The sequence below is a fragment of the Arvicanthis niloticus genome, chromosome 16 (assembly GCF_011762505.2).
Source record: "Arvicanthis niloticus isolate mArvNil1 chromosome 16, mArvNil1.pat.X, whole genome shotgun sequence".
NCBI classification, from domain to species: domain Eukaryota; kingdom Metazoa; phylum Chordata; class Mammalia; order Rodentia; family Muridae; genus Arvicanthis; species Arvicanthis niloticus.
In genome coordinates, this window is record NC_047673.1 from 60,239,017 (window position 1) to 60,472,251 (window position 233,235).

At 51.1% G+C, this 233,235-nt stretch overlaps 10 protein-coding genes and 1 long non-coding RNA gene across 37 annotated transcripts; 8 read left to right on the forward strand and 3 right to left on the reverse strand.

Moving 5' to 3' along the window:
• Nucleotides 1–953: 953 nt before the first annotated feature.
• Nucleotides 954–18,970, forward strand: Slc27a1 (solute carrier family 27 member 1). 4 transcript variants are annotated; one of them, XM_034520417.2, is made up of 13 exons: nucleotides 954–1,113; nucleotides 2,762–2,929; nucleotides 11,835–12,229; nucleotides 12,338–12,499; nucleotides 12,576–12,645; nucleotides 13,036–13,127; nucleotides 13,193–13,302; nucleotides 15,815–16,024; nucleotides 16,122–16,248; nucleotides 16,335–16,472; nucleotides 16,544–16,708; nucleotides 17,042–17,188; nucleotides 17,701–18,970. In XM_034520417.2, the coding sequence occupies exons 2-13, from the start codon at nucleotides 2,763–2,765 to the stop codon at nucleotides 17,856–17,858; spliced, it is 1,941 nt and encodes a 646-aa protein (XP_034376308.1). In that variant the 5' UTR covers nucleotides 954–1,113; nucleotide 2,762; the 3' UTR covers nucleotides 17,859–18,970. The 4 variants fall into 4 exon arrangements, with proteins under 4 accessions (XP_034376308.1, XP_034376309.1, XP_034376311.1 ...); XM_034520418.2 differs by lacking the exon at nucleotides 954–1,113 and adding an exon at nucleotides 1,672–1,923; XM_034520420.2 differs by lacking the exon at nucleotides 954–1,113 and adding an exon at nucleotides 2,216–2,353.
• A 5,697-nt stretch (nucleotides 18,971–24,667) lies between these two features.
• Pgls (6-phosphogluconolactonase) lies at nucleotides 24,668–28,970 on the forward strand. Of its 2 annotated transcripts, none has more exons than XM_034520644.2 (5): nucleotides 24,668–25,126; nucleotides 26,571–26,678; nucleotides 27,134–27,235; nucleotides 27,584–27,724; nucleotides 28,751–28,970. In XM_034520644.2, exons 1-5 carry the CDS (start codon nucleotides 24,839–24,841, stop codon nucleotides 28,883–28,885), a joined length of 774 nt encoding a protein of 257 aa, XP_034376535.1. In that variant the 5' UTR covers nucleotides 24,668–24,838; the 3' UTR covers nucleotides 28,886–28,970. The 2 variants fall into 2 exon arrangements, with proteins under 2 accessions (XP_034376535.1, XP_034376534.1); XM_034520643.1 differs by having other exon boundaries at nucleotides 24,758–25,126; nucleotides 27,590–27,724.
• A 142-nt stretch (nucleotides 28,971–29,112) lies between these two features.
• Niban3 (niban apoptosis regulator 3) lies at nucleotides 29,113–39,992 on the forward strand. 6 transcript variants are annotated; one of them, XM_076914431.1, is made up of 16 exons: nucleotides 30,336–30,453; nucleotides 31,564–31,694; nucleotides 32,582–32,707; nucleotides 32,927–33,041; nucleotides 34,263–34,430; nucleotides 34,537–34,652; nucleotides 34,725–34,829; nucleotides 34,923–35,085; nucleotides 35,755–35,945; nucleotides 36,039–36,197; nucleotides 37,207–37,323; nucleotides 37,398–37,505; nucleotides 38,097–38,208; nucleotides 38,483–38,571; nucleotides 38,656–38,751; nucleotides 39,471–39,984. In XM_076914431.1, exons 1-15 carry the CDS (start codon nucleotides 30,399–30,401, stop codon nucleotides 38,701–38,703), a joined length of 1,803 nt encoding a protein of 600 aa, XP_076770546.1. In that variant the 5' UTR covers nucleotides 30,336–30,398; the 3' UTR covers nucleotides 38,704–38,751; nucleotides 39,471–39,984. The 6 variants fall into 6 exon arrangements, 5 of the variants coding, with proteins under 5 accessions (XP_034376529.1, XP_076770546.1, XP_076770545.1 ...); XM_034520638.2 differs by lacking the exon at nucleotides 30,336–30,453 and adding an exon at nucleotides 29,113–29,247 and having other exon boundaries at nucleotides 34,537–34,829; nucleotides 39,471–39,986; XR_013104451.1 differs by having other exon boundaries at nucleotides 34,537–34,829; nucleotides 38,676–38,751; nucleotides 39,471–39,992.
• A 3,020-nt stretch (nucleotides 39,993–43,012) lies between these two features.
• Nucleotides 43,013–56,662, forward strand: Colgalt1 (collagen beta(1-O)galactosyltransferase 1). Of its 2 annotated transcripts, XM_034520208.2 has the most exons (12): nucleotides 43,017–43,368; nucleotides 44,026–44,136; nucleotides 44,795–44,912; nucleotides 49,069–49,203; nucleotides 49,586–49,790; nucleotides 50,913–51,032; nucleotides 51,923–51,999; nucleotides 52,070–52,176; nucleotides 53,394–53,526; nucleotides 54,336–54,463; nucleotides 54,723–54,929; nucleotides 55,118–56,662. In XM_034520208.2, exons 1-12 carry the CDS (start codon nucleotides 43,139–43,141, stop codon nucleotides 55,383–55,385), a joined length of 1,839 nt encoding a protein of 612 aa, XP_034376099.1. In that variant the 5' UTR covers nucleotides 43,017–43,138; the 3' UTR covers nucleotides 55,386–56,662. The 2 variants fall into 2 exon arrangements, with proteins under 2 accessions (XP_076770549.1, XP_034376099.1); XM_076914434.1 differs by lacking the exon at nucleotides 55,118–56,662 and having other exon boundaries at nucleotides 43,013–43,368; nucleotides 54,336–54,473; nucleotides 54,723–54,863.
• Nucleotides 56,663–57,383: 721 nt separating this feature from the next.
• On the reverse strand, nucleotides 57,384–103,853 carry Unc13a (unc-13 homolog A). 10 transcript variants are annotated; one of them, XM_076914419.1, is made up of 43 exons: nucleotides 103,722–103,853; nucleotides 98,226–98,255; nucleotides 97,558–97,657; nucleotides 95,810–95,927; nucleotides 94,914–95,037; nucleotides 94,620–94,693; nucleotides 94,252–94,306; nucleotides 93,576–93,608; nucleotides 92,100–92,307; nucleotides 89,912–90,463; nucleotides 89,659–89,767; nucleotides 88,095–88,141; nucleotides 86,898–86,976; nucleotides 86,372–86,443; nucleotides 86,049–86,268; nucleotides 84,572–84,799; nucleotides 83,719–83,860; nucleotides 83,424–83,593; nucleotides 83,155–83,270; nucleotides 82,339–82,502; nucleotides 81,741–81,891; nucleotides 81,042–81,110; nucleotides 80,831–80,920; nucleotides 80,230–80,364; nucleotides 79,026–79,159; nucleotides 77,002–77,087; nucleotides 76,791–76,917; nucleotides 75,985–76,081; nucleotides 75,636–75,779; nucleotides 74,336–74,419; nucleotides 73,382–73,459; nucleotides 73,100–73,188; nucleotides 72,595–72,747; nucleotides 71,118–71,241; nucleotides 69,232–69,270; nucleotides 67,890–67,919; nucleotides 66,611–66,667; nucleotides 66,311–66,391; nucleotides 65,923–66,070; nucleotides 64,846–64,902; nucleotides 62,561–62,653; nucleotides 62,109–62,268; nucleotides 57,384–61,351 (listed from the first exon to the last, which is right to left on the reverse strand). In XM_076914419.1, the coding sequence occupies exons 1-43, from the start codon at nucleotides 103,741–103,743 to the stop codon at nucleotides 61,051–61,053; spliced, it is 5,190 nt and encodes a 1,729-aa protein (XP_076770534.1). In that variant the 5' UTR covers nucleotides 103,744–103,853; the 3' UTR covers nucleotides 57,384–61,050. The 10 variants fall into 10 exon arrangements, with proteins under 10 accessions (XP_076770534.1, XP_076770533.1, XP_076770537.1 ...); XM_076914418.1 differs by having other exon boundaries at nucleotides 94,605–94,693; XM_076914422.1 differs by lacking the exon at nucleotides 64,846–64,902.
• A 4,166-nt stretch (nucleotides 103,854–108,019) lies between these two features.
• Nucleotides 108,020–120,451, forward strand: Jak3 (Janus kinase 3). Its single transcript, XM_034520205.2, has 24 exons — nucleotides 108,020–108,325; nucleotides 109,763–109,955; nucleotides 110,128–110,251; nucleotides 110,416–110,527; nucleotides 110,638–110,783; nucleotides 111,007–111,292; nucleotides 111,698–111,820; nucleotides 111,903–112,060; nucleotides 112,147–112,258; nucleotides 112,878–113,064; nucleotides 113,438–113,562; nucleotides 113,682–113,813; nucleotides 114,244–114,328; nucleotides 114,629–114,756; nucleotides 115,279–115,411; nucleotides 115,554–115,705; nucleotides 115,821–115,971; nucleotides 116,681–116,820; nucleotides 116,921–117,110; nucleotides 117,285–117,409; nucleotides 117,489–117,661; nucleotides 118,391–118,508; nucleotides 118,976–119,086; nucleotides 119,916–120,451. The coding sequence occupies exons 2-24, from the start codon at nucleotides 109,772–109,774 to the stop codon at nucleotides 120,021–120,023; spliced, it is 3,303 nt and encodes a 1,100-aa protein (XP_034376096.1). The 5' UTR covers nucleotides 108,020–108,325; nucleotides 109,763–109,771; the 3' UTR covers nucleotides 120,024–120,451.
• Nucleotides 120,452–120,520: 69 nt separating this feature from the next.
• On the forward strand, nucleotides 120,521–123,362 carry Insl3 (insulin like 3). The gene is made up of 2 exons (XM_034520209.2): nucleotides 120,521–121,312; nucleotides 121,832–123,362. The coding sequence occupies exons 1-2, from the start codon at nucleotides 121,138–121,140 to the stop codon at nucleotides 122,020–122,022; spliced, it is 366 nt and encodes a 121-aa protein (XP_034376100.1). The 5' UTR covers nucleotides 120,521–121,137; the 3' UTR covers nucleotides 122,023–123,362.
• A 162-nt stretch (nucleotides 123,363–123,524) lies between these two features.
• B3gnt3 (UDP-GlcNAc:betaGal beta-1,3-N-acetylglucosaminyltransferase 3) lies at nucleotides 123,525–131,698 on the reverse strand. Of its 3 annotated transcripts, XM_076914436.1 has the most exons (5): nucleotides 131,501–131,698; nucleotides 126,528–126,575; nucleotides 124,990–125,564; nucleotides 124,277–124,831; nucleotides 123,525–123,741 (listed from the first exon to the last, which is right to left on the reverse strand). In XM_076914436.1, exons 3-4 carry the CDS (start codon nucleotides 125,545–125,547, stop codon nucleotides 124,280–124,282), a joined length of 1,110 nt encoding a protein of 369 aa, XP_076770551.1. In that variant the 5' UTR covers nucleotides 125,548–125,564; nucleotides 126,528–126,575; nucleotides 131,501–131,698; the 3' UTR covers nucleotides 123,525–123,741; nucleotides 124,277–124,279. The 3 variants fall into 3 exon arrangements, with proteins under 3 accessions (XP_076770551.1, XP_034376467.1, XP_076770552.1); XM_034520576.3 differs by having other exon boundaries at nucleotides 123,525–124,831; nucleotides 131,501–131,697; XM_076914437.1 differs by lacking the exon at nucleotides 131,501–131,698 and adding an exon at nucleotides 130,485–131,448 and having other exon boundaries at nucleotides 123,525–124,831.
• Nucleotides 131,699–134,500: 2,802 nt separating this feature from the next.
• On the reverse strand, nucleotides 134,501–151,735 carry Fcho1 (FCH and mu domain containing endocytic adaptor 1). 6 transcript variants are annotated; one of them, XM_034519831.2, is made up of 28 exons: nucleotides 151,652–151,735; nucleotides 147,671–147,733; nucleotides 147,124–147,176; nucleotides 144,249–144,340; nucleotides 143,376–143,450; nucleotides 143,085–143,226; nucleotides 142,733–142,885; nucleotides 142,519–142,623; nucleotides 141,651–141,749; nucleotides 141,433–141,529; nucleotides 140,810–140,854; nucleotides 140,627–140,699; nucleotides 140,187–140,211; nucleotides 139,892–139,949; nucleotides 139,296–139,474; nucleotides 139,181–139,205; nucleotides 138,744–138,795; nucleotides 138,317–138,411; nucleotides 137,987–138,229; nucleotides 137,308–137,414; nucleotides 137,120–137,207; nucleotides 136,913–137,021; nucleotides 136,228–136,383; nucleotides 135,878–136,010; nucleotides 135,441–135,640; nucleotides 135,191–135,246; nucleotides 134,798–134,962; nucleotides 134,501–134,699 (listed from the first exon to the last, which is right to left on the reverse strand). In XM_034519831.2, exons 3-28 carry the CDS (start codon nucleotides 147,148–147,150, stop codon nucleotides 134,677–134,679), a joined length of 2,622 nt encoding a protein of 873 aa, XP_034375722.1. In that variant the 5' UTR covers nucleotides 147,151–147,176; nucleotides 147,671–147,733; nucleotides 151,652–151,735; the 3' UTR covers nucleotides 134,501–134,676. The 6 variants fall into 6 exon arrangements, with proteins under 6 accessions (XP_034375722.1, XP_034375723.1, XP_076770555.1 ...); XM_034519832.2 differs by having other exon boundaries at nucleotides 147,124–147,172; nucleotides 151,652–151,728; XM_076914440.1 differs by lacking the exon at nucleotides 151,652–151,735 and adding an exon at nucleotides 149,179–149,284 and having other exon boundaries at nucleotides 147,124–147,172.
• A 2,485-nt stretch (nucleotides 151,736–154,220) lies between these two features.
• LOC143434724 (uncharacterized) lies at nucleotides 154,221–161,065 on the forward strand. Its single transcript, XR_013104452.1, has 3 exons — nucleotides 154,221–154,382; nucleotides 155,979–156,099; nucleotides 157,420–161,065. It is a non-coding gene; the product is annotated as an uncharacterized LOC143434724 (long non-coding RNA).
• Nucleotides 161,066–179,832: 18,767 nt separating this feature from the next.
• LOC117721663 (HAUS augmin-like complex subunit 8) lies at nucleotides 179,833–189,226 on the forward strand. Its single transcript, XM_076914442.1, is given in 10 exon segments — nucleotides 179,833–179,878; nucleotides 182,215–182,290; nucleotides 183,083–183,178; nucleotides 183,526–183,638; nucleotides 183,933–183,998; nucleotides 184,082–184,240; nucleotides 184,791–184,932; nucleotides 186,775–186,958; nucleotides 188,547–188,688; nucleotides 188,690–189,226. Coding segments are annotated over 8 exon segments (930 nt in total). The 5' UTR covers nucleotides 179,833–179,878; nucleotides 182,215–182,290; nucleotides 183,083–183,096; the 3' UTR covers nucleotides 188,732–189,226.
• The last annotated feature ends 44,009 nt before the right edge of the window (nucleotides 189,227–233,235 follow it).

Below are 233,235 nucleotides of genomic sequence, written 5' to 3' on the forward strand. Positions count from 1 at the left end.
ACCCAGGATTTCTCGCTTGCTGGGCAAGCACTCTGCCAACTGAGCATCTTCAGGTCTAACAGTCAGGGACTTTCTAGGTTTATAGTCAAGGCTTCCTCAGCCTCACAAGCCTCCTTCCTCCTTCCCCCCTCTTCCTAAAACTCGGCTTAGAGACAAGCCACCAGCCTTTATTTTCATTTTTTTGTACGTATGTATGCATGTGCGTGTGCATATGTATGATGTACCGTATGTGTGGAAGCAGGAGCATAACTCTTGGGAATTCTCTTTCACCATGTGGGCCCTAAGGATCAAACAGAAGTCCTCAGACTTCGCAGCCATCGCCTTTACCCGCAGAGCCATCTAGTCAGCCTGCCATCAACCTTTCAGATTTGGGGGACCAAGGACATGTGCAGAGAATGAGGGGATCAAGAGCCCGGTGCTCACACTTAGCACTCTATAAACTAGGAGGAAAGGAGGAGAAAGAGGAAGGGAGGAGAGGGCACGGGCTGGGGAGAGGAGGAAGTGGGGCAAAGGGCACAGGAGATGTTCCAGGAACATCGAAACAGGAGGAGGCTGTGAGCGAGGAGGAGGGCAGACGCAGGGCTGAATCCAGCTGGGGGGCTGGCGGCAGCACTCAGTGGCTTTACCTGTAAAAATGGGGTAATCATAGTAGAGAGAGAGAGAGAGAGGGCAAGTCTAAAGACAGGTCCTTGTTGACTCCTGGCTGGCTGGGTCGAGATCTTCAGCACCCACCATCACACCCACCCACCCCTCTGAGACCAATGGCAGCTGCGGGTGGGGGTGGGGCCGCACTTGCCCAGCCTTGGCCTTCGAGTGGCGCTGGAAGCAGGCCCTGGCTGGCTTCCTCCCAAGGAGAGCTGTGGGAAGGTCGGCCAAGCGGGGTAGAAAACAAGCAAGCCTGCAGGGTGGGCAGGGGGGCGTGGGAGGGTGGCTGGAAGGGAGGGACAGGGCAGAGTCACGCAGGGGCGCTGTGAGAAGCGCCCAGGACTCTTCAAAGGGCTCATCCCCTGAAGCGACCCACCAGCTAGGCCTGAGCTCAAAAGTTCCCAGTCCATACTTCTGCGAGAACCCGCGAGGGAGCAGCGAGGGCCTGGGGTCTGCAAGCCTCAGAAGGTCAGCTTGACAGCAAGGGTGGGGGCACCCCAGCAGGAGGCTAGGGATTGGGGCGCCTCTGGATAGGCGGTTAGGATTCTGGAATGTAAACAGGGCTCCAGGGGGCTCTTGTCCCTGGTAAGCAACAAGGGATTCTGGGGTGCGGTAGGGTCTTTTGGGGGAGCTCCTGGCGTGCAAGAAAGGCTCATGTAGAGGAAGGATGGAAGCTGATGTGCGCCCTGAGGTTCTGGGATATGGCTTGTTAAGGTTTGGGAGATAGAATTGGGGTTTGGGGCTCCTTATCTCCAAGACTGAGGCCTCTGCAGCCCCTTCCCGGGGGGTGATTTTCGACTCTCTTGGAGTCTGGAATGCAGAAAAGCCTCGGGGCTTGGATCTAGGACAAGCTGGATCAGGCAAGCTCCAGCGCAGGCGGGCCCTGGGCGGGAGCTGGGCATCTGGGACGCAGGGATGGGGATCTTGGAGACTTTCTGGGATTAGGCAGGACGGAGCCACACCTCCTGGAGCCATAGCCCCGCCCTCAGCACCTGCTTGTTTTCGCAGCTTGGTTGCCGTGGAGTCTCGTAGGCACCCTGGGCCGGCCGCTCTAGCTTGAGAGTCTCGTTGGGTTGCGGGCTCTCTGGCCCGCGTTTCCTCTCTATGGTCTAAGCCTCCGGAAGGGGGTCGGCGGGTGCGGAGAAGGGTTAAGGGGCTGAGAGAGTTTGGCCGCGGATTGGAAGGTTTGGGGTGGGCTAGGCGCTGGGTGGGCCGTACGGACCCGGCCTTTCCGTGATCAGTGACTGACAAGACCTAGAGACGGCGCGGGAGACCCAGGTAGAATCTGGGTCCAGAATGCCAGAGAGTCTAGGGACTGTGGGCGGGCCCGCGCCTGTGGGCGGAGCCATAGGCATCACTTGGGGAGTGGGCTGGGTCAGAGTGGGGAGGTGCGGATGGGGGCGGAATCTTGGGATTGCTGAGGGCGGGGTCATAGGTTTCACCTGTAGGGAGGGATTTGGGGAAAGAGTGATCAAGCGTGAGCTAGGGGGTGGAGCCTCGATCAGGTTGCAGTGTGGGCGGAGAAAAAGGCTTCAGTTCGGGGCGTGGCCTAATGATAAGGGGATAATAGGGGGATAGAGGCTGTCGTTGGAGGGACACCCAGCCTCTGGGGCCGGATAAGCGTGAGGGTAACGTGAATTTTGAGACACAGAGGAGGGATGAGGCGACATTAGGGCACGGTCTGGATCTTTGACTGCGAAGGGCCTAGGTGTGTGCAGGTTATTAGGCGAACCCAGGCTTGGAGTGCTGAAACTCAGGGGTGGAGCTTGGCCGTAGGGTGTCTAGCCACGTGGCCAATGCTTGGGGCGGGGTTCTGCCTTTGATGGGCGGAGGGTAAAGATTGATATGGAAGTAGCCAATCCCAGGCCTTGAGGCGGGCAACGTTAAGTAAACGGGTTGGATTTGGCTTCCCCAACCTTGCTCGGCGGCGGCGGGGTAGGGCGGGGCCTGATACTAAGGTACAAGCTGGGGGCGGGGCCAGGTTTGTAGTAAAAGCGTTTGGGTTTTAGGCTACAGGGTAGGGAAAAAGAACGCGGCCAGGGTCTGTGACGTGACCTAGGCGGGGTCAGGACTAGGTGGGGGGTGGGACCCGCGGTCTCAGTTGTGTGCTCCGCAGGATGCGAGCTCCCGGAGCAGGAACAGCCTCTGTGGCCTCACTGGCGCTGCTTTGGCTTCTGGGACTTCCGTGGACCTGGAGCGCGGCGGCGGCGTTCGGTGTATACGTGGGTAGCGGCGGCTGGCGCTTTCTGCGTATCGTCTGCAAGACGGCGAGGCGAGACCTCTTGTGAGTAGATGGAGTTGAAATTTAGGGGTCAAGGGTCATGGATGCAGGGCCCTCGGGGGAGCCAGAGTCTTGCAGGGTGGTGTGAGGGTGCCCTTATGGCTTGGGGTTGATTTTATAGTCTGGGGTTGGGCGAGAAGGTGAAATGACTGACTGGAGGGCTCTGCAGGGTCCTGCAGAAGACAGAACTCTGGAGGAAATTGAGTACATGATTGAGACCTGTTAGGGTGGTCGTTGGCCACCGTTAGAATGGGTATCTGGTGGGAATTAGGAGAGCTGGGGGTTCTGGTGGCGCAGTGCAGACTGTGAGAGGCCTCTGTGGGATTAGAGGGGTGACCCACAGCCCAGATTCTTGGAATGAACAGGTTTGGGGTGAAGGAGCATCTTGAGGAGTCCACAGGACTAAGGTGTCTAAAGAGCCTCTAAAGGGTGTTGGTCTCTCAGATACCACGTGAGTGTGGAACTTTGGCCATTGTTCAGGGTCTGTGGGAAGGTCTCTGTATGTATGCACACTGTATGTACAGGGTCTCTGGAGGTGAGGTTCCTGAGGAGTCATGGTGTGCAGGGAAGCTTCTGGGGTAACCTTAGTGTGCTGGAATTCAAAGTTTCAAGTCCACCCTTGTGGATCCATCTGGGTGCCTTCACAGATCTCCTTCGGGGAGGCCGACTGAGCATCGTTAAGAGTGAGGAAACAGGTTTGGGGGGGGGCAGAGCAGAATGGTGTGAATGGGGGTGGCACAGGCTTACTGGCTCCGAGCTTTCTCTTTAGTGGGTCTCACCAGCCTTCTTCTTTCTTCCTTTCTTCCTTTCTGTTTTTCTTCTCCAAAGTAGCAAAGAGACTACCCTGAGGAGTGAGAGGAGTGAGAGGAGTGAGAGGAGTGAGAGTCGCTCCTGGAGACTCCAGGGCCTGTTTGGGAAATGGGCTCTCATGGATCCCAGGATGACCTTGAACTCCTGATCCTCTCCCTTTATCTCCCCTGTACCAGGGTGACAGGTGTGTGTCAGCACATCTGGTTGCGGCAGTGCTGGGGTGCAGCACAGGACGTTTTGCACTCTGCCCACTGAGCCCAGGCCACAGTCTCTGCTTTACCTTATGAGATGGGCTCCTATGGAGCTCAGCTTCCCTTTTCTGTCTTTTTCCTCCTCCCTCTTTCTTGTCTTTCTTGCCCAGGCTGGGCTGGAACTTGAGATCTTCCTCCCTCAGCCTCTGGAGTGGTGGGATTAACAGGCCAGTGGCAGTCTTTTGTTTGTTTGTTTGGTTTTGGTTTTTCAAGACAGGGTTTCTCTGTGTAGCCCTGGATGTCCTGGAACTCACTCTGTAAACCAGGCTGGCCTCAAACTCAGAGATGCCCCTGCCTCTGACTCCAGAGTGCTAGAATTAAAGGCGTGCGCCACCACTGCCCAGCGGCAGTCTTAAAATGAGTGTAGTCTGCTTGGTGAGATGGCTCAGCACCTAGAAGGCTTGGTTCTTCTCCAGAGGACCTGGGTTTGGCTCACCACCAAGCCATCTTCTGTCCACTGCAGGCTCCTGTGTCCATGTGTGTACACACACACACAAACCCTCACACACACGTTTTAGTGAGCAGAGTGAAGCAGAACATGAGTGTATAACGCATGCAGTGTCACAGGAGACCATTGGCAGTGTGACTCCAAACCTGGCTGGCTGCTGTGAACAGCCTTCACTTTTGGAATTGTCTTTTCTCTTCATCTTTGTTGTTTTGATTAATTATTTTTATTTCATATGCATTGGTGTTTTTCCTGCATGTATGTCTGAGTGAGGGTGTCAGATCCTTTGGAACTGGAGTCACAGAGTTGTGAGCTGTCATGGGGGTCCTGGGAACTGAACCCCGGTCCTCTGGAAGAACAGCCAGTGCTTCTAACTGCTGAGCCATCCTTGTCTTTTTTTTTTTTTTTTTTTTTTTTTTTTTTTTTTTTAATTTTTTTGAACCTGGGTCTCCCTGGAGCCCAAGATGGCCTTAAATTCCCAACCCTCTTGCCTTGGCCTTCCAATGCTGGACATCCCGCCCATCCTGCTGTGTCCAGTTCACCTGCTGCTATACAGGAGCATCTGCCAAACCCTGTCGAGTCTCTCAAGGGGCCTGCTTTGCTGCAGGCTTGAGTTCTAGGGCTCTGGATGAAAGAAGCTGGGGGTGGGAGAGGCCCTGGGAAGGGCCAGGCTGGACAGAGGTGTCTTTGTACTCAGTGTGGGGGTGGCTTGGGCAGCTGCCAACCTGAGTGCCAGGACATGTAGTAGGGACAAAACACCGGATCCCTGCCTGCCGGTGGTATGGGCCTGCTGATGAGAGGCAAGGTGGAGAGAAGGTCCTGACAGGCCCACAGTGTTCCTGCAGCCTCACAGACCCGCCAGCTGTGGCCTGGTTCTAGTCTGCAGCTTCCAGAAGAGCTTCCTGCAGCCCTGCCTTCTCAACTAACCGCCCTCCCCATCTTCATGGGTTCCTAGAGCAGTTAGTGGAGCTCCAAGCATAGCCAGTGGTCACACAGTAGGTGTTTAAGGCTACGTGCTAATAGCACACTGGATGGGGGTAGGAACCCGAGATCTGACTGTGGACCTTGGGCAGTCCTCTTATTTCTGATCTAGATCCTTGAGCAGCACGGTTCCATTGAACATCTGTTGGAGCACCATCAGCATCTGTACTGTGTGAGCCTGTGAAGGATCTCGAGTGAGCTTTGTTCAGGTCTGACTCATCCTGTCCTTCACTTGCTGTGTGTGCGACCTCGTCTCTGACAACTCAGATCTTTGAGCCATCAGCTTGTCTGTCAAGTCCCAGTCGGGAGGCTGTAGATAGAGCACAGCATTGGTGTACACTGGGTGTTTAATAAATGTTGAGGTTAAACATCTTTGCCTGGACCACCCCATTTTTGTTTTTTGGTGGTTGTATTTGTTTTTCTTAGTCACTCTGGTTTTTTTGTTTGTTTGTTTTGTTTTCTTGTTTTTTTTTTTTTTTTTTTTTTTTTTTAATCTGAGCTGTTTTCTGGTTTGTGAGTACAGTACCCTTTTTGACCATAGTTCCTAGGATCTCAGGGATCTCACCCCAGGGACTCACTGTTGAGGGGCCCAGAACACAAACACCCTAGAAGATAGAGTCTTGAGCCCCAGGCTGTCAGGCTCTAACCCCAGGATGAGCATGAAAAACCAATTTTTAAAATAGTTACTTAAACTTTGTTATTATGTTATTTTATAAGGGTGAGTGTTTCACGTATGTTTGTGTGTGCACCGTGTACATTCCTGGTGTCCATAGAGGCCAGAAGGAGGTATGGGATCTCCTGGAGCTGCAGTTACAGAGGTTTGTGAGCAACCATATGGGTGCTGGGTTGTTGCCGAGCTGTCTTCTCAGCCCCCAATTTCATTTTAGTGCAGGGTCTTGCTGTGCAGTTGAGGTGGGCCTGAACCCACCAGTCCTGTGATGGCAGGCGATGCCATCAGTCAAACTTAGGATGCTTGCTTGTCCATCCACCAGTGAGCAGACACCTGTGTCTACTGCATTACTTGCCTTATTTATCCCACACTGGTAGCCGGGCCGTGGGAGCCATGGGAGCCTAGCTCCCGGGCAGCCCCCATGTTCTGGCAGCTTCTCTTCATGGCAGTGAATACCACAGTATGTCTGGCTGCTTTCCAGCACATCCTTCCGATGCAGGAGCATGTCTGTGACAGACACAGCCCTCAGGGATGAAAAAGCAGCACTGGTGCATAGGACCCAGCTGGAGCAGGAAGGGCTGAAGTCAGTACCCTCAGGAGTCGGTGACTCTGGTGTGCTGCTCTTTGGTCTGTGAGATGGGTGAGTCGGTCAGGAGGCTTGCCTGCAAGCCGTAGTACCCGAGTTCCATTCCCAGGACCCTCAAGGTGGAGGAGAGAACTCCCTCCCACAAATCATCCTCTGGTCTTCACGCGCACAATGAATGGATGAATACATTAATGAAACTAGCTGGAAGTGGTTTCACATGCCTTTAATCCCAGCACTGAGGGGGGAGGGCAAGGAAGGGGCAGCGGCAGGTGGATATCTATAGGTTTGAGGCCAGCCTGGTCTACAGAACAAGTTCCAGGACAGCCAGGGCTACACAAGAAACCCCATCTTGAAAACAAAACAAAAACCAACCAGATTTAAAAGTTAAAATTCTCCTCATTTTGCAAGCATCAAGAAATTATCCTGGTTCACAGAGGTGTTAGTGTGTTCCATCAGAGGTGGCCTCTGAGTGACAGGGTGGACATGTCCCTGCTGAGTCAGAGCAGTGGAAGCACTGGCTGCTTTACTCACTCACTCTGTGTGCTCCCGTGTGAGCACACACGGGCACTTGTGGAAGTATGAGGACAATCTGTATATCTTCACGCCTATCACTTAGGAGGCAAAGACAGGCAGATTTCTGTAGTTTTGAGGCCAGCCTAGTCTACATAGAAAGTTCTAGGACAAGCAGCCTCACAGTGAGACAGTGCTTGAAATTTTTTCTAAATAAGAAGTTTTAAAACATTGTATTAGCATTTTTTATGCTTTTTTTTAAGAATTATATGTTTATTTTGTTTATATGAGTCCACTGTAGCTGTCTTCAGACACCCCAGAAGAGGGCATCAGGTGCCATTACAGATGGTTGTGAGCCACCATGTGGAGGCTGGGAATAGAACTCAGGACCCCTGGAAAAGCAGTCAGTGCTCTTAACCGCTGAGCCACCTCCCAAGCCCTGTATTAGCATTTTTTGAGGCAAGATTTTTAAGGAGATCCTGTTTCCTGTAGCCTGAGCTAGCCTCCCTGTGTATGTAGCCCAGGCTGGCTTTGAGCTCCTAATCTGTCTCCAGCTTTAATGATAACCAGCTACCTTACTGATGACACTTATCAGTTCTCAGGGCCCAAGTTCCTCTCCTAATTGTATCTGTGCCTGTCTTTAGCTCTGATAACCCTCCAAACCCTGGGGCAGCTGTTTCTGAGGGTAGCAGGATTCCTGGCTTACCTGACACCCAGGCACTGGGAACTCCCTTACCTCTAGGATTATTTGTGGCAGGCTCTGCTCCAGGAGGGCCATCCTTGGATCTCAGGCTATCTTCTAAAATGCTTTCCTGCCTTCTTTGCCCTCCTCTTCCTCCTCCTCCTTCTCCTCCTTCTTCTTTTAAATTCACTTTTAGTTTTGTTGTTGTTGTGAGAAAATGCCAATGCCTTTACTGGGCAGGTTCAATATATATAGCAAGCCAGGGAAGGAACACTTGTAGTTTTTTGAGACAGGTTTTCTCTGTAGTCCTGCCTGTCTATTATCTCTGTAGACCAGGCTACCCCGAACTCAGAAATCCGCCTGCCTCTGCCTCCCTAGTACTGGGGTTAAAGGTGTGAGCCACCACTGTCTGAGCCCTTTTAGTTTTAAATTTATTTTTAAAACTAAAAGGCTGGAGAGATGGCATAGAAGTTAAGAGCACTGTCTGCTCATCCAAAGGTCCCAAGTTCAATTCCTATCAACCATATGGTGGCTCATAACTATTTATAGTGTGATGTCCTCTTCTGTCATGCAGGTATACATGCAGATCGGTTACTCATATATATAAAATAAATATATCTAAAAAAAAGAGAATCTTGAGAATCTTTTTTGGTTTTTCGAGACAGGGTTTCTCTGTGTAGCCCTGGCCGTCCTGGCACTCACTCTGTAGACCAGGCTGGCCTCGAACTCAGAAATCCGCCTGCCTCTGCCTCCCAAGTGCTGGGATCAAAGGCGTGCACCACCACCGCCTGGCGTAGAAGAGAGAATCTTAAAATTTACTTTTACTTAATATGTTTTAGTTTTTTAAATTTATTTTTCACATGCACAAAAGTTTTGCCTGCATGTATGTGTTTACCATGTACATGCCTAGTGCCTGCATGTATGTGTGTACCATGTGCATGTGTAGTGCCTGCATGTATGTGTGTACCATGTGCATGTGTAGTGCCTGCATGTATGTGTGTACCATGTGCATGCCTAGTGCCTGCATGTATGTGTGTACCATGTGCATGTGTAGTGCCTGCATGTATGTGTGTACCATGTGCATGTGTAGTGCCTGCATGTATGTGTGTACCATGTGCATGTGTAGTGCCTGCATGTATGTGTGTACCATGTGCATGTGTAATGCCTGCATGTATGTGTGTACCATGTACATGCCTAGTGCCTGCATGTATGTGTGTACCATGTGCATGCCTAGTGCCTGCATGTATGTGTTTACCATGTGCATGTGTAGTGCCTGCATGTATGTGTGTACCATGTGCATGTGTAGTGCCTGCATGTATGTGTGTACCATGTGCATGCCTAGTGCCTGCATGTATGTGTGTACCATGTGCATGTGTAGTGCCTGCATGTATGTGTGTACCATGTACATGTGTAGTGCCTGCATGTATGTGTGTACCATGTACATGCCTAGTGCCTGCATGTATGTGTGTACCATGTGCATGTGTAGTGCCTGCATGTATGTGTGTACCATGTACATGTGTAGTGCCTGCATGTATGTGTGTACCATGTGCATGCCTAGTGCCTGCATGTATGTGTGTACCATGTGCATGTGTAGTGCCTGCATGTATGTGTGTACCATGTGCATGTGTAGTGCCTGCATGTATGTGTGTACCATGTGCATGCCTAGTGCCTGCATGTATGTGTGTACCATGTGCATGTGTAGTGCCTGCATGTATGTGTGTACCATGTGCATGTGTAGTGTCTGCATGTATGTGTGTACCATGTACATGCCTAGTGCCTGCATGTATGTGTGTACCATGTGCATGCCTAGTGCCTGCATGTATGTGTGTACCATGTACATGTGTAGTGCCTGCATGTATGTGTGTACCATGTGCATGTGTAGTGCCTGCATGTATGTGTGTACCATGTGCATGTGTAGTGCCTGCATGTATGTGTGTACCATGTGCATGTGTAGTGTCTGCATGTATGTGTGTACCATGTACATGCCTAGTGCCTGCATGTATGTGTGTACCATGTGCATGCCTAGTGCCTGCATGTATGTGTGTACCATGTACATGTGTAGTGCCTGCATGTATGTGTGTACCATGTGCATGTGTAGTGCCTGCATGTATGTGTGTACCATGTGCATGTGTAGTGCCTGCATGTATGTGTGTACCATGTGCATGTGTAGTGCCTGCATGTATGTGTGTACCATGTGCATGTGTAGTGCCTGCATGTATGTGTGTACCATGTACATGCCTAGTGCCTGCATGTATGTGTGTACCATGTGCATGCCTAGTGCCTGCAGAAGGCAGAAGAGGGTTTTCAACAGGAACCACTGTTACGGGTGGTTGGGAGCTGCCATGTGGTTGCTGGGAATTAAACACAGGTTCTCTGAAAGAACAGCTAGTGCTCTTACCTGCTGAGTCATCTCTCCTCTCCTCCTGTCTTTTTTTTTTGTTGTTGTTGTTCCATGGCAGCATCTGGTCTCATACTCCCAATCCCTCTGCCTCAGCTTCCTGGACGCTTAGATGACAGGTGCTAGGAGGCCCCCATGCCCTCCTCTTTCCCTCCAGGAAACAGGACAGGACAGGAAGTGAGTCAGTGGCAGGCCATGGGTTTGGAAGGTCCTGGATGCCAGGGGAGAGATGCCAAGGCAAGGACAGTACTTCCAGGGCTCCTGGAGTGTTTTCTGAGCATGGAACAGCTAAACCTAGGCCTGGGGCAGACGGTGCTGGGTGTGTCTGCAGTAAGGGGGCAGTGGGAGACAGCTGGGTCCGGGATGGCACAAGGCTTTTTTTTTTTTTTTGTTCCCTCTAAGTCTTACCCAGGCACATAGAAGGAGGAGGTGTTAGCTGTTTGGGCACAAACAAAAGAATCTGGGGCTCAGTTAGTAGATTACTCTCCTATGTGTCCTGGCTCCATCTCTAGCCACGGAAACTGAGCCAAATGGCACATACCCTAGGACCTTTGTCCCAGCTGGGTGGAAGCCACCCACCTCTTCCGCAGTCCCCACTGTCATGAGTTCTTGTTTTGACTGTTGTCACCCCCTCATCACCTTCAGTTCTGCCCAGTGCTCATCACTGTGTGGTGCTCTTCCAGAGGGCTATGACCTGTCTTAAGAGCAGAGAGCAGTTGGGCATCCTGAGGAGGTTGGGGGGCATTAAGCATGAGAGGAAGAATGACTGGATGAAGGAAGAGAGGAAGCTGCTGGGGTTCTGCAGCCCGAGGCAGGGTTGCTGTGAGTTCAAGGCTAACCTGGGCTAGTAAGGAGCTATCAAGTGGGAGACCAAGGTTAGCCTGTGGTCATCATCTGGTGTCCTCTGAAGATGGGTTACAGTACTCAAAGGACATCCTCAGAGAGCGGAACAAGGATCAGTTCTGAGACCTTCCTGATAACAAGCCTGTCAGCCCCAGTGCTCCAGAGAGGATGAGGCAGGAGGAGTGCAAGCTCTAGGTCAGAAGGCAGTTATCGAGATCCTGACTCAAAAGTAAAAAGTGGGCTGGGGGCGTGGCTCAGGTGGAGCCCCTGCCTAGAATTCCCCACTGAGGAGCTGTGGGTATGGGTCAGGGGTAGAGCCTGGCCTAGAATCCTCCAGAGAGGGGCTAAAGTTGTGACTCTCCTGCCTAGAATCCTCAAGTGAGGGGCTGGGGATCTGGTTCAGGGGTGGAGCCCCTGAGTAGAGTTCCCCAGTGAGAGTCTGGGGGCGAGGTAGTAGATTGCTTGCTAAGCATGTATAAAACTTCTCAGAGCACAGAAGAGAACCTGCAACCGATATTCAGGGCACCAGGCCATTTAGGGATGACTACTTGGTGACTAATTCTCATGTGGTAGACAGGTTGGTGTTGGGGATTCATAGCTTCCTGTCTGGTTGGTTAATGTTCCCTGCCCTAAGATATCAGCCACTAAAGGACCCCTTACTGGACCCCAGCTGTCCTGGGCCCCCAAGGCTACAGGCAGCTCTGGACGGTGGCCCTGTCCCCGTCTCTGCAGTGGCCTCTCCGTTCTGATTCGTGTGCGGTTAGAGTTGCGACGACACCGGCGAGCAGGAGACACGATCCCGCGCATCTTCCAGGCCGTGGCCCGGAGACAACCAGAGCGCCTGGCGCTGGTGGACGCGAGTAGCGGTATATGCTGGACTTTCGCACAGCTGGACACCTACTCCAATGCAGTGGCCAACCTGTTCCGCCAGCTGGGCTTTGCACCGGGCGATGTGGTGGCTGTGTTCCTGGAGGGCCGGCCAGAGTTCGTGGGACTGTGGCTGGGTCTGGCCAAGGCTGGTGTGGTGGCTGCGCTTCTCAATGTCAACCTGAGGCGGGAGCCCCTGGCCTTCTGCCTGGGCACATCAGCTGCCAAGGCCCTCATTTATGGCGGGGAGATGGCAGCGGGTGAGGCCTGATGGATACCAGGAGGGTGGGGACCTAGGGACCTCAGGGATAGGGAGATGCTGGCCAGGGGTGCTTCGTGACTGTGACCCTGAGCCTCTGTCACCACAGCGGTGGCGGAGGTGGGTGAGCAGCTGGGGAAGAGCCTCCTCAAGTTCTGCTCTGGAGATCTGGGGCCTGAGAGCGTCCTGCCTGACACGCAGCTCCTGGACCCCATGCTTGCTGAGGCGCCCACCACACCCCTGGCACAAGCCCCAGGCAAGGGCATGGATGGTAAGTGGAGGGGTCCCTGACATCTCTCCCCTCTGTCCTTTGCTCTCCTGGTGCCTGAAGTCTGCTTCTTCTGCAGATCGGCTGTTTTACATCTATACTTCTGGGACCACTGGGCTTCCTAAGGCGGCCATTGTGGTGCACAGCAGGTAAGCAGGGTCCTAGGGCCCTCCCTGCCCCATGGCCTGCCTATGCTGGGACCTGTCCCTCACAGTCTTTTCCTCCTCCTTACCTTCTGGCTGAGCCCCACCTATCTCCTGCCCTCCCCCCACCAGGGCCTTGGCTCACATCCTTGAGTGTTTTGTATCCTAAGTCCCGTGAACATTCTGCTTTGGCTGAGTCTTATAGTAGCTTAGTCCTCTCTGGCCCCTAGTTCTTCCTCCAGCCAACCAGGGTCCTTTAAGCCTTGGAACCTTTCCATGTGCTGTACTCTCAGGCAGCCTTCCCAGAGGGCTCAGGTCCTCTCCCTCCAGACCAGAAGACTCTTCCCCAGATGTGTCACCTCTGGATCTCCACCAGTGACTTGCCTCTCCCTGCAGGTACTACCGCATCGCAGCGTTCGGCCACCATTCGTACAGCATGCAAGCCGCCGACGTGCTCTACGACTGCCTGCCGCTCTACCACTCTGCAGGTGTGTGGGCACCCAGGGGAGTGGACAGAATCCCGCAGCGACCCTCACAGCTACCCTCTCTTTAGGGAACATCATGGGCGTGGGACAGTGTATCATCTACGGGTTGACGGTGGTACTACGCAAGAAATTCTCCGCCAGCCGCTTCTGGGATGATTGTGTCAAGTACAATTGCACGGTAGGCCCCGCCCCCTCTCAGGCCCCTCCCACCACACCAGGGGTACAGCAGTCCCTGGGCTCAGGCTGGATCAGGACATGCCCCTCCTTTTCTAGCTACTCCCTCATGGGGGGGGGGTACCTCTTTGTGCGGCTGACCCCAATGAAGCTCAGCACCTGCCTTCAGGGCATGCCCTCCTGCTCTGGCCACGCCCCTCCCGTTCTGGCTCCACCTTATGTCAAGCTCTGGTTCCACTCAGACCTTAAGCTTGCTTCCATGCCAGACTGCTTTGTCCCTCCTGCTCAGCCACACCTCACCTGACCTGGGTCACTCCTTGCTTTGTCAATTCCACCCTCTTGGCTAGGCCCTGCCTCTACCTTAGGCCCCACCCCACTCAGCGAACCAAGGTGCATCTATCTTCACAGGCCAGATTTTGCCACTGCTCCTTTAGCCCTGGTACCAGGCTAATCCCTTGACCCCTGGCCAAGCCCCATCCTTTGTGCTTAGGTGCCACCCCTCCTTGCAAGGCCACACTAACTCTAGGCAGGCTGGGTCCCGCCTGCACAGGCCCCAGTCTTCCCATCCGGGCTTCTTGCTACCAGCCCAGGCCATGCTCTAAGTGGTCCCATCTAGTTAGGTCCTGCCCACACTGCCTGTCTGCCCGCCTTGATCATGGGGTCTCTGTCCCACTGAGGAAAGGGGACCAGCCTGCGTCCCTGGAATGCTAAAGGCTTTCTGTGTGTAAATTTTTTGGAGTCTCCTACAGCATCACCAGAAATTGTACCTGTTTTATAGTCAGGGAAACTGAGGCAGCTGAGATGGAGGCTGGGTACCCTGAATCCCTCCAGGTGCTCTTACACATTGCTCAGGTAGGATCAGCTCAGTGGGCAGGGAGAGAGAGACCTAGGTGAGGGGTTAAGCACAGCAGGGGATTGTGGCTAGAATGGCTGGAGCACACAGGCACCAGTGCTTTCTCCTTAGTCCTAGAAACACTGGACTGGCAGCATTAAGTTCCTGCTCTTCCCCAGCAGAGGTGCAGGACTGCTGGATCAGAGGAGGAAAGAGCTGGCTGTGTCCGGGATCTGGGGGAACAGCCGTTGACAGACAGGGCCCAGTGCATGGCAGGGCTTCTCCAGGTCACAGAGCCCGCATGGCAGTGCTGGAGGCCCTGTACTCTGCCAGCACTGCAGGACTTCACAGCTGCCTTGGGAAAGTGCTGGTTTCACTTTGAAACACTACAGTCACTTGAGAAAAGGCCAGAGGAGCTGGGTGGTAGCAGGTCAGCACGAGCCCAACTCAGTGTGTAAAAGGCCCTGGAATCTCTCCCTAGCAGCCCCCAGCACACTGCTGTCACCGACTGGCTTCATGTTAAAACTCAGGTGGGGACCTGGGTTCACCCTGGATGCTGCGTGCTGTCCAACCCCCACCTCTGTCTAGTTCAGAACATTGCATCCTGCCAGCAGTCCCACTTCTCACCTCCAGCCCCTGGTGTGCTTCATGCTGCCAGTTCACACACAGGGTCTTTGGCTCAGGAAAGGCATGCTGGACTTTAAAAAATCCTTTATTCTGGAAGCCAGGATATGGATTGTGAGGCCAGCCTATACTATAAGACACGCTGATCCCAGGGTGGCCACTTCTCTGTTCTTCATTTTGTGCATGTTGGGGCTGGTATGATGTCAGGCGTCTTCCCTTTTCCATCTTCCTCTTTTTGTTTTTCTGTCTGTCTCTATCTATGTCTCTATCTATCTATCTATCTATCTATCTACACACACACACACACACACACACACACACATAATCTCCATCTGCATCTGCCTCCTGAGTGCCACCTGTACTGTCCCGCTGCCTGTGGTGACAGGCTCACAGACGCCTGTGGCACCCAGGTCCTTTTGTTTAGATGTCACTGCTGTGTGGGAACTATGCACTGTCTTCAGTGCCTTCAGAGCCCTTTCTGTCAGTCAGTCTCTCTTGCCCCTCCTTCCCTCCAGTTTTTGGAGACAGACTCATGTACTGGCTGGCCTGCAACTTGCTACGTAGCCAAGGCTATGCTCCAGTTTGGCCCTGGTATCATGTGCTCAGCTTTCCCTCTCAGTGGTGGGGAAAGGAGGTGTTGGCATGGGGGCTACCGCCCATGGCTGCAGATAGTTGGGAGGCTGAGGCAAGAGGAACCCCAGATTGGAGACTCACCAAGCATGTCCTACACACCTGTCATTCTAACACAAGGAAGACTGAGGCAGGAGGAGAACTTTCTGGACAGCCTAGGCTACATAAACATTACCCTGTCTCAAAACCATAAAAGGGGCGTGGTGAATGCTTGCTGAGCATATAGCCCTGGGTTCTGTCCCTAGCACCTGAAAGTCCTCAGTGCTGATTCTCCTAGGCCCGGCACTGCTCTTGTGCCCACTCCACGACATAGGTGGCAGCCAGACTCTTCCATCACTGGTCAGGCCCCACCCATCCCCGAGCCCTGCTTCTAATTGGGCCTTGCCTGAACCCTGCTCCCCCCGCCCCCGCGCCCCCCGCCCCCCCGCAGGTAGTGCAGTACATCGGTGAAATCTGCCGCTACCTTCTGAGGCAGCCTGTTCGAGATGTGGAGCGGCGGCATCGCGTTCGCCTAGCCGTGGGTAACGGACTGCGGCCAGCCATCTGGGAGGAGTTCACGCAGCGCTTCGGTGTGCGGCAGATCGGCGAGTTCTATGGTGCCACCGAGTGCAACTGCAGCATTGCCAACATGGATGGCAAGGTTCGCGGCTGTGGGGTGCGGGCTGGTACCTGTCGGTTTCCAAAGGCACAGGTACCTTCAGGCTGCTGTTGTCCGCTCACTGCCATATCCACCCTAGGTCGGCTCCTGCGGCTTCAACAGCCGTATCCTCACGCATGTGTACCCCATTCGTCTGGTCAAGGTCAATGAGGACACGATGGAGCCACTGCGGGACTCCCAGGGCCTCTGCATCCCGTGCCAGCCCGGTGAGCGCAGTCTTTGCCTGGTACCTTAGGGAACTTGGGTCCCCACGGCACCCACACCCACTCAGCCTGAGTGTCACCTCCTCCAGGGGAACCTGGTCTTCTCGTGGGCCAGATCAACCAGCAGGACCCTCTGCGGCGCTTCGATGGTTATGTTAGTGACAGCGCCACCAACAAGAAGATTGCCCACAGTGTATTCCGAAAGGGCGACAGCGCCTACCTCTCAGGTGCGGAGCCTGGTGGCCGGGCTGGCTGTCAGAATGCGCAGCCCGGTCCCATCTGCCCCTCTCCCCTGCAGGTGATGTGCTCGTGATGGATGAGCTGGGCTACATGTACTTCCGTGACCGCAGCGGAGACACCTTCCGCTGGCGTGGGGAGAACGTGTCCACCACGGAGGTGGAAGCCGTGCTGAGCCGCCTGCTGGGCCAGACGGATGTGGCTGTGTATGGGGTGGCTGTGCCAGGCAAGCTGGGGACACAGGGTGGTTGTGGGGTGCAGGAGCCCCATGGAGTCCAACCAGAAGGGACCTGCAGGTACAGTACCCATGGGCCATGCACAAGGTGGAGAACTATGTTGCTGTTGACTGGGTAGGTTACTGGGTTGGGAATCCGTCCACATTCCTAATATTGAGCCTCAGTTTGGGGGACCCTTTCTCAGGATCAGAAGGCTGGAAACAGGACCCCTTATAAAATGGATATTACCAGGACTAATGTTATCCCAGTTGGGAGGTCAGAGAGTAATGACCAAGACTAACGTAATGTGGGCAGGGTGTTCTCAGCTGGGTCCTCTTTTGCAGGAGTGGAGGGGAAAGCTGGCATGGCGGCCATTGCAGATCCTCACAGCCAGCTGGACCCTAACTCAATGTACCAGGAATTGCAGAAGGTGCTGGCATCCTATGCCCGGCCCATGTTCCTCCGTCTTCTGCCCCAGGTGGATACCACAGGTACAGACCTGCCCTGGGAGCCATTTACTTCTTGCCCTAATTTAGGCTCCCACTCCCCTTTGTAAATGTGGGCCAACAGCCAGCTGCCCTGGAACTCAGGAGATCCACTTGCCTCTAAGGGCTGGGATTACAGGCATGTGCCACCACAGCAGGGACTGCAGAGCAAGATCCTGTTTCCAAGGAAACAAAACCAATAATATCCAATTATAACAAAAACCCAAGATACCTCTTGTGGACTTTGGGGTGCAGCTTCAGATGTAGTGGCTCAGCACGGGGACAGCAGCATGAGGTAGCTGAGAGAATAGGTCTCAGACAACTGAGGTGTGTGCAGATCAGACTTTACTTGCTAGCACAACGGGGACCACAGGCCAGGCTTGCCTCTGCCTGAGAGCTGGCATTTTCTTCCTGTCTTGGGAACTGAAGTGTGTTCACAAGGAGGTGTCCACTGCTGAAAGGATGCCTGTGCAAAGAGTTGCTTCAGGGTACATACCTCTGACTTCCCCAACCTCCAGGTACCTTCAAGATCCAGAAGACCCGGCTGCAGCGTGAAGGCTTTGACCCCCGCCAGACCTCAGACCGGCTCTTCTTTCTAGACCTGAAGCAGGGACGCTACATACCCTTGGATGAGAGAGTCCATGCCCGCATCTGTGCAGGCGACTTCTCCCTCTGAGCCTGGCGAGTGGGATGGGCCTGGACTCCTGAGACCTGGGACCTGACACCCTTCTTCAGGTGCTTCTCCTGCCTGGCCACATGGACAGCAGCACCTGTGGGAGTAGGAAACTGGAACCTGAGCAGCCGGGGCCCCTCTCCTACTTTCCACCCTGCATCCATCTGGAACCTGAGCAGCCGGGGCCCCTTTCCTACTTTCCACTATGCACCCATCTGGCCTCTGCCTTGATCTTTTTCTTCATCTCTTTTCTCCCTACCCAGCAGGAGCCCCACAAAAACATGTTGGCTGCTGTGTCCTGCAGTGGGACCAGTGTCCAGGCTGCAGGATGTGACCCACACTGGCACCCACCTCCCTTTCCCTTTGTGCCTTAGGTTCCCCTGTGGAACAAGTGGGGGCCCACATAGCTGCTGTCCCTGCTGAGGGCTGGTAGCAAGCACACCGTCATGTCAGCTGGGAGACATACGCAGTCTCCCACTGATCCCCAGTCAACTGAAAATATTACTGTTTTGTATCATTGTTTTGTTTTGAGATAGGGTCTCACTGTGGAGGCCAAGCTGGCCTCAGACTCACGACTCTACTGCCTCTGGGCACTACCCTGCAGTCTCAGGCTGATGACACTTATGCATTATTGTCCCCTAAGGGTCTTCTGAGTCTTCATTTTCCCCTCGCTTCCAGAACTGACTCTGATCACTTGGGTGTGGCTAGTGTTGGCTCTGCCCACATGTGTCAGTTCAGGGGTACCAGGCATAATCTCTGGAAGCCCTCATTCTGGCAAAGCTTGGTTCTCACATCACAGCAGGAGAGACCCAGGAAGGTTGCTGTGGTGTTCTCTTGGGCACCCCCTGGTGGCAGCCCTGGACATGCTGCACTATGCACTAGTGCAGATAGCCCAGACCCTGTTGCCTGTGACATTTGAGGACTATCCTTCTGGCCCCCGTGGTCCCCAGTGAGATCCTTGGTGATTCACTTCAGTTACCAAGCAGGGCCTCTGCCTGCCTTCATCTGCAAGGGCATGATGGGTATGGACAGAGCAGCCACAGGCTGCCTGCAGTCAACCACACTCGAGTGTTATTTCCTTGTTGGTTTTAAAAAATAAACATGCTGAGCCTTGACACCTGCTGGAGCACAGCATTTCTGTAGGTCGCACTTGAACAGACTCCAGCAGGACACCCGCGGTTTGTCCCAGTTAGGGTTACTATTAACTGTGATGAAACACCATGACCAACTCAGGGAGGAAAGAGTTTATTTGGTTTACATACTGTGAATCACAATCCATTGAGGGAAGCTGAGGCAGGAGCTGATGCAGAGGCCATGGAGGATGCTGGCTTGTTCAGCCTTTAAAAAATTTATTTACTTTATGTATGTGAATACACCATTGCTGTCTTCAGACACACCAGAAGAGGGCATCAGATCCCATTACAGATGGTTGTGAGCCACCACATGATTGCTGGGAACCGAACTCAGGACCTCTGGAAAAGCAGTCAGTGCTCTTAACCACTGAGCCATCTCTCCAGCCCAGCCTTTAAAATGTTTATTTTATTTACTGGCTTTTTAAGGCAGGCTTTCTCTGGGTAGACTTGGTAATTCCAGAACTCGCTTTGTACACAAAGCTGGCCTCAAATTCAGACATCTGCTTGCCTCTGCCTCCCCGTGCAAAGATTAAAGTCGTGGGCCACCACTGTCCTGAGCTCTGCCTGCTCTCTTCAGCTCGAGGATGCTCCCACCCACAATGAACTGGGCCCTCCTCCACCAGTTACCAACCAAGACTGTCCACCAGGCAATCTCTGGAGACACTTTCTCAGTGGAGGGCTCCTCTTCCTGAACGAAAGGATGGGAGTGCTGGCACTGGCCTTTTGTTCTTAAATATTTATTTTTATTTACATGAGTACTCTGAATACACACCAGAAGAAGGCATTGATCCCATTACAGATGGCTGTGAGCCACCATGTTGATGGGAATTGAACTCGGGGCCTCTGAAATAGCAGAGCACATCCCTTTAATCCCAGCACTGAGGCAGAGCTCTCTCTGAGTTCAAGACAAGCCTGGTCTACATAGTGAGTTACAGGACAATCAGAGCTACACAAAGAACCCATCTTGAAAAACAAAACAAATTAGAAAATAAAGTGGGCTGGAGAGTAGTTAAGAGCCCTTAGTGCTCTTCTAGATAGACACCTCTCAGCACCTGGATGGTGACTCATAACCACCTGAGAGTTCACCTTCTGCCTTTTGCTGGAATCTGGTATGTACATAGTGTATATATATGCAAGCATAGCACACAAACTAAAATCTAAAAAAATAAGTTAGAAACTTTTTTCTGAAAGAGATATCTGTGGTTAGCTCTAGCCACCTTTAAGAGTCATTTTGTCTGACGGCCAGACCCAAGGCTGGGACTTTATAGAAAGCAGAGGTTTGAGTAGCTCAGTTTTCAGGTTTCCCATCTCTGAACACTAATGGGACTGACTTTTCACCATGTGTGTATGTGTCACAGTGCCAATGAAGTCCAGAGGACAGTGTCAACGCTCTCCTTCCACAGTGTGGTCCTGGGATGGAGCTCGGGCAGCCAGACTTGGTGGCAAGCACCTTTACTGATTGAGGTTTCTCAAAGGAATTTCTATCTTCTCAATGCCATTATCATGGCTATGTGTGTTAAAACTACATGAATTTGGGGAAAGCCATTCTGACAGCAACAGGACTCTGGCCTCCATGCTGGCCTGTACAGACTAGGGGATTCAGCTTGCTTCCCTCCAGCTTCTGCAGATCCTCCGATTCCTGAGTTGGGCCTTGGTGCCTCAGGGTAGGGTGATGCATCTCCCTGTGGGGACCAGCAAGTGCTAACGGAGGGCCTGCATGCAGGCAATGTGACTCAGCTGACAGCCCGCTCCTGGGATCTGCACAGTACCCACCGTACACTTGTCGGGATGACAGTGGGGTAGATCAGGCATGGCTAGAGATAAACAGGCCCAAGGGCAGTCTGTTGTCACAACGCAGGGCATTGTTTGACCATGTGTTCTAGAAGGAACAGCCACTTCCACCCAGGCTGCACAGTGAGATGCTTTTTTTTTCTTTTTTCTTCCTTTTTCTTTTCTTTTTTTTCTTTTTTTTTTTGGGGGGGGGGGTTTGAGACAGGGTTTCTCTGTGTAGTCCTGGCTGTCCTGGAACTCACTCGGTAGACCAGGCTGTCCTCGAACTCAGAAATCCGCCTGCCTCTGACTCCCAAGTGCTAGGATTAAAGGCGTGCGCCACCACCACCCAGCTGAGATGCTTTATCAGAATAAAACAAGCAAAATGAAAAAGAAGGGATAGCCAGTTGGGCACAGACACCTGTCATCAAAGCCCTTGGGAAACTGAGAAATAGTCCTAGGTCAACCCAGGCCCCACAGGAATATCCCACATCAAACTGCCAGAAGAGAACAATGCAAAAAAAAATTTTTTTTAAAAATATATTTCAGACAGGGTTTCTCTGTGTAGCTTCAGCTGTCCTGAACTCACTCTGAGGGCCTTGAGCTCAGAAATCTCCCTGCTTCTGCCTCCTGAGTGCTGGAGATTAAAGGTGTGCACCATTGCCTGGAAACTGCCAGCAATTTTTGAAAGCCTCAGTTTTAAAATTGAAAAACAATGAGCCTATTGCCCTTCCCACCCCAGAGTTCTATCCATCCTTAACTCTCATGAAGGGGACAGCACCGTGAGCCAACCCATGTGTTATTCACACTGAGAGGTTCTGGGATTCACTGTCCCCTTTCTTCTCTCCTCTTTCCTTTTGCATCTTTCAAGATGAAGCCTTGGGACTCATGTACACAGGTGGTGCTCAATGGCTAAGTCACACCCACAACTCCTTAAAGGGGGATTCTACGAAAGGTATCCACCCCTGAGCAGGGCAAGGAGCTAGCCAGAGGCAAGAGTCAGACAGGAACCATGGTACCCAGATGGAGCTAGCCTGAGATGACTAGTCTGGTACTACACGTGCTTGGGGATTGCAACCCATGCCTGAGGCAACTGCCCAGGGCCATAACGCACAAGAAGACATAGCACTTCTGAGATGACCCCAGACACTCCGAGCACCACTAAGAGAAGCAAGTAAGTGGTGGAGAAATAGAAGAAAAAGAGAAACAGAAAGATGTGGATACAATGAAGAGAGGCAGAACTGGACATCTGAGGGTAGTGAGGACCAGCCTGATGTGAGTAGCCAGTGATGCCTAGGACCATAACAGGGTCCTGGCCTGTGCTGCCACTGGGGGCTATGTCTGGGTCTACAAGCCAGGAGCAGCCTACCATCAAAGGCTAGGTGAGCATCCCTGGTCTGGTCTGCTGCTGGAGTCATGTTGATGTCTGAGGGCTATGCAGAACTGGCCCCACTCCTCACCTGGGCATCATGGGAGAGGTGCCCCTCCCATAGCCAGAGAGATGCCCTCTTCTCTTGTAAGTCGCTTTGGACCTCACCCTAAGATGGCGCTGGTAGCTTGCTTGCTGAGGACAAACAAGTCCTTATTTGGCTATGAGGATAATGCGCAGAATGGCCCCAGTTTACATGGACATATGGAGAAATGCCACGTAGCCAGATTGCATTGGTCCACTTGAAAGTATTTTAGCTAAGCACAGGAAGGGCTCGGGGCCACTTGGAAGAAGCTGTACTAGCATCCTGATTAAACCACCTTGAGAAGGACTCAGTTGTCCGTGTCTTATTTCCAGCTGGTCTGGGATAGCGCGGCACACCCTCTTGTCCCTCACCACCTATGGCAGGTCAGAGAGCTGGCCCTGCGGTCATGAGAGAGGGAGAGCTGGCCATGACCAGCTGCAGCATTCAGGATAGGGCCCTACACCGATACCTTGCTTGGGCAGCACAACCCCTGATTGCAGGGGTTGCTGGTGAGCCATCCCCAAAGGCACAAAAGCAGGAGAGCCAGTGGGCTGAGCAGCTCAGATGCCTCTCAGGCCCAGATCCAGGGCTTTGAATGGGTCCACCCCAATGTCTACCCCATCGATGAAGCTGGAGTGCATGAAGGGGCCGGTCCTGTAAATCCACGACTACAGGATCTCCATGACACAGGGCAACCACAGGAGATCCGAGAGGAGTCTCACTGAAGTTTCAGCATTGATAGTGTAGCAGAGGCCAGAGGTCTTGTAGCAGACCGAGTCTTTGCAATGAACATTTGCAACCAAAGAAGTGTGGACAACAGGTTAGACTGTAGGGCACTCTGTGACACACTTCAGCTTCTACGAGACTTTTCTCTATTGGGGTTGCAAGGGTGGTAGGAAGTTATGAGCAGAAGGGGAGCTGAAAGAGATTAGGGTGCATTCTGTGAAGTTCGTGAAGAAACAAGAAAAGGCTTTTTAAATGTACCCAAAGGCTGGAATGAAGGCACACGCCTTTAATCCCAGCACTTAGGAAGCAGAGGCAGGTGGGTCTCTGTGAGGTGGAGGCCAGCGTGGTTCACAGAGTGAATTCCAGGACAGCCAGGGCAGTAGCAGCAGCAACAACAAAGTCTTGAATAACAACTACAAAGTTCTTGCAGTATTTCAGTGTATAACTTGCCACTTGCAGCCTCACATGGGCACTCAGAAGGTTGCAGGTTTAGGATTGGGGTCCAGCCAATGGTCCAACCCGGGCTTAGCATTCAGAAGGCCCTGGGTTCAGTCCCAGCACAGTGATTGGCTGGATTTTGGTGCTCTCCCGAGTTCAGGAGGGTCAGTCTTTTGGGTGTAATGGCTCAGTGGTTAAGAGCACCAGTGGGGCTTCCTATCTTCCTTCCGCACTGAGGATCACAACCATCTTAGTCCCAGGGTATCCCACGCCCTCTCCTGGCTTCTGCACGCACTTGGTACAAAATACACATATGGGAGAAAACTGAGAGGAACCAGAGGGGGGTTATTTGGGTCTTCGTGGTGGGAGCAGCTGTCACCTTCTGAATGATGTACTTGGGTCAAGGCTCTTAACAGCCCTAAAGGGCCGGGGGGTGGTGGCCTTTAATCCCAGCACTTGGGAGGCAGAGGCAGGCGGATTTCTGACTTTGAGGCCAGCCTGGTCTACAGAGTGAGTTCCAGGACAGCCAGGGCTACTCAGAGAAACCCTGTTTGGAAAAACCAAAACCAAAAAACAAACAAACAAACAAACAAAAAACAAAAACAAAACAAAACAAAAAACCAACAGTCCTAAAGGTTCTGTATTTTTCTAAAATAGCACGGGCAACTGGGAACCACCTGTTCAAGCACATGAATGGGGGCAGTTTCACAACGAAATGCAGATGTTCAACTGTCGTGTGGCGGTTGTCCTGGGGAGTCCTCTTTCTGCCGCGGACAGCAGTGAACGGAAGGCCTTACAAACTGCTCCATCCGCTTGAGTAACACAGAAGAGGGGCGACCGGCCAGGATAGGCGAATGTGGGGAGAGACATGCAGGCACGGGGACGTCACGAGTGAGTGAGTGAGTGTGTGTGTGTGTGAGTGTGTGTGAGAGAGACAGGGTCCCACTGCTTAGCCCAACCTGTCCTCTAACTCCCGGCTAGCCTCCTGCCCTTGCCACTTGAAGGCTGGCATGAGTGTAAGCCAGCACGCCTGGCTTACTGACCTCATCACGCTGCAGCTAGGGCACTCTGTGCATCCGACCGCACCCGGAACACCCACTCAAGAGTGCAGCTGCACTCCGGTCACCTAATCGAGGAAGGACGATCAGGAGCGTGAGACCAGCCGGAGCTACATAACTCCAGCTTAAAAACTAAATAAAATGCGAGAAATCGGGCCAGCAAGGCGTGCCCCGCTAACGGAAGCACCGTGGATTGCCCACCCGCCTCCCCACCTCAAACCCTTGGGGAGCACTGTGGTTTCGGGAACAACCCGCTAGCCCGGCCCCGGCGACGCTTCATCTGCGCAACTGCACATGCGCCTACGGCCTTGGCTCAAAGCGCTCGGACCCATGGCAGCTCGGCCGTCGCGCAGGCGCACTGGCGTACTAGCCTCTGCCCGGAGCGCCGCCGCCTCCCCGCCGCCATGTCCGCACCCGTGCCCGGTCTCATCTCGGTCTTCTCCACCCCGCAAGAGCTGGGCGCGTCGCTGGCGCAGCTGGTGGCGCAGCGGGCCGCGAGCTGCCTGGAAGGGAACCGTGGCCGCTTCGCGCTTGGCCTGTCAGGCGGCAGCCTGGTCTCCATGCTGGCCCGAGACCTGCCCGCCGCCGCCACTCCCGCCGGGCCCGCCAGCTTCGCGCGCTGGACGCTCGGCTTCTGCGACGAGCGCCTCGTGCCCTTCGAACACGCCGAGAGCACGTACGGCCTCTACCGGGTGAGCGCTGCGGGGGCGCGCACCGCCCGTGCTACGGGGGCCGCCTTGGGCCACGCCAAATCGGCTCAGCCTGCCGTGGAAACGCAGGCTACGGGGGCCGCCATGGGCCATGCGGAGTCGGCTCAGTACGCCGAGGAAACGCGGGCCACGCCGAGCTGGCTCAGCCTGCCGAGAAAACTCCAGGAGCTGCTTCAACGCCCACCCGCCGGCTCCGGGCTCCATGGGGTCTTGCTGGATGCGCAGTGATGTCCATCCAAGTCCAGCTTTTGGCTGTGGGGCCTCGTGGGTCATGGCTGTGCGCTCAGCCTGCCTCTAGTGTTCAGGGTGTGTTGGGCCTCAGTTTCCTTTTTTTTAAACAGGAGCTGTTGGCCATCGCCTCCCAGCAGCCTAGGATATCATGGCCACCAGACGACCTATAGGGCACAGAGGTCCCTGCTTCACACACAGGGACACTGAGGCATGGAGGATTGAGCTCTCAGCACACTTGGGTCACTGCCACCACCTCCTAGGGGAAGCTGGCCCAGTGTCATGAGCTCTGAAGCAGGGGTGGGGCCATTACACTTCATGGTGGGGAAACGGAGGATTCATGTCTCCTTGGCCTCACATCTAGGGATCTGAAACTGCACCACTTTGAACACAGTGCCTGCCCAAGAACTTCACTGAACGGTGGGCTGTGGGTACTAGCACAAGGCGCAGTCGGTATTGTGTTGGCCTCGCAGGCATAAGGTCCAGGCTTCATTCCCAGCATCATATAAACCAGGAATGGTGGTGCACACCTATCATCCCAGCAATGAGGAAGTAGAGGCTGGAGGATCAGGAGTTCAAGGTCATCCCCAGCTACCCAGATGGAGGCCAGCCTGTGCTACATGAGACCATTTTGATGCTGCCCACCCAAGAAAAATAAAGCTAAGATCCCTAAGTAGGCCCCTCTGAGGGGACATGGTTAAAAGCCTGGTCTTTGAGAGAAGCAGGATTTCACCACCAGGTGGAGTCTGTTGACACGTTGATGTTAGGAGTCCGTCCATACACTGCACCTAGGCTGCCCAATGCGCTGAGCAGGAGCCGTGTAGAGTGGATTTAGCCAGTTCACCTTTGCCTTCCTGGCTCACGGACCTTCCTATGGCCCTCAGTCTGGAGTTCTGTTGCTCCTCTGTTCTCCAGGGTCCTCAGCCCCCTGATCAATGGTGGTTACAGAGTCCACAGCACCCCCAGCTGTAGGGCAGAGCACCCTGGCACTCTGACATTCGCCCCTAGCCTCTCCCTGGCATTGCTCCACTGAGCTGAACTTACCCAAAGAGCCAGGCATGGAGGCACAGGCAGGCGTCTCAGTAGATCACCGTCCTCTTCCTGAGGCCCACCTCTGTATAGTCAGGTGCCAGCTGTGTGCTGCATGCAGCCAGGCATCTAATACCTAGTCATGTTACTGTCCCTTCCCCTTCCACAGACACACCTGCTCTCAAAGCTGCCCATCCCAGACAGCCAGGTCCTCACCATCGACCCTGCCCTACCTGTGGAGGATGCTGCAGAGGATTATGCCAGGAAACTGAGGCAGGTGGGTCCCAGGACAGGTGGGAAAGCTGTAGAAGACTGCGGCAGCAGTGACTGGTTGGGGACACAGACTTTCGCTCTGAGGGGTCAGCCATGGCGGGAAGACTTGGGCTGGGGCCTCACATCTCAGGGACACTCGTCTGCAGACCTGATGTTCATGTTCACTAAGATGGAATACAAGCCTCCAGGCTGGATCAGTCTGGTGTGGTAGCACATCTGTGACCCCAGCACTTGGGAGACTAAGGCAGGAGGCTTGTTGAGAGTTGAGGCCAGCTTGGGCTGGAGGGTGATGCTTACCCTCAGAAAACCCTACAGACCTCATGTTAAAGCTGCTCTGTGCAGGCCCTTACCCAGTGACACCGTCAATGGAAGGCGGTCAAAGCTGAGCTAGAAACCTGCTTTCAGTTTTGTGTGTTACCTCTGAGCTCACACACACTTGACCTGCCATCCTCCTGTCAGGCCTTCCAAGGAGACGCTGTCCCTGTGTTTGACCTGCTGATACTGGGAGTGGGCCCTGACGGCCACACCTGTTCGCTCTTCCCTGGCCATCCCCTCCTACAGGTGAGCTTGGGGATCCCCTCCTACAAGTGGGGGCCCTCCTGACACTGATCCACTGGGGCCTGTGTCAGTCTTCTGGGTATCTGAGCATCCATGCCCCTCAGTCCCACCCTGCATATGCAGAGCATAACCTCCCGTGGTCATGGTGGTGCATGCCTAGTATCCCAGCACTTGCTATGAGGTTGTGGGCCACCTGGACACTGAGTAAGGCCCTGTCTCAGAAACCCAAAAGACCAACAGGAAAACCTGTTGGCATTGTGAACCTGGGGCCTGGCGGGGCGGCTCCTTCCCAGTGCCACAAACACCGCAGAAGGGTAGGAAGGCCTGTCCTCACCTGGCTGCCTTCCCCAGGAGCAGGAGAAGATTGTGGCCCCCATCAGCGACTCCCCAAAGCCACCGCCGCAGAGGGTGACCCTGACGCTCCCTGTGCTGAACGCAGCCCAAAGTGTCATATTCGTGGCCACAGGGGAAGGCAAGGCAGCTGTGCTGAAGGTAGGGAAGGGACGGTGGAGGCCAGCCCGGGCCTTCCTGGAACCCAGGGCAGACATGCCTCTACTATGTGAGAGGGCCACAGCGCCCTGGGGTAGAGTCCCTGCACCCCCTCCCCCCAACTCCTTCACAAACAGGATGCTGGGGCTATGGTCTCTCTCCAGTGAGGGACTCTGTATGAAGGGAATAGGTAGGCAGTGAGAGAGCAGCACACTAGACACACACATTTAAAGAGAAAGAAGAAGGAAAAAAGGCCAGGGTCAGAGGGATCGCTACCAACCGGTGAGTACCTGCTGCCCTTCCAGAGGACCTGGGCTCCATTCTCAACCAGCTGTAGCTCTAGTCCCAGGGGATCCAGTGCCCTCCTCTGGCCTCGGTGGGTGCCAGGCATGCTCGTGGTGCGCAGAAATACATGGAGGAATAACGCCTATCTATACACATTAAATAGAATAAGTAATAATTAAATAGAAATAAGTAAATAAAAAGAATTTGCAAAAAGAGGAGGGCAGGGATGGGGCAAGATGGCTTAGTGGACAAAGGTGCTTGCTCCCAAGCCTGACAGCCCGAGTCCAGTTCCTAGTACCTCCTGTTGTCTCCATACTGGGGAGGCAGAAAGGAGGAGTCCTTGGCTACTTCGCATGTTCAAGGGCAGCCCGTGCTAGATAAGGCCCTGCCTCGTAATAAAAGCAAGAAACAAAGCCGGGCGGTGGTGGCGCACGCCTTTAATCCCAGCACTTGGGAGGCAGAGGCAGGCGGATTTCTGAGTTCGAGGCCAGCCTGGTCTACAGAGTGAGCTCCAGGACAGCCAGGGCTACACAGAGAAACCCTGTCTTGAAAAACAAAACAACAACAAAAAAAGCAAGAAACAAATCCTATTCCACACCGCGAAGCTTTGGAGCCCACAGTGTGTGAGGCAGAGTGCAGAGCAAGATCCCGTGGGTACCCCCTCCCCAGACGGAACAGATGCCCAGTGCGATCCCCGACTGGCTCTGCGACGCATCTGAGGCGGGTCCTGGTTTCCACACACAGCGCATCCTGGAGGACAAGGAGGGCGCGCTGCCCGCCGCCATGGTGCAGCCACGCACGGGCGCCCTCTGCTGGTTCCTGGACGAGGCAGCTGCACGGCTGCTGTCCGTGCCCTTCGAGAAGCATTCCACGTTGTAGGGGCCGCGCCACACACCCCGTGGGCACTTCAGGTCGCGGGAGCTGTGGGAGCGGACTAGCTGCGGATTAAACAGCTTTGCTGTAACTCTGGTCCCTGTGGTTTTTGGTGGCGGAGGGCGGGGCTGGCCAGGGCTGATGGAGCAGAGTGCACACTGACCAGAGAAGTGTATGCACTGCTTCAAGTCAGGCCATATTCTCTGCTCCAAGGGTCAGAACCAACTCACGGGTCCCGGGGCACTCGCGGCCTGAAGTGGCTGCTTGTGTTCCAGGCGTGGCGAAGGGAAGTGGACACCTGGGCCCTCAGCCAGCACCTTCATGGCCCCTTGAGGATACACTGTCTCCTTCAAGCCTGCTTGAGCAGGGTGAGCTACCTTAAAGTTCTGGTGGTGTCACAGGGCCTCATACCAATGGGAGAAGTGTCTGGGGTGACTCTTGGGATATTCCCTTAGACAGTTTTCTCTCTTGCAAAGACTGAGATGTGGGTCCAGAGGCTGGATGTGATAGCTGGAGGATAAGCCTTGGAGCATGAGGTAGAGTGGTCCATCATTGGCTTACCTATTACCCTACCAGTTTCCAGGGACCTAGTTGGGGAGGCTGGGGGAGCATCCCCTCACGAAGGTAATACAAACCAGGCATGAGATGGGAATTGAAACCTGCCTGAGCCAACTTGGCAGGTAGGCCATAAGGGCGGGGCCAGAACTACAAATGTGAACTTTAGATGTCTGGTCCCTGAGGGCTCCTCAGCTGTGACAAAGAGGAAGTAGGATGGGCCGTGGCAGAAGCCAGTGGAAAATCCTCCTGGGGACTTCTACAAGAATAGGTGCCACCCACCCAACAGCCAAGCAGAGGGTGAGACATCTTGAGAAAGGAGAAAGTGATGTAGGCGTGAGGACCCCACGTGAGCACTGTGTGGGACATCTATCACCTCCTGTGTCCCTGTGTCCGGTTGATACATAGGACCTGCCTCATGCTTCAAGGTGGCTGCTTACATTCCAACCATCACATTCCACATTTCCAGCCTTGGAAAGGGAAGGAAGTTGCCTAAGGGAGCTGCATTAGGATGGGTGTGTGTGGAGGGTTCCCTCCAAATGATAACCTAACCCCTGCTCATTCATTTGTCAGTCAGCAATCCATTCCTTTGGCTTTCAGAGACAGGACTTTATGTAGCCCAGGCTGGCCTCCATGGCCTAAACTCCCAACCCCCTCCCCCCCCCCCGCCCCCCATGCCTCTGCTTTGAGTGCTGGGATGGCAGAGATGTGCCCCCCCATCTGTGCTAGTGTGTTGTTTTTTCCCACACTCCTTTGGTCTCCCCTGGGGCTGTCCCCACTACCCCCAACAGAAACCACCAGTCTTGGTCTAGCCTGTCCCCAGAGGCCAGGAGGAGGCAGGTGCAGTACAGGAGGGGTGGGGTGGGAGCAGATGGCCATACGCACCCTCTTGGCACTTGGGCCACTCAGCAGGCATCCAGCATCCTGAGCACAGGGACCCAGGACGGCTCTGTATGGTGGCAGGATGGGGGCACAGCCTTCCTGCCCCCTGGGCAGACGGCAGCAACAGCAGCTTCGGGGTGAGCAGGGGTCAGGGTCGGGTCATGCTGCCACTGTGTGGGAGGCCACACTGGCATGTGCTCCTGGTGCCAATATGGGGTTCATTATTTTAACTGTCTCTGGTCTTGCCAGGGGTGGGCTTGTGTTGGAAGATTTCAGATCTTTCTGTTCGTTTTTTCAAGACGGAGTCTCTCTGTGTAGCCATGGCTGTCCTGGAGCTCACTCTGTAGACCAGGCTGGCCTCAAAGTCAAGAGAGATCAAAGGCACATGCCATTGTGCCTGGCCCTCGAGGATTCCAGATTTAAATGAAATCAAGTAGCTGAATACAGTGCACACTTGCCATCCTAGTAGTCGGGAGGCAGAGGCAGGCAGATCTCTGTGAGTTCAAGGCCAGCCTGGTCTACAGAGTGAATTCCAAAACAGCCTGGGCTATATGCAACCCTGTCTCAAGACAAAACAAAATGAAATGTGAAGTTTTTGATTTGTTAGTGGAATCTAGGTCCACTGAGGGTGGGGTGATGGCACAGGCAGTTGCAAGGGGTCCCACCTGACCCCAGGTGGTCTGAGGCTGGGAAATCTGTCTGATAGACACTGGGACTGGACTAAGGCTTAGCTCTCAGTGCGAGAAAGGCCAAGGCCAGGCTGAGCTCAGCCCCTGTCCTGTCCTACACCTGGGCCTGGGAGAGTGTCCAGACCAGCAGGACTTGGTGGGTGTTCCCAAGGGAGGAGGCTAGGCTGGAGGAGGGTGTGTGGTTACTAGTGAGGGTTGAAACAGCATTTGGGAAGGGGACAGCCCATGCAAAGTCCTGCATGTGCTGCCTACTGATCATCTCTCCAAGTCCCAGGATTGACCACTACCTACATTTGCTGTGTGCCACTGGGTGAATAAATTGCCCTCTCTGGGCCTCATTCTCCGGAGACACAACAGTGTATTTGGATGAAGGGCCTTTGTGTGTGCACATGTGCTTGCCAGCGGTTAGTTTCAGCCATCCTCTGAGACGGCCTTCCACTTTATTCACCGAGGCACGGTCTACGCTGCACTCACTGGTTCTGGCTGCTCCAGTGAACCAGCTGGCCCTGGATGACAGGCAGGTGCCCTGGTCACATTGCTGGTCCCTTCTCGCTACAGGTCAGGTGGATGGCATGCTGAGGACCTTCCTGCCCTGTTACCGCAGGCAGCTGGCTGCAGCTGTGCTCAGGCACATCTCCCAGGAGCTGGGACCCCAGGAGCCAGCCGGATGCCAGCTGTCCCACACCAAAGTACGTACCACCAGGGATGCGGCTACCTGCCAGGCACCCCGCAGGGCACCCGGGGACCCAGCTGTAGTTGTCTCTCTTGTGTTCTCAGTGGTGCTGACACGAGACTGTGGGTGTGGAACTGGGGAGGGCCAACAGGAGGGCTTTTGCACAGGTGGACCAGGAAGCTCTGGAGGTAGAGGCAGGCCGAGGGGGCTTGGGGAAGTGAATTCCCTGCAGGGGCATAGCATGTGCAAAAGTCCTGAGGTTGGCAGACAGGCTAGATGTGAGTGGGGGCCCCCAGCTGTATGTGCCTGCTCCATCTTTGCAACCACCATGCCAGGGAAACTCTTCAATAAGATCCCATGTTTTTTGTCCCCTTGTCCCTCTGACCGTGTGCCTGTAGGCTCCCTGCTCTTTGCAGCTCAGAGGTTGTTACTGAGATCTAACAGCCTAGAGCTAGAGCTACTAATAGGGTTCTGGGGCTGCCATCTGTCCCCTATCTTGGGAGTCTTTGACCGATGAGGAAATTCAGGACCAGAGAGGTAGAGTGAGTACCTAAAGGCCACACAGCACAGGTGCAATTGGAACCTGGGATTTCCCACTGGCTCCTTTCCCTCCCTGCCTCTGGAGACTCTCTCTGTCCCATAAAGGGCATCACCCATACCTGCTACAATTTTGGTTTTTTTTTTTTTTTTTGAGATGGAGCGTCATGTAGCTGGGCTAGTCTTGAATTTGGTGTGTAGCTGAGGCTGACCTTGAATTCCTGCCACTCCTGCCTCAGCCTTCCCAGTGCTGAACTAACAGGGTCTGGATAGCAGCTGCTGCCTTTGAGCTTTTGCTGGTGTGTGACCAAACTGAAGAGTTCAGGCAGCCCCAAAACCTTCTCCAGCCATGGCATTCCTTTGCAGAAGCTGCCTCGAGTCAGGGAGCACCAAGGACCCTTGACCCTGCTTCAGGGCCGCCAGCCACAGTGGCAGCCCACTTTCTGTGTTCTGCGTGGGGATGGACGTCTGGAATGGTTCAGTCACAAGGAGGTCAGTGGACAACTAGAGTCCCTGCTCTTAGTTACCCAGTGAGGGACTGGGGGCATGGCTCAGGGGCGGGGCCCTGGGCAATAACAGGCAAGGTCCTTAGTGGCACAGATGGCGTATAGAGGGTTAGTGGAGTGTGTTGTGAGCCCTGTGTGTTCTTGCTGACTTGCCTCTTGTACTGGAGAGTGGTAACCAGTTTGGTCTCTGTGTCTTTGGTCACAGGAATATGAGTCTGGGGCCCGTCCGTTGGGCTCTGCAGCTCTGACCGGCTACACATTGCTCACATCCCAGCGTGAATACCTCTGCCTTTTGGATGACCTCTGCCCCAGCTCCTCTGGTAAGGACCTCTGTGTCCCCTTCATCATTTTCCTTCCTCCCAGTCCTCTGGCATTCCACCATCCCTGTGCACTTCGTGAAGCTGCCCTGGGGCTCCTCCACCAGTAGCAATTTCCTAACCACAGTGTGTGTGACTCTCAACATGTCTGCAGATGTTGCCGCCCATCCCTTGGTGGGTGGCATTGGTCCTTGAGTGAACACTCTTGATTTGGGAAGAAGAAGCACCCCCTGTTCGTGGGAAGAGGTCAGTCAGTGCAGCAAAACCCAAATAGCAGACTGTCTAAGGAACAAAGCAAAAGTACTGCTGGTGGCATGGTGGCACACGGGGAGGCAGAGTCTGCACAGCGAGCTTCAGGCTGCCAAGGCTACATAGTGAGACCCTGATCACCTACATGGTGGTTCATAGCCAGCTGTAACTCCAGTTCCAAGGGATCTCTTCTGACCTCTGCAGCTACCAGGCATGTCCTTGTTGTATGTACATACATACATACTGGGAAAACATTCCTACACATGAAATAAAGTAAAAAAAAAAATCTTAAAATAAAAATCAGGTGTGGTGGAGCACGCCTTTAATCCCAGCAGAGGCAGGTGAATCTCTGAGTTCAACGAAGGCTGGTTTACAGAGTGAGTGCCAGGGCAGCTACACAGAGAAACTCTGTCTCAAAAACCAAGCCAACAAAAACAAAATTAAACGAAAAGCGGTGGGGACGGAAAGATGATTCGGTGGATTTGAGTTTGATCCTGGTATCAGGCTGCTCACAACTGCCTGGAACTTCAGCTCCAGGGGATCTGATGCCTCTGACCTCAGATATCTCTGCGCGCGCGCGCGCGCACACACACACACACACACACGTGCGCGCATACAGGTAATTAAAAATAATAAAAACACATAATATGCAGTGTCAGTAATCCTGCAAGAAGACAAACACTGTGGGAAGCAGTGGGCAGGTTTGGGCCAGCATACAAGCCCACCTGGGGTCCTGGGCTTCCGGTTCCTGTCCCTGTTAACCTGCTCCAACAAGATGTAGAGAACAGTCGATCTCGCAGGGTCCACTCGTATTAGGGCTTCTGCTGTGTGTAGTTTTTGAGACAAGGTTTTCAAGACTTTCAGACCGGCCTGTAAATCAGAATCCGATGACAGGACACCCTACACCGGGCTCTTTCAGGCTGCTGTCCTAAGGGAATGAACAGAGGCCTGAAGGGCGACTTCTCTTGCTTTCAGGAGACCTTGCCCAGGAGGAGCCGCTGCGGGTGCTGGAGGAGCCCGTGAGCTTTGTGCTCTTCCTCGTGCACCCCTTCCGGGCTCACCTCTGCTTCTGCGCTTGCTCTCGGGAAGCGCAGCGCGCCTGGAGGCTCAGCCTGCAAGGTGCCATTCGTCTGAGAGCCACCGGTGCGTCGCGGGAGCAGTGGGGTGCAGGTGGGAAGGGGCGGGAGTTAGACGGGCGGCGGAGGTGCGGAGCTCCCCGAGCGCAGCGCGCGCTTGATTGCGCCTTCAGTTCTGCAGCGCAGCCGGGCGCCTGCAGCTTGCGCCTTCCTGGACGCCGTGCGGCTCTATCGACGACGCCGGGGCTATGCTGGTGGAGACGACGCGACCCTGGGCTCCGACGCAGAGGTGAGCGGTGTCCCGCAGACCCCGAGCGTGTTCCGCCGTCTGCCGCCCAACAGCCCCACGCCTCCCCTTCAGGTGCTGAGCGCCGAGCTGATGCGGGAGCTGTTGCCCGCGCTGCGAGCACAGACGCTCCGAGGCCTGCGCGGTGCCGGACGCGCCCGAGCCCGGGCCTGCGCGGAGGTGCGGAGCGTGGAGTGGCAAGTGGAGGGGGAGCGAGAGAGGGGACCGCCCTAGGACCCACGCCCTCACCCAAGCTGCCTTCGAATTCTACAGTTCCTCGACGCCGTGCACGCGGCTGTCCTGGCCTGGGTATCCTCGGGGCTGCGTGCCTTCCAGCCAGAAAAGGATGCACTACTGGCGGCACTGGAGAGGATGGTGCGCACAGATCTCGAGCACATCCTGCAGCAGCGCGCACTCGGGGCACGGAGAATAGAAGGTGAGAGGGGCGGGGCGGGAGTGGGGGCTGGGATAAGGGGCGGACCACAGGTGAGAGGTGGAGCTAGGAGTCCCCAAGAGTCGGGGGAGGGGGGGAGGCTGCCTGGTGAGCAGGGTGGGGTCACGGAACGAGGGGCGTGGCTTGGGGGGGTGTTGGCGCAAGAGGCCGAGGGGCCTCTTGGTCATGGATATTAGAGGAGGGGCCTGACCAGAGAGGGCCTGGAATTTCGGCGGCAGGATGAGGGCGGAGCTTACAGGGAGGAAGGCACTTGCCTGATGAGGCAGGGTCTGTGATGGTGGAAGGCGGGGCGTAGTGGGGCGGGTGCTGGGATCTAAACTTGGTGAAGTAGCAGATGGGGCTTAGAGTCACCCACTGGATCTTATTGGAAAGAAGCCCAGAGAAGGGCCCCGCGACAGGGCGTGGCCTAGAGCCTGGAGGGACCCGGCCTGTTAAATTGTGGGCCAGGTAGGGAGGCAGGAGGTAGCTGTGGCCTTGCAGGATCTGCTCTGCTGCCCAATTATTAAGACCTGGGTTTGAATCTCCTTCCACTTCTGCCTACGCCTTTGGGCCAGGTCTCACTGCTCATAGCCTCAGTTTCCCCAGCTGTAAAGTGAGTATCCAGCTGGCCCAGCTGAAGTGGGAAATCACCAGGCCCACATTTCCCCTCAGCCGAGATCCAGGACTCAGTAGAGGTATGTCTGTGCGGGAAGGTGGACCCGCAACTGCCTCAGCTTACCCTTGCGCTGCTGAGCCCCGCGGAATCCACGCTCCAAGCTGTTCGGACCCTTCTCATCCGAGGGATGGACCGGCTGTGTCACTATCTTCATAAGAACCCTTCTGGCACTCGGCTGCGCAGGGAGGTTAGCCCGTGGGCCAGTAGCGGCTTGTCCACGTTGGTCAGTCTGTGTCAGAAGCCAAGGATAATTTCTCATCCGACTGGTATGCACACATAGGTTTATGAATTTGGGGAGATACCATGGGACCCAGAGCTGATGCAGGCTTGCTACCGGGAGGCGGAGAGGAACCACAACCATCTAGCCGAGCTGGCAAAACCCTTTGGCTTCCTGGGGATGCGGAGCCTGGTGTTTGGGGCCCAAGACCTTGCACAACAGGTGAAGTGAATGCGAAGGGTGCTTGGGCACATCCCTGGTAGAGAGATGTACATTTATGGAAGAGGAGTGGCCCTGCTAGAAAGTGCAGAGCCTATGAAGAGCGAGCAAGGACAGGGGCATGGCTGGAGGCAGGTGTGCTGTCGGGAGCTCATCTATAAAGGACAGGGATGGAGGAGGCTGGGACAAGCCCTGATCTGTTGAGGACCACTCTGCCCCACGTTGGGAGCCAAAATGTCCCGGACTGCTCTGCTGCTCTGGTCCTCAGGTCAGGGTTGAGGGAGAGAGGGAGAATAGAGACAAGCCAGAGGGGCTAAGGAAATCCTGGGTATTTATAAGCACAAGCAGGCGAACACAGGTGAAGACATTTTACCATGTGCACCATACAGCTGAGGTCACTAAACAGCAAAACAAGCTATGTGGGATAAACAATATATTTATCAGAGTGTACTTCAGCTGTTGTAGGCTGTTGAAAAACAAGTCTCTATCAGGGTATATGGTTCGGGATGGCTGCAAGGATGATAGCTGCTTTCTAGCTGCTTTCTGCTAAAAGTTGGCTCCCAACACTGATCCTGATGTGGTGTGGTTGAACAGGCTTGTCCTAGCACTTCAGAGGTAGAGGCAGGAGGATCAGGATGTCAGGGTTGTTCTCAGCTTCATAGTGACTGAGGACAGTGTATATTATGTGAGGTCCTGTCTCCAAGAAGAAAGGCATGTTTTGAAGGCTGAGAGGTTAGGGCCTGCCATGAACATGGTGCATGACGGAGAAGCAGACCAAGGTGATCCACCGAGCCTGGCACAGTTTGTACACTGCACAGCAGTGCTCCCTCAGGAGGCTGATCTCTGGCTGGTGCCATCTTGCAGACAGAAGGAGATCTTTCCTGAGACTAGCACCTGGAGGAACAGCCAGGGGACCGGCCAGGGTTGGCTGCTGAAGAGGCGTCAGGCCTTAGGAGCCTGCGGCCAGAGCAGGGTATCATTACATCCTGAGGTAATGATACTTTCTTCACAGCTCATGGCGGCTGCAGTTACCACCTTTCTGCAGCTGGCAGACCAGTGTCTGACGTCAGCTCTGGACTGTAGACAGGCAGCTGAGCAGCTGGAGAAAGTCAGGGGCCTTGTGCTGAAGGTGAGGTGTGTGGAAGGGTCCCCAGTGGCCAGAGTTCTGAGGGCCACTACACAGGCTGCCTGTGACCCCTGCAGAAGTTCACCTCAGACAGTGAGGCCACTCTGTGGAGGTTCACCCGGGACTGGCTGCTGGGGATCTTCTGGCCCTTTGTATGGAGTCAGCTCGGGATGCGACATAACTTGGTGAGTGGACACCTGAGACATCTGTCTGGTGGGATAGAGTGCTCCTCAGGTTGGGTGGGGGTCTCTCTTGGGCTTCCACCATGTTCTTTACTTTCTTGGGAATCTTGGTTCCACAGTCCCCCCACCCCCACCCCCTGTGCCACATCCTCCCAGAGTTCTAGCCCAGCTTTGCTGAGCACACGAGCTTGAGCCATGGGTCTACGTTTACAGGAAGAACACCTCTGCAAAAGTCGTGGGCCAGAACTAGGCCAGAGAAGAGTCAGCTGAGGCTGGAATTGAGAGAAGGGACACTGGGAAGGGTGTGGGTGGGGAAGGTCCAGCCTTCCAGCTACCTAAGGTCAGGGCCAAGTATAGGTATGTATCAGGTGCTAACAGGACACTCGAGGGCCACAACTGTGGCATTTGGGAGGTAGGAGGGATGTGTGGGCCTTAGTCCATTTCTGATACTGTGACACATGCTATGGTGTGTGGGATTGTGGGCTAGCAAGTCCATGTTACAGAGAGGGAAAAAGCCAGAGAACCCACAGATCAGGCCAGAGCTGGAAGGTCCAGGCCCTGTATCTAGCCATGTTCCTATCTGTGTGGTCCTAGGAACCACTGGAGGTGGATGGGGACATCCTGGCCATGGGCTGCCAGGTTCTGACCACCGAGGGTGTCTACAGGGATGTCATTCAGGGCCTCTTGCTGCAGAGGATTGACAAAGGTGAGCTCCCCACTGTGGCTCAGGGAGTCTCTTGTCCCTGTCTGTGCACACAGCCTTGTTCAGTGCTCACTGAGGTGCTTTCCTGTGGATGGTGGCACAGGCCTGGAGGGTCTGCATGTTGGAGCTGCATGAAGGGGAGGCACTGGGATGAGGTTGTCAGTGCACTTAATCGCTGAGCCATCTTTGAGAGTATAAGTTTTAAATGGCTCCAAGCTAAGTCCAGAAATGGTAACTTAGATGAATTTCTGACCCTAAGGCTTGTGTTTATCCTTAGGGGAATTCCAGCTGCCATTGATTTGTGATGTCTGCATAGAGCAGCAATGTTGGGTAGGGCTGCCATTCTCCTGGCTAGGTGGAGTGCAGGTATCTATTAGCAATGTCTGTCCTTGGTGAAGCATTGAAAGAGGTTTCTGAAAGCCAAAACTGGGCATCCTCAGCTAGGTCCAGGGGTTTATCTTTTATTCTAGAGTTGAAGAAGGTTCTTGGTGCCAGTGACAGAGCTAGCTGACTGCCCAGTAGCCCAGTGGGACCAGGAAGGAGCAGGTGAGCACCTCACAGGTTTTGGGCTGTGACAAGGAATGACTGTGGCTGCACGGGTTGTTTAAGGGTGTGTCAAGAGTGGAGTGGATGGAAAAGAACAGACTTCATCTCCTAACATGGCCTGGCTGGCCAGCGTCATCGTGAACAGGTGGAGAAGCCACAGGCTCTGACACAAACATGGGTGGAGATGGTGACAGGTTTTGGGCCCGAGTTCCTGCAGCCTAGACACACTGGGATGGGTATCTTCTTGGCAGTTACTTTTTGTTAACAATACTGGGGGGGGGGGACGACAGTCGAAAGACCCTTGGTATGGGAGAATTTTATGTGCCTTCCACCTGCCATATATACCAAGGGGACCTGAGTTTATCCCTTTAGGCACATTCAACACTATGAGTGAACCCCCATGGGATCTCAGGGTGTGAAGAGGGAGGCTAGCATTTTTTTCGGGGATCTCCAGACTGTCCTCACATAGCACAGTCAGTTTCTCTTGATTTGTGAGCCCTGTCCATGCTTCTTCTGCCTTGTTACCTGTGTGGATCCTTCAGGCCCCACACACAGCTTATAACAAGTGACATCCATGTGCCTGGTAAGGTAGGGAACATCCAGGTGACAGTTGCCATTTCACAGAGGAGGAAGCCAAGGCTCAGATCAGAGAGAGAGAGAGAGAGAGAGAGAGAGAGAGAGAGAGAGACAGACTCTGACTGACTGACTTTACTCTGCAGGCCGAATGCAGCCACTCCATACAACATGGCTTCCAAGAACATTCCAGAGCTGAGTCTTAACCATCCACATACATCCTGGAGGACAACGGATAAAGACCTTGGCCTCCCTGGGCCAAGCGTATGAATGCTTCTGGCTTTGTAACTGTTATATATTCACCAAAGCATCATAGATGGTATATTCCTGCTAAAATTTGTACACTCAAGTTCTGAGCTAGCCTGGACTGCCATAATAAGACACTGTCTCTAAAAAAAAAAAAAATCCAAAACCTCTGTTAATATGATACATGTAATCCCTTTAATTTCATTTTTATCTTTATTTAATTTTTTTTCTTAAAAATCTGTACATTTATGAAAGTTTCTTTTTAAATTTGTTTACTTTGTATGTGTGTGTGCACTCACAGGCATGGGCCTGTGGAGGTCAGGGGACAGTTTACAGGAGTTGGGTTTTCTCTTTCCATCTAGTAGGTCTTGAGGACCAAAGTCAGGTTATGAAGCTTAGGGGCAAAGCACCTTTACCTGCTAAGCCATCTCACTGTTTTTACATTTATCAATTGCTTGATTACAAATCTGCTTGAATGACTAAGTTGAACTTTAAAATGCCCAGGGCTGCGACCTTGATTGACTAGAGCCTTGCAGCAACTCCCTGCACACAGTCCCTGGGATCCGTTGTCCTGCCTTCAGGGCCAACACTGCCAACCTCTCCTTCACCCCGGGCCCCCCTCCCCCATCTCAGCCGGCTCCCCAGCTGCTTCCGGTTCCAGGGGCTTTTCCTGATGCTTTCTGCAGGGTCTAGAAGAAGCGGGGAGGGTGTGCGGACCAGGAAGGGCGAGGGGGAGGGGGATAAAGACCCAAGCAGTACAGCTGTGTCATCCTCACCCCTTATTCCCCCACCCCCGCCTCCGCACTAGAACATTTTAATTTAACTTACTCATCTTGCATCTCTCTGGCTGCAGCCAGTGTCCACTGTGACCCAGGCTACAATGCAGAAGCTAATTCTGGAATGGGGCATGCAGGAGTGTGCCCTGCTGCCTTCTTTGAGAGCACCTGTTGGCTGCCAGAGCCAAGGAAGCACCCCGCTGTCGTTTTAGTTTACATCCGTGGTGTGAGGTTTCATGAAGTCTACAGGATGTAGACTTTGGTTTTTTAGATTTTTTTTTTAAATGAAAAATTTCAAACATGTGCTCAAATTGACACCCATATATACGCCCAGCATTGACCAAGTTAGTTTGCCCTGTCACCCCTTAGAATGAGTACCTTTTTTCCAGAAATACACAAACATGTATTTTACTTGGAAGAGTTTCAGACATTTCTTTGTATGATAACAGGTCTGGACACTTTGTAACCAAGGCAGGCCTCCAAGTCCCAGGGATCCTCCTATCTCACCTTCCCAAGTATTGGGATTTTAGGTGTGTAATCCCAAGCCGGGAGAAAAGTTTATTCTTGTTTTTTCTTTCTTTCTTTCTTTTCTTTTTTTTTTTTTTTTTTTTTTTTTTTTAATTTAAATGCACTCTCCTGTAGCCCCAGCTTCCCTGAACCTTTCTATGTAGCTGAAGATGGTCTTGAAACCCTATCTTGACCTGGTAGTGACAGGTTACCCATCACTAGCTAAGAATTACCATTTATAAATGTTGTTAGCATGATTATGGACAAATACACCCTGGAAAGGCTGGGAGATGGTGGCACATGCCTTTAATCACAGTACTCCTGAGGCACAGACAGGAGAATCTCTTGAGTTCCAGACCAGTCTGGTCTACACACTGAGTTCCAGGACAGCCAGATCTACACAGTGAGACCCTGTTTCAAAAACACAAAACAAAACAAAACAGCCTGGAAGGGTTTCCATGGAAACCTGGGCAGTGTTTCCAGAAAACCAACTCCACTGGGTTCTAGCTTCACACCCTGAGAATACCTCTGAAGTCACTCATTTTGCAGAAGGATGTTATGGGTGGTCTTTGGTTTCTGACCCACCCGGGATTGAGGTGCACATTTTACATTCAAAGCAGACCTGGCCTCCAGGTTCTCCCAGCATCCCTTACCTGCCATACCCTGACCCCAAGCCTGAATTTCCCAGCCCAGGGGCTTAGGCTGCCCTTTCCCAGACATTTTAGCCTTTCCCTCTTTCTCTCCCTCTCCTATTCTCCCCGTTCTCTGCACACACACTTTTTCTCTTTCTCCCCTTCCCCATGGTGACTCCACTCAATCTTTGGGGCCAGTGAATGCAGCTCCCCAATAAAGCTACCTGCCTTTTTTTTTTTTTTTTTTTTTTTTTTTTTTTTTCGAGACAGGGTTTACTCTGTGTAGCCCTGGCTGTCCTGGAACTCACTCTGTAGACCAGGCTGGCCTCGAACTCAGAAATCCTCCTGCCTCTGCCTCCCAAGTGCTGGGATTAAAGGCATGCGCCACCACCGCCCGGCGCTACCAGCTTTTAATATCATCGAATATGGCGTAAGTTGGGTCATTTCACCAGTGGTGGAGAAAGAACCTATCAGGAGGTGTCTTGTGGACCTCTGAGAGGCTAGGGACCAGAGTAGGAAAGTCTATGTGGATTTTACCAGTCTGCTGGCCTGGTGGTAGATGCCTGTCAAAGAACACAGGAGAATGCGGCAGAAGGATCACTGAATTTATAGAGTTAACTTGGAGTAAAGTGAGTTCTAATGTGACCAGAGCTTGCCTAGTAAGGACCTGTTTTAAAAAAACAAAACAGAAAAAATGGGGCTAGTGAAATGGCTCAGCAGGTAAAGGTGCGTGGACCCGAGTGGTGTTCTATTCCCAACACCACAACGTGGTTCACAATTATCTGCAACTCCAGTTCTAGAGGATCTGACGCCCTCTTCTGACATCCTTGGGTAATAGGGATACGTGCGCGCGCGCGCGCGCGCACACACACACACTTTATATAGCAGTACATGTAGGCAAAACACTCATACACAGAAAATGGAAACAGTAAGAACAGGGAGGGGTGCACACAAGCCTTTTTTTTTTTTTTTTTTTGGCTTTTGGAGACAGTGTTTCTCTGTGTAGCCCCCTGGAACTCATTCTGTAGACCAGGCTGGCCTTGAACTCAGAAATCCGCCTGCCTCTGCCTCCCAAGTGCTGGGATTAAAGGTGTGCGCCACCACTGCCTGGCTCACACAAGCCATTTTTATGAAGGTCAGAGGACAACACAATATGGGGTCTGAGGATCCTGGATCCTCAGATATGGCAGCAAGCGATTTTACCCACTGAGCCATTTCGCTGGCTTCTTCAGTGTAAATCAGAAGCAACAAAGAAACGAAAATAACCATGTAGCAACCTCGGAAACTGAGGTGACGTGGTTCCAACTAGAAGAAGCCTCTGTAAAGAAGTGAGTTTGGGGGGCTCCCAGGACGACGTCACAGAACGGCCTGTGTCTTTAAAGCGCGAGCCAGGGGCTGGGCTTCCGGAACCGCCCAGCAAGTGACGTCAATGCGACGGGGTCATTGCTGTCGGCGGAAAGCACTGGTAACTTTTAAAGGCGTGGCCTTGTCACGCCTTCTCCTCGACAACTCACGGAGCAGCCCTCGGGCCACTTCCCTTTAAGGAGCGTGTCAGGGGTGGGACCTGCATGTGCCCTTCCCGCCGCCGGACTCCTTTAAGGCGCGGCCCTGGTCCGCCAGCAGAAAAGTGGCTTAAAGGCGACGCGTGGCGCGATGGCGGCGTTGCTCCGTGGGTTAGGCGGGCTGCCGCTGCTCCTCCTGCTGCTGGGCGACCCGCGGGGCGCGGACGGCTACTTTCCAGAAGAGCGCTGGAGCCCCGAGTCCCCGCTACAGGCGCCGCGTGTGCTCATCGCGCTGCTGGCGCGGAACGCGGCACCCGCGCTGCCCGCCACGCTGGGCGCCCTGGAGCGGCTGCGCCACCCACGGGAGCGCACGGCGCTGTGGTGAGCTGCGGGCCCTGGCGCGGTGCACAGGGACTAGGCGGGACTCAAGTTTGTACCCGAGGGACGGGGTTATGCATTTGGTAGGCTCGGCTGTGCACTGCAGAGACTCGGTTATGTTCCCGAGGAACTCGGTCTTCTATCTGGGGACCTGAGTTTTATGTACCCCTGGATCCGATTAGGCACTTGACGTGACTCGGCTCTGTACCCATAGTACCGGGTCTCGTCCCCAATGCGGCTTGGGACACCGAGCTGCTGCCTCCTCCCCTCAGGTACTTAGGGATCTGTTCTGGGTTACTGCCAGCCCTCACAACGAGCTAGCACCCTACAACCCCTGACTCCTCAGAATAGGCCAGGCTGGCGCTTCCAGACCCTTATAGCAATCTCCGAGGCTTCCAGATAAGATCCCCGAGGCTCAGGCAGGCATTCCATGCTAACAAAGTTAATGAGCTTACCTTTGTGACAGGGTCTCACACTAATGTGCTTTCCAAACTAGCAGGTTCTGTTCAGCTGTGTACTAGTGAGCTGGGCGGCGTCATCTTTACTGCCCTGTCACCGATGGATGGGCAATAGGCTCAGAGCGTAGTGAGTTTTCTGGGTCTGAGGCAGGATGGGACACCCCTCCCCCGTGCCATCATCTTGTCCTGTCTGTGCTAACAGGGTGGCCACAGATCACAACACTGACAACACTTCAGCCATACTTCGAGAGTGGCTGGTGGCAGTGAAGGGTTTATACCACTCTGTAGAGTGGCGACCGGCAGAGGAACCCAGGTGAGCCTCAAGCCCTGACTGGAGTACCCACGCTTGGCAAGCTAGGAGCTGGCATGCCACACTCCAACATCAGTTTCACCATCAGTCCTCCCTCCCAGCGGACCTTTGTCCCTATTGTCCTTCTCTCCATTGTCCAACTTTGGACACAGCTGCCACACCTTTGTGGCTGAATTCCTTTGTGTCTGGCGGCCACCTACAGCTGTGTTCCTGGTCTTGCCTGCATCCCTCTCCTGTTTAACTTCATGATCAGCCTGTTTCACTGTGTAGTCCAGACTGGCCTTGCACTTAGCAGCCTCCTGCCTCAGTCTCCTGAGTGTTGAAATCACAGTTGTCCATCGCCCTGCACTACCGGATCAGACTCAGAGCCTGTATCCAGTACTGTGTGTGCACTCCATGCTCCTGTGCTCACAGGCACCTCGAGGCCCCGCACAGCTTTCCTTGGTCCTCAGCTTGCCAGGAGCTTTGGGGCCTCTGGATCCTTGCACATGCTGGGCTGGTGTCAGGCCCTGTGCCAGGTCCCTCCATGCTCTACATGGGAGCCTCCTGATCCACTTACCTGCCTCCTTTTCTGTGAAGCCCTCTATGATCCCCCTGCAGCTGTGCTCTCTGGGCCCCCATGGTGCCCCATGATGTGCACACCACAGATGTTCCTTTGCAGTTCCTACCCAGATGAAGAGGGCCCCAAACACTGGTCTGATTCCCGCTACGAGCATGTCATGAAATTACGCCAAGCAGCCTTGAAGTCAGCTAGGGACATGTGGGCTGATTACATTCTGGTGAGTCTCTGAGTCGGGGAATCTTAATTATCCACAGGGAGGATAGAATGGGTGAATCTAGGAGCTACCTGTAACCCATTTTTCAGAAGGGTAAACTGAGGATCAGAAAGAAAAGGGGAAGCTAAGTGGTGAGCATACCTTTAATCCCAGCATTCAGGAGGCAGAGACAGGTGGGCCTTTGAGTTTGAGGACAGCCTGTCGTACACAGTGAGTTCCAAAACAGCCAGGGCTACACAGAGAAACCCTGTCTTGAAAAAACAGGAAGAAAAAAAAGGAGGGGGGTTATGGTTATAACTCTTTGTGTAGAATGCTTGCTGAACATACTTGAGGCCTTGGGTTCCACCCAGGGCCCCAAATAAAGAACAAGTGGGCCTTTGTACCCCCTTGGGGCTGGGCCCTAGATCTTTTTAAAATACCTGTTTTAAAACAAAGTTATTTGTGTGTGAGGGGCATGCAAGGTCACAGGACAGGCTGTAGGAGTCACTTCTCTCCTCCACTAGCTGGGTCCTGGGGATTGGATTTTTGTGTCTTACTTTCAAGCAGCAAGGATCACAAGCTAGGTGGGTGTAAGTGACAAGCTGCTGCTGGGCCTGACCTCCACTTCCTGTTCCCTGGCCTGCAGTGGCCTCTAAGGAGGAAGCAGCTGGAGTGTTCTGAGGTGACCTAGCTCCAGGAATCCTGAGGCAGGAGGATGGAGAATTACATGCCAGTCTAGGTGACAGAGCAAGACTGTCCTGAAACTGATGGCGAGCTGGCTGTTCTTGCAGAGGACCCAGAATGAGCTCACAGCCCTCTGTAACCCCAGGTCCCAGGAGAGTTGATGCCCCTTCTAGCCTATGTGGGCACTGCAGCCACATGCTGTGTTAGTGTGTCCACCAGTGTGGTTTAAAGAAATCTTTTTAAAGATGACTTATGTATTGTTTTTATTTATCTATTTAATTTTGTATTTGGAAGCAAAGTTTCTCTACTTAGCCCTGGCTGTCTTGGAACTCCCCATGTAGACTAGGCTGGCCTCAAACTCACCTGCCTTCTGAATTCTAAGATTAAAAGTGAGAGCCACCACACCCAGCTAGATTTATTTATTTTAATTTTCTGTTTATGGGTGTTTATGCCTGCAGTGGGTGTTTATGCCACAGTCTGTGCACATGAGTGCCTGGTGCCGGCAGAGGTCAGAGTAGGGCTTTGGACGCCCTGGAACTCTGGTTGTAGATGGTTGTGAACCGCCATGTGGGTGCTGGGAACCAAGCCATCTCTCCAGCCCCAGTGAAGTGTGAGAGTGTGTGTGTGTGTGTGTGTGTGTGAGCGTGTGTGAGCGTGTGTGTGCGCGCACGCATGCGTGTTGCTGTGGCCCTGGGGGTGGCTACAGGTAGATTTCCAGGTCTCCTCAGTTTCCTTTGCTGATCCATTGACTGACAGCTTACTGTAAATCCAGGCTGTGCAGCTTTCGATAGCCTGGAACCTGTGGTCATCCTACCTCAGCCTCTCAGGTATTGAGGTGATTGTCGTGAGCTCACTCACTTTAACCTGGTTGTCTTTGTGTAAGTGCTAAGAGGAACCTGGGTTTCCTGGGGTCTCATGTGTCTGGGCAGGGCTGGAGTGCTCTGCTGCAGAGTGACATTCTAGCTCTGTCCTCACATGTCTGCAGGGTCCTTGGCCTCATAGGTTCAGCACAGCGAGGGAGGTGTCTGACCCATAACCTTCAGACCCAGGATGGCGCCACAGGAGGGACTTGGGATGTCGAGGGTGGGCAGTGCCCAGCTACCCAGACTTGGGAGCATGAGCTCTCACACAGAACTCTGTGCAGACTGGCTTGCCATGGGCAGCAGGGCTACATTGTTTTAGTGTCTTGGTTACATGTATTTATTTATTTGTGGGTTGTCATGTGTGGTCATAACCTTGTGGAGACTGGAGGACAGTTCCCTAAGTGTAGGGAAGTCTGTTCTCAGCTTTCACCCTGTGAGCCCTGGGGCGAACTCAGATTGTCAGGCTCAGCAGAGCTTCCTGCTGAGTGCCCAACTGAACTTTGCCTGGGATGGGGGAGTCTGGTGACTTTAGCCTGGGGAGGCATGGAGGACCCAGAAGAAGGAAGGTGGACCCAGCTCCTTAGCCCATTTCACAGATGAGAAAGTAGATGTTGATGGTAGGAAAAGAGATGTGTTATGGAGCTGGAATATTTCATTGGCTTCTAGAAGCACCTGGAACTTTGTGGAGCCTTTTGGAGCCTTGTAGAGCAGATACCATGTCCCTTTCTTCCTGCTTGCTTTTAGGGTTTTCACAGTTCCCCCTTGGCCAGCCTGGCTGGAGGGCACCCTGATGGGAACTCAAAGTAGCTTCCTATAGACAGTTATATTTTTTGGTACTAGGGGACTTCGGAGTATAGCACTGGAGTATGAAATCGCTGCCTTGGTGCTTTACTTTTTAATGTAGTTTTTAATTATACAGCCCTAGTTTGCCTGGAACTTGCTCTGTAGAACAGGCTAGCCTCAAACTAGAGATCTGCCTGCTTCTGCCTCCCAAGTGCTGGGACAGCAAGTATGAGCCATCACACCAGGCTGTCTGTCTGTCTGTCTGTCTATCTATCATCTATGTTTGTTTGTTTAAGACAGAGTTTTCTTGTGTAGCCCTGAGTGTTGTGGAACTTGCTCTATAGAGCAGGCTGGCTTCTAACTCACAGAGATTCCCCTGCCTCTGCCTCCTGAGTGCTGGGGTTACAGGCATGTGCCATCACTGCCCCACTAAGGTTTTCTTGAGTTGCAGTTTGTTTACCCGACATCAAATCAACCTTTTCATGTGTGCAGTTCTGCAACATTTAGCCATCATGTGGTCCGACCATCACCTCTTTAGAACTCTCTACCTCTGGAGTGCAGTCTACCATTCCTCGCCAGTCCCTGGCAGCTTCCAATCTGCTTGCCTCCCTGCCTGCATTTGCCTGTTCAGGCCTATTCCTGCCGTGGAACCACATGTGCAGAACCTGTGTGTGAGGACACTGCCTCTCAGGGCTATCCACTTTATAGTGTGAGTTTGTGTGTGTTTGCAGCGGCTGAGCAGTATTCCGAATGGTGGCTTCCGTCTCTCTGCTCGGCAGCGTTGGTACATTCCCCCTTTTGGCTCCTGTGATGGGTGCCATGTTTGAACCCCTGCCTTCAGTTCCTTGAGGTTTATTTCCCAGGATGGAAGGCTAGACTGTGTCTTTCTCTAACTTTGGGGGTTGGAGGGTTGCTGCCAGGCTGCCTGGGCTCATACGATTCCAGTGTTTGCAGGGGCTAGGCAGAGTTAGCACTTGACCCCAAAGCTCCCCAGAGGCAGTGAGACCTCCTCAGTTGGTGACACCATGGAGCCATGGAGACAGAGAGGCCCTGTCTGTCACCTTGGCCCTGGGTGACAGAGAGGTGCAAACGGCAGTTGATTTCAGTGTTCTAGTAATTGCACATTGACAATGGAAGGTGAATCTGTGGCTAGAACCATAGAAAAAGTCACATCTGTCCCCCGTGCAGGCTGAGTCCAGCATGTGGGGTCTGGCTTGTAGTATTTGTATGTGTGTTGTGAGACGTGTGACTTCCCTGTCACTTGCAGTACACCAGGTGACAGTAAGTACACTGGGGTGGAGCCAGGACTGGCTGTCAACACACCTCCAGGCCTAATAGCCAGGGTTTTTGTTTTTAAATAATAAAAGACTTTTTTATTTATTTGTGAGTTACTCCCTAAGTCAGGGTCTCACTGAAGCTGGAACCCACTGGCCTGTCTCCTGTGTCCATTTCCACAGTGCTGGGAGGCCAGCATGCAGGACACAGCTTTCTGCAGGTGCTGCAGGACTTTACCCCACTGAGCCACGCCCCAGCTTCCTCAGCCGTCCCTTTACTACTACTGTGATTTTATGTGGATAAATGCACATATGTTTTTACTGCATGCATGTCTGTGTACCACATACCTTCCCTGGTGCCTGTGTAGGCCAGAAGAGGGCACTGGATCCCCTGGAACTGGAGTTGGGTGTGAGCTGCCATGTGGGTGCTGGAAACTGCACCAGGTACCTCTGCAAGAGCAGCCAGTGCTCAGTGCACTGAGCTGCTGCAGAGGCATTGAGGGAACTCGGGCTCCGTGGCATGGCCATGCCTCTCCACCTGGGCTGGTCAGGTTGACAAAGGTAAATCGTTTGCAGTTTGTGGACAGCGACAACTTGATCACCAACCCTGACACTCTGAGCCTGCTCATCGCTGAGAACAAGACGGTGGTGGCCCCCATGCTGGACTCCCGAGCAGCGTATTCAAACTTCTGGTGTGGGATGACTTCGCAGGTATAGTACCAGCACCAGACAGACACCATCAGCACAGTCTTTGGACAAGCAGCGGAGTGGGACCTGCAGGCATCCTCAACCCATGCATTACTGAGGTTGAAGCAGGAACAGAGAGAGGGAGAGGGAGAGAGAGAGGAAACTGGCTCAGATTCACATAGAAAACAGCAGTGTATGTGTGGGGGGGGAGGGGGGCAGGGGATGGTGCTTCAGGCATGGCTTGATCCGGGTCAACCCAGCCATGTCTACTACATGGCTTTTGAGGATGCCCACTGTGGCTGGATGCAGGCATCACAGTGTTTACCCCATTCTTGCCTCTGAAGCTTTTACACTTCCTGCTGTGGGCTCTGGCATCCCCTGACCACTACTCCCTGTCCTCCTGCAGGGCTACTACAAGCGCACCCCTGCCTACATCCCCATCCGGAAACGAGAGCGCAGGGGCTGCTTTGCAGTTCCCATGGTGCACTCCACCTTCCTCATTGACCTGCGTAAGTCTGCCTCCAGGAGCCTGGCCTTCTACCCACCACACCCCGACTACACCTGGTCTTTTGATGACATCATTGTCTTCGCCTTCTCCTGTAAACAGGCAGGTGAGTGAGGCTGGCCACCATACTGAGCAAGTCCAAAGAGCAGAGGTGCAGAGTGCAGATGGGTCTCAGGCTCAGCTCTCTAGGGAGGTTCAGCTCTGCTCCAGGACCTGATGCCTGCAGCAGGGCTGCCTTATCAGCCTTACCCTCCAGCTCCCTAAGACCTGTTGATCAGGTGTGGTACTTCACACCTGTGATCCTGGGACTTGAGAGGCTGAGGCAGGAGGATGGTAAGTTTGTGACACACAGGGTGAGAGCCCAAATAACAAAAAGGGATATGATGGATATCACATCTTCCAGTGTGTGTGCTGTCCACTGTGTGTGTATGAGCATGTTCATCTGTGGCTGGGTGGAGACCAGAGGGCGTGATCAGGTGTCCCCCTCCTCTGTACCATGTTTACTTACTTGTGTACACACCATGGCACACTTGTGAAGTCAGAGGACACTTGGCAGGAGTCAGATCTTCCCTTCCACTGTGGGTCCTGGGAACTGAACTCAGGTCTTCAGGCTTGGTGGCGCGTGCCTTTACCTACTGAATCATCTCAGTGCCCGTGAACTTTTGCATTTGATGTTTTCCATTTAGTACATGGAACTAAAGCCAGAGGAAAAGGAAGATGGGTTAGGAGGGAAGCAGTAGGGCAGGTGTTCTCAAGAGAACTCACAGGGCATGGTCTACACCTTTAATCCCAGCACTTGGAAGGCAGAGGCAGGAGGATTTCTGAGTTCGAGGCCAGCCTGGTCTACAGAGTGAGTTCCAGGACAGCCAGGGCCACACAGAGAAACCCTGTCTCAAAAAAACAAAAACAAAACAAAACAAAACAAAAAACAAAACACCCCCCAACACACACACAAAAGAAAAACCAAACTTAGCTCACCTGTAAGTTTCTCTGTACCAGAGTTTATCACACTGACTGGTGAGATCCAATCTCACTTCCACTTTTGAGCACCTATAAACCCAAATCATTTTTTACATTTGTGAAGAATGACCAAAATCTGAAATAAAACTCAGTGACTGTTCGCCTGAGACAAGGTGTCATGCAGCCCAGGCTGGCCTGCAGCTCACCACGCCCCAGCCTCCATCTCAAGGGGACACAACACTGACTTGCGTCTCATCCCCACCCTCAGAGGTGCAAATGTATGTGTGCAATAAGGAGGTGTACGGCTTCCTGCCCGTGCCGCTGCGCGCGCACAGCAGCCTGCAGGACGAGGCAGAGAGCTTCATGCACGTGCAGCTGGAGGTCATGGGTGAGTCTCCTTGGCCCTGGTCTCACCATCTTGTATCCCAGGAACTAATTGGGTACTGTTGGGTGGTGGTCCCTGTGTGTGGTGTGTGACTGAGGGAGACTATAGTCCCTACCACTGGGGAGTTTGCAGTAGTCACAGGATCAGTTGTCATTCGGACAGACACTGCCTCTTGTGTGCCTGTGCCCTCTGGTGTCCCCACACCACTGAGAAAACTGAAACATGAGCTGCTGTCCGTGGCGCATGCCGGTGAACTTGGCAGTCTGATGGCTGAGACCAAGAGATGGCGAGTTGCAGTCATCCTGGGCTACAGCTTGACAACCCATCCAAAAAGACTGATCCTGTTTTGCAGCAAAGTTATTCTGTTCCTGAGGGTTGGTACACCTATGTAGCTTTTAGGGGGTCACATTTGGAGGGACAGCAGCAGTGTGAGCCTCACTGCATTTGTGTAAAGCTTCTGAGAGTGTGGCTGAAGAAAACAGGTCTGTATCCCTGAAGTTATCACACATGTACTGCTGGGATAATCCCTCTGCAGCTATTGAGCACCTGCTGTTTACCAGGCTCTGTGCTGAACTCTGGGCATGCAGTGTGAGTAGACAGACCCCATATCCCTCCCGGGATGTTAGAGATGGGGTTAAGAAAGCAGGGACAGTGTCCTGGTGGCCAGTGCCTGACACTTGGGCCAGAAGAGCCTGGCCAATCAGAAAGGCCCGGAGGCTGGCCAATCAGAGGGGCCCGAAGGCTCCCAAGGCCTGGGCTGTCACAGCTGAGATCTGAATTGCTCAGGGCAGGAACTCAGCTGGGCGAAGGTCCTGGGGCATAGCCCTGTCATACTGGGAGCTGGGAGAAGTGGGGTCCTGGGACCCCAGTGACCCCTGCTTTCTTACCCTTAGTGAAGCATCCGCCAGTGCAGCTCTCCCGATTCATCTCAGCACCCAGGAAGACTGCAGACAAGATGGGCTTCGACGAGGTGGGCTGGGGCCTCCTGGGTGGGGGGAGGCAGCCAGCCTGACCCCTCCTCACTGAGGCTCTGGCTACAGGTCTTCATGATTAACCTGAAGCGGAGGCGGGACCGGCGAGAACGCATGCTGCGGGCACTGCATGAACAGGAGATTGACTGCCGGCTGGTGGAGGCTGTGGATGGCAAGTGCGTACTCTGTGTGGATGTAAGTGTGCATGTCTGTTCCTGTGTGCACATGTTTTTCTGTGTGTGCATGTGCATGTGTGTCTCATGTGTGTGCATCTGCCTGTGTATGTATGTGTGTGCAAGTGTGTGTATGCATCCTATGTGAGTGCATGTGCCTGTGTGTGTATGTGTGTGCCTGTTCATGTGCATGTTTGTGTGTGTGCCTGTATATGTGCGTGCATTTGTGTGTTTATGTGTGCACTTGTTTGTCTGTGTGCCTGTGTATGCATGTGCATGCATGCACGTGTGCTTGTATACACAGCCATCTGGGAAACATAGAAGGGATGGAGTCAACTCTGACAGACCTCACTCAGTGCAGATGTAGTAGAGGAATGAACAAGTCTACAGCCAGGAAACAGGAAGGTTTTTCTTCTGGGACAAGCAGCCATGCTCTTGTACGAAGCAGTGGGGTGGGCTGGGGGAAGACCCAGAGGGCGGGGCCATTCTCAGGATTGCAGTAGGCGAGCTACTTCTTTTGTCTTATCTCACGTCTCCCCATCTGCTCCCCATCACCATCCTCCTCCTTTCTCCCATCCTTCCCTCCATCCTTTCCTCCTCATGTCCTTCTTCCCCATCCTCAACCTCTTTCCTATCCTCCCTCCTTTTTCCCTACTCCTTTCTCTCCTCCTATCCCCCTGCTTTCCTTCCAAAATTTGGAATTTCCTTCCAAATGCAATCCCCATTGCATTTCTCTTCATCCTGCCCTGTTCCCCATCCTCTCCATTCTCCTCCCCATTCTTTTCATCTTCCCCCTCCTCCTCGCTCTCTTCACCATCCTCCCCATCTTCCTTGTTCTCTCCCCATCCTCTCCATCCTCCCTGTCCTCCTTCCTCTCCTTACCATCTCCATCTTTCTGTCCTCTTTGCTCTCCCCATCTTCCCCATCCTCTCCATTCTCCCCATCCTCTTTGCTCTCCTCCCCATCCTTTTCATCTTCCCAATCCTATTCGCTCTCCCCACCATCCTCTTCATCCTCCTCATTCTTTTCCCCATTTTCTCCATTCTCCCCATTCTCCTCTCCATCCTCCCCATTCTCCCATCCTCCCCATTCTCCCATCCTCCCCATTCTCCCATCCTCTCCATCCTCCCCATTCTCTCCATCCTCCACATCCTTACTCTCCTCACCATCCTTTTCCTCCTTTTTTTGCTACCATCCTCCTCCCTCCGGCATCCCCACAGAGCCATGAACACCAGCCAGGTGGAGGCCATGGGCATCCAGATGCTGCCTGGCTACCGGGACCCCTACCATGGGCGGCCACTCACCAAGGGAGAGCTGGGCTGCTTTCTCAGCCACTACAACATCTGGAAGGAGGTGGGTGTCTGGGATGAGGGAGGCCTGACCCACAGTCCTTGGTCTCCTCACAGATTAGGTCAGGTCCAGAGTCTCAGGGAGGAACTATGGTCCCCATGCCATCAGTGGCAGAATCTGTGACTACATTTTGGTGTCTGTTCCATGAATTGTCTTCACATTGGCCCTGATACACCTGAGTGGGGGCATCCACTGACTTGGCATTTCTAGGATGCAGAAAGTGGGCCTGGAGAGTAAGGGGCCCTGCAGGTAAAGTCTGGAGCTGTGATCACCAAGTGAGACCTGCTTGCCCCAAAACCTGATCCAGCTCACTGTGTATTGAAGTGATGACTTTTGGCTTTAATGCCACTGGACAACAGCTGGTGATTTGCCATGATGTTACATAAGAACCAGATTTGGAACCTGCAAACAAGGCTGGATGGGTGGGGTGTTGGCTCCAGATGATGAGGTATAGGAAATAGGACATCTAACTGCCCAAGGTGAGGGTGCTCATGTGAGCCACTCCCTTTCCTAAAGTCCCTCATGGGCATTCTGCTAGCTTCATTGGTTGACAGTGAAGCCTTCTAAACTGGGGGCATTGCACCAAGGAGGAGGAGTAAGAGGCACCTGTCTGTTGCCAAGAGGAAGGCTTCTTAGTATCACTGGCTAAACACAGGCAGAGGTCCTAGGTAAGAAAAGCCCAGGTAGACAGGTGGGAGAAGAGTGACATGGTGGACAAATAGCTGGATGTGGAAGGTTGGGATGCATATTTCCTTCCTAGCAAGCAGCTCTGGGGCTGGGTCTCCTTGACTTGGAGTGGCACCTTCCCTCAGGTGGTTGACCAGGGACTACAGAAGTCACTAGTGTTTGAGGATGATCTGCGTTTTGAGATCTTCTTCAAGAGACGTCTGATGAACCTCATGCGGGATGTGGAGCGTGAGGGGCTGGACTGGGACCTCATGTGAGTGGAGGTTGGTGGAAGGGTTGGGGATGGGACACCAGCCTTGGGTACTGGGCCAGGCATGACCAGGGTTCAGGGGCAGAGCCTGGAGCTTAAAGGCAAAGTAAGTCTAGAGCCCGGAAGATGTCAGAGCTCCGCTGTCTGTTGGGTTGGCTTAGTTTCTGCCCAATTTTCCTGTGCCCAGCCCCATGCCTTGTCTCTGTGAAGCATTCTCTGGCAGGTGGGGGACATGTAACAAGTCTGTGATTCTACACCGCAGCTATGTGGGCCGGAAGCGCATGCAGGTGGAGCACCCTGAAAAGGCTGTACCCCGTGTAAGGAACCTGGTGGAGGCTGATTACTCCTACTGGACACTAGCCTATGTAATCTCCCTGCAAGGTGCTAGGAAGTTGCTTGCTGCCAAGCCACTGGCCAAAATGTTACCTGTTGACGAGTTTCTGCCTGTCATGTTTGACAAGCACCCAATGTAAGGAGGCTGTGAAGGGGTATTTGAGGGGGTTGGGTGCCAGGCTGGGGTCTTTGAGTCCTGGAAGATCAGGAGACTGTTGGGCTCTGGAGCTAGGCATGGTGGGATGAATTCTAGTGGACTCAAAGGAGAGTCTATTTCTGGATCATTGGTCTCCATCTTCCCTGTGTCTCTCCTGTCTCCCATAGGTCAGAATATAAGAGTCACTTCTCTCCCCGCAACCTGCGTGCCTTCTCCGTGGAGCCCCTTCTTATCTACCCTACACACTACACAGGGGATGATGGCTATGTGAGTGACACAGAGACCTCAGTTGTGTGGAATAATGAGCAGGTTAAGACTGACTGGGACCGAGCCAAGTCCCAGAAGATGCGGGAACAGCAAGCACTGAGCCGTGAGGCCAAGAACTCAGATGTGCTCCAGTCTCCACTGGACAGCACTGCCCGTGATGAGCTTTGAGGCAGCTGGTGAAAAGCCAAAGCCGCTGCCACACACCTAAACTTCATGCACTTGCCTGGGACTATAGGGCCACTTAGGCAGACAACAGAGGACTCTGCAAGCACAGAGGTCTCCATGGCTTCCTGTTTAGCAGCCACTTGCACACAGGCAGCATTTATGGAGTACGTACTGTATGCCAGAAACAGGGCTGGCCACCAAGAGATTGGGCAGGAACAAGCACAGTCCGTTGTTAGAGCAGCGAAAGAGGCATGACTCCCCCTTATCAGCAATTGATCTGATCATCAGGGTTTTTGTTTGTTTGTTTTTTTGTTTTTGTTTTTTGAGACAGGGTTTCTCTGTATAGCCCTGGCTGTCCTGGAACTCACTCTGTAGACCAGGCTGGCCTCAAACTCAGAAATCTTCCTGCCTCTATCTCCCAAGTGCTGGGATTAAAGGCGTGCGCCACCACTGCCCGGCTGATCATCAGGTTTTTATAGTTCAGACTGAGTCAGGTATTAGGGGATATGTACTCATTTTTAAAATTTGTTTGAGTGTTTATTGAGGGCTTACTGCATGTTCGGTATCATTCTTAGCTCTGGGAATTCTGAAATAAGAAAACAAAATGAGTATACCAAGCAGCTGCTGTATGCCAGGTCATAGGAAACATTGATGAGTTGAGTGTCTGCTGTGTGTCACTCAGTGGTGCTGGGGATAGAGGTCCCAGTGGTGCTTATGTTTGTAGTGGGCATGATATGCTTACAGTGGAAACAGTATTAACGACCCTGTGTGCTAGGCTACACGCTGAGCACAGTGACAGAGTCTGAATAGAATGTAACAAGCATTTATTGAGCACCTAGTGTGTCAGGCCTCGGACTCCAACCTGTCTTCCGGAGGACACTGTGCTTCCCATGTCCAGATGGGAGGGTTGTTCTCCTTCCCTTGGTTGACTGCTAGGTCTCAGGATACTCATGACCTTGGAAGCCCTCCCCTGGAGGGGGTGCAGGTGGGGTCTGGGGCTCCTTTGCCCACTCCCAGCTTCCAGAGCTTCTTCTTGCCCTTGTGTCTCAGATGTCCCTTGGCTACTCATGTGTTTGGGGCCTTGAGGTACCCAGCTCCATTGGGGTGCTCCTCTTGACCTGGGTAGTGTGTTCCCTAGCAGGCCAGGGGGTCACTGTGCCTTCAAAACTAAATTGAATGTCAGCTGGTCTGTGGGTGCCACTTTCTGAGGATGACTGCTTGCCTGCTCAGGTCTTGGTAACTTGCTCATGTTTTTATTAAATCCTCCTTATTGGTTTTCACTGAAGTCTATGGTTTTGGTGCCCCACGTCCATGTCTCTACCAGTCAAGATTTGGGGAGACAGGGTTTGCAGGCACATGTTGTTCAGACCACCAGGCACTGTAGGGAGTGTGGGTATGAATAATTTGGGAATCCTATGGCCCCACCCCACAAAGCAGCTGTGGGAGAGTCTGGCGGATAGATGTTCAAGATCTTATGGCAGCCATCACAGCCTGTCTTCCTATGGAAACAAACGCCACCAGGATGTGACAGTGAGCAGACACCAGCTCTGGACTCTTAGTGTCAATCATCAATCAAAATGCCCTGGAGATGTGACCATGGGCTTGATGTGGGTGAGCCCTGAGTAGAGATCACTCTTGGCTGTGTGGAGGTGACAGCAGGAAATAAGACAGACCCTCCTATACCCAGATGCTAGGGTTTTCTGGATCAAGTTTACCAGTTCCCAGGATTATAGGGCTCTGGCCTGGGAGTGTAGGGGTGGTGCTGATGCTAAGGTCCTGTTCCCCAATTGGTTCTTGATTTGTCAGTTAAGAAGCCATGGGCCAATTGCTGGGTGGAAGAAATAGGCAAGATTTCTGGGTCCCCACAGGCAAGTTGCAGGTCAAGGGAGAGGAAAAGGAGTTTTCTCCATGCTTCAGAGGGAGAAAAGCCAACCAGCCATGTGAGATCTCAGGTGGAATGGTCAGGCTGCTTCTGTAAGGCAGGAGGTTGGGGCTGTTGAGCTGGGACTGGAATTGAGTGCAGATTTAGGGTGCTGACCTGGGAGTACTGGGAAGGGCATGTCAGCTGAGGTAGATTGGAGGTGCCCAGCAGTTGAGCTGAAAAGACAAGTTAAAATTGGGCAACTGTGTGTGTCAGGTTTTCATCCATAGAATCCAATATTCTTTGGGCAGGGGCTGGTAGCACAGCCTGTTCCCAGCGTTTAGGTGGGGTAGCAAAAGCTACTTACTACATAGGTGCATGCACAAATGGCATATGACCACACTGACCAGATGGCTCCTACCAAACTGAGAGTCATCAGCTTGTCCCTGGGTCTCTTCTGTGTACCCTAGGACAGTGTCACTCAATGGCCAGGTTCACAGGGCCCTTCTCTAACATTGTGCTGGACCCCGAATAGTATGTGCAAACCATTTTCTAGGTTCTCGTGTGGCCTAGGCTGTCCAACTATGTAACCAGGGATGACCTTAAATTCTGATCTTTCTGTCTCCACCTCCCAGGGCTTGTGATGACAGACAAGCACATGCTTGGTTCACGGTGCTGGGCACAGCGCTCAGGGCATCCTGTGTTCAAAGCAGGCATTCCAACAACAAAGTGCCCCACCCCCTTCTAGCAGGACTCTGCTTCTTGGTTGGTTTGGGGTGCTCATAGATATGTTTGCTGACTGAGCGGGGTATACTTTTTCTGGGGGAAGAGAAACTCCACTGAGTAAAGACAGCCTGGTCTGCATATGTCCACCCCCAACAGGTTTAGTATGTGGATGAGCCACTATACGTGTGGAGGTGAAAGGGCAATGTCAGGGAGTCCTTCCTCCAAGTGCACCCCCAGGGTTGAATTCAGCTTCTGGCTTGGCAGCAAGCACCTTTACATACTGGGCCCTCTCACTGAGCCCTGACTGAAGTTTTGTCTAAGGAGCTCAAGAACTCAGCTGGTTCAGGAGATTCTGTGTTGTTTTTTTTTTTTTTTTTTTTTTTCCGTTTGTTTGCTTGCTTGTTTGTTTTTTTAATGTTAATAAAATATTTTTTTACAGAGACCAAAAAGTCAGAATAGTGCAAAACATCTCAACACCATGCACTCATGAACACCCCCGGGTATTCTGAACATGTATCCCAAGTCACATGTTGACTGAGAATTGAGGGCATCTTGAAAGATGCTGGACTAACGGGAAGAACCTAAAAAAAACCCTCCAAAAAAACAAAAGAACAAACCAAAAGCACAACGCTGGGATTCTACCTTTGCAGTCACATGCTAAGAAAGGCGAGTCAGAGGGGCTCCCTGGGCTGTGCGGCAGGGGCTGGGGTTAGGAACCTTCTGGGGTGCAGGGGACCCTTGCTTGTTACCTGTGTCACCTGGACCCAACAGCTCAGCCAAAAATGCATTTTAAAACAATGAAAAGCAAGGAGAGGGAGTTGGGTCCGAAGAGCCAGCTTTGGTCCTGAAAGATGCTGGGGCGAGGGTGGGATGGGCGAGCCAGGCCGACCCTTCCCCTTGTCCCACTCCCAGCAGGGCTGCCCTTGGGACCTGACAGGTCTGCTGTCCAGGCTGAGAGAGGTCCCCAGGAATTCTGGGTGCATTTGATTTTTTGCATGTCTGATGGGGCAGGTGAGGCGACAGGCTCTGGGGCCTGAAATGGACTGGGGTGCAGAGGGTGACCCCTCAAGTGCTGACTCTCCCAGACATGGTGAGCTGACTGCAGGGTCTTTTTAATTTTTCATTGTTGGGAAAGGAACCTAGAACAATACATGATTGGCAGGTGCTGAGCCACGCCCCAGCCCCCTAACTGAGGAATTCCAGGTAGGGTATAGATGAGCCTGGACCCCAGATCCTTCCAACTGCTCTTCCTCCTCCCCTATTCTGTCCACACTGCAGCCCCCCTCACCCCCTGGCATCTGCCTCTCCCAGTCCTGCCTCTCCTGTGGGTGGGGCTGTGGCTCTTTCCAGCCTGCTGCAGGCCAAGCTAACCAGTCTCCAACCATCCCTGACCTGTGGAGTCTGGCACTGCACCCCAGTGTGTTTTAATGCAGGACCCCAGCAGCAAGGGGGTGCTAGGAGAGGTGGCAAGAACTCAGACAGCCATGACCAGGAGTACCTTATTTTCAGGACATTGCTATATCTGGGGCTGTCCTGAGATCAGAGCTGAGGCCTCCGCTCTACTTCCATCTATTGTGTCCTGGGGCTCAGCTTGGACACCTCCGACATAGGAGTATCTGTCAAGTTGGGAAATTGTAGTGAAAAACATGCAAGTGAATCGGGGTCACATGCAGACCCCTCAGTCACTCTTGACACATAATTCAAGTCAGCATGACCTTCCTTCAATGCCTGTGACCTGCTTATACTGGGGAAGCTTGGAGGTCGTGTGAAGCGTCAGCCTGGAATTTAGGAGAAATAGAGCCAGGCATAGACACCTCAGTCAAATGACATCAGGGCCAAATCAGAGAAGGGAAAGAATACTGGGGGAATTCCTTGAGAAATTATTTTGTACATGGGGAGATTTGTAATGGGTGCTGAGGGGTGAATAGGTGGTCTCTGGATAAATAAAAGGAAATTTCAAACAGTCAGTCTGGGAGTCAGAACAATTCACTAGACAAACACTCCTATGTATGTCCTTCAACATTCTGGGGCTGGAAACACACACACACACACACACACACACACACACACACGGAGGTCACCATAACTATGTTGCCTCTGTCAGTCACACAAACCCCCACATTCTTGCCAACAGTGTAGAAACTTTCTGTGGTTGCTTTCTGGTCGGACACTTCCCCTTTAGCCATGTTTGATGCCCTCAAGTATAAGTCACTCCTTCCCAAGCTCCAGTGTGGTGGGGATCGACTCCCCACTCAAAATATGGAATGTAGCCTCTGAGCTCCCTGTCCATGGATGAAACCTGGATCCTGTGTGAAAGCCTGCATCCTACCCTGTCACTGCACGTGGCATTCAGGGGACATGCTGCAGTTCAAAGCCAATTACAAAAGGGTCATCTGTTTATCACAAGCATAGGACACTCAGAAATGAACGTTCATATTCTTGCTCTCTCCTTTCTAGTTTCTGTTCTCTCTGTTATTTCCTTCCTGGGCTTGGAGAAAAGAGGGGATGGGGGGGGCGGGCCCTTGTCTCTGGGAAAACCCCAACCCTCCCTTCTTGACTAGGCTGGTTCCGACTAAACTTCCAGAAGGAAGGGCAAGGACCGGAATCTTGTTTGGCAGCCTGAGGGTTCAATGGGGGGGGGGTCCCTGGCCTGGAGACCCTCGGGGAAGAATCGGGGAAATTCTAAATCGGGTATTTAGCAGCGATGGGGGCTGGGCCATTGGTCGGAGCTCAGCCCAAGGTGTGGCAAGGTCGCTAGCTACCAGTGGGCCCGCTGTTGAGGGCGGGGTCTGCGGGGAGGGGCGCCCTCAGCCCCAGGTGTGCGCCGAGGGCGCGTGTGCTTTTGAGAGCCCATCCCGCACTGTATTTTTGCAGACACCAGAGGCTGCGACCCGGCCTCCCAAGTAGCCCTGCCCAGCCCATGCCCTGGGCACCGGACCCTCTATGGCTTTTCCAGGGGCAGGAGGCAGGGCCTCCCCAGCCAAGGCCACTGAGGTGGAGGGGCGTGGCCTCTGGAGTTTGGTGGCCTACGGAAGGCGGGGCCTCATCCGGTCCCAGGCCCCGCCCCCGCCAAAACGCGCGCTAGGGCGCAGGCGCGGCACCGCCCTCCTCGGCCGAGCGCGTGTCTGACTTGAGCTTGACGAACTCCTTGGCCACCTCGTCGTTGCTGCGCTGCGACAGGATGCGCAGCACCGTGAGCCCCGTGTCGTCCATGTGGATGCGGCGGCCGAGCGGCAGCCAGCACGCGGCGCTCCCACGCTGGGCCAGCTCCCGCAGCTGCAGCACCGCCAGCCCCACCGTGCGGTCCTCGCGTGCGAAGCAGTAGTCCTTCACGCACACCTGCAGCTCGTAGCACTCAGGGCCCGCGTCGGCGCTCAGGGAGCTGTGGGCAAGGACCGGCTCAGCGAGAGGCCATCGTGAGCCTGGTCACCCGCCGCCACGCAGGGAAGCCACCAGCGAGCGGTTCCCATCACACCGTCACATATGTTATTAGTTCGTACTTCTGGGAAGTTGGCAAGCCAAGCCCTTCCACGCTCCCCGGCCGTACCCACAGGAAGCCGGCCAAATAGGCCACGCCCACTAGGAAACCCAGGGTCCAGATCGGATCTGCCAAGCGCATCCCATGGGGCGGGCGACTGAGCAAACCCCAAGGAGCAGCTGAGCTCTCTGCGGCGCGCAGCCGGAGTTTGGGCCGGGCAGCCCCTCCTTCTGGCCACGGCCCGTTCCGAGCCCCGCTGCACCCTGCCTTCTCAGTTAGTTCTCTGGGGTCGGGCCACATGGCTCAGCCTCCCGTAGCCCCCGTATGCCATCCCATCTCCCAGTGCACACCTCTGCCGTGTGTGGCGGCCATCCGCACCCTGCACTACACTCTGAGCCGACTGCTCTAAATGACAAAGCCATTGACCGGAGCAGGCTGGCTCTTCTCTGAACCCCTGTGACCTCACTCCAGTGCCCGGGATCCTCTCGCCCATCTTCTCCTCGTCCCTCCTACCCCTACCTCAAGCATATCGCCTCCCCAGGGACCTGCCTACCTGTAAAAGGGACCGTGACCCGAGAGTCCCTCTTTGCACCTTGGCTATGACTGCGCCCCCCACCCCTAGGCACCCTAATTCATCCGAGGGCGTCCCCACCCGACTCACAACTGGAAGCTCTCGTTATACTTGGGCGCCCAGCTGTTGTTTTTGGATTTGGTGGCGAACTTGCGTTTCTTGTCGCTGAGCTGAGGTCCAACGATGTTGACCTCGATGAACGGACGGAAGATGCCAGAAGTCTGCCACTTGAGGTCGTTGGCAGCCACCACTGTTGGGGTAGAGGGAAGTCTAGTGAGGCTCCTCGTGAGACAGAACCAGTCTGCTTTTCCAGGTCGGGAAGAGATTCCATTCCCACAGCAAGCCTCTTTGACAGGAGACTGAGGAGACTGGGGAAGAGGGACTAAGTCCTGGGGTCCTGTTGGAACTCCCCAATGCAGCCAAGCCTGATCTGATTTATTTCAGGATTTTTCCATTTTCTCAACCACCAAAGAAAAACAATGCCGTGCCCCCTGAGCTTCAGTGAGTCTGAGATTGGCTCCTTCCCTCTTCGGGCCACTCACCCTTCACTGTGACCTTCTGTTCCCCAGTTCCCGGATGCGTGAACAGCTCCACGTGGACAGATACTTCACCTACAGGGTCTTCCACACCCGAGCCTGGGTGGGACAGGGAAGATGCCTAATGTGAGCTAGGTTCTTCCCCACTCACCAGGAACGACCTCAGTCACCCCCCGCCCCCCCGCCCTGTGCTGGCAGCCACAGGTCACAAAGGCACTGAAGGGAGGAGATGGCAGGTGCCACTAGGAAGCCAAGAGTTCTAAGTTGTGGGGTTTCGCTGCTTCGCTGTGTGACTTGAGGCAGGTCTCTTAACCTCTCTGAGCCGAGTGCATCTGCCTCATTTTTCTCCTGAGCTCTCCCTGCCTCCTGAGCCTGCTTCAATGATTCTCTCTAGTTTTCAGTGCTGCCGACTCTTCTTCATCTCTCCTCTGTGTGTCCATCCAATTCTCTGACCTCACGCTAGCCCTGGGTACTGGGACACTGAAAAGTCCTGACCGAGTTGCCTTCAAAATTCATCTGGAATCTGCCCATGTGTCTTTGTGCAGACCTGGCCCAGCTCCTGCCCTGACACCCTGGGCTAGTAGCTTCCGGGATTTGGCTCTCCTCCCTCTCAGCCACCAATAGAACAGTAAAAAACGGCCTAGCAGGCCCCATCCTTCCTCTGCTCAAGAGCCTCTGGTAGCTCCCATCTCAGGCTTCAAGGAAGCACTTCTGTCTCCTTGCAGGGTCCCTCCCAAGAGGCTCTTAGAGCCCTGTGCCCCACCCAAAGGCTCCTCCCCAGCCTTCTGAAGTCTCCTGGAATGCCACACCCCTTGACATGACAGCTTTTGTTGTCCCTGTTCTGACTCCAGATCTACTGGCAAACTTCAGCTCCCACTGAGCAGCTGGTCAAAAGCTGCCATGACTCAGAGAGGGCCAGAGAGCTACACAGGGCATTTCCTGCCCCGGAAGCAGAGATTGCCCTCTGCGTGGTCATGTGACCCAGGCTGGGCTAATAGAAACTCAGTTCCTAACTTTTATTGTAAACTGACCACAAAGGTCTCCAAGAATATCAATTGACCGACGGCGTTGGAATCTTGATCCGGCTATTCCTGATGTCAACAAACCCCTAATATTAGTTTCCTAGTCAACTAATTTGTCTGTTTGTGTGGTAGCTACGGTGCATGGCTCCTCCCAATCACCCTTAAGTGTCATGCTGGTTATGCTGGGGACCCATGAGGAGTCAGCTTAAAAACTACTGCTTTAACTATCCAAACCTGTAAGTCGGGAGCACGTCCACAGGGCCTGTGAACCTGTGGCCACCAGCACCTCACCAAGTCACCCGTCCCCAGGCAGCTCTCCACTCCCAGGGCACCCCATGCACGGACATGGCAAGGAAGAGAATGTGGAAGGCAAGGCGGTCATCAGAGGTCCATCCGGGTTCCTGCTGGACAGGAAGTGATGGGGGATCAGGGAACAGGGGGGCCAGGAGAGTCCTGCGCTCATGAAGAGGGGCACATGGCCCCAGCACTGCCCACCCCAGGCGGCCACCCATATCATCTCAGATACCTCCCCAGTCACATGCTCAGCCCCTCCCCCCAGGCCAATGCTTCAGCAAGCTCAGTCCGGGCCAGAGGTGGGGTGCTGGGGAGTTAGACATGGTGGGTTATGTAGTAGGTCAGATCAAGGCCCAGGCTAGTAAGAAGTGAGGAGGGGGCGGTGCCGACCCCCACCCCAGGTTTGCTGGCTCCACCAAGAAGGGGCTGTCACACACCCCAGCCTCCCGCCGGAACTGGAGTCCCTTGTGGGGGAAAGAGGCTGTCTTGACCCTCAGCCACAGGAAATCCCAGGTGCCTATGGGAAGGCTGGACAGGATGCAAGTTCTTTTTGGATGGGGGAGGGTGTTCGACCAAGATTGGGGGACACGTGATCCCCTAGCTAAGCATCCCACGGGACCACAGGCCTGTGCCATCAGGCACACCTGGAAAAGTCCCTCTTGACTATCCCTGTTTTCTGGGTGATAGGACAGTTGAGGATTCTGGCTGCAGAAAGGCTGACCTAGGATCTGAGCACACTTCATACAGTTTTTTGCACTTTTCTGAGTTTAGAAGCCGCAGGCCCAGCCTGGGTTGTGTGTAGCTTGGGAGAAAGGATAGGGACCCCTTCCCTGGGTGGAGCCAGCAAGCCGCCCTTCCCCGTGTGCGAGGACGCGGCGCCCCGTGCAGGAAGGCCGGGGTCTTACTAGCCAGGCGGGGGGGAAGGGCGCAGGCACCGGGCACCGCGTGCGGGTGGCGGGCGGCGCAGGCACGTACCCATCTCAGGACAAACGTCTTCACTAAGGGTAAACCTAGTCCCCTTTCCACCATGGACTGACCAGGATGGACAGGGAGGGAGGAGGAGAGGAGGAGGGAGTGTGCGTGGCGGGGGCGGGGGAGGCGCAGAAAGGGGGCAGCGAGTGACAGGGAGAACAAGAGAGCAAGAGAGAGAGAGAGAAAGAGAGAGCGCGAGACAGAGAGAGAAGAGAGAGAGAGAGAGAGAGAGAGAGAGAGAGAGAGAGAAGGGGAGAGAGAAAGAAAGAAACGTCAGTGCAGACGGACGGACAGACAGACAGCCTCCCACTCCGGGAACACTAGGGACACCAAAAGCAACAAGAACAGGAGGGGAAACTGAGACTTGGGTTCTACCCGCTGTGCGGGGGTGGGGGGCCATGGATAACAACCTTCCCCGTTCCACCACTAGAACAAAGCCTGTGGCCACCAACCTCTGCCCAGCTGGCACCTTTAGGGTAACTCTGAACGGGGATCCCCAGAGAGAAAGATGCTAGGGACCTTGGAGCCCTGCCCTGTGGTCTCAGCTGCTGCACGAGAGCTCAGAGGGACAGGAACAGAAGCAACACAGACAGACAGAGGGGTCCGGAGAGATCTGAGGCCCAGCACCTCCCAGGTCCCCACACCTCCCAGGGCCAGGTCCTTGAGCCTCTTAGACCTGTCAATCACTCCACATCTCTGACACAGTGCAGAGGCCCCGCCCCTAAGGAGGAAGCCACGCCTTGAATCCATGACATCAGATTTTACCTGAAGCTGTCAATCATCCCTTATTCTACGGGTACCACAGATGTCCCGCCCCAGAGCCGGCAACCAGGTCCTGCCCCTCAATGACAGTCACTCCGTTGCCCTGGAAGCTTTAAATTCCTGGCTTCTGGAGTCAGTGAGGGCCCCTCCAACGGCTGTCAATCACCCCTTGTTTCTTTGTCTTGAAAGAATCGCTTTTTGTGCCAAGATGTCAGATGCCCCGCCCCCATTGAGTTCTGTCCGCCATTCAGGGGAGGAGTCCGCGGCCGGGCTGGGAGACTCTGGCTGGCTCGGGAGGGAAGCGCCAGATTCCCTTACCCTGTGCTGACTGCGTCTGCACGAAGGTTTTGATGAGCAGGTCAGTGGCCTGCGTGTAGAGCGACAGGGCGTAGCGCAGGGACTGGAGGTCCGGGCTCTTCTCCAGGAAGGTCTTCTTGAGGCCCACGCCCCCCGCATGGAAGTATTGCTGAGGGCGGACACAGTGAGGTTGCAGATGGCTCCCAGCACCTCTGCTAACAAGCGCCTCTCACCCATCCCATCTTCACCAGACCACAACTGCCCCAGGACCTTTGTATTTATTGTGTGCACAGGTGGAAAGTCCCTCCCTGCTTGCTACCCATACACTTTACTTTGTAAACGCCTATGCATTCCTCAAATCCCACTTCCTCATGCCCTTTCTTAAAGCCCTCTGTGGCCCCTCCCTTACCTTGATGGTGTCCAGGGCCAATTCAACTACGGCGCACTGCTTCGGGGTCAAGCTCTTGGCTTCTTCTCGAACCATGTGATCCTGTGGGGATGGTGGGGAGAGGTCAGGTGGGCAACGCTTTGACACTGAGTCTTTGCCTTCCATGTTGTGGGTAAGTGTTTTTTATCCTGATCCAGCCCAAGCTGAACTCCTCTTGCCGTTATACTCAAGGGCATTTTAAGTGCGGTTCTGGTCTGGGAGCAGGGATTTTGCCTCTTGATCTGTCCCTAGTCATTGTCCTGAGATCTTCTGCCCCCTTACCTTGAGTTTGGACAGCTGTCCCAGCTCCTTCGCGGCATTGAAAATCATTTGTGTCCCCTGTGGAAAGCAGCAAGCAGTGTGGGTGAGAGTGTGCGTTCTCTTAATGGTTCCCCAACACTGAGCGAACGAAGCCCAGCTGCCACCTCGGTTCCTGTCCAAAGGTTCAAGCAATCCTTGATTTGAGTCCCATGGTCAGAGGGATCAGGAGCCCCAGTGAGATCAAGGGCACATGGCATTTCGTTGCAGAAGCCCGGTTCTCTGGGGACACTGTCCACCCTCTGATACCCACCATGGCCTCATAACTGGAAGACATAAGAGAAACAGGCACGTGGCAGCCCACCCATGTGTGTCGTGGTGAGGGAGGACAGAAGTGGGCTTGTTAATGGCAATGGGTCCTGGGCCAGGCTGGGCAATCAGGGGCCCATCCTGGGGGACTTTCCTTTCCCCTAGCCACCCCTCCTGGGGGGACTCTTTTGAGCATCAACTCACTGGCATCTGCATATACTCCACTTTCCCGGAGATGCTCACCAGATGCCAGCCAGGCAATGCCGCCCTGGATAGGTGACTTAACCCCTCTGAAACTGCTACCCCTTTAGATAGTGTCACAGCCACCCTGTGGCCTTGAAGGGTAATCGCAGGTAATGCCTAGCAGACTGGGTCCCAGCCTGAGATCTTCCTTGAGCTGGAAGGCTTCAGGCCTCGCCTTCTCTGGGCCTGTCATCTCCATGCTAATTAGCAATTTGTGGGAGGGACGGCTGGCTCCGCTAGCTAAGGGGGCCCAGGGCTATCTGGTTGGGTTGTTTAGAGGAGGATGACTGGAGACACCACCTGTCTTTGTGACTTCAGTCTGTCACTCTTTCTCTGTGTTATTCTGTCCTGCTGGGGAGGGAAAACAGGACCTCACACACACATCAGGACAGAAGTCACAGTCTGGCCCTGTGCGCGATCAGCAAGCTCTCTTCTGCTGAACCACACAGACCACAGCCCTATAGTCTCGAGAGTCCCTGAGGCTGAGTTACCAGAGCCCACCTGTCTGGGCCTCAGTTTCCCTTGTTGCACCCACCTGTGCTCCAGTTCAAAGCAGGGCCCCTCCTGAGCACCCTCCATGCCTCCCACTGCCCTTCCCTACCCACCAACAAGCAAGCCAGACAGACAGAGGAAGAAGAAATAACAGACAGGGCCACAGGACGCCCCCGACGGCACGGACCACAGAGAGGAAGGGGCAGGGAGGAAGAGGGATGGGGTGGGAGCCAGACAGACAGTGAGAGGCCAGGCTTACGTCTGAGTGGCTTGGCAGTTTCACCCTGCCCTGTGGAGAGAACCAGGCGGAGGTCAGAGTTCTGATGGGTGTTGGGAGGATACTTAGTGGGACTTCCCTGCCCCTTGGAATCACAGGGTGAGCGCCCCCCATTCACTGAAGTGGATACTAGCTCCTCCCAGCTGAGGCATCTACCTTTGTCTCTGAATGTAGACTCCTTGACCACTGCACATATTGGGGACCCCTAGAAGGCTATAACCCCAACTACAGGAGAAGGAAAGAGAGGGCTCCAGGTCTCTGCACCCTCCACATGCCCCAAGCCAGTGTTGGGGAGGCCTGAAATGCCCTGAGTAGCCTTGCCTTCACACACACACACACACACACACACACACACACACACGTACTTGCACACACATGCACACACACACACACATGCATGCGTACACATAAACACACATACTCACACTCACACACATGCATGTACTTGCACATATACACACACACTCATACACATGCATGCATACACATAAACACACATGCTCACACTCACACAGACACACATGCTTGCGCACATAGACATGCATACACACAGAAGAGCACATGAAAGTACACACACGCACACACTCACACATATGCATGCATGCACAGACATACACATGCACACACAGATACACATGCTTGCACACTCAAACACAATACCCCAGGCAGACACACATATGCACACAAGCAAGCACACATATGCACACAGACACACACTCTAGACCTGCAGACAGATTCTGCAGACACTTAATTTTAAAACAATCATCAATGAACATATTCGGGAACCTCTCAGGCCAGAACACACAACATACTTTGCATGATCACATGCAAACTCACACATCTTTGACAGCACCTGGATGCACAGCACCCCCAGGAGAGCTGACTGGGAGTGGAAATACCCTATGCTCAGGTCATAACACCAAGACCCATCCAGGGCATGGAGAGGCCCTGATACATTCATTCTGTGCAGTCAAGTTCACAATTAAGCAACTGCCCACATTTGGTCACAGTCCTAGCTCCTTACAATAGACGTATGTTAAAGCAACAAGAATCCATGTCTTAGTGCAGGGCCATCCAGGATGTGGTCCTTGGAGGAAACCACAGTAGTCAGCTGAGTCTGGGGCTGAGGGACGGAAGAACTGTGCACATACTCTCCCTGCCCACCCCCTCCAGAAAAGGATCTGAGCTCTAACTTTCAGTTCCTAGGGACCAGATCAAGAGCCGCCTCCCACTGTGGCCTCAGCTGACCTTCCTACCCAAGTAGGAACCACAGGAGCACTCGCGCCCGGACACCCGGACCCCGGCAAGCCGAGGCCCTCATTACCTTTTCTAGGCCCTTGCCATGTTTTCTCAAGAGGGTGCCCTGCAGAGACAATGTCATATGGAGGTCAGGACCCAGGAGAATCAGTCTCCTATGTGGGGACAGGGGGATGCACTGGCTAAGGGTTGGGGAATGCTGGGGAATGTGGAGGCTCACGACTAAGAAACAGAGGAGGGAGAGGAAGGAGAAGAGAAGGTGTATGATTGAGAAAGAGAAAAAAGGGAGGAGGGGGAGAGGAGGAGTGAAAAGGAAGGCAGGGAGGAAGCTAAAAGACGAGAAGGGTGGATGGAGAAGAGGGAAGAGAAGGGAGAGACAGACATGGGTGTGTATGTGTGTAGAAATTCGGGAAGAGAACGGATGGGATGGGAGACAAAAGGTGAAGGAAGAGGGTAGGGGAGAAAGAGGAGGAAGAGGAGAAGAAAAGAGAGCCAGGACCAGAGCCAGCAGGAGTCCAAGGTAAACGCCACTGTCAAAATATAAGCCATTTACATTTGGTGTACAAAGAAACCTGCTGGATCCTAGATTAGTTAAAGCATCCCCACTCTGCAATGAGACAGATCCGAACTGAAGCTGTCTCAAGCTACAGCCTGAGCCAGAAGGCTGTTCTCCTAGCCTTGGCTTTCCCCATCAGATCGATTGCATTGAGACTCCCTTAGAGGGCTGTCATGAAAGTGAACTGTGACAGGCATTGGCCTGTCCAAGCTGTCAGTGTCTTGTGTTCCTTTACGGTTTGCCTACAACTACAAGCTGGGCACTGGGCATGATGCCACGCTGTGCCCTCTGGGAATGTGAGTTTGAGACAAAGTAAAATGTCATGGTGGCCTCTCCTGACCCTCAGAGAGTTGTTGGAAGGGATGGTTTTCCTGAGGGGTCTTCACTGGGCAAGCGTTTGGATGCCAAGATTGCTCCCTTTCACTCTGGCAGCTCAGTGAGCCCTGGTATGAAATCCCAATTCTTTCCCATTCCCAGAAACCAAGCTTGGGAGTTTCTCCCAGGTCATGGTCTAGACAAAGTGGTGACACCCAGACTGCCTACAGAAAGGCTGGGTCTCCAGATGTGTCAGTGTGCGTGTACACTAGGGGAGTCTGGGGGTGCACCGAGCAGACCGCATGGCAGACACTTGCGTGTGAAAGGGAGGACCCCACACCCCTCTTTCTACCCTCGAGACTGGTTGGGTTTCCATCCAAAGCACAGGGACATGATTGGAAAGGAAGAAGTAGGCTGACGGTGTGGATGTAGGTCTTGCTTTTGAGTCTGGGAGAGGCATGGCCTCCAAGCCCCACCCCTCTTAATGCCCCACCCACCAGCACACAGATACAAAGTCAAGATGAGGGGAGGAGGGGGCACTGGGAGGGTGGGGGGCGGCCCCAGTCCAGACACACAGCGAACGAAAGACGACGATGGACAGACAGACGGACAAACGGGTCTCTACTTACAATCATCTGCCAGCCGGAATGGGGGCAGGGTGGGGAGAGGGGAATAAGTCACTGTGAGTGGCTCTGGGCAGACACTGAGCTGATGTCGCCCCGCCCCAGCCCTGGCCTTGCCCAGAGGACCGGTCCTGAGTACCCAGCTACAGGTACCTGGCTGAGGCCTCTCCACCCTCCTCCACATGAGGCCCTCTCCCCTGCTGCCAGCCCTGGGCCCTTGGCCTGAATTATTAGTGTCTCATTTCCACCTCAGACGTTCCCAAGCTCTTCACTGGATGTTAGGGAAACACTGAGCTTGAGATATGGGCTCTGTTGCCAGCTCTGGCTTTCCAATTGTCCCCATTTCACCCTTGATGACACCTGAGTAACCTCCCTGAACCCCAGTGTCATTATCCTGACCCCCTATCTTGGAGGCACCACGTTCCCTTGGCTTCCCGTGTCCGGGGACATAAGCCTCACCGTCTGGTCAGTGAGCGGCGGCAGGACGATGGTCTTCTCCATGGTGTTCATCACCAGCTTCCAAAGCTCCTTCAGCACACGCTTCAGAACTGTCTTCTCACAGATTTTGGCAAACAGGGTGAGGCTGGGGGTGAGGCTGAGGTCAGAGAGAGGGGCCACCACCCTCTGCGCACAGGCGTGGCCCATCAGGGTGAGCACTGCATGCTATGTGCAGGGAAGGCAGACAGCGGGGCTCTGGGGAAAATGCCCGGGGCCACACGGTGAAGGCAGGGTGGCTACAGAGTGCTCAGGGAAGACATGGCAGGATATTCAAATATGAACTAACACTGTGCGCACTCAAGTGAAATGGGAGGCCTGAACACACAAGGGGCTGAGGTCACAGCCAAGGACAAGGGTGGACAAGACAATTCCTGAGGACTTAGGTGAGTAGAAGACAGGGACAATCTGCCGACATGGGCTTCCCAGCTGACCCCTCACCTACCAACTATACCCCCAAATTTACCACCATTATCCCCCAAACCAGCCAGTTATCAATGGACCATTCATCCACCATTTACCTGCCCATCACAAATCCATCCACTAACCTACCCATCTCTCATCCATCCATCCATCCATCCATCCATCCATCCATCCACCCATCCATCCATCCATTCATCCATCCATCTATCCATCCATCTATCCTTCCATCCATCTGTCTATCCATCCATCCATCCATCCATCCATCCATCCATCCACCCATCCACCCATCCATCTATCCATCCATCCATCCATCCATCCATCCATCCATCCATTCATCCATCCATCCATTCATCCATCCATCCACCCAACCATCCATCCATCTATCCATCCATCTATCCTTCCATCCATCCGTCTATCCATCCATCCATCCATCCATCCATCCATCCATCCATCCATCCTCCCATCCATCCACCCATCCATCCACCCATCCATCCACCCATCTATCCATCCATCCATCCATCCATCCATCCATCCATCCATCCACCCAACCATCCACCCATATATCCACCCATCTATCCATCCATCCATCCATCCATCCACCCATCCATCCATTCATCCATTCTCCCATGCATCTGTCTATCCATTCATCATCCTTCCATCCATCCATCCATCCACCCATCCATTCACCCATCTATCCATCCATCCATCCACCCAACCATCCACCTATCTATCCATCCATCTATCCATCCATCCATCCATCCATCCATCCATCCATCCATCCATCCATCCTCCCATCCATCCATCCACCTACCCACCTTCCAAGGACCTGTCCACCATATTTTAAACATCTGCCCTCCATCCACCCTTGTAAGTATTTTGTGACCCAGGCCGCCTCATGCGCATGCCATTGGTCTATCATGCCATCCTCCATCCCCAGGAACAGCAGCAGGCACCCATGTGCCTGGCCCTCTTCCTTTCACCCCCTCCTTCTCCACACCCCTCTTATCTCCACCCTCACTTGCTGTCTAGAAGATCCATGATGGGCTGCAGGACGTTGTCTGCATCCTGGGCCACGCTGCTGCAGGCACTGGCGGGCACGTTGCCTGTGCCCTTCACCTGGCTCAGGATGTCACCCATCTGTCTGACACACTCCTCAATGTGTGGCTGGAAGCTGTGGACACAGCAGAAAGGCACTCAACCGAGGCTCTGTGTCCCAGAGGGTGAGCCCACCCAATGAAGTTTGTTCTGTGGCCTGGGTTTAAGCACTAGGGGCAACAGCACCAATGAGTCCAGATGGTGGACATCCTCGCCTGAGACTCCCTATGTGACTGTCAGGCCAGAATTCCTTCTCTTCTGGTCCACTGAGGCTGGGATTGGTTAAGTGACTCACGGGTGCCCCTATGGCCACGCTTGGGAAAGCTACATCTGAGTCTGCCCCTGGCATGAGAAACATCAGAACATTAGAAGCCCAGGGCTTGGGGTCTTCCCTGCTCACATGTCCCCATCCCAGAGATTCCACCCACCTGGTGGCAAACACATGGCTGAGTTCATCCAGGACATTGTTGAGTTTCACCTGCAGGTCCTTCAGGGTGCCACTGGCCTCGGCGTCCAGCTGAGGGGGGCAAGGTTGTTAACACCCCTGTCTTCTCATACCCCTGGGAAAGTATCTAAGGGACTGGGGAAGGCACAGGCACAGGCAGCCAGGCCTCTCTGGTAGGACTGCAATTCCCTCCCAAGCCTGTTGTCCACGTTCTCAGGGATGGGGTGATGAAGCAAGCCCATCTGAAACTCGTCCTGATACCTACCTCCTTCCCTCCCATCGCCTCAAACATCTTCTCCAGCTGCACCCGTAGCTGCTGTGTGTTGTTCATGAGGATGCAGGGCTGTGGAGAGCAAAGGTCAGACTGGCGACTTCCCACCACCTCTCGGGGATCGGGAAGTGGGGGCTCTCTAGAGGATGGGAGGCAATAGCACTGGACATGCATGAGCTGGGGAAAGGGTCCCTTGGACCAGATGGAGCAAGCCTGCAGAAATATACCCCTGGGGTAGGAAGGCCAAGAAGAGGCAGAGAGGCGTCCTCATAATCCTGACTCTGCAGAAGCTACACACTGGAAGTGACCCGTGACACCTGGGGAAGCTTGTCCTTACCCTCATGTGTACTCACAGGACTCCCCCAGACTCAGGCTCAGTCACACAGACATGCACACACTCATGATCCAGGCCTCAACACAGCTATACCAAATAGTTACATGATTGGGCCCAGAGGCACACAGCTGTCACCCCAGCACTCAGAAGTTGGAGACAGGAGATCAGGGATTCAAGGCCAGCCTGAGCTACATAGCTAGTTTGAAGCTAACTGGGCCATGTAACTAAGTGGCACTGAGCCTGTGATGCATAGCAAGTTCAAGGCCAGTTTGAGCTACACATTGAATTAAAAGGCCACCTTGACCTACATAGCAAGATTGAGGCTAACCTGGGCTATATGGGAAGCTCAAAGCCAGTCTGGGCTTCATTTTGAGAGCTTGTCTCAAAAACCCAAACAAGTAACCACCACCACCACCAAACCCCACACAAGCGGACACAGATAGACAGACAGATCAACACAATCCACACAGTCACACATGAGCTTGCAGATCCATGTCCCTTCAGTGGAGTTTGTTGTCTCAAGCCTCATGTCAGAGCCTGGGCCCCTGGGGGAAGCTGGGTGGGGCCAGGAGGGATGGGGATGGGAGAGGGCAGGGCGGGCGCTCCCAGGTCACCACTTTCTCCTTCTCCTTGGAGCAGTAGGAGGCGAAGTCCTTGGAAACGATGTCCGCGTACTGAAGAAGCACATTGCTAATGGTCTGAGGACAGAAAGAAGGGTGAGAGGGTTGCAGCCTCAGGGACCCTGGCTGCCACCACCATCCACTGCAGACATTATGGTGACTGTGTTGCACAGTGTGTGGGGTGGACATCAGGATGATTGTCCATCCCAGATGACCACTAGGACCCAGAGGAGACCCCTGCCCCAGAAAGGATTGCTTTCTGTACACTAACTCTTTTTTTTTTTTAATTTTTATTTTTTGAGACTAGGTCTTGCTGTGTAGCTGAGGCTAACCTGGCCTCCCCAGAGCAAGGATTAAATATAAGCCCCACCATGCCCCATGTGCCTTTCTCTGCTTCAAAGGAACCAACCATGGTTGGTTGCCCGTGGTCGCCAGCATGACCCGATCCTACATGGAATCCAGATGCCAGCATTTAATCCCAGCTGAATGGCCACCCAGTGAAACTCACCCAGAGCCAGCTGTGCCTGTGTGAGCCCCTGGAGAGTCATGCAGCAACTCAGAACCCAGAACACTCTCCTCCCCAATGTTTTCATCCTTGGAGTTAATGATTGCCTCTGTTTTCTCCATTTGTCTACCTTTGCCTTGTTTTATTTAACTTTTTGTTGTGTGGTGCTGGGAATGAGCCCCTGGGCCTCGCACACACCAGGCAAGTTCTCCACACCCAGTCTCTTGTCTCCCACCTTCCAAGCAGAGACTTTAAAAATTTAATTAATTTGTGTGTGGAGTGTGGTGGGTGAGTGTGAGCCTGTGTGCGTCTTGCATGTGCTTGTGTAGGACAGATGACAGACTTGTAGGAGTCAGTTCTCTCCTTCCTGTCTATGAATCCTGGGGATAAGAACTCAGGTCTTCAGGCTTGGTGGCAAGCACCTGCACCCACTGAGCCATCTCACTAACTCTCCTCAACTTTTTTTTTTTTCTAGAGTTATCAGGAAAGCCTCACTTTGCTCTTTTGACTGTTTTTTTTTTTTTTTTTTTTTTTTTTTTTTTTTTTTTTTTTTTTTTTTTTTCAGGTGCTGGGATGACACCAGGGCCTTGGACACACTGGATCATAGCTTCCCTGCTGGACTGCCCCTCTCCCTTGACTTCTGTATTGACTCTAAATTCCACCCCCCATGTGCCCTGAAGCAACCTGACTTCATCTTCAGTGGCATGGCTCACCTCCACTGTCATCCAATTGAATTCCATGCCTAGCCTCAACCCCATCTCATCTCGCCTCACCCCTCCCAGGTCACACCTTGGCAAAGCGCCTCATGTAATGGCCCACGATCTGGGGGTCAGGGCACTCCAGCTTCTTGATGATCTCGAAGCTCTGGTTGAGCTGGGAGAAGACGTCCACTACCGAGCAAGAGAACAGGGCATGCTCCGATGTCTGCTGGAACTGCAGGGAGAAGACAGGCTGGGTCATGACATCAGGCTAGACCATGGCACCACTTCTTGAGGGCCCAGGCCACAGGAGGGTGGAGGCCTTGGGCTGAACGATGACCCCACATCCCATGATTGCTGAATGTGTGGAGGAGGTACCCACAAGCAGGACAGGACAATGGACACTAGCGGTCCCTGGCCACCACCCACGGCCTCCTCACCCCGTCCTTCTTGTCCCGCTCGAGTGCGCCATGCAGGAAGTCCCGGGACACCTCCTCATTCTCATCTAACCACTGGATGACGAAGGGCTCAAACCACCTGTAAAGAGACAGATCAGCTGGGATTAAAGACGTGCGCCACCACTGCCCGGCAGCGACCTGAGCTCTGTCCCCAGCTTCCATCCCCCAATGGATTTGTCACTTTAGTTTGGTTAGAGTTTCTTTAATATCGTTATTTAAATTCAGGGCTGATGTAGCTCAGGTTCATCTCAAACTCACTAGGTTCTTGAGGATGACTCTGAGGAGAGAGGAGGGTGAAAGGAAGTAGCTCCAGCATGGTTAGAGTTTCTTAATTATTTAAATATGGAATCAGTGTAATCCAGGCTATCCTCAAACTCATTAGGTACCTAAGGATGACTCTGAAGAGGGAAGAGGATAAAGTGGTAGAGGAAGGAGGAGAAGGGAGGAGGAGGAAGAAGGAAGAAGAGGAGGAAGGAAGAGGAGGAAGAAGAAGAAGAGGAAGAGGAGGAGGAGGAGGAGGAGGAGGAGGAGGAGGAGGAGGAGGAGGAGGGAGCTTTCAGCTTTCACAGGCTGAAAATATTTTAATCATGGCTTTTGTTTCAATATGGTGGGTTCCTTCTAGCCCTGACCCTCTGAACCATGTGATGCAGCTGCTTCCCCAGTACCAATGGGGAGCCGAGCTCACTGTCCTAAGCATCAGGGAGTTGGGATCTGACACCCGTAGGCCCTGGAACCCTCTGAGGTTCTGGTGACATTCTGGCCCAGGCCTGTGGGAGTCGGGAACTTACGCAGGGTACTCGGGCACACGGTCCTTGAAGGTGGGCAGCTCGGCCACGTACTCATTGTACAACCACTTGACCTTGAAGTGCAGGTTCATATAATCTGCGCTCTTACACAGCCGGTGTTTGTCGTGTTCTGCCAGGAGGCACAGAGGCTCAGCCAGGAGGCCTGGAGCCTCCACTGCCCCAGCGCACTGCCCTCCTGGGCTCAGACACTCACCCTCCATGGCATACTTCATGTCTTGGGCAAACAGGCTCCACATCACCTCAGCACTGATCTTCCCCACATTCAGCTCCTGGGGAAACCTGGGAAATGGAATGAAACCCAGTGCTAGGACAGACTGCGGGCATCTTCCACACCTATCCACACACACACGCACACACACGCACACACCTATCCACACACACACCTATCTACACACACACACTTATACACACACACACTTATACATACACACCTAGTCACACACATATACTTATACATACACACCTATCCACACACACACATATCCACACACACACTTATCTACACACACTCCTATCTACACACACCTATACATACACACACACCTATCCACACACACACCTATACACACATACCTATACACACACACACACACACACCTATCCACACACACACACATATCCACACACACACACATATCCACAGACACCTATCTACACACACCTATACATACACACACACCTATACACACACATCTATCCACACACACACACCTATCCACACACACTCATACACACACACACCTACCCACACACTCACCTAGCACACACACACCTACCCACACACTCACCTAGCACACACACACCTAGCACACACACATATACCTATACACACACCTACCTTGGCTTTGGTCCATCTGTGCACATGCTATGCTTCTCACGTAAAAGAAACGTGTCCTGTGGTCACTCAGGCTCAAAACAGAGTTCTCCATGCTAATGAGGTACCTAGCCTGAGGGCTTAACCAATAAGCTCCCCTTCCCAGACATTCCTCCCTGCAAAAGGTATTTAATTGCCGGCCCACCCTGAGGAGTTGGGTATGGTTTTATGTGTTCATTTTCCACCATGACAATAAGTTGTTTAGAACATAGGCTGTCTCTTTCGCTGTGACAAGCCATGGAGAGGTCTTCACCTACAGAGCCATATTCTAATCTCCAGTAGAAGACATCTCGGTGCTCCCAGCCACAACTGCCACCAAACTAAGAACAATCACCCCCATGGGACAAGTTGGAACTCCCCTTTTCCCTCCAGTCCGTGGGCCCCCAACTCCATTCTCTGCTCTTTTGCAATTCCCAGCCTGGATGTCCAAAAGTCTGCGAACCCCACAGCCCTGGCCTTATCACAGGCCCAGGGACCCCTGAACCAACTCCAGTTTCCTACAGCCCAGCACCCATCCAGCTGAAGCATGGGATAAGTGCAGTCAAACTCTCCACATTTCGCCTCTCCAAGCAGCTGTGTCCTGTGGCAGAATGGCTGAGGGCCTACAGACCTCCACAGCTAACTCTGTGACACACATACACACAGGACCCAGGTTCGATTCTCATCACCCACATGACAGCTGAAACCATCTGCAACCAAAGATCCAGGGGATCTAATGTTCTGTTAGGGCCTCCACAGGTGCCAGGCACAAACATGGGTCACAGACACATGTAGGCACAACACTCAAACACAAATAATAATAAATATTTAAAAGTAAAGTAAAATAAATGCTAATTAAAAACTTCCAAAGTTCATGATCCAGTTGTAAACACACACACACACACACACACACACACACACACACACACACACACACACTTAAACTCATATAAGAAGACTCTAAATTCCACATGTGGACCTGTGGCTCAGGCCTGTCTTCACAGCTTCTCAGAAGACCAAGGAAGAGAGACCTGAAGTTAAGGGCCAACCTGGGCTACAGAGTGAGTGTGAAGTGAGCTTTATGGAGATCCTACCTCAAAATGAACAGTAAAGAAAGCCAACCTATGGGATCTCTCTCTCTCTCTCTCTCTCTCTCTCTCTCTCTCTCTCTCTCTCACACACACACACACACACACACACACACACAGAGACACATACACACACACACACACAGACAGACAGACAGACAGACAGACACACACACACACACACACACGAGTGGAGCTTTCAGATAGGGTCACTCTGTGACCAAGGACCCGGCACACACTTGTGAAGCCCCACCCTTGGCCCTGGCCGGAGCTCACTGGTTGAGGCAGGGTGTGTAGGAGTTCTTATCTTCCTCTATGATGGACACGATGAGGGTGATGAGCTTGGACCAGAAATCCAGGTTCTTGATGCTAGGGCCTTGCTCCTCCGGGGGAACCTCCCCCTTCTTGGCCTGAAAGGGGAGAGAGAGATTTATAGCAGCTAGAGTGACAGAGGTGCTGCAGGCCACATCCTGCACCACAGACTCTGCACCAAATGGGCCTCGTGGTAAGACTCTCATTTTAAACAAACAAACTGAAAAAGAAAGAAAAACGGAAAGAAATTCAATCCAAGCCAATATCTTTTCTTTTCTGAAGCAGAGACTTAAGATGTAGCCCAGGCTGGCCTGGAATGGTCCATCCTCACGTCTCAGTGTCCTGAGGACCAGGTTGACATAGGGTTGAGCTGTATTTCTACACCACGCAGGTCTCAGGGATGAACCACAGGTAACCAGGCTTGTTGGCAAGCCCTAGCCTGTCCTCTCACCTCTCACCAGCTTTCAAATCTCTTTCTTTTTAAAGATTTACTTGACTTTATGCATATGTCTGCATGTCTGTATGTACACGCCACGTGCACGTGGGTGCTTAAGAGGCCAGAGGCACTGCAGCTATCTATAGGTGGCTGTGGGCCACCATGTGGGTGCTGAGACTGGAACCCTAGTCCTCTGGAGGAGCAGTAAGTGCTCTTAACCACTGAACAGCCAAGACTCACTGAACCTTTTGCAAATAGAAACTGTCCACCAGTCTTAAGGCTTTAAGCCAAACACTGCAAGCACACTTTTGACTGCCTGCTGTGTGCTTGGTGTTCTGAGTGCTCGGTGCTGAGTGCTCGGTGCTCGGTGCTGAGTGCTCAGTGCTGAGTGCTCGGTGCTGAGTGCTCGGTGCTGAGTGCTCAGTGCTGTGTGCTCGGTGCTGTGTGCTCGGTGCTGAGTGCTCGGTGCTGTGTGCTCGGTGCTGAGTGCTCGGTGCTGAGTGCTCGGTGCTGTGTGCTCGGTGCTGTGTGCTTGGTGCTGAGTGCTCGGTGCTGTGTGCTTGGTGCTGAGTGCTCGGTGCTGAGTCCTCCTCTAGATGACACCAAACACTGTTTTTTCTTATTCAGATCATTTCACAGCCCTATCCCCTGAATTCCAGAAGACAATGCGGAGGGTCTGAGCACAGCATGTCCCAGGGTGCCTGTGAAGATGAAGTCCCATCCGAGTCTCACCGGGTCTGTTTGGTACTCCCGGCCGTAGAGCTCATGGCAGTTGTTGAAGATGTACTCGTAGGTGGAGTTGAGGCAGGCCTTCACGCAGTCCTTCACCACCTGGCTGGCACGTGGTGGGCTTTGCAGTTCCTGAACCTGAAAAGCAGACAGGCCAGGTGAGGAGGCTGGAGCCACAGTGGTCAGACCAGATATGAGCTGCTATGAGTTGATTGACTGGTGGCTTTCCCCACGGTGTTCCTGTTGAGCTGCCCTGCCTCTGCTTCCCAGTGGCTGTGACATGGGTGGGTATGTGCCACCACACCTACATAATTCTCTCGTTTTAAAAAATCATATATATTTTTAGCATGTGTGTGTGTGGTGGGCACGTGTGCGTGTGATACATGCACATGTGGAGGACAGAGGACGGGCTGTGGGGGGTCGGTTCTTTCGTCCTTTCACCACGTAGGTCCGGAGGATTCAGCTCACAGAGTCAGGTTTGGTGGCAAGCACCTTTCCCATTGCACCGTGTTGTCGGCCCCCACTGTGTGGTTAAGGGTGCACTGCAGCAGTGGCCACAGTCGGGCCACTAGGATTCTTTGTGTGGCTGAGTGAGGACACCCACCTTCATCCGGAAGAAGGTGATGCTGGTGAGCAGGTCCACCGTGGACTTGAGGTCCTGCAGCCGTTCAGGGCTGCTGGCCGGGAAGTTGTTCTGTTGGCAGCAGGTGGGTAATGAGAGACTGGGGTCAGTGCCGCGTGGCGCATGGTGAGCACCTGACTGTCCCCCCACAGGGAAACAAGGGGCAGCAGCCTCAGGCCCACCAGCCTCTCACCCGGTACATCGACAGGTCAATCCGCAGAGAGTTGTGTAGCTGGTCCAGAAGCTTCACAAAGCGCTCTTTCTAAGTGGAAGACGGGAGTGAAGGCGGGCCTGGGGGATCTGCTGATGTCACTGAATACAGGCTGCTAAGCTGGTTGACTGCTCCCTAATCACTAAGCTTTGCCACCCAACCACACCTCATTTCTTTTTAGCTTTTTGGCAGAAGGTCTCTGTAGCCCAGGCTGGCCAGGACCTGGGGATCATCCCGCCTCAGCCTCCTGGGAGCTGAGATGACAGGTGTGTATATCACCATGCCTGTTTTACGTGTGGTGCGGATGGAACCCAGGACCTCATTTACCCAGCCCTCTGAGCTGGATAAATGCTCTACCCATTCTGAGCTTCAAATGCTCTACACATACTTTTTGGGGATAAGGAAGTTGGTTTTTTTGAGATAGGGTTTCTCTATGTAGCCCTGGCTATCCTAGAACTGTAGAGCAGGCTAGCCTTGAACTCAAAGATCCACCTGCCTTTGTCTCCTGAGTGTTGGGATTAATGGAGTGAACATCTGGCCACTCTACCCACTCATAATAGCTGATTCCATTCTACAGATGAGCAAACTGAGGCTCTGAGACAGGGAGACACTGGGACAGAGGTACACGAGATGCTACTATGGACCAAGAAAGTCTGTCCAGCCCTAGGCCCTGAGACTGACCCCGAAATTGGAGGCAGCGAAGCGGTCGGAGGCAGACACGTTGGTGGAGGCGGTGGTGTGTGCGTAGTAGGCGTTGATGTTGGCAAGCAGGGTGCTCATGACAGCAGGTACCCCAGGGCACATGTACTTGGAGGAGAGGCAGGCAAAGTGGCTGGTGGGCAGAAGTGGGGGGCACTGGGTCTGGGAACCAAGACTGTGGGGTCCCCAGAACTCCAAGACACCACCTGGGAGTCAGCCCCTCTTCCTGGGCTCTCTTCCCGCTGGCTCAGTCCTCTGAGTTCCTATATAATGCCTATGTCCTTTCTTCCATGATTTTGAATTTAAGTTTTTGAGACAGGGTCTCATGTAGCCCAAGATGGTTTCAGATCCAGTATGTAGTCAAGGATGGCCCTGAGCTCCAGATCCTTTGGCCTCAGCCTGAATGCTGATGTCTCAGGCGTGCACCCCTACCCCACTCCGCCCGCCTCTAGCTCTCCCTGGTTCTCTGGCCCCTACCTCCCAATAGCAGTATCCTGATAATCTCTGGGAATGTGGTACACCCCCCTCCCCAGATCTGCCAGTGTCCCCCGAGGCACCCGCCCACCCGATGTGCCCTCACGTCATGGCTTGGTAGATGGACTCAACACCATAGCGCATGGCAAACTCATCCACGATCTCCTGAGCCGTCTCATCGTAGTAAACCTTCCAGGCGTCATCGCCCTTGGCATCGGGGATCTTCACCACACCGTTGTTCTGCACGTCCGTCACGAAGTGGAACAGGTTCTACACCGGGTAGACATGGCATTGGGGATGGAGAAGAGGCTGGCCTCAGTCAACCTTCCAGACCCTCGCCATCATCCCCCACATCCCCCAGGTTCCACCTGTGCACTGACACCTGTCCTTAGCCACACACCCATTCACCCATCATCCGAGTCACCCACAAATCTTATCCATTCCTGTATTTCCATTTGTCCATCTGTCCACCTACCGATCTGTCTCCCCATCCGTCATTCACTTTTCCAAGTATCCAACTACCCACAAACCCACCCAAGACCATTTAACATTCTGTGCACTGTCACCTACTTGATCCCTGAGCCACACCCCAACTGCTCCTTAACTCTGCTGTTCTTATTCTTTACTCCTCCAGTTAGTAATCCATACACGAAGTCACACTCATTTGAGAAGCCCCACTTAGGGGCAGATTTCTCTGCAGAAGGCCATGCAGGAGCAGGAGAGCTCACTGGAGCCCAGTCACGAGTGCAGCCATGAAAGCTGGCCTGGAGGCCCACAAGAAGGGTCCCTGAAGCCGAGCCTTGATGCAGAAGTAGTGGTTTCTCAGGCAGAGGGGACAGTGTAAGGAACTGCACAGTGTGCAAGATGAAGGGTGTGGTGATGAAGGAACCAACCGTGTGCCTCGCGGCCCTGTCGGGCTCACCTCATGCAGACAGGTGTACTGGACGTGGTAGGGCGCCACCTTCTCCTCCCCTTTGATCTCCACACTGATGTGAAGCCGAATGGCCCCCGACACGGCGGACTTGTCTGTCCTCTTGTCTGTGGGTGGACATGAGGGGTCTCAGGGCAGCAGGTCTGCTTTAATACATAGAAGCTCTGCACTTCCTTGGCCCCAGGGTCTCTCCTGTGCTGCGTATCCTAGGTCATCCCTTTCTCTGACTTCAAGCCTCATTGAACCCTGCCCTCACTCACCCAGATTGTACCACACGTCCATCTCTCCGCTAAGCGTCCGCACCTCGATGATTGTCTGCCCTAGGAAGTCGTCAGACTCCCTCTTAAACCTTTGTTTTACACGGGATTTGATGTCATCATCTTCATCCCAGACACGCACCTTGATCCGGTCAGAAGAGTTGTGACATTCACTGTGTAGGGAGTCAGACCGAAGGGCAGGCATCAGGCAGCTGCCCTGTGTTCTGTTTCAGAGGCCCCTGGAAACTGACCCAGAAGCAAGGCTACCCTGGAACTTGGAACCCAGCCAGTCACTCACAAGTGGAAATTCTCTTCCCACACTGGATTGAGGTTCCCGTAGATGGTTTTCGTCCTTTTCTTCGTCTTCCCAACTTGGACAGTGACATAAGGGTCACTGGATCCTGTCTTGTCCTTGGCTTGCAAGCCCTGGGCACAGACCACTGAAAGACACACCACATAAATGTGCTTTCAAGATGGGGAACTTGCCAAAAGCAGTTACTAACTAGCACATGCCTCAGAAGACCTGTGACATGGGCCAGCCACAGCGACAGTCCAGCTAGTCTTTCTGGAGAATTGCCACAGGGCTCCCAAGCTGATGCATCTACCCTTCCCACATATCCATCTACTCACCTGTCTCTCAATCCTCCCATCCACACATTAAATTCTGCAGCTACCCAACCCATCAACTCATCCATCTACCCATCCACCATCCAGTCAGTCACCCACCTACCCACTGCGCATTCATCCACCCCTCTCTCCTATTTTCCCCTACCCTGCCATCCTGCCACCTACCCACCTATCCATCCAAGCTTTTATCCACTTGTCCTTCCACCCCTTCACCCATCAACCTATCCACCCACCCTTCCATTCACCCACTCCTCTCTCCTATCGTCCACCACCACCTTTCCACCCACCCAGACATCCTCCCTCATATCCAAGCCTCAGACCCCATCCATCCCCATCCATCCAGCTACCCACCCACTATCCAGCAACCCACTCACCCATCCATCCATTTATGCAGCACAGGTGAGACTACTACTCTCACATGCTATGTTATAAGCTACTTCCCTAAAGTCCACCTCAAACTGCAGCCCTCCCTCGGTTCCAAGCACCCCTCGGTTCTCTCCCTCGGGCTGTCTGCAAACGCGCACCCGTGATGCTAATTTTGGCAGACCACTTGGATGTGCCGTCCAGCACGCTCTGCTTGACAGCCTTCATCTGCTGTGTGTGTGCGCTCTTGGTGACCGCGAAGACCTCCTGGATAAGCTCGAAGATCTCAGGCTTGTTGCGCTCGCGGATCTTCATGCGGTCCTTCAGCACCATGATAATGTTCTGCGTGCGGTCTTCAGCGCCATGCTTGGAACTCTTCTCAGCCGCCCCTGCCGTTGTAGATGTACCTCGCTTTAGTGTCCATCCGCTAGCCTCCAACCCTCCAACCCAGGCCAGTCACCAAAGCGCCCTCCTCCTGGCTAAGCCTCGCCCTCCGAGGTGGCTCTGGATTGGCCACACCCATGATGTTCTTCTCACCCGGAATCTCCTTCCCTCCCAGAGCCCAGTCTCTTGAGACTCTACCGCCCCGAGTCTCCGCTCATCTCTAGGCCCCACCCTAGGCATTTCCCTGTCAGTCATACCCTAAACTTTCTGCCCACTGAGTCCTGCCCAGGCCTCACGGTGAGTCATGTCTACACAGAGTCTCCACGTACCTACAATCCTAGTGCCAATTGAAGGCACATCGTACTGAAATGCGCTCCTCAAAGCCACACCCTCTAGGACACACCCTGCACGAGGCCCCGTCCCCTTCAAGCCCTCTTTTCACTGACCTATCACCCTGTCTGAGCATGCTCACCCACAGCCTTCCTGCCAGGTGGGCATCCTTCCTCTCAAAGTCCCGCCCTGTTAGAGCATCAGCATATTGGGACTCAGTCTCTCAGTCCCCTCCCTTCCTGAGGACCTCATTTCTCTAAGGCAGGCAGAGTAGTAGGTCAGTCCGTCTCATCCGAAAGCCTCTGCGTAGACCAGCACCTGCTGCCTCTACCTCCTCAGCTCTTCTCCACTCCTGCGACCCCCATGGCCAGTCCCAGCTCATAAAATTCTCGACATTCCCAATGTTGCGGCCCCTTAATACCGTTCCTCATGTCGTGATGACCCGCAATCAATTATTTGGTTGCTACCTCACCACTGTAATTTTGCTACTGTTACGAATCATAATGCAAATATTCAGGATATCTGATATGAGATCCTCAAAGAGGTCGTGCCCCACAGGCTGAGAACCGCTTTGCAGAAACTCGGAGGAGACCTGTCCTTAAACTAAGCCCCGCCCACCTGTTGCCCAGCCTCTGGCTCATTAAACTAGTAGCATTCCCTTTTCACCGCCAGAAGAACCCTGAGCTATCCCAGCCAGCGATTAAGGGCTTTGCCACACCCTCAATTGCTAAACAGTTTTTCCACTCCCCCTCAGCTCACTCAGCCAAGCTGACCATGCAGCTCAGCCCTCCCGGCCAGTCCCACTCCAGCCTGATCCTTCCCCTCCCGTCTGGGGCCTCTACTTGCACCTCACGCTGCAGGCGGTCTGCCTGGTCCCGCCCACCGTCTCAGCCCCGCCCCTCGCTGCCTGGCCCCGCCCCTCACGCTGCAGGCAGTCCGCGTTGAGCAGGTCTTGGCACTTCTCGTGGCACTTAACCCCGCACTCGGTGCAGCGCATGCCCTGCCGCGCGATGCCCCACAGCAGCCCCTCGCACTCGTAGCAGTAGGTGGGCGTGGTGGCCGTCCACACCTCGAAGTTGTGAGGCGTAGTGCAGGAGATGGGGTAGATTAAGGCTTGCAGGGTCTTCTTGTAAACGTGATTTTTCTGCGGAGGAACAAGGGCCGCATGGGACGCGGGCATCCCGGACACCCCAGTTCCCCCTTGCTCCTCCAACGCCGCGGGGCCGCTTCCAGAGCCCCGCACTCACCAGCTCTTCATTGTTCAACGTACTGGAGGCCAAAGCCGAGGTGATGCCCGCCTTCCGCGACTGGACCAACGACTGTAGTGAGAAGGTCGCCAGTAAGTTCAGGCCACACAAGGGAGGTCGCAGTGCCGGGACTGGGGGGCTAGGTCAGAAGGAATCCTGGGGGGTGAATTTCCCACACCCCTAAGGTGGGACTTGGGAGACACCCACTGAGCAAAACTCAGCTAGGTCCTGGTGAATCAAGGTAGCTCCGAGCATGAGAACAACTGTTCTTCCCACCCATGAGCCTTCGCACTCACACAGGGGTGACAGCTGAAAGATCCCCCAACAAGCATGTCTGAGGAGAGACCCCCGATCACCATCACTCACCATAGCCTGAGGTCCAGGATGCATGAGGGTGGAAATCAGGGTACATTAGTCTCAATGACTGCCTGGGCAGTCCCCAGCCTCAGGGCCGCCCCGGGCAGTTGTACAGGTCGTACACTGCTCTCAGAAGTCCCACTCAGGGTGGGAGCATGGAGCTGCTCACCAGGTCGCTCACGAGGGGAATGGGCTTCCGCTTCCTGATGTCTGGCATGCTGTCAATGATGATAAGGCCACCACCAGGACTGCAAGACACAGAGGACACTGAGGGCTCAGACCTATGCTCCAGCCTTACACTCATCACTAGAGGTGCAGGCAGGACCCCTGAACTCCTCACGGGATGGGAATTCAACTCCAGCACTGGCCCCAAGCCTAGGAGTATGACCTTTATTTGAAATTCAGGCTCTCATATAGGTAAGTTGGCATAGACTAGTACCCTTAAAAACAAAAGAAAACAAAAACAAAAAAGACTGAGCCAGGTGATGGTAGCCCGTGCCTTTAATCACAACGGCAGAGGCAGAGGCAGAGGCAGAGGCAGAGGCAGAGGCAGAGGCAGAGGCAGAGGCAGAGGCAGAGGCAGAGGCAGAGGCAGAGGCAGAGGCAGAGGCAGAGGCAGAGGCAGAGGCAGAGGCAGAGGCAGAGGCAGAGGCAGAGGCAGAGGCAGAGGCAGAGGCAGAGGCAGAGGCAGAGGCAGAGGCAGAGGCAGAGGCAGAGGCAGAGGCAGAGGCAGAGGCAGAGGCAGAGGCAGAGGCAGAGGCAGAGGCAGAGGCAGAGGCAGAGGCAGAGGCAGAGGCAGAGGCAGAGGCAGAGGCAGAGGCAGAGGCAGAGGCAGAGGCAGAGGCAGAGGCAGAGGCAGAGGCAGAGGCAGAGGCAGAGGCAGAGGCAGAGGCAGAGGCAGAGGCAGAGGCAGAGGCAGAGGCAGAGGCAGATCTCTGTGAGTTTGAGGCCAGCCTGGTCTATAGAGTGAGTTCCAGGACAGTCAGGGCTACACAGAGAAACCTTGTTTTTTTTTTTTTTTTTTTTTTTGTTTTTTTGTTTTTTTGTTTTCTTTTTTCCCCGGAGACAGGGTTTCTCTGTGTAGTCCTGGCTGTCCTGGAACTCACTCTGTAGACCAGGCTGTCCTCGAACTCAGAAATCCGCCTGCCTCTGCCTCCCAGGTGCTGGGATTAAAGGCGTGCGCCACCACCACCTCCCGGCTGAAACCTTGTTTCAAAAATAATAAACAAATAAATAACAACAGACTATTTTCTCCTCTCAATATGTAATCCTCTTGACACTCCACCCCCTGTTTGAGCAACAGGTGTAAACCATCCATGATCTCTGGTTTTAAAATATTCCCCCTTAAGCAGGATGTTCTGCTCACCCGCCTTTGAACCATAGAGACTTGGACATCTCTCCTTCTCCTCGGGCCTGCAGGACAGACAGAAGACAGACACACTGGTTACCCCTCTATTCCCGAGGCAAGCTGTTCACTCCCTTCTGTCTCCCATGTGAGTGAGGAATCAGGAAAGCCAGGTCCTCTGTCTCCCTGTGTGCCCTTGGGCTTTTTGGACCCTAGCCTATAAAACTGGCTCCAAGAGGCAGACAGCTTCTCTGCCAGTCATACGTGTTCTGTCAGTCCTGAACACTTGACAGCATATCGCTTAGTCTTTCAGTCTTGTTGGAGACTGACTCTCTGTTTCTCTCTCTCTCTCTCTCTCTCTCTCTCTCTCTCTCTCTCTCTCTCTCTCACACACACACACACACACACACACACACACACACACACACACACACACACACACATCAGGTCTTGCTACATAATCCCTGCTGGCCTTGACCTGCAATCCTCCTCAGCCTCTCAAGTGCTGGGATGACTGCCCTGTGTCATCACATCCAGCTAAACATCTCTAATTTTTAAAATTGTTTCATTTATTTACATCCCAAATGTTGTCCCCCTTCCAGGTTCCCCCTCCAAGAGTTCTTCACACCATCCCCCTTCCCTTTGCTTCTGAGAGGGTGCTCCCTACCCCACCCCCTAAACATCCCTAACCTAACATTTTTATGATGATTATTTTATGTGTATGGATATTTTGTCTGCATTTGTATCTGGGCATCGTGTGTGCTCCAGGTTCCCACAGATGCCAGAAGAGGATGTTGGGTCCTTTGGATCTGGAGTTACAGGCAGTTCTGAGCTTCCATGTGGGTCCTCTGGAAGTGCAGTCAGTTCTCTTAACTGCTGAGCCATCTCTCCAGCCCCTTAAATCCTATTCTTAAATGGATAAGGAATGGTTTGGGATGTGTGTAGTGTGACATCGGAAGATCTAAGTGTTCTGCTTCCTGGTGCTCCTGCCCAGTTTGGATGGTCACCTGGACATCACATAGCTCTGTGCATACCCTGATTAAGGAGCCTTCACCCTGTCACTCTTCCTGCAGGTGGTGAGGACCTCTCTGCCAAATATCAATTCTAACACTGACCTCTGACCTCTCACTGCTGTCCTAACCTCTGACATTACAAGTGAGATTGATCCCTTACATGGCTTTTCCAGTCTCAGGCCTCCAATTCTGATCAGTACAGATTTGGAAAGTCCAGTTTCCATGGGGCCAGCATGTGGAGCCAGAGCATCCGAACAGGGCCAAGAGAATTGAAGCAGGAACCCTCAAATCTGTCTGCAAAGGGGCTATAGAGCTGTGTGTTTGTGGGTAGTGGGTGTGGTATTGGTGGGTGAGAGTAGGTGTGGTCTTTTGGGGTGTAGAAGGGCGTGGCCTGCTGCCTATGGGTAGGTGGTGAGCATGGGCTTATTGGGTAGGGGCGAAATGATGACTATGATATAACTGAGGAGGGAAAGGGTGTTGAATGTGGTCTTGCTGGCGGATGGGCTGATGGGCAGGTCTTGGTGGGCGTGGCCTCCGTGGTGGGCGTGGCCTGGACCGACTGTGTCACTCACCTCCTGCAGCTGCATGCGCACCTTGTTGAAGGCTCGCAACCAGTTGGCTTTGGCCCTGGACATGGCATCCTGCCCTTCCTGGCCCTCCTCATCCTCTCGAGATCTGAAACTAAGCCGGGGAAGGCAGGCAGAGGCTCAGAATGACTCTGTGGGATCCCAGCCTCCCGCTCCAGTCCTACCCACACAACGTGCTGCTATCAGAGGACCACAGAGCTCTCTGACTGGTGCCCTGCACCTCAGTTCCTCCAGATACCTCTCCTCAGACTTGGGGGGCTCGGCTTCCTGTGCACGCTCTACAGCTGCCTTCTCTTCAGGTGTGGTGGCTTTGGGGATCCCTTTGGTCACATCAGGGGCCTCTGTGGGTGCAGCTGAAACCTTGTCATCCTTCTGAGGTGCAGCTGTTGGGAGGCTGATCCGTTTGAACTCTTTGGGCTCAGCCACAGTGGTGTCCTCCTGCTGAGTATAGCTGGCCAGGTCATCAGGCACTTCCTCCTCCTCTTCCAACTCCTCTTCTTCCAACTCCTCTTCCTCCAACTCCTCCTCTTCCTCCAATTCCTCCTCCTCAGGCAGCTCCTCATCTTCCAGGTCCTCCAGGTCCTCCAAATCCTCATCGTCCTGGTCCCAGCGGGGTGAGTCCTTGTGATAGCTCACGGAGCTGTGACAGGAGTGATAAGAGTCGTGGTCCCTCTCGTCGTCCAGCTCCGAGCCCTGCAGGCTATGCTCATCTGGGTCGAAGTCCTCGCTCAGCTGTGAGCTGCCCTGGCTCAACTCCCCGGAGGAAGCATATCGGCTGCTGCCTGTGGGGCTGTGGAGAAACGGTCAGAGTTTGGCCATAACACCATTCCACACACGCACCATCATTCAGGATGTGCTCAACAAAGCCAGAGTGCCTACTTGTGCTCACTGTAGGCTACACGAAATGAGTGCATATTGTCTGCTTGATGCTGGAACATGGACCACACATCTGCTCATCATGGACTGAGCACCTTCTGGGGGCTCATCCTTTTCTGCTCCAGGAACACAGGACCACCTATCAGCTGCACATATGCTTACCATGGATTAAGCAGCCAGTGTGTATGTGTTAGGAACACAGGTCACTCGAACCAGGCACTTACTCGGCATGAATTAAGCCTCTATTGGGTACATGCTGCTATCCAGGCACCAAAAAGCACTGGCTTACCTGAGACACACACGGCCCCTTGCTCTAACTGGTACAGCTTCATCCATCTCGACAGTCTCAGCCTATGCACCCACTCTCCCTTTCCTGAAGCCCCTGACACACTGCCATGCCTGGTCATCCATTATAAGTTCCTAATGTTCAACCTAGATTATTCCAAACATAACCTGTCCCTGCCCATAGCCAAACCACCTTGTTTGTCAGTTTGGATGTCAACCAGGGGCGATGTGCACACACACCCCTAGTGGTGAGGTTTTGAACTGCACAGCAGGGCTGAACTGGCAGAGAGGGAACCAGCTCACGGCTGGAGTCCACCACCCCTGCTAACTAAGGGTAAGATTGGCTGTACCAAGGTTCTTCCCTACTGGCTTCCATAGGCTGGGTCTGAATCCATTCCAGTGAGTCCCCTGGCCCCTCTAACTCCCTGCCAGGGTTCCTGACCCTTGATGGAAACCTTCACCTTTGATGGGGAGATCCCAGCACCATGCTCCAAAAATCCCTCCATGATGTCCCTGTCCCCAACTGACCCCACAGCAGGTCCTGGTCCAGTCATGCCCTTTGCAGATGCATGAGCTAGCACTGGCCACAACAGGCAACTTGGGGATCAGGGTGGCGGTCTCAGCACACAGACTCTGCCACAGTCCACTGCTGCTCCTTAGACCTGTACAGCCAAGCTTAGGGGGCTTGCACTCTGTCCTACCATCTGCCCCTCCCAGAGATTGCCACAAGGCACCACCACAAGAACATGAGAGTACTTGCAGCTCAGTTGGCACAGGGCCTGAATAGCATGAATAGCTTTGGCTCCCATCCCTGCATGGCATAAACCAGGAGTGGTGCCTGTCATTGCTACAGTTGGTAGGAGAGGGAGGGAAGCACATGGAGCCAGAACATTTAAAATGGGCCTCATACATAGGGTGAGAGGTAGCAGCCAAGCCTTGCTTTTCTTTTCTTTTTTGAGACAGGGTCTCGTGTAGCCCAGGCTAGCCCACAACTCCCTACATAACTCGAAAAGGCTCTGGATGCTACAAGAAAGTCTCAGTGGGTGTAGAGCTTGCCACCAAGCCTGGTGACCTAAGTTCAAAGCCACAAAGCAGCGAGGGGTGGGGGAGGGGGGAAGCCAACAAGTTGTCTGCCTCCCTAACACAGGACATAATACACGTGCCTGTGCCCCCCAAACAAAACAAATATAACTTTAAAATGTAAATAGAAATGTTCTGTGAGATGAGCCCGTGCATTCCCGGCCACTCCCCAGCTCCACAGCCACCTGAGCGCCCGCGGCTCAGAGAACTCCTCATAGCTGTGCATGGAGTCGCTGTAGGACTCCCGGGACCCCAGAGGGGGCGGCCGCACGGAGTACTGGTGCACGGAGGCATTAGGCTGTGAAGTCGTGTAGTAGGGCGGTGGGATGCTGTTGCTGGTCTCACTTCTATAGTCACTGTCCCGGTCATCCACCGCACTGTCGGGGTCGTCATCTGCAGGAAAGAGGAGGGAGAGGAAGGGTGAAGACTGTAGAGCACACAGTGGGTCTAAACCAGTCTCCCTCTGCTACCACAGCGTTGACAGAGGCTCTAGCAGAGGACAGAAGGAAGCTTCCGGTGTGCCAGCTGTGCGGCTTGGGAGGACAGGGACCCAGCTGTGCCGCCTGGGAGGACGGTGATCCACCGTCTGGGGTAAGGCCAGTACTGAGAAGCGGACTCTGGTCGCACCGAGCCGCTCGCGCTCACTTCCTAGCAGAGCGCGCCCTCTGGCGGCCCCTGAACAAAAGTCAATCAGGACCGTTTGCTGCGCTCACCGCAGCACCTAGATCCAACTGGTTATCTGGCTTTTGTTTTTGGCTAAAGCTCCGTACAGGAAAGCCACCCCAATTGGAGTCCCTGTTTATGATTATATTATGCCGGACGTGGTGGAGCACGCCTTTAATCCAGCACTTGGGAGTCAGAGGTAGGTGGATGTCTATGAGTTTGAGGCCAGCCTATCCCCACAGTAAATTCCAGAACAGCCAGGGCTACACAGAAAAACCCTGCCTAGAAAACAAATTATATTACATGTATTCATTGTAGGAGCACATGAGACACAGCATGTATATGGAAGCCAGAAAAAACATTGCAGGAATCGGCTCTCGACTTCTGCTGTGACCCAACATACAGGGTTGCTTTTGGTTTTGGTTTTGCGGTTTTTTTGTTGTTTTGTTTTGTTTTTTGTTTGTTTGGTTTTTTTTTTTTTTTTTTTTTTTTTTTTTTTGCCTCAAACTCAGAAATCCGCCTGCCTCTGCCTCCCAAGTGCTGGGACTAAAGGCGTGTGCCACCACTGCCCGGCAACATACAGTTTTTGACCAAACTGTCTACTGTCTACCACTTTGATTTTGAGAGAATCATCTGCTTTGGGCCCCACTAGCTTCCCCTTGACTCAGCCACACCTTCAGCCAGACTGAGGCTTTAACTAAAAGTACCCCTGCTCTGCACAGCCGCACTGGAACCAAGGGCCTCATGTATGTTGGGCTAGCGTTAGGTTTGACAAGGTGTGGATGGCTCAGGGAACTGGGGATCCCTCAAGGCCATGGCCCTGGTTGCTGTTGACGACCAGGCCCCACTCTCCTGCACTGGTGTGACATGAGGCCACTTCCAGAGTGGTGACAGGAGAGCAGAGATGGGGACGTGGGAGTGAGGTCACATATGGGGCCATGTAATGAGGGGCCTTGGGGTCCCCAAGACGCCCACTTCCCTGAGAGCTTGTTACTTACTCTGTTCTCCCCAGCCAAAGTAATTCCAGTTGCCTAGGACGGAACAGGCACAATGAGCCTCGGCTGCCCTCTGCACCCCAGCCTCCCCCCCCCCCTGGCCCCTCGCAAGGCAGGCAGGCTTCCGACTGTCCCCCAGGGCAGCACCTTTCCAAGTCCCCGTATTATCTCCAGCATAGGAATTTTAAAAAGCAAAACAAAACAAAAGACAAACCACCAACCAACCAACCAAACAAAAACCCCACAGGGGCTGTGCCTCCCCCTCCTCCTCTTGACGTGAGGATCTGAGATAGAGTCTCTCACAGGCTCCTGTGCACCCCAACCAGGCTGGACCACACTGGGCTGTGAGCCACTTCAGTGACTGACAGGAACAGTGCAGCCTAGCTCAGCAGCGGCTCACTGCTGCTCTGAAACCTGAGGCAGAAGGATGCTGGAGCCCAGGAGTTCTGGTCAGGCTGGGTCACACAGGAGCCAAAGTGTCCCTAAGACAGCGGTGGCTGATGTGTGGGACGAGGTCCCTCAGCCCTGGACTCCACGCCTGGCTTGGCCCTGGCTGTCACTTTCTCAGGCCACCCAGGCAGCTGCTGGGACACAGCAAAGCAGGAATTGCACACCAGACTTGGCTGCTGGACAGAGCAGAGCGGGAGTGGGCAGGCGGGAGCGGGCAGGCGGCACTCACAGCACTGGCTGCTGGGCACCGGCAGTGGCTTGTCCTGCTGGTCCTGGAAGGAGTACTGGGGAGGGGACAGTGTGTCAGGAACAGTGGACACAGCTCACTCTGGTAAGCCCCACTACACCTGACTTTGTGCAGCCATGGAGCAGGACAGAGAAGGCGACCAGAGGAACAGCCAGGCAGCCCTTTACTGTGTCCCTCCCCCAGCCCCTAAGAACACCGCGTGGGTCTGAGCTGTGGGTTGGGACACTCTGAGCACAGAAGGGAGAGGGGAGAGCCGCCTAAGGCTGGGCTGGCAGGGAAGATGGGGCATTTCATGTCTCCATGTGTCCCTTGAGAGGTTGGGTCAGGAAGCTCACCTGGAGACGACTCACCTCATCCTGGTCACGCATGGCATTCAGCTGCTCCAGCTTCTTGGCCCAGTAGCGTGCCTCCTCTTCAGGGATGTCTGCAAGCAGAACATCCATGTCCTGGGCTCTGGGGACCCCTGGCCTCCCTCCCTTGGGCCCTGGTTCATTGATGTGGGGAACCCCAGGAATGGATGGAGATGGAGGAACAGGAAGCCAGGAGCTCTGGGAGGGATTGTGAGGACCTTAAAGGCCATGGCCTCCCCAGCTCAGTCCCCACGTGGGGGCGCTGTGGCCTTGGCCACACACCCTGGTACTCACCCAAAGGCAGCTCAAAGTGAGCGTCCAGGAGAATACGATGGAAGGTGGGGTCCTTGGTCCCACAGATCTCACTGTCCGCCATGATGGCCTGAGAGTCCAGTGTGAGCCACTCTCCCGGACCCTCCTGGGCATGGGCGAAGGCACAGGATGGGGGCAGGGCCCCAGGGAAGGGCAGGGCCCAAACACTGGCTGCACACTAGCCTCTCTTGAGGTAGCCTTCTGCTCCCCCTCACCTGACAGCAAAGGTTAGACCCCACTTCCCAGGTGAGGGATTTTGCAGTTGTGGCTGTAGACAGTAGCCCCATTTCCTGGCCACCCTCAGGAAGCTGCTCAAAGGAGTGAGACCCCAACACTGCTCAGGAAAACAAACACTGTGACCAAGTGGGGTCTTTCTGACTCATGGTTTGGTTTCTTTACTCATACAATGACAATCTTCCATGGACAACACTGGCTGCTCCCATGGGACTCAGGCTATAGTCACACCGAGCCACTGAGAAGATCCTGGGTCCCCTTCAAGCTATGTCTGGCTCTGGTTCTCATGGCTGCTGCATCTGCTCCCTCCTTTCCTTCAGTGATTTATGATAAATAATAAGCACAAGCTGTTGCCTTGTCAAAACCTGGGCCACCCTGGGTGCTGTTAGTCCCCAGGAGCTCCTGGTCACCAGCCTGGCTTCAGAGGAGCCCACAGTCCTGGGACAGACAAGGCCCACAAAGAGCAGGCTGGGCCCTTAGCTGGCAATACATCCCTGGTGGGATTCTCTGGTGACCACTTTAAATCACTAGGTAGTGGCCCCAAACTGAGCATGTGGGTGGGGGTGGGGTGTAGTAGGTCTCACTTTCTTTAGACCACAAGCCCCTGGGCCTCTACCAGGCCCTCTTCTCTACCGGCAACTCACCTCATTGGACTGGCGGATGGTCCGCAGCGGAATCCACACGGTGCCCACCATCGTGTCCCAGATGAGACCCTTGTTCCACACCTCCACTGTCAGGCCCAGATCCAGGCGGTTGATCTCACTGTGTGCACAGCACAGGGGAATGGGAAGCAGAGAAGGCAGGCTCAGTGCACTGGCCTGAAGACACACAGCACACTGCAGTAGGAAGCCAGACCTGGAGGAGCCAGTGCCAAGGAAGGCAGCACACTGGTTCATTCTATGGAGGAGAAACTGAGGCCACAGAAGAGAGCATGTAGCTCAGACTATCGTAGGCAGCCAGAGTTGCATCTGGAAGGAAGGTAGCATCTCACCCTTCATTTCACCGGCCCTTCGTGGGGTCATGAGGCCCCAACAAGACTGGACAGGCGAGGAACACCCACTTCCCTGACAGTTCCCAACCATTCTCCTCTTGGGGTATAACTGGGGGTTCACTCCTGTAACATGTGACTTCTCTGGGCCTCCTTTTCCTCACCTATTAAATGAGACCCACTGTAGCAACCCTTCAGGGCATTGCGCATAGTTGATTTAAAAGAATGAAAAAAAAAAATCACAAGATAGGGTGCAGCCCCGGTGGCTGGAGGTCAGAACAGATGCTCAGGAGACTGAGGCAGGAAGATCAGGCTTGAGGTCGGCTTCAGTGTTACAGTGAGGTCAGCCTGGGTACTTGAGACCCTGTCTTAGAAATAAATAAGACTAACAGAGGCACTGTTTTGTCTGTAAATGTGGATGGTGTGGCCTGCCAGGCTGGGGGCTGACGGAGGTATAGTTCTTCAGAGACTAGTATTTGTTGTGCACTCCCCGCCGGATTGATTCCTATGTAGTGTACCCTCGGAGGTCACGTGGGCTCCCCCGCCCCCGCCCCCGCCCCCTTACTGCAGAGGAGCTGAACAAGGCAGGAGTGATGAACCCCTCCGCGGTGAAATGTGCAAAGAAGGAGCCAGGAGGTAGCAGCTTGGCAGCTGGTCAGGGAAGGCGTCCTGGAGGGGGCGGCCTGCTGCGGGGGAGGTGGGGGTGCAAAGGCTGAGAGGACGGAACTGAGGGAGCTGCTGGGTGACATTGAGGTGGCCAGGAGGAGAGCACCCTACAGGGAGTAAAGGGGAGGGCGGAGGAGCAGGGCTTGGGATGGGTTAGAGGGGCCGGAAGTGTGGTGGCTGTGGCATGTGGGCACGGGAGGCGGGGCCTGGCTGGCTGAGAATGGCTTTCTCAGGTGGGAGTGTCGGGAAGAAGGAAGAGGGGCCCGGAGGCAGGTGAAGGGCCTGGGCTTGTAGTGTGGTCAGAAGGAAGACGGGGGAAAGGGTCTGGGCGAGCGGTGTGGGGGTGTGTGGGAGGAGCCAGCTACCTAGCAGGACTATTGTGGGTGGGGTTTCGTAGGTCAAGTGTGGGCAGAGCCTTCAGTAGGATGGCCTGAAGAGGGCAGTCGGAGCCTGCAGTGGGCGTGGTTATGGGCGGGGTTTTCTGGTGAAAGAGGTTGCTTACGGGGGCGTGTTTATGTGGGCGGAGCTTGTCGGGGCTTACGGGGACATTGTGTGGGCGGGGCAGTGGTGGACCAGACTTTTCAGCTGCTGAAGGGTTTTTGTGTGCGGGGGGCTTCTTGCTGAAGGGGTCCTTATTGGGCGGACCTTGTGGGGGGTCTGTGGTGGGTGTGTCAGGTGCGTCTGCTGTGGGCGTGGTTCCCAGTGGCTTGGCCCGGGAGGGCGGGGCTGCACACTCACAACATGAAGTCCTGCTCCCAGCTGGGCTGGCTGCCGCGTACAGCTATGGTAGTGCTCTTCACGTTCTGCACCTTCAGCGTCACGTATGTGTTGAACTTCTCTGCAGCGGGAGAGTGGGGCAATGGCCGGCTGTCCCCTCCTGGGTCCGTATGCTCACCTCAACCCGGAGGGTGGACCCGCAGACCCCAGTCCCAGAACCGTCATTTATCACCCATTCTTAAAATTACACGGGGGGGGGGGGAATGGAGGCCAAGTCTAAAGGGTTTGGTTTTCATCTGGGAAGACCGACAGGAGGGACTAACAGGCTATGTAGGAGATGGTGAGTTCAAGGCCAGCCTCAGCTACAGAATGAGTTCCAAGCTAGCCTAGCCAGCTTAGGGAAACCCTATCTTAAAATATACAGACAGTTGGGGCTAGGGCTGGAGTTTGGTGCGGGCCTGTGCAAGCCTGGGGTTCCGCCTGGGTCTCGGGCGCTCCCTGGCCCTGGGTCCTCTCCAGGAGGACCTCTGACCTGGTTGGGGGACAAAGCTCACTCCTAAGATGAACTTGCTCTTTGCATGTCAGCAGCTGCCAAAGTCCTTTTCAGGCCAAGGAGACCAGACAAGCAGACAGAACCACAGTTGACAGTTGACGGGGACAGTACAGGACAGTTAGGACAGGATACTTACCTTGGGCACCGTCAAACTTGGCTTTTTTGACTGTGAAGAGACAGAGATGGAGAGAGCCAGGAGAGTTGTGGGGATGAGAGAGAGAGAGAGGGAGAGAGAGGGAGATGCAGAGGTGGAGACACAGAGAGACATGGGAAAAGAGACATAAGAGAGAGAGATGGAGGGAGGATTAAGAAGAGGTATCAGAGGCAGAGAGGAGGAGGAAGAGAGAAGAGGCCATCAGACCCAGAGCAGAAGGCATCTGGCCCATGGGCACAACCCTCCCCTTTCTTCGGCCTCCCTGTGAGCTCTTGACCCCAACTGAAACACAGCTGGAGTTGGGAAACTGGCAGGAGGCCTCCCCTGGCCTTCCAGGAGGACATGGACATATGGGTATGAGGGGACAATCCTGGGACCCTGACTTAGCTGTCACCTCACTCAGTCCAAAGCCTGGTGCAGGCAGAGCCTGTGGTCAGATGCACCTGTGCCTCCCTCTGTCCCTTCTTCAGCTTTCCAGCTGTCCTTTTACTTGCCTTCCTAGGTCTGTGTAGACAATACGCAAACCTGCGCACACCCAGATTATGGCGAGTAACATACTTGGAAAGCCAGTCAGCTCCCAGAGCTGGGGCGTCCCTGTCTCCCAGTCCGTGCTCCCAGAAGCCATCAGCACAGCTGGCTCCTGGGGACTGGGGACAGACCACGAGAGACAGTCTCGTACACATGATTGATTTTTACTTCACAAATACACACACACACACACACACACACACAGAGAGAGAGAGAGAGAGAGACTCTCTCACATGTGTTCTAGACCTTGAGGTTCTCAGTATCTGAGCTCCTATGCAATCACCCAGCCCTTGCTGAAAAACTCATTTTTAAAATGCCAATAACTGACTTCGTGCCTAGCACACAAGGGACTGTGGAGCGTGAATGGAGGAAGGAAAAGGCATTCAGCCGGACCTAGGGGAGGCTGGGCTACATCCCAGTGCTATGGGACCAGTGGATCTAAGTTCACTGTGCCCTCCACAGCTTCCCTGACCTCCAGGCTTCTGGCTCCTCCATCTCTGTCATGTCCCCCTTCTCCATGACCCTCAGCCTCTGTGCAGCCGGCCCTGTGACTGGAGGGTCTGGCAACCCAAGCCAGGCTCAGTCTGAGCTAGGACTCAGGAAACCCAGGACCTGAGTGAGGGAAATCTGTGCAGGGGAGGGCCTAGGAGGGGGGACAGCCACAGTGGGGAGGAGCCCCGAGGAGGGTGGTTAGGGGTAAGGTCTGCAGCAGAGCTTGGTGTGGAAGTTTCTGAGAGGGAAAGGGAGTCTGAGAGAAAGGTTGGATGTTCAGAAGAGGTGTGTCAGGTAGGTGTCTATGCAAGGAGTCCATGTGTCTGGGGCAGGGAAGGGTGTCTTGGAGCAGTGGATGTCAGAGGTGGGGGGTACCTGGGGAGGGGTGGATAACAGCTGGGGGAGGGAGAATGTAAGAGCAGGGCAGGGGGAGAGTGTCTGGGGAAGGATGTGTCAGAGCAGGGGAAGGGAGGGTGTGTAGTGGGGGAGAAATAGGGTTTCAGAACTGAGGGAGGGGGAGAGTGTCTGGGGGAGGGGTGTATTAGAGGAAGGGGAGGGTGTTTGGGGAGAGGGATAGGTTGTCAGAGCTGGGGGAGGGGGAGTATACTTGGGGGAGGGAGAGGATATTTGGGGGAAGACTGTGTCAGGGCACCGGGAGGAGGCCGGGAATCTGGGAGATGTAGGTCAGGGGTTCCGGGAAGCAAGTGTCTGGGGAGTAGAGGGTGGGGTCAGGCTAGTGCAACTGCCTCGTGCTTGCGTGCATGCGTGTGTGTGTGTGTGTGTGTGTGTGTGTGTGTCCCATCACGTCCCCAGTCACTGCCGCGTCATATCCCGCCACCTCCCAGTGCTGGGGTCAGCGGCAGCGGAAGCGCCTGGTCTGCTCAGCTATTTATAGCTCACCGAGGCCACTGGCGATTCAGGTTCTGGCACCTTTCATGGCCTCAGTTTCCCTGCCTCGGGGAGGCGGAACTGCCCCTCCCTTTGATTCCTTGTCACTGGCACTATTTTTATTCTCTGGCTGGCAGCCTCGGATACTCCGATCCGTTTTCTGACTAAAGATGCCTGTGTAGGGGAGACTTGTCCAGCTCCATAGGGCCAGGTGGGGACCTAACCACTAGGGAAACATCTGGAAGGGCACAGGGCGTACTAAGCAAGGCCACCGGACTGTCCAGACCTTTAGGGAGCCATGGATGGCAACAGTATCCGATGCTGGCTGTGGACTGAGCACCAGGGAGGGACAAAGCCGGGGCTGTCACCCTCCATTGCACAGAAACATGATGGAGACAGGAGGCAGCACAGACAGTCACAGGGGGAAGGTCCCTGTTGCTGGATAGTGTCAGGTGTAGGGCAGCTGGGGACTGCGTTTTGCAAGGGATTCTGGGAAAGGAGGAAGGAAACAGACCACGGAGGTCAGGCACCTCACAGAAGGACCCTGGCACAGTCTTCTTCACCAGCCCACAGCCACCCAGAGAGTCCTCCTCTCCTCCCTGCTGTGTGGCCCTAGGCAAGTGGATGAACCTCTCTGGGGCTCAGTTTTCCTCATATGTGTAATGAGGTTGCTATGATGGATGGGTAGGTTCAACTCTGGTACTATTCAAGTTTCAAGGCAAACTTAAACCCACACCCCAATACAGTCACACAAACTCTCTCTCTCTCTCTCTCTCTCTCTCTCTCTCTCTCTCTCTCTCTCTCTCTCTCTCTCTCTCTCTCTCTCGTGCTCTCTCCCTCCTCTGCTCATCCTATTAGTGAAATATTTATGAAACCTTTGAGACCTGCACTTGCCATCCCAGCACTCTAGAGGTTAAGGCAGGAAGATGAGTTCAGAGCCAGCCTCTTCTACCCAGTGAGGTGAGGAAATGGTGTGGGAGGTGCAACTGGAGGGAGTTCAGCCTTTAAGAATGTGCTCTCTCTCTCTCTCTCTCTCTCTCTCTCTCTCTCTCTCTCTCTCTCTCTTTTTCTGAGCTGAGGACTGATTCTTTTTTTCTTTCTTTGAAGACAGGGTTTCTCTGTATAGCCCTGGCTGTCCTGGAACTCACTCTGTAGACCAGGCTGGCCTCGAACTCACAGAGATCCACCTGCCTCTGCCTCCCAAGTGCTGGGATTAAGGTGTGCACCACTATGCCTGGCTAAAATATATATCTATATACTTTTTTTTTTTTAATGGAGGAAGGAGCTGGGAGCCAGCTGCCATGCAAGAAGTAAAACCTGAGTTCAGATACCCTAGAGAGCCCAACCCGATGCGTCTTCTGTAACCCCAGCTCTAGGGAAGCAGGGACAAGTGGATTCTGGGATCCACTGGCCAGCCAATCTGTGAGCTCAGTTTTAGTCAGAGAGTCTGTCTCAACCAAGTTGGTGATGCCTCAGCAGACTTCTTAGCAGAGGCTTGCCTCCAAGCCTAGTGACCTAGGCACCTGGGGTCTGCATAGTGGAGGGAAAGAGCAGACACCCAAAAATTGTTTTTTGTTTTTTTTTTTTTTTTTTTTTTTTTGACCTCCACATACCCACATACATGCCTTCTTGCAAAGTCAGGAGATCACAGGTTTAAGATGTATGCATTATATCTGTCTGTGAACAAGTGTGTTTTAGGAGGTGTGGTCAAGTATGTGCCTGTGTTGGGATGGGAAGGGAATCTTTCTTTCTACATTTTCTTCTGTATGTGTGATAGGGCTCATGTAGCCCAGGCTGGCCTCAACTCCTGAATCCTTGCCTCTGCCTCTCAAGTTCTGAGGTGATTGGCATGTGCTGACAGGTTTGGTATATGCAGTGCTGGGGGTGAAACACAGGCCTTCGTGCATCCTGTACCAACTGAGCTTCAAGCACTGTACAAGCCGAGCTATAAGCACTGTATGAACTGAGTTGCAAGCACTGTACCAACTGAGCTATGAGCACTGACCAGCTGAGCTCTGAGCACTGTAGCAAGCACTATGCACTGAGCCTCAACTCCTGCCTATCTACGTGTATATACTAAACGTTCCTTAGCATCCTGTGTGCACAATCTAGATTTGTATCTGCAACACGGAAGCTTCCATTGCAGAGGAGCCTGGAGCCCCCATATGCCAATGGCAGCCCTAGCCATAAGGTCTGTGGGAGGGTCGTGGGTGGTTGGAATGAAGGTATTCCCTGACTGTGTGGGTGAGTTCAGGTCCACTAGACACCTCCAGGCCCAGCTTTACCAGGCCCAGCGACACTCTCAGGTCCCACCTGCACCTCCCTGTCTGTTTCTTCTCCCCAGAGCCCTACCCTTGACCCTCTGCTCTGCCCACCGTGGTGTCCAAGGAATTCAGTACAAATATCACCCCGGCCTGGCTTTCTGGAAGCCGCCTTTCTGAGGCTCCCCGCCCTCCACCCCCGCAGCCAAGCCTCCGGTTTGCGTCAGAGTTAGGGTGACGCCCCCACCCCAGGAAGCAGGATGGGAGGACGCGGGGTGCAGGGAGCTGCCGAGGTGAGGATCCCCTTCATGTTCGGCTCCGCTTACTTCCCAGGCCTGGAGGCCGCGGCTACCCAGTAACCCTGGGCAGTCGGAACCTTCGAGGCACAGGCTCAGAGAAAAGAGTTCCTGCTCCTTTAAGAACATCGGCGTCCAACAGACTAGAGCCGTGCACCGCGGGGCGCGGGCGGGCTGGGCCGGGTTTGTGAATGGAGCGGCGAGCGGAGGGGGAGGGGGAGGGGAGGGGGAGGGGCAGAGGGGCGGGGCCATCTAGGGCCACGCAGCCGCGGAGCTCAAATCCGCACACCCGCCGCCCAAGGTCTCCCGTCGCCTGGGATCTGAGGGGTATGGAGACTCGCCCTCCTCCCTACACAGCCTCCTGGGGGTGGGAAGGGGAAAGGGCGCAGGGGGTTCACCCCCACTCCACAGACCCAGAGCTCACAATGGAATTGGCACGGACCGCTAAAAGGCCAGTCGGTCGCCCAAGGTCTCTCGCTGCAGAGTTATCTCCCAGCCGTGCCTAGCCCTTCCCGGAGCTTCGAGGGGTGCAGGGGTCACACCTCTCCCGTAATTCCCTCCCTACCCCCCCCCAAACGCAGAGCGTGGGCCTGGGCGTGGGCCTCGGTGCAGATGGCGTTTTGGCCCCAAAATAGCTGCCCCCCCCCATCTCCTTTCCTCCCTCCAACCCTAGGGGTGAGGCAGAGAGGGAGCCACGATCTTCCGCGGAGCCTGCTGCACTGTTTAGGGCACACTGGGGAGAGGTTATCCCTACGCCCAGTCCGGGCCCATTACCCCAAAAACCCCCACCCTCGCGCGCACGCTCCGCCGTCTCCTCAGCCCCTACCAGTGCCTACACAGCGTCTACACAGGCGCCCCGAGCCCCGCATCCACTCGTGTGAGAGACAGGCAGGACACCTAGGGCTGAATCCAGCGTGCCCTGAAGCGCGCACCGGGGGTCCCCACTGCGGTGCAGCCCGGCTCGGCTCATCCAAGCACACCCCGCACCTTTCCCGCGTCCACGAAGCTCCTACCTCCCACGCACAGCAGAGACATGACTCCAGGAGGCCAGAGCGCGGCGGGCGCAGCGCGGGGCTCAGGGCTTACGCCGGGGCCCGGCCGCCGGCCATGTCGCTTCAGCACCGGGGGCGCGGACAGCGCCTGACGCGCTCTGACGCTGCGGCGCGGGCGGAGCCGGAGACGCGTGACGGGGCGGGGCCGGGCGGGCGCCTTAAAGGGCGCGTGAGCCGCGGGGAGTCCAAGCCGGGGCGCTTCTGCTCCAAGGCCTTTTGCTCCCTGGCTCAGCCTCGATGGGTCTTTCTGTCCGTGCTCCGTTTGCCTAGGTCTCCACGTTTCTATTTCCCTCTCTGAGCCACCTAACCTGTGCTCTTATTTTACATTCCCCTGGGTAACAGAACTGCTATTTGCTGTCAATTCCCCATCTTCAGTGCCCCAGGAAGCTGTCCCTGATTTCCCAGTACTGAATCATATTCGTTTTGTTTTTTATTTTTGTTTGTTTGTTTTTTAATACGGGTACTGGCATTTGTGAGACAAGTGCTGTAGCTTCCTCGTGTGAGGCACGTACTCTACCACAGGCCCATAGCTCTGTAACTATTTCTTGCAGGTCATGGAAGTAATAGATCTCCATGAGTCTGTGTCCATCCTGCTCTGCATAGTGAGATCCTGTCTCTAAAAACCAAAACAAACAAAAATGTACGTTTATTGGGTCTGGAGAGCTGCCCAGAGGTTAAACGCACTAGCTGGTTTACAGTTCCAGAGACCCCAGCATTTTTTCCTAGCACCCACATGGTGGCTCCCAACCATCCATAGACATGGAAAAGCACATGTGCACAGAAAATAAAATAAATCCAAAGTGTTTTATAAATTAAATTGTTTATGTGTGTAGGACTGAGGCACACCCATAATACCACAGTGCCCATGGAGGTCAGAAGGCAACTTTCCAAACTTGTTTCTCTTTTCACCATGTGGGTTCCAGGAATAGAACTGAAGTCCTCAGGCTGGGCAAGAGGAGCTCACTGGGACATCGTGCAGAGCCTTATTGATTTTCTTCCATGTATGGAGTGTGTCTGAGTGTGTGTGTGCATGTGTGTAAGAGGAAGATAGTTTGTATGTGCCTATGTGTGTGCACATGAGTGTGTGTGTCCATGTATCTGAGTGTGTGTTTGTCTTTATGTGTCTATGTGAGTATGTCTGTGTCTGAGTGTGTGTGTATTCGTGAGTCTGTGTGTGTTTGTGTATGTCTATGTCTGAGTGTGTGTCTTTGTGTATCTGTGCATCTGAGTGTGTGTCTGTATGTGTCTATGTCTGAGTGTGTGTCATGTATCTGCGTGTCTGAGTATGTGTGTGTATGAGTGTGTCCATGTGTCTGTGTGTGAGTGTGTCTAAGCATACATACCTGTGCATGTAAGCCCAGAGAACAACCTTGGATGCTGTTCCTTACGCACAGGTCACTTATTTATTATTATTGTAGTTGTTGGTGGTGGCAGTGTCTTCCTGACCCTAGGCTCACAGCTTAGACTGGCATACAGCTCCTGGAGAAGAGCCTGGTGGCATGCAACAGCAGCTCCTCCTGTAGGTTGTGGAGACAGAATGGCATCCTCAGGCTTTGATGGCCGCCCTGGTACCTCCACATCCTCTAGGCACCTCAGGAGCATGGTGGCCTCACAATCCTCTCCTGCTCTAGTTCAAGCTTATTTGCATTTATTTTATGTGAGTGGCTATTTTGCTTGTGCGTCTGTGTACCATCTGAGTGCTTGGGTGCTCACACAGGCCAGGAGAGGGTGTCAGGTCACCAGCATAGGGGCTGCAGGTGGTGATGAGCCACCTTGTGGGTGCCAGGAATCAAACTCGGGTCCTCTGGAGGAGCCAGTGCTTCTAACTGCTGAGATGCTCAATTTCCCTGCCCCCCAACTCTTTTTTTGCAGAATCACCTTCATGTCTTATTCACATACATGGTTGATTATGTGTTGGTTTGAATTCTAGCCCCCCCCCCCTGTTTATGTGGGCGGTCCCGAGTGAACTCCCCTGACAGCTAAGCCTTCTGTCTCTTGCTTCAGCTTCCTGAGAAGCAGGACTCCATGCTCGCAGGACTTCACTCCCACCTCTGAGCCAGCTCCTCACAGCCTGAGATCCTTTGTTTTGCATGCTTGGGTTCTGATTCCAATGCTGCTATACAACCTACTGGACCCTCCTATTGGGCCTTGAAAGTCTAGGTAAAGCCAGGTTGACCTCCCGCAGGCTCTGTCCCAGAACAAGGCAGAGGTTTCCTAGAGCATGGTGTGGTTGGGACAGGAACCTCACTCAGGCCTTGTCCAGAATCCTCTGTGAGTAGCTGGATGTGGCTCAGGGGCGGACTCTATCCTATCTTAGTTGGGTATTGCTGTTAAGAGATCTTGACCAAGGAAACTCTTACAAAAGTAAGCATTTAATTGGGGCTGGCTTACAGTCTCAGAGGTCTAGTCCATTATCATCATGGTGGGTAACCTGGAAGTGTCCAGGCAGACATGAGATTTCTACATCTGGATCCACAGGCAGCAAGAAGACAGAGACTCTGAGCCTGGCTTAAGCACTTGAAACTACAAAGCCCACCCCCAGTGACACACTTCCTCCAACAACACCTCCTAAAGGCTCCTCTTCCTGGTGAGCCTATAGGGCCCATTCTTAATCAAACCCCTACACACCCCTGCCTAGGATACCCCAGTGTGTGTGTGTGGTTGTATTGCAAAGCGTCCAAGGTTTCATCCCCAATATTCTACCCCCATATCTCCCACACTTGGTGCCTCAGTTTTGCCACCTGCAAAAAAAGGATTATAATAAATGGATTTTGTGTTTTTGAAACAGCTCATCTGAGTCCAAAACTACAAACCCAGGAATCCTAAGGGCTCCAATTCTTAAGAGTACCTGTTTCACTTTTTAAAAAATTTTAATTAGCTATCAGCAGTAAGGCAGAGGTGAGGCCACTCCAGGATGGAATGGAGGGTGACAGGCCCCGCAGGCTCCCCATTGCGCCTTGCTTCCCCCTGAATTTAATTCCTTATTTTGCTGCTTCTTGCTTCTCACAAACATTGCTATGTTCCCACACATGATACCATGCCTAACAATGGCCGTGTCAGTGTCTTCTTCATGTCCTATATGGGCAAGACCAGAGAAGGATGTCTTCTGTCCTGCTGTGTTACTGTCCACCTTCTTCCCTTGAGACAGGGTCTCCCACTGCCTGGGCCTATCTATGCTGGTGGCCAATAAAACCCAGCTATCCTCCTGCCTCCATCCAGATGTTTTACATGGTAACTGGGATGAAATCTCAGGTACTGGTGCCTGTCCAAATGTTCCACCCCTGAGCCACGCCCCCAGCCCCTCACTAGGACTTCTAGGCGGGGCTCCACCCCTGAGCCACGCCCCCAGTCCCTCACTAGGAATTCTAGGCGGGGCTCCACCCCTGAGCCACGCCCCCAGCCCCTCACTAGGAATTCTAGGCGGGGCTTCACCCCTGAGCCACGCCCCCAGCCCCTCACTAGGAATTCTAGGCAGGGTTCCACCCCTGAGCCACGCCCCCAGCCCCTCACTGGGGGATTCTAGGCAGGAGCTTCACCAGTGAGCTGTGTGGCACTTTTGGTTTGTTCTGTCAGTCTTCTGCCTCATTCTCCGAATCACACCTGCTATCTCTTTACATTTCCATTTCTGATATGTCTCCTCACTTCATCCTCTCCCAGACATATTGGGAGTTGTCGATGCTCTGGGTCTGAGAACAGAACTTGGCATGCTTTAGGGGAACAAAGCTGCACAGTTCACTCCCCCGGATCACTCTTAGTTCTGCCCCATGCAGCAGGCCCACTGACAACAGATGGGTAGACAGAGGCACCAGGGTGCAGGCCACAAGTGGGTTCTCAGCCTATCAGGAGCCTGAAAATGTCAGCAGAGACAGGGGTGGAGGACTGGAGGGTCGGCTCCTGCCATCACTGTCTGAAACCTTTGAGTTATTTTCAGAATCCTCCAAGCTGTGCCTGCGGGTCCCAGCGATGGAACTGAAGTCAGTGTGTGTGGCGATAGCCTACACTCAGCTGTCTCACAGTCCCCATCTCATAGCTTTTGAGAAGAATAGAAGGGAGGTTTTCAGAGGAAGTGGGAGCACACTCAGGATGCAAGTGGGCTTCCCAGAAGGCCCCTCTAAGCTCGTTAGGACAAGGTGGCCCAGAGGTTTGGTTTTTTTCCGCCTGTAGTTTTTTTTAACTTTACTCAGAGTGTCTTTTAGGTAAAAGGTTAGGGGCGGGTGGAAGCCTGAAATGTGTGCTGGGTAGCAGGTCCCAGTCCAGGCAGGTCCAAGTGGCTCCAAGGACTCGCGTGGACAGGAGCATGGGGCGGGGAGTGCTCCGTGAACTCAGGTCCCCAGCAGCACCCCTGCCTTTCTGTCTCTGCCCTGCTCCTACCCTAGAAGGGTGGCCGGCGTCACAGGTTTCTAGTCTCCCACCCCCTACCTCCCAGGCCTCCCGCCCCGCCCCGCCCCCAGGGCGCCCTGACTTTCCGTAAATGACGGCGGCCAGGAAGCTCAGGGGCCGCACAGGAAGGAGCAGGGACTTTCCTGTCGCAGCCCGGGCTGCCCCACGCCTTGGCGCGGCTGCAGGTAGGAGCGCGGGGCACGGGTGCAGGGCGCGGGGGGTGCGGGGGCCGGCGCGGGCGCGGGTGCGGGTCGCTGCCTAGACACCGCACTAGCGGCTCAGCAGCGCGCATGCGCCGCGGGCTTCCCCGCCCCCACCCTCCTGTCCTAGGAGCGGGAGGTAAAGGGCCAGAACTTTCCATTTGGTATAATCTCATACTTCTTTAATATTCGCATCCGCTTTGTTGTTTTATGCTTTACATTTTGAGGATGGTTCTCCGTCCATAACCCTGGGCTACAGTCACTATGTAGCCCCAAACTTTTAGCAATCCTCCTGTAACCTTCCCAGGAGCAACAAGAATTGGGGAAGAAGATGATGAAGGTTTTATTTTTGTATACTTCTATAACATTTTAATCTGTTTTATTCTGCTTGAGTGTGCTTTGCACACGTTCGGAGGTCAGAGGACAACTTGCCGGAGTGGGTTCTCTCCTTCCACCATGTGGGTCCTGGGGACCAGCAGACTTGGTGGCAAGTGCCTTTACCCCCTAAGCCATCTTGGCCGCCCTAATTTGTTTCTTGAGACAGGGGCTGACCTTGAACTTATAATGTCAGTTGTTTACCACCACATCTGGTAATAGGTTAATGACATCTTCAGTTCTTGATTTGAGACAGGGTTTTTCTGTGTAGCCCAATTAAAGGCATGCACCACCACTGCCGAGCCAGATTTTTTTTGTTTTTTAAAAATACAGTCTCATGCAGCCCAGGCCGGCCTTGGATTTCTAATCTTCTGCCTCCACCTCTGGAGTTTTCTGGGAACAAGTGTGTTTTTGTTGTCTTATTATGGGAGGGGCGCACATGCAGAGGTCGGAGGGCAAACACGTCTTCTGTGAGCCACCTTCAGTGGCCGTGAGCTGGTCTGAGCAGCTGCGGGGCTGTTTCCTGCCTTTTCTCACGGGCCCAGGCCCCGCCCCTTGCCCTCAGCAGCTCTGAAGGATGAGAAATGTATTTTCACTTAGGCCACTGCAGGGAACCTCCCTGCGGTGAGGACCAAAGAGGAGCATAAAATAGACGTTGGACGTGGGGTCAAGTGGGCTGAAGAGAGACCGACCAGAAAGGGTTGGGAGACAACACAGGTTCCCGAGTGCCTATCCATAGACTCATGGGCAGAAGCTTCTCGTTCCAGCCCAGACAGTCCTGTGACAGCTGTCCCCATCCATCTAAACACCTCTACTTCCTGTTCAGGCCAGTTTCTATATCTGCCATCAATTGCTCATGCATGTCTGGGCTATTGTCTTGGCTGGCTAGGCTAGGATGTAGAGGCTTTTGGATCAATTGGTGATGTCTGCCGGGGTGCAGACAAGTGCACAGACCAGAAGACACCTAGTCCCCAGCTTGTCTGTCACTTGGGGGGCATGTGACTCCTCTTCCCTCCTTCAGTCACACCCCGTTCTCTGCCTCTCTAGGTTATACTCATGGCACCTCCAAGTGAGGAGACACCTCTGATCCCTCAGCGCTCTTTCAGCCTCTCGTCCTCAGAGGCAGGGGCACTGCATGTACTCCTTCCTCCCCGGGGACCTGGGCCTCCCCAGCGACTGTCATTCTCTTTTGGGGACTACTTGGCTGAGGATCTGTGTGTGCGGGCCGCCAAGGCTTGTGGTAAGTGGGTCCCTAGGTGACCAGGCCATTTAGTAGAGCTGAGTAACATCTATTGAGAAAAGGAGTGCTGGGGCTTTGAGGGGTGTGTAGAAGTTTGGTAAGGGAGGCTCATGGGCTCAGCCTGTGTTGTTGCATGGGTGACTTGGGTGAACGGATGGGCCCATCCCTTCAGGTATTCTGCCTGTTTATCATTCACTCTTCGCCCTGGCCACTGAGGACTTGTCTTGCTGGTTCCCCCCAAGCCACATCTTCTCCATAGAGGACGCGGACACTCAAGTCTTGGTCTACAGGCTACGGTAGGAAGTGAGCCCCTCTATTTACCTTCAGTCCAGTCTATAGTAGAGGCTCTTGAGACCAGAAAGGTTGGGCTGTTTGCTGTAGGCCACACAGCATGTCAGTGACCCAACTTGGGCTCTGGGAAGCTAGAGCTGAGTGGACTATCCCATTCTGGAACCCACAGCTTTTATTTCCCTGACTGGTTTGGGCTGGAGACGTGTCACCGCTTTGGGCTTCGCAAAGATTTGACCAGTGCCATCCTTGATTTACATGTTTTAGAATATCTCTTTGCTCAGGTTGGTATTCTTCGGTGGGGAAGGCTCAACCCAGGGATAGGGGACCCCAAAGCAACATCCCAGCTCTCAGGACAGAACCTCACCTAACCACGCTCCTGTGGCCTACCCAGCACCGCAGTGACTTGGTGAGTGGGCGCCTCCCAGTGGGCCTTAGCCTGAAGGACCAGGGAGAGTTCCTGAGCCTGGCTGTGCTGGACCTGGCCCAGATGGCTCGTGAGCAGGCTCAGAGGCCAGGAGAACTGCTGAAGACCGTCAGGTGAGGGCCTTGGGCCACCTCTCCGTGGTCTCCTTTGGCTGCCGATCTGGGGCCCTATCGTTTTTCCCTTACCGAACTCCTACACATACCTCCTTCCCAACGTCGACTTGTGCAGCCACCCTCTCCGTCAGCCTGCCCCTGCCAAAAGGTCCCCAATGTCTGTCTCGTGTGTCCTTCGGGCCCCCTCCCCACCCTAAGACTTCGGCGTGCTCCTCACCCACAGTTACAAAGCCTGTCTGCCGCCTAGCCTGCGCGATGTGATCCAGGGCCAGAACTTCGTGACACGCAGGCGCATCCGCAGGACCGTGGTCCAGGCGCTGCGCCGCGTGGTCGCCTGCCAGGCTGACCGCTACGCCCTCATGGCCAAGTACATCCTGGACCTGGAGCGGCTGCACCCAGCGGCCACCACCGAGGCTTTCCGCGTGGGGCTCCCGGGCGCCCAGGAGGAGCTGGGGCTCCTGCGTGTGGCGGGGGGCAATGGCATCGCCTGGAGCTCCGGGGACCAGGAGGTGCTGGAATCGGGCCTTGAGAAGTGGGGTCCGCAGGGAGGCAGGGCATTAGTAAAGAAGCTCGTCCGGAGCAACCAATCAGGAAAGGGGCCAGTTGGGGCGGGACTGGCTGCACTACGGGGTGGGGGTGGGGGGTGGGGTCAAATAGAGATGGGTCCGAGGGTGGAGCTACCCAGGGACTGGACCTGGGGGTGTGTCCAGAAGGGGTGAGACTAGATGGGGGCGGGGCCGGACAGAGGGGGATAGTCTCGATTGGGTCGGTGGGCCTGACTTGACCAGGTCAGCCTCCGTCCCTGTCCCCCAACCCCCCAACCCCGTTAGTGGAGGTGGGAAGGAGGAAGAACCCGAGGCTGTGTTGGATCAGGTCTGTCATCCTCCGGCTTCTGCCTGTCCTTTCTTCCTTAGCTTTTCCAGACCTTCTGTGACTTTCCTGAAATCGTGGATGTCAGCATCAAGCAGGCCCCACGCGTGGGTCCGGCAGGGGAGCACCGGCTGGTTACTGTCACCAGGATGGACGGTCACATCCTGGTGGGTCTTGGAACCCGCTGTTCTGGTGCTGACTCTGGGAGAGGGGTGGGTTCCGTTGTTACTGAAGAGTTCTCCCGCGCAGGAAGCGGAGTTCCCGGGGCTGCCTGAGGCGCTGTCCTTCGTGTCCCTCGTGGATGGGTACTTCCGCCTGACTTGCGACTCCAGGCATTTCTTCTGCAAGGAGGTGGCGCCGCCGCGGCTGCTAGAGGAGGAGGCGGAGCTATGCCATGGACCCATCACGTGAGGAGCTGGTTGGGGTTACAGTGGGGACGGGGCTAGGCAGCGGGGGACTGTCTGGTTTGGACCTGGCTGCTGTCCTGGCCTAGGTTAGACTTTGCCATCCACAAGCTGAAGGCCGCTGGCTCTCTCCCGGGCTCCTACATTCTCCGCCGCAGCCCGCAGGACTATGACAGCTTTCTTCTTACCGCCTGCGTCCAGGTTGGTTCACTGCTGGTGCCAGGATGGCTTCCTGGAGGAGATGACACCTGAGCTGGGATAGAAAGAGGAGTTTCTATATTTCCTTGAAGATCACTGCCCTGTAATCCTAGAATTTAAGAGACTGAGGCAGGATCAAGTTTACAGGCCAGCCTGAGCTACACAGAGAAATTACGCATCAAAAAATGTGTGTGGATGGGTGGGGGAAGTTGTCTCATGGAGGAAAAGGTTTTTTTTTGTTTTGTTTTTTTTTTCCCACCAAGCCTGAGGATGTTAATTTTATCCATAGGATTCACAGAGTAAAAGGGCAGAACAGACACCCATAAATTCCTCTCTGACCTCCACCACGTGTGCATGGTGGTTTGCATTTACACAGAAACACACATAAGTGAATGTAACTTTAAGAACTCAAAAAAGCTCAGGGAAAGAAAATAAATAAAAATAAAAATTAAAAAAAAAAAAAAAAAAAAAAAAAAAAAAAGCTCAGGGAATGCATTCCCAGCATGGGGAGGGGCTGCAACCACAGAGGCTCGAGTCAGAACTGAGTATACAGTCTCCTAGAAACACGAGAAGGAGTGGGGCTCTGCTCCACACCTGGCTCAGGTCGAGGTCCTCTTTGCAGACTCCTCTTGGCCCTGACTACAAGGGCTGCCTCATCCGCCAGGACCCCAGCGGGACTTTCTCTCTGGTTGGCCTCAGCCAGCCGCACAGAAGCCTGCGGGAGCTGCTGGCAGCCTGCTGGCATTCTGGGCTGCGAGTAGATGGTGCTGTCCTGACCCTCACATCCTGCTGTGCTCCCAGACCCAAAGGTGAGTCGGTTCTTTCTCCAACCAGCCCAGCAGCTCTTGGGTGATGGCAGAAACCAGTGACCACAGCGATTAGGACAGAGAACACAACTTTTTGGCACAGTCTTCAGACACCAAGTCAGTTATTTTCAGTTGGTCACTGTCTCTCACTTCTAACCATGGGTGAATGTCACTGAGGTGAACCCTTGCTGGGGCACCCTGTGGTGTCCTGGCTGACACAGACCTTGGTGGCCTGGAGGGAACCCAGTGTTTTCAAATCAGCCCTAAGTCCACATCTCAGGAGCGACTTCTGGGGGCTCCCCAGGCTAAGTATGGGGAGTCTAAATCTTGGAGACCTTTGCCTCTGCCCTCTGCCCTCTGTTTTTTTACCACCCAGAAAAGTCCAATTTGATCGTGGTTCGAAGGGGCTGCACCCCCGCGCCTGCCCACGACCGCTCCCCATCCTGCTGTGCACTGACGCAGCTGAGCTTCCAGACAATCCCATCGGACAGCCTGGAGTGGGTGAGGGTCCCTATGCCCAGGTGGATGAGGGTCCCCAGGATGGAAGCCAGGGCCAGGGCCCTTCTTAGAGGACATGGAAGCCACCATCAACTGTTCCTGCCTGGATGTCTTCCCCCCAGCACGAGAACCTGGGTCATGGCTCTTTTACCAAGATTTTCCGTGGCTGCAGGCGGGAGGTTGTGGATGGTGAGACACATGACACTGAAGTCCTCCTGAAGGTCATGGACTCCAGACACCGAAACTGCATGGAGGTGGGTGGGGACCAAAGAAGAAGGCCATGCAGAATTGCATGGAGCTGGAACCTGTCAGGAGGATTGCTGGAACCCAGACATTCAAGACCGACTGGGGACATAGTGGGACTCCATCAAACCAAAGTAGAGTGTAGCCATGCTGAAAGTTTGGCTGTAAAACACAGCATGAGGAGGCTGGAGAGGACATGGTGTGTGTGTGTGTGTGTGTGTGTGTGTGTGTGTGTGTACATGCAGATGTCATGTCCAACTGAATATGAACATGACATCTGCAAGGCCAAGGGCAGGACCATGGGAGGGTGAGTTCAGCTCTTCCCCAAGCCCATCACAGCATGAGAGACTTGAGGTAGCTTCTAGTGGGACTTCTGACCCTCTCTGGGCTCAACGGGACTGAAGAAGAGGAATCCAACATCTTCTGCTCTCCCCTCCCCAGTCCTTTCTGGAAGCTGCGAGCTTGATGAGCCAAATATCCTACCCGCACCTGGTGTTACTGCATGGCGTCTGCATGGCTGGAGACAGTGAGCCTCAAGCTGCACCCCACTCCAGCCCTGGCCCCTCCTCCACCCTGCTCGACCTGCATGCCTCTGATACTCTTAAGATCATCACCCCGTACACCTTGCTGGCTGATTGCTTGCTCCCTCCCGCCCCCCCCCCCCCCCCCGCAAACCCCTTCTGATTCTTAGCTGTATCTATTCAGTTGAGCTGCTAGGAAACAGAAGTCCAAACTGTGCTAAGAGCAGAGGGCAGATGGGGACAGAGCCTGCTGAGCGAGCACCCTGTCACCTGTGTTGTCACCACCCCACTCTCCTTGTCCCCAGGCATCATGGTGCAGGAATTTGTGTACCTAGGAGCAATTGACATGTACCTGCGCAAGCGTGGCCACCTGGTGTCAGCCAGCTGGAAGCTGCAGGTGACCAAGCAGCTGGCCTATGCCCTTAACTACTTGGTGAGTGTCCCTGTGTCCATGGGGGGGCTTCCTCTATGATGGGGGATGAGAGTAGGTTCTGTAGTTTGGATAGGAGCTCAGGAAGACACAAGGAAACATCCAGAACAAGGGAACTGATGTGAGCAGGCTCAGAGGGCTGAAAGCATCAAGGGAGGGCACTGTGAACCCATGGGTGTCTGGGGGAGCACTGAGAGAGGAGGCCAGGCTGGGGGGTGGGGGAAGGCAGGGCGTAGAGATGGAAACTGGTGAGAAGAGGGGGTGTCTTGAATGACAGGATGAGGGACTTTAACTGTCCCTAAAGCCATGGGAAGGTAGAGAAAGGAGTATGGTGGTTAAGGGTGGGTATGGTCAGTGTAAGGGAGGTTAGGGTTACAAGACATGCCTTCATGGGCCTACAGTGGTTGCCAAAGCCTGTTCTGTCTGGGCAGCATCAGATAGGCTTTAAAGGATGCAGAAGAGTTTGCTTAATAGTATTCATTCATCAAACGCTTACCCACACTTCCCTGTGCCTGTAACACTTAGGAGGATAAAGGCCTCCCTCATGGCAACGTCTCAGCACGGAAGGTGCTCCTGGCTCGAGAGGGGGTTGATGGGAATCCACCTTTCATCAAGCTCAGTGATCCTGGTGTCAGCCCAACTGTGCTGAGCCTGGAAAGTGAGTACAGGCTATCCTCACCAGACTGTACCCTGTGTCTTCTGTGTTTGCAGACACACGTGGTCACTCAGGGCCTGCACTGGCAAAGGGGGCGCTTTGTGCAGAAGGTGACCATGACCATTCTCATTCCCACATCCTCCAGTGCTCACCGACAGGATACCCTGGGTGGCCCCCGAGTGTCTCCAGGAAGCCCAGACCCTCAGCTTGGAGGCTGACAAGTGGGGCTTTGGCGCCACCACGTGGGAGGTGTTCAGCGGGGGACCCGTGCACATTACCTCGCTGGAGCCCGCCAAGGTTAGAGCCGGTGGTCTCGGCCTTCTGGGCCGGATGTGGGGATGGGGGTGTCGTGAGGGTAGGGTTAAACCACGTGATGGGCATCTCAACACTGAACTGAACCCTCGCCCCTCAGAAGCTGAAGTTCTATGAGGACCGGGGACAGCTGCCCGCCCTCAAATGGACAGAGCTGGCGGGGCTCATTGCACAGTGCATGGCGTACGATCCTGGCCGGCGCCCTTCCTTCCGAGCTATCCTCAGAGACATCAACGGCCTCATTACATCAGGTGCCGGGCTCGGGGGGAGGTGGAGGCTGGGGGGCGGTGCGGGCGGAGAGGGTCCAGGAAGGTTGGCTGGTTCCAGCAGTCAGCACGAGCTAAGAGCTGCTGCAACAAACCTGTGGCTAAGACTCACTGCATTTGTTTTGCAACGTAGCCCAGGGTGGTGGTTTACAGTGTAGCCCAAGCTATCTTCTCAGACTGGATTCTCCCGGGTGCTGGGATTTGGTTTTATTTTGTTATTCTTTTTTTTTTTTTTTTTTTTTTTTTTTTTTTTTTTTTTTTTTTTTTTGAGACAGGGTTTCTCTGTGTAGCCCTGGCTGTCCTGGAACTCACTCAGGCTGGCCTCGAACTCAGAAATCCGCCTGCCTCTGCCTCCCAAGTGCTGGGATTAAAGGCGTGCGCCACCACCGCCCGGCTTCATTTTGTTATTCTTAAATTTTGTCCGCACAATGGTTTCATCTGAGGGTATCCGGGTCACAGGCTGGCGTCACTGCGTGGTTCTGTCTCCTGAGTCCCCTTTGTGTCTGTAGCCCTTAAGGTTCCACAGAGTGTGCCTTTGCCCGGACAGTGATCGTTCCCACTCCCCACGAGGTACCCGTGGGCGTCTCATAATGCACAGAGAGAGCAAGGTTCAGGTGGAGTTCACACACCAATTCAGTTTGGGATTGAGGCAGAGAAAGATACCTCACTTACTCATGTGACCCCCCTGCCCTAGATTACGAGCTCCTCTCAGACCCCACACCTGGCAACCCGAGTCCCCGAGATGAGCTGTGCGGTGGCGCCCAGCTCTATGCCTGTCAGGACCCCGCTATCTTCGAGGAGAGACACCTTAAGTACATCTCCCTGCTGGGCAAAGTGAGTGGGCGGGGCGTGTGGAGGCGGGGCGTTAGCTGATCCGTCAGGCGGGGCGTGGATGGGTGGGTGAGCCAGACACTGCCCTCTCATCCTCTCACAGGGCAACTTTGGCAGTGTGGAGCTATGCCGCTACGACCCTCTGGGGGACAATACGGGACCCTTGGTGGCAGTGAAGCAGCTACAGCACAGCGGGCCAGACCAGCAGAGGGACTTTCAGCGGGAGATTCAGATCCTTAAGGCTCTGCACAGCGACTTCATTGTCAAGTACCGGGGAGTCAGCTATGGGCCTGGTGAGCGGCGGCGGCAGCTCGGGAACGGGTTCGAGTACGGCTTCTACCCTTCCCCAGTCGGGCCCTGTTGAGCAAGGTCTTTAACTTTCATGAGTCTCAGCTTCCGTAGCTGGGACTTGAACAAATCAATGCACCCGGTAGAAGGTGCTCGAGAGCTACTGTCGCTGTCCGCAGGTCGCCAGAGCCTGCGGCTGGTGATGGAGTACCTTCCCAGCGGCTGCCTGCGGGACTTCCTGCAGCGCCACCGCGCGCGCCTGCATACCGACCGCCTACTGCTGTTCGCCTGGCAGATCTGCAAGGTGCGAGCAGCGCGGAGATCGAGATGGGGATTCTGGGGTCCAGGATTCCGGGCCCACGTGCTATCACGGCCCTTTGCAGGGTATGGAGTACCTGGGCGCGCGCCGCTGCGTGCACCGTGACCTGGCTGCGCGCAACATCCTGGTGGAGAGCGAGGCGCATGTGAAGATCGCAGACTTCGGCCTCGCTAAGCTGCTGCCGCTCGGAAAGGACTACTACGTGGTCCGCGAGCCGGGCCAAAGCCCCATCTTTTGGTACAAGACCAACACTCCACGCCCACTGAGCCCCAAGTCCTACACTCTACAGCCTCAAACGGGTCCAGACCCAGCTCCACCTCGCTAGCCCTGCCCTCGCAGAGGCCCCGCCCACAGTAGGGTCAGCCCTGTAGCCACGCCCCACAAAGCCATGTTCACAACTGTACAGATGTACCCCGCCGAACTGTGTAGTCAGGACTACCCTACCCACTCCACAGAGTGATGCTCCACCCGGTTTAACCACGCCCCTCTTTGTTCTGGCTCGGTCCTCCGTGACCACAGTCAGCCAGGCCCGTCACGGGTCTCTTCTAGCTCTGCCCCTCCGCACGGCCCCGCCTTTCACGCTTTATAGGTTCCGCCCCTCTTAGCGTCACCTACTTTTGTCCGTCTTACTCCGCTCTCCGTCGCTGACTCCTCCCCTTATGAAACTTATGCCTATCTGCCCAGGCACTTTCCCAGCTGCCCATCATCCAATGTTGACCCGCTCAAAGCCCTGTCCTAGCTACTTAGAGTACCTCTCTTAGCCTGGCCATGCCCACAGGTCCCCAAACAGCCTCTGAGCCGCCTTCTGTGGGCGGTACTACTGGGTAGTCTCCTGACCACGCCCTTTTCCTAGCCACAGCTTGACCACACCTTACACTGACGGCGCCCTCCCCAGGCCACTGTTTCACTGCCCTCGATCCTCACTGGCCACACGGTTCTCTGACCACGCCTCTATCCCGTTCTCAGGTATGCCCCCGAATCCCTATCTGACAACATCTTCTCCCGCCAATCGGACGTGTGGAGCTTCGGAGTGGTGCTGTACGAGCTCTTCACCTACTGCGACAAGAGCTACAGCCCATCCGCTGTGCGTCACTGCCCCATCCCTCCCTCAGTCCTCCTTTCTGACCTCCAGACCACCTCCTGACATCCAGACCCCCATCCTGACCTCCAGACCCCCATTCTGACATCCAGACCCCCATCCTGACCTCCAGACTCCTATCCTGACATCCAGACCCCCATCCTGACCTCCAGACCCCCATCCTGACATCCAGACCCCCATCCTGACATCCAGACCACCTCCTGACCTCCAGTCTTCTCTCCTGACCTCAGCCCTCCCTCCTGACCTCCAGATGCTCATCCCGACCCCCAGACCCCCATCCTGACCCCCAGACCTCCAGTCCCTTTCCTCCTGACTTCCAGCTCCTATCCTGACCCCAGCCCTCCCTCCTGACCCCCAGCTCTCCCTCCTTCCTGACTCTTCAACCCTTCCTCATGACATCAGCCCTCTTCCTGACTCTAACAGTCCTGCCCTAACTTGCTCCTCTCCCTCAGGAGTTCCTGCGCATGATGGGGCCTGAGCGTGAAGGACCCCCGCTCTGCCGCCTCCTGGAGCTGTTGGCAGAGGGCCGACGCCTCCCAACACCTCCCACCTGCCCCACCGAGGTGAGGGATGCGGATTCAAGTTTCTCAGTTTCAATTCTTGATTGACAGCAGCAGTCCTGACTGGGAACGCTTTACAGGAAGAGGGAGGCTCAGCTTCATGGGTTTCAGAAATGTGGTTTGTTGAGGCAAGGTCTTGCTTTGTAGCCTCGTCTGGCCTGGAACTTGACATCCTCCTGCCTCAGCCTTTCCTGGGCTGAGAAGACAAATGCCACCACAACCGCTCCCAAGTTCGTATTTCAATCTTTCTTTCTTTCTTTCTTTCTTTCTTTCTTTCTTTCTTTCTTTCTTTCTTTCTCTCTTCCCTCCCTCCCTCCCTCCCTCCCTCCCTCCCTCCCTCCGTCCTCTCTCTCTTTCTTTCTTTCTTTCTTTCTTTCTTTCTTTCTTTCTTTCTTTCTTTCTTTCTTTCTTTCTTTCTTTCTTACTTTCTCTGTGCTGAGAATTGAAGCCAAGGTCTTACACATGCCAGGCACACACTCCATCCATGTCGTGATAATTCTAGGGGGCGTCGCAGGCCGCTCCCAGACGTGAATGGCGCCTATTGGAGGAGCCGGGAGAAGTTATTCCCAGTAGGAGCCATTGGCTGTGAGCTGGGGTGGAGTAAGAGAAGCAGATGTGCGGGCGACCTGGGGTGTGTGTGTCTGTCACCCTAGCCATCGGCAGGCCACGGCAGGAGGGTTGCCACAGGCAAACTTAGTTTCTGTTCAGAGATCCATAAGGAGTCATGGAGAGCTGTGGAGCAGAGTGGGGTGACTTCGAATGTGTGCCATTAAACTGAGTGGAAGCCACGCCTCTGAGCTCAGGCTCCACCCACCTTGCTTCCCACCATCAGGTTCAGGAACTCATGCAGCTGTGCTGGGCGCCCAGCCCGCAGGACCGGCCAGCCTTCGGCACCCTGAGCCCACAGCTGGACGCGCTGTGGCGTGGAAGCCCCGGATAGCAGCCAGGGATGAGCGTGAGCTTGGTTGGTTTTTATGATCTGGCTGTGCGACCTCAGGCAGGAAGCTGTCCCTCTCTGAGCTCCAGCACCCACTTATCCCCTCTGGCCACCCCTTCCCATCACTCTTTCCTCCCAGAATGGGGATATTAAATATGTGACCCAGGCTCTGCACGGTCGTCGTCACCTCTGGAATGCTTTCCTGGCCCATCTGCTTTCTGCAGAATTCACAACCCCAGGTCCCAACAGCACCCAAGTCTTGGCCAGAAACCCACTCAGCTCCCCAAACCCTCTCTTGACCCCAGTTCTGTGCCCAGTCCCTTGCTCCCTTGCCCGTGGGCTTCTATGGGTTGTGAAACCTCAACACGCCTCCTGACAGAGTGGGTTTTGGGAGTGTTTGTTGAATGAATAAATGAATTCAATAGAAAAGATGGTTTGTGACTGGAGTTGGGGGTGTAGGACAGCTGGCTTACAGGGTGTGGTATAGGCTTGGGGGGCAAGTGTGGGGCTGGGGGAGGCACAGCTGGGAGAGTAGAGGTCTTGGCCAGACCCCAAGGACACCCCCTCCCTTCCTACCCAGCTGCGGTTCTTGGCTTGCCAGGGGAGCTGATTCCGGGCAGAGTCGGTGCAAGGGGCAGAGGCCAAGGCTGGGGCTAGGCTGAGCCAGCCCTGCGCACCCCAGGACAGTGCCTGCAGTCACCCAGAACAGCCGGGAGGTAGAGGAACAGGAAAGGAGCCATTTAGACTTATCCTTCCGTCTTCCAGCCTCAGTTTTCCTCTTTGACAAACCAAGTCATAAATACCTCCTCCCATCTCCTTCACAGCCCAAACTGTCTCCAACTCACAGCAATTCTCCTGCCTCAACTTTTCGAGTGCTAGCAAGACGTGTGGGCGTCACCCTTACAAAGGGGAGGGGCTTGTTTTAAATGTTGGGGGGCGGCTCCTGGCACAGTGCTGCACCTGTGAGAAGAACTTCAGGGTCCCAAGCTGGACACACAGCCCCTGACCATGACCCGAGCCTCGACCTTCTCGGTGCTGCTCGCCGTGTTCCCGCCAAGGCCCGTGGGCGGCGCGAGGCGGCTATAAGGAGCATCCATGCGCGTTGCCTCCTGCCACCATGCGCGCGCCGCTGCTATTGCTGCTTCTGGCTCTGGGGTCCGCGCTGTGCTCCCCGCAGCACCCCGAGGAGCGCTTCAAGCTCTGCGGCCACCACCTGGTGCGCGCGCTGGTGCGGGTGTGCGGCGGCCCGCGCTGGTCGCCTGAGGCCACGCAGCCTGTGGAAACCCGGGACCGTGAGTGGGGACAGGCGGGGTGGATGGACACGCGCGGCATAAGCCACCACTCGGTTTATTGTTTATTAAAGACAGACTCTCACTAGAAAACCTAAAGTGACTTCAAAGTCACGGGAATCCTCCTGCCTCAACAGTTTTGGGGTTACTGGGATATGGCCCTCTCTGGGGATTCTGGACAGGGACTCTACTTCCAGGCCTAGAGGACAGAAGAAGACAGAGGTCCCTGTGTCCCTGTGCACAGCAGTGGGTAGCGACTGTAGGAATGTATGGCCCCCTCCTGAGGCAGAGGGTGATGTCCAGGGGGTCACAGAGTGAACCCAGGACTACATGAAGTTCCAGGGACCTCACCCTTCCGTGGCCACAAACTGGGGTGCACAGGAGGCAGATGGGCGTACACAGTTGGGAGGTGAGAGTTATGTAGTATTCAGCAGGCACTCTATATGTGCCTCTGTTTCTGGGCTCTGTTGTCTCGCGGCCGGTGTATGGGAGGGACTTAAGCTGACTTCTGCTCGCCTACAGGGGAGCTGCTGCAGTGGCTGGAGCAAAGACAGCTCTTGCACGCACTTGTGGCCGACGCGGACCCTGCGCTAGACCCGCAGCTCCACCAGGCTTCTCAGCGCCAACGCCGCAGCGAGGCCACCAACGCTGTGCACCGCTGTTGTCTCACTGGCTGCTCCCAGCAAGACCTGCTGGGTCTGTGTCCCCACTGAAGGGGCACAGGCTCAGGCAGTGCTTCCTCGATTGGTCCCCTCCTCCCAGCCATGTCCATGAAACACCCCGGTTTGCCTTCGAGGATTCCTAGGTTATTCATAGATCACAGAAACCGAGGGCCACAAGGAGCCCTGTCATTACCTGTGCCCACCTCCTCCTTGTGTCCCCAACAGTCTAAATAAAAAAGCAACTTCATACAGTTTTTTTCCCCCCCTGGGAAAAGTAGCATGGACAGGGCAGCAGGCTGTGACTCTGCTCTGGTCACACACGAACCTGAGGCACCACCAGGATCCACTGGGGAAACTAAGGAGTGTCAGGAGGTACACAGTTGGCACACAATAGATAGTATGAGGCTGGGCTGGGACCTGGCACTCCCGAAGCACCAAACACACCCGGTATGTTGCGCAATGTTATCCCAGGTTGGGAGGTGGAGGCAAGGGGATCAGGAGTTCCAGATGATCCTTGGCTCTAAGGGCCAGCCTTGGCTATCAAATATCAGCCTGGACAAATGAGACCCCGTGCCTAAAGAAAAAAGCAAAAATAACTATAAGGTGGTAGGCAGTGTAAGATCAGAACTGGGGTTCATCCAGGGTTGAGGCAGCCAGGTGTGGGAGACCAGATTGGTCTGGAAGGTTCCATGTTCAACAGGCTGAGGTTTCAGGAGCTATGAGGGTGTGAGAGCTGGGCTGGAAAGAGCAGAGATGTGCCTAGGTCCACTGCACTGTGTCCACCATCACTGCCTAGGTCCACTGCACTGTGTCCACCATCACTGCCTAGGTCCATTGCACTGTGTCCACCATCACTGCCTAGACCCACTGCACTGTTTCCACCATCACTGCCTAGGTCCACTGCACTGTGTCCACCATCACTGCCTAGGTCCACTGCACTGTGTCCACCATCACTGCCTAGGCCTACTGCACTGTGTCCACCATGCCTCTTGGGAAAGAACCTCAAAAATAAATGGGGGAGTGTACTGAGAATTTGGGTTTCTTTATAAAATAGAAATCTTATTGGAATGTGTTTTCATCTCCAGGTGTGGGAGATGGGGCTGCTTTAGACTGTCCATAGCACCTGACTGTGATTTGCCTCGTGCTCTAGCAGGGGTGTGATTTTGCCAGCTGCAGATAGTTTCTGCAATTGTGTGATGTTTGAAATTCTGGGGACTCTTTAGAGGGTACATAGGTGCTATGATCCAGGGGGCGGGTTGTTCTTGTTGGTTGAGGTTAGTTAAGTAGTCATCTTTGAAGAAGAAACAACGACAAGAAGAAATTAGATATTCTGACAGCAAAGATCAAAACTTGCCCCAAGGAATTAGCAGGAAGTAGCCTAACAGTAACATTGACCCCTTTCCGAGCCCGAGACTCTGTTCAGGGATCTGTTTTCCTTCCTCTCTTTTTTCTCTCCTACCTGGTGTTAGGGAGGTTGCAATGTTGGAAGAAAAAGTAGCTATGGAGTAGGGGGCAAGAGAGGACTGTAGCCACATACAGCCAAGCCGTAGATGTGAACATGTTACAATGATGTTTGATTTATTTATTTATTTTTGAGTTAATATTGAAGGTCAAAGAGAGGTGGGGTAGAGCAGATGGTGTGAGTAGTGCTGAAAACTCAAAAGGTGCTGACAAGAGGGCTCAGTGGATGGAGGCGCTTGCTGCCAAACCTGAAGATCTGAGTTCAAGCTTCAGGACTCACACAGAGGAAGGCAGGACCCGTCTCCCTTCCTAAACAGATAAAATTGAAAGGTGGCAGAGCCCCGAGTTTTATCATGCACAAGCTCCCCCCAACACACACTGTAAACCGTCACCTTCAGCCTTCTATGGACTTTATTTCTTGCCATCCCCATCTGTGGGACACAGGACCCTCCTACCCCTGAGGTTCTTGGGGGACACTAGTGGGAGTCAAATCAAGATCTCTGAGCCCCTCAGTTAGAAATCTCCCTTGTTTCTCTGCCCCAATTCCTCAGGGGCCTGAGAGAGGCCGAGGCCCAGTCTGAGGCCAGAGCTTGACCCCCATGGGCTCTGCCCACAGCACTTCTTGCTTAGCAGTCGCTCAGAGCCCACTCACATTTGGCTCAATTCACAGTGCCTGCTGTGAACAGTACCAGGAGGGTTTCCAGGCATACTTAGGAGTTTGCCCAGCAGCGTATTAACTTCTCAGAGACACCTCACTGCTCCTTCCTCACTTTGAACCTCTCCTTGAAGCCAACCCTTTGCACATGGGTAAGGACAGGAGCCAGGGGTGTCAACTCCCCCAAACCTGTCAGTAGGCGGGGCCCTGCCTGCCGCAGGCCAGCTGGGGCTGGCTCAGCGCATCCCACATCAGCAGCATCTCAAAAGGCAGGAAGCGGTGCACAAGGAGCAGGTCCCGGTAGAAGCAGGGGTCGAAGGATGACACACGTGGGCTAGGGGGGAACACCCCCGCCGTGCGCACTCCGCTGTGCGCCCCGGGCGCCAGTCTCTGCTGCTGCAGACACATGCCCAGGAACACGTCGTCGATGGGGAAGATGGGGAGGACGCGCGCGGCGCGACGTAGCGCGGCCACGGTAAAGCGCGACATCAGGAAACCACCGCCGCCACAGTAGGGCGGGTAGCTGTTCTCGGCCATCACCAGCTCGGGGACGAAGTACTTGCTCCAGGTCACCCGGATAGGACCTACGTTCTGGATCAGGTGCCCCACGAAGAGGTGTTGGTCCGGGTCGCGCCCTTGCAGATAGGTGACCATGTTGTCCGTGTGCGCGAACACGTCGTCGTCCCCGTTGAGCACGAAGCTGGCGTTGGTACAGCGAGTTCGCTGCCACTCCAGGAAAAGGACCTACAGGTGAAATGGGTGGAGCAGGAGCGGATTTGTGGGCTGGCAACGCATCAGAAGTCCTCCCTGTTGTAACCCTCCCCCTCCCGATTTCTCTGCGTGGATCTAGTATGCATACTTCAAAACCCCACTTCCCGTGCCCTCCCCCACGCCTCGCCCACCTGCTTAAGCGTCAGGTTAAAGAAGGAGTCATGAAAATCCCACTGGAGAATGTCGCCATATGTCTGCGCCTCCAGCTCCAGCAGCCGGTTGAATTTGCGCGCCTGCTGTGGGTCGCGGTCTGAGCCCACGAGGAAGAGGCGGCGCAGCGGCGCTCCACGCACCCGCCTCTCGCGCGCCCACGTCGTGCGCAGCACCTGGCGGCGCCCATAGTTTGCAGGCGAGGACTTGATGGCGAGCAGCAGGAACACCGGCCGCGAGCACTTGGTCGCCCGCGGCTCCCGCAGCACCGCGAAGTCGCGGCAGTGGCGGTAGAGCAGGAAATCGCGCACGTGTGAGGGCAACCCCGCGAAGTCCGGGTGTGCGGACACCGACAGATTGGCTCGGCACGGGGCGGGGTTCGTGCGCGGGGGGCCGGGAGCCCACGCTGTGTCATCCTCAGGCTCTGTGGGCCTCTCGGGGGCGGGGCAGCTGGGTGGCGACTCGAGGGTCAGGAACAACAGCAAAGCAGCCAAGGTCAGGAGGAGGATCACATAGGGGCGCTGCCATTGCAACCGCATGGCGTGGGGGGCGGGGCCTAGAGCAAGGTCACAGATCTGTGAGTTCCCACTGTCTCAGCCTCCTCGCCCCACTCACCCAACCAGCATTGACTGTCGCTGAACTTGAACACACCCCTGGTCCCCATGGCCCTTCAACCGCAGCGAAATTTTCTTGAAACTCAGAGAGGTCCTCTTGCCTCAGCCCCCCTGAGTGCTGGGCCTAAAGGTGTGAGCGCCTGTGTCCCACCCGGAAACTTTTATTCCTCCCTAAAAATCCACTTCGGATGATCAGTTTTTTCAGGCTTCCCTCATTGACGCCCCACTCCCACCCCAGCCCTGCCTTGATCCTTCAGATCCCGTTGTGGCCTCTCCCAGCATGAGCTGGGCACAAGGCAGAGGCAGGAAGAACTTAATGTTTGTGGTAAACTTTTACAAATCTGCCAGCCCCAGCTCTAATGATCTCGATTTTAGGAAGCCCAGGCTGGCCTCAGACTTGTTCTGTAGCTGAGGATGGACCTGATCTGTGTGTCCTCCTGTCCCCACGTTCCTAATGCTGGGAGGAGAGCTTTCTTTTTTCTTTCTTTTTTTTTTTTTTTTTTTTTGGTTTTTCGAGACGAGGGGGGGGGGGGGGGGGGGAGGAGAGCTTTCATCAGGCCTGGCTCTCTTGCCAGATGACGGGGTTCAGCCCTCACTGGTGCTGCACCCCGATTCCCAGGCTCCCAGCCTTGTGTGTATGGTCTGTGCTGTTCTAAAGGGTGTTGCTGCAGCATACAAGTGTTAGATCAGACTTTTAGCACAACTTACTCCTTCATCAAACACTATTGGCACTCAGAAGCACACCTGAAACCCAGAGTTCTCCCCCTATCCTGGCTATGTGCCCCACATGCACTGACAATGTTGTCTGCAGGTATGCAGGAATACCATGCCACCCCAAGTCACAGCACACAAAACATTTCCATCAACAAGTGTTTGTTGAAACACTGTTGAACCTTGCCCCTTACCTTAGTCTGTCTTGGGGTATCCGCAGTCCTAGGTCTCCTGGATGGTGCCTAGAACAGTGTGGGCCATTAACAAGTGTCCTTGAGAATGTAGGTGTCAAGCAAACCCACTGTGCTAGTGCCTGGACAGAGGCTGGCTTCCTGGTTCTGTGCCATGGGTTCTGCTGTGTGACCCTGACACAGTGGCTTGACCTCTCTGAACCTCCAGGTATAACAAGATGAACCCCATGTAAAAGTACCACAGAGATCTTCTGCCACAGGACCTTAGCACAGACTGTTACTGATTTGTAAAAATCCTTCACTGTAGCTGTCTTTTTGCTACTTTGTGGGGGGTTTTGTCCCACCTTTCTCCACCTTTTCAATCCCCTAGTACTAGATAGGAAAGAAGAAAGGGTAGAGGGGGAAAGGGTGACATTATCATTAGACTATACTTTCTGCCACGTAAGGGTGATGAATCCCTTGGGACAGACTTGATCTTCACCCTCAGGATATCTAATTTCTTCATTGCACATGACTAGTTAACAAGCAATGACTAACAACAACCACCCATCCCTGCCTCTCCACCTAAGCGTTTATATCCTGTGGAAGTTTGAGTGCTTGGCTCAGGGAGTGGCACTGTTAGGAGGTGTGGCCTTGTGAAAGGAGGTGTGTCACTATGGGGGTGGGCTTTGAGACCCTCTTCTAACCACGTGGGTGCCAGTCTTTTCCTTTCTGCCTTTGGACCCACGTCTGCCTGGATGCTGCCATGCTCCCACCCTGATAACAGACTGAACCTCTGAAAGTGTAAGCCAGCCCCAGTTAAATGTTGCCTTTATAAGACTTGCCGTGGTCATGGTGTCTGTTCACAGCAATGGAAACCCTGATTAAAACACACACCCTCTGAAAAGTCCCCACAATTCCAAAGTCAGACAGTCGTAGAAGTCATCTGCAACTGGCAGAGCACAAGACAAATCGTAGGCAGCTGCTGTGGACAGTCTGAAGTAGCCCCACATCCCATAGCTGGGATTAAAATGAAAAACACATTAGTATAATATTTCTGTATTTTTTAAAGAAACCAAAACTTCAAAAGTCTCACTACACTTCACATAGGAAACACTTCATAAGCTGCACTGTCTGCCCAGGCTATGGACAGATTCTATGAACAGATGCCAGACCCCTTGCTATAGGTTGGAAATACATGCATTGGTTTATTTTTGCATTCACTTGATGGATACACATCGTACTCTCAGGTTTTTCTGAAGTTTAAGCAGCTTCAGCAGATTTATTTTGTGTGCCTGGCCCTTTAAAGGACCCTATGACTGCCTCTTGGAATGCTGGGAACAGGAAAGCATTAAAAAAAACCCAGCAGAGGCCTAAAAGAGAGTAGGGTCAGAGAAAGACAGGTTGCTGTCAGAAGAAAGACTGAGAGGTGGAGCATGGAGAGGGAGGCAGCAGGCTAGGAGACCGAGAAGAGAAGACAGTTGGTGACAGGAGAAGCTGAGCTGAGCCAGAGAAAACATTGTGAGGAGAAGAACCTAGGGAGAACCCACAAAAAGTACCTGGAAAGAAAGAGAACAAAAGAGTGGGGAAAGAGAGAGAGAGACAGAGAGAGAGAGAGAGAGAGAGAGAGAGAGAGAGAGAGAGAGAGAGAGAGACAGAGAGAGAGACAGAGACAGAGAGAGACAGAGAGAGACAGAGAGAAAGAGGGCTCAGCAGTTAAGAACATTGACTGCTCTTCCAGAGGTCCTGAGTTCAATTCCCTGCAACCACATGGTGGCTTACAACCATCTGTAACGGGATCCGATGCCCTCTACTGGTGTGTCTGAAGACAGCAACAGTGTGCTCATACACAAAAATATAAATAAATCTAAAAAAAGAAAAAAAGAAAAAAGAAAAAAGAAAAAAGGAAACAAAAGCTACAGGCAAGAAAGAGACTCCTCCTATCCAGGCTCGACCTAACACCTAGGCTAGACCTCTCCTTTGCCTAAGTCACCTCTAGATCTCTCGCTGGGAAGACGCTTGTCCTACCCCCCACCCCCTGCCATGTAGGTGTTTGTAGTGAGGGTTTGGCTTCTTAGAAACCCAGTTATGTCATGAAAACATGTTTTTCTTAAATCCTGGGTCTGGGATATGGGCTGCTTCAGACTGTCCATAGCAGCTGACTACTTGCCTTGTATGTGTGATTCTGCCAGCTGCGGATTGTTTAATTCTGAGGACTTGGGAGAAGGTTTAAATGCCAGAGGCCAGAGAGGGACAAGAGAGCTTGGAAGACAGGTTGGAGATGGAAAGGAGGGGGGGAGGGGGAGGAGAACGATGCTTCTGGTTGCTATTGTAGTTTCACAAGCAGTTTGACAAGCAGTTGGAGATAGCCTGACAAAATGAACTGGACTCACATGTTCAGCAGGAAGAACAATGCCCCTTTCCTGAAACCTTCCTTCTCCCCTCTCTGGAGTTAGTGTGTTGGAAGGAATCAGGGAAGGAAGAGTGGTATACAAAAACCCCAATTAAATAGATTTTAAAAATTACACATTCAGGGTGCATGGGAGGAAGGTGGCTGGCCTGGCTGGAGACCTTGAAGAACATGTATGGGCCTTTGGTTGGGGACACTGGGGATGGAGCCTGCGTGGGTGGGTGGGGTATAATGCTGTGAATGCTACTGCCTGGATGCCCCTACCACCACCAGGGCACTGTGGGACATAGTGTCAAGGAGCACAAAGTCACAGATGTGGAGATGTGGACCATGTCACAGGCAACACTGTCCTGAAGAATATGCCAATTCCCAGACACTGGTTACACCATTAATTATTGACTGGATAATATTGCTGAATTTGGTCATTAATTATAAACTAATCAAATGTTAACAAGACAGAACCTAAAGAAAACGTTGGTTATTAATGAGATATTGCATATTAATTATTCACTGCATATTAATGAACCATTGGATACTAAGGGCATATTGGATACTAAAGAGGCACTGCCTAATAAAAGTATCAAAGTTGAAATCGATGCCCCACCAGTTGACAAGCACGGGTCAACGGCCAATGAGCTGATTATTGGCTCAGAGTCTGTGCTTCATAGCGATGCTGTGACTATTGATGAGTTCTATTGGAATATTAATGACTTTATCTAAATATCAATGAGACTTATGTTAATAACCCACAAGAATGTGCATTACTATTTGTGGTTCAAATACTGCGTCTTAATGATGGGCTGGGCTATTACTTCATGACTATTCATGAGCCCCTGGCTCCTGCTGACCTGGATGGAAATGGCCTTGTGCCTTTGGCCCTGACCTGGGAGCAGCCTTCAGGAGGCTACTGAGGCAGGGCAATGGCATATGCTCAAAGAGGCATCAGGGTGGATATTGACACGCTCAGACGTTCTGGATCATTCTCCCAGAGTGAGGGATGCTGAGGATGCTAGGAGCTCCTGGAATGGTTCCTTCTGTGCGTCTGGCTGAGCATGGGGGCCCCAGGTCACCCAGCGCCAGTCTGGGCAGGGCGAGCTGATCACCTGACCCCATGGCAGCTTCAATCGAGCTTGTACTAACTCCTTAACGCTGGGCAAGGTTCTTTTTACGAGGATCTGGGATTTTTATGAACAAAAGGAGCGTTCCTATAAAGATAAAGCTGTGGAGGCCTCGGCCCAGGTCCTCATGGAGACCTAGCCGCTCTCCACCTGCCTTCACACCCCAGCTTCCTGGAGGCCACGCCCCGCCTTCACATCCCAGCTTCTCTGAGGCCTTCTAGCATCCGGTGCCAGCCCTTCCTCCACCCCCATACCCCCCACCCCCGCCCCAGGAACCGGGAAGGAAGAAGCCAGGATCGCGACTATCAGCTCAGCCCGGCCCACTTCCCAGACAAGGAAACTGAGGCTGGGAAGGTGCTGGCCGTATCCTTTCCCTTCCAATCACAGAGCAGGCTCATAGGCCTGGCGTCTGGGGTCACCCTAGATCCTCACCCTCTAAGCGGGTCCCATTACCTCGTCCCTCTTCCGATGATGTTTACACCAGGATTACAATAATCTCTTTAATTTTCCGCAATCAAAGATAAATGTCACAGACACAAGATCCCTATAATCAGAAGTAAAGTAAACACTCAGGCTCTAGCCCCACTCCTGCTGGACTGTTAGCACCTCCTGAGGGGGCCGAAGGCAGGGGGTCAGCTCAGCCCAGGGACTTGGACCAGGCGTCCACATCTCCTTCCACGCGGAAGAAAGAAAGCAAAGGCCCGCGGGGCTCCAGATCTCGGAGGGGGCAGCAGAAAAGTCTCCTAGGAGCCCCTACAGGATATTCGCAACCTCAGCTATTGAGGGGAAACGCCACGCCCAGGGGAGGGGATCCTGCCTGGGCCGGCTGCGCAAACACTGACCAGATGGGCACCAACTAGTGTCCCCTAAGCGGCCGCACCTTCCCCTCCGTACTCCACGGGATGTGACAGGCCAGGATGAGGAAGTGAAACTGGGGACCCGAAATCAAGCACTCAGGAGGAAGGTAGAATGTTCGAAGCCAGTCTCAGAAAAAGAAGGAGAAAAAGAAAAGAATTGGAAATTTACCGCAAAGCGTCAGAACCTTGGTTAGCAACACAGTCAATTTAACTATGGTGATAGATGACTACTCTCTGAGCTGCCATCACGCCTCTCAGTTTACCTTCACCTCAGCTTAACTCCCATATAGGGAAACTGAGGCTCGGAGAGCGAACGCTTCTCATCGGAGTTTCTCCGGTGTCAGCGTGAAGACAAAAATAAGATTCCCGGGTGTCTGAAAACACAGTCTGAAAACTGGAAACCGACACAGAGTCGAGGCCGCCGGGCCGTGCAGACACGAACTGGGGAGAAGCGCTGGCTCCTGGTCCTGGAATGTAGCGGGGCTAGCCGTCTGAGAGACCCGGAGCCCCAGGAGTATGGCCGGGGCTGCGGAGCATCTTTAGCGCGGTGCGGCTAGAAAGCGCTCCAGACCCCAACCTCGACCCACGCCCACCCGAGACCCTGGTACTCACCGCGAGCACCGGCTCCAAACAGCCCCGGAGGCCACACGGTTTTACCTAGACGATTGCCTCGCCCTGGCTCTTGGCTACTCGCCTCCTACCGCCTCTTTCCTGTTCCCCCTTCCTGGCTCCTTCCTCCAGCAAGACCAGCTTCCTAGTGGCCAAGGAGAAAGTCCCCCCTCTCTCCGCCCCCGCGGCCCTCTGGCTCCTTGACCTCGCCCCTCCCCGTCCTGTTCTTCACTGTGGTCTTGTCCTTCCCCACCTGTCTTCCTACCAGAACTGTGGCCTCTCCCCTCCATCTAGGCTCCACCCTCCCTCCAGATTTCCCAACTCACAGATCCATGTCTCCACCCCCACCTCCATGCCCATTCACTTTGACCCTACCCCTCCTTCCAGTGGACACCCCTATTCCCAACCTGACCTCTCCTCCTCCGGTCCTACCCCTCCCCTGGCGGAGTCTAGCTCCCTCCAACCCCTCCCTCATTTAGGGCCTCCCATCTCCCTCTCCCACCCCACTGTGAGGGAGCGGAGCGGGAGCTCCCCAGTGTTGAGCTGTGCAAGTCTGTCTGTCCCCTACTGCATTGCCCCTCCCACAGCTCAGCCCAGGCTGCAGCAACCCTCTTTCCCTCCCTCTTCCCGGTGCTATGTGAGGAAACATTCAGCCGGGAGGAGAGTGAGCCCAAAAAACTTAGAAGACCCCAGAACCTTAAAACCTGTCCAACTCATAAATGCCGGGATCAGGTGTCAATCCCCTGGGAGTGTCTCCACCCATCTTCTTGCTTAGAAGTTGCCCCCAAAACCTGATGGTCCTAATTCCGAGTTCCAGGCCCTAGTAGCCCGCTGGAGGGAGAAGTAAGCCCGTAAACTGGAAACTGAGTCCTCCTGGCACTCACTGGCTCCCTGGACCAGTACACAAGTGGCAGAGCTGCAGGGCTGAATATGGAACTGATTGTCCCTTGACACGGAAGGTAATCCTTCCGTGAGTGCACCCAGAGGTCACAGCAGTCCTAGTCACAGGCACCGGGGTATTAGTGAACCATAAGAAAGGAATGAAATGGCCATGTTGTTGAGTGTACAGCAGGCAATACAAATGCCCCACCCATGTGTGATGGGCTCAAGAGAAAGTCACAGGGCAGAAAAATCCACAAACAAGGAGCAGGCCAGGGACTGGAGGGATGATCTTGTGGGGGCAACAATGCTGTGGAAATGCACCAGGTAAGGCTGCCTGAGGGCCTCGCTACTGCCACTCACTTCAGCTCCCTGAGTCAGAAAACACCTGCTCTGGCTCAGCATTCAAGTGACTCAGTCTGGGCATGCCTGTCAAGTGCTCCCTCACTGCATAGTTGAGGTTTTGGGGTTACTGCAGTGAGAACGACAATAGCATTATAAACAGGGAAGGACGCCCCGCCCAGGTCCCTGCCCCTGCTGCTGGAACCCACCCTCCTGAGATAAGCACGTGTCTCAGGCTCTGGGAAGCCTGGTAAGGGAAGCCAGGCCAGAAAAAAAGGTCTTGTGTTTTTAAAGGTGCCCTGCCTTCCTGTACCCCAAGGAGAGTAAATGAAAGCTACCAGGAGGTGCCGCGTTCTCAGCACTTATCAGCTGGCCGGGAAACGCCTGCAGATAAACCTGTGCTGCAGGGTATTGATGGTGCCCCCCAGGCATGGGGTGTTGATAGTGACCTGCCATGTAGTGCTGGTAGAGCCATCGACAAGGACCAGCTACCAATCTGCAAACACAGGTGACAGGGTGGAGAGACAAGTCTGGTGGCACCTGCTGGGACCCCACTTTACAGAAGCTGAGGAGGGGACCTTACAAATGGAATGTTGAGGTATGGAAAAGTATGCGAGATAGTCCAGAGCAACCCAGACCTCGTCTCAGCAGAGGAAGACGGGAAGGCCAGAGAACAAGAGAGTTTCAGGTCCGAGCCTTTCCTTTTCTTGTTTATAACACTAGGCAATGTTCCATCTGAGCCATCCCTCCAGACTCTCACAGGGCTTTACCCTAAGCCACGCCCCTAGCCCATCACTGGGGAATTCTGGGTAGGGGTAGTCCTTCCCCTTCCCCCAGTCCCCAGCTACATTCCCAGCTTTTAGGTTCTGTTTCTGCAGTCCAGTCTTGGTCAGGGATCTTTCTTCAGAGCCACAAGGTTGAATCGGAGGTCCCTGCATGTCCGCTGAGATTCATGACCCGCCTCTTCTCTAGGAGAAGCTTCCCTTAGGAAGCTGGGGTCACTCCTGACTTGGACCACATCCAGTCCTCTTTTGTGCATATGTCAAGTGCCCAGCCTCCCCACAGACCCTGGCCAGCCAGTCGCAGACAAACCCGCGGTTGCAGTCACTCACATCCTTCTGGTTACTATGGCTCCCAAGAACGGTTTTATTTGTTAAGATGAATTCTACTTTTATTCAGTATCTGTCTACATCCACGAGCTCAGTGCCCTCAGAGGCCGAAGGAGGGCACAGGGCCCCTTGTTGCTGAGTGCTGGATGGACATTCCGGTCCTGTTCAGCCGTTGAGCCGACTCTCCAGCTGACTATCAGGAACTTTATCGTACCTTGCACCCTGTCAGTGTGTGAGTTGATTGCTGGTTTCCTCACCAAGCCCAGATCTCCCTCGGGTGCCTGTCCTTTTCTAGCTTACATACTCCATGTGCCTCAGAACCCTCTAGGCGGCAATTTTCTGCTACTCCCTAGGGAGGTTCAAATATAAGATGCCCTGCATATCAGATATGTACATTACTGTTGACAAGAGTGGCAAAATTACAGTTATGAAGTAGAAATGAAATGTTATGGTTGGGTCACCACAACGTGAGGAACTGTATTAAGGGGTGGCAGGGTTAGGAGGGTGGGGGATTGCTGTTCTTGGGGTTCACCTACTTCTCGCTCCCTGTAGCCCAGCTGTGTGTCAGCAGGAATAGGAAGCTCACTCAGCCCTGGAGATGAAATCCATAGCGGGTATCAGCACCTCCGTCCCTCCCCCCATCCTTCCTTGTCAACCAGGAAAACTTTATTTTGCTAGAAAACTGTTTATTTAAAGAATACTAAAGGCCAGGGCCTGCTTGCAGACGGAGGAGAGAGGAGTTGGCTGAGCCAGGCTGAAATGGGGGCTCCTGTCCACGGAGTCCAGTCTGGGGGAGCTGAAGGAGCCGGCAGAGGCAGGAGGGCAGGCGGTCCCCGAGCACTGGACACTTCAGCAGCTGGCGAGGTACATCCCTGTAGGGACAGAACAGCGGTGCGTGGGGGTCTCGCGTGAGCTCCCCCTCCCGACTCCCCACCACATCCTGCTTCTCCAGTCCCAGTGCAGCAGCTACCTGTGGCGAATCTCCGCTTCACCAGGGACATGCGGTAGCCACCACCCAGCAGCTCTAGGTCCAGGCCGGACAGCGTGGCGCCCTCACTGGTGAACTGCGCGGCCACGGGGCTGGGGGTGCTGGGCCCCGACTGTGGCTGCCAGCTGGCGGACAGGTGGCCCGAGCCTACGGGGCTAGGGGTCAGCCTCGAGTAAATCAGACCTTGCGCGCCCCTCCCCTAGACCCGGGTCCAGGATGCGTTCCTGCCACAGGCCCTTTGCACAGATTGGTCCTGTCCCCTGAGATCCCTCCTCCAGAATTCGTCAGTTCTCATGAGCTAGAGTAAGTCCAGTTTTAACAAGCTGCCCACCCACGATTTCTCCCATGCAGCAGCCCTCATCAGAGCTGACTTACCCCCTGCCTCACACACATCTGGAAGCTTCCACGTGAACCTCTTTTCCTCTGTGTTCCTGGTGGCAAGGGAATCTGGGTCAGACTCGACAGAGAGGACTCTGGCAGTTAGTTAACTGTGTGACCTCTGCAAACCCATGTCCAGCCAAGCCTCAGTTTCTCGGGCCACTGGTGCAGGGGTGTGGCATGGCACAACTACCCCAGGGCTCTTGTTTGCTGGCTTGTATGTTTCCCGTGGGGCAGGGTGGCTTACCAGGTGGCCGCAGGTTGCAGCCGCACACTGGTCACCTGCTCCCCCACGGGCAGCAAGATCTGGACGTTAGTGAGTGGCGTGGACACAGCAGTGGCACCCGCACGGTAGCTGTACTCCACCGAGACCCGCGTGAGCGTGGGCCCACATTGCCAGTGGGCGCTCATTTGCAGGGGCACTGACTCAGGTCCAGGGCGGGAGAACTTAGGAATGAAAGGACAGAGGTGGCTGGGTGACATCGCCATGTCCGGCCACACGGGCTATGCAGCTGCTGCCCCCAAAACCCGAGCCTGGTCCAAGCGATATGCAACCACCAGGACCATATGCAGTACCGCGCGTGGCCAGCAGAGGGCAGGAGAGCGCAGAGGCCATAGCCCTATTATTTGCATAATTTTTGCGGCCCGCCCTCGCCCTATCGCGCTCTCCGCGCGCAGCCCCACCTGGTACCGCAACAGCACCAGGTTGTAGTAGGAGGCGGTGGGATTCTGCTCAGCCTGGTGCTGCAGGGCCTCTGTCAGCGCCGCCATGTTCAGCCAGAAGTCTTTGGTCTCCGGGTCACTCTGGGAGGGGTCACTGTAGAGACAGGGACAGAACATCCTCACCCCTCGGGAGATGCCCTCCCACTCCAGACTGGGCTGCTGTGGGTGGCAGTAGTAGGTCCAGAGAGGAACTGCCATTTGCCCCATGCCACACAGCAACTAGCAGGAAGCGCTATAGCTATTTAAGGCCCTGGGCCCCTGGCTCCACTGACACCTGGGACCCTCTCCCACTGCCCATGCATGCAAGGCACCTGAAGATCAGGTCAGCGTTGGGCTGGAAGTGTTCTACAGGGGCCGTGTGCACCAGCCGGAAGCTGAGGACAGGTGGTGGTGGGGTCCCACTGAACACACGCACAATGCCCGCAGGGAAGGTCATGGTCAACTCCCCGGTGACTCGAGCCAGGCAACTAGGAAACCGGGGACAGATTGGGTATGGGATCAGAGCCCCGCTTGGCAACAGCTCTGAACCCTCCTGGTTACACTTGCAACCAAAGCTCCTGTGGGGCTCTGATTATTCCCAGCACCCTCTCCCCAACTTCTTCCTCTTCCTCCCTTGCCTGGCAAGATGAATTTCTCCAGCCCAGCCTACATTTAAGTAGTAACAAAAGTATCTTCCCTAGATCCCTTTTCTCCCGGGGCACCGGGAATTTCAAACCAGAATAAACTTGGTGTTTTGAGCATGCCTAGTTTGGGTGTAGAGTCTAACAGTCTCTTTTTCTTTGTGGCTGAATGTTAAGGTCTCCTCTGGCGGATGTTAACTCCAGGGAGAGCAAGCAAGCTTCAGAGTTCCCCAATTCACCCTTGACCTGCCTCCACTATAAGTCCCTTTGGCTCAGTCCCATGGCCTTCTTAGAATGGCCTCAGGATTCGCTACCCTCACTCAAAAGCCCTCTGGTTGACCCTGCACTTGGCATCGCTGTCCCTGTGACTGCCTACCTGGGGCTGTGGCCACGGAAATAGGCATGGACATACTCAGTGAAGGCTGTGGCCACGGGCAGGGTGTCCTGAGATCCCAGGACCACTGGGCTGGGGCCACGGGAGATACCTATGGGAAGGATAGGGTCAGAAGCAGGGCAGGCCTCACCCACTTGGCCATCATCCCAGACAGAGAAGGGGCCTGAGGCTCCAAGGGTCCCCACAAACCGTGTCCCATCTGAGTGGAGAAGCTGGGCCGATCAGGGGGTACGGTGGGAGCAGAGGATCCCAGTGGGGATGGGCTGAGCGACCGGCACTGGAGGACAAGAAAGAATGGGGCTGTGAGCTACCCAAAGCTGCCTGCAGGGGGAGCTTCTGGCCTCTTCCCAACCTGGAGTCATTAGCTTATCACCCACCAGGTCCCCATTGCTCCTGGTGAGTGGACAGGACACTTTCCTGGATCGTGGTCTTCTCAGTGTGGCAGCTAGGCCCTCCCTGGCGGGGTCAGCTGGCGTCAGTGAATCTGGAGTAAGGACATGGCTGGGCTGAGACTCGCTAGGAGTTGGCAGTATTAACCCTCAAGAAGAGACAATGTTTCAAGGGTTTCTGGCTAATACCCTAGGCCCCAGATGGGCAGATGGGTAAGGGAGGTGCTGTTACTGGGTCTGTACCAGGAAGGACTGATGGGATAGGAGGTGGGCAAGCCACAGATTCGGTAATTCAGTGGCCTACATCTTCAGAGTGACAGAGTCCCCCACATCAGCCATGCCCTTGTTGGTAACTCATGTCCCACCTCCTTAGCTCTGCCAGGAACTAGATTCTTTCCCATGCGTGCCAGCTAGCTGCCTGGGTTGACTTCCCACTTCCATGACATCTCCATTCATTGGTGGCCACAGGGTTCACCCACACTTCCTCCAACATTGGTGTTTTAGGCCCATGTTTAAGCTCACCCCCAACCTCATGGGGACCAACACCTGCCTTCCTGCCCCAGGGCCTTTGCTTGGTCATCAGATGATCCCACCTAAAAAGGCCTCCATCTGGGCCCAGCTTGCCTGGGGACACCTGCCCGGGGACACCTGCTGGGTTCCAGCTCACCTGAACCTCCCTCAGACCCCCAGGGACCCGGCGAGGGTGCACGGGGCATTAGGCCCCTGGCCTCAGGGTGCTGTGCCCTGCAGGTTGGTGGGCTCTGCGGAGTGCCTGGCCGGGGGACCCAGGACTCAGGCGATGGACCAGGAGCAGCATGCGATGGAGAGTCCAGGCCCGAGTCCTCCACATTCTCCGGAGATGAGGACGAGAAAGGGGACGGGCTGGATGTGAAGCCCAGGCTGCTGGAGCCTAGGAAGCAGGGCACAGTCAGGGACGTGGTCACCATAGTCCACGCCTAGCTGTCTCCCGCCCCTGTGCTGTGCGTGTCCCCTCTACCTGTGAAGTCCTCGTGGTCGAAGGCAGACTCCAGCGGTGGCCCAAAGAGGCTCTTGGACAGTGGCTCCTCCGAGGCCAGCGGCTTCTCTGCGCAGCTGGGAACAGCGACAGGAGCGAGTTCAAGCTTGGTACCTTCCCACAGCGCACGGTTCTTGTCCCCAGTGCACGGTTGCACCCGCAAATCCTCTGCCTTTGGGGCTCAGGACCCCGCCCACGCAGCCCACGCCCCCCCCCCCCCCCCATCCTGGCAACGCTGCACCAAGACCTTGCTATCAGGAATTTTGACTCTTGTCTACAGGCTTCCCAGAGCCAGCGCAGCAGAAGCACACAGTGGCACTCAATAAGTGTCCAATAGCGGGACCTTAGGCCAGTGTGAGGGAGCTGGAGGCAGGGAGCTTGGGGCCCATCTACCTGCTACGAGACCCACCTGCCAGTGCGTGGGGCCGACCGAGGTCTCTGTGGCTTCCCAGAAGCATCCCCTAGGACAGACAAAGCCTTGAGTTTCTGTCCCACTAGGGCCATAACTGGCTTTTGTCAGCCAGAGGCCCAAGGTGACCAGCAAAGCGGGCAGGGACTGAGCTGCTGGTAGCTCCATGCATCTGTGTGAGGAAGTGCCCCACCTGGCCCAGGCTAGCCCAAAATCCTGCCCCTGCCTCTGCTAGCACACAGGTCCCGCTTGGCTCTAGATCTACCCCTACTGCCCTTCCAGCTCTCATTGTGTAAAGATGCTGCTTTGTGGAAAAGGTGCCCGAGGGTCTGAGCAGCTGGGCAGCCATCTCTAACCAACTCTAATTCACAGCCATTCAAGCGGTTATTCAGCGACCCTCCAAGGCACTCCCAAATCCAGGCAGGCCAGCTACTCACGCGATGAGTGCCGTTTCATGGTGCCCTGTGGAAGAAAACAAAGAATCAAGCAACAGCAGGCTCGGTGGCATCCAGCTGGACCCCCGTGCCCACACATTTCCCACCCCCACCTCACCCCTGGGCCTGGAGGGAGGATGAGGCTGCCAGCTGTAGCCCTGAGCTGGGCAGCTGCAGCCTCAGAGCTGCAGGCCACGGCACGGGTGGGGGCGGGCTTGATGTGAACATAGAACTTTCTAGGCTCCTCATCGTCAAAATCAGAATCACTAGAGGAGAAGCGTGGGGGCTCAGCCCCACGTGGGTCACTGTCAAGGGGCCAACACTGAATCTGATCACACTCCTCCCACCCAGAGGTCTTGTATAGTATGCCCAGGAAGCTATCTGCAGAGCTTCTATTCAGCCACTAAACCCCAAGACTGGTGCCCTTCCTCCAGAATGCTGCCCTGGATATCCCCCTACAAAAGTCATCTGTCTCATCTCTTTGTCTGTCTTTATCTTGAAACAGGATCTGTCTACATAGCCCTGGTTGGCCTGGAACTCCCAGACTGGGATCACATTCAAAGATCTGCCTGCTTCAGTCTCTTAGGCTGGATTAAGAGGATGTGCCACCACTGCCAGCTCTCAGCCCTCATCCCTCCATAGCTTTACCATCGTGAAGCACACAGGACAGATGCCCATACCCAGCCCTCTCAGGTACACAGACCAAAAGGATATTGTTCTGAGATGTATCGGGGCGCACAGTGAAGCCTTCGTCATCTACCTCTGGAGGTACCTGGGGGGTGAGGGGAGTCAGATTTCATCTTGCCCACTCAGGACCCAGAATATATTCCAGGAATGTAGGCAAACCCAAGGGAGGAAACTGAGGCATAGCAGAGTTCTCAGTCCTTCACATGGGGGTCACAGAGGTGAAACCTGGTTCTGAGCCCCACCCTGGGTTCCTCTTGGTCCCTCTTTCTGGGCCTTGATGAGCAAACCCACCCACCTGCTGCCCCTGCCCACCAGTACTCACCCCTGAATCAGACTCCAGGAAGTCACTGGGGACAAAGGAACAGGGGTGAGTGGCCAGAGCCCCTAGAGGATGTTCCACTGTATTATTCCAAGCTAGCCTATAAAGTGGGGCCTGGGGCTTCTTTGAGACTGTAGCAGGCATCTAGAGGGAGCTGAGTCAGAGACAGCCTCAAACAGGAATAGGTGAGGAGCTAGACTTGACAATGGAAGGGATCATGGCCAGCCTAGGCTACAAAGGGCCAAGCAGCTTCTGGCCCAGCCTGGTTTAAAGGAAGAATTCCAGATTAGCTTGAAGAATGGCACTGTTGGGCTAGCCTGGGACAGGTTTTTCTGGAATAGCCAAGGCATAGATGATACTGGATCAGAGTCACATAGGGGACTTCTGTGCTAGCAGGGGCAGGATTTTGGGCTAGTCTGGGCTAGAGTGGAGCACTTCCTCACACAGAGGTACGTGGCTCCCGACGGCTCAATCCTGGAAGGCGGAAAGCCTTGGCTCCACGGAGACGTTTCATTGCTGTTGACAGAAGGGGTTAGCTGAGCTCTGGAAGGTTCTCTCCCTCTCTATTCAGTTCCTCCTCCCACACCCCGGGTCTAGCCTGGGCATCCAGGCCCAGACGTACTTGCCTTCCTGCAGGGCAGCTGAGCTGTATGCATCGAAGTCCAGAGGCCCTGGGGTGGAGGGAGATGGAGATGTCTGAAGGGTAGAACCAGGCCTGCCAGGGGCAGCAGCACCCGGGTCCCACAATGAAAGCCATGGAGGAGGTGAGAAGGGACCTGGGCATGGCAGACCCGGGGCTGACAACATGAAGACTGCAAGGAGAGCTTGGCTTTCCTGGTCACCTGGATCAGGGGTCACAGTGTGCCAGCAGGGGGTGGTGATCTCCACTTTGGCAGAGAGGAAGCAAACTTAGATGAGTCACGACGTGGGACGTGCGACTAACGCGACTAAGGTCACACAGCAAGGAATGAGAAAGGGTGCAAACCCAGCCTGACCACAAAACTCTGGCTCTCAACAAAGGACGACGGTTTGTGCTCAGCACCTTCAATGGCTTCCTTACATTATGGAGATGGCAAGAAGCAGCCGAACCGCTGAGCAGACCTTTCATAACCCCCTTGGGAATCAGGTCTAGGATGCGAATATGTGAGAGCAGCTGGGGGGGGGGGGGGGACGGACGGACCTGGAACTGCCACTATCCTATTTTTCTAAAGAAGAATCTGAGGGTCAGAGAAGTTGTGCTGTCACTCACCAGGCTTCTCGCGCCCGGTACCCTTGCTCTCTGCAAATTTCCTGAGAAGCATGTCCACCGTCACATTTTCCACATTCTGCTTAAATTCCTCATGCACCTGGGTGGGGGGTGGTGGTGCAGGAAGGAGTAAGGCCTCGGTGGGTGTGGCATGAGGGCGGAGCCTCTCACTTGCCCGGCTTACATCTGTTACATCTGTAGCTGCGCAGGCCCATTCTCACCTGCCCGATCTGCACGTGAGTGTCCTCCACAGAGTGCGCATAAGAGCCCAGCAAGGCCTTCATGTGCTGCAGGTGCGCCTCCTCCATGGCCTGAAAACGCTGAGGTGGGAGGGGCATGTGACCCAGGCTAACCAATCCAATCAGCCCAGCTCCTGTCTGCTCTGACTGGCTTAGAGAAGCACCAATGAGATTCTGCCTTAGGATTCCCCGACCCCCACCCCCAAGTCAAAATCTTTATGAGTTCGAGGACCAGACTGGTCTACATAGTACGACCCTGTCTCACAAAGAGAAAAACCACCCTGCTGGATATTCTACACTTCACACACACAAACATCTCAGGACATCCTTTGTCACGCTAGGAGTTCCTAGAAAGCAGCGACCATTCGCAGAGAGGACATCTTAACTAATGACACCACTGGAACGCCTGGATCCAGCCTGATGCCACTGCACTCACTGACCAAGGATGTTTTCACTTTAGCAAACCCATATATATAATCCGTTTAAAGGATGACTTCTACTTTTTTTTCAGAATGCTTAGGCTGACCTTAAATTTACATATATATATTCAAATACACACAAGCACACACACGCACACACCACACACAAGCGCATACACACACACACACACACACACACACACACACACACACACACACATCTATATCTTGAACGTCTGATCCTCTTGCCTTGAGTCCCAACTGCTGGGTAACAGGTGTGTGCTACCGTAGCCTGGCTACCATAACCATAGCTTGGTTTCCTAGCCCATGACCCTAAAGCTCCTACAGCTGAGAGCCAGCCTCCTCCAAGGGCGGAGTACCCCAGCAGTACCCCAGCAGGGGCTGTGGGATCTACAGGGCGGGCTTCTCACCAGGGCTGAATCAAGCATCTTGATCTCAAAGTCGGCTCGGGCTGAGTTGTACTTATCCACGGAGCGCCGCAGACTGTCGGCGGCCTTCTTGCTTTTGCTTTCTGCCTAGGAATCATAGAGGGAGGGGGACAGTCAGGTGGCTTTACCATCCTAGCAGTGAAGTGCTTACCAACTTGTGGCATGCTGTCTCTCTCTGGTCACGAAGCCAACAAACCTTGTCCATTTCCTTCTGGCTGGTGTTCTCTCTACGTAGCCTCTCCAGGTCCATGCAGCGGCTCAGGTAATTCTCCCGAGATTTTGGTAGGAGCTGCCCGACGCCTGCCAACATCTGCACTGCATCCACAGTGCCTAGAACTTCCTCCTTGCACTGTGGGGAGTGGGGCGGGGGAAGCAGGGAAGGGGTGTGGCTTGGAAGTGGAACCCTGCCTAAGATCGGCTGGGTTGTGGCTCTCACGCATCCTCTTCCGGGCTCACCCCCACACACTAACTTGCAGATGTGTACGCAAGCTCATCTGGGGTCCTGGGAGCCCCAGTGCCCCTGCACACCTGCTGGGGCAACCCATTACCTTCTTGTGGGCCTTGAGCTGCTCCTCGCCATAGCGCACCACATCCTTGAGGAGATCGTGCAGTTTCCGAGTCAGCTCCAGGTGGCACAGTGCCAGTTTGTCGGAGGACACACGGAAGACCTCCCAGAGCGGGGCGAAGGTCCTGGAGACAGGCAAAGTCCAGCTCGTCTGATACCCAGGGCCCTCACACACGACACAGCCGTTATTGCTGTTATGGAACTTGGCAGTTGTGTCCACCTGGTCCCAGGCCAAGGTCACTTGAGTGTCCCTCACCCATCCAGCTGCACTCACCCCATGGGGGTCCCATTGCTGGCTAGCTTGGACAGTTTGGCCATGGCCTTCGAGTATGTCTCCTCGATGCTGGCCCTGGGTCAGAGAAGGGGTAGAGATAGCAGCTTACAGTATCCCAAGAAAGGCCTTTCCCTGTCTCAGTTTTCCCACCTCCCCAGCTTGCTCTAAAAAAAAGTTTTCTAAGTTGACTGGATAATTGTTTCCCATGGGTAATTCTGTATTTCCTTAAGTAACATTTTTATTTTATTTAGGTTATTTATTTATTTATTTATTGGTTTATTTTATTTTGACACAGGAACTGGCCATGTGTGTGGCCTAGAAGGACCTCAAACTCATGGTAATTCTCCAGCCTCAACTATCCCCAGTGCTGAGGTTATGGGAGTGCGCCATCATGCCGACAACATGCATGCTTTCACTCCGAGCCCTCAGGGTTGGAACTCCCCTGTGAGTAGTGATTTTCATGTCAGTAGAGGAGGCGTTAGACCTCTGGGCTGACTTAAAAGGGGGGGTGGCTCAGAGGATAAAGATGCTTGCAGCCAAGCCCAGTGACAGTTCAATCCCTAGAACACACATAAAGCAGAGAACCAGGTCCTCTGCCCTTCACATGTCTGTCATGACAGGAGCACAGCCCCTCCACACAGATAAGTTCAAAACAGAAAGTAAAATAAAGATAAACAAAGGTGTCTTGAGGCAGAAGTGGGCCTGTGGAATTGGAGGAACTGGGATGACTAGGTCATTCCCAGAACCCCAGTAGATCTGCCTTGCCCCTTCCTCGAGTCCCAGGGAAGATGCTTTGAGGGAGAGCTCTGGTGGGCGTGTCCCTTACGGGCGTGCCCAGCACCCTGTCTCTGAGTGGGTGTGGCCTTGGCTCACCTTTCCCTAATGAAGTCAGCCAGCTCCTTGGTGGCCACAGGACCCTGCTTCACACAATGGTAGAGGACCTCAAAGCCATGGTTTTTGTCTCCCTGTAAGGGATGAGAGGAGATGTAGAAGTCAGAGAAGGGCATTTAGGTTGCTTAGCAACACAGACCAGCCTTGGAAACCAAGGAGCCAAATGGCTGCAGAGACAGAGAGAAATCTAACCAATCAGCAGGCTGCATTTTCCCACTGGCTTGAGGTAAACATCCCTGAGACCTCCACTTCCTGGGTCTCTGTGTGGCCAGAGGTTGATTTAATCTGTCTTTCTTCATTGTCCTCCATCTCATTTTCTGAGTCAGAGTCTCTTACTGAACCTGCAATCCGTAACTATAGTCTCAGAGATCCGGCTCCCTCCAGCTCCCCCGTGCTGGGGTTATCACCCTGTCATGTCCTGCGTGCCAGCTTTTTACATGGCTGCTGGGGTCTTGAAGTCGAATCCCGATGCTTGCAACGACAAGCTCTTTTCCTACCAAAGCCAAGAGTGGGACAAACCCACGTCAGCCCACTGTCCGTCAGCTGCTGACACCCCAAAAGTCCTTAGGGTACTTCTGCTCGCCACCCCCAGCTTTCCCAGACCAGTCCATGGCTCTATGGCTATGCAGAGCTTCAAGCTCCCCACAGGGTCATGGTCTGTTCCTCTACCCCATATTTTTTGTCTTCTAACTGAAATATACTGGGACACTTGGGGCAGTGGCTGCACCTCTCTGAGTCTTAGTTGTGTCGTGTGAAAAATAGGGGCGATGGTAGCAGCTGCCATACAATGGATTTATGAGTGAGATGCGTCTGGCATAGACACGAAGGTCTTCTGGGTAATAATGAGGGCTTCCCACACAGCCCCCACTGAGTCCACTTGCTGCTGCTGGGGATCGGGTGAGGCTGCACCAGGCACTGCCGCTCAGGGCATTATCTGGGGCTAACATAGAGCCACCCACTGGCCCGTTTCCCGGGCCTGGCAAGCCCTCAGCACTGTCTGCCTCCATAGAGTGGGCAGGCAGCAAGGGTCTGAGGAGGGACTTCCAGGACCTGTGTCTCTGATTAGAACTCCTGGGTGACAGCCAAAGGACATTCTAACACTGTTTGATAACCTTCTACTGCTTACATATCTGCCTTGTGGCTCCCCAGTGCCCTCTAGGCTTTTGACCCGGACTTACCTCAAAGGAACTGGGGCACCCCTAATACCAGTCAGCATTGGGCTCTCAGTGAGAAGCTGGGGGTGTGGCTCATGAGTGGAGCCCCTAGAGTCCCCCAGTGTGGGGGCTGGGGGCGTGGCTCAGAGGTGGAGCCCCTACCTAGAATCAACCAGTGAGGAGCTGGGGGCGTGGCTCAGAGGTGGAGCCCCTGCCTATTACACGTGAGGCCCTGAGTTCTATCCCCAGCAGAGCAAAAATCAAAAAGGATCCCAATATATTAGCCACAGACCTGTGTCCCACAAGATGCAACTTTCATTCATTTCCTGTCCTAGGCACACTGAGGCTGGTTGGCCAGCCCCTTCCTAGGGAGAGCCTCTGAGGCAGTGGGATCCTGAATCAAAGGTCTGAGCCCCCCTCAGCCATGCTATCTTGGGGTATGCATGGGAGGGAAGCTGGGGTGGCTTCTATTTTCTCTTTGCTCATTGACTTCTCCTTCCCCCGTTTTCACACCTCCTGGAATATAAAACACTGACAATCCACAGAGGCGCTACTGCCACCTCTCCTAAATGTGGGTGTCTCTTGGACTCCTGCTGCAGGACAGAGGTTCCATGCAGCCCAGAGGACAACACTTCCAGGGGGACACCCAGCCATTCAGAGGCCATGGGAGAATCTGAGTCTTAGGGAGAAGCCTGAGCCCTGCAGGTGGTAAAGGATGGTGGGCCCTTTAAGAAAGCAGAAGCAAGTTAAGAAGAGCCCCAGCTGGGGAGGGAGTGGGGATTGTTGCTAAGGGCAACGAGTTGCTTAGCAACCAGCTACCACTTTGCAAGCTGTGGGCCTACCAAAGAGGAAGGGGCCTTTCAGCCTGGTGTCTCTCTGACAACTCCAGGCTCCCATTCCTGGGCTGCTCCTACATCCTTGGTGGCTCTCCAGTTCCCTGGCCAGACCAACCCAGAGGAGACCTTGGTCCTTGACTGCCACCCAGTGTCACACCTCTCAGATGTATTCAGGATATTTCCTGAGGTTGTAATGGCATTTGCACACCCTGAGAAGTAGCCTTCAGGGCCACAGCAAACTGGGCTGTGCGGAACCCTGAGATGGGCTGAGCTGCAGGATCAGGCTGGCTCTCTGGGTCCCCAAGAATGGAAGTGGTTCTCTCAGTGCTCAGATGTAGCTTTGTGAGAGTCTCTCATTCCCAGACCTGGTTTGCAGCAGGCCTAGATGGCCAAGGGTACAGAGGTCAGGAGGGAATAATTTACCCCTCTAAAAAAACCCCAAATTCCCAAGATGGAAATAAACATGGAATTTCCCTGGCTGGATTGGCCTTGATCTGGGAAATCTGGTCTGGCTCAGGTGAGAGGCCAGGCTATTCTGACATGTCGTCTGTGGAAGCATGTTCCTCTATAGCCCAGGCTGGCTTGGAGCTGGCACTCTCCTGCCTCAGCCTCTCTCGGTCTGTGATCCCAGGTGTGTGCCCGCACACCTAGCTTTGTGCTGCAGCGCTGTGTGATGCTCAGACACACAAGCCATACCCGGCCGAGCTCTCAGTGCAGTGATCTGTTCCTTGCTCAGGGTCAAGGCAATGATGGTTTAACCGTTCTGTCTGCCTGGTCTCCCCTTGACCATAAAAGTCCCTCTATCCCTTTGTGAGCCTCCACAGAAATGATAGCAAAGAACAAAACAGAAGAAACAGCGGGTCTTACCCAAAAATGTTCCCCAAAATAGGACATTCTGGTGGCCTCTATCCTGCGTCTGTCTGAAAAGAGAAGTAGGTGGAGGGTCTGGGCCATAACCAAGGGCCTGAGCAGGGAAACTCCAACCACCTTCCCTGTTACAGGACAACTAAGGGCTGGGAGCAGACCCCAGCCTTGGTTCTGGAGCCCTAGGCAACAGGGACACACATGCAGCAGTCTCATGGGGCTGGGATGGGATGGGGGACAGGAGCTGGGGTAAAGGAGGGAGCAGGTGGGATTTTAAAGCATGAATATGAGTTTGTGGGGCCAGAATGGTATTGAATGAACTGAATTCTAGACAGTGGTTCTGGGCCATTTCAGATGTAGGGAAATGAAGTCGTATCCCAAGAGGAGACGCTACTTGCCAGGGTCAAATGGCAGGTAGGGATAGTGGATTTTGTGTCTGAAACAGCAGGGTGGTTTCTGTGGGAATAGTCTAGGCGTGATGAGCCTGGGAGGGTAGGGTCCCCTTGGGTGTCATGGTCAGTACCCACATCAGGGCCCTATGAATACCAACCTACTCAGAAGTCACTCTTCACCTGACTCCAAGTTACTCAGCTTTGTGCCTCAGTTTCTCCATCTGTAGGAGACAAAACACCCAGAAAAGGTTTTTAGTCAGAGACTCCAGGTCACTTTGTATAGGGGTGGGGCCAAGTAGCAGCAGAGGGATGTGCAGCATCCTGGGCACAGGGAGGCCTGATGTCACAGGAGCCTCTGTTGTCATCCATACTTCATGAGCTGCTGGGCTGCAGGGCGACAGCTGGAGCCCAGGAGGCCCAGTGACAGATGAGATGGGGCAGCTGACCACAGGACTGGGCCATCCGGGCCCCACCAGGAGGGGACTTGCTTAGCCCTTGGCCTCAGTTTACCTAACATTGAAATTAGCTATCTCTCTTTTTTTCCTCTGTAGCCCAACCTGATTTGGAACTCTGGGTCCTCCTGTCTCAGCCTCTGCAGGCACTCAGCTGCTTGTCATTGCACCTGACTGGAGCTGATGGGGATCAAGGGAAACCGGGCACAGGCTCCCTCAGCCTAGCCTGGAAAGGCAGTGTTGTTCCAGATACAGGAAGGACGCTGGGGACTTCAGATCCAACAGGAGGGATCTGGCAGCTGGGATCCTCCGGCAGATTAGGAGTCCACTGGGCAAATGATGGTTTCATTTTCAAATGGACGCCCTCCAGCCTTGGATTGGCCAATGCCTCTCTTGTGGTAAGACAGGCTGACACTCCAGGGAGGAAAGCCACAGATGTCCATATTGTGAGGTTTTTGTTTGTTTGATTTTTTAAAAGCAGAGCCGTACTTTGTATCCCAGGCTGACTGCTAACTCAGTGTCATTCTCATGCCTCAGCCTCCCAAGTATTGGGGTGACAGGCTGGGGCATTACACTCACCTTTTCCTGCATATCCTACATCTAGCTGGGACCAGGCAGCCTATTTGAACCCCGTAAAGTGTCCTGAAGGACTGGAACCCTATATCAATGTGGCAACTTCATCTTTATATGAAGTAAAATCGATGTCTCAATGTCTCCTATGAGCCAGGCCCTCCTGCACACATGCTTGGAGACCACGTTGGGGACCACGCTGGCAGTTGTCTTCGGCAGGCCAGATAAACACCACCAGGTTCAAGAGGCTTTTGGGCAACAGTCTCCCGGAAGCCATCAATGTCCCCAGAGCTTATGTTAGACAGCACCCTGCCCCCACCCTCACATAAAAGCCACTCTGAGGGGGCACACTTCATGCTGCTCCCTGCTCTGCCTGGCCACACACCAGCTATCAGGGCCGTGACTGCCCACCCAGCTGCCCAGAACACCCAGAAGCCCTTCATGGGCCACAACCTGCACCCAGGTCAGGGCTGACTGGAGAGTGGCCAGAAGTGGCGCTAAGGATAGGCCCAGATTCTGCCACCTGGCCAGGAAGTGACAACGACCGACCAACAGACAGACTGACTGACCTTGCTCCAGACCCAGAGCCACAGCTGTGGGATACCTTCCTGTTCTGAGGAGACAAAGATTGGGGTCAAACTTACCAGTGGGCACTGAGAGTAGTTGGGGCCCCTGAGGGATGGGGTAGGCACCGGGAGGCTATGACCCCGACACTTCCGCCAGCACTAACTGGAGGCTTCTGTGTCTGCGGGAGGACAGGAAGCCTGGCCCGCCCTGCTTGCCACCCAACCGTCACCTCCCCGCCCAGCATCCCTGGGACCTCCCCATAGTCACAGGGCAGCCACACAGCTGGGGGAGGTGAGGGAGCAGGCTGGGGTTGACATGATCACTACCAGAGAGACAGACACTAGCTTAGACACTCACAGAGCCTCTACCGTGGCCCTAGCCAGGTCAGTATGCCCATGAGGGAGACCGAGGCTTGGAGACAGGTGAAGCCTCACTCTCAGAAAGGGAAACCTCAAATATTCGTTACAACTACTTTAGGATCAACAGATTAAAGTTTGTTTTTAGACATGATCTCATGTAGCCCAGGCTGGCCTTGAAATTTACTATGTAGCAGAGGATGACCTCAAATTCTTGATCCTTCTGCCTTCTCCTCTTGGTGCTTGGGGTGACAGTGTGTGCCACCATGCTTGACTTTGGTATGTAAATATTAAGTACTACAAGGTGTCTCTCAGTTCTTGGGTTTTTTTTTTTTTTTTTTTTTTTTTTTTTTCTTTTTAACCCCTGTGATTTGGAAAGAAGTTAAAACACCAATAGAGGCCTCTGAAAATATTTTGGCTTAAGACAGTTTACCTAATGTAACCCACGGCTTTCTGGCCTCTGCAATACTAGAATAAGGTCTAGGGACAGACACTTGCCCATAGGCACACAGCAAGCACCGCATCCCCTGACAATGTGTCCCTAAAACCTAAGGCTTAGGTGTGTGAACAGCACCAGGGAACTGAGTCAGGCAAGACTAGACCAGAACTGTCTAGGGGTTGGATACAGGCTGGATGTCCCCACAGATATTGATCCCTTGTTGTGTGACCTTCACTGTCCCCTACCCCATACACCTGCCAGAAATCCATGGGGAAACTGAGGCTCCTGTGCAAGCCCTCAGCTGAGTCATTTCATTTGTCACACATACTTTGAGCACCACTGTGTACCCAAGTCCTTGGGGTGCTGGTGACTCTGGTCACACCCTTCAAAGACATCCCACTGCCTTGTTGGCTGTGACCCCATTTAATGAATGCAATATCATAATTACTATCACAGGAGTGTTTACAGTGCGCCCTCACTCCCACAACCACCTCTGATCTTCCCACAGTCTTTCGACCCATTTCATAGAAGGCTCAGTCAGTCCAGTTTGAGCACACAAATTTGGGGGTGTCAGGCTTCCTGCCTAGGACTCACCCTACTATCCTGTAAGAGGCAGGGACTGAGACCTGACCTTCCACCTGAGACCCCGCCCAGGAACCAGCCCAGGAACCCTGTTGTAGGTGATGGTATGTGGGTCAGGGTGTGACCTGCCTAGCCACACAGGTGTGGGACCAGGATGACATTGGAGGCAGGTCTGTCTTATGGTCAGATGGAAACTGTCCTCTCCTGGCCTTAGGTCCCCCTGCTCCATCCCAGGCTAGACCCTACCCATCAATCAAAATCATGATTTGTTTTGTTTATGCTTTTTTTAAAAATGAGGCAGAGTCTGTCTATGTAGCCCAGGCTGGCCTCAAGTTGTAGACCTTCCAGCCTCAGCCACCAGAGGATTGGAATAACCACACCAGGTTCAACCCTGTTTGAAAGTGCCGAAAACGGAGTCTGCCCTAACATTTGACCAAAGATTGTGGTCCCCATCTGGAGAAAATGAGGCTCAGGTGTTGGGAATCTGAGACAGACAGTTTGGCCTCCTAAACCTCTATATTCCGAATTGGAGACTAAGGGTCAGGGAGGTGCTGACCCTTAGGTCACCATGCCCAAGGTCACCATGAAGCAGGTCCCGCGATGCTGAGGGCAAGTGGAGGGGCTGCCACCCCCGACCTTCTCTGCACCCCATCCTCATTCACGTAGACTAATTCTGTCCCTTGGAGCAGATGCCGGCCACCCTCCTAAACAGGGCGCGGGAGTCCCTGATGCAGGCCTCTCCAGGCCCCGCTTGCCAGGGAGGGGATCCCGCGCTCCACACTCCAGATACCCCGCAGCCCCACCACACTCGCCCTGCAGTGCCCCCACCTGCCTACCAACCCCAGGGCGGGTGCAATGGGAGGAAGGAGACCCCAGTTCCCAGGCAAGGATAGGGGGCAGCGAGGGAGGCGGCTCCCAGCTTAGGGCCAAGGAGCTGCTGGCTGGAGACCTGGAAGAGGGATTTGGGGGTCCTGGGGGGGGTCTCAGTCTCCCAGCCTAGGATTGAGAGATGCAGTGGAGCAGCGCCCCGCTTTCTGCAGACGGCACCTGCACTCAGGCCGGGTCAGGATGGAAGCTGCGCCCCCGCCCCGTGCCCCCTCCCCGCACCCCCTCCCCGCACCCCCGCGCCGCACCCCGCACCCCGCACCCGCGCCCCGCGCCTGAGACACTCACCGCCTCTCTCAGCCACCACCTGCGCGCTCCAGACCCGCGCCCCTCCCTCCTCGCGCGCTGCGGAGCGCGCCTCTGGCCCCGCCCATGGGTGTGGTCAAGAGGAGCTCCGCCCCACGGTGCTTCATAACCCCTGCACTGGTTGGCTGAGCCCGGACACTCACCCGCAGGCTATTTGCATATTTTAAAGCGGCAGGAGAAGCTCCTTGCTCTCTGCACCTGCGCGAAGCATAGAGGGAAGGAGGGGATAGCTTTTATTGAGTACCTACTGCATACATAGCTCTTTGGAGGACCCCTCCGAGGCAGTGAGTGAGGTGACATTTAATATTGCGCCTAATTTTGCAAACAAAGGCACCAAGGAACACGGCTAGGAGTTGCTTTGGAGGTCACACAGCAACTCTGGTCCATCCATTCATGTGACATGCCATTTATCTATTTATTCAGGCTGTGTGCTGGTGATGAAGCCAGGCTGCCCCAGCACTAAGCAAGAGCCACATATCCACTCCTCTCCCATATGACAACTCTGAGAGACTTAACAACTCCTCGGCCTGGGTTACATTTCAGTCAGTTCGGGAATACTGAGCCACCTGGCCCCCTACCCCTGAAGCACCTCCAAGGAAGTGGGACCACTGGCCTGGGGACAACCAGAAATCTAAGTGCCCTTCATCTCCAGTACATGCCCCTTCAACCTTGGACCCCAGACACCCCAGTTTGGGCATTTTCCTGTGGTGGGGATCAAATCCAGGTCCAACCCAGCCTGCGGCTGCCCCACTTCTTACTTCTACAATCTCCTGTAGCTCTGCCCCAAATGATGTTGGGTTCCGACGGCAACCATGCCCATCTAAACACCAGCTTCAGGGCTGGTGAGAAGGCTCAGTGGCCAAATCAAAACCTGGATTTGTTGAGGGAGTCCTGAAAAGTATCCTCTGACGTGTGGCATGTGCACACTACCAATCAATTAATCAATCTATTCATCGATTCAAACACTACAGATTAAACATTTGGATAGGTCCCACACCCAAATGGCCGGTGACCATCTGCCACAAGGTAAGATGGCTCACTCTCCACGTGTGACCCCAGGCTGTTCCCATTCTCCACATCATTCTCCACATGGCCTTTTGCTGAACCTTGGAGTCACCTTTGGGTTCTCGGATTTGAGAGTGGTAAGAACAGCACCTCCCTCTCTTTCCCCGCCCCCTTCCTCCCTCTCTCCCTCTGTCCCCCCCCCATATGTGTGTGCATGTGTGCATGTACGCCATTGCCATATCCAGAGCTGGAGTGGGGTGGGTTCCAGGGACTGAAGTGAGGCCATCAGAGTTGGATGGAAGGGGCTTTGACCTGTCATCACCCTCACCTGCCATTGACTGGTTCTAGGCAGATGCTGGCCTTGAACTCAAGACTTGATGCTTCAGCCTCCCAGGCCCTTCCAGGGGTGTGTACCCCCACAGCCACTCTCATTCTCGACCTAATGTCTATAAGGACAGCAGAGATTGGAGGAAGTCTCCCCTAGTGTGGACTATCAGGAGGAAAAGTGTGGTTGTGTGTGTGTGTGTACCATTTATACACACATTTCAATTGGTGACTATTTGCTGTCTGTGTGTCAACATAACACAAGCTAGAGTCATCTAGAGAGGAAGGGGCCTCATTTGAGATACATCTTCATGAGATATAGCTGTAAGGCATTTTCTTAACTAGTTATTTGATGGGGGAGGGACAGCCCATTGTAGGTGGGGCCATCCCTGGGCTGGTGGTCCTGGGTTCCATAAGAAAGCAGGCTGAGCAAGCCGTGGGAAGCAAGCCAGTAAGCAGCACCCCTCCGTGGCTTTGGCATCAGCTCCTCCCTTCAGGTTCCTGCCCTGTATGAGTTTTTGTCCTGACTTCCTTCGGCGATGAACTACAGCCAGTGACTGAAATAAACCTACCCCGTTACTTTGTTCATTTCAATTAAAGATTTTGGACTAGAGCTTTGAATGGAACGGGTTAGGTGTGGGATGTCCTCCTAAGGGTATAAACACTGTGGAGTGAACCACTGACTGCCGTCGTACTTTCTGTTTGGATCTCAGCACTTTAGAGGCTAGCCTGGGCTCCCATATTGAAAAGTTCTGGGAGGCATCTGTTCTTGAGGTTTTGGCTATCACCAATGTGTTGAGTCCACCAATAACTCTCAGCTGAAGGGATGGGAAACGATGGACACATTAGGAGGCACGGCTTCAGCTGGAGAGAGGGGTCACGTCTCCCCTTCTTGGGCTCTGAGTGGTAAGGGGTGAGCATATTTGCTCTCCCACGATGCTCTGATATGACAAGGGCTGGCAAACTGTGAGCTAGGTGACCATGGTCTGAGCCCAAGACGCATGCCAGGCCCTGCCCAGTCCCCGTGCATGTCCCACCTGCCTTGCAGGAACTTCCCAACACCATACGGTGTTTTAAAATTTTTTTTAATATTTTGGGGGGAGGGGAAGATTAGGTGGGATTGAGGTATCTGCGCACACTCAGATGTTGTTCTACACCGAGCCACGCCCCCACCCGCCAGCTCCCCTTCTGATTGGTCATCCTGTCGCCTTTAGCTTTTCTGGCTTCTAAGTCTCCTGGGACCCTCGGGAAGGTTACCCGAGGTAGGCTTTGTCCTTCTTCCCGGGCCAATCTGCGGGAATGAGGATGTGGTACCTCACACAGATGTCAAACGAGGCGTCACCCACATTCGCAATCAGACTCTCCTTGCAAACCTGGGCCAGAGGTGAGCTCAGAGAGGAAGCCAAAGCTCAGAGGCCGAGGCTAAGACTTGGGGAGGCGACACTGCAGCCTCGGAACGCGCCAGGGAGGGGAAGGCGCAGCCTGGAGACAACAGCGCGTGCTCCCTGAAGGCTCCTTCCACCCCGCCCCATCCCCACCCCACCCCTTCTTCGCATGAGCTTGCATGTATATAGGGGTCTTTGCTAAACCTGGGGAGACTAGCAAGCCCAAGCATTTTCCTTTCTCCACCGTCCCCCCTCAGTGTTGGGATTACAGAGCTGTGTCACTTTTTTTGTTTTAAGATTTTATTTATTTTATTCATGTAAGTACACTGTGGCTGTCTTCAGACACACCAGAAGAGGGCTTCGGATCCCATTGTGAGCCACCGTGTGGTTGCTGGGAATTGAACTCAGGACCTCTGGAAGAGCAGTTATAACCGCTGACCCAGCTCTCCAGCCTCACAAAAGCAGGTTTTTAGCAGGGTTCTGGGAATCAAACTCAGGCTTGCAAGGCAAATTTCACTCTTGAGTTTTTGATTTTTTTTTTTTTTTTTTTTTTTTTTTTTTTTTTTTTTTTTTTTTTTTTTTTTTTTTTTTTTTTTTTTTTTTTTTTTTAACATTTCAGTCTTACCAGGTAGCTCAGGCTGGCCTCAATGTCAACCTCCTTTTGCCTCAGCATCCTGGGAACTGTGAAGGTACCCTGGCTAAGACTCAGCTCCATCTCCGCCTCTGCAACAGCCCCTCTCCGCCCCTCCTCGCCCCCAGTCCCAGATCCTTCTCGCCCTGTTCTGTGCCAGTTCCTCTCACCACCCTTCCCCATCCCAGCCTCCCTCTGTGCCCACCCCTCCCCACCCCAACCGGGATACCTAGTAGCCCTGACTGTCAGCCGGCCGGCCGCGGGGACCACCTGACGTCCACCCTGGGTCCTGAATCCCTGCTGAGTTGCCGCGGTGTGAGTGCTATGGAATCAGGTGCCAAGTTAGGCGCTTGCTCAGTGTTACACTATAGCACTGTAGTAACACGCATCTAAGTATAGACAGTCATCTGAATGGCAGCCTCAGGACTCTGAGCCCTTTGGTGCCCTCCCTAGAACAGTTCTCAGGAGGAAGGACTACAGCACTTACCCACTCCTTGGGCATCTGTTAGCTCAAGAAGCCCTGGTGGAATGGCTGGCAGTGAGATTACTACACATCGACATTTGTTTGCAGCTTGCTGGGATGGGGGTACTGGGTCCCGTCCTAGTGGGTCTAGGAGGGGCCTTCACTTCTATGGAGTCCTTTTGGGCTTGTTGCTATCCAGGACTGCTAGGAAGAGCATTGGACAGAGCTGCATAGAACCTCTGGCCACGACAAGGGCAAAATGGCCTCAGCTTGACCAGAATCCACTCTCCATCCAGGGTAGATTGCTGAGCACCTACATTTTCCTTGGGACCCCAAGTCAGTCTGGTCAGGGCATGTCTTCTGCCCCTCCATGACACTGTCTCGGGGAGCACTCCCACTCCATATATACGCTCCATTACTCCAGACCCATGACTGAGAGGACAAGGCAGACCTGACACCCCCCCTGCTCATCATGGGCCTCATCCTTTCCTTCCTCCACAGGGGACCTTCAAGGCCTGGACTTCTGGAAGTTTCTAAAGTGAGAACACAAGGTGGGGCAGAGAGTCTGCTTACCAGTTCATTTCAAGCAGTGGCAGATGCCTTGCTACACCAGTGTAAGAAGGTAATGTGAGAAAACAGAAATGGAGGCCTTGCAGACCTGTAAAGGCCTGGTATCTCGTCCTCAGGAGGGGAACCTGGTCCAGGGCAAGAAGGGAAGTTGGTACATTACCATTTTATGTGGGGTTGTGGCAGGCTTCCACTTACCTAAGTAGGAATTCCTTGAGGAAGAAGGGATTCTGCCAAAACTGCCTTAAATTTCTCCCCTGGAAGCTAAAGCTTTGTATGACTCTGTTTCTCCCGGAATTACTCTTCGTTCTCTGGATCCTGAGCAGATTGGCTCAATCTGCTCAGGTAGTGCTTTGGGAGAGAAGATCACAGGAGAGGAAACTGACAGAGATGAATTCCTGTCATCTGTCTGTATGTTTCCCACATAAACTCTTCTTTGCATTCATGGGCTATAACACAGCTGCTAAGTCCCCTCTCTACCCTGGGTGGCTGAGGATAAGTGTGTGTGCAGGAATAAACAGGCAGGTAATCCAGTCTCCCTTTGTGTAGTTGCACCAGCCAACAGCTGGAGTGAGCTATTATCTGTCTCCTTAAAGCCCCAATCGGAGGTCTATGCCACACCTCTTCCCTAAAGCAACTAGTGGGAGGTTTGATTGGTTAGGGCTGGGCCAGAGCTCAGGCACTGGCAGCCCGCCCCAAGTAGAGATTTCCTTATTTATTGACAGAGAGCTGCTTTTGGTTAGGGTTGGGTACTGAGCTAGAGGTGGGTCTCTCTGTTGAGTTCTGTTAGCCTCTGCCGAGTAGAGTGAGCTTTGAAGAGCTCTCACCAGTTAACTCTTTGCACGGGAGCGACCCTTTCTCAGGATAGGGCTGAGCCGGCTCTGTTTCCTGTTGCAACAACGCCATCTTTATGCCAAATCTAGGCACTTCTCACATTGTTTGTGAGGTTTTGTTGTTTGCAGCATCAAAAAAAAAAAAAAAAAAATACAATCTGGTTTCTTCCCCTAGCTGCTGCCTCTCAGATCTGAACTATTGCTGTTGAGCTGGTCTCTAGTTCCTACCTTTATGTTTTTGGTGTATAGCTTCAAGTGGCTCTAGGGCTCCACCTGCTGGTGCTTCTCCCTTCTTGTGGTCCTTGGGGAGGCAGGAGGCAGGGCCCATGTTACTACTGACAGACAGAAGCACAGTGAAGGGCGCATAGCTATGGGAAGATGTGGTGGGATCAGAGCCAGTGACCCAGCAGAGAGCTGTCCCGTGTGAGGAGAAGGTACATGTCCTTCAGCTGCCACCAGAAGACACCTACATGTTTTATGTTGCGAATTCAGGAGCTATGTATTTGACCATAGTAACTGATCCTGTGCTCTGTCTCCAACAGCCAGAGAAGATTCCATGAAAGATTCAAGTCGCCTCACATGGGTTTGCTGTTCATGGCTCTACAGTGTCCTCCCATCAACTCTGTCTTTATGACTACCTCCTGCCTCCTGCATCCTTATCCCATCCTCTTCCTCCCCTCCAGCTGCCTTGGGCTGTTCTGTTCTCAGGGTGTTTGCACTGGCTCATCCTCTGCAGGAGATGCTGTTCTCTAAGACACATGGGTAACTCAGTTCTCACATTCTTCAAATGTCAGCTCCCCTATGTGTCCTTCCTAGCTCTACCTTGCTAACTCCTCCCACTGTCTTAGAACTTGCCAGACACCAGACTCTTCACAATTAGGAAATAGACAATCAGGAGAGCAAGTTTTTGCCCTGTGATTTTTTTTCTTCCCTGCTCTGCACCTCAGGCCCAGAGCAATGTCTGATGTATAACCATGCCTACCTCTGGTCTTCCCCTTTCCGAGAACTAGTGAGTTTATGAGCCAGTGATTGTCAAAGAGAGATGAAGGTCACAAGAGGGTGATCCTGCCAGGTTCTGCAATATTCATGTCTGACATGAGGTCTTCATGGAGGGCTCCCACTACGATGACAGAAATGGTACCTTCAGAAATCAGTCTTTAACATCAGATTATGTAGACCAACCAATAGTCTTGTCGCTAGCCTGTGATGGTTGAAGTTTCCTGTAGGACCCTTGGTTAATGACTCAATGGGTTGTAACCTATTCCTGTTACTGGAGGTGTAACTTGGTGGCATAATCTAGTTGGAACCTTGTCTCCTGTTAGTTTTTGGCTCCATATGGATTCCTTGCCCATGCACGCATGTGCACACACACACACACACACACACACACACACACACACACACACTGGAAGCTTCTAGGGTAGCTGATTTCTATGTAGTTTTCCAAAGAGCCTTGAGTGTTTGTTGTCCCTCCCCTTATTTCCTCCTTTACCTAGGCCTGCATGCCAAGGTTGTGTGAGTGCTTGTATAACCAAAAGAAATTGAGCCTCTACCTTATCAGATATGAATGCATGGGCCCATACTAATGGGCTGCCAGCACGGGTGACCTGGATACAATGGAGACACTCATGAACTCCAGTCAACACCATCTTGAGGAATATAATAGGATAAATATAATAGGGCAGGTAATGGGGCCTAAAACAGGCGAGGGAGGTGGAAGGGTGTACGCTATGCCTCTACCTGTCTCTCCCAATTACCTCTTATTAAACCCTCCTATTCTAGCTTTTCTTTATCTCTTCATAACACTATACACTACTTCCTCTTCCTTGGAAGATATTCTTCTCCCCACTGGTTTCTTACCAGGTAGGAATCCTGTGTGGTTATTCAGACTGTACATCCTTAAAAACTAACATCCTTAAAGAGAACACATAAAATATTTGTGGTATTGGGTCTAGGTTTACTAACTCAGGATGATTTATTTTTTGTTCCATCAGATCAGTCTTAGGGCCACATATTGCCAGGGCTACATAGCTGCAAATAATCTGAACCATCCCCTAACTCCCCTCAGTATTCCCTTTGAAGGCCGTACAGGTAGATCTACCGCAGAGTTGAAACTGACAGTGCTTTGTAAGTGGACCAAGGAGGGTGGGCTCCTGCCCCTGGAGACTGAGGCAGGCATGCACAGAGCATAAGCATAGGGTCCAGCTGCTAAGCCAGCACCATTGTGTGCTCACAGCATGTCACTGTGGTGGTGCCAGCACAGCTGTACTGCTAGGTGCTGAAGCACAGTTCAGTTCATACTGAACTGGCAGGACTCTCCTGTGTTTCACTGGCAAGACTTGCCTTTTTCTTCTGCAAACTCTTATTGTAGAACTTGGGAGGCAGCGATCAGCTAAAGGGGAGGGAAGAGAGGGAAATGTCTTAGGCGGCCCTATGCCCTAATAATGCAGAACAATCTCAATTACAATGACCAGTCAATACAAGTCCCCAAAAGGGTACACTGGCACACCTGCCTGTGGCATTCATATCTGGGCTTTAGATGCATGAAACATCAGAAAAAGAAGAAATTTGTCCTCTACCTGATTGGGTATCACCCCATGGGTCAGTTATGAGCAGCCAGTATGGGTGACCATGATATAATGCAGAGATTAATCCACTCCAATGAACATCATGTGGATGAATCTGATAGGAGGGGCAGGTAATGGTGCTTGAAATTGGTGAGGGGAGTGGATTGAGGGGGGTGGGAATTTTCAGGGACAATCAGGGCCAAGCAGGGAGAACAATCAACTGTCAGGGCTCAATCCTAATAGTCATGCTTAGGTTCCTTTTCATTGTATTCCCGCTTAATGCTCTTAAGCGTATGAGACCTGCACACCATGGAAGAGCAGCTCCTAGGCCTTAGTGAAACAACATCAATTTATTATTATGTTTACACTGAAATTTTGAAAACACAGACACACAGACACACACACTCACAGACACACACACTCACAGACACACACACTCACAGACACACATACACACACACACACACACACACACACACACACACATGCCGGTGTTTTACCTATGTGCATTTTTGTGATAGAATCAGGTGCTCGATCCCCTGGTACTGGAGCTATAGACAGTTGTGAGCTGCCATGTGGGTGCTAGCAATCAAAACTTAGTGCTCTACAAACAAAAGTAACATCCTGTTAACTGCCAAGCTACCTGTCTAGATTTGTCTTAAAATATATTAATACTAATATACAACACTGGAAAATTTATCATAAGATAAATCATCAACTTGAATGCAGAAAAATCACTAAGAAATCTTCGATCAATATGACCCATGTTTGTTAATGGATCAAACAAAGGCATTTGAACTGGAACTATGACCCTGCTCCCCCGTTCTCACCCTGTGTACATGTCGTGTGTTCATTGACACATGTGAAGGACAGAGACTGACATTGTCTTCCTCTTACTTTCCTGTGTCCCACACATGTGGAACTAAGTGTGTGGTGGTCAGAGGACTCATCACTTGACAGTTCTGTTCTGCCACATTGTGGGTTCTGGGGACTGAGCTCAGACCATTAGGCCTCCCCGTGAGTTCCACCCCGAGGCCCTCCGTTTTAGAGACATGTTCACTCACCCAAATCCCTGGTGTGTTTGATTTACTCTCTTGGAGCACACTGAATCTCAGACTTGCAGGCAAGTAAGCTTTGGGGATCCCCTCATCCCCACATCTGCACTCAGGTTTTCAGGGAAAGTGTTTTACCAACTGAGTTTTACCAACCATCCCAGTCCCCCATTCTTATTTCCTATTTTTGTGTTTTACTAGGTTATGAAGGGGAATCAATGACACAACAGTATATATTCCATAGTCCACAGGCTTCTTGATCATTTGTAGTTCTAAGGGGCTAGTCTTTAAGTTGGAGCTTCATATAAAAGAAGAAAAATTATAAACTACTGTTTCAAGGTATTCTTTTGCTTATTGGATGTTTTCCGTACAAACACTGAATTGTGCAACTGTAGTTATTCATTCTGTCAGTCCATTTATTCCCCACACACATAACTTAGATATTTACTGTGTGGAATACACATTCTACTATCTATCCAGATCTTTCCATTCTTATACCTTTATATTTCTCTGCCCAGTCAAACTTCCTCACATTCTATAAATTTAAATATGAAATGAAATGAACCATACACTTTGGAACCCGAGTTTCATTTTGCTTAAAGCTTTTGGAGTATCAAAGAGAGGGAGCTAGGATGACATAGGTTATCAGCTTGTAGGAATAGTTACCCGGTCTTGGTGTGAGTCAAGAGCACATTGATCATTTTATGGCAAAGCATGAGGTCCGGCTTTGCTACCATTTGGTGCCTGAATTACCATGGATACTATATCTATTACCTAAGGACTAAGTTGTGTTCCTGATTGTCCAACGTACAGACACACTACTCATGGTCATAAAAAATGGAATGTGGAAATGAAAAAAATTAAAGAGCAGGGCAGCTGACCCATGTCTTACATGAGGCCATAATTTGAAGCCACGTGTTTAGCAGGTGAAATCATTCCCCAGCTAAAAGGAGAAGGCTGGCTTTAGGGCAGGATGGGCTGAGAGGTGGGGGATCCTCCACAACCAGCACTTCCTCTCTGTTCCCTTGGCCCTCAGTTTCTTTTTCTATTTGTGTTGTACCCTCTTCCCACCCCACAGACAGGGTCTGCCTATGGAGACCAGGCTGGCTTAGAACAGCCCATCCTTCTGCCTCTACCTCTAGAGGGGCTAGGATCACAGGCAGGCATGAACCACCACACCCATCACCTAATTACTATTTAGAAGCAGAACCCAAACTGTGCTGATGAATGACTGAAAGAAAGCAGCTGATCTGACAGTTGCAGCTATCACAGCTGTAGGAGCCTCCTCAGACAGCCCTGGCCCTGACCCAGATCCACAGACAGAAGATGGTCCCAATGCAAAGGCCAGCTGGGCCTTAACAGAGCATCTCACAGCTCAACTTCTAGGTGGATGGCCCAGTGTCCACAGGAGGAGCTCACAAAAGGAATTCCCTCCCCCAAGAAGAGATGGGCTGGGGGCGTGGCTCAGGGGTGGGGCCGTGCCTAGCACCCCCCCAGTGAGGAACTGTGGGGTGTGTGCTAGTGCTACAGTTGCCTCCCATTCAGAAGGTCCTGGTTTCCACTCCAAACACATTGCAAAGAAAAAATAAGTGTAGGTGGCCCTAGGAATGTACCATGGACTAAGCCAAAAGTCTAACATGGAATACCAGGAGCACTGTAGATTACCAGTTGGCTCAGCCACTACTGAGAGGCACATCCCAGGATGCCTGAGAGTCAAAAGGCTTTGGAGGGAAGGCAGGGGTGCATAATAACTTCCAGCCAAAACTCTCAGCTTGAGCCAGCAGCATGGTGCCATCCGCCAGGCTGGCACTTGGTTGGGCTGCTCCCTGGGATCCCCACCCACTGCGAGCCTGGAGTGTGAAGCTACTTGGGAAGTAGGCAGTGTCAGAAGCCAGGGCTTCAGAAGATACCATAGGAAGCCCTAGGTGCAGTGTCTGCACTCTTAGAAGACACAAGGCTGGTTCGAATGGTGGTACACTCCTGTGTTTACAACACTTGACCCAGGACCTCAAACACTCAGGACAAACGCTTTCCCAAGACTGACCACACACTGGAGATGCTAAGGCAGGAGGGTCTAGCAGTTCAGGCCAGCAAGGCTACTCATCAAGACCCTGTGTCAAATAAGGCTCTGATAAACAACATACAGAGATGGAGACTGCTGGGATGAGACCTGAACCAAAGGCCACCCAAGTCCCAGACCTGGAGGAGGAAGGAAGGAGTCCCCCGGAGCCTCTCAAGACAGTAGTCTCCACAATTTGGGATTTAAGGCCTTCAGAGCCAGACAATTCCATTCCTGCTGTTTTAAGACAGTGGCTGTGGCCACCTAAAACAACCCAGCACTGCCTCTAGGTGCCCAAGAGAGGACATGGGGTGTTCTACATGCAGTGGTTCTGGGGTGCTTCCAGCAAGCCCTGCATGTTGCTGTGGCCTTCTGCCTCCACAGTTTGAACATGGGGAGAAGGCACCAGCATCAGGTTACTGGTACTATGGCCATGAGGGAGGTAAGTGACACTCAGCCCAAACAAAGGCACATCCCCACAGTCACACAGACAGTCTGGACAGGACCGACATGATCAGCACCATTTTTGACTGCCACTACTTGAAGCAAGGTCCTCCAGTGTCAGGACAACCATCCATACAGCAAAGAAAGAACCAGTCCCAAGCATCTGAGAAGTGGGGAGACCCAGAAACCCACGTGTCTATATGGGCATTTGGGACAGGGAGGTGGAGAGGCAGGGAAGAAGTCAGAGCTGGACACAGCTAGAGGGACCCAGGCACACAGGGAACATGGGGGCAGGGGCCACCTAAGGGCAGGGCCACAGGCCATCTGGGTTAGTCTGGGAACATGGCTTCCAGTGTGGTATGAGAGGAGCCATAAGAATGGTCAGATTCTGAGGCCCCACAACTGTAGGAAGGAGCTTAGACTGTCTCAGTGCCATATAGTGACACTGTGGGCACAGATGGAGGATTGGGGGGTTGCAGGGTCCCCTGTAGTGGTCTCTGCAGGTGTCAGGGGAGTTTACAGTGGCTCCATCAGACCTACGACAAGCAGGCAGGCTCCAGCTGCAAGTTGGGGGACAGGTCCTGTGCACAGCCAGGTTCTGGAACATTTCCAGGTGCCCCATGGGCTGCAAAATAAAGGCAAAGGACACTGGGAAGCAGGCAGGTCCTGTGCAAAGGACATACATACCTGTAGACCTTTCTAGAATTTCCATAGACCATCTGTCACTAGGCCTCACCATGGAAGGTACCCAACATTCTGGCTTCTCCCTAAACTTGGTGAGACAGCTAGTCTAACTCCAGTAGAAAGGTCCCAGAAAAGACAGGAAAGCACTCACACAGGACACCTTTTGTTATTGAGACAGGGTCTCCCTATGGAGCCCACAGTGGCCTTAGGGTCCTAATCCTCCTGCCTCAGAGTGACTGGGGATCCCAATCTGCCTTCAAGAGCAGATTTATAGTATAGGAGGAAAGATCAGATTAAGGCCCTGTGGTCAGAACCATCTAAGGCCTCAGGGCGGTAGGATTACAAGAGACCTAGTGGGTTTCTCCAGCCTAACAGCACAGCCTGAGTCAGCTCTGCTGTGGGAATCTCCCACCCCCACCCCCTAGTGACAACACACCACGGGAGTCTCTCTCTCACATAGGCTCTTATGGGAATGAAGTAGCCACTCAAAAAATACTGGCCTGGACCCCCACAGGTCAAGAATCCCCTGTGGGAAATGCCTGGAACCACAACATTTTAGATTTTGGACCCTCTGGCTTTTAGAACATTTATAACTACAAAAAGGAGATGGGCATAGTAATGTATGCCTGTGATCTCAGGCATGGGAAACTGAGTCGGGAAATTGAAGACTGTAAGTTCCAACCTGTGTTTCAAGGAAAAAACAAGTCACGGTGAAGATTTCACTCAAGTAGAAACCCAAAGGCTTCCACATGGGGCTCTGCCATCCATTGGTCAGCCCTCCCACTCTCACAGACCCAGGGAGACTCTGCAACATTTTCCACTGTCTCTCTTTGGATGGCAATCCATCCCATGATTCCATGTGAGGAATCTTCCAAACATGGCACCATGTGAATGACTCAGAAAGTTCCAGGTTTGGGAGAATTTAGGAGTTTACACGTAGGGATGAACTCCTGCTGTGGCAGAGCCCTTGTCCAGCACATGGTCCCAACAATAAAAATTACAATCCCAAACAATAACGCCAACAAAATGTCATGAAGCCAACACTTCTGACCAGTCTCCTCAAAACTCCACAGGGACTTTTTAGGACCTAGCACGACCTCTGTGACCTGTGAGAAGAGATCTAACAGGGGAACCAGTACAGTAAGACCTGCCCTTGTGGATACCTTTGGTGACAGTCACCACTCAACCCCCTGGAAACCCATCTACATGGAGGGAGGCTCAGCACTCATGTCACCAAGAAAGCCCAGGCTCTAGGGCCAGCATGGGCAGGTGTGTAGAAAGCATGTCTCTCATGAACATCAGGTGCTGCCCTTGGGCTAACTCTGTCCTCAGAGGACAATGTCACCCCAGAAAGTATGGGTGTCAATGGCTCTTCACAGGTCAAGTCTGGGATACCACTCAAGTTCCACAATGCATGGAGCTGCCCACTACAGAGCATGACATGTCCCCAGACATCACCTCTCAGAGGCAGAGAAGCAAGCTTTAACAGAAGTGACTGTCCCACAACTCAGGGTCCCCTGGAGCCTCAGGACATTCACACAGCTAGGGTAAAGGGAGGCGTTTGCCCTGAAGCCTTAAAGGGACAGGAGATGCTAGTCTGGCTCCTTCCCATGCCCACAAGCCTCATGCCAGGTCTAGCAAGGGGCTGTGAGCACAGTGATCTGGAAGGACAACCCCTGCCTCAGTGGTTGAGTCCAGACACAGGCCATCCTCTAACCTCCTCATCTCTCCCCTCAGTTACCACCTTAGCCACATCCTCTCAGCAGTCTCTGCAACTACTGGTCAAAGCTACTGTAAGCCCTCAGCATCCACAAGTCTGCCCCAGCGCCTCAGGACCACAGGAATAAGCCAATGAACAACTACCTCGGTCTCCACTCATCTGGCCTTGGCTTCTGAGGGTTGCCTGTTCCTGGCCAGCCTGCCTGCTACTCCAGACTCTGCTGCTCCAAAGCAACCAGCTTTGTCTGATGATCCACAGTGAGTCCTCACTTTCAGGTTCCAAAGGGGCTGAGTGGGCGGGGCGCCAGTGGGTCAGAGAGGCGGGGCGCTCGAGGTCATACCCCGCCTGAAGAGGCACAGCGAATGCCCATTGCAGTTGATGCATTCCCAAGCGATGCCAAGTGTTCTACAACTGAGAGGGGCGGATGACAAGATAGCCACGCCCCTTTCCAGCAGTATTTGGTGCACTCTGAGTGGTGCTTTGGGTCTGTTCAACTTCTTGAAGCTCCACCCTCAGGAATATGGCCGATTCATCCGAGTGGGGAGCAGGGTGAGTTCTGAGCGTAGCTAGGCGGAATTTAGGGGTGCCTGAGGCTTGACCAAGACCAGCTCCTGGGCTGAGCTGGAGAATTGGCATCCGAAGAGTGACTGCTTGAATCCCTCCCAGACTGGAAGGCTTCTGTGCATGCTCGAGAGCTGGGGTCCCAGATGCGCGCTCAGAATTGGGTTGTGGACTTTGGTCTGCCAGCAGGTGGCTTAACCTCAAAGTGCCTAGCTTTTGCATTTGGGGCCACTCAAACTCCTCTGTTTTATGTTAAGCATGTTTTGGTAGTTTTGAGACAGGGTGAATTGTAGTCCAAACTTGCTTTGAACACATTGTAGCAAACCCCCCCCCCCCAACCTTTGAATTCCAAATCCTCCAACCCCTCCAGAGTTACCACCCCCAGCTGTGACCATTTTTTGGCAGCACAGGCTGCACCTGTGTTAGAGTGAGCTTTGGAAGCACTGGAACTCCGATTGTTCCGTAGAATTCAGCTTTCCTTACTTCCTGAAAGGAGTTTTGTGACACTGAAGGAGGAAAACAGTCGGGAGTTACAACATAATTACTTTAGAGTAACACTGGGAAGAGTTAACACTAGTGGCACCCACGTGTGCTCAGTGAAGGTCAAGAGTAAAGCCTGCCTGCTAGGATCTCAGTGAAAGTGGGAGGATCCAGAGTTCAAGGACAGCCTGAGTTACCTACCTAAGCTCCTATCTCAAAAAAAATTTTTTTTTTTTTTTTTTTTTTTGTCTCGTTTATCTTTGAGACAAGGTCTTACTTTGTAGCCCTGGCTGTCCTGGAACTCCCTGTGTAGACCAGGCTGCCCTCGAACTCACAAAGATCCTCCTGCTTCTGCCTCCCAATCACTGGAATTAAAGGCATGTGCTGCCATGCCTGGCCTCTAGTTAATTTTTAATTGAACATGCTGGCACACACCATTAATCCCAGTGCTCAAGAGGCAGAGGCAGGCAGGCATCTCGTTTCCAGGCCAGCCTGGTCTACAGAGACAGTTCCAGAACAGCCAGGGCTAAACAGAGAAACCCTGTCTCAAAAGATAAACGATAAAAATATTTTAAAAAAATATAGCGGAATGATTTAACAGAGTTTTAGAGGAAGAGATCCCAGGGACAGTGGGCATTGCAGAGTCTGGCTTCTGGGCTGTGAGTGGACACCGTGGGGATTGTCATCTAGAGCTGGTAGTCAGAGGGTAGCCTCAGGGATGGAAGACTTAGTCATTAGTGACAATTCTCAATCAAGAGGGTGCTGTAGGATGGTGTTGAGCAGTTCATGCTCCACGGAGCTGGGAGATGTCCGAGAAGCCAATGAGGCTGAGCTGTGAGGAAGGCAGGTCTTCAGGAGAGAGGAATGATAAACAAAGCCACTAAGGAACTCCTCAATCATAGCATCTCTTAGCCGTATATTTTACTGACTTATTTTATGTGCCGAGTGCTTTGCCTAATGTTTGCCTGTGCACCATGTGTGTGTCTAGTGCCCATGAAGTCCAGAATGATCCCTTGGAATTGGAGTTACAGGCAAACACGAGCCATGTGGGCACTGGGAACTGAACCTGGGTCTTCTGCCTTTAGCCACTGAACCATCACTTCAGCACCCCTCCCCCACTAGCTATATTGTAATTGAGATTTAACTGCTTAGCCTCCACTATTTGAACTAACACATGTTATAACAGTTAAAATTATAATCATTTATTGGATATTTTATTTACATTTCAAATGTTATCCCCTTTCCCCATCCCGAACCCCACCCCAGAAATCCTCTATCCCATCCCCCTCCTTCTGCTTCTATGAGGTGTGCCCCCACCCTCCTCCCCATCCTCGACTTCCCCCACACTGGGGCATCCAGCCTTCACAGGACCAAAGGCCTCCTCTCCCACCAATGCCAGACAAGGCCATCCTCCACTACATATATAGCTGGAGCCATGAGAGTCTCCATTCTCCGTCCAGAAACTGCCCCTCCTTCAGTTGCTGTCCCACACTTTGTCTCCATATTTCCTCCCTTGAGTATTTGTTACCCCTTCTAAGAAGGACTGAAGTACCCATACTTTGGTCTTCCTTCTTCATGAGCTTCATGTGGTCTGAGAGTTGTATCTTGGGTATTTTGAACTTTTGGGCTAATATCCATTTATCAGTGAGTGCATGCCATGTGTGTTCTTTTCTGATTGGGTTACCTCACTCAGGATGATAATTTCTAGTTCCATCCATTTGCCTAAGAATTTCATGAATTCATCGTTTTTAATAGCTGAGTAGTACTCCATTGTGTAAATGTGCCATTTTCTGTATCCATTCCTCTGTTGAAGGACATCTGGGTTCTTTCTAGCTTCTTGCTATTATAAATAAGGCTACTATGAACATAGTGGAGCATATGTCCTTGTTGCATGTTGGAGCATCTTCTGGGTATATGCCCAGGAGTGGTATAACTGGGTCCTCAGGTAACGCTATGTCCAATTTTCTGAGGAACCAACAGACTGATTTCCAGAGTGGTTGTACCAGTTTTTAATCCCACCAACAATGGAGGAGTGTTCCTCTTTCTCCACATCCTCACCAGCATCTGCTGTCACCTGAGATCTTAGCCATTCTGACTGGTGTGAGGTGGAATCTCAGGGTTGTTTTGATTTGCACTTCCCTGATGACTAAGGATGTTGAACATTTCTTTAGGTGCTTTTTTTTTTTTTTTTTTTTTTTAAGGTGCTTCTCGGCCGTTTGAGTTTCCTCAGTTGAGAATTCTTTGTTTAGCTCTGTACACCATTTTAAAATATGCTTATTTGGTTGTCTGGAGTCTAATTTTTTGAGTTCTTTGTATATATTGGATATTAGCCCTCTATCAGATGTAGGATTGGTAAAGATCTTTTCTCAATCTGTTGGTTGCCGTTTTGTCCTATTGACAGTGTCCTTTGCCTTACAGAAGCTTTGAAATTTCATGAGGTCCCATTTGTCAATTCTTAGAGCATAAGCCATTGGTGTTCTGTTCAGGAACTTTTCCCCTGTGCCCATGTGTAGCAGGGTATTTTTCCCGAAAGTTGGGAGAGCTAAGGTAGGAAAAGTAAGGAGAGGAAGAGGAGGAACTAGGGGGGGGGAGAGAGAGAGAGAGAGAGAGAGAGAGAGAGAGAGAGAGAGAGAGAGAGAGAGAGAAAGAGAAACATGGAAGCGGATGTGCACCTGTCTCTAGCAGTCAAAGGTAGTTAGTTGATATATCTAGGTTGGGTATTGGGCTACACCTCTGATTGTGTGGGCATCTTGTTATTGAACATTATTAAATATATAAAGCCTTTGGATAATCTAAGCATTAGAGTCTCATTCCTATTGGGCCCACATAGATGTTGAGATGGTCTGGGCACAGCCCAGCCTTATGGAGACAGCATGGAAGATTGGCAGAGCCATCTCCCACGCTGGCGTCTCATAGGTGTCAGGACCAGTGTCTCTGGCCGCCTGAGCCGAGTAGTGGCAATGTATTCTCAGGCCTAGGCTAGACGGGAAGATGGTGGCTAATTAAGAGAAGCCAGATTGGATGCAGACGTTTTAAATATCTCCTGCAACACCCATGTGTTCGAGGCTCTTTCCCACTTTCTCTTCTATTACTTTCAGTGTATCCGGTGTTATGTATAGGTCCTTGATCTACGGGGACTTGAGCTTTGTACAAGGAGATAAGAATGGATCGATTTGCATTCTTCTACATGCTGACCTCCAGTTGAACCAGCACCATTTGTTGAAAATGCTGTCTTTTTTCCACTGGATGGTTTTGGCTCCTTTGTCAAAGATCAAGTGACCATAGGTGTGTGGGCTCATTTCTGGATCTTCAGTTCTATTCCACTGATCTTTCTGCCTGTCTCTGTACCAATACCATGCAGTTTTTATCACTACTGCTCTGTAGTAGAGTTTGAGGTCAGGGATGGTGATTCCCCCAGAGGTTCTTTTATTGTTGAGAATAGTTTTTGCTATCCTGGGTTTTTTTGTTATTCCAAATGAATTTGCAAATTGCTCTTCCTATCTCTGTGAAGAACTGATTTGGAATTTTGATGGGGATTGCATTGAATCTGTAGACTAATTTTGTCAAAAATGTCAAGGCCATTCTTACTATATTGATCCTGCCAATCCATGAGCATGGGAGATCTTTCCATCTTCTGAGATCTTCTTTGAGGTTTTTCTTCAGGGACTTGAAGTTCTTGTTATACAGATCTTTCACTTGCTTGGTTAAATTCACACCAAGGTATTTTATATTATTTGTGACTATTGTGAAGGGTGTCATTTCCCTAATTTCTTTATCAGCCTGTTTATCCTTTGAGTATAGGAAGGCTACTGATTTGCTTGAATTAATTTTATATCCAGCCCCTTTGCTGAAGGGTTTTTTTTTTAAATCAGGTTTAGGAGTTCTCTGGTGGAAGTTTTGGGGTCACTTGAGTATGCTATCCCTGTGACGCGCTACCTCACCAATAAGGAGAACGCCACACTCAGGATTCTTCTGACAGCATTTATTGAACTGCTCTTCAAGATGGAGAAAAGGGGAAGGACCCCGAGCTCAGAAAGCCCGCTGCTTAAATAGAGCTTTGGGAGACGTGCAGATCCCTCATTGGCTCAAATCTCTCATCCAATTGTCATACTCGGTTTTCGCGCCATGCGCAGGCGCATTCTCAAGTAAAGCTTCCGTGAAGAACCAGGAAGCAGAAGCCTGCGCCATCTTGTAATGGCGAATGTGGCTCCTCACATATCCCATCATCTGCAAATATTTTGACTTCTTCCTTTCCTATTTGTATCCCTTTGACTTCCTTTTGTTGTCTAATTGCTCTGGCTAGGACTTCCAGTACTAAATTCAATAGATAGGGGGAGAGTGGGCAGCCTTGCCTAGTCCCTGATTTTAGTCCGATTTTAGTGGGGTTGCTTCAGGTTTCTCTCCATTTAGGCTGATGTTGGCTACTGGCTTGCTGTATATTGCTTTTACTATGTTTAGGTATGGGCCTTGAATTCCTGATCTTTACAAGGCTTTTACCATGAAGGGATGTTGAATTTTGTCAAATGTTTTCTTAGCATCTAGTGAGATGATCATGTGGTTTTTCTCTTTGAGTTTGTTTATATAGTGGATAACGTTGATGGATTTCTGTATATTGAACCATTCCTGCATTCCTGGGATAAGGCCTACTTGATCATAATGGCTGATTGCTTTGATGTGTTCTTGGATTCAGTTTGTGAGAATTTTATTATTTTTGCATCAATATTCATAAGGGAGATTGGTCTGAAGTTCTCTTTCTTTGTTGGGTCTTTGTGTGGTTTAGGTATGCAAGTAATTATGGCTTCATAGAATGAATTGGATAGTGTTCCTTCTGTTTCAATTTTGTGGAATAGTTTGAAGAGTATTGGTATTAGGTCTTTGAAGGTCTGATAGAATTCTGCACTGAAACCATCTGGTCCTGGGCTTTTTTGGTGGGAAGACTTTAATGACTACTTCTATTTCTTTAGGGGTTATGGGACTGTTTAGATGGTTTATCTGTTCCTGATTTAACTTTGGCACCTGCTATCTGTCTAGAAAATTATCCATTTCATCCAGATTTTCCAGTTATGTTGAGTATAGGCTTTTGTAGTAGGATCTGATGATTTTTTTTGAATTTCCTCATTTTGATTGTTATGTCTTCCTTTTCAGTTCTGATTTTATTAATTTGGATACTGTCTTTGTGCCCTCTGCTTTGTCTGGTTGAGGGTTTATCTATCTTGTTATTTTCTCAAAGAACCAGTTCCTGGTTTTGTTGATTTTTTTTTTTTTTTTTGTACAGTTCTTTTTGTTTCTACTTGGTTGATGTCAGCTCTAAGTTTGACTATTTCCTGCTTTCTACTCCCCTTGGGTATATTTATTTCTTTTTGTTCTAAAGATTTCAGGTGTGCTGTCAAACTGCTAGTGTGTGCTCTCTCCAGTTTCTTTTTGTAGGCACTTAGAGCTATGAGTTTAGCACTGCTTTCATTGTGTCCCACAAGTTTTTGTATTATGTGCCTTCCTTTTTATTAAATCCTAAAAAGTCTTTAATTTCTTTCTTTATCTCTTCTTTGACCAAGTGATCATTGAGTAGAGTGTTGTTTAGTTTCCAACTTGTTTTTGTTGTTTCTGAAGACCAGCCTTAGTCCATGGTGGTCTGATAGGGTGCAAGGGATTATTTCAATCTTCTTGTATCTGTCGAGGCCTGTTTTGTGACTCATTATATGGTCAATTTTGGAGATGGTACCATGAGGTGCTGAGAAGAAGGTATATTCTTTTTTTTAGGATGCCATGTTCTATAGATATCTGTTAAATCCATTTGGTTAATAACTTCTCTTAGTTTCACTGTGTCTCTGTTTAGTTTCTGTTTCCATGATCTGTCTATTGATGAGAGTGGGGTGTTGTAGTCTCCTACTAGTATTGTGTGAGGTGCAATGTGTGCTTTGAGCTTTAGTAAGGTTTCTTTTATGAATGTGAGTGCCCTTGCATTTGGGGCATAGATGTTCAGAGTTGAGAGTTCATCTTGGTAGATTTTTTCTTTGATGAGTATGAAGTGTTCTTCCTTATCTTTTTTGATAACTTTTGGTTGAAAGTCAATTTTATTCAATATTAGAATGGTTATTCCAGCTTATTTCTTGGGACTATTTACTTGGAAAATTGTTTTCCAGCCTTTTACTCTGAGGTAGTATCTGTCTTTTTCAGTGAGGTGTGTTTTCTGTATGCAGCAACATTCTGGGTCCTGTTTATGTATCCAGTCTGTTAGTCTATGTCTTTTTACTGGGGACTTGAGTCCATTGATGTTAAGAGATATTAAAGAACAGTAATTGTTGCTTCCTTTTATTTTTGTTATTAGAAGTGGAATTATGTTTGTGTGCCTATCTTCTTTTGGGTTTGTTGGAAGAGGATTACTTTCTTGCTTTTTCTCGGTTGTAGTTTCCCTCCTTGTGTTGGAGTTTTCCATCTATTATCCTTTATAGGGCTGGATTTATGGAAAGATATTGTGTAAATTTGGTTTTGTCATGGGATATTTTGTTTTCTCCATCTATGGTAATTGAGAGTTTTGCTGGGTATAGTAGCCTGGGCTGGCATTTGTTTTCTCTTAGCGTTTGTAAGACATCTGTCCAGGATTTTCTAGCTTTTATAGTCTCTGGTGAGAAGTCTCGTGTAATTCTGATAGGTCTGCCTTTGTAAGTTACTTGACCTTTTCCCCTTACTGCTTTTAATATTCTTTGTTTTGTGCATTTGTTGTTTTGTTTATTATGTGACGGGAGGAATTTCCTTTCTGGTCTAGTTTACTTGGAGTTCTCTAGGCTTCTTGTATGTTTCTGGGCGTCTCTTCAGGTTAGGGAAGTTTTCTTCTATAATTTTGTTGAAGATATTTACTGGCCCTTTAAGTTGGGAATCTTCACCTTCATCTATACCTATTATCCTTAGGTTTGGTCTTCTCATTGTAGCCCGGATTTTCTGGATGTTTTGTGTTAGGGGCTTTTTGCATCTTGCATTTTCTTTGACTGTTGTGTCAATATTTTCTATGGTATCTTCTGCACCTGAGATTCTCTCTTCTATCTTTTGTATTCTGCAACTATGACTCCTTATTTCTTTCCTAGGTTTTCTATCTCCAGGGTAGCCTCCCTTTTCCATCTCTTTATTGTTTCTACTTCCATTTTTAGATCCTTGATGGTTTTGTTTAATTTCTTCACCTGTTTGGTTGTGTTTTCTTGTAATTCTTTAAGGGATTTTTGTGTTGCCTCTTTAAGGACTTTACCTGTTTACCTTGTTCTTCTGTATTTCTTTAAGAGAGTTGTTTATGTCCTTAAAGCCCTCTATCATCATCATGAGAAGTGATTTTAAATCAGAATTTTTTGGCGTGATGGGATATCCAGGACTTGCTATGGTGGGAGAACTGGGTTCTGATGATGCCAGGTAACCTTGGTTTCTGTTGCTTATGTTCTTCTGCTTGCCTTTTGCCATTGGTTATCTCTAGTGCTACCTGCACTCACTGTCTCTAACTGGAGCCTGTCTCTCCTGTTATCGTGGTTGTGTCAGAACTCCTCAGAGTCTAGCTATCTCTGTGATTGTGTGATCCTAAGATCCTGGGTGTAAGAGCTCCTGGGAGTCAGGCTGCCTCTGGGATCCTAAAATCCTGCTGTGACCAAGCTTCTGAGATCCTGTGATTCTATGGTCCTATGTTCCTGGGCATTTTAGAGCTTCTGGAAGTCCAGCTTCCTCTGGGTATTGTGGGATTGGGTGCAGAACTGGCTGTGAGCCCAAGGTCTGCTCAGGGCACCGGCACAGACTGGAAGGAACCGGTGCCACTGCAACTATATTTAATATGATGATGCACGTATACACATGCAGGCATCTCTTTGTATACTTAATATTAAAATACTTCCTTCTTTTCTTCTTTCTTTTTCCCTTGGAGACAGTGTTTCTTTTGTGTAGCTGACCCAGAGCTCTGTAGACCAGGCTGGCCTTGAATTAACAGAGCTCTTCCTGCCTCTGCCTCCCAAGTGTTGGGATCAAAGGCGTGTGCCTCCACTACCCAGCCTTGTTTGTTTTTTTTTTTTTTTAAAGGAAAAAACGTGACCCTACATGGTAGTATGACTTTAGTCCCAACGCAGACCTTTTCCTAGGCCTCAGGAGCTCTAGAACTGTTTGCTGCACTCTCTTTTAGCCTTGGTTCACTATGAGAGCTCCACACCCATGGGTGTTTGCTTCCTAAGAGTCTGAAGGATGGGGCTAGAGAGATGGCTCAGCAGTTAAGAGCACTGACTGCTCTGCCAGAGGACCCGAGTTCAATTCCCAGCAACCACATGGTGCCTCACAACCATCTCTAGTGGGATCTGATGCCCTCTTCTGGTGTGTTTGAAGACAGGTATAGTGTACTCATATGAATAAGATAAATCTTAAAAAAATCCGTTTGTTTAAAAAAAATACAACTATTCTGTGATACATGAACATTGTGTGACCCCTGATTTGCTAAGTCAGTAAAGTGTTTTGTTGCCACATGGTCCATCCATTGTGTCAACCTCGGCACTAGAATGGCAAAGCTGAATAGTTGCTGGTCATAGTGACTGGGCAGCCTAGAAAGCTGACCCTTTGCAGAGAATGCTGTGTGATAGTCCCTTACCCTAGCCTGCTACCTCATCCTTATGACTGGAGCTTTCCTCCCATCATCCACCTAGCCCCTGTGCTACAAGTGGCCTTGTCAAATCCTCTGTCCCATCCCTAAGCCCTCACACCAGTCTGGCTGTTAGCACACCAACCTGATAAGACAGGGATCTTGCCCTGGGGGGAAGCTCTGGTTTCTCTCTGTCCTAAGAGGCTCTGAGTCACCCAGCGGCATCATAGGAGTGAGGGAAGCCCATAGCCAGTGTTCTGACTTCCATGAAGGTGTGAGGGAGGTAGTATTCTTCCTGTGGAGGCTGTCCTGGGAGCAGCCCTCACCTAGGACCCAGCTCCCACTGTAGAAGGAGGCAGGAGGCTCTGGTCTTTGTACAACTCCAGCTGGATGAACGGCATATCTCTCTCCTCTTTCTTGCAGGAAGCCTGCAGCCGCTGGTACTCGTGCTGTTCCCAAGACAAAGGGAAGGAGAGTGCAAGGTGAGGGCTGCCAGGGTCCTTTAAGGAAGTGTCTGTCTGTTTTGTCTTCATTAATATTTCTGTTTAATTTTATTATTCCATGTGTATTCATCTCATTGGAGGGGTGTGCATGCCATAGCATGAGTGTAGAAGGTAGAAGACAGACCATGGGAGTCACTGTGTCCTACCACGCGTGGTCCCAGGCACTGAACTGGGTCATTGAGCTTGGCTACAAGGACCTTACAAGCTGAATTTCTTTTGTGGCCACTAAAGTCCTGCTCTTCTTGCTTCCTGTTGCCGTCTAGTTCATGAAAGGGTTGTGTTATTGGGGAGGGGGACAGGGAGGTCACAGAAACAAGTCTGAAGCTTTCTCTGATCAGTGGCATGCCTTTGGGGACTGGTAATTTTCATCACTGAGGTGTCATTTGACTGCAGTGGTCCTCTGGAGAGTTGGAGTCTCTTTTGCCATGGCAACAGGCTCTCAAGACAGGCCTGCATTCCCCAGTCTGGACGGTGCTGGTGGCACAGGGCCCATATCCAGTTCCCTGAAAGCTGCTGAGCCACCCGGTGTGGGTGCTGGGAAGCAAATTCAGGTCTCCTGCAAGGGCAGCAAGTGCTCATGAACCCCTTTCTCTTGCTTTTCTTAATTATACTCTGGGCAGGGGTTGGGGCACACGGCATACATGTGGGGGTCAAGCACATCGCAGGGAGTGTTTTCTCTTTTTGTACCATAGAGGATCAGACTCAAGCCCTCAGGGTTGAGTGACCCCTGAACCTGGTGGGTTGGGGTAGGGGATGGGGGTTTAGTCCTAGGGATGGAGCCCAGGACCTCACATATGCTAGGCAAGTGCCTAACCACTGAGCTACATCCCCAGCAGATGTAGGTTTGCTTGTTTATTAAGATGGCAGGGATGGAACTTGGGCCCTCTCCATGCCAAAGTAGCGCCCTATCACTTAGTGGCCCCATCCAGGTAGTCTTGTTTGTAACCTCTGGTATGTTTGCATGCTGCCTGGTTTCATTAATTTAGCCATGTCCTCAGGGTGACACCATCTTCATGGAGACCCCCTCCCCCCACTGTTAGGTGATGTTGTGTTGGTTATTTAATGAAGGCAGCTGTACGAGCTGACTATCTGTGTAGTGGCGGCTCTGCTTAGCTCATGCCGCCATGCTCCACAGCCTGGAGCCAAGCGCTGCACAGCGAGAAGCGGCCAGAGGCCAGGCGCGCCACAGCTAGAAACAGCCAGCCAGAAACACTGGCCCTGGCACCAACCAGATGCCAGTGTGGGAGATGGCTCTGCCAATCTTCACACTGTCTCCACAAGGCTGGGCTGAGCCCAGACCATCCCGCCATCCACTCAGGCCCGGTAGGAATGAGATTCTAATGCTTAGATTATCCAAAGGCTTTATATATTTGGTAATGCTCAATAACAAGATGCCCACACAATCAGAGGTGTAACCCAATACCTAACCTAGATATACCAACTACCTTTGACTGCTAGAGACAGGGGCAAGTCCACTTTCTTTTCTTTCTTTCTTTCTTTTCTTTTCTTTTTTTTTTTTTTTGGTTTTTCAAGACAGGGTTTCTCTGTGTAGCCCTGGCTGTCCTGGAACTCACTCTGTAGACCAGGCTGGCCTCGAACTCAGAAATCCACCTGCCTCTGCCTCCCAAGTGCTGGGATTAAAGGCGTGTGCCACCACCGCTCAGCGCATGTCCACTTTCATGTCCCTCCCCTCCTCTTTTCCCTAACTCTTCCTCTTCCTTCTCCTTACTCCTCCCACCTTAGCTCCTCCAACTGGCGGGAAAAATATCCTGCTACAAGGTGACTGCAGACAGGGACCAAAGGAGAACAGGCAAGCAGTGCAGAGATCTCATGGTGCTTGTGTGAAGCACTTGGACTGTTAGTTCAAGATGACAGGATGCTCAGAACTTTGGTGTCCCCCACTGTTGAAAGTAACCAGGACCACAGATCCCTATCTTTCATCAAACCTGAAGTTTCCTAGCTGGCATAGTGGCACATACCTGTCATCCCAGCACTTGAGAGGCTTAGACTGGAGAGCCTCCTGAGACCAGGAGTGTGAGGCCAGCCTGGGCAACACAGCCAGGCATTACCTGCGTGTCCAGTTGCAGCAGCATGCCTAGCATGTAGACATCCCCAGCCCTGCAGGTAGAGCCACATCAGAAACCCAGTGAGGCCCAGGTTGTTCAGATAGGGCAGCTGCTGGTTAGCAATAAGAGAAAGGGCTTGGGGTGCCAAGGGGCTCTGAGACCTAGGGCCTGAAGGACCCTGAAGGAGGAAGGAGCCCTGAGTCCTGGGCCCAAAGCTGCTGGTGGCCTCATGACCTGGGCTGCTGGTGGCTGCTGGGTTCAGAAGCAGTGTCTTGGTGGGGTCCTGCTGTGGTGAGAGAGTGCGGCAGAGCTTCTGGAGGACAGACAGGGACCAAAGGAGGACAGGCAAGCAGTGCAGAGATCTTAGAGTGTTTGTGTGAAGCAGAGCTAGGAAGTGGGATGAGGGGAAGGGGAGCAGCAGGCTGTGTCTGTAGAGCTGGGGCAGCCCAAGGACAGAGTCCCCAGAGCCCAGGGGACATCAAGGGGTTCAGCAGCATGGGGTAGGAGAGGATCTCAGGGGAGGGAGTCCTGTCCTTCCCGGACAGTCTCCATCAGAGACTGAAGGGCTGGGCCTAGGAGGCGAGGGGAATTAGGGATGAGGGAGGGACTGTAGAGTGGTGGGAAAAGAATGCCCCTGTGAGTGAAGCAGGGCCCACGATGTGGGATGGGTGAGGCCGGGCAGAGGTGGGTCTTGCTGGTCCTATATTGGGCCAAGCCAGAGGCCCAAGCTCAGCAGCCACCAAAGGAAGCCAAAGTCTGAGGAGGCCTGCACCTGACTGAGTCTCCTGAGGGTCCTACCCATGGTCAAGGCAGGAATTGGAGGAAGAGGAAAGTTTGTGGGCATAACCGTCCCCACCCCTGAAGGGAAGAGGCAGCCATGGCTCATGCAGGGACTGAGCATGCAGGAACAGGAGCTGTGTGCACTGGCTTCCCTGTTCCTGGGCTGCTGAAGGTTCCTCTTGCCTTCAGGTTGTTGTTTTTAAGCAGGTAGTTTAATTTCTTGCAAAGCTTGGGTGGCTGAGGTGGAGAGGAACAAGGTCCAGCTGAGAAGAGTGATCTAGAGTATTCAGTGGTTGGCAATCAGGCCCTGAGATCTGGCCGGGGCACTCAGGCAGTGTGTCTGTTTTAGCAGCAGGCTCAAGAGTGTTGAACTGAACCAGGGTCAGAGTCCCACATGTGGCCTGTGTTTTCCAAGCCTTTTCCTGGTTGCAAGCTCTGGGCAAACTCACTTGGCCCTTCCTATCCTTCTGCTGTGCTCTAGACACCTTAGCTGGACCTTGGGAGAGATCCCCAAATCCATGCCAACATGGCAGTGACGTCATGGCAGTTTCTTCTAGGGTTCCAGGAATGGTCTTTTTTTTTTTTTTTTCCTCTGCTGATATAAAGAATAAGAAGGTGGGAAAAACAAGGCCAAGCTTCCTAGAGTTGAAGCACAGAACAGACAAGACTCCCCAAGGAAGGGGCTGATCCAAGAAAGTGTCTGATGTTTTGTTGTTGAGGTTTGTTTCATGGTGAGTGAGGGGTGCCTATGCACAGCTGCTCTAGGGCTAGAGAGGTCATGGGACCCCTAGAACCGATGTCACAGATGGTGGTGAGCCTAAGAGAGGACATTAAATACCCTAGAACTGACGCTGCAGATGGTTGTGAGCCTCTTTGTGGATGCTAAACTCTGGTCCTCTGCAGGAGCAGCAAGCACTTGACCAATGAGCCAATTCTCCTGTATCTTTTTTAAAAAGTTACACTTATTTACTTGAAGGGGGATGGGGCTGCCATGGCACACAAGACTGAGGTCCGAAGATAGGGCTTGGGAGTAATTTCTCTCCTTCCATCTTGGTCCTGTGCATGGAATTGAGGTCATCAAGCTTGGTGACAAGTCCTCTAGCCAGTGAGCCATCTCACTGGCCCCTGGCTTTCACTTTCTAGAATGTTTCTGTATTTGATTCTACTTGATGCCTTGATGCTTGCTCCTCGTCCAAGGACCTGCGTACAAGAGGAGTTCTGTAAATGTCTTATAAACACTAAGTGAAGGTCACTCTATGCAGTAGCTTCCGTGTGCACACCTGGAAAGCTGAAGGAGCCAGTGTGCAGGGAACAGAAGGCTGGGCGCTTTTCCTGTCATTGAGCATGAAGGGCCAGTCCTGCTCTTCATTGTAGGGTCCTGGTCACACTCTGGGTCTTCCTGGTGCAGCATTCATGTTCTATGTCAAATACTGTGTCTCCTGCAGGAGGAAGAGTGGTCGAGTCCCGGTACCTGAATTATGACAAGAAAAAGGTAATAAAATCCTTTACTCCTAGAGCCACCATGAGTGGGTGAGGTGAAGGGCATATGGGCTGCCAGAGTCCGATCCTGGAGGATACCTTTGGGGCCTTTGCCAGGTGCCTTTGCGACATCCAGGCTTGGACACAGTGACAAGTCTGGTGAGTGTAGCATCAGCATACACCAGTCTCCATGGTCTACCGCCCCTGCACCTCTTCATTGCCTCTCTTGCTTTCGGGGCCTCTATTTTGTCCAGCCTGTTTTTCAGGACCATCCTCAATAAGCCAGGTAGCTCTTAACGGACTGGCAAGGACAGCAGGCATTTGGTGTGGATCACAGGCAAAACTGTCATGAGACATTTTGCCATCCTACCCAGAATGCTGTGAAAGGTCCCACTTAGGTAGTGTTCACTTCTGCAATGTCCTGTGTGATATTTTCAGCTGTGGATAACAAGGTTAGCAGTTTTTCCTGCTGCCCCACACAGTCCTCCAGCACCCTGAAAGCTGCAGTGCTCTCCTAGAAGGAAAGCACATTCAGGACAGGGAGTCCCCTGAGGAGCTCTGTCAGCTTCTTGGTCATCCCTGCAGTGACGCCTTGCCCCTGCAGTGTGTGGTCATCCCTGCAGTGTGTGGTCACCCCTGCAGTGTGTGGTCATCCTTGTAGTGATGCCTCACCTTTGCAGTGTGTGGTCATCCCTGTAGTGACACCTCACCCCTGCAGTGCAGGCCTTTGGGCCTCTGGTCTTCAGGTTTCAGATTATCTGTCAAGGTCAGTTTATAATCAGAGTGTTATATGTTCAGCCTGGACTGTGCCCTGAGAAGAGTGGTGGGGGTTCAAGGGTTCCTGGGGCAGCATCTGGAGACCAAGCCGGAGGGAAGAGATTCTCACATCACCCTACAGGCGGATTCCCAAAGATAGTCATCCCTGGTCCATTTAGGCTGCTGCTGAAGATGCCTTGAAGGCTTAGCCACAGCGCCCCTGTGTGTTCACATGTGATGTTTGGTTCAAGAACCCTGATGCTCTGAGCCTCTCCCACCCCAGCATGTGGTCCCTGCATCTGGCTGGAGTCTTGAGTATCTGTGTTCTCATAATAACACCTGCTGTTTTCTCCTGGGGCAGAGTGGATCTCAGAAGGGCTGGGCCAGTGGTGCATTCTCTCAGTGGCTGAGGATTCTTGGAGGGCCTCATGTCCATGTCCTGAGTGAAGGTGTAGGACAGGAGAACCAATGCCTGGATCTGAAGTTCAGTGTTTTCAGATTTCAGGTTTTTGATGAGAGGTACTTGGCCTGTGTGCGTGTGTACATGTGTCTGTGTGTGTGCACATGCAGGCCAGGGATGAACACCAGCAGCCTTCCTCAGTCACTCTCTGTCTTGTCTGCAAACAAGCTCTCACACAGAACCTGTGGTTCACAAACTAGGCTGGACAGGCTTAAGAGTCACAGAGATCCTTCTGCTGCAAAGCTTGACCAGGAGTGTGTGTGTGTGTGTGTGTGTGTGTGTGTGTGTGTGTGTGTGTGTGAGACTCTGCCAGCGTGTGCAACCATGCATACACATGTGGATGCCAGAGTGAAATATCAGGTATCTTCATTCTGTGACAGGGTCTTAATGAGCTCTCAGCATCTCAAGACCCAGCAGGAGCTGCAGAGCATGGCTGGGGCTGACACACGTCTGGCTGCCAGGCAGGCAAGGAGCAGAGCTTATGTTCTCGTCTTCATGGTTGATGCTCTTCATGACCTTGAGGGTCTGGCTGGCACCTGCCTGGAGACTGCTGGCTCTGACGCTGGCCTAAACAGCCAGGGCCACTGCTGATGGATGCTCAGAGTAACCCTCATTTTTGGCAAACTTCTCTACTCCAGTGTGAATATGCTGGGTGTTTTCTGCAAGGAGTGGGTTTTACTTTTCCATCCTGCTGCCTCCTTGTTTTCTTCAGAGGCTCACCTGCCCTAGTGATGAAGGAGAAGGGCGTGAACCACAGCACCACCCCCACCATGCTTCTTCTTGCTGATCTGTGGTAACTGTCAACATAGCACCGTTCCTTGTGGTAGTCCTGTTGCTGTTTGTAAGCTTTGAGGGTTTATGGCAGTGTAGTAATATGTATAGTCATCCTGGGAACATTACAGGAAGTTGGTCTCCAGGCCTCAGCACAGCACAGGCCTCAAGAGATGCCTTAGGTGTTGAAGGAGGTCCAGTAGACGTGCTATTAGTTTCCTGTGTCTGATGCCTGTGCTTGTCCCCTGCTTAACAAACTGTGTGTCCTGTATACATAAAACTCTTAAGTATCCCCATGGCCTCTGAGAAAGAACACCAGAGGGAAGATGGCTTGACCTCATAACTCTCTGTTCCCATAACAGGTTTCTGTAGCAGCCAAAGGAGAGAAGCCACCTGAGGGAAGGAAGGCCAGCACAGTGCCTAGGAGCAGAAGCAGAGGTGAGGCCTGGCTGTGGAGGGGGACAAGTGGCTAGGTATAGGGACTCTAGGATCAGGAAAGAGGCTGCCAGGCATCCCCCAGAGCAATGAAGACAACCACACATAGTCATGCCCATAGGCCAGTCTGGGCACAGTCCCTCACTTCCCAGGTGATTATAGATTGTGTCAGATTGAAAACTGGCCATCATGGGGTCTCTGTCAGAAAGGACGTGGTTCAAGTGTTTATTAAGGGAGCATGGGGCAGAGTGTCTGAGGGCACAGCCATTTGTCCACAGAACTACTTGCAGATCCAGAGAGCAGGGAGGGAATGGCCAGGAGCTGCTGCTTGCCTTATTGCTTAGGGGTTCTGCAGAAATGACAGCCCAGTGGCACTTGGGCAGTGGAGGCAAGATCAGTTCAGGGTCTTTGGCCACATGGGGAGACTGAGGCCAGCCATGTGCTGTGGCACCAGGAACAACTACCAGCAATGACAAAATGAAATATAAAAGATTGGTTGCTCAGCTTTGATACTGCTGACTTGGCCAGATGCGTCCTGTTCACCAAAATTTCAAACAACAGCTGTGGCTCCACCCACCAAAAGTCACAAGGAAGAGGCACCACTCCAGAACCAAACGTGTGCATTCATTGAGATGGCTCAGATACTGTTTCAACTCAGCTGCAGAGCTCTCAGGGTCCATGAGGATCCAGCATGCACACACCTGAGAGAAATAGTCCTGGGGGCCTCAAGCAGTCCTGAGGGGTGTGGCCTCTGCCACACTGCTCAATGCACTGACCCTAACATTCTTTGGGCAGAAGAGAGCCAAGTGATGGGCACGGGCAGCCTGCAGTCTACCATGCTGGAAGGGCATGGCATAAACCCGCCAGACCTGGACTTCTCTGCCATCGATGGTAAGTGGTTTCTTTATTTTAGGGCGAAGCTTGCAAGGATGGTCCCCAACCTTGGATGGCTCTGTTGCTATCCCAGGTTGATTCACTCTGAGAGCAGCAGGTCCCTTTCATGCACACCAAGCCTGGGACTGTGAGTCTCAATGTGCTCCCAGCTTTCCATGCAGGTCTGATCTCCTGCCAGGTAGGTGGTGGCAGCAGGTGTAGGTCCCAGGTGGGGTGGCAGCTGCAGTGAAGGTCCTAGGCAGTGCTGGGGCAGGAGGATTGAGTCTTAGGCCAGCCTGGGCTACCTCTTCAAAAACCAAGTGGAAAACATTCTTTTAAAATAAATGAAATGGTCTTTATTTCAGATAAAATCATGTCCAGGAAGGCTTCCCGGCTTGACAGGGAAATGACAGACAAAGCTAAGTCCACGTTGTTCGCTAGCTGTGACAAAACAGGAGTCCTTCGAAAGAAGAGATGGGTGAGCGTGGGGGCAGAGAGCAGGTCTCACTCTCTGTACCCAGGGCTCCAGGGGCAGATGCAACTGGTCCTCCTGGGTGGAGACCAGGTTAGTGGTGCCCATGGGTCCTTGCTCAGGTCAGCGTGCCCACATAGTGAGCAGAAACACCCATAATTGTATCTCAGGCAAGATGAACATGGCTCCATCCCAGCCCTGCAGTCATGTTCTATTTGAACTTATAAAGCACACAGAAGTGGGGGTGCTGCCATGGGTAGAGACAGGTCCACTGGGAACTGAAGAGCTGGACCCCTGCAGGATCTGCAGGAGACCATGGACATGATGGAGTCGCAGACGCTGCTGATGACCCTGCTGTCTGTGAAGGTGAGCATAGCTCAGCCTCATGAGCACCTGTGTGTGTCTTCTGTCATCTCCCCACCCTACTTGAGTCAGTCTTGTGCACACAGATGGAGAACAACCTGGCTGTGCTGGAGGAGAAGGCAGAGAAGGACTTGGCAGCCATGTGCCATGAGAAGGAGAGGCTGCAGAGGCAGGCACTGGAGCTGCGGCGCCAGCTGCTTCTCCGACAGAAACAGCAGGAGCTGGCCGCTGCCCTTGATGCCCAGGTGGATCTGAGCATGCTCCTGAAGCCCCCAGGGGACACGAGGGAGGGAGAATCAGGGTGATACCATTTGCACTCTGAGCACTCTGCTCAGGCTCCTGGTGTCAGCATGATGCTGTGTTAGGAAGTTGGAGAGGAAAGGGTCTATCTGACTTACACTTCCATATCACTGTTCATCACTGAAGGAGGTCAGGACAGGAACTCACACAGGGCAGGAACCTGGAGGCAGGAGCTGATGGAGAGGCCATGAAGAAGTCCTGCTTTCTGGATTGTGCCCCATGGCTTGCTCGGCCTGCTTTCTTATAGAACCCAGGACCATCAGCCTAGGGATGGCACCATGCACAGTGGGCTGGGACCTCCCCGCTCAGTAATTGAGAAAATGCTTTACAGTGGATCTTGTGGAGGCATTGCCTGGACAGGCTGGTCCATGAGGCTGGAGACATGCAGTACCAGAGCAGGGCTTAGCATAATCGAGGCCTATTCCAACTCTCAGATAGTCCCTCTCTGTGGGGGTGAGCACATCGTGTCTTATCAGTGTCCCCTCCCATCTGCAGATTGAAGTGCTAAGCCCTCTTCAGCCTGTGTTAGAGTGCTTCAAAGAGGAATACAAGACACTGGGCAGAGCCCTGGACACCACGCGACACGAGCTGCCCACACAGGCTGTCCACATGGAAGGAAGTGGGCAGGAGCTCCTAGGTAGGCATCTCCATGACAGGAAGGAGCCCCAAGGTCCACATGTGACATCATCGGTGCCTCAGCTCTCGTGTGGTATCAGAACCCACGTCCTCACTTGTGGACATTGGCAACTGAGTAAGAGATTCTGTACCTGGGCTGCTGACCTCACAGCTGGAAGGCACTTGGGGGAAGGGGTTTCTGAACTGGTTCTGAGCCCTGGGCCCTACTAGTGGGGTAGGGGTGTGTTACGGTTAAAATTTAAAGCGGCAGCACCCGATCTGTCTTGAGTTATGGGGCTGACATGTTCCCAACTATGCAAGGCCTGAGGCCACAAGCTCCCCGCTGCTGCTCGGCTGCTGCTCCTCGGCTCAGGCTGCTGGCTCAGACAGGCCAGAAGCACTGGCCCTGGCACCCATGAGACAGCAGCGTGGGAGATGGCTCTGCCAATCTACCACACTGTCTCCACAATGCTTGGCTGAGCCCAGATCGTCCCGCCATCCACACGGTACCCAGTAGAAATGAGACTCTAACGCTTATCCAATGGCTTTATATGTTTGGTAATGCTCAATTACCAATTTACCACAGAATTGGAAGTGTTACCCAATTAACTAACCTAGATCTAAGTTGTTACCCAGGACTGCTCTTGATACATGCGTGGTCCTCCATGGCTCCTACGTCTCTCCTCCTCCTGCTCCTAGCTCCTCCTCTTCCTCCTCTTCCTCCTCCTTCTGACTCCTCACTCCGCCTACCTCTCATAGGGCCCAATCCCCGAGCTTTATACAAAGTAGTGGGAGAACTATTCTGCTACAGGGGTGTTGGTGAGGAGTCACTGGTAGACCAGTGGGCTCCATGCACTTTGGTGATTCTCTGGAGCAGCCCACCTGAGGAGGATGGTTTAGCTGCATAGTGTTTGCTTACCCTCATGTCTGGAGGTTGCTGTCAGGACCCCTAAGGACAACTGAAGCTGTGGACCCTCAAGTTTCTTCTACAAGTAGCAGAGTGGGACTGGGCACAGGTGTATGTCTGAAACCCCAGCTCTTGGGGTTGAGGCGGGAGGGGATCACTAGAGCTCAGTAGTTAGAGTCCAGCCTGGGCTGCACAACAACCCATAAAAGGTACAGTGGCCTACAGCTATCGTTTCAACACTTGGGAGGTTGAGAGATCCAGGTTAGCCTGAGCTACGAATTGAGAGCCTGGCTCCAAAAAAGGGCAGTGTTGACCTGGAACCTGCAGACATCCTCCATAAACTAAACTCCCCGTAGCTGACTTGCTGCACCCATCACTGGCCTCTACACTGACTGCCAGGGTGAAGACAGAACAGCAGGCTGTATGTACTGCAGACACGTGCAGGGAATGGGGGTTTCAACCCTCTTGGCCTGTGTTTGGTTGCATGCGTAGTGCAGGCCTGAGCCTGGGACACTCGTGGCATTCAGAGCATCAACACCCACAGCTGTTGCGGGTGCCAGAAGCTTGGTACTTTGTAACAGGAGGCCAGGAAGGACAAGGACCATTGTATGAACAGAGGATGAGAGAGAACAGGAGAGCAACTGGCAGCCTGGAGCCTCAGATCCCTTGGCCCACAGGGAGCCCTCCTGGGCAGCTGTCTGTGCAGGTGTTTCCTGTGCACCCCAGCCCTGGGCATTCACTTTCCAGCCTGTGACTTGGCATTCACACTTGCAGGGACAAGTGAGATCTCTGCTGAAGTGCCTCTCTCCCTTTCCCCTTTATCTCTGGAATGTAAGAGAAGAACCACCAACTCAACCACTAACACCAACCTCAACTCCAATCCCAACCCCAACACAACACACATAAACGTTGCTTTGGGGACCAGAGACCTGCTAATAATGACCTGTGTCTCCACAGATGATCTGGAGCCAGCCCTGATGACCACCCTGCAGCTCCTGGGTGATCTGAGCATCTGCTCCCCAGATGCCAGTGCACAGGTGCAGGGAGCCAGCACACAGCAGCCTGGAGCCAGTGCACAGCTGAACTGTTGGCTGAAGGAACTGAAGGGCTTGGTCGCTGAGAAAGACCTGGAGCTTGGCAGGTGTGGGGCTGGCCCCCCTCTCTAACCTCCTCCCTACTCCCTTTGTTGTGCGCCTCCATCCTCTCCTTTCTTTTCTATTGGGGCGCTGGGGATGGAACCCCACCCATTGGTATCTCAGTTGAAGGCTGGTTCTGTCTGGCTTTGAACTTAGAGCAATCCTGCTTCAGCTTGCAGAATCCTGTTACACCAGCCATACACTGCCACACCCAGCTATTGTGGGTTGCAATTTGTTGTGGGCCTACGTGCGTGCGTGTGTGTGTGTGTGTGTGTGTGTGTGTGTGTGTGTGATATATATATATATATATATATATATATATATATATATATATATATATATAGAGAGAGAGAGAGAGAGAGAGAGAGCCAGAGCCAGCCCTTTGGGTATTTGGACACATACATGATGCCAGGGCATGAGTGTAGAGGGCAGAGGACAGCCTTGAGAGTCTGTTCTCTCTTTCAACTATGTGGGTCCCAGGGATCAAAATGAGGTCAGCAGGCAGGATTGGCAGCTGGCACCTTCACCCACTCAGCCATTTGTCTACTCCAAAAGAATCTTGCTCTGTTTACTCTCATGATGTAAAACGCATTTAAGGAAATGGATGCCTAAAGGACTCTGCAGGACTCTGAAGCATGCCACACCCACCACTGTCCTATAGGGTAGGTCAGCCATCACTCACATGGCCTGGGAGGCGGGGTCTTTGTGTTGCTCCCACTGTCTGGCCAGCACACGGTTTGTCTGTATCCTGAGCGGTAGAGCAGACACGCCCGGCATCCACACTGTGGCTCATACCCTCAGTCACCTAGAGCCTGCTAAAGTCTTGTGGACACCTGGCCATTGGATAAAGGGATAGACAGAAGGCATGGCCATGAGGTGATGGGCTGAGGCTCACCTCTTGGGTTTGCTCCAACAAGGTCTCCTCACATAAACTTTGCTCACTGTTGAGGGTGTGGAAGGCATGGCACTGAGGTCCAGATACCCAGGAGTCTGGGGCAGAATGAAGGCATGCATTCAAGGCTGGCTGCTGCTAGCATTATGGAGAGACTATATACAGGACTCTTGCTTGCTAGGCCTGACAGCAAAGGCCTGCCATCTCAGCTACTTGGAGGACTGAGGCAGGAGGATCATCAGTTCAAGGTCAGCCTGGGGAACTTGGCTGCTTTCTCAACAAGTAAATAGAGGGAGGGCTGGGAATGGAGAAAACTCAGAGTCAAGAGTTCTTACTCAGCGTGTACAAGATCCTGGATCTGTCTCCAGCAACATGGACACACACATGCACATGTGGACATACACGTGCCCACCAAGTTTGCAGCCAATTCAAGCATTCTACCCTGCCTTACAACTCCAAAGGCACTTAGGGTTGTGAGATGGCTCCGCAAATAAATCCTGAAGTCAAGTTCAGTCCCCAGGACTGACATAGAAGGAGAGAACAGACCCCTGTAAGTTGTCCGTTGACCTCCACAGGCAAGCTCTGTGTTTTGTGCACCACATACAAACACATAGTTGTTTTTTTAAAAATAGTTTTTCCTAAGAGTTCTGTTAGAGTTTTGTCTACAGGCAAAATTGTCCCTTCTTTTTCTCTGTCCACAGACTTGTCAGCCAGGTGGTGGAACTTTCCTCCCAGGCCAGTAAAGAAGCAGCTTTGACAAACCAGGAAGTCTGGGAAGAGGCAGAGGCCACCCTCACCAGCAGCCAGTGGTACTTCAGTCCAGATGCCTGCAGGGACCATAGTCCCCACCCAGGACAGGACGGATTACAGCAGGCCTGACCCTTGATTGCCTCAGGCAGCCAGTGCTTCCGGAGCGTCCCCAGCTGCCTCTTCTGCTCATTTGTTTCCTCATGCCTCCTCCTTGTGGACTGAAGGAAGTTTGGTGGTCCAGTATTCTGAAAAGCTTGTGCACTTTGGTTTTGGTCTGCTTTGGTTCTTGTCTTGATGGTGCCGTTGAGGTGGGAAGACACATCAGTCTTGGCAGCACCATCCCTTGGGTTTGGGTCCTAGACTGAGTGAAGAAAGCAAGCTGAATACAGTGTGATGCATTTGTTCTACCCGCTGCTAACTGTGTGTGTGTGTGACTAGCTAAACAGCATCCTAGACTCCCACAATGGTGATGCTTTTCCTGGGCTGGGAACCAAGTGACCCCTTCTCCCCCAGGATTCTTTTGTTAGGGTAAGTTGACATCACTGCAGGTGTTATGCCCAGTTCTGAGGAACCCCAGGAGACTGCCAGAAATTGTGGATACCAATGTAATAAACAAAGAGTTTTTATTATAGGATCCTGGACCCGGATCACTGTCCTTACCACTGTGCAGGTTAGGAGAGCAACCCCCAAGTCAAGGGTATGGTATGTATGTGTGTGTGTGTGTGTGTGTGTGTGTGTGTGTGTGTGTGTGTATGTATGTATGTATGTATGTATGTATGTATAAGCTGGGGCTCTCTAGCCCTGGCATTACACGATTAGGTAGGGAAAAGGAGTGCCGTCCTGATAACATTTGCTCAGACAAATGTATTTGAGCAAGACTTTCAGGGACTGCTCCTGGCAGCTTGCAGCTGTATCTTTTTTTCTGCTTAAAGTGTGTGTGTGTGTGTGTGTGTGTGTGTGTGTGTGTGTGTATGTGTGTATAGCCTTGGATGTCCTGAACCTAGCTCTGTAGACCAGACTGTTCTCAAACTCATAGAGACCTACATGCCTCTGCCCCCTGAGTGCTGGGATTAAAGGTATGGGCCATCACCACCCTGCTCATTCTGGGTATTTAATAGGAATGGAATCATCAAATATAGAAATATCCCCTTTTTGGTGTTTGGATTCTTTCACAGAGTTTAATGTTTGTAATGTTTATTCATGTTGTAGGATATTATCAATATCTCTTTTCATATCTAGATACTAGTCCATTGTATTAATACACCCCACTATGTTCACCCATTCAACACACTGTGTTGTTTTGGGTTTCTCTCTTTTGTCTTTTATAACTTCTATGCACATTCAGGTGCTCGAGGCTCTACTATTTCATATTTACAGTTCCAACAGGAATAAGAAGGTTCCCAGTTCTCAGTTCCTTTATAGTCTCACATGTGCTCTAGCACTTGTAGATGACAAGTGCTCCACCACTGACCTACATGCTCAGCATATATACATATGTTATATATAAGTGATAAAGTTATAAAACTATGTATGAAATATATTTGTCAACTCCAGTCCACTGCTCTATGAACTGAGGTAGAGAAGTCTCCACAAAACAACTGGATAAAGTACTTGCAGACTAAATGCAGGAACACATCAAAACCACCATCCATCATGATCAAGTAGGCCTCATCCCAGGGATGCTGTGATGGTTTGGTTTATAAAAACTCATCAAAGTAATCTGCTATATAAACAAACTAAAAGAAATAAATCAGGGATTGAGGATGTTGCAGTGACTGAGGGAACAGTTTCAATTTCATGAAGTCTCATTTATCAATTTCCATCTCACTGCCTGAGGCATTGGTGTTCTGTTCAGGAAGCTGTCTCCTGTATCAATGAGTTCAAGGCTATTTCCCACTTTCTCTTCTACTAATTTAGTGTAACTCTCTTTACATTGAAATCTGTGATCCACCTGGACTTGACTTTTGTGCAGTGTGATAAGTCCAAGTGGGTCTATTTGCAGTCTTCTACATGCAGACATCCCGGATGATCAGCACCATTTGTTGAAGATGCTTTATATATATATTTTTGTATTGTATGGCTTTGTATTCCTTGCCAAATATCAAGTGTCTGTAGGTGTGTGAGTTTATTTCATGGTCTTTGATTCAATTCTCCGATTGAACTATCTGTTTCTATATTAATACCATGTAGTTTTTATTACTATGTGGGTTCCCAACACCCACATGGCGGCTTACAACCATCCATAACTCCAGTTCCAAGGAATCCAAGTGACCTCCTCTGAGTTCCACAGACATTAGGCACATATGTAGCATACATGTGCACATGCAGCCAAACACTCACACACATAAGTACAATGTTCAAAGCCTTTGGATTTTTAAAAATACATAAGATGGAGAGTGATCAAGCGATATGCCCAATGTTGGCCCCTGGTACAAGTGTGCGCATATGCCCATGTACACACACACACACACACACACACACACACACCTGCACAGGTACTCAGCATACATACACATGCACATGCAAACACATACCCGGAGACACACACCTGCACAGGCACATATCACACACACCTGTACACACACTGAATACATACATACCTGTACACATACACACTCACCTGTATAGGCACACATCACTAACACACACACAAACACACACACACACCTGTACAGACACATATCACACACACCTGCACACACACACTGCATACATACACACCTGTACACATACACACACGCCCATCTGTATAGACACACACACACACACACACACACACACACACCTACCTGTACAGGCACATATAACACACACAAAAATAAACACACTGTCTGGTTTTGTGTGTCACTATGACACAAGCTAGAGTCGTCAGAGGAAGGAGCCTCAGTTGAGTAAATCCTTCTATGAAGCCCAGCTGTGGGCATTTTCTCAAATAGTGATCAATGGGGGAGGGCCAGCCCATTGTGGGTGGTGCCATCTCTGGGCTGGTGGTCTGGTTCTATAAAAAAGCAGGCTGAGCAAGCCAGGGGGAACAAGCCAGTAAGCAGCACCTCTCCATAAACTCTGCATCAGCTCCTGCCTCAGGTTCCTGCCCTGTGTGAGTTCCTGTCCTGACCTCCTTCAGTGATGAACAATGATGTGGACGCCTAAGCTGAACAAACCCTTTCCTCATGACCAACTTGTTTTTTGGTCATGGTGTTTCATTGCAGCATGGAAACCCTAAGGCAATAAATAAATAAAACTAAAGTAGTCTTCTTGTTAGTCTGTTCAAACTGTTCAAATTCTAACCACGAGTGAAAATACCTCACTGCCGTGGGGGCCTGCAGCCTGCTTCAGGGCCTGCCACCTCCTTTCCCTACTGGAAGCTGAGGACTGGTCTCTGTCCTGGGTAAGTGAGATGTTCTCATGAGATGATAGGTTTTTCCTTCGCAGCTTTTTGTGTTTTGTTTTTTTGGTTTTTTTTTTTTTTTTAGTTTGGAAAAGGAAGCCACCTACCAAGAACAAATGGGAAATGGGGACATCATTTCAGTGTTAAGGAGAAGATGACAATATCCCTGTGCATTCTGGGAAACTCTGAACAGGACCAGCAGTAGCTTGAGAGCCAATAAACCAGCAACTGTAGTCAGCAGTGTGTGGCTGTAGTGGCTGCTGGCACCTACTACAGGCCCAAGACCAGCAGACAGCATATACTCATGCACTCCACATGGGGTATTTGTCTCCCAGGTTAGGGCTAGCCCCTTACTACCTCATGGGGCAGGGCAGTAGACTAGCAGATAGCCCATGCTGTAACTGTAACAGGGCCATATTCAGGAGCAGTGAGGGACTGAGCCCAGTGGGGAACATTACCTAACCTTGGTAAGTGAAGAGCTAGGCTACGACACACTGGGATGGCATGCAGAGATAATCAGTGATATGCTGACGTGCGGTGCAGAGCCTGTGATAGGCTGAGGTGAGGGGCAGAGCTACTCCTTTGCACACTGGGGTTAGATGAAGGGCTAGCCTATGACACACTGGGGTAAGATGAAGGGTTAGCCCAAGACAGGATGAGCTATTCACTCTCTATTCATTATTATGTCTATCCTCTGCTCACCATCCACTCACTCTTGTGTAGCCCTTGCCATCTTCTCACCTATTGTCTATCCTCTGTCCATCAATCATCTGTCCATCCACCATGCATCCCTCCACCTTTGTCCCTCCATCCGTGTAGCAGACATGTTCCAGGCAACGCCATGAGCCATGTGTTGCTGTTCTCCATCCTGTGACAGCAGGGCCAAGCCAAGCAGGCAAGGGTTACCTCATTCAGCTTGTTTTTGCAAGTGCATTGCAGAGGAGAATCACTATGAATGAGCACTGGGCCCACGAAGGGAGGGCACACCTGGAAGACTAAATGTCTGGAACAAGTTTTTCACCTGATGGTGAGATGGGACCTGAAGTCATTCGTCCATCCCAAGTTGTGTGGTCTGAGCTCTGCAACTGTAAGGTTATTGGAGTCTCCTGTCTGCTCCCCACAGGGCTCATCCTCTCAGGGAGGCAGAATGCTGGAAGACAACTGTGCTTACCTCAAGCTCTCTCTCTCTCTCTCTCTCTCTCTCTCTCTCTCTCTCTCTCTCTCTCTCTCTCTCTCTCTCTGTGTGTGTGTGTGTGTGTGTGCATGTGCGTGTTGGTGCAGATTTCAATAGCTTCTGTCTTAGAACATACGGTTTCACTCTGGCTTCATCCTAAATTCCATCAGAAATGACTGGTGTCCTTTTCTGTATTCATTCTTCAGTTTAGGGACATGTAGGATGTTTTAAGTTTCTGGCTATTAGGAATGAAGCTGCTATAGACAAATTTAAGCAAGCATCCCTGTGGTATAAAGGGGCATCTTTTATGTATATGCCCAGGAGTGGTATAGCTGGGTCTTCAGGTAATGCTATGTCCTATTTTCTGAGGAACCACCAGACTGATTTCCAGAATGGTTGTACCAGCTTGTAATCCCACCAGCAATGGAGGCATGTTCCTCTTTCTCCACATCCTCACCAGCATCTACTATCACCTAAGTTTTTGATCTTAGCCATTGTGACTGGTGTGAGGTGGAATCTCAGGGTTGTTTTGATTTGCATTTCTCTGATGACTAAGGATTTTGAATGTTTCTTTAAGTGCTTCTTGGCCATTCAAGATTCCTCAGTTGAGAATTCCTTGTTTAGCTTTGTACCCCAATTTTTAAAAATTGCATTATTTGTATTGTTGGTGTTTAACTTCTTGAGTTCTTTATATATTTAGAGTTTAGTTCTTTATATATTTAGCGTTCTGTCAGATGCAGGGTTGGTGAAGATCTTTTCCCAATCTGTAGCCTGGTGTTTTGTTCTGTTGACAGTGTCCTTTGCCTTACAGAAGCTTTTCAGTTTCATGAGGTCTCATTTATTAATTGTTGATCTTAGAGCCTGAGCCATGAGTGATCTGTTCACTAAGTTGTCTCCTGTACCAGTGTGTTCAAGGCTAACCCCTACTTTCTCTTCTATTAAATTAGTGTATCCTTTCTTTTTCACTCAGGTCTTTGATCCACTTGGACTTGAGTTTTGTGCAGGATGATGAATATGGCTCTATTTGCATTCTTGTACTGTGGACTTACAGTTAGACCAGCACCACTTGTTGAAAAGCTTTCTTTTGTAGTGTATAGTTCTGTCTACACTGCTTTAAGTTCTTGGTGAGGCACATAGCATACCTGCCCAGGAGCTATCTCAGATCTGTGAATAGAAAACATGCATATGTATGTGTATGTTTATGTGTGTATGTATATGATGTATATATGTGCATATATCTATATCTATATCTATATCTATATCTATATCTCAACATATCAGGTATTTAAAAAATGTCTGTGTTAACTCAATGCAATGACTGGGCACTCTTAAATCTTCCCCTGCAGTTGGGGAAGTGGTCAGTGGCCACCCACCTGAAAACTCACACGGCTGGTTGGCCTTTCCCTTCTTGCTACTGCGTTCCCTTTTCCCCCAGTCCTCTGATTCTCTCTCTGCATCCTACTGCACAACTCTCAGTGGCCCACCCCATGCTCAGCCATTGACTATTGGCATCTTTATTGATAGATCAAAATCCTATTGGGGGTAAGGACCTTCAGCATCAGTAAATACAGATTCCCAATCAAAGCATCAGAATCAGAACCACTCTCTACATCATCTTTTTTGTCCGGTAAAAAAAACCTCTTTTCTCAGACATAAATTGAGCAAAACCATAATAATTGTGTAAATTACAAAGTATGATATACAAAATATAGTCTATCATATTTGTCAATTAGATAAAGTATTCTACCATCATTCCTAACTTAAATAATTATTATTTTATTCCTGAATTATGTTTAGATTTTAGCCTGTAACACCATCTGTAAACCATGTATTTTATTTCTTAAAAAGATTTATTTATTTATTCATTTCATGTATATAAGTACACTGTCACTGTCTTTAGACACACCAGAAGACAGCATCAGATGCCCATTACAAGTGGTTGTGAGCCACCATGTGGTTGCTGGGAATTGAACTCAGGACCTCTAGAAGAGCAGTCAGTGCTCTTAACCACTGAGCCATCTCTCCAGCCTACTATGTTTTTTTTATTTTATATGATGTCTTTAACATTAAACAACATTAGTATGTTTATGGAACTGTAATTAGTCTTCAACCCCATCAGAATTCTGAGAATAAATTAAATATGACTTGAGTATATAAGAAGCACCAAGCATAGTTTCTCAAACTTAAACAAATTGCAGAAACAGCTGACTGTCTGGACAGCCCCTGAATTTCCTATAACATTGGAGCATCTGTCTTTAGCCTTTTGCCCAGAGTCATCTGGCAGACCTTATGTGAAGCAGGAATGATAAAGGGCTAGCTTTCCCTGTCTTGGCAGAGCTTAGCAGCCAACTATCCCACACTTGTTTGCCTTTTTTGGGGCAGTATTTTTTCTATAGATGAAATAAGCAATTCTGTCCTGTGGCTACCTTGCCACGATAAGTAACCTCACCTGGAGATGAAGATGTTCAATTTTTCTTTGAAGGAGAATGGGGAAGCTGTCAGGAGCAGACATGTCTCATTGTCAAATGATCTTTAATAAATAACATTAAATGTTACATTCTGTGGTTTCCAATGTTTTTGAAGACTATTTATGTAAAGTATATTTGAAGTGTTAAACACTGCTTCCCAATCAAAGCATTAGAACCACTCTCTACATTCTTTTTTTCTATTGTATGATTTTGGCTTTGTTGTCAAAAATCAAGTGTCCACAAAGTGCGTGGGTTTATTTTTGGGTCTTTAACTCGATTCTATTGATCAACCTGTCTGTCCTTGTTAGGGTTCCATTCCTGAGAACAGACACCATGACCAAGGCGACTCTTAAAAGGACAACATTTAATTGGGGCTGGCTTACAGGTTCAGAGATTCAGTCCACTATCATCATGGCAAGAAGCAGGCAGCATTCAGGCAGACACTGTAGTAGAGAAGGAGCCAAGAGTTCTACATCTTGATCAGGAGGCAGTCATGAGAAGGCTGGCTTCTGCCCTGGGCAGAGCTTCAGCACAAGACCTCAAAGCCCCGCCTCCACAGTGACTCACTTCCTCTAACAAGGCCACACCTACTCCAACAAGGACATACTTCCTAATAGTGTCACTCCCTGTAGGCCAAGCATTCAAACACATCAATCTATGGGGGTCACACCTTCAAACTTTACACTCCCTGGTCCCCATAGACTATTCAAACACATGAGACTATAGGGTCCATACTTAACCATAGCATAATGCAAAATACATTTAGTCCAACTTCAAAAGGCCCATAGTCTATTACAGTCTCAACAATGTTAAAGGTCCAAAGTTCAAAGTGTCTTCTGAGATTCATCCAGTCACTTAACTGTAATCCTCTCTACAATCAAACTCAAAGAGCAGATCACATACCTCCAACAATACAGGATATACATTATCATTCCAAAATGCCATAGTGAGTAAATACTGGACCAAAGCAAGACAGGAAACCACCTGGGCAAACTCCAAGCTCTGCATCCATATCTGATGTCAAAGTGGTCTTCAGAACTCCAACTCCTTTCATCTTTTTGACTGCAACACACTTCTCTGTCTTGGGCTGGTTCCACTCCCTGTTGGCAGCTTTCCTCACCAGATAGCCCATGAAAATGGCATCTCTAATATCTTGGGGTTTTCAGGGCAACTTTAACTTCACAGCTGCTTAAGTGGTGAATTGTCAATTTGCTTTGAGCTCACTCCTAGTGGGTGACTGAGCTTCTAGCCACCTGTCACAATTCTCTGGATCCATCAATGAAACACACACACGCACACGCACACCAGCTTAACTTTGATATGCCTTGCCAAGTTCAATGGCTGGGCACTTCCAAACCTCCCTACAGCTACTACACACTCCCCTCTGGTATTCCTTAGGTTAACACTTTCTAAATCTATATTTTACCTTTGCAGCCCCAGACTCAAGCAGGGGAGTGGCCCCTGGGGCAGCTTCACTGACTCTGACATATTGGTAGGCTCTTAATTCAATCTCTCTGTGTCACCATCATGGCATGGTCTGTCCTACACCCCTCTCATGGCAGAATCCATCCTTCTCCCCTTCAGTATTCCTTGCCGGGGAATCCTAAAATCCCACTTCTTCCACTCTGCCTAGCCATTGGCTGTTGGCTCTTTATTGATCAATCAAACACCCACTGGGAACAAGGACCCTCGGCATCTGGACATGCAGATTCCTGTATTATTTGGGGAGCCTAATTAAGACAGAGCATTGGAACCAACCACTAAGCTTCTTGCTCCAATGTCTGGGATCCACAGATGGTCTCTTGGGCTCTTCCAAAGGGCTGGTGTCCCTTCTCCAGCTCTGCCTTCTGTAGCACTCTAGGTTCTGGTTGACTCCAGTTCATTGATGCTGTTCTTAGTGGCACTTATGGTACTGGCATCTCTAACACACTGGAACTATCCATGGCAACTAACTGCACCAATAGCCTCTCATAGGCTCTCTTCATGGTGCCAGGCCTCAACTCCTTTGCATGATCCCTTCAGTGCTGAGCTGTCAACTACAACTGAGGCTGCACCTTCACCAGTAGCCTTCTCTGGCCTCTCACAGTGCCAAACCTCAGCTGCTCTCCATGACCCCTTCATGCCTTCAAAACCAGTACCACCTGGGTGGTTCTTACACATTGCCAAGTCCACCTACAGCACAGGACACAGCTTTGGCTATCTCTGGAACACAGCTTCTTTGTGCTCTCAGAAAACACTCACCGGATTTTACCTCCATGATGCTGGTCTCTTCTTAATCACCACTAATTTCCTTAGTTCCAGCTAGCCGGCATCAATTGTCTCCGTAGTCCTCCTAAAAGAAGGAGGACTACTGAGACAAAAGAATCACTCTAAAGCCAGAGCCACATGGCCAAGGCTGCCGAGTTCTAGAGCTGGAACCTGACCTTCTTGTTCTATTACATTGCCACCAGCTTTCTGTTTTCCGACTCCTTCACTGCATAAGCTTGGCTGTCTGTCCTGGAACTTGCTCTGTAGATTGACCTTGAACACAGAGATCTGTGTGGCTCTGTGTTTTGAATGCTGTGATTAAAGCTGCATACCACCACATTTACACTGCAACTTTTCTTTACCTGGTACTTGTACTGTACCAGGCTGGCCTTGAACTCAGAGATCTGCTTGCCTCTGTTTCCTGGGATTAAAGGTGTGTACCGCCATGCTTGGACCTAAGCTTTTCATTCTATATCTTAATCAAATTAAAACTGGGAATATCTATGATAATCTATCCCTTGTCAATTTGACACATAATCTTATCTTCTTATGTCCAAATGAAAACAATAACCATGTCATAATAACCCCTAACATGATAACTGTCTCATACCACTGCAAATACAAAAGTTTAGCTGGGTGGGATCTGGCCCAGAGGTCACCACTCCCTCAATTCCATTTAATATCCTTGAACACAGCATTTAGCTTCATTCCACTTCCTGGTGCTCCTTTACTCTTTTAACTATGTTTTGTATTTTTCCTTCCTAAGCTTGCTATGTTTGATCAAAATGCTTATCATGAGAGTAAACCAGAGGACAAAGTCTCTGCTGGGCTTTTTTGAGCATTCCTTGATCAATGCAATTAATATAAGTCTCTTTATCTTAGCCTCAGGCAGACTCTTCAGACGAGGACAAAAAGCAGCAATGTTCTTTACTGAAACATAAGAATAATCTGCAGAATTTAAATCGCCCTTAGCACCAACCAACATTTTCCATATTCCTACTAGGATGACCCATTAAGTTCCACTTAAAGCATTCCATGGCTTTGCAAATCCAACATTCCAAAATCCATATTCCTCTGAACAAAAGCATAGTCAAGCCTATCACTCCTGGTACCAACTTCTGCCTTAAGGTTTCCATTGCTGAGAAAAACTGCCATGACCAAGGCAACACTTATAAAGGGCAACATTTAATTGGGAGTAGCTTACAGGTTCAGAAGTTTGGTCCATTAACATCAAGGCAGGAGGCAGGCAGCATCCAGACAGACATGGTGCTAGAGAAGGAGCCAAGAGTTCTACATCTTAATCAGAAGGCAGTCATGAGAAGGCTGGCTTCTGGCCTGGGCAGAGCTTAAGCATAGGACCTCAACCCCACCGTGACTCACTTTCACCAACAAGGTCACACCTATTTCAACAAGGACACCCCTACTACAACAAGGCAACACCTCCTAATAGTGTCACTCCGTATAAACCAAGCATTCAAACACATGAGTTCATCTGGGACAAGCCTATTTGAACCACTACACCGCTCCTGTACTGAAGTGGTGATTCATTAATCCACTCTGAACTCCCTGGTAGTGGTTCGAATGGTTCTTGATACTACCCAGCAACCTCTCTGGCTCATTGCCTAGTGACACACATGAAGGAGGCACACACACACACACACACACACACACACACACACACACCCCTAACCATTTCTAGACAGCTGGCCAATATGGCACTGTCCAAGCTCCAGGTGGGCAGGAGATAGAAGCATGCTGGCTAGCTCAGTGTGTACCAAGATTGCTGAAGAGACTCTGTTCTATCACTAGACCCTGAGCCATCCTCAGCATGTGTGTGTGCATGCATGCACACAGACACAGACACAGACACACGCACACACAGGTCTCCCACTCTCTCTGAACTGAACTATAATTCTTAAGAGACCTTGAAAACTCCTTGAGGTATTGAGGTGTCTGTTTGTATTTTCCTGTTATGATAAAATTCTGTGATGAAAAACAACTCAAGAAAAGATGGGCTTATTATTTCATTTACTTATTTGGGATGTTTTGTTTGGTTTGCAACAGGCTCTCTACATAGCCCTTGCTGTTCTGGAACTCATTATGTAGACCAGGCTGGCCTCAAACTCATGGAGATCCATCTATCTGTGCCTCCTGAGTGCTGAAATTAAAGGTGTACATACCATGCTTAGCTCAGGTTAGCCACTAAATGTGGGAACTGCCTGTGGGTGACAGGTGATGGCTCTGCCACTCCCTGGGACAATTGATACATTTAGTGTCTGTCTCCCTATCTGTAAACTGGTCCAACAGAGGCACTTGTTTATAGGGTTGCCGTGTGTGTGGTATTCAGTTTGGATTCTGCAATAAAAGCTTACCACAGCCAGGGTGATCAGTCAGTTTCACGTTGAAATACACAGCACCAATTGGCTCCTGACATCAGGCCTGGAGAGCACCCTCCTACAGGACAAGGAAGTTTCCTTTCCTGCCACTCAGGAATATAAGGACAGCACAGCCCTTGTCAGGGGGTAGAGTTGTGACATATGTGAAGCCTGGGGGCGTCCCAGTAAGTCTCCTTCAGGCCTAATTAGATTTTGTTGTAAAGAAATAAAAAGCTGTTACTCTGTATCCTTTTCAGGGGGATGAAAAGGGAAAGTGGAGAGCATAGAAGGACAGGGTTGGGCCTTAATAGTCTGACAGACCCAAATTGATTCTGAGGCCTGAGAAAATTGAATGCAGAGAAAATTGGATCCATGCACTTTCGAATGGACCTGTAGGGCAGGTGTCACCAGACAGGCATGCTCAAACCCTGGGAATCTCAGAGATCTGAGACAGCAGAGGTGGAGCTGCCCCCTCCCTGCCCTCTGTGCTTGCTCTGGAACACCGAGGCATGACCCCAACTGAGAGGACCATAGGCAGTCAGACACACAATGCAGCCCCTAGAATGCATCTCAGTAGCGGTTGACCAATGACCTTCCCTTCCAGGATATTCTCATCCTCTTCCCACAAACTATAGAATCCCTGGTTCACCCTGGATAAAGTGTATGTGTTCACATCTTACCTCAGTATAGAAACACCAGCAAGCTAAGATGAGCTCAGGGAGCTGCTTCATTAGAGATTGCCATGGGGAAGGCCTTCGCCTAATAGTGTCATGACACTAAGATTCCCCTTTCTCCTCTTGCCTCTCGGGCACTCGGCACTGGCTCTCAATTGGATCAGATCTCACTCCCCTTGGCCAGGTTCCCCTTCAGGTTTGGAGAGCAGTGGCAGAAGCTCTGATACCTGAAAGAGACTGCAGACTTGGGACCCCTGTTCCACGACTTTGCCCTGCAGGTGTATTGATGGGATCCAGACACTGCCAACAGAGAGACCGGTGTCCCTGCCTCTTGGTGTCTACCAAAAGCTGTTAAAATGGTAATCTTTAGAGATGTATGGAATTGTGCGTGAATGGACCAATGAATCATCTAGGGAGCAGGCGGGCTCTGTGGAGACACACACATGTAGCACCAGCACACCGAATCATAAACAGAAATACCATGTGTTTGTTGAAAGCATGTTCAAAGTATGTGCTAAGCTGAGGGTTCCAGGGAACTGTCCCATGTGTATGGTTTCAGAAACCTTGGAATTTGGAGCACAGCATGGACTTACCAGTCCCTGGGCTGTGAAGTCTCACCTTTTCCTTCTAGGAACGCAGAAGGATGGTTCCACTTCATCAGCTGAGCCCAGGTTACTGCTCGGGAGGAGTCTGTAATCTGCCACTCTGTTGGGGGTAGTGTCCTAGGGGACCCTATTCCTAACCCTTTCACCAGACAGTCCACCAGGCTTGTACCACCTCCACTGACAACCCCTGCCTTGTTACTCTTTCTGATTTCTGAGAAATCCCTAGAAAACAGGGAGTTCAGGACATGCCTGTAAAACAGTTTTGGATCTTTTGCCATGAAATAGGAGTAGAGAGACAGACTCTTGTCCACATTAGGAGAGACGTTATCAGTCAGCTGGGCAATACTGAGCTGTGTAACAAACAGCTCCCACCCTACCTCGAGCACATTTTGGTGTGCTTACATGCCACATGTCAGCATGTTGCCTTGTGTGACTACTGAAGACCAGAACCCAGGGCAACATGCACTCCCATAGCCACCAAGGCAGGTCCACAGCCAAGCCTAATGTCTGGAGAACAACAAAGTATGGTCCTCTGTCCATCTCACAAAGGGGCCCAAAGTGTCTGTAAACAGCTCTTATACCTCCTAGGGTCAGCATCTGGACCAGGGCCAAATGAAATGATTGCCAAATTGCAGAGAGAAAGTCAACAGAAGTCAGTGGAACCTGCACTTGGGAACATGTCACAAACTCAAGGCTTGAGCTCTATGCTCATAGCCAGTAGCCATGACCCCATGAGGTACAGGGAGGTGGACGTGTGAGGATAGAGCTTAGAGGAACAGATCAGAGGCTGTTTCTCTCTCTCTCTCTCTCTCTCTCTCTCTCTCTCTCTCTCTCTCTCTCTCTCTCTCCTCCTGGGCGTGTGTGTGTGTGTGTGTTGTGTTGATTTGAATATGCTTGGCCCATGGTGAGTGGTACTGTTGGAGGTGAGGTCTTGTTGGAGTAGGTGTGTCACTGTGGAGGTGGCTTTGAGAACCTCTGCCTAGCTGCCTGGGAGAGACTTCTGGCTGCCTTCTGATCAAGATGTAGAACTCTCAGCTCCTTCTCCAGCACCCTGTGTGCCTGCATGCTGCCATGCTTCCTGCCATAATGAAACTGTAAGACAGACCCAATTAAATGTCTGTTATAAAACTTGGCTTAGTCATGGTGTTACTTCACAGCAATGGAAATCCTAGCAAAGACTGTGTGTGTGTGTGTGTTTGTGTGTGTGTGTGTGTTTCTGTCTCCATGCCTGACTCAGTCTCCATCTCTTTTCTCTGTCTCCCTATCTGTCTCTGACTCTCTTTACCTCTGTCTCTCCCACCTACCCTCCCAAGCTCCAGAGCCATGAGACATCAATGCCTGATATTTGCTGCTTGCTCTATGGTGTTATAGTGCATAGCCTGAGCTGGCTGAGACAGGTGCTAAACAACCCTAGCCCGAACTCCTCCGTCAGTGCAGGAGCTCAGTAGGTTGAGCTGGGGTCTGTCTTGACTCTTCACCCTTCTAACCAGCGTTCGTAATACTGGAAGGTGACGTGTATGCTACTGGAGGACAAAGGTAAGCCTCAATATCCGTCAGCTACAATCCCTGCAACTTATAATAACACCTACAAGGCAGACCACAACCATCTTCAAAACTAATTATAGGCGATCCAGAACCCTCTTGTATCATCACAAGCCCAGACATATACAGAGTACACACTTACATGTAGGCAAAACACACATACACATGAAATAAATATAATCTTTCAGTAATAATAGGTTTACAGGTTGGTAGTACACTTATGTACTAAGTTCATTCTTGAAAAGTACACAATCTGCTATACAATCTAGTAGTGCTTTCTTAGTATGTCATTGAAATTACGCACCCATCATATTATTTGTTTTAGAAAACATTTTTGTCTTTGAGAAGATACCCTGTGGTCCTTAGAAGCTACTCTTTATTCCTCCAGACCCTACCCCCTATCAAGTTGTTAGTCAGCTCAACCTAACTCTCTTTGATGACAGAAGTGTTACCTTCAACAATAGGACCTTAAAATCAGGTTGTGTAGAGCACCAATAGCTTTCACAGTAGCCTGTGATATTTAGGGGTTTCTGTGAGTTCTTTGGTTAATGGGTAAATAGGCTGTAACCCAATCTAACTTCTGCTTTAGATTTCTTATTCTTTTGGTTTTTGTTGTTGTTGCTGCTGTTTGATTGATTGTTGGTTTTTGGTTTAGGTAGTTTTTTGTTTGTTTGATTTATTTTCAAGAAAGTGTGTGTGTGTGTGAGTGTGTGTGTGTGTGTAGCCCTGGATGTCCTGATCCTAGCTCTGTAGACCAGGCTGGCCTCAAAATCATGGAGACCTACATGCCTCTGCCTCCTGAGTGCTGGGATTAAAGGTATGTGAAATCACCACCCAGGTCATTCTAGGTATTTAATAGAAATGAAATCATCTAATATGGAAATATCTCCTTTTTGGTGTTTGGATTCTTTCACAGAGTTTAATGTTTGTAATGTTTATCTGTGTTATAGAATAGTATCAATACCTCTTTCCATATCTAGATACTAGTACACTGTATTAATACACCCCACTTTGGTTACCCATTCAACACACTGTGTTGTTTTGGGTTTCTCCCTTTTGTCTTTTATAACTTCTATGCACATTCAGGTGCTCGAGGCTCTACTATTTCATATTTACAGTTCCAACAGGAATAAGAAGGTTCCCAGTTCTCAGTTCCTTTATAGTCTCACATGTGCTCTAGCACTTGTAGATGACAAGTGCTCCACCACTGACCTACATGCTCAGCACATATACATATGTTATATATAAGTGATAACTTTATAAAACTATGTATAAAATATATTTGTCAACTCCAGTCCACTGCTCTATGAACTGAGGTATTGAAGTCTCCACAAAACAACTCGATAAAGTACTTGCAGACTGAATGCAGGAACACATCAAAACCACCACCCATCATGATCAAGTAGGCCTCATCCCAGGGATGTGGAGATGGTTCAGTTTACAAAACTTCATCAAAGTAATCTGCCATATAAACAACCTGGAAAAAAATCAGGGATTGAGGGTCAAGACTGGGGGAATGACCAACCAATAACTAGTGAAACCTGAGACCCATCCCATAGGCAAGCACCACTCCCTGACACTTCAGGACAACTCTGTTATACTTGCAGACAGGTATGTAGCATGGCTGTCCTCTGAAAGGCTTCACCTGCCAGATGACTCAGACAGATGCAGACACCCACAGCTAAACAGTAGGTGGAGCTTGGGAACTCCTATGGAAGAATCAGAGGAAAGATTGCAGCCCTTAAGGAGACTAGAACTCCATGGGAAGACCAGCTGAGTTAACTAACCTGGACACTTCTGCTTCTCAGAATCTCAGCCACCAACCAAAGAACATACAGAGGCTCGACTTAAGCCTCCCAGTCCATGTATAACAGATGTGCAGCTTGATCTTCATGTGGGTGCTGAACAACTGGAGCAGGGCCTGTCCAAAAAGCTGCTGCTTGTCTGTGTGCTATGTTCTTCTAGCTGGGCACCCTTGTCTGTACTCAGTGGGAGAGGATGCACCTAGCCTCACAGAGACTTGATATGCCAGGGTGGGGGGGGATAATGAGGGGCTCCCCACCCAATCAAAGGTGAAGGTGAGGGAAAAATATTGTGGGATGAGGTGACTGGAAAGGGGCAGAAAGAGAGAGAGAGATATACAGTGAATAAGTAAAAATATAACATTGCATATTTTATGTCTATTTATACATTTTCTAGTATAGTGCTCTGAAGAGAGAGCAAACCAGAAAGATGGACGCAGTACCTCCAAACAGCCAAAGGCAAGAAGGCACATCTGTGCTGGGAAGCTACAAAGGAGTGGACCGGGCAGCAGCTGAGAGGTGAAAATGAATCCTGAACAGTGTCCTGATTGATAAGGTTGGCTTAGCACAGGCTGAGGACACTGACAACTTTCCTCAGGAAAGAGGCAAGTCTTGAGAAAGCAGTGACATGAGCTTAAGAAGCATGTGACTTTTGTACACAGGGAGACAGGGCTACTGTCTCAACAATGCAACACATTGACCTCTGTGGAAACTCTGGCCTTGCAGCTGCATTGTTTCACATCTGGGTCCTTGGTGTTTCTTGGACACTTTCTAACATTGCTGTGCTGGCTTTCCTTCACAACCTTACAGCATACAGAAACCAGACTCCATAAATGGTCATCTCTCCAACGGTCATCTTCTGTTCATGCTGCTGAACCATTGCTATGCCACTTACCTCTGAACAAATCTCACTTGAATTTCATTGGGGATTGCATTTGTTGTGGATATATCGATTGTCGTGCTATTAGCCTGCTACCTGCCTAATCGCTAAACAGGAAAATGGGTCAGTTTCAGGATACTGTGGCCACACAGACATGCCTTACATGGATTCTCCTTGATCAAGGTTCAAGTCTTTTGAATTGTACTATCTGGTAAATGCCTGAGAGGGAATTGTTCTCCTCACACAGAGAGAACCTGTTCACCAAAACACAGTGAATGCCAGTGAATCCTCAGTTGTAGACCTGACACATTCCAGTCAGAATAGCTTTTACCATACATCTAATATCAGTGTCAGCCAAATATCACATCTGTCTTCTGAAGTGGAGGACATTTATATTCATTTAACTGCAGAAATTACTCACATAAAATACCTGAATTGGTACATGCATATTGATCTCTGCTCACATAAATAAAGGGAAAACAGGTTGGTGCACAGGGTGCTGTCCTTCGGTGGATCTATCACACGTCCTCTGAATGCACTAAAATGAATGTATTGACCTCTACCATCATTTGCTGAGTAATCCATTATTTGAATCCTATTGATTTCTCAGTATTGCCTCACAGATTCTATGTTATTCTTTTCTTTTTCCTGGCGACTTGGTTGGAAAATGTTTCTTGATATGCTATTATGTCTGGAAGGCCCTGTATCCTTAGAGTAATCTATCACCTCTGCTCTTAGAATCTCTGTTTCCTTTTCTATAGAGAAAATGGAGTCTTGAGGGAGAGACTTGAAGAAGTCATCCCATTTAAAATTGGGCTCCCACCTTCTTTGTACACTTTCCAGTTTGGGGTCTCTGTGTTAGTTTCCACATTCTGCCAGAAGATGATGCTTTTCTAGTGAGAGCTGATTGAAATGTAGATATATAGGTATGAGAGTCATTTTATTGATAGGGTACTTTAACATGGTAATAGTATTGGGTTTTTGTCTTGGCTCAAGAAATATCTAATCTTAAGATTGTGGCTGCTTTAGCAGTTTCAGGTATGAGTTTCAGGTATGGAATGTGTCTTAAATATAATCAGGAAATATAAATATTTCCTTAATATTTGTTCCAATACTGAACCAGAATATCCTACAGGCAAGTCACTATTTTAGTTCGCAGTGTCTGTAGCTTTGGGATAACCATGTTTACATTTCTGTTCTGTACCATGCGGAGTACCTTGTGTATCTTGAATGCTACTAAGTAGAGATGAAGCTTAATAGATAATGTTTTACTTGTATTTATATTGTAAATATACTTGTTTTTTAAGGAGTTAGTAAGACTTTTGTCCCAGGGAGTGGCACTAATAGAAGATAAGGCCCTGGTAGAGAGGTGTGGCCTTGTTGGAGTAGGTGTGTCACTTGTGGACAAAGGATTCAAGACCCTCATCCTAGCTACCTGGAAGCCAGTATTCTGTAGCAGCCTCCAGGTGAAGATGTAGAACTCTCAGCTCCTCCTGAATCATGGCTGCCTGGAGGCTGCCAGGCTCCTTCCTGATGATAAAGGACTGAACCTCCGAATCTGCAAGACAGATCCAATTAAATGATGGTACAGGCATCCTTTTCAGTCAAATGATGGTGTCTTTGGTTTATGTGAATGTTTTGGTTTCATGAGGTCTGCTTTATGAATTTTTGGGTTTACTCTCTATACTATTGGGGTACTGTTCAGGAAATACTATTCTGTCCAATGAGCTCAAGCATATTTTCTACTTTCTCTTCTGTCACATTTGTGCTATCAATGGTCATGTTCTGCTCCTTAATGCATGTGGAATTGACTTTTGTGCTTGGTCTGGGTAAAGGACTAAGTTTCTTTCTTTCCCATGTAGCTATCTGTATTGATCAGTATAATTTGTTAAAGTTGCTGTCAGTTCTCCATATACTGTGGACTTTTTTCTTAAATGACCGGTGGGTGCATGGGCACAAGTTTATGTATAGATGCTTAGTTATATTTCACTAGTCAATGAATCTTGTTAATGATGCTATTACACATTTTTTATTCCCAAAGCTCTGTGGCATAAGTGCAAATCTGTGATGGTAATACCTCTAGCGTCATCATTGTTCATGACTACTGCAAATCTGCGATGGTAATACCTCTAGCGTCATCATTGTTCATGACTACTGCAAATCTGTGATGGTAATACCTCTAGCGTCATCATTGTTTATGACTACTGCAAATCTGTGATGGTAATACCTCTAGCGTCATCATTGTTTATGACTACTGCAAATCTGCGATGGTAATACCTCTAGCATCATCATTGTTCATGACTACTGCAAATCTGTGATGGTAATACCTCTAGCGTCATCATTGTTTATGACTACTGCAAATCTGTGATGGTAATACCTCTAGCATCATCATTGTTTATGACTACTGCAAATCTGTGATGGTAATACCTCTAGCATCATCATTGTTTATGACTACTGCAAATCTGTGATGGTAATACCTCTAGCATCATCATTGTTTATGACTACTGCAAATCTGTGATGGTAATACCTCTAGCATCATCATTGTTCATGACTACTGCAAATCTGTGATGGTAATACCTCTAGCGTCATCATTGTTTATGACTACTGCAAATCTGTGATGGTAATACCTCTAGCGTCATCATTGTTTATGACTACTGCAAATCTGCGATGGTAATACCTCTAGCATCATCATTGTTTATGACTACTGCAAATCTGCGATGGTAATACCTCTAGCGTCATCATTGTTTATGACTACTGCAAATCTGCGATGGTAATACCTCTAGCGTCATCATTGTTTATGACTACTGCAAATCTGCGATGGTAATACCTCTAGCGTCATCATTGTTCATGACTACTGCAAATCTGTGATGGTAATACCTCTAGCATCATCATTGTTCATGACTACTGCAAATCTGTGATGGTAATACCTCTAGCATCATCATTGTTCATGACTACTGCAAATCTGTGATGGTAATACCTCTAGCGTCATCATTGTTCATGACTACTGCAAATCTGTGATGGTAATACCTCTAGCATCATCATTGTTCATGACTACTGCAAATCTGTGATGGTAATACCTCTAGCATCATCATTGTTTATGACTACTGCAAATCTGTGATGGTAATACCTCTAGCATCATCATTGTTTATGACTCCTTTGAGTAATATTGCTTTTGTATTGACATATAAAATTAAAGATTGAAATCTAAATTTCTTTAAAGAATTGTGTTTGAATTCTTAGGGAATGCATAGAGTCTCTAGATAAATTTTGGTGGAATGGCCAGTGTTGTACTCAGGACTTTCGTGCTGGGAACAGACACCATGACCAAGGCAACTCTTATAAGGACATCATTTAGTTGGATCTGTCTTGCAGATTCAGAGGTTCAGTCGTTTATCATCAGGAAGGAGCCTGGCAGCCTCTAGGTAGCCGAGGTTCAGGAGGAGCTGAGAGTTCTACATCTTCACCTGGAGGCTGCTACAGAATACTGGTTCCTAGGTAGCTAGGATGAGGGTCTTGAATCCTTTGCCCACAAGTGACACACCTACTCCAACAAGGCCATACCTACTCTACCAGGGTCGTATCTCTACTAGTGCTACTTCCTGGGCCAAGCATATACACACCATCACAGCCAACTTCACCATATTAATACTGCTGGTCCAAGAGCTTGGGGCCTTTCCAATTTACTTTATATTCTATTTATTTTTATTAAGCTGAGGCTTTTTATTGTACAAGTCATTCATTTCCTTGGTTATATTTAATCTATGATATTTGTGAGAATCTGTATATGGTATTGTTAGCATGCTTATTTTCTTAGTGTGTTGGGTATTTGTATGTAGGAAGGCAGCTCTGTTTTATGTATTGCTTTTTCCTCTAACACACTGCTTATTAATCTGCTAGCTGCAGGAGAATTTTGGTGGAGGCTTTAGAGACTTTTGAGTGTATAAACCACTCATGCCCAAATAAAGAGACCTTGGCTTCATTCTTTCATGTGTGTACATCTAAGTCATTCACTTGTGCTGTTATTCTAGCTAAGAGTTCAATTATTTTATAGAGCAGGGTTTGTTGAGGCCTACATTTTGTCTCAACACTTTTGCCTCAACGCTTTTGGGGTTAAGTGTTTTGGTCAAGAGAGAGAGAGGGGGGCTCTTGGGGCAAGAGACGCGAAGAATGGAGACAAGACAGGGCGTCTGATCAAGTCTCTAGACTCATACTAAGTCTCTTTATTGAAAGGAATTCTGAGCTATTTATAGGCTTTTGCCACGTGCCTTGTAGGCGTGTGGATACCACATGCCTTGCAGGTGTTGATATGACGTAAGCCTTACAGGCGTCTATAGCGTGGACAGCACGTGCACTGTAATGCCTTGCAGGCTTGGATAGCATGTGCGCCTTGCAGTCATGTATGGCATAGATAGCACGTGGACAGCACGTGAACCGCATGTCTTGCAGGCGTGACTACCACATGCACCTTGCAGCTGGGGCCAGTAAACAGCAACACAAAATATGTGGGATATCAGAGTGTGCTTCAGCTGTTGTAGACTATTGAAAACCAAATCTTTCATCAGGGTATATGGTTCCAGATGGCTGCAAAGTTGATCTAGCCGCTTTCTGTTAAAGTCGGCTCCCAACAAGGGTTAAGATGAAACACAGTTTTCATATTTCTGATTTAATGTGAATATTTGAGGGTATATTTGTTTAGGATTATGTTTGCTGTATGGCTTTATGTTTTCTTTATTATATTGAACTGTATCCTGGGTGTGATGGTTTGTATATGCTCAGCCCAGGAAGTAGCACTGTTAGAAGGTGTGGCCCTGTTGGAGTAGGTTTGGCATTGTTGGAGTAGGTGTGTCACTGTGGGTGTGGGCTTTAGGACCCTCATCTAGCTGTGTGGAAGCCATTGTGCAGATGTACCACATGTTCTTTATTCATTCTTCGTTTGAGGGGTATCTGGGTTCTTTCCAGTTTCTGGCTATTATGAACAAAGCTGCTATGAACATAGTTGAGCAAGTGTCCCTGTTGTATAGTAGGTTATAGTAGGTTTTGTGTATATGCCCAGAAGTGGTATAGCTGGGTCTTAAGTGAAAATCATCTTCAGTTCTCTCAGAAATCTCCAAATTGATTTCCTAATTGATTGTACTAGTTTCCACTCCTAGCAACAATGGAGAAATGTTTCCTGTACTCTGCATCCTTACCAACAAGTACTATCATTGAGTTTTTGAACTTAGCCATTCTAAGGAGTGTAAATGGAGTGAAAAGGGCCATTTTGATTCTCATTTCCAAGACAATCAGGGACTTTGAAGCTCTCTTTAAGTGCTTTTTGGCCATTTGAGATTCCTCTGTTGAGAATCCTTTGCTTAGCTTTGTACCCCATTTTTAATTAAAAAACTCAGGGGCCAGAAAGTCTGACCTGGGACATAGTTGTCTTGGCCCGTACTGCCCAGCTTTGTGAGTCAAAATGTTGCGGCCTGCTCCGCTCCACGCTTGGCGGCCACTGTGTCTTGGCCCAAGCTGCCGCTCCGTCAGGGTCTAGTGAGAGAGAGTGGGGATAAAGGGGAAGAGACGCGAAGAATGGAGACAAGACAGAAAGTCTGATCAAGTCTCCTTTATTGAAGGGAAATCTGAGGTATTTATACGCTTTTGCCATGTGCCTTGTAGGCGTGTGGATACCACGTGCCTTGCAGGTGTTGATATGACGTAAGCCTTACAGGCATCTATAGCATGGATAGCACGTGCACAGTGCGCCTTGCAGGCTTGGATACCACGTGTGCCTTGCAGGCATATATGGCCTGGATAGCACGAGGACAACACGTGAACTGAATGCCTTGCAGGCGTGGCTACCATGCGTGCCTTGCAGCTGGGGGCAGTAAACAGCAACACAAAATATGTTGGATATCAGAGTGTGCTTCAGTTGTTGTAGGCTATTAAAAACCAAATCTCTTATCAGGGTATATGGTTCCAGATGGCTGCAAAGATAATCTAGCCGCTTTCTGCTAAAAATCGGCTCCCAACACATAGTGCCATCTTGAAGAGCTCCAATTGCCATGGAAGGAAACAAAAGATGATTACAGTGTGACACGGCAATGCCACATAGATGTAACATAGGTGGCAAACACAGACACACATGGATAAATAGCTTTTGATTACTATTTTGATTTTTGCCCTGTATGGACATTTTGTCTGCACATATTTCTGTGTACCACATGAATGTAGTGCCTATGGAATTGAGAAGAGGATGCTGGCTCTCCTTCAAACTGTACTTACAGACAGTTCTTAGCTACCATGTAGAGCTAGATATTGGACTCAGGTCTTGAAGAAGAGCCGTTAGTCAGTGGCTTTACTACTGAGCCATATCTCCAGTCTCAAATATATTTAAAGGATAAAATACTATAGGAGCAATTTTAAAAGTACACAGAAAATCTCAGAGTTGCATCGGACTGGTGGAACATGGAGTATTTGCAACCAAAGAAACAACAAACTTGTTCTAGACTCATAAACGTAGGGAATTTAACAAGACAGAGCTGTTTTCTTGATCAGTAAGCATGACAGACAGAGAAGGAATTAGGTGGACCTCACTCTCCTACAGGATAAAGAATGGTGGCAGTCAGGTAAAAAGTGTGAACTTCAGAATTCAGAAGACAAAACTCTGTTTACTATTCAAAGTGGAATGTTTTGAGATGTCTTAGCATCTTCTAAAGTTTCCACCACCATTTACTTCTGTAAATTGCTGTCAGAACATGATTTAGTTCCCTTGATTTTCAGTTTTTGTAGGACTGACCCTCCACTTTTAAAAGACTCTCCAGTGTACAATCAGCTTGACCAAGTATACTGGAATTTAGTTCCATTAGGGAATTTTAGGATGTGGACATCAGTGGGCCTGCTGGGATAGCCATCAGAAAGGGATAAAAACATTAAGATTATGAACAATAGATTGAAAATACATTGTAACTAACTATAGTTACAGCTATGATAAATATCCCAGGAAGTTTTGTAAAGAAAAGCTGGCCAGGCAGAATAAAGTCAGTGGTTATTGGTGTGAGAGGAATAGAGTAGATCCAGGGAGTTTATTTTTGAAGGAGTAATGTTTCTAAGGAGAACTTGGAGGAAACTTGTATGAATCAGGGGAAAGAGACAAAAGAGTATGTTCCAGGCAAAGAACATCAAAACCTTGTGTAGGAAAATGAATGTAGCCCATTCAAGTGAACTTGAAGAAGAAAGGTCGGCCTGGCAAGGAGCCAGTGAAAAGCTGCAGTAAGAACAGTCTCCCCTAATGTGATCTTGTTTTCCCCCCTGCATGCACTTTGTGAAGCCACATTAAAGTCACACCCATTGTAATAGTCACTGTTAGACCAAGCTCAGTGTTGGGCCTTGGATGAGGTAACTCCATTTAACCTGCCACCTTCAGTCAAGTAGCACACAGGTAGAGGGCGAGATTAAAAGTCTCCACCTCCAGAGATTAAAATATTAATGAGTTATCTTAAGGCTGGGGGTGTAGCTAATTAAGTTATCCCCGCCCCTTTTCCTTCTCCCAATAAAAAGTCAGGGGAGCCTGGCTTTTGGAGGAAGCACATACCATCTATACCAATTCACCATGCCATAAACAATAAAAGCTTTGGGAAACTCCACGTGTAGCCTGGGCCTGCTGCAGTCAGGTTCCCAGCCTTTGGAACTTCGAACCGCAGCCACTGCTGCCTCTAGCCCACGGTGCCTGCGTGAATGTGGGACCCTCTGCAGGGACCTGCTGTCAGACTGCCTGCCTTGGGACCCCGCTGCCAGACTCCCTGCCCCCCTCCCTCCCGCCCTTCCTCCCCTTCCCCCCCACCGTGAGGTTTTTCTTTCCCCACAGCTCAGTATGCTCAGCCTTCTTTGAATTGTCTCTGTGACTCTCACTCTGAAGTATCCACACACAAAACCTTCTATGTTTCACTCATCTGATTGTCTTAGTGGAATCTTGTTTTCTGTTCACTCTCCAGGGAGCTTTGATCGTCTCTCTCATTTTTACTATTTTTTGCTTTGGCATATAGTTCACATATTTCTTTGCAAACACCAGGTTTTCAATGGACACTAACAAGCTTGTGAATTGTCTCGAGTGATGTTTCTTATGCATAGATACATGACATTATTGACTCACTAAATATTCATGACTACCATCGCAGCATGAGGCACATTGCTGAGGATTTAGCTCCAGGGATACTTTCTAACTATGGTATCATGAGGACTTATATGTGGTGAAGTAGAGCACAGGCAAATGAGAAACTGCAGGGTAGGAGAGTTAGGCAAAGGCCAGCCTGCTGCTTGGCACTGGACGTAACATGTCAGGGCAGTGTCCACACACTCTCCTTTCATCCAATATCTGCGCAGAGATGACATGTGCCATTGTTCTAGGAATATGAACTATGCTAGACAATGGGGAACTACCTACAGAGCTTCTCTTATGGTTGAGGAATCAACTAGGCAAAAGATCAACATCCATATAAGTTATGTGGTCTCCACTGGACCCTGCCAGTTACTTCAGAGCACACTTAAGTTAGTGAATGGTCCCTATGCTCAGTCCAATGGTTGGCTGTGAGCATCCCCCTCTGTATCTGTCAGGTTCTGGCAGAGCCTTTCAGGACACAGCTATATCAGGCTCCTGTCAGCAAGCACTTCTTAGCAACCACAACTGTGTCTGCCTTTGGTGACTGTATATGGGATGGATCCCCAAGTGGGGCAGTCTTCGGACAGCCTCTCCTTCAGTTTCCATTCCACACTTTGTCTCTGTATTTGCTCCCATGAGTATTTTGTTACCCCTTCTAAGAAGACCCAAAGCACCCATATTTGGCCTTCCTTCTTCTTGAGCTTCGTGTGGTCTGTAAGTTGTATCTTGGGTTTTCTGAGCTTTTGGGCTAATATCCACTTATTAGTGAGTGCAATCCATGGGTGTTCTTTTGTGACTGGGTTACCTCACTCAGGACGATATTTTCTAGTTCCATACATTTGTCTAAGAATTTAATGAGTTCATAATTTTTAATAGCTGAGTAGTACTCCGTTGTGTAAATGTACCATATTTTCTGTATCCACTCCTCTGTTGAAGGACATGTGGGTTCTTTCCAGCTAATGGCTATTATAAATAGGCTGCTATGAACATAGTGGAGTCCTTGTTTTATGTTGGAGCATCTTTTGTGTATATGCCCAGGAATGGCATAATTGGGTCCTCATGTAATACTATGTTCAATTTTCTGAGGAATCACCAGACTGATTCCCAGTGTGGTTGTACCAGCTTGCAATCCCACCAACAATGGAGGAGTGGTCCTCTTTCTCCACATCCTTGCCAGCATCTGCTGTCACTTGAGTTTTTGATCTTAGCCATTCTGACTGATATGAGGTGGAATCTCAGGGTTGTTTTGATTTGCATTTCTCTGATGATTAAAGATGAACATATCTTTTTTCTTTTTTAAAGTTTTATTTTAAGAATGTGAGTACACTGTCACTGTCTTGAGACACACTAGAAGGGGGCATCGAATCCACATTACAGATGGTTGTGAGTCACCATGTGGTTGCTGGAAATGGAACCCAGGACCTCTGGAAGAGCAGTCAGTACCGTTAACCGCTGAGCCATCTTTCCAGCCCCATGAACCTTTCTTTAAGTGCTTTTTGATCATTCGAGTTTTCTCAGTTGAGAATTCTTTGTTTAGCTCTGTACCCCATTTTAATAGGGTTATTAGATTGTCTGGAGTCTGAATCCTTGAGTTCTTTGTACAAGAAGATAAGAATGCATTGATTTGCATTCTTCTACATGCTGAAGGAGCCAGGAGAGCACTGCCCAGAGTGTCTCAGTTGGGCAGCCCTCTCGATCCAGAGCAGCCAAGATTGAATATGGAGTCTAGTAAGGGAAAACTCAGGATTATTGGTGGGAGGTGGATCAAGTGTGTGGAGATTAGGCAGTGGCCCAGCTATTGTGCTGATTAAGGCATCTCAAAAGTAAAGCCTTTGTGTGTGTCTTTCATTCAGGAACATAAACCATTAAGGCAGGTAGTGGACCTGCCTCCGGGATTTGTTTGTTAAATGTTCATTCTACACTCACATTGTTCAGAACATTGGTGTGTGTGTCCATGGTCACCTGTGATCACATTCAGAAGGAAGATTTTCCTATATTTTTCCTGAAGTTTCTCGTTTCTATTGTCAGTATAATCGAAATAACGTGGACTGGACTCTTGAATGGACAATCATTTGCTGCCTTTATTTCCACATTACACCATCTTCTGATTTATCAGGAGCTGTGAGGAAGGAGCTATCAGTATGCAGATAATATTTCTGATAATATGATAGTGCACACAAGATATGATTTGTTTCCCTCCAAATTATTTCTATTTACAAAATATTAAGATTATACCATAAAGAGCAAAGATGGTGTATGACCAATATGATTTTTTTTTACTTTTTCATTTTTATCACTGCTGAAAATAAAACCCAGGACTGTATAACAGGCTCTACTACTGAGCTGAATCTGCAGACCCATGGTTTCTTTCTAAGAAGCATAAGCCTTAAGAATTTGAAAGTGTTGAGATCTGTGAGTTTACTGTTGGAGATGTTTATTCTACCAGAGTCTGGAAATTAAAACTATGAAGATATGAAGAAGAAAGAGGACAAGGTATGGGATGATGATGAATTATTTATGACTTCAGAGGGAAATGATTTTAGGATTATTCTAGCTGCCAGTGGGGCTGTAGCTACTTTGAAACCAAAATAATATATAAAACTGTTTTTCTTAGAATCATATTTTGCTCTTATTAAAACATGATAGTGGGTTATGTTTATGTCTCAACTGTAAAGTTTCTTCTTCTGAGTAAATGTGTGCTGGTAAATGACTACCCTTCCTGACTTGACACAGTCAGATGGACAAGAAGAAGCAGAATGTGTGTTTTGTTAATTACTGGTAAGAAGAGTTATCCAGTAGTTACATCTGATAGTCTGTGTTGTCTGGGAAGAAGATTTCAAAAAATATAGAGAGAGTGAAGCTCTCAGATAAAATGATTTCAAAATAATTTTCCTCCAATCATCTGCAGAATAGTATATGTGAACTCTACAAAGAAAAAGCAGAAAACCCCTCTGGGAACACCGTAGTAGACCACCCAGGGACAGTAGCTGCCTTGTTGTCAACTTCCTTAAGCAACATTGCTATCCCCTCATAATCTGCCATTTCTTCTACCACACTAGAAGCAGAGTTACCCATTACACCTAAACCACAGTGGGAGCATAAATCCTTTTCCATCCTACATTTAATAAGTGTTCGACCTCTCCTCTAGCCCACCACCCAGCAGAGGCAGTGGAAGAGCAAAATTATGGATATGAGGGAAGTGGACCTGTTCAGCAATAGTTCTTTGGGGGTGAACTTGATATTTGGCAGCAGTTCAGTCCTGTAACAAACACCAAATACAACCAAGCAGCTGCAAACCAGTCCTCGAGGCAGGAAGACACCAGGCACAAACCAGCAGCTACAGTCCATTCCTTTCAGCAAGCAGACACCAGGAAGCTCTAGTTCAATCCTGAAGAAATCAGCAGGCTCACCCACCAACCTAAGGCAAGGCCCTGGAAGCAGCAAGCTGCTGCAGAGGTGTCAGGAGCAGCTCTTGGGAAAGTTTCTCTCAATAGCAGTTTTATTGCAAGTTGAGCTCAGCAAAGCTATAGCAAGGCAGAGCAACCCAAACCAAGGCTCAGTGCTCATGTCCCACTGTTGGTGTGGTCATATTTATACTCCTTCATCACAGGTCCTTTCGCATATCTGCTACATCAAAACATCTTTTTACCTGGGTCTGCTTCAGGAAAGCATTCTTTCACGTGTTTGCTTTACCAAGACATCCTTTTACCTGTTTGCTGCAGCAAAACATCTTTTGACATAACTGAATTTCAAAGAACTAAACGTTTCCACTTCAGTGTACTGTGGTCCATTAACAAGCTGTGTGCACATCCTACAGATGATTGACAGACTGTGGTTATTTAATATGGATGACCAACAGGCTTGGGACTTGTCCTATGGACGTGTCTCAGGCTGTGTTCTTCTCCTCTGGATGACAAACACTCTGTAACCTTGTCCTTTAAATGATTGACAGGCTGTAGGTTTGTCCTCTGGAGGATTGACAGACTGAGGGCATTTCCTATGGAGGATTGACAGGCTGTGTTCCATCGCCATGTGTGCATGACAGGCTGTGGGTGTTTACTATGGATGACTGACAGGCTGTGAGTGTTTCCTCTGTATGACTGATAGGCTTTGTGAATATCTTGGGGATGACTGACATACTTGTGTGAGTATTATGTGGATAGTTATGTGGATGGCTGTGGGCATTTAGTATGGATAACTGACAGGCTGTGGGTGTGTCCTTTGGTTGACTGACAAGCTGTGGGCATTTCCTATGGATGAATGGCATGCTATGGGAATTTCCTATGAATGATAGACATGTTGTGGGTGTTTCCTGTTGCTTATTGACACACCATGGGCGTTTTCTCTGGATGATTTTCAGGCTGTGGTTGTGTCATGTGAATGGCTGACAGGCTGTGGGCATGTCCTATGGATTGTTGACAGACTGTGTTTTCTAGGGATGGTTGACAGGCTGTGGTGTTTCCTTCATACAGGTAACAGATCGAGGTCATTTTCTGAGAATGATAGATAGTTCGTAGGCATTTCCTATAGATATTTGACTGGCTGCCTGAATTTTGAATTTCCATCGGATGATTGACTTGCTGTTGGTGTTTTCTTTGGATAATTGACAGGATGTGTGTGTTTACTATAGGTGATTGAAAGGATGTTGGTGTTTCTTGTGGATTATTGACAGGCAGGCTATGTGCATTTCTCATGGATGATTCTCAGGCTTTGTGCAATTCCTTTTTTTTTCATTTTTGGTTTTTTTTTTTGTTTGTTTTTCGAGACAGGGTTTCTCTGTGTAGCTCTGGCTGTCCTGAAACTCACTATGTAGACCAGGCTGGCCTCGAACCCAGATATCCACCTGACTCTGCCTCCCAAATGCTGGGATTAAAGGCTTGCACCACCACCACCCGGCCCTTTTTTTCCAACATTGTAAGTCGGTTTTATTTGAGTTAACATGAGGTTATTCCATTCTATTTTTTTTTTCAAAATTTTTATTGGATATTTTATTTGTATTTCAAATGTAATCCTCCTTCTCCCCCCATCCCATCCCTACTCCTCCTGCTTCTATGAGGATATTTCCCCACCCACCCTCCCACTCTCACCTCCCCACCTATGATTTCCCCCTTACTGGGCCATGCAGCCTTCAATGGACCAAGGACTTCCTCACCCACCTATGCCTGACACTGTCATCTTCTCCTTCATATAGAGCTGAAGCCATGGGTCCCTCCCTATGTCGTCCCAGGCTGGTGGTTTTGGACCTGGTAGCTCTGGTTGGTTGGTATTGTTGCTTTCCTCATGGGGCTGCAAATCCTCTCAGCCCCTTCATTCTTCTCTCTCACTCATCCATTGGGAACCCCATGATCAGATCAATGGTTAGCTGTGAGCTTCCACCTCTGTATGTTTCAGGCTCTGGAAGACCTTTAAGAAGACAGCTATATCTGGCTCCTGTCAGCATGCACTTCCTGGCATCCACATCAGTGTCTACCTCTGGTGAATGCACAAGGGATAGATACCCAGGTGGAGTAGTCTCTGGACAGCCCCTCCACCAGGTTCTGTCCCACGCTTTGTCTCCATATTTGCTCCCATGAGTATTTTGTTACCCCTTCTAAGAAGAGCCAAAGTACCCACACTTTCGTCTTCCTTGTTCATGAACTTCATGTGGTCTGTGAATTGTATCTTGGATTATTTCTAGCTTTTGGGCTAATATCCAATTATCAGTGAGTACATACCATGTGTGTTCTTTTGTGGTTGTATAACCTCACTCAGGATGATATTTTCTAGTTCCAGATGTCCTTCAACAGAGGAAGGGATACAGAAAATTGGTACATTTACACAATGGAATATTACTCAGCTGCCGGGCGGTGGTGGCGCACACCTTTAATCCCAGCACTTGGGAGGCAGAGGCAGGTGGATTTCTGAGTTCGAGGGCAGCCTGGTCTATAGAGTGAGTTCCAGAACAGCCAGGACTACACAGAGAAACCCTGTCTTGAAAAACAAAAACAAAAACAAAACAAAACAACAACAACAACAACAACAAAAAAAAAAAAAAGGAATATTACTCAGCTATTAAAAACAATGAATTCGAGAAATTCTTGGGTAAATGGCTGTGTGCAATTCCTATGTATGATTGATAGGATGTGGCTCGGTAGGTAAGAGCTCTAGTTTTATTTGTAGAGCATTCAGTTTTGATTGCTAGCTCCCACCTGGCAGCTCACAACTGTCTATAACTCCAGTTCCAAAGGATTGAGCACTCAATTTCTACCACATGGTGCATAGAAAATACACAGTAGCCAAAGACTTCTATATATAAATCTACAAAATTTAAGCATAAACAAAGAAAAAATGTAATTTCTTTAACTAAATCATGTTAAAGTATCCAAAACAGTGCTTTAAAAGAGACAATGGAAAAGTATTTATAAACTAACTGAAGTTGTTTGTTTTGCTTTCCTTATAGAAAGCCTAGGAGCTGCTGTCTTAAGTTATGTACATCTCACATACCCAGGAGCCTAAAGCAGGAATATACTCCAGTGGCTCAGTGAAAAAGAGCCAATGCATGACCTCTCCCCTCTCAGAATGTGTCCCATAAAATACAGGATGTCCATGCTACCTTCCAAAGACCCAAGAAGGCTGGACAGGAAGATGGGCACAAGAAAGGATGTTTGATTCTATGGAATGGTCATGGAAGGCAGATTGATGGAGGGAACTGGGTGGGAAAGGAGATAAAAAGGGAGAAGGGGGTTTTAGGATTCAGTGTGGGGAGAGGCAGGAGCCATGATGATGAATGGAAATCTGCAACTGATGGGGTGGTAAGGGAGGATACAACTTCAGGAAGAGACAGAGAGCTGGGAGAGGGGAGGCACACAAGAATCAATGTGAGTGTGCTTAGCTGTGACTCACAGCATTGGGGATATGGAGCCTGGGGAGGCTGCCTTTTCTGGCTAGGCAGGAACCCCAATGAAGCAATAGTGACACCAACCCACTCACAAAACTTTCAACCCAACAGTTTTCCTGTCTACAAGCAATTCAGGAACAAGGGATGGAGTGGAGACTGAGGGAACAGCCAACCAACAACCAGCTCAACTGGAGACCCATCCCATGGACAAATATCTGTCCACAGCACTGTTAATCATACACCCTTATGTTTGCAGACCGGAGTCTAGCACATGCTGTCCTAGGAGAGGATCCACCCAGCAGCTGACTTAGACAGATGTAGACACCACAGCTTAATATTGGATGGACCTTGGAGACTCTTATGGAAGAATATGAAGAATGGCAGTCCCTAAAGGGAAAGAAACTTCATACGAAGAACAGCAGAATCAACTAACATGGATTCTGTGGGCTCTCAGAGACTGAACAACCAACCAAAGAACACACACAGGCTAGTGCTAAGCCTCCATGCACATAGGTAACAGATGTGCAGCTTGGTCTTCCTATGGGACCCAAACGCCTGGAGCAGAGACTATCTCAAAGCTGTTGCCTGTATGTGGGGTATCTTCTGGCTGGACTGCTTTTTCTGGACTCAGTGGGAGTGGGAGCACCTAGCTGCACAGGGACTTCATGTTCCAGTGTGGGGAGATATCCAGGTGGCCACCACCCACTCAGAGGACACCAGAAGGGTAACAAGGGGGAAGGATTGAGGGAGAGGCTGACTGGGAGGGAGCAGTACACAAAATGTAAAGTAAATAGGAAAAAATACAAATAAATGAAAAATTTATTCCAGAAAACATCACGTGGCACAACTGAGACTCCAACACAACAATAAATTTTTATTTTGGTTTATTATCAAATAAAACATTTTACTTTAAAATTTATATATATCATGAAATTCTTTCTTACACTGTGGGTCTTGACCCCTTCTTAAGGCTGTACTGGTCAGCTGCAGCAGCAACTAGGAGAAAAGCAAGAATTATCAATAGTATCATCAGCACATCATTGGCGGTATTGTCAGGGTCAGCATCAGCAGCATCAGTGCCATTATCATCAGGATCAATGTAATGAGAAACAGTGAGAAGGTGGAGGCTGGTTTTGTTAATTTTATTCTCAGATGTGGCTTCTTTTGGAATGTTTGTTTCTAGGCCGAAGCTATCTTCCCAAGTCAGAGTTCAGAAGAACAGAGATAGATAGACAATAATGTGGAACAGAAAGATTTCTATGCTTGGCCATTCAGAAAACACAAGGTGAAAAACACTGGGAGTAAAAAAATTTCCTCATTTCAGAATGAGAGACAACCATGTACCAACCAACTTTACTTGGTCAGTTGTGTTGGTCTCAGCTGGTTTTCTTACACTATGTGAAGTATGTGCAATAAGTAGAGAAAAGGAAACAATTATTTTGGTTCTAGGTAACGCTTAAATATCCCTATATTAGGATGAAATGTATTAATTATGATTATTAGTACCAAGGAGATCTAGTTTTCTCTCTAAAATAAAGTTTGTCTATTTTAAGCAACTGCTGTGGTCTAACTTACCTGGTTCATCTGTTTTGTTAGTTGGAGGTCCATGGCCATTTTCTTCATGCCACACTTGTTGAAATGGATTTCGCATCCATGTCACCACCACTAAGAGGAAGATCAGAAACCATGGGCTGGTGTTACTAATAATCAAGGGCATTAGCAGCAGCAGCAGCAGCATCCTTGGTGCCATAAGAACATCTGGAGCTCTGACAACGGTCCTGCAATGGTCAGAGTGAGCGATTGACTCTGAAGCATCCAAAAAAAACCTCAGCCTCCTGACTAGGGGCCAGCTTGTCATCTAGGTCACGAACAAGAGTGGATTCTTCATCAGCAGAGGTGAAAAATGTTGTATCAATGGCATCGGGAGCCCCACTGTCAGCAGCAGTGGTGGAAGGAACTGGATCAATGGCAGCCGGAGCCTCACGTCCAGAATTTCTATGATCCTGCTGCATGTGAAGGAAAATATCTGGTTTAATATCTTCAACTTACAAAGAAAATTGGCAATGTTACTTTTGATTTAAAATTTCACTGATTTTATTCATTTTATCATCTGTCTGCTAATGTCAGAATCTTGATTTATAGTCCCCAAAATGTTTCTGTATTCAGACCAACTTTATCACTAAGTGCACTCACTGATATTCAGTAACCTCTGCTTCCTTTTTGCGTGAGTAAAAGGCTCAGAGTCACTATAATTCTTTCATGGGGACCTGCTTAGGTTTATGTTTCCTTTCTTCTGCTCTTTGCTACCTGACACCGTCACTCTCTGTAAAATGGAAAGATATAAAACAAATGGAAAAATGTATCCTCTCCTGTCTTTGTGACCTGAATTTTGAATTCCAGCCAGATTAAGACACGGGGACAGTGAGGTGCTTTGAGAACAAAATGAATCTCTCTCCTGCACTACATTAACCCTTCCCAATGAATGGCCTTTCGAGGTTGTCCATTAGGTACCTAGGATGTCAGAACAGTGGAGGTGAATTTTGAAATGTATGAACAAAACATGCCACTCTCCATAGCAGAGGGGAAATGCTGAGTTCCATATATGGATTCTGTATATGCTTTCCAAAACCTCCCTGATCAACCCTATGTTAAAGTGACTTTTATTCACTAGGTGTAATTGTAATCTCCAAGGCTTGCAGCATACAAGTGCTAACCAGGGTCCGGTCCTGGAAGCTTCCAGCCTCTGTGAACTTAGCGTAGGCCTAGAATACTTACTGAGGAGTAAGCACACCATTATTTCTAGTTCTTTCCATCTCTGACTGACTGGTTCAACTCAGGTGTTCTGACTCCAGGCTCCTCTCCATGCTGACTCAGTCTGGATTCTCTCTTGGCCTCTGATGTTTTGCTCTGTTCGGCCTCAAACTAAGTAGCAATGTTTTCTTCTCTGATTCATTCTGCCTTGACCTGTGTCTTGCTCTCTCTTCAATATGTCTTTCTAAAACTCTCCTGGTAAATAAGCCTCCTCTTCCTCCTCTTCCTCCTTCTCCCTCTCCTTCTCTTCCTTTTTCTTCTCTCTCTTTGTCTCTCTCTTTGTCTCTCTGTTTCTGTGTCTCTCTCTGTCTCTCTGTCTGTGCTCTACCCCACAAGTCGCTTCCCTTTTCTTTTTCTTCTTGAGACAGTTGGGCATAGCCTGTTCTATCAAATCTTTCTCTGGTTCATCACTTTCTCTGCCATGTAATTAGAAATCACTTTCAGACAAGGTGCTTCATTGCACAAACCACCTTTACCTTGGTTGATTAGTATGAAAGGTGTTTACTAAGGAAGTGTCTGTATTCTGTCTAGAGGGATTAAAGTTCTGTGCAAAGGCTGAGCCACACAGTAACTAAAAATGAGTTTATTGAGTGAACAACACAATCTCGGGGTGCACAGCATGATCAAATATCTGCAAAACCATGACTGTTGTTACACCTAGAGGATGTATACAATGACCTGATCCAGCATCTCTGTGGCGACTTGAATGACAACAGCCCCATAGGCTCATGTAATGCTTGCTCTCCAGATGGCTGAACTATTTTGGAAAGGATTAGGAGTTGTGGCCTTTTTGTAGGATATGTGTCTCTGGGATGGGCTTTAAGATTTCAGTAGACTGGTGCCATTTCCACAAAGTTCTCTCTTTCCTGTGTAAGTCAAAATGTGGTCTCTCAGCTGCTGCTTCAGCACCATGCCTCTCTGTCTGAACCATGATGGTGAGGTGGGTATCCAGCTGGAACCAGGAGCCCTACTTCAAACACACCCTTTCTTCTAGAAGTTGTCTTTCCCATGGTGTTTTGTTACAGCAATAGAAAGCAACTAACATAACCATTTGCAGTAGGAGTCACATGAACAGAGTCTGAAACACTCATTCCAAGTTGTGAAGTCATGTTACCCAGTGGATTTGGTCACAAAACAAGTGATCAAATTCCATAATACTAGCTTAGGTAGGATGCCCACAACACACATTGATTTACCAGATAAATTTAGGAAATGTGAGTGTAGAAAATGAATTTGATGCTGCATGGCAAATGGGAAGCCTCATCGACTTTTATAAGATAACAAACAAGGTCTCCACATATTTGTTATTCCTTACATCTCTGTGAAACTCATAACTTGGCAGCTGACTTTTGCCTTTCAGTACCAGGTCTGAGGATGTTATATGCTACTTACATGAAACCCTCACCCTCCAAAACATACTCTGCATCATCCAACAATATAACACAGAGAAGATTCAACAAAATCAGTTAAGAAGCACTGTTGATCAAAGAAGAAGAATGAGGAAGCATACATTTTACATGTGTGCTCAAACTGTTCCAATGGATCATGTGAGAATTTAAGTTCATTGGATTCATTGAGAAAGCTGGGCTTGAACACAGCAAAGCATGTGGTCTTTTTCAGACACAGACATCTTTTCAGATGCCATGTGTTACCTGACTTATTACTTCCTCCTCATTGCATAAATATGCTTGAGATAGTTATAAAAGAAGAACAAAGAGCCATATGATGCAAGTTAAACTTCCAGGACATTTGCCACATGGAACAACAAAACACAGAAGATAAATGAGAAGACCCAGAAGAGATTTTCCTGAATTGTTAGTCACACAACAGGAGTGTATTAACAGCATTTATTTACCAGTATACATAAACTCATGATTCAAAATATTCTTTACTGTGGGGGATTGTGTACATGTGTGCATGTTATTCTGCTTGTTTGTGCTCTCTCTCTCTCTCTCTCTCTCTCTCTCTCTCTCTCTCTCTCTCTGGCTCTCTCTTCCTCTTTCTGTGTAGACTGAAGGAAAATTTCAGGATCTGCCTCTCTTCTGCCACAGAATTAAAAAGAGGCTTTCATTGTTTCTACTGCTCTGTATGCTCTGATCTGGCTAGCATGTGAGTTTCAGGGCTGTTTTACTCTCTTGACCTCCAGTCTGCATTAAGGGTTTCAGGGATTGTATGTCTACTACGTTTACCTTTTTTGGAATGAAATTCCGGTTATTAGGCTTCCAAGTGCACTAACCCATTGAACCATCTGGTTGGTACATTCTATGTGTATACACATGCATGTGTAAATATATGTGTGTATGTAATGTACATATATATGTGTATACAAGTAGGGGTGTATACATGTGTATACATATACATGTATATGTAAATAGATTCATTTTAAAATAAAATGAGAGAGGGAGAGAGAGAGGGAAAGAAAAGAGAGAGAGAGAGAGAGAGAGAGAGAGAGAGAGACAGACAGACAGACAGACAGACATTGGGAGTTGCTAGCTCAGAATGAAAATGAAATGGAGAATAGTATGAATTTCTCGTTGACATGAGAGCTTTTTTTTTCTCCCAAACTAGGCAGCATCTTTGAAACACGCCTGTGTCATTGTAAACATTGTCTGGCTGTGCCTTTTCATAAAGACTTCATCTGATATTCTGTTAGCACGTGTTGGAGAACTGATTATCTAGCTCAATTCGATGATTTTTTTAATTTTATACTTATTATACTGCAATTGCCTTATAGGCTTCTGGGAATTCTTCTGTTAGTATTGTTTTATGCAAGTTTAACATCAGAAAATAAGGTCTATTTTTTTTTTCAATCACACAATTTATTCCTTTGAAGAACAAAAACTACCTTTACCTGGCATATCTCAATGCTTTAATGATATTGTGGATTGCATTCTAACCATTGACATATAAAAGAAGTTGCTTTATTTCAAGCCAACTGTAACTAATCCATGGTTACTATACTCATCATCACCATGGTTACCATATTCATCATCACCATTACAATGTCCGTTTTATTTCATCATAAAAATCCTCTTTAGGGTAAAATGTGTTTGTATCAGGAATATTAGGTTCAAAAATTCTAATAACTTTTCACTGAAATAAAGATGATTGCCAAGTGAATTTCTGCTTATTAAAAGTACCTGAGTTCTACCTCCTTGCTCAGTTCTCTCTAGAAAAAAGATTACTCAGGTTATCACATATTGTAGGTAAAATTAATGTGGAAACCAAATAGAACTAGGCTTAAAAGAAACAAACATTTGAGTTTGGTTTCTGACAATAGAAAAATTTAATTTTCTTCTCTCTCTCTCTCTCTCTCTCTCTCTCTCTCTCTCTCTCTCTCTCTCTCATCTTTAAAGGCCAAAGTGTGGGTGCTTTGCTTCTTCTTAGAAGGAGTAACAAAATATTCATGGGAGTAAATATGGAGACAACGTATGAGACAGAAACTGAAGGAGGGGCGGTCCAGAGACTGCTCCACTGTGGGTAATTGTGACTGGAGAAGGCAGGGTTCCTCATGCCAGGCTATAGGTAGTTGGCTGGGAATGCTCTGGGTTCCTCCAGGATGTGGGTAGTTGTGGCTGGATGCGCAGGGAGTCCCTCCAGCTGTGGGTTGGGTGGCTGGGAACTCTGTGGGTTCCTCTAGGGGGAATTTAGGCATGGCTCCACAAAATGCACATTATTCCATTTATAAATAAATGCCAATGTAACTGTTAGTGCTATCCATGTCATGGTACCGGAAAAACGGCTGTATAGAAACACATTGGTACATTGAGCCACATTCAGAAATCATTAAAATACCAATTTTCATTCACACAGCCCCTCACTCAAGGGCTACAGGTTATACAGAAACAGGTTTCCTAACCTCCAGCAGCTCACAGTGATAAAGTATCTTCATACTGAATATGGAAGCATCTAAGTAAAACATTACAATATTTTAAGTGTTTGAATGTGGCACAAAAATAGAAGTGCATATTATTTTAAAATACAAAAAGAAGAACTTAAATGGAACTATATAGTAATTGCATCTCTGCTTCTAGAAATGCAGGCTAACTGGGGAAAGACACTTATTGTTTAACTAGGTGAAGGGCTTTCAACATACCTGTATAAGAATCAAATAGAAAATGTTCTAATCTCTTCATGAGGCAAATTTGATCAACATATTACAAATTGCTAAATACCCACAATTTCTCAAACCTCTGAGATCCGGGAATTCCATCTGGATGCAGTGAAGACACAGCATCAGAGGTTTGTCAATTTGCTCTTCCCCCCACTCCTCTTCTAATATCTCAACGCCCATAATCAGCTTGAAAAAGCTAATGAAGAGTCAGCGCCCCTATTCCCTGGGCTTGGGGACTAAGGTGGTAAATGTTGGGCTGTCTCCCTAGGGAAAAGTAGTGGTTTTGTCGGAATAGAGAGGATTAGCTAGGGTTTATTGCATAGCCATAACCTATTAGTAGAAATCTGTATAATTAATATCAAGATGAAGATATAAATTCTTAAATGGCACCAATTTACTTTGATTACAAATTTTAAGGTTTTCATTGGCATGAGCTTCTTAGTGATATAAGAGTGAGATGAATATTGTTACTCTCATAGGCATTGTACCAGTATAACACACTTAGGAATACAAGGCTTAGACCCAGTCCTTCTTTAACTTTTTTAACTGATTTGAGATGGTCAGCCTGTGAGTTAAGGGACTATAGCAAATTCATGGCTTGGAGTTTATTATAAGGGTGTTCTCTATGTTTTATTTAGAAATAGCTGAGTGGAGTTAACAGGCAACAGTCCAGATTACCTTACATGGATAGCTGGTTTTCAAAACATCAGAAATCTTTAGAATTGACATGACAAACATTTCTGTGTTAATGTTCATTTTCATTAGAGACCTGTCTGCTCCTGACAGGTCCCTATATTGAATTCTAAGAAGAAATTGAGCATCCTTGGAGTTGCTCCAGTTGTGGTGAGACAGCCACTAGGCAAGAACTGCCTCTTTCCTTCTACAGACAAATTACTGTCCAGAAAAGGACACACTTGCAGAATAGTCAACTGATTATATCTGCCTAGACAGAGTATTCAGCCCTTAATAATTCTGCAGCACTAAGGCCTGTCAGATGATCCTGGGCCAGAAGGCAGAGGAACAGATGCTCCAGCGTTTTGAAGTAGAATAAGTGTCCAGGTGTTCAGAGGTCTCTATAAATTGGCTAAGTTTTAGAAGCTATGCTTTGTGCTTCCCACAATTATAGTTAACTCAGTCATTCTGGATTTCTGACGGGGTTGAAAACTTATAGCTATTTACCTTGAGAGAAAAGATTTGAGTGGATGGTCGTCAGCTGACATTCATCCTAAAGCCAGGTTCAGAACTAGATGTTTTAGTTAGGATAGATGACAGAGGTGCTGGTTAGTCAACAAAAGGACGGACTGGGTATTAGGACTATCTTGTACCTCACTGGTACAAATTGGCACAATTATGCTCTATTGTATTTTGAGAGAAAAGTTTCATTTTAACAGGAAGGGTGATATGTAGGAGGAGCTAAGGTGGGAGGAGTACTGAGAGGAAGAAAAGGAGTAAGAAGAGGAGAAGAAGGATAGGAGAAGCTAGGTGATGAAAGAGAAAGAGGGGGGAGACAGGGAGGCAGATGTTCATGTATCTCCACCAGTCAAAGATAGTTGTTATATCTAGGTTGGGTAGTGGGTTACACCTCTGATTGAACAATAACAAACTTATAAAGCCTATGATTAACATTTTTTTAAAAATGTATAAATGCAAAAAGGAAAAGGGGGCATGGGATAGGGGTTTTCTAAGGGGGGAAATGGGGAAAGGGGATGGCATCTGAAGTGTAAATAAAATATCTAATAAAAAACAAAAACAAAAACAAAAAAAAGATACATTGACTAGTGAAATATAATTAAGCATCTATACATAAATTTGTGCCCATGCACCCACCGGTCATTTAAGAAAAAAACTAACTAACTAACTAACTAACTAACTAACTTATCCTCTTCCTGTTTATCCTTGGCCTTACTGATGTTTCCCTGACCAAAATCACATCTTTTTTGTATATACTTAGCGGCTCCCCTTTCGAGCTCCGCTTCTTCCTCAGAAGCTAACCCTGACTCATCTGAAGTCTCTAATTACCGAGGTCTTCTGAGGTGCCTCTTTACCGAGGTCTTCTGAATCTGCAGATTTTCGAATCCTCTCTTTCTGAGGACCTTTTCTTATTATCCCATTTGACCAGGGAACTTACTGGTACCGTCGCTTCTCAGGGTGAAGAGTTCTGAATCCGCGAGAATTTCTCCTCAGGTCCCCCGTTCTCAGGTACCTTCTTTTTTCTTTCTTCTGTCCCGGATTTCTTCTTTCTTCGTTTCTTCTTTCTTCGTTTCTTCATTTCTTCTTTCTTTGTTTCTTCTTTCTTCTTTTCTTCTTTCTTCTTTTCTTCGTTCCCGGGTTTCGGCACCACTATGTCGCACCCCGCTTGTCCAGCAAGGAAGACGCGACAAACCGGATCCTTCTCAACAGCCTTTATTGGAAGCGCTCTTTTAGGTTTCTGGGAGAGACTGACTCGAATGCCCAGAGCGGGCTGCTTATATACCCCCAGCCCTGGGTGTGGCAAAGCGCATGGAGGTGTCCGATTGGTCAATTTGCAATGACTCATTAGCATACTCATTAGCATACCCCGCCCGGGAGGGGGTGATTGGCCAGGTTCATGGTACCCTAGTGGTACCTCATTTGCATGCCCTGTTTGGGAGGGGCTGGAGTCAAATTCCTAAGTGCACTGCGCATGCGCAGTGCACTGATAGTTCTACCTGAGCCTAAGTAGCCGCCATCTTGGATTGTGCCTCAGAGTGGCTGACATGCGAATGTCAGCGCTGTCAGCCTCTTTGAGGCTGGGGCGCTGCTTCTCACAGCTGGTAGCCACTTTTCAAAGCAGGCATGGCTGCCGCTTTTCAAAGCAGGCAGCCACTTTTAGTCAGCGGCACCGCAAGAAAAAACGGGCAGCCGCTTTGAGTCGCTTTACCAAGCTGACAGACCTGCGGTGCCTTCCAGCCGTCAGGTCTGCTTCAGGTCAGATGCTTACAGTCCATCTTTCTGGTTTGCTCTCTCTTCAGAGCACTATACTAGAAAATGTATAAATAGACATAAAATATGCAATGTTATATTTTTACTTATTCACAGTATATCTCTCTCTTCCCCTTTCCAGTCACCCCCTCCCACAATATTTTCCCCTCACCTTCACCTTTGATTGGGTGGGGAGCCCTTGGTTATCCCCCCACCCTGGCATATGAAGTCTCTGTGAGGCTAGGTGCATCCTCTCCCACTGAGGACAGACAAGGGAGCCCAGCTAGAAGAACATAGCACACAGACAAGCAGCAGCTTTTTGGACAGCCCCTGCTCCAGTTGTTCAGGACCCACATGAAGATCAAGCTGCACATCTGTTATACATGAACTGGGAGGCTTAAGTCGAGCCTCTGTATGTCCTTTGGTTGGTGGTTAAGATTCTAAGAAGCAGAAGTGTCCAGGTTAGTTAACTCAGCTGGTCTTCCCATGGAGTTCCAGTCCCCTTAAGGTCTGCATTTTTCCTCTGATTCCTCCATAAGAGTCCCCAAGCTCCACCTACTGTTTAGCTGTGGGTATCTGCATGTGTCTGAGTCATCTGGCAGGTGAAGCCTCTCAGAGGACAGCCATGCTACATACCTTTCTGCAAGTATAACAGAGTTGTCCTGAAGTGTCAGGGAGTGGTGCTTGCCTACGGGATGGGTCTCAAGTTTGACTAGTTATTGGTTGGTCATTCCCCCAGTCTTTACCCTCAATCCCTGATTTTTTTCTTCCAGGTTGTTTATATGGCAGATTACTTTGATGAAGTTTTGTAAACTGAACCATCTCCGCATCCCTGGGATGAGGCCTACTTGATCAAGATGGGTGGTGGTTTTGATGTGTTCCTGCATTCAGTCTTCAGGTACTTTATCGAGTTGTTTTGTGGAGACTTCAATACCTCAGTTCATAGAGCAGTGGACTGGAGTTGACAAATATATTTCATACATAGTTTTATAACTTTATCATTTATATATAACAGATATATTACATATGTGTGTATGCTGAGCATGTAGGTCAGTGGCGGAGCACTTGTCATCTACAAGTGCTAGAGCACATGTGAGACTATAAAGGAACTGAGAACTGGGAACCTTCTTATTCCTGTTGGAACTGTAAATATGAAATGCTAGAGCCTCAAGAACCTGAATGTGCATAGAAGTTATAAAAGACAAAAGGGAGAAACCCAAATAACACAGCGTGATGAATGGGTAACCAAAGTGGGGTGTATTAATACAGTGGACTAGTATCTAGATATGGAAAGAGGTATTGATACTATTCTATAACACAAATAAAGATTACAAACATTAAACTCTGTGAAAAAATTTAAACACCAAAAAAGGGGATATTTCTATATTAGATGATTTCATTTCTATTAAACACCCAGAAAGAGCAGGTTGGCGATTCCTCATAACTTTAAACCCAGCACTCAGGAAGCAGAGGCATGTAGGTCTCCATGAGTTTGAGAACATTCTGGTTTCCAGAGCTAGGTTCAGGACATCAAAGGCTATATTCTCTCTCTCTCTCTCTCTCTCTCTCTCTCTCTCTCTCTCTCTCTCTCTCTCTCTCTCACACACACACACACACACTTTCTTGAAAATAAATCAAACAAACAAAAAACTTCCTAAACCAAAACCCAACAATCAATCAAACAGCAGCAACAACAACAAAAACCAAAGGAATAAGAAATCTAAAGCAAAAGTTGGGTTACAGCCTATTTACCCATTAACCAAAAAACTCACAGAAACCCCTACATATCACAGGCTACTGTGAAAGCTATTGGTGCTCTACACAACCTGATTTTAAGGTCCTAGTGTTGAAGGGAATACTTCTGTCATCAAAGAGAGTTAGGTTGAGCTGACTAACAACTTGATAGGGGGTAGGGTCTGGAGGAATAAAGAGTAGCTTCTAAGGACCACAGGGTATCTTCTCAAAAAAAATGTTTTCTAAAACAAATAATATGATGGGTGCGTAATTTCAATGACATACTAAGAAAGCACTACTAGATTGTGTAGCAGATTGTGTACTTTTCAAGAATGAACTTAGTACATAAGTGTACTACCAACCTGTAAACCTATTATTATTGAAAGATTATATTTATTTCATGTGTATGTGTGTTTTGCCTACATATAAGTGTGTACTCTGTATATGTCTGGGCTTGTGATGATACAAGAGGGTTCTGGATCGCCTATAATTAGTTTTGAAGATGCTTGTGGCTGGGCAGTGGTGGCTCACGCCTTTATTCCCAGCACTTGGGAGGCAGAGGCAGGTGGATTTCTGAGTTCGAGGCCAGCCTGGTCTACAGAGTGAGTTCCAGGACAGCCAGGGCTACACAGAAAAACCCTGTCTCAAAAGAACCAAAAAAAAAAAAAAAAGATGGTTGTGGTCTGCCTTGTAGGTGTTATTATAAGTTGCAGGGATTGTAGCTGACAGATATTGAGGCTTACCTTTGTACTCCAGTAGCATACAAGTCACCTTCCAATATTACGAACTCTGGTTCGTAAGCTGAAGAGTCAAGATAGACCCCAGCTCAACCTATTCCACTGTGATGACAGAAATGTTACCTTCAGAAATCAGTCTTT

Excerpts from the sequence above, each read along its gene's own strand:
- Fcho1 (XM_034519831.2), bottom strand. The coding sequence starts at position 147,150 with ATGTCCTATTTTGGGGAACATTTTTGG. Across the intron at positions 140,700-140,809 it reads CTCAGCTGCCCTGCAGGAAG|CAATGAAACGTCTCCGTGGA; the intron begins GCAAGTACGTCT and ends TTCTGTCAACAG. Across the intron at positions 134,963-135,190 it reads AGATGTGTGTGAGGCAGGGG|GCTCGGGCCACCTGTCCGCC; the intron begins GTAAGTCAGCTC and ends CTAGCCCCGTAG.
- Slc27a1 (XM_034520417.2), top strand. The coding sequence starts at position 2,763 with ATGCGAGCTCCCGGAGCAGGAACAGCCTCTGTGGCCTCACTGGCGCTG. Across the intron at positions 13,128-13,192 it reads GCCGCTCTACCACTCTGCAG|GGAACATCATGGGCGTGGGA; the intron begins GTGTGTGGGCAC and ends CCCTCTCTTTAG. Across the intron at positions 16,473-16,543 it reads CGACAGCGCCTACCTCTCAG|GTGATGTGCTCGTGATGGAT; the intron begins GTGCGGAGCCTG and ends TCTCCCCTGCAG.
- Unc13a (XM_076914418.1), bottom strand. The coding sequence starts at position 103,743 with ATGTCTCTGCTGTGCGTGGGAG. Across the intron at positions 86,269-86,371 it reads CGTTGAACAATGAAGAGCTG|AAAAATCACGTTTACAAGAA; the intron begins GTGAGTGCGGGG and ends GTTCCTCCGCAG. Across the intron at positions 73,460-74,335 it reads CCAAGGAGAAGGAGAAAGTG|CCCTGCATCCTCATGAACAA; the intron begins GTGACCTGGGAG and ends TGCTCTCCACAG.
- Jak3 (XM_034520205.2), top strand. The coding sequence starts at position 109,772 with ATGGCACCTCCAAGTGAGGAGACACCTCTGATCCCTCAGCGCTCTTTC. Across the intron at positions 109,956-110,127 it reads GCGGGCCGCCAAGGCTTGTG|GTATTCTGCCTGTTTATCAT; the intron begins GTAAGTGGGTCC and ends CCATCCCTTCAG. Across the intron at positions 114,329-114,628 it reads CGTCTGCATGGCTGGAGACA|GCATCATGGTGCAGGAATTT; the intron begins GTGAGCCTCAAG and ends CCTTGTCCCCAG.
- Insl3 (XM_034520209.2), top strand. The coding sequence starts at position 121,138 with ATGCGCGCGCCGCTGCTATTGCTGCTTCTGGCTCTGGGGTCCGCGCTG. Across the intron at positions 121,313-121,831 it reads GCCTGTGGAAACCCGGGACC|GGGAGCTGCTGCAGTGGCTG; the intron begins GTGAGTGGGGAC and ends GCTCGCCTACAG.
- Pgls (XM_034520644.2), top strand. The coding sequence starts at position 24,839 with ATGTCCGCACCCGTGCCCGGTCTCATCTCGGTCTTCTCCACCCCGCAA. Across the intron at positions 25,127-26,570 it reads GCACGTACGGCCTCTACCGG|ACACACCTGCTCTCAAAGCT; the intron begins GTGAGCGCTGCG and ends CCCCTTCCACAG. Across the intron at positions 27,236-27,583 it reads CTGGCCATCCCCTCCTACAG|GAGCAGGAGAAGATTGTGGC; the intron begins GTGAGCTTGGGG and ends TGCCTTCCCCAG.
- Niban3 (XM_076914430.1), top strand. The coding sequence starts at position 30,399 with ATGGGGGCACAGCCTTCCTGCCCCCTGGGCAGACGGCAGCAACAGCAG. Across the intron at positions 33,042-34,262 it reads CCTCTGCCCCAGCTCCTCTG|GAGACCTTGCCCAGGAGGAG; the intron begins GTAAGGACCTCT and ends TCTTGCTTTCAG. Across the intron at positions 37,324-37,397 it reads TCAGGGGCCTTGTGCTGAAG|AAGTTCACCTCAGACAGTGA; the intron begins GTGAGGTGTGTG and ends TGACCCCTGCAG.
- Colgalt1 (XM_034520208.2), top strand. The coding sequence starts at position 43,139 with ATGGCGGCGTTGCTCCGTGGGTTAGGCGGGCTGCCGCTGCTCCTCCTG. Across the intron at positions 52,177-53,393 it reads GTGGAGGCTGTGGATGGCAA|AGCCATGAACACCAGCCAGG; the intron begins GTGCGTACTCTG and ends GCATCCCCACAG. Across the intron at positions 54,464-54,722 it reads GGGCTGGACTGGGACCTCAT|CTATGTGGGCCGGAAGCGCA; the intron begins GTGAGTGGAGGT and ends TCTACACCGCAG.
- B3gnt3 (XM_076914436.1), bottom strand. The coding sequence starts at position 125,547 with ATGCGGTTGCAATGGCAGCGCCCCTATGTGATCCTCCTCCTGACCTTG. Across the intron at positions 124,832-124,989 it reads TTAACCTGACGCTTAAGCAG|GTCCTTTTCCTGGAGTGGCA; the intron begins GTGGGCGAGGCG and ends TTTCACCTGTAG.